At 38.4% G+C, this 268,868-nt stretch overlaps 4 protein-coding genes, 1 long non-coding RNA gene, 2 other non-coding genes and 1 pseudogene across 11 annotated transcripts; 4 read left to right on the top strand and 4 right to left on the bottom strand.

Moving 5' to 3' along the window:
• Nucleotides 1-39,573: 39,573 nt before the first annotated feature.
• LOC122696177 (transmembrane protease serine 11B-like protein) lies at nucleotides 39,574-62,262 on the bottom strand. Its single transcript, XM_043905856.1, has 10 exons — nucleotides 62,114-62,262; nucleotides 59,260-59,375; nucleotides 48,444-48,562; nucleotides 48,278-48,345; nucleotides 44,998-45,158; nucleotides 44,275-44,313; nucleotides 43,324-43,498; nucleotides 42,121-42,380; nucleotides 41,236-41,378; nucleotides 39,574-40,445 (listed from the first exon to the last, which is right to left on the bottom strand). The coding sequence occupies exons 1-10, from the start codon at nucleotides 62,119-62,121 to the stop codon at nucleotides 40,284-40,286; spliced, it is 1,251 nt and encodes a 416-aa protein (XP_043761791.1). The 5' UTR covers nucleotides 62,122-62,262; the 3' UTR covers nucleotides 39,574-40,283.
• Nucleotides 62,263-68,984: 6,722 nt separating this feature from the next.
• TMPRSS11B (transmembrane serine protease 11B) lies at nucleotides 68,985-85,437 on the bottom strand. The gene is made up of 10 exons (XM_043905855.1): nucleotides 85,324-85,437; nucleotides 81,969-82,090; nucleotides 79,687-79,802; nucleotides 79,540-79,607; nucleotides 77,987-78,147; nucleotides 76,383-76,421; nucleotides 73,425-73,602; nucleotides 71,042-71,301; nucleotides 70,521-70,663; nucleotides 68,985-69,910 (listed from the first exon to the last, which is right to left on the bottom strand). The coding sequence occupies exons 1-10, from the start codon at nucleotides 85,329-85,331 to the stop codon at nucleotides 69,749-69,751; spliced, it is 1,257 nt and encodes a 418-aa protein (XP_043761790.1). The 5' UTR covers nucleotides 85,332-85,437; the 3' UTR covers nucleotides 68,985-69,748.
• An 11,668-nt stretch (nucleotides 85,438-97,105) lies between these two features.
• On the bottom strand, nucleotides 97,106-217,936 carry LOC122696532 (transmembrane protease serine 11E-like). The gene is made up of 12 exons (XM_043906623.1): nucleotides 217,862-217,936; nucleotides 206,527-206,584; nucleotides 156,482-156,573; nucleotides 136,804-136,928; nucleotides 132,120-132,241; nucleotides 129,612-129,679; nucleotides 118,954-119,117; nucleotides 115,119-115,157; nucleotides 112,064-112,241; nucleotides 110,317-110,576; nucleotides 109,345-109,487; nucleotides 97,106-99,508 (listed from the first exon to the last, which is right to left on the bottom strand). Exons 2-12 carry the CDS (start codon nucleotides 206,533-206,535, stop codon nucleotides 99,347-99,349), a joined length of 1,362 nt encoding a protein of 453 aa, XP_043762558.1. The 5' UTR covers nucleotides 206,536-206,584; nucleotides 217,862-217,936; the 3' UTR covers nucleotides 97,106-99,346.
• On the top strand, nucleotides 122,031-123,507 carry LOC122696206 (annotated as a pseudogene).
• On the top strand, nucleotides 151,008-151,079 carry TRNAC-ACA. The gene has a single exon. It is a non-coding gene; the product is annotated as a tRNA-Cys (tRNA).
• On the top strand, nucleotides 178,232-197,531 carry LOC122696533. Its single transcript, XR_006341771.1, has 3 exons — nucleotides 178,232-178,389; nucleotides 189,549-189,551; nucleotides 197,521-197,531. It is a non-coding gene; the product is annotated as an uncharacterized LOC122696533 (long non-coding RNA).
• Nucleotides 180,892-180,993, bottom strand: LOC122696715. Its single transcript, XR_006341843.1, has one exon. It is a non-coding gene; the product is annotated as a U6 spliceosomal RNA (small nuclear RNA).
• Nucleotides 217,937-227,380: 9,444 nt separating the features above from the next.
• Nucleotides 227,381-267,386, top strand: YTHDC1 (YTH domain containing 1). Of its 5 annotated transcripts, none has more exons than XM_043906622.1 (17): nucleotides 227,402-227,774; nucleotides 238,581-238,682; nucleotides 239,050-239,171; nucleotides 239,508-239,934; nucleotides 245,805-245,894; nucleotides 246,358-246,411; nucleotides 247,011-247,105; nucleotides 249,243-249,351; nucleotides 249,462-249,579; nucleotides 257,394-257,478; nucleotides 258,651-258,817; nucleotides 261,345-261,427; nucleotides 262,583-262,619; nucleotides 262,692-262,755; nucleotides 262,861-262,923; nucleotides 264,411-264,545; nucleotides 266,380-267,386. In XM_043906622.1, the coding sequence occupies exons 1-17, from the start codon at nucleotides 227,747-227,749 to the stop codon at nucleotides 266,602-266,604; spliced, it is 2,004 nt and encodes a 667-aa protein (XP_043762557.1). In that variant the 5' UTR covers nucleotides 227,402-227,746; the 3' UTR covers nucleotides 266,605-267,386. The 5 variants fall into 5 exon arrangements, with proteins under 5 accessions (XP_043762556.1, XP_043762557.1, XP_043762555.1 ...); XM_043906619.1 differs by having other exon boundaries at nucleotides 227,403-227,774; nucleotides 239,050-239,378; nucleotides 262,716-262,755; XM_043906618.1 differs by having other exon boundaries at nucleotides 227,403-227,774; nucleotides 239,050-239,378.
• Nucleotides 267,387-268,868: the final 1,482 nt, after the last annotated feature.

Raw genomic sequence — 268,868 nt, 5'->3', positions numbered from 1 at the left:
AAATTCACATAAACAATAAATAACTTTTTAGTCTAAGTATATTTTATGCAATATTTAACATCTTCCCACATTTCACAACTGCACTGCCCAGATCTGAAATCCAGCTGAGCCATTTATTTGCAAGGATAAGCAATATTTGAAAATATATTTATACTAAATGTTGTTTACTGAAATTCAAATTGAACAGAGGGTGACTGATCTGTGAATATACCTCTCTGGGGGTGTATTGTCATGTAATAAGACATTACCATATAGAAAGAGTGCTACTGCTTTAACAGAATAAGCCATCAGCATTTTCTATGATCAACTAATTGAAGAAGGATTGAGTTTTTCTATATGTCACAACATGACAACTAAGAATTTAACTTTTGGATTAGATATATTTGGGTTTAATCTCTAGTTCTGTAGTTTTCTAGCTATATAAACTTGGGCAGGTGACTTTTCAAACCTTAGTTTTCTAATTTTTTAGTAAAGCTACTAAGAATCCCTATTCTACTAATTGCTTCATGAGAGCACAATTTTTATAGTCTTAAAGGACATCTCCCACCAGAAAGGCTCCCACTTGGTTTAATGTTCTATTAAGCCATCTCAGAATTCTTAGTAATTTTATCTGTGGACATATGCGTGAGAGAGGCAGCACACTGGGTAACAGTGAGCAAATACGATTATGATTATGATCATGATCAAACATAGTGCCACAACTGTAGACTCAAGTCCCAAGGCACGAAGGGCAGTGTCGGTGACAAGTGGGTCATATTGCCTGGAACATATGTGCATACCTGAGCAAGCTGCCAGAATAGGACCTTGGTTCAGATTGGTAGTGGAAATTGTGGCAGCAGAAATAGAGGTAGCTGTAGTGTTGGCAGTGACCATGGTCCAGGAAAGGTCCCCACATGGACACAGGGATGAGACAGATGGTAGAAGACCCTTCTAGCTCATTCTTCTATTCTAGAGCTTTCCCTGCAAAGTCTGCACAAATATTAGCTTTCTCTCCTGAGCTTTGTTAGAAGGAGTGCAAGCATTCAAAATGTCTGATGAAACATTAAAATTCCATTATGTAAATTTGAATTTAAAATGGATTTCAGACTTATTCAGAACTGATTTCTATGAATAGTTGAATATTTTTAGAAAAAGAGTTATGGAAGAATCATCAGCTCTAGAAGTCCTGAAACTTATATTTTTAAATAATTTATTAAAAATTTACCCAAATGTCAGTTCCTATAGAATACTCTTAAGGAAATTCCCTGGTAGTTCAGTGGTTAGGACTCTATGCTTCTACTGTAGACAGTCTGGTTTCAATCCCTGGTCAGGAAACTAGGATCCCACAAGCCACACGGTGCAGCCAAAAACAATAAATAAAACAAAATAAAATACTTTTAAGAGGTCTAGTTGCAGTTACATCAGTGAAAGGAAGTTTCTCAAAATTAAAAATTCTCAAAATTTTTAAGACCCAAATGATCCATGAGGTAATGAATTAAATTTAGAGATATTTAGTTTAAAATAGATACAAATTGTTACACAGGGAAATATTTATAGATATGTATATATACACTGGACATACATACATATATATATGTATATACATATATTGACTGTGTATTTACTATTCTTGTACATATGTACATATAGTGTATAACAAATCTATCAATACATACATATATTAACTATGTGTGTACATACGTAGACATAAATCCTCCCTCTTTCAGCTGAGAGGATTTAGAAGCAAGGAAACCCAGTAGCTACAAACAAACTTAGCTCCCAGATCTTCAGTTCTAATATTATTCTTCAATAAAAGACATCATGACTCCATGAAGAAGTGGCTGATTTTAGGTCTGGGACAGGAAATACATAAGATGAGCCCATAGTACCTTTTACCTCCAGAAAGAAAGTGGTAAAAAACAAACAAACAAACAAAATGACAGTGATATAGCAACTGGTTGGACATAGGAGGCAAGTAAAAGAGCTCTGAAGGTTAACTTTGGACCAATTTGAGCAACGAAGTGTTTGATTGTAACTCAACTGCAAAATATATGTCCTTGAGTATATATTGATATAAGTAAATGCTTGAAAAAAATAAGTGAGGGAGAAGAGACCAATCTCTTAGGTTGAAGAATTCCAAATAATTTATGCAGTTACTCCATTCTCAAGGAAGTGGAATACAACTCTCCACTCCTTAAGGGTGGTCTGCAAATAGTGGCTTCCTTCCAGGGAGCACCGTGCAGGAAGGGGAGGAGGAGGAGTAACTTTACAGTGGAGAAACCACAGAACCAGTGCCTCAGTCAGATGAATGAGGTCAACATCAACAGCAATAAATCATGTTAACAGATCATAATGATGCAATGACAGGGACATTTTACCTCTGTGGTCTTCCTCCCTCAAACCTGTGACCCCAGTCTAATCATGAGAAGCATGAGAAATACCATGGTTTTATCATATTTCTCACGAGAAATATCCCTATTTAAGGGACAGTCTACAAAATACCTGACCAGTCCTCTTCAAAATTATCAAGGTCATCAAAATAAGTTTGAGAAACTGTCACAGACAAAATGATCGTAAGGAGACATAACAACTAAATATTGATATAATATGTTAGCTGGGAAGGGCTCCAAGAACAGAAAAGGACATTAGGAAAAAAACTGAAGAAATATGAGTAAAGAATGGGTTTTATTTTAATAATATTGGTTGAATGATAACAAAGGTACCATATTAATGTTAGATACTAACAATAAAGAGAACTTTCTGGGGACATATGAACACTGCACTTTTCTGTAAACCTAAAACTGTCTAAAATTATGTTTATTTAAAATAAAGTTTTAACTAAAATGTTTACATTTCAAAAAAGAAAAAATAATGTGGTCTTGCCAAGAGTTATTGATATAAATTTTAAAAATACCAATTGAAAAGCAAGGTTGATAAAAGTATAAATTTTCTTAAGCTAACAAATAAATTTCCATAAAAGCCCCAAAGTTTTATGTTAAACTAAGATATGATATATAGTGTTGTTATTTATTGTGACAGCAATAATTATATGTTTATAATTTATTAGTTTTTAATGTTACTCATGCACCATCAATAAATAATAAAATCTTTTCAGAGGGAAAAGCTTAAAGCGCCTCAAATTTTCGCATTTCACTGCTGCTGCTGCTGCTGCTAAGTCGCTTCATTCGTGTCCGAGTCTGTGCGACCTTACAGACGGCAGCCCACCAGGCTCCGCCGTCCCTGGGATTCTCCAGGCAAGAACACTGGAGTGGGTTGCCAGTTCTTTCTCCATGGCATTTCACTAGGCCCTACACATTATATAGCTGATTTACATAATTTTTATATCACAGGACTACTAGGAAGTTAAATGAGATTATCTATGTTAAGCACTTAGGTACCACCTGCTGCATAAGAAGTGCTCGATAAACAGTTAAGTATAGTTATTGAGGAGTTATTGTCAGTGCCCAGATATTAATACATGAGAACAATCATTCTTCAGAGAATGTTTGCAACACCCCAGTTGGATTTTAACTAATTCAATGCAAAATCACTTTTAGATCCAACAAGTTGGTGTTACACAGATGATGAGAGATACTGGCAAGTATATTTGCATGTAAAATGAAATATTGGAGAAGAAAAAATGTGATGAAATAAAGTTCAGGAAGAGTTTCCAATTTAAACAAGATTTGTGGATTTCCTGTTGCTGTAATGAGCGTTTAAATACTTGTGTTTTCTTTAATCGTCACATTGCTGTGAAGTGTAAGAACAAAGCAGGAAACCAAACTGAGATCTCGGAAGCTGAGTAACCTGCTCAATTCACAATACGAATAATAGAATTGGGACTGGAATCAGGCTTTTCTTATTTCCATGTACTTTTCTTTTTATTACCTCACAAGGCCTCACATTTCCCATGGTGTAGTTGCTATTTTCTCCCTTCTATTTTTCTTGAGATACAGTTGATTTACAATGTTCTTTAAGTTTCAGGTGTACAACATAGTGATTCACAACTTTTATTTATTTATTTATTTATTTTTTTACAACTTTTAAAGGTTATGCTCGATTTATAGTTACTATAAAATGTTAGCTATATTCCCTGTGGTTTACAATATGTCTTTGTAGTTCATTTATTTTCTGTGTAGTGACATGTACCTCTCAAACTCCTATCCTGCCCCTCGCTTCTCCCTTCTCCTCACTGGTAACCACTAGTTTGTTCTCTATATCTGTGAGTCTGTTTCTTTCCTGATATATTCCTTAGTTTGTTTTATTTTTTAAGGTTTAGCATAGAAGTGATATACTGTAGTATTTGTCTTTCTCTGACTTATTTCATTAAGCATAATACCCTTCAGGTCCATCCATGTTGTTACAATGGCAAAATTTCATCAATTTTTATGGCTGAGTGTTGGTCCTTTAATGGACCGGAACCTGGTGGTCCGGAATCGACGGTAAGAAGTAAGAGAGAGAAAGAAAGAAAGGAAAGAAAGAAAGACAAGGGGACCAAAGCTCTGATGGAGCAAAGGTGCTTTAATCAACATGGTGTGGGCATATATACTGTCTTACAAGGTAGTTATTCTCAGCAAAGATAAAGATTAAAATTCCAGACTTACAAAACACAAGGTGATCCCTATTAAAGAGAAAAGAGGGTACTTATCACCATAATGAGAAACTAACAAAGGACATGCCTGGATTCCTCAGCCCCTGGAAAGGTGTGCCTCTCCTCTTAATTCCTGAATATTCAGGAATTAATAAGGACCAAAGGATTCCTGACAGATCCAAAACAGCACACAGGAAGCCTCCTGTAAAATGTTTCCTGGCAATTCCCCCTATTTTATTATATTTGTAAAAAAAAGGTCCTGACCAAATGAGTTTGGTCAGTATTAACCAACCTTATAGACAGGTGACAATAAACAACAAATACAATTATCAAGAAAATCACCAAAGTTACTGTTCCAGACCCGATGCTGTGGGTAATACTTTGAAACCATCCTCATGGGTCTAGCCTGGATAATTTGTTCAGCTAAAGTTTCCAAATTAGTGGAGAGGGCACATGTTTAGAAAAAGTTTCAAAGATTTTCTTTTGCAGTAATTGTACATTCAGAGAGTCATTATCATGTAAATGAAATTTGATTTGTTCCCAGTTGTAGGTTCTATGATTGAAATGAACAGGAGTGACACAAAATTGGCAGTTAATACAAGTTACAGAATGTAAAGTCTTATTAAATTGTAAATTTCCTATGGCCATAACAAAAGGAAGTGGGACACAGGCCTGTATAAAATATGACTGATTATAGCAAAAAGAAATAGTTACTATGACCACGACTGGTCCCTGTGAAATGTCCGGTCTGAGTCCCAAGTTCTCTGGTGTTGGCAGCAAGTTTTTATGTTTTATATGTCTCATAGTTCACGCCTAATTTGTTTATCGAGGACAATTCGAGGAGGAGGAGGAGGAGGGTGTCATTCCACTGTCAAGACAGCTAAGAAGTCCTTTGTCATGGTAATGTTTCAACATAGTGTTAGTAACCTCTTACACAATGTTTTTTGTTCTTTCCCTAACTCTTTCCCTAAAGTTTCAGTAATAAACACGGTTCACAGACAGAGAAAGGGCAGCAATGTCTAAAAGTCTTCTTTTGGAGGCAGGATGAAAGCCCGTTTGTCGGCCGACGTTTATGCGTAATTTTCCTGGGCCCAGGCACAGTAGAAGGCCTAAAGAAATGTTAATTAGTTTTTCCTCTTCCCCAGGGCGTGAGGGTTCCAGGGAGGGGGTATATGGGTGGAGTCATTGGTTGATATGATCGGTCTTTTCTCCGTCCACTTTATGACCTGTAACAAAGGGGGGTTGGGTAAGTAAGCCCAGTTAAGTCTGATTTGTTAATCTGGCTTGAGTGGGGTCATGCAGGTCAGCATAGTGGTAGGAAGGTTTTCAGGACTCTGAGGCATTTCCTGTTGAGAAATCAGATTGTTAACTTTATTAGTGACGGTTTTTTATCTGTCCCCAAGAGGGGAGGTCATAGGGTTGATGCCGCCAAGGGCGGTGCTTTCTGGAGATCTTTAGAGTCACCATGGCCCATATTGGAATTTCTTCCTCCTGGGGTTCTTGTTGTTTCATCTCTGTTTTGAATGTCAGGGGCCCCCTTGGGTCGAATTTTATGAGGAAAAATTTTGTTGGATCCATCTGGGGAAATACAAGCATATCCCTTTTCCCATAAGATTAATTTCCCAGATTTCTATTGATTACTGATCCCGTCTTGGTACCAAATGGGCAGAGGAAGAGAAGTGGCCTTCAATTCCTTGAAATGTCTTTCTGCTCTTGTTAAATATTTCCCTGTGGTAGGTTTAAAAATTTTAAAAACAAATAAAACTGTACTAACAATAGTTATAGGTTTAGAAAATATCTTATGTTGGAATCTAGTAAAGTCTGCTTTAGATAAGGAAGACAGTAGTTGTTAATCTGGCTTGAGCGGGGTCAAGCCTTTGAGACTGTTGTTCTCTTTTAGAGCCCCTTGCTGAATCATCTAACTTCAGAGAAAACAAAACAGAATTTTAGTTCCACCCTGATGCTCCAGGCTGGTCGCATCTATCTGGGACTTATCAACCCCTGTCCAGAAACCTTCCACCCCCTACACCTGCCCAGAATACTTATCGCCCCCTGTCTGGGAACTTTGCACCCCCTACACCTGCCCAGAAGACTTATCACCCCTTGCCCAACTACAAATGTCATCTCAACAAAAGAATACTCAAAATGTCCCGCCTGATTAACATTTCCCTTATCGCTTCCACAAACCTCCCTATAAGTGTGAAGCCTCCCTGATCCCTCTCGGTGCTCAGCCTGGTCGTCAGGCCGACTGTCGCCCCTCCTTGCCTGAATAAAGGTAACCTACTTCTGTTGAGGTCGTCTTTCCTTTTCTGCCTCGCTGGAACTATGCCTTACATTCTTGGTGCTGAAACCCGGGAGGGGGCGAGGCACTCGTCTCACTCTCTCTCACTCTCCCTCCCTCTCATTGTTTTCCCCTTTTCCCTGGAGTCAGGGAGCGCGAACATCCTCCGAGCTCACTTTTCTGCCAGGGCTCTTAAGTTCCCCTCAGGGATGCCTAGTGCCTTCATGAGCGGAGCAAGCCTTGTGCTAAGGCTTTATTGATGATTTGCGTATCCCCAGGCCTCGGCTTTACCCCCTTTTCTCTCTCTCTCTGACGACCTCCAGAATAGGGACCTCTTGCCATTCGACCACTCTATATGCAACACTACACTCAAGCCAGCCCCTAGATTAAGGTAAGATCCGATCCGGATGGAGTTCTAGAGGCGCCCTAGAATTCAGTCCTCTCAGGGTCCCAGGGACTCCCGGCCCAGGGCCACTCTGTAGGCGACGGTGGGGGACACTTCACCTCGACACAGAGCTCTCTTCTCGTAACTCCTATTGTGACTGCGGGTGACGACTCGAGTTCCCAATAGGAGCCTCTGCTTGCCTTTCAATTATGGGGTCTGGCCAATCTGTCCCAAAAGATTCCCCTCTGGCCTGTGTTCTCAAAAATCTCAAACCACTCTCACTCACTGAACTCAAAGCTAACCGCTTAAAGCAACTCTGTACACAGATTTGGCCTCAATACCAATTAGACAATCAAGACTGCTGGCACATTTGACTTTAACATTCTCCAAAATCTCACTGACTTCCTTAAATTGAATGGCACGTGGTCGGAGATCCCCTATGCCCAAGCCTTTGGAGCCCTTCGGAGCAGGCCCTCCCTATGCCAGGCCTGCTCCACCCATGAGGTCCTTCTATGCACCTTGCTTCCCAAGCAAAAGGGCTCTTCTTCCTCAACCTTCCGCACCCCCAGAGTTTTACCCCGTGGACGAGGCCCCTCCCTACCCGCCACCCTGCCACCCCCTCCTTCCCCTTCATCCAACTCACCTACTGGCACCGAAACCTCTCCTGACTCCCCCTCAGCCCTGCTACCCCATCTCCCCAACTCCCCCTCACCCCTTCCTTCCCCCCCTGCCACATGGTCACATACCCAGCACATGTTTCCCCTAAGAGAGGTGGCAGGACCAGAGGGCCCCACCTGAGTCCATGTGCCATTTTCATTGTCAGATATGAGCCAGATAGAAGAAAAGTTAAGATCATTTTCTGAAAATCCTACGAGATACAGAAAAGAATTCCTGAGACTCTCCCAGGCCTATAACCTCACATGCAGTGACGTATATTATATCCTAAATGCCACTCTCACCCCAGATGAAAAAGACCGTATCTGGCAAGCAGCAATAGCCCATGCTGATCATTTACATAACCAAGACCAGGACAGCCCAGTTGCTGATGAGGCAGCGCCTCAGTTAGATCCCCACTGGACTTACCAGCTCGGTGACCCAGGTATCAGGAGACTCAATCATATGATCACCTGCATTCTGGAAGGAATGCAGAAGAATACTCATATCCATGTCAGTTATGATAAAGTCAGGGAAATCACCCAAGGGGCAGACGAAAATCCAGCCTTATTCTTGGCACGCCTCACAGAGGCAGTCCAAAAGTATACCAACCTAGATATCACTACCCCTGCTGGATTACTCTACCTTCACGTTCAGTTCATCAGCCAATCTGCCCCGACATCAGACGCAAGCTTCGACAACTAGAAAAGGGCCCTGAGACCACCTAAAGAGACCTTCTAGAAGTAGCCTTCAAGGTGTTCAATAATAGAGAGGAGGAGGCTAAGAGAGAAAAAGAACGTGAGAGAAAAGCTAAATATGACCTTTTGGCAGCAGCAATTAAGGAAAGAGATCATCCTGGCCCACGTCATCCTAGAACGGGGCTTAAGACTCCCCCCGGACCCTGCTTCCAATGCAACCAGTCAGGACACTGGGAAAAGGCATGCCCAAACCTGCGGCCCCCCACCAAAGCATGCCCAACCTGTGGCCAATGGGGACACTGGAAGAGGGACTGTCCCTAGGGACGCCCTGGCACCCCTGGGGAGGTCCCCACCTCCCAGACCTGGAGAGTGGAATGTCCACAGGGACGCCCTGGCGCATCTGAGGAGATCCCCACTTTTCCCCAGAACCCCAACCCAACTCTATGAGAGTTGTTCCAATGACGGGGCCTGGGTTCCAGCCCCCCGGCCCGTGTCCTGAACACAAGCTTGGAACTTAGGGTAGACCGGGTAGTGGCCGGAAAAAAGACCTCTTTTATAGTAGACACTGGAGCCACTTTCTCTTTCTTAACTTCCTACTCTGGCCTAACTCAAGACTCAGAAATCACAATCAAGGGGGTCTCTGGAGTTCCCCTAAGGCCAAAAATCAGCCCTCCATCACTCTGTCAATTTGGAAAATCAACCCTTATACACTCATTCCTCATAATGCCTCAGTGCCCCATGGCACTCCTAGGGAGAGATTTGTTATCCAAATTGGGGGTCTTTATTACCATACCCGCCTTGATACAGTCTCTATATTCTGCATGCAGATGGCACCTGGACAGTCCCTATCCCTCACCCCTGACCTTCCCTTGGATCTACCTGCCTTAGACCCCCAAGTCTGGGACACTGATCACCCATCCATAGCCAAACATCATGCCCCAGTCCACATTATCCTAAAAGACTCCTCGACTGTAATCACCCAACAACAGTACTCCCTCACCCCGGAGGCCCACAAGGGACTTAAGCCTATCATAGAACGTCTTCTTCAAGCCTCTATCCTAATTCCTACCCATTCACCACACAACATCCCTATTCTGGCAGTAAGAAAGGGACCAAACTCTTGGAGACTGGTCCAGGACCTGAGAAAAATCAATGAGGCTATTATGCTGACATTCCCAGTAGTCTGTAACCCTTACACCCTTCTGTCTACCATACCCCCAACTGCAACCCACTTCACAGTATTAGATCTCAAAGACGCTTTTTTCACCTTCCCCCTCCACCCCCTCTCCCAACCCCTTTTCCCCTTCACCTGGCAAGACTCCGAGACTCACGTTTCCCAACAGCTAACATGGATAGTTCTCCCCCAGGGGTTCAGAGACAGTCCCCACTTTTTTGGACAGGCTTTACAAAAGGACCTACCCCCGAGTCATCGACCTAGCTCCGAGTCCTCTCTTCAAAGTCATCTCCTCATCACGTAGATGACCTTCTCCTTTGTAGCTCAACCTGAAAACTCTGCCTCCAACATACTGCCAAACTCCTTGGGGCCCTGGGATCTTGGGGTTATCGGGTATCCCAATTTAAGACCCAAATAGTCCAGACAAAAGTCACCTACCTGGGACTTTCTATAGCCCATCAACAAAGGACTATTCCCCCAGATAGAATCCAGGCCTTAATTAACTGTCCACTTCCAAAAACAGAAAGGGAACTCCTATCTATCCTCGGCCTCCGAAATTTTTTCCGTATCTGGATCCCCAACTTCTCCCTCATTGCAAAGCTGCTCTATGAGGCAACTAAAGGATGTCTGGATGAGCCCCTCTTTAATCCCTCCTAGCTGGCCAATCCTCTTTGCCAGCTCACCCAGAGCCTCCTCCGAGTGCCAACACTCCACCTGCCAGATCACATCAGACCATTCTTTCTCTTTGCACATTCTAACCAAGGACAGGCCCTGGGGCTTCAATGTCAGCAGGCTGGAGACACCTGGGCTCCCATAGCCTATCTATCAAAACAGCTGGACATGGTGACCAAGGGGTGGCCTTCCTGCATACAGGCCATGGATGCTATCGCAGCCCTCGTACCCGAAGCAAATAAACTCTCTAGACATGCCCCTTTAACAGTCTGTTCTCCACACACCTTCCGACACTTGCTATCACATCTGGCTTTCCTCTCCCTTCCCCCTTCCAGGGTACAGGTCCTACATGCCTTTCTCCTCGACCCTCAGCTCTCATTCTCCCCCTGCTCTCCCCTTAACCCCGCCAGCTTATTACCCATGTCCTCTACAACAGACTCCCTCTTACATAGCTGCAGCCTAACAGTAGATCTTACCCAAAACCCCTTCCAACATGTAACAGATCAGCCCATCCTAGACCCAGACACCCCACACTGGTTCGTTGATGGCAGCTCTCAAAAATCCCCACCCTTTGCAGCAGGATATACCATCATCCAGGGGGACCTTCATCACAATCATAAAATCCAGACAATTGAAGCTTCACCGCTGCCACCTCACACCACCTCCCAACAGACAGAACTGATAGTTCTCACCAGAGCTTTAACTCTGGCTAAAAATCTAAGGGTTAACATCCACACAGACTCCAAATATGCCTATAACATACTTCACTCAACCATCCTAATGTGGAGAGAAAGAGGGTTCCTAACCCAAAAGTGATCTCCCATTATTAATTCAGACCTGAGCCACAAACTTGTAGAGGCAGCACTCTTACCAAACAAAGCCGTCGTCCTCCACTGTAGGGGACATCGAAAGGGAAGTCTAATATCAGCCTACAACAATGCTGCAGACCAGAAGGCAAAGGAGATAGCACTGTCCCATCCTTCCCTCCAGTCCCCTGTCATCTTAGCCCTGACTCCACCCAACCCTCCCACCACCAGAGAAATCCTCTCTTATCTACACTCACTTTTTCCTCCCTCATCCAAGACACTCCAGCAGTTCCTCCGTAACCACTTCCCCATATCCAATGCTGACCAACAATATTTAGATAACCTTACCCGCTCCTGTCAAACATGTCAACGTACTAACCCCAATTCCAACCTTAAACCGATATCCTTTCCAACCCATCAAATGCGAGGCAGCCTCCCAGCACAGGATTGTCAGTTAGACTTTACTCATATGCCCCGGGTCCGGAGAGTCAGATACCTACTAGTCCTTGTGGACACCTTTTCGGGATGGGTAGAAGCATTTCCCACTACAAACAAAAGAGCCCATACCATGGCCCAAATCGTCCTCACAGAAATTATCCCCAGGTTTGGCCTGCCTTCATCCCTACAGTCTGATAATGGCCCAGAATTTACATCCAAGGTCACCCAACAACTTGTCCAATTCTTACAGATACCCTGGAAATTTCACATTCCATACAGTCCCCAGTCCTCAGCAAAGGTAGAAAGGATGAATAGAATAATCAAAGAAACCCTTACCAAACTAACCCTTGAGGTACATCTGGACTGGACTAAACTTTTGCCAATTGTTCTCCTCAGAATACGGGCTTTGCCCAGAAAGCCCCTGGGGCTGAGCCGCTTTGAGGTGATGTATGGAAGGCCCATGCTCCCTCCTGGACTCCCCCCTGAACCTCCTCACATACCAAGCTTCCTACACTCCCCTCTGCTGGCGCAACTCCTCAATGCCCTCTGGAAATACGTCAACCACAACTTGCCTGCCCCTGACCCCCAAGCCTCCCTGCCCCTTTTACAAATTGGGGACATGGTCTATCTGTCTGATAATCCCCAGGGTGACCTAACCCCAAAGTGGCAGGGACCATTCAAAGTCATCCTCCTTTCCCCAACTGCAGCTAAACTCGAGAAGGTCACTTCCTGGGTACACCTCTCTCACCTAAAACGGGTCACCTCCAATGCGCTGCCCTCCTTAAATGACACCTATCAGGTCTCCCTCACAGGACCCACCTCCTTAAAATTCACCCAGCGACAACCCCTGTCAACCATCCGAGAGGACACTGAATGACCTGGACTCTCTTCAACCTACAACTGTTCCTGACCCAACTACTACAAGACCTCTGGATCAGCGCCCCAACAGGAACTTCCTTCAAAGACCTGACTACACTGGTGTCTCAACTGTGGCCCCAGGGAAGCTTCTACAACCTGACTCCAGATGAAATTGATTTCTTTACTCTCATTCTCTACATCATTCTACATCCTAATGAGCACTGTTCCTCCTCAGATTCAAACAACCACCAACTTGGGGCCTTCTGCCCCTCGCCCTGACTGACCTCTCCCTGTTTCTCTAACTATAACTGCACTCCTAATTTTGATCCTTGCTATAGGCCTAGTAACTGTCTCCCCTCAGGACTGGCCACCTATCCTTCGTCTTTCCGTGGGTATCGCCTACGTTGCTAGCTGTGTTCTGCTCCTAGGGTGTTATTTCCGCTGCACTGCCTAAATAACAGCCCCATGACTCCTCTGCTCCTTATCCTTGCTGCACTCCCCAGCCTTCTGGCCACTCCCTGCCCCTGGTCAGACATTTATTCCTATGTACATTCCTCATGTTATAATACAGCTCCAAAACCATGCACCATGTACCTCGGGGGCGGGAAGCCCAAATCCCTACTCACTGTCAAAGTACAAAAGAGAGGGAGTTTTGTGAGTGCCTGCCATAAGCCAAATGGAAGAAACATATGTTTCTATCCCTTTACCCACTGGGGGTACTCAGATGGGGGTGGAGTACTAGATCAAAATCGGGAAAAGAAACAAGAACAAGTCATAAAGAATATAATTTCCTGGTTACAGGTGACCCCTGAGCCTTATAAACACCTAGACCTCCTTTCCCAATTACGGCCTCTCCTAAAACCTCCCTCTGGCAACCAACACCTTATCAGCCTTCTCAACTCTTCCTTCCAATTCTTCCAGTACACACAACAGACATCCCAGTGTTGGATATGCATGTCTATGTGGTGAGGACTGTCTCCCTCACCACACATAGCAATTCCCTTACCCTCAACCTGGCTGTCACAGGGCAACGATATCTCCCATTCCCAACAGAAAACTACACAACTCATTGGGCCAGTCTCTGACAATGTCCTATCTCAGCCTCTTCAAACCTAAACTATATTAATTACTTTAGTCCCAACTACACTGGTCTTACAAACTCGGCTCCCTCCTTCTGTTCCACTTGGGTTCTCTGGAACAGCACAAATAATTGCACCAATCCAGGAATCTTCGTTCTCTGTGGGACCTATGCATATTCATGCCTCCCCTTAGACCCCCCTGGACCCTGCATCTTGGTCTTCCTGACCCCAGGCCTAACATTCCTCAAAGAGGAAGAGGTAGAACAAATAGTCTACCCCCAAGGGAAGCTTTCTCATAGAAAAAGATGAGTGGTCATAGCCCCCCTCCTGATTGGGACTGGTATAGCAGCAGCCCTAGGCAGTGGGATTGGAGGCATCTCAACCTCTGCCCATTTCTACTCCAAGCTGTCCCAAGAACTTAATGAGGACATGGAGCAGGTAGTGGAGTCCTTCGTTTCAATCCAAAGACAAATTAACTCATTAGCTTCTGTGGCCCTACAAACTAGGCGAGCCCTGGACCTTCTCATTGCAGAAAAGGGAGGGACCTGCCTTTTCCTAGGAGAAGACTGCTGCTATTTTGTTAATGAGACGGGCATAGTCTAGGACAGAGTCAAAAAACTTAGAGACAGAATTGAACACCGCAGAAAAGAGTTACAAAACCTTTACACTCCCCACAACCTGTTCCAACAGATCCTCTCTTGGTTGCTCCCTTTCCTGGGACCATTGGTACGTATCATTCTATTCCTCTTATTTGGACCTTGTCTCTTTAATCTCTTTCAAAGGTTTCTCCAAGAACGGATTCGGGCCATCTCTCGAGATCAGGTCAAGACCATTCTTCTTCTCGAGAGCCTCACCCCAAGTTCAGAAAAAAGAGACCCTGGGCCCTAGAACTATCCTCCATTCCAGACCCCAAACCGTCGCCCCTATCCAGCAGGAAGTAGCCAGAGAGATACAGCGCCCTTTTTCCCATTTTTTTTTTTTTTTTTTAATGATTTCAGGGTCTGGAATGAAGGAGTCTTTTGGGCCTAGAAAAGAGAACAACAGTCTCAAAGGCCCCTTGCTGAATCATCTAACTTCAGAGAAAACAAAACAAAATTTTAGTTCCACCCTGATGCTCCAGGCCGGTCGCATCTATCTGGGACTTATCAACCCCTGTCCAGAAACCTTCCACCCGCTACACCTGCCCAGGAGACTTATCACCCCCTGCCCAACTACAAATGTCATCTCAACAAAAGAATACTCAAAATATCCCGCCTGATTAACATTTCCCTTATCGCTTCCACAAACCTCCCTATAAGTATGAAGCTTCCCTGATCCCTCTCGGCACTCAGCCTGGTCGTCAGGCTGACTGTCGCCCCTCCTTGCCTGAAAAAAGGTAACCTACTCCTGTTGAGGTTGTCTTTCCTTTTCTGCCTCGCTGGAACTATACCCTACAGTAGTGTACCTGTGTATTCCCCCTTCTTTAATTTTTTTTATTTGTAACTTTAGTGTGTGATGTGTTTGTCTGACTATGCCTTGTGTCTGTGGATTATAAGGAATATCTGTAATATGTTTAATAGAAAAAGATTGTAAAAATTGTTTAAAGTGTCTAGAAATATAGGCAGGGCCATTGTCTTTTAATAGAACTAGGAGTTTACAATGGAGGTTTCTATATTTTTTAATACAAAAACAATATATAGAATCAGAGACTATATTAATGGGGTAAGGATATAGGCAAATAACTTGAATAAGAGCATATAATTTATTTTCTTGAGCAGAATGAAATTTAGTATAAAATACTTTATATTTTTTAAGAGACCAGAATGAAGTTTTGGCGTTTTTAGTCTCATCTATAGAAAAGAAATACGAGAAATAATAAATTCAGTGCTTTTGAAGAAATTCCACAGGTTACCAGAGAGATAATGAAATGAAAAAATTTCCAAAATATTTTAGAAAAGCTAATTGGAAATCGGTAGAAGTTTGTAATATGTTCTCAAATTGAGATTTATATGTAATAAAGTTTTATTAAAGTATAAAGGAGATAGAGAAAGCTTCTGACATAGGTGTCAGAAGGGGGCAGAAAGAGTGCCCCCCAGCTAGTCTTTAGCTGGGTGTCATATAACTAGCAGTCTGCTAACTAGAGAAAGGAAATGTCTCAAAACTCAGAGAATAGCACCAGGCCCTTCACCCACAACATGCATTTTGAGATAACTTTGGCACCAGGTGAGTTGTCCCGGGCCACAAAATGATTGACATGAATCTTGAAGAAAGGCAGATTACCATACAAATAGGTTTGTTTACATAGATTGGGGAACAATATCTGAGTATAACATACTGGTTTGTCAAGTAGGTTCTGAGCCATTAGGCGGAACCAACTTTCAGACAAGAGTCTGGGGTAAATGTATAGCACATTAACATAGCTTAAGACGAACATTTCCATAAGAAAAATGCATTGGTTAACTCAGGGTTAGAGAATAGTTAACTTTAAGTGAAACCAGGTGTCATTATGGCAACACAGTATTTTAAAAGAAACCTCCTTTTAAATTTGTATAGAGAAGGAAAAAAAGAAATATCACTAGTTTGCTTCCTCATGCTGCTTAAGAGAGATTAAAAATGTCTGACACTTGCAGCCTATTTTCTTTTGGAGACCCCTGGCCTTCCTGCCTGTTAAGTCAAACTAGATAGGCCAAGTAAAAGACCAAAGGTTTGTGGTGGCAGGGGCCCAAAAAGTCCGGTAGGTATTCTAGAGGGGACTGCTTGAGGGTAAAGGAGAAAGTCATTTAGGGCTGGTATATCAATGGCAGCACAGCCAGATGTTGAGGGCTTGAGGGAAAAGATGGAATTTGCCTCCGGTTTTTGTTGAAGGGGACCTGGTTGGGGGGGGGCGGGTGCGGACGGGGCGGGTTCCTGCTTGGAGTTTCTTGGAATAGGTTTCCCTTCAATATCAAATTTAGATTTACACTCTTTGGCCCAATGCATTTCTCTACAGCAGCGAGGGCAGATTTTTGGAGGTTTTTTTTTTTTAAGTTTTCTCAGGGCAGTCTCTTTTTAAATGGTTCTTATCTCAAAATGTAAAGCATCTTTCATTTCCCTTTCTTAAGGCATTTCCCTTTCTTGTTTTAGCTAGCATTTGCATCTTTTGAGTTTCTGATCTTATATTCCGACAAGTCTTCAAATAATCAAAAACAGTCCCTGTCTCACGAGTTGGGGCTATAGCCCTTTGACATTCCTGATTTGCATTTTCATAAGCAAGTAAATTTTCTAGTTGCCTTTTAGGTTCTCCAATTACTGTACAGGAAATAGCAGTTTCTAATCTAGCTAAGAAATCAGCATACGTTTCATTAGGTCCCTGCAATATTTTAATGTAGCTACCTGTAGGCTTCCCTAGAGGAGTAATTCGATCCCAAGCTTCAAGGGCCACTGTTTTTAATTGATCATGCAACAAAGGAGGGCACGTATTTGAGCTTCTATAGCGTCAAATTGTCCAGTGCCAGTTAGCATCTCAAAAGTACTTTGATTTCGGGGAGCGCCAGCTCGAGCATTTCTGTTAGCCTGACCTCTGGCTATATCTTGAAACCACTTTGTCCATTGAAGATACTCTCCTGGTTTAAGGAGAGCTTTTATTAAAATTCACTAATCATAGGGAATAAAGGTTCCAATAGAAGATGCCATAGCATTTAGAATCTCTCTAGTAAAAGGCGAATGTGGGCCATACATAGTTACAGCCTTTTTCATTTGTTGCATGTGAAAAAAGTTAATACCTTCATATTGAGGTATTATCTGCCCTTAAGTGTCAGCATTTCTTAAAACTGGAAAGGCAGAAAAACCATCGGCTTCAGAGACTTGTGATTGCAAAGCCAGCAATTCAGAGAGCCTCTGTCGCAAAGGGGGTAGATTATTGTTATTCAGAAAGCTGTTGTCGGTTTTAATGTTAAAATGTGTCTTAAGGGGAGTTGTTGCCAAAATCATTAGGTTCTATCAAGGGAGAAACTTTGGGATTTGTGCCTGCTGGCAGGGGAGGAGTGCTTGGAGCAACCAGAGCAGGGTTAGTAGGAAAATTCTGAAATATCTTATGCTGTTCTAATTAGGCCTTTTGTAAGGTATCATCGTCTAATTCATATCCATGTAATAAGTGTTCTGCCTGTTGCCGAATATCAGGAGGGCTAGAATTACCTTGAAGTGGCAGAATCGGCAGAATCATAGCTTCAATGAGAGCCCATAGAGGCCAGAAATCTATCGGAACTACCTTCATTAGGGAACCAAGGGTTACATTCAACCACTGTCTGAAGGCAAGCCTCTATTCGCTGGCCTGAAACAGGAAATCCCTGAACTTTAAATAAGAGCCGAAGTAAAGTGGAAAAGTGAGGGGGCTTTCTAGCTGAACGACCCGGGTCTTAGTACTTACCGGCCTCAATAGGCCCTCTGGGGTCACTCCGTCTGAATCTTGCCACGTGTACCAGAGTCCCTGTTTCTGGGCGCCACTTGTTGGTCCTTTAATGGACCGGAACCTGGTGGTCTGGAGTCGATGGTAAGAAAGTAAGAGAGAGAAAGAAAGAAAGAAAGACACGGGGACCAAAGCTCTGATGGAGCAAAGGTGCTTTAATCAACATGGTGCGGGCATATATACTGTCTTACAAGGTAGCTATTCTCCGCAAAGATAAAGATTAAAATTCCAGACTTACAAAACACAAGGCGATCCCTATTAAAGAGAGAAGAGGGTACTTATCACCATAATGAGAAACTAACAAAGGACATGGCTGGATTCCTCAGCCCCGGGAAAAGCGTGCCTCTCCTCTTAATTCCTGAATATTCAGGAATTAATAAGGACCAAAGGATTCCTGACAGATCCAAAACAGCACACAGGAAGCCTCCTGTAAAATGCTCCCTGACAGCTGAGTAGTATTCCTTTGTGTGTGAGTGAGAACACATATATACCACATCTACTTTGTCCATTCAGCTGTTGACAGACACTTAAGTTGCTTCCATATCTTGGCTATCATAAATAACATTGTTATAAGCACTGGGATGCATGCATTCTTCTGAATTAATGTTTTGTTTTTTTTTTCCTGAATATATACCTAGGAATGGAATTGCTGGATCATATGGTAGTTCTATTTTTAGTTTTCTGAGGAAGTTCCATACTGTTTACCACAGTGGCTGCGTCAATTTCCATTCCCAACAGTGTACAGGGTTCTCCTTTCTTCACATCCTTACCAACATTCATTATTTGTCTTCTCTTTTTGATGATAACTATTCCAACAGGTGTGAGGTGATATCTCATTGTGGGTTTGATTTGCATTTCTCTGTTGATTAGTGATGATGAGCATCTTTTCATATGCCTGTTGGCCATCTGTATGTCTTTGGAGTGCTACTGGCTCTGATTAACATTTTATAACTTTAGTGAATGAAAATGGATATCTTTAATGGACTTAGTTTGAACAGGTAAGAATAATAGGTAAGAATTAAGAGTGGCTTATTCCCCTACTTCTTTTACAAGCTTAATTTCCATAAATAGTTTTGACTCATAATTTCCTTAAATAGCTTTTTCCTTATAGTGGCTATAATACTCTATCCTGAATTCACTCCTTTCCACCTCTGTTGGGTTATGGCTAGACTCAATTTTTATCCAATGTTTGGTCAGGCAGTACGGTGGAAGTAACTGCTCCCAGCCCCTCATGGGATTCTCAAGCAAGACTGACATGTTGTCTCATTCTTTACACCTTGTGTTTTCCACGCAGGCCCTTCTTTTACCTGTGAGACACACAGAAGGTGCAGTGGCTTGCCCAGCTTAGTCTGTGAGACTGAATATGGACAGGTAGGCAGTATCACTGACTTGCTTCTACTCACTTGCTCCCCTCATGTATTGTGGCGGGTGCTATGAATGCCATCACTCCGGTCTTGCTATTTAAGATTCCCCATGAGTCCTGGAAGGATCGAGTGGTACAACCTGAAAGTGTGCCACTATTGATTCACTATATGATGAACTTTGTTCAAAGGCAGACAGGAGAAGGTAGATCAACTCTTCTTCCTCTTGCTCCCTGGTCAGACTATGGAGCAACACAGTAGCTCATGTAGACTTTCTGAAGATACTACATTTACTTGATATAAAGTTCTAGCCAGACTGGTAATCTACCTAATTACACTTTCTTTCCATGCCTTCCTGTTCATTGGCACCTTTCCTTCATTGTTTCTTTCCTAGAATTGCATGCCCAAAAGTAAAAGTAAGGGGATTTTTTTTGCTTCAGGTTCTGTTTTCAAGGAAATCGAGACTAAGATCATTGGTGATTCTAAGATCCCCTATGATTAGGTTTTCTGCCTAGAGGTCAAGTTCTATTCACCTTATTTAAAGAAAACAATCAACAATAGCTTTACATTGTAGATACAGAATCTGTGTGTTCTTGCCTAAAACTAATTGATTGAGATAGAAAAGAGAAATGGAAAAATCGTATCTATTGGGCTCCAAGTATGTAGAGGAGGCTGTCCTACTAGGAAAACCATGATAAATTCATAGGTTAACAGATGATTTGGTGGGGGAAAGAGTTATTCATACAACTATTCAAGTCATTAGCACTGTAAAAATTCTTATTCTTGATTTGCAAGAGGTGGAGTTTAGGCTTTTTTGGGGTTGGACATATCAGAAATAACTCTGAGGGAGTAATAGGTGAGTGTATAGATAAACAGGTTATTCCGTGTGTAGTTGTTTATTTGCTTATCATTTTGATTTATAGGGCTTCTCCAGTGCATCATCAGTTAAGAATTCACCTGCAATGCAGGAGATGCAGGAGACACAGATTTGATCCCTGGCTTGGGAAGAGCCCTTGAAGGAGGAAATGGCAACCAACTCCAGTATTCTTGCCTAGAGAATCCCATGGACAGGAGTCTGATGGGCTACACTGCATGGGGTCACAAAGAGTTGGACATGGCTGAGTGACTGAGTACAGTGCAACACATTGTGATTTATATTAATGCATTCTATTCACTCATGGCCAAACAGCCAGAGTAAATTTGCTACTGTAATGTGTTTAAATAATAACAACCAGACTGTAGAGAAGAACACAGGATAACCACTATTTTCACACTCCTCTCACAGGAAGACAATGAAGTGAAGACAACATCCTGGTCAAATTCTTGGGAGAGGAAGCTCAATAACATAAAATGATAGAGTTACCAACTTTTGTCCTATAATTAGTGGTAATCTAATTGATATGTCAGAATAAAGGTCAGGGAAACGAATAAACATGTCTAGGTAGCAATAATGTAACATTGATATTAAAAATTCAGATGTGTCCTGACATAATATTATTTACTGAGAACTTTGCATCACACCAAATTTCTTGTCAAATGTTTAGTTTTTCCTTTGATGACTTGCTTGCTTAATGTATAATCACAGATCTTGTTTTTAACACACCTTTAAGCAATATCATGACGTGATCATTTTCCTACAGTAACTGGGGTTGCAGGAGTTCAAAATGTTTCAGGAATGAATTACTAGGCATCCAAGTGACAACATATATTACCTAATTTTAAATAATATGGTAGAGATTTAATCTGTCTGAGTTTAGGGGAAGCTCTGATTAATGTCTCTATCATTTGAGTACTGAAATGAATGGTTATGTCATTTACTTATATCTCAAAAGCAATGTTCTTTCACATGATTAAGCTGCAGCCTTTTAAAACAAAGACTCATTTCCCTCTTATGTTCATCATAATTGGGCTAGCTCTTCTGTGGTATCTCTTATATTAATAAGAAATTCTCATTTTATGCAAAGAGATGATGATGACTGTAAAGAGGAAGTGAAGAGTCTTCTGCTGTTATTTTAATTTAAATTACTAACTGTGAGGACAAAGATGACAGCCTATAACCTCATCAATTCTCTTGCCTTGTAGCATGCATTTGGATCTAGTATTTTACAGACTTGTTCATTTATTCAGCAAACATTTACTGGAGGCCTATTGTGTAGAGACACTATTATAGGTGTTGGTGTTTTGGTAGTGAATGCAATAAAACCCTTTCTTTAGCATAGCTTACAGTCAAAGAGAGGAGACAGGGAGTAAGTGAATAGACACATAATATACTTCCAGATTGGTTTTTGGTGCTAAGAAACAAATTAAAGCAGAATGGAGCTGGAGAATGGAGAGGTCATGGGCACTATTTTGTGGGAGAATGAGGAAAAAACTTTGAGGATATGAGATTTAAGTTGAGACCTGAAGAATGGCATTCTTTGAGAAATGTTAAAACAGCTTTAATTCAACAGCTCCTTTAAATAAATTTACATTTTCTAAATTTCAATAGCATCTATACATATTTGGAAGTGGGAAGTAATATATATTCACAAGGTATTGTTTGGAGCACTAATAGATTTGAGGATTCTTATGATAACTGCACACCCCAGTCCTTCCTTTAGGGCTCCAAAGTGAGAAGCACGTCTCTAGATTAACCCCTTGTGCCAGGTCCCATCCTCGTACTCCATAATGTGCATTTCTTTTCTAGTGTGCTCAAATGTGTCATCTTCATTATTTTGTTCAAGTTCATTATTCTCCTCACTCAAAACGCCAGCCTTTCCCCCACAGTTTCTTCCTGTCTAAATCCTTCCTTTCCATCAAGGCCTAAACTACCCTAAAGCTTCTCTAGCAATAGGTCGTGTTGCTAGAAAAAAAAAAAATGTACTTTTCCAAACTTGGTCCTGCCTCGCTTTGTCCACTAGTATTTCACATATTTAGTTTATACTCTCCAGGTTTGTAGGCAACAAACATATTTTGTATTTCTTGACCAGATTCAATAACTATGTTTATGGTTCTGAGCATACGTAAATTCAGAAAATACTTGGCGGTCCACCTGCAGTGGGGCCAGCAGACCCCTCCTGTGCACAGGTGTGGGGTTGGACCCTACCATCGGCTGCTCCTTGGCCGGCCAGGCCAACCAGCACAGCTGGGCATTGTCTGGTGCCAGGGAGAAATGGCTGAAGGAATGTTGCACTTTCTACATTCTCTTGGGCAGGTGCAACAGAGGAGAGCAAAGCCCCTGCCTCGGGAGATTTGTAGTAATCATCACTGTCGCTACAGTCACATCTGCAAATCCCTCAAGGCAGAGGTCTGGAGCGACCTCCTCAAAGGTTGCTGTCCACTGGGCATGAAGCTCAAGAGTAAACCCATACCTCTGTGCCCTGACTTCTCTCTCAGGGGCCCCTGGGGTGCCCAGAAATAAGAAATGGAGTTTGGATGTTATAAAACAGGCAGCTATTATAACAAATGCCATCTTGCATCTGAGTTTGCTGTGTATTTATACTTTCTCCTCACTAGATAATATGTTTTTTTTTTTTTTTTAAAGCAGAATCCATTACTTAATAAATATATTTTTAATTATCCTGAAACTTTATACTGTCCTCTGCAGGAGTAGATTTTAAAAATAGAACTTAGTCTGTGCTTCTTCCCAGAACCATTTTTAACCTTCCCTAGTTGTGAAGACACCCACATTAAAAGCTATTTGCCCTCTGAGCTGTTACCATCTCCATACACTTGATGCTTGGCACAGGTTGATAAGAATATGCACAAATCATCTCAGTTTATATTCCTTGTATTCCTTATTTATATTCCTGAAATAAGGATTGAAAGGGAATTTTTTCCTTTGTCTATTCTCTTATCTCCTAGTGGGACTATACTTTGCCCATGCATAAGAATTGCCAAGTGATAACTACGCCAAGTCTGACTTTCATTTAAAATTGTGAAGCATGATGCTTGGATTGCACTGCCCTCTGCTGGGAGAAATGATAAAACATAGGTGTTCTCCTGCTTGCAAAAAACAAAAAGCCAAGATTTCAGAGGTAAAAATTAAATGTTTAGTATCTTATAAGCAAATATATGTGTCACACACACACACACACACACACACACACACGTATAGGGAGAAGGAAATGGCACCCCACTCCAGTACTCTTGCCTGGAAAATCCCGTGGACGGAGGAGCCTGGTGGGCTGTAGTCCAAGGGGTTGCGAAGAGTCAGACACGACTGAGCGACCACTTTCCCTTTTCACTTTCATGCACTGGAGAAGGAAATGGCAACCCACTCCAGTGTTCTTGCCTGGAGACTCCCAGGGACGGGGGAGCCTGGTGGGCTGCCGTCTATGGGGTCACACAGAATCGGACACAACTGAAGCGACTTAGCAGCATACACACACACACACACACACACACACACACACACACACAGAAAAATAATTCAAAGTAATGCATTATTTAAGTACAAGCTATTTTGGTAATTTAAAATGTAATTCAGTTTATAGAAATTGGATTAATGTAAATTTCAGTAGCATGCTTGTGGAAAGCAAGAATGTATGTTGTAATAAATATGTATATCATATATAAACATGTCACATTTGAGTTTAAAGAAACATAATTAGAACTTTTCAGTTCTTTGTGGTTATGCAGCCATATGATTTGCTGGGACTACTTGATGCAAAATTTTCAGTCAAATTTTATATCAAGCCACACATCCCAGTTTAAGGTGGAGGAAAGCATGTTCACCACATTAACGAATGTCACATTTCAATATCAGACTTATTATTTGTAGATAATGTATCATTTAGATTGGCATTTTTAAATGAAGCTTAAGTTTTTCCTTTGGTTACAAAGTAACCATGCTCATTATGGAAAATATAAATATTACCAGGATTAGTTGTTAAAATCATCCTATATTTCCTTTTAGACTTTTTATGCAAGTTTTACACAGTAGAGACATAGCAGTTTAGTATAACTTTTTTTTTCCCCTAAGCATTATTATATATAAAAAAAGAAAAAAAAAAATTGCTCGGTTGTGTCCAACTCTTAGTGACTCCATGGACTGTAGCCTGAGAGTCTCCTCTGTCCATGGAATTCTCCAGGTGAGAATACTGTCATGGGTTTGCAATTTCCTCCTCCAGGGGATCTTCCAGACCCAAGGATTGAACCTGGGTCTCCTGCAATGGAGACAGATTCTTTACTATCTGAGTCCCCAGGAAAGCCCCCATTATGATAGAAATTTGTGTAATTCTAGACTTCTCCCCACATAGTACCTGTTTTGTTGTGGAATCTGGAGTCGCAAACCACACCTTGGAGGGCACTCAAGACAGTGGAGTACCGTTTATTACACCAGCGGGTCCAAGGGGAATCCGTTCCCAAGAAGGACCCTGATGTTTCTGAGAGGCCCGGTTTTATATCCCCACTACGAGGCTGGTTACATGTTAGCAACCTTTTTGTTGTATATGATTGAGCTTTACAACAAGTAGGTGCTAAGAGAACAAACATCTGAGGTTAAAGGAGGGGAACAACAATGATTATATATCAAGGGAGGGTGTCTCCATGGTTAATCTAACTGGGGCAGCCTGACCTCAACTACAGTCTCTGTTTGCCATCTGTAGGGAGGGAAGTCTCCAGGAGACCTGGTTTTCACTAGCAATGGTTTCCTCACTCTTGGGCAGGGTTCAGGCCCACTTCACATCCTGTCTTTAAGAAGGATGACAGGCCTCAAGATGGAGTCTCTCCTGCTTTCCTCACACTGGCCCCAACAGTTTCCCTTTCCCTCTTTTACCCACTTAAAGGAAAAAAGTTAGCTCTCCAATACTAGACTGAGATTTTGCTCTTTATACCATAAAGAATCTCTTGCTTATTTTCTGATCTTTCCTCCTTGACTTCTATTCACTTTTAGTCTGAAAGTGCAGTGTGAATCTTCCTACTAGTCATTATTCTGGTTGATTAACAGAGCCCTTAACTCTTTACTCTTAGAAATTATCTCTGTGCCAGGGGTCTGTTTTAAAGAACTAGTTTCAGCCAGAGAAGTGTAAGGCTCTCCAAATATCCAAGCTCTCTCTCACATTTCTCAGCCCCCTTAAAGTTAGAAGGGGCCGTTTGAGGAGTTATGGCTAGTGGTCTAGGAGCATTAGTGGATTCATGTTTGGTTCTGTTAGTAGACCTGTTGCAGGAAAGGGGACCCCTTCCAGGGCCTGAGACTGGGCTCTTGTCTAACACTCAGTAATGAATTGTCGGAGGAGACACATGTGCTGACAAAGCAAGAGATTTTATTGGGAAAGGGCACCCGGGTGGAGAGCAGGAGGGTAAGCGAACCCAGGAGAACTGCTCTGCCACGTGGCTCACAGCTTGGGTTTTATGTTGATGGGATTAGTTTCCGGGTTGTCCTTAGCCAATCATTCTGACTCAAGAGTCTTTCCTGGTGGTGCACGCCTTGTTCAGCCAAGATGGATGCCAGAGAGGAGGATTCTGGGAGGTGGTCGGACAGGTGGTGTCTCCTTTTGACCTTTCCCGAACTCTTCTGGTTGGTAGAGGCTTACTAGTTCCCTGTTCCTTACCAGAACCTCCTGTCGTAAAACAACTCATACAAATGGTTACTATGGTGCCTGGCCAGGGTGGGCGGTTTCAATCAGTGTGCTTCCCCTAACAGAGTTATCAGCAGCGTTCTCCTCCTCTGTCATGGATTGTGGAACCCACATGTCCATGTGACAATCCCACAAGACAAAAGAAGCCTTAGTTGCTGATCCAGCTGCCTTGGAGAGCTGTCCTACTGGCAGTGAGACAGACTAGGACCTGGGACCCTTTGAAGCGGTGCTGCAGGGCTTGCATCTGGACAAGCCTCTCCTTGAGCAACAAAGTACAAAGAAGCTATATGGGACTAAAAATAACTGCATGCATATGCAGCTGGGGCAAATTCTGGACCAAAGGATACAAAAAGACAAAAAAAAAAAAAAAAAAAAACCACAAAAAACCAACAGCCACTTCTGAAGTGTTGTGAAGTGAGTGATTAGTTGTGTCCAACTCTTTTGTGACCCCCATGGACTGTAGGCTTTGTGAGATGAAAATATCTCCTGACATATTAATAAACAAGAAATGACTCAAGCATCAGCAATTTCTGGCCTCCAAATGTGAATGAAGCCTCCCCACACCGAGAGTCACTCCCCACGGTGATGGCTGAGGAGCTGGGGGAATGCAAGAAGCAAAGTGAACAAGGAAGCAGCCTGGCCCAGATAGCTGAGGTGCATATGAAAGGAATGAATTCAGTGAGCCCAGAGGCTTGCATCTTCCTTTACAGAGAAGGCTAAATTCCTTAACTTGATACGTGATATTTGATGTTCAGACTGTCTGCTCCCTTTTGTATATAGCTTGTATATAGCCTGATTTTCCCTCCTGTCTCCTTAGAGCTGTTTTCTCAGAGCTACTGAGATGCTCTCTCCCAGGCTCAGAGTCCTAAACATTCCCACCAAATGAAATAACTACTTTCAGGTTTGTGACTCTACTTTTTAGTTGACACCTCTAGTGTCCTTCAAATGGCTCCTCTGTCCATTTGAAAAGCCTGGAGCAAAAACAGAGTACTGCAAACAAGCTCTGAACTCAACAGGACCAGAGAGATGGGCAGAACACATAAGTCACCGCTCAGTCCTGACCTGCAGAACACACCCCTAACCTCACCTACCCTTCACCCCTCCTCAAGGAGCAACTGTTACTTGTTCTCGCTCCCCTCTGCTACAGCAGGGACCCCAATAAAGCCTTGCCTGAATCTCTTGTCTGGCCTCTAGTTAAGGTCTATTGATTGGGGAAGGCCAAGAACCCTGGCCAGTATCAATAATAGTCTTTGAGGGAGAAATAAATTTGGATGTGGTAAACTATGAAGATTTAGGTGTGTGTTAGCACAGTATTTGTGATGGACAGGGAGGCCTGGCGTGCTGCGATTCACAAGGTCGGAAAGAGTCGGTCACGACTGAGTGACTGAACTGAGCTGAATTAGCACAATATACTCTAACCTACCCTGACTAATGCATGATGCTATGTTCAGTCATGGTGTTTGACAATGTGTTTTCTCTATTTTGGATGCCATTCCCAAGTACCTCCACCCCTTTACCAGGAAGTCTTTTCCTGGATTCTTCTAGTGCATGTTATAAGGCTTTATTTCACAGTCACTTCCTCTGATAAATCTTTGATTGACCTCATCACTCTTTCTGGTTTCTTGCCTCTTCCACATGCTTCTGTCATTTATGAGTATATAGATTAGTGATTTTTGGTTATATATAGTTGATAGGATTATTTTGGATATTGGTTATGCACATTGCCCTTGAGAACAAACAGTGGTTTTAAAAGCGTGGCTGTTGATCCTGGACGATCCTTAAGATCCTTTCAAGAGGTCTGTGAAATCACACCAATGTGCAGAAGCAGTGGTGGCTAAAACTGTTAGTACCTTAGCAAATCAAGGTAGTGGAATCAAACCATACTAGGAATCATCATGTATGTGCTCAGTTGCTCAGTCATGTCAGACTCTGCGACCCCATGGACTTTAAACCAGCAGGCTTTCTGTGCATGGAATTCTCCAGGCGAGAATACTGGAGTAGGTTGCCATTTCCTACTCCAGGGGATCTTACTGAGCCAGAGACTGAACCCCAGTCTCTTGTGTCTCCTACATTGGCAGGTGGATTCTTTACCTGAAGGAGTCTTTTGGGCCTAGAAAAGAAAACAACAGTCTCAAAGGCCCCTTGCTGAATCATCTAACTTCGGAGCAAACAAAATAAAACTTTAGTTCCACCCTGATGCTCCAGGCTGGTTGCATCTATCTGGGACTTATCACCCCCTGTCCAGAAACCTTCCACCCCCTACACCTGCCCAGAAGACTTATTGCCCCCTGCCCAACTACAAATGTCATCTCAACAGAAGAATACTCAAAATATCCCACCTGATTAACGTTTCCCTTACCGCTTCCACAAACCTCCCTATAAGTATGAAGCCTCCCTGATCCCTCTCGGCGCTCAGCCTGGTCGTCAGGCCGACTGTCGCCCCTCCTTGCCTGAATAAAGGTAACCTACTTCTGTTGAGGTCGTCTTTCCTTTTCTGCCTCCCCTGAACTATACCTTACATTACCACTGAGCCACCTGGATTGCTAAGATTATTTTGGATATTGGTTATATAATCTACCCTTGAGAACAATTAGTGGTTTTGAAAGTGTGACTGTTGACCCCCGAGGATCTCTAAAACCCTTTCGTAAGGCGAGCACGGAGTAAAAGAGAGTGAGCCAGGCATTCAGACAGAGAAAGATTTATTATAGGAAAAGAAGAAAGAAAGAAAGTGACTGGCTTTAGAGAGAAACCAGTGCTCTCTTTTCACAGCCAGTCCTTCTTATACCCTATCGGTGGGAAATTGTGCTCTGGAGGGAGGGAGCCTCAGTTTATCTTTAGCCAGCAGCTGGGGTCTTATGGTCATGTAGATGAATGGGTTTCATGGTTGGGTGGTCACGTAGTCTTAAGAAAGTGGCCCCATCAGGGAAAAACAGGATGTCACCTTAAGGTGATACAGGGCAATGTGGCCACTGTGATTTCATCCCTTGTTTGTCAGGTCACCACAATGAGCCATATTTTAACTACATGCTATGAGCCCCTTCTTTACAGCGTTGGGCTTTATTTCCATCACCAGTCATATCCTCAACTGGTGTTGTTTTTGCTTTAGATCCGTCTCTTCATTCTTTCTGGAGTTATTTCTACACTGATCTCCAGTAGCATATTGGGCACCTACCGACCTGAGGAGTTCATCTTTCAGTGTCCTATCTTTTTGCCTTTTCATACTATTCATGGGGTTCTAAGGCAAGAATACTGAAGTGGTTTCCCATTCCCTTCTCCAGTGGACCACGTTTTGTCAGAACTCTCCACCATGACTCATCTATCTTGGGTGGCCTTAAGTGGCATGGCTCATAGTTTCACTGAGTTAGACAAGGCTGTGGTCCATGTCATCAGATTGGTTAGTTTTCTGTGATCGTGGTTTTCATTCTCTCTGTCCTCTGATGGAGGAGGATAAGAGACTTATGGAAGCTTCCTGATGGGAGAGACTGACTGAGGGGGAAACTGAGTCTTGTTCTGATGGGTGGGGCCATGCTCAGTAACTCTTTAATCCAATTTTCTGTTGATGGGCAGGGCTGTGTTCCCTCCCTGTTGTTTGACCTGGGGCCAAACTATGGTGGAGGTAACAAAGATAATGGTGACCTCCTTCAAAAGTTCCCATGCACACACTGCTGCACTCAATGCCCCCAACCCTGCAGCAGGCCTCCGCTGACCCACGCCTCCACCAGAGACTCCTGGACATTCATGGCCAAGTCTGAGTCAGTCTCTGGTGGGGTCACCACTCCTTTGTCCTGGGTTCTGGTGCACATAAGGTTTTGTTTGTGCCCTCCAAGAGTCCTGTGTTAGTTCTGGTAGCTCTACAGTGGAGTTAGTGGGGACCTCCTCCAAGAGGGCTTATGCCATACCCAGGTCTACTGCACCCAGAGGCCCTGTCCCTGCAGCAGTCCACTGCTGACCCGTCCATCTGCAGGAGACACTCAGACACAGTTCTGGCTCAGTCTCTGTGGAGTCTCTGGGTCCTGGTGCACATAAGATTTGTTTGAGCCCTCGGAACGTCTCTGGTATGTATGGGGTTTGATTCTAAATGTGATTTTGCCCCTTCTATCATGCTCTGGGGCTTCTCCTTTGCCCTTGGACATGGGGTATATTTTTTTGGTTGAATCCAACATTCTCCTGTTGGCGGTAGTTCAGCAGTGAGTTATAATTTTGGAGTTCTCACAAGAGAAGATGGAGACCGAGCCAAAGCAAAAACAACATCCTGTTGTGGATGTGACTTGTGATGGGAATAAAGTCCAATGCTGTAAAGAACAATATTGCATAGGAACCTGAAATATTCGGTCCATGAATCAAGGCAAATTGGAAGTGGTCAAATAGGAGATGGCGAGAGTGAACATTGACATTTTAGGAATCAGTGAACTAAAATCGATTGGAATAGGTGATTTTAACTCAGATAACTATTATATCTACTACTGTGGGCAAGAATCCCTTAGAAGAAATGGAGTAGCCATCATAGTCAACAAAAGAATCCAAAAATGAAGTACGTGGATGCAATCTCAAAAAATGACAGAATGATCTCTGTTCATTTCCAAGGCAAACCATTCAATATTACAGTAATCCAAGTCTATGCCCCGACCAGTAATGCTGAAGAAGCTGAAGATGAATGAAATGGTTCTAAGAAGACCTACAAGACCTTCTAGAACTAACACCCCCAAAAAGGTGTCCTTTTCATTATAGGGGACTGGAATGCAAAAGTAGGAAGTCAAGAGATACCTAGAATAACAGGTAAGTTTGGCCTTGGAGTACCAAACGAGGCAGGTAAAAGGTTAACAGTGTTTTGCCAAGAGAACACAATTGGTCACAGCAAACACCCTCTTCCAACAACACAAGAGATGACTCTACGTATGGACGTCACCAGATGGTCAATACTGAAATCAGATTGATTATATTATTTGCAGTGAAATATGGAGAAGCTCTATACAGTCAGTAAAAATAAGACCAGGAGCTGACTCGGGCTCAGATCATGGACTCCTTATTGCCACATTCAGATTTAAATGGAAGAAACTAGGGAAAGCACTAGACCATTCAGGTATGACCTAAATCAAATCATTTATGATTACACAGTGGCAGTGACAAATAGATTCAAGGGATTAGATCTGGTAGAGTGCCTGAAGAACTATGGTCAGAGGTTAGTGACATTGTACAGGAGACAGTGATCAGGACCATCCCCAAGAGAAAGAAATGCAAAAAGGCAAAATGTTTGCCCTAGGAAGCCTTACAAATAGCTGACAAAAGAAAAGATGCCAAAGGTAAAGGAGAAAAGGAAAGATATATCCATTTGAATGCAGAGTTCCAAAGAATAGCAAGGAGAGATAAGAAAACCTTCCTCAGTGATCAATGCAAAGAAATAGAGGAAAACAATAGAATGGGAAAGACTAGAGATCTCTCAAGAAAATAAGAGATATCAAGGGAACATTTCATGCAAAGATGGGCACAATAAAGGACAGAAATTGTATGGAACTAACGAAGAAGATATGAAGAAGAGCTGGCAGGAATAGACAGAAGAACTATACGAAAAAGATATTCAGGACCCAGATAACCACGATGGTGTGATCACTCACCTAGAGCCAGACATCCTGGAATGTGAAGTCAAGTGGACCTTAGGAAGCATCACTGCGAACAAAGCTAGTGGAGGTGATGGAATTCCAGTTGAGCTATTTCAAATCCTAGAAGATGATGCTGTGAAAGTACTGCTCTTGATATGCCAGCAAATTTGGAAAATTCAACAGTGGCCATAGGACTGGAAAAGGTCAGTTTTTATTCCAATCCTAAAGAAAGGCAATGCCAAAAAATGTTCAAACTACTACACAATGGCACTCATCTTACATGCTAGTAAAGTAACACTCAAAATTCTCCAAGCCAGGCTACAATAGTATGTGAACCAGGAATTTAGCTGGATTTAGAAAAGGCAGAGGAACCACAGATCAAATTGCCAGCATCTGCTGGATCATCAAAAAAGTGAAAGAGTACTAGAAAAACATCTACTTCTGCTTTACTGACTACGCCAAAACATTTGATTGTGGAACAACAAACTGTGGAAAATTCTTCAAAAGATGGGAATACCATACCACCTGACCTGCCGCTTGAGAAAACTATATGCAGGTCAGGAAGCAATAGTTAGATCCGGACATGGAACAAAAGACTGGTTCCAAATAGGGGAAGGATGCATTAAGGCTGTATATTGTCACCCTTCTTATTTAACTTATTTCCAGAGTACATCATGAGAAATGCTGGACTGGATGTAGCACAAGCTGGAATTAAGATTGCCAGGAGAAATATCAATAACCTCAGATATGCAGATGACACCACCCTTATGGCAGAAAGTGAAGAAGAACTAAAGAACCTCTTGATGAAAGTGAAAGAGGAGAGTGAAAAAGTTGGCTTAAAACTCAACAGTCAGAAAACTAAGATCATGGCATCTGGTCCCATCACTTCATGTCAAATAGATGAGGAAACAATGGAAACAATGACAGACTTTATTTTGGGGGGCTCCAAAATCACTGCAGAAGGTGACTGCAGCCATGAAATTAAAAGATGCTTACTCCTTGGAAGGAAAGTTATGACCAACCTAGATAGCATATTAAAAAGCAGAGACATTGCTTTGCCAGCAAAGGTCTGTCTAGACAAAGGTATGATTTTTCCAGCAGTCATGTATGGATGTGAGAGTTGGAATATAAAAAAAACTTGAGCACCAAAGAGTTGATACTTTTGAACTATGGCATTGGAGTAGACTCTTGAGAGTCCCTTGGATTGCAAGGAGATCCAACCAGTCCATCCTAAAGGAAATCAGTCCTGAATGTTCATTGCAAGGACTGATGTCGAAGCTGAAACTTCAATACTTTGTCCACCTGATGCAAAGAACTGACTCATTAGAGAAGACCCTGATGCTGGGAAAGACTGAAGGCTGGAGAAGGAGAGTCAGAGGATGAGATGGTTGGATGGCATCACCTACTCAATGCACATGAGTTTAAGTAAGTTCTGGGAGTTGGTGATGGACAGGAAAACCTGGCATGCTGCAATCCATGGGGGTGCAAAGAATTGGACATGACTGAGCAACTGAACTGAACTGAACATGAGCCCTTTGTGAACCCTAATACCTTTCAAGAGGTCTGTGAAATCATACCAGTTGTACCAAAGCAGTGGTGGCTACAAATGCTAGTACTTTAGCTAATGGAGGTAGTGGAAACAAACTGTACTAGGAATCATCATATCCTCATATTTTTCAAAGTCACATATTTACAGAGGAAGATATAATTTCATCAAGAATGCCTTGAATGAAACATTAAAAATGACAAATTGTATGAAATCTTGACACTGAGTACCTGTCTTTGTAATATTCTAAATGACAAAATGGGAAGTACACATGAGCACTTCTGCTGTATGTTGAGTGATTGTACAACTTGCAAGCTGAACTCACCAGTTTTATCATGGAACAAGAGTTTATTTGAAAAGAGTGACTGAAAACTGTGGCTATTTAGAATCAGCATTTGGTAGACATTATCTTGAAAATGAAGGAAGTAAATCCATCATAAGGAAAACAACTGAAGATATATGTTGCTAATGATAAAATTTGAGATTTATTGTGAAAAATTAGAATTTTGGTAAATGTGTACATGTCCTTGTGAACTTGGGTTTCCTAGGTAGCACTAGAGGTAAAGAACCTATCTGCCAACACAGCAGATGTAAGAGGCGTAGGTTCAAGCCCTGGGATGGGAAGATCCCCTGGAGGAGAAAATGGCAACCTACTCCAGTATTCTTGCCTGGAAAATTCCATGGACAGAAAAGCCTGGCAGTCTACAGTCCATGGGATCACAAAGAGTCAGACATGAATGCAGTTACTTAGCATGCAGTCATGTGAACTTGACCCCCCCAGATAATGAAAAAGATTTTTATGATGATATTAGTTCTGATATTAATGAGTATGATTTTTTTGGTATTATATAATAGAAGATGTCAATACTTGAAACATAGGAATAACTCAAAATGACCAATAAATACTGAAACAGAATCACATATGGATAAAACATTCACTCAAAATGCAAAGTCTTCTAATGGATTTTAATATAACAGCACAAAAATTTCATTGAATTCTACATTGGGAGAAGCTACACTTGTTAAATAGTATTATCAAAGGAGACTATCTAGAAATAATATTGCCTTACTCTTCCTTTTTTCAACTGCATACCTGTGTCAATGGCAGATTTTCTTCATATACTTTAACCAAAACAGCAAATTTAATACAAAGCAGAGATGAGAATGCAGCTGTCTTCTATTAAGCTATATATGAAAGGCATTTGCAAAACTATAAAGCAATGCCATTTTTCTCATATTTTTGTCTTAGAAAATACCTGGGGATCAAATCTGGGTCTCCTGCATTGCAGGCAGATTCTTTACAGCCTGAGCCACCAGGGAAACCCCTTAGAAAATACAGCTATTTTAAAATAAAAGTTCTGTTATGTTATCATATAATGAGTTTATTATTATTTTAAGTGGATTAAATATTTTTCTATTTTAACTTTGAATATGATAAATATCAGTAGATATAACCTATATAACCAAAAGCTCTTTGGGATTCTCAATAATTTTGAAGAACAGAAGTATCCTAAGAGCTCAAAGTTTGAAAACCACTGCTGCAGATAACTTAAGATCAAGGATATCCATCTGGCAAAGCTAGCATAGTAGGTTGACTACAAGAGCGCAGAGAAAAGAGATTATAACAGAGATAAGTGCCCTCAAGCTCACAGGGCTCATGCAACTCATTTATAAGTTCAGAATAGATGCTGTCTCCAAAGAAATGAGCAAACCTCTCACTATTCCAGGTTCCCAGGTGCAGTAGGGAAGTCCTTACAATAGCCTGATGGATCTCCCCTGATAGAATGGACCCTGTGCCAGGTCATTTTGGCCATTGCTCCTATGTTGATATTCACCTGAGAGACAATAGAGAGTAATGGAAGGACCTCTCAATGGTTCATCAATAGTAGAAATGCACATGGATTTTTCAGTTGACAGGAAATACTAAGAAGCTATGAAATGACAACTAACTTTTTGAAGCTGTGAGCTAAGCAGGCCAAGCAAGTTCATTTATAACAGATATTGCATGCTGCTGCTGCTGCTAAGTTGCTTCAGTCTTGTCCGACTCTGTGCGACCCCACAGATGGCAGCCCACCAGGCTCCCCTGTCCCCGGGATTCTCCAGGCAAAAACACTGGAGGGGGTTGCTATTTCCTTCTCCAATGCATGAAAGTGAAAAGTGAAAGTGAAGTCGCTCAGTTGTGTCCGACTCTGTGCAACCCCATGGACTGCAGCCTACCAGGCTCCTCTGTCCATGGGATTTTCCAGGCAAGAGTACTGGAGTGGGCTGCCGTTGCCTTCTGTAGATATTGCATAGCCTCATGCAATAGCTACTACTTGTATAGGAGACTAAAAAGAAAAGCAAAGAGGAAAAAACTGAAAGCCCAACAGAACATGAACAATGGAAGGACTTATCTTCAGCCTTCACAAACCCAGTCTTCAGAGTTTTCTGAGGGGTGAAGATCCCTTCTTTCCCAGAAGAGTGACATTTTCTAACAGAAGCATATGACACAAATTCAAGGTTTTTTTGTTGTTGTTGCGTTTTGTTTTCGAAAGTCTCCAACACTCTGAGAAAATGAGTGAACCAAAAAGTCCGTGTACTATTGGAAGCAAAGCCTCAAAGGACATCATAAAAGAGTGAACTAACAAATCCAGCACACATATTAGCAGATCTGAAGAGGTATGTGGATAGTCTTGTGTCTGAGGATGAGTGATTCAAGAAAAAAATATGCAGCTTAAAACTGAAAAGACAAGACTCTGAAAAAGGTCCAGTAGAAAAGTAACTGGATCTAGGTACTAGTTTTATAGAAAAATCAATTACAGAATCTGCCACCACCAAGGACTATGTCCAAAGCCTAATGAATAAATATAAGGCCAAGGAGATAAATGGTTAAGATGGCTACAAAAGAACAAATCACCAAAAACAATCCAGCAATACTTCATAGTGCTGTAGAAGAAGCTTCTTTCCCAGAATTTAGAAAAAGTGTGTTAGGGTTGTTGCTTCAATGGCCTAACATTCTCACCTCTAACAAAAACAATGTTCCACAAGTCTCAGGTATAGTGTAAATTCTCTGGACAATAAAACAATACATGGGAAGGGTCACAGTAACATGTTTGACATTTCTGAAAATAGTACCATGGAAAAACCTGATATTTTTCTTTACCTAAAACCACAAAATCTCAATTTACAACGATTAACTATTAAACAGCCAAAACACCTCTAAAACAGCAAAACACCTCTATTAATAGTGTTATAGCCATGCTTTCTCTGAAACAAACTCAGAAGGACAATGCAGATAGTGGAGTTTAGTTTATTATACCGGCGGGCCTAAGGCAAAGTCTCCTCTTAGCCAAGGACCCTGACCAGCATTTGTGAAAATCTTTTATACCCCATGTGTACGTGTCCAAACCCACCAGCCCAAATCCCTTGAGGCTTACAAAGGAAGGGTAAATACAATCACAATAACCCCATCATTCACGTGTTATGTGTTCAAACAGTTAATAATCAATAAGCCCGCGGTTATATTCCAACCAGTTAATAACCGATAAGACTGCGGTTACATTCCGATAGATATTGTCCAGAGGCAGGGGTGATTAGTGTCTGTTTTCTCTTAATCTGGATGTGATTTTCAAGATTCCCCTGCCCAGAGGGGGTCTTATCCTTCCATTGTCATTCCCACAGGCGCTAAGCACAGAGTTCAAAGTCTATTGGAGAGGCGGCCTAGCACGACCAGCATGGACAGGCCTGAGATGCAGTCCAGACCCTATGAATTCCTTCTTCATTCCCTCCTCTTGATGCTCTTAGTTTCTATAACGAGCATCATTTATTGAGATATATTGTACCTTAGCCCTCCTGCTACCCATATGAGAGAATGCTGTCAACCTCTGGGTTACAAAATTCACAAGGCATTGTAGGAAGCAGGGCCCACAAAGCAGGATGATCAAGATTACTATAACAACAGTTACAATGGTTTTCCACCAGTCTCCCTTCACCCAGGAGAGGACTGAAGTCCAAAAGGGAATATTTTCATTGCATATATTCGACTTTAATTATGGTGCAAGTCCCTCCCTGGGCTGCCGTGAGTCCTATTTTGAATTACTGAATCTGTTCTTCAGTTAACAGTTTCATGCCCTCTTGAACTCACTCTTCAAAATTCTTTTCAACTTTCCCTTACAGTACTTGTTGACTATCGGTCTCGTGCCGGTATTCAGCCTTAATGGCTTTAGTACTGTCTAAGAGGGCCTGTTTAGTGAAATTAGTTAAGGCCTCTACCTTAACCATGATATCCGTTGTCCCTACAGAGGGTACAAACAAGGCAGCAAGATAGTCATACCATTGGAACACGGATCGTGTCCACCTTGCATGCAGATAAGGCAGGTTTACTGGAGGCTGGTGTAAGCTAGGCTTAATACTGCCATGGGCGAAAGCAAATCCTATTGTGCAATGCCCCACCCAGCCAACTGGTAACCATGGCCATAAGTTAAGCCCACAGAGCCACTGGGTCCCATTGGGAGCTACCCAGCGGATTCCAGGCCAGTTGGAACCAGGCCACTGAGCAGACTGATTGAGGTGATAGGTAACTTCCAAGATTTGCTTACATTGTTCAGGGCACAAATAACAATTCTTTTGGGTCTAGGGGACGGTCTCCAAATCCAACTTTCTGTTCTTTTTGTTCCCAGCAAATAGTAGTAGGGACAATCAACTGTCCTTTCAGTGTTCTTAACATAATGATAATATCAAGTCTATCAGGAAATAATTTTAATATTATCGTTTCATGGATAAAGGAACTGAATTAGTAGTAGTTCTTTTTTTAAAAAATTAACAGTTTACATAATTAAGCAGAATATACTTTAAGTGAGTGAGTGAGTGAGTGAAAGTCGCTCAGTTGTGTCCGCCTCTTTGCGACCCCATAGACTACACAGTCCATGGAATTCTCCAGGCAGGAATACTGGAGTGGGTAGTCTTTCCCTTCTCCAGGGAATCTTCCCAACCCAGGGATCGAACCCAGGTCTCCCACACTGGAGGCAGATTCTTTACCAGCTGAGCCACGAGGGAAGAAAGTATATTCAAAACAGGAGCTATAGGCGCAGGGTACGGATCTGTCTCTGGTTGGAAGGTATCTGTCCCTCCAGACTCTGAACACCCTCAACTTCCTCCTCAGCTCTCAGTCTCAGCTTCTTTTTAAAGATTTTTTAATGGAGTATAGTTGATTTACAATGTTGTGTTGATTTCGGCTGTTCAGCAAAGTGAATCAGCTCCACTCTTTTTTAGATTCTTTTGCCATATTCATTACAGAGTATTGAGTGGAGTTCCCTGGGCTATACAGTGGGTCCTTATCTATTTTATATGTAGTAGTAGGTATATGTCAATCCCCATCTCCCAACTTATCCCTCCTCCCTCCTCTTTCTCCTCTGGTCACTATAAATTTATTTTCTACATCTCTGACTCAGGAGCTGTCTTCTTGGTTATTCCATCACCATTTGGGGTGTGAGGTTGGCTCCTAGACGCCCACAAACCATAAGCCCCCAGACCAGGTAGACATATTCCTCCCAAACAGAGGCCACCTTCAGTGCTGGTCAACCTGCTCCTGTGGGTCTGGCTCACCTCTCTCCTTCTGGGCCTGCCTTCCCACTAGACAATGACCCCCAGGTGGCTTTTTCCATGAGTTGATCCAGCAGTGCACAGGCACCCAGCATCTCTTGAAGATGCAAGACCTGCATGGCCACCAACCCCAGGAAATCCTGCTGTGTGGGGAGGCAGCCTGCCCACTGTGCAAACTGCCTTGCCCTGGGAGAGGAGGCATGCCTGGGCTCTGCCTGTAACCTCCGTGGCTTCCTGGAGAGCCACTTCCTAGACTCCAAGCTGAAATTCATTCAGATTGTGTGTGATCACCAGACCAAACTCCACAGGCTGTCTGGAGCCTCAGTTCTGCTGAGGCTGGGCCAGCATCATCCTCAAGTGTGTCCAGGAGCCTCCAGCCTCCAGGGCCCTTTGAGGGCCACACCCACTGTTTCCCCACCCCCCAACCTCCCTACCACTTACTCCCCCCGCCACTTGCCCAAGCCTCTCTCTCCAGCCTTGAAGACAATTTCTTTTTTGCTTTTTATCTTTCTTTTTTATTTTTTAAATTAGTAAAATATGATAACAAATTTACTAGAGACTTGGAAAACACAGAACTAAATTACATATAGTTCCACTATATATTACAATTGTTTAAGTAGATAAATTAAGATTTTTAGTTCGAGTTTCAATATTAAGCTCTCAGAAATTAATAGAATGAACAAGGTAGCTTTTTTACCACCCTGGAGAGGGTTCACAAGTTGTGAACCAAGTGGCAAGAATAACAGGGAAAAAAAAGGAGAGAGAGAGAAGGTCAATAGTAAAAGACTAGAAAACAAACAAACAAACAAACAACAACAAAAAAAAAAACAAAAAAGAAGAAAAAGAAAAGAAAAAAAAATTTTCATATTGAACAAAGAGAGTTTGCTTTTAAATTTGTTTTAATTAAAATATACTTTCATGGTTCATATCTACTCTTTTTTTACATGTTACAAATGAAGAATCTCCACAGAAGCCTGTATGAACACAGCAGAATTAGTGTACCTGGTTTCTGTAAGTCAAAAAGGTGTTGTTTTGCCTAATTTTGCTTATGGTGAAATTCTTAAACAGTGATTTCAAGAGTTGATCAAGACCCCATGACAAATAGGAGACTCTCTAAGCCATGCCTAAATTCAGACCAGATTTAGTTCACAGCTACATCCCTTCCACAAAAGATAGAAAGGAAGGCATATACAGTGTGTTCCAACCAACTCTCAGAAGGTATTGGTTTCAGTTTCCTAGAGTGAGGCTTGCTAACTTGCAGTGGACAAGGACATATTTTCTCAATTCCAGAAAGTCTGAATGACTAAAACCAAGAGTGTTATGGTGTGGAGAGATAACTGTGATGTGGGCACGAGAAATAGAAAACAAATAGTAATGGTTAATTTTGATAGGAACATTTTATTTAGTTAGGCTTTTCTCAACTAAACATGAGATTTTTTGTTCTGTCTAGTCGAGTCTGCTTAAAGTTCATAAATATTCCCTCAGGACCACAGTTATTTCACAATAATTATTATACACATCAATTTAAAATACATGTTAAATAAGGCTTAGAAGTAAGAGGCAAAAATGACCTAAAACAGTGTCTACAAGATGCTCTCCTCTTAGATACCAGTCTTTGAGGCAATCCAGTTGCGGTAGGCAGTCACTCGTGTATAGACTCCTGGTTTATTGATTGTACCACATTCTGCTCCCCAGCTCACTATTCCAACAAGGTACCAAATATTTCGAGAGTTGGGATGAACTAGTGGTCCTCCAGAGTCACCCTAAATAAAAATATTTGTCATTATGGAGAATTTACTTCCAGATACTTTACATACACAAAGTAGTAAGCCCAGATGAGCTTGTGGTTCACGCTTCATAGAGACTGTAGGGTGTATGATGTAAATCTAACCTCAACTGTGATGGACTAGCCTATATATTCCCTGGGGTTCTTTGGGGGAAACTTGAGTCCTGAAGTATGAACTGATAAGTGTTCCATGAGAAAGCTTTGGGAGACATATATTATGGATATCTTTGGAGTAGCAGGCTTCATATCTGAGAAATGTAACAAAACTATAGCCATGAGGCTACAAAGTAAAAGAAATAGTCTAGAAGTAATTTAAACATTTCTGAGACTGAGAATTTAGTGAAATATGGCTAAGAGTATGGACTGTAATGATAGGCTATTTTGGTTTATATACCTGTTCTCCCACATGCTAGCTTTGTGACCTTTTGCAAATTACCTTCCTCTGCCTCGATTTCCTCATCTATAAAATGATAGTAGTGATAACATCTACATCACAAAGTTGTGATGAGGATTAAGTGGATTCATATTTGTGAAGGACTTCAGTCAGTGCTTAACTCGGAGTAAGTCCAACATGTATTTGTTAAACACTTACAAGCACATGTGGCATGTAGGAGACAATTACTTTAGCCCCAGAGCCGAGAGGGAGTTTGACTGGATTGTAAAAAGTAAATTAACTGAAGCACAGAATTACTTGCATATTGATAATTTACATAAAATAATAGTTGCTTGTATACTATATGGTCAGTGTGAATAATGTCCGGACTTACCTGGCATGCATCAATATTTCCTTCTATGTACCCAGCACATAGCATTGTGTCTTGTACCATCCCATTATATCCTTCCCGAGCATTACAAGTGTTTGTATCAATTATCTTCACAGGTGCTTTCTGAAGTAATACTGGGTATGCACCTAAGGAACACAAACATTATCAGCAAAAGAGCTGCTCTTTAGCAGAGCAGGATGGAAAACTAGCTTTGTTGTCTCTATATAAGACGTGTACTTGACTTTTTTTTAAGAGTGAAAAAGCCCCTTTCCATCACTCAAACCAAAGAAAAAGAGATTTGTAAAGAATTGGGCTTCCCTGGTGGCCCAGATGGTAAAGTGTCCGCCAGTGATGCAGGAGACCCGGGTTATCCCTAGGTTGGGGAGATCCTCTGGAGAAGGGAATGGCAACCCATTCCAGTACTCTTGCCTGGAAAATCCCATGGACGGAGGAGCCTAGTAGGCTATAGTCCATGGGATTTTGAAGAGTCAGGCATGACTGAGCAACTTCACTTTCACATTCTAAGAATGAAAATACCCCTTTCCCTCACTCAAACCAAAGAAAAAGAAATTTTTAAAGAATAGTTTGAAACATCTTTCTAATGCTGTCTTTCTTTGTCCTTATTTCCCTTCTTACATCTTTGCAGCAGCACCTTTTTAGTTAGGTTCTCCAGGTCAAGGAGCTTACACTACCAAACTGGCCTCCTTGGAATGTTCCAAATCCAGGATTTGCAAAGTCATAACTTCATATGCACCTTCCTTGAACCATTTCCTGGAAGTACTGGGCCTCCAGGGGTAAATGATCCTTTCGTTCTGTCCCTAGATCATTTTTTTCCCCTTGTTTCTTTTGTACCTTGCATATTAAGTTCCTACTCAAAACTTAACTTACCATCATGTGAAAGTGCTCCCCATCCTGTGACAACAACTCCTTCACCTGGTGGAAAAATCTGTGTGGTTTCAGGAAGGCAAACTGAATGGACATCGTTCTTATATAAAACTTTTTCAGTAAGCAATATAACTGCAATATCATCATGAAGTTCACCCTTGATGTAGTTTTCATGAATAAAAATTTGCTGAACATAGTGTTGCATATAGGGGAGATTTACTTTGGTGCCAAAGGTGACAGTATAGTTCCTTGGATCTCGTGAACTAAAAGAAACAAAAATCATGTATTTTGCATTTATTTCAGAGAAATAGAGGTACAGGTTGCATCTGTTATAGTCTTTTCATGACATTGATGACAATTTCTTGCCTTGCAAGCCATTAGCAGTGATACAATCTGATTTTTTAAAATTCACTTGAAAAATCTTCGAGTCCCTATACCTACACTATGTAAGATGATTAAGATGTAGAAATTAAATAGTTCATGCCTTAAAGAAATTTAAATCTAATGAAAGATGGGCATGAACACAAAAAGTTATCATTGCCTAAATTGTTGTGTGACCACAAAATAGGAGGACTTAAATCTGTATGCTCTAGGGACTGGACGATTTCTTAGGAAAAGTAGCATTTTGATGAGACTATAGAACTAAGTCAATCTTGCCTAAAAGACAAGAAGAGAAGGAGACAGGCAGGTGGAGAGTGGGAAGGAGGTATGAAATAGGATTATGTGTGATAATAATTGCAAGTCATTTGGGATGTCTGCAGTATGAAGTGATGAGAGATAAGAATCATGTGCGAAATAAGATGTCAAGAATGAATTACTTTTTCCAATCTTACTGATAAGGTAGGAAAGCCTTAGATTGGCTTATCATATGATTTGTGTTTCAAACCAGAACACTTGGGAATGAGAAGGAATCCTATTGCTGAATACCCTGGGATAACAGGTGTAAACTGGACATTTAGCCTCCCTAAAATAAAGTCTTAGTCACTCAATTGTGTCCGACTCTTTGCAACCCCACATACTGTAGCCCACCAGCCTCCTCTTTCCATGGAATTCTCCAGGTTAAGAGTACTGGAGTGGGTAGCTGTTCCCTTCTCCAGGGGTTCTTCCCGACCCAGGGATCAAACCCAGGTCTCCTGCACTGCAGGCAGTCTTTAACTGTCTGAGCCACCAGGGAAGCCCTAACCTCAAGCAATATGATGAACTTACTTTTTAAAGCAGTGAGCTGCAGTCACCAGATATCTGTCACTGATCAAAGATGCCCCACAGTAGTGCTTGCCATTTTTTTTGAGACTTGCTTGCCAGGGCCACTCTCCTTCCTGAGCAGTGGATCCACCCTTGATTCTATCATAGGTAGCTGACATCCTTGGTCGTCTCCCACAGCCTGTCAGGAAGAGTCAGTGTTATACTGTTGAGAATAGAAAGATCCTGTTTGACTACAAAACTGAGGTTGAGCTGAGTTATCCTTGTGTTCTATCTGACAATGTCTCTCACTGAAAGGAACAGAATGCAATCTACACAGGAATCACTAGCAACCCCTGGATCACCTTCCTACCCATCATAGTATCTCCAAGACTCTTCAGCACTTGGAGGATATGGAAACTGTGCAAGGCGTATAAAGACACCATTAAGTACGTGGACGCTGCAACCAGACTCCATGGTCTGAATTCCGGCCCCATCATTTACAAGCTGGATGAACTTGAGGAAATTACTTCACTTCTTTATGCTTCAGTTTCCTCATCTCTAAAGTGGAATAATAATTTTTGTTGTTCAGTTGCTAAATCGCATCTAACTCTCTGTGACCCCATGGACTATGGTTGCCCAGGCTCCTCTGTCCTCCACTGTCTCCCAGAGTTTGCTTAGATTCATGTCCATTGAGTCAGTGATGCTATCTAACCCTTCTCCTTTTGCCTTTAATTTTTCACGGTATCAGGATCTTTTCCTATGAGTTTACTCTTCACATCAGGTGACAAAATATTGGAGCTTCAGCTTTTCAGCATCAGTCCTTCCAAAAGAAATAATAATACTTATCTAGGATTGTTGTGAGGATTGAATGAGTTACATGTAAAACAATTAGAACTGTCTGATTCAGAATAACAAATCTTGATTGATATGTTTTACATCATCACATACATTTAATTAAAAAGTATCTGAACTTACGGTTGTTGATTATCTTTTCAGCTTTGACCTTACTGATTTCTGAAATAGAAGAAAAGGCCCATTGTAAATTTAATGACTAGCATTAGTCACTGACCCTGGGGCTGGTGATGGTAGGTCCAGAGAGAAATCATTTTGAATCTCAGGATAAAGTGTCAACAGAAAGGAGAAAATATTGGCTTATTTGAATTGTTCTTTTACTATATATGAATGTGAGATATGGAAATACCATCTTCATAGTTCCACATGAGAAACGTCTTTTTATTTAATTGGGATTGTATTCTATATCATTCAAAGTGGAAAGTTACTAGTATATTTCATTTGAAGAACAGGAAGACCTCCAGGTGAACCTGATTCCTGTCAGTAAACAAAAATAACTTTTAAAAATTGACTTGTCTTATAATGGCTGATCGAATCCTATGTCTGAAAGTCATAGGAGATCATGAAAAGAATACAAGAATACATCACTACTATAAGGATTGTTCAACGTTTTACTACTTACTTTAGAATAAAGAGCAGCTTTCCCCTCAGAGAACCAGTTTTAAGGTGTGGCATTATTATGATCTAAGTGTGTTTTAATAATGAAGAATACAAACTGTTGCTCTGATATAAAACCATGACTTTTCTTTTAAAAAATGAGAATCAGCTTTGTGCCTGGGGCTTGTGATATATGTCCAGGATAAAAAGATGAAAGTAACACTGCTTCCATCTAGAACATAAGCTTACCCTCAAGTGTAAGCGAATCAGGATCTGTAGTCAAGGATCCTGAGTGGTTCTTCAGCATTTGACGTAAGATGCTTTCAATTCCTCTTCTTGTGTTTTCCTTCACTGATTTGGGCGCCTTGAATACGAGCCATATATGTGCTGTCACACTGTCGTCAGCAGGACTAAAAACACAGTAAAGGTTTCATATGTTGCTAAAAACGAGCATTATGTCTTTATTCCCTGAACTCTTATATCTTCACTTCTGTTCTTTTGTAGCTGTGTGTAGTACCTTCACCTTAAGTCAATCACAGGATCATCCAGCTGCCTACGTTTGCTGGGTGACAGTGTGCATACAGCTATTCAGTTTAGAAGACAAGTGGTTCTACACATCTAAAAATGTAGGAAAGGCTTGAGGCACAGAGTAGAAGTATCACACAGGAACTGGGATCATTTATTCCTACATTCATCAGTCATTTATTGAGCTGCTATGAAAAGTGATGAGGTGTTATGGGGTGATACAAGGGTGACTATAACATAGTTCCTACTCTCAAGAGGTTTCCAGATTTCTAAGAGAGATGACATCTGTACAAATGACTTATAATAAATGAGGCAAAGCAATAAGATGTTTATCTTATCTGAAAATAAGGCAAGTCATGGTTTACTTAAAGTATCAGAGAAATTTTTATTGAAGAGGTAACATACACACTAGACCTTAAAATATTTTTATCACTGTTTCATCATCAAGCAAAAATTGCTTATCAGGCAGAGCAAAGGAGGAATAGTACTGCAGAATAACTGGATAGCAATAATATTAATTAGCATTTACTGGGTATCTTCTGTGTTCCAGGTACTATGTTATCACATTTATTATCACACTTAGTCTCCACAACAACCCTGCACCTTAGGTGTCATTACCTTCCTTTTGCAGACAAGGAAAACTTGAGACTTTGAAAGTCTACCTAATGTGTTCAGAGGCTTCCCTGGCGGTACAGTGGCAAAGAATCTTCCTGCTAATGCAGGTTTCCCAGGTTCAATCTCTGGGTTGGGAATATTCCCTGGAGAAGGGAATGGCAATCCACTCCAGTATTCTTGCCTGGAAAATCCCATGAAGAGGGGAGCCTGATAGGCTACAGTCCATGGCGTCTCAAAGAGTCAGACATAACTGAGCACATAAACATGCAATGTGCTAAAGATTACACAGTAATTAAACTAAGATCCAGATACACTACAACTGACTCCCTAATCCAGGCCCATTACACTATGCACTTTGTCTCTATGCCAAGTTAGTCAGTGACGACAGTGTCTAGGAGACTGAGCTCAGATGGAAGAGGATTTGAATGTTAGCCAAGGGGTAGTGGTAAAGAGAAGTTGTTGAATAAAGCTGTGCTTGTGGAAGATTAACCTGACTGTCATGTTCAGGACAGATTTGGTTGGTATTGGAATGCAGGTGGGGACAGTCCAAGAGGCTGGCTAATGGACTTGTAAGAATTGTCAAGCATCTCTGAGGTCAGTGTCCGAAGTGGTATTATTATGCTTTAGATTTTTCTAATGAATGATTATCTTTTGTTATATAAATAAATAGTCATTCCTAGGTAGCACTCAGCTAATACAAGTTTGATTATAGTAGCAGTTGAAAGTCAAAAGTATTAGAAGCTCAGTCGTGTCTCTTTGTGACCCCACTGACTGTAGCACACCAGGCTCCTCTGTCCATGGAATTTCCCAGGCAAGAATACTGGAGTGGGTTGCTATTCCCTTTTCCAGGGCATCTTCCAGACCCAGAGATTGAACCTGGGTCTCCCACATTGCAGGCAGATTCTTTACTGTCTGAGCCATCGGCAAGGTGTGCCCAAATGAAAACCTTGGACCTGTAGCCTCTCCATCGCTTTCCATGGGCTCACACTTCCTATAGATACCCAAAGTTACATGTGTGGGAAAACCAAGCAAAAGCCTTAGGGTGGTTGCAGTCCTGTTTGAAAGATACCCTTTAGTGTTAGCCTCCCACTGTTTCCAATACTAAAATCAATTCCCAAAAAAGAATAAAAAAAAAAAAAAATTAAACCAATTCCCAAAATTAATTCTAGTTGAGCTTTTGAACCATCCTGCAATTCTAGGAGTCCACTTGAGTTCCAGGAGCAGCGGAAGAAGGGCAGACATAGTCTGGTGGCCTTGATTAAGGTAAAAGCAATAATAGCCTTCATTGGAAAAGTGTTTACTTGCAAATATTTCCATACACATTATCTTTTTTGATCGTGAGTATAGTTTTATGAGGAATGCAGTGTATGTGTTATTATCGCTATTCACAGACAGGGAAGCAGAGTCAGAGTGATGTAGTGATTCATTCAAGACTTGAGGGTTACTAAGTAGCAAAGCTGCATCAGGTTGTTTAACTCCTATTCCAGAGCTCCACTGGACTTTCCTGGTGGCTCAGCTGGTAAAGAATCTGCCGGCAATATATGAGTTCCAGTTCAATTCCTGGATCGGGAAGATCCCCTGGAAAAGGGATAGGTTACCCACTCCAGCATTCTTGGGCTTACCTGGTGGCTCAGACAGTAAATAATCCACGTGCAATGTGGGAGACCTGGGTTTGATCCCTGGGTTGGGAAGATTCCCTGGAGGAAGCCATAGCAACCCATTCCAGTATTCTTGCCTGGAGAGTCCCCATGGACAGAGGAGCCTGGTGGGCTACAGTCCATGGGGTCACAAAGAATCAGACACAACAGTGATGAAGTACAGCACACAGAGCTCCAGTAGCTAGTCCATATTTCTGCAAACTTGTGCAGAAAACACAGCACAGTTATTTTGCTTCCTGTTGTGGCCACTAAAAGGATTTTCTTGGCATCAAAGTCTGGTATAGATATGCTCTTTTCTACCCTAAAAGAACTCTAGGGCAGTTCTCCAAGGTGTTGAACTAACTTACAAGAATAGAAAAACATGAAAAAACAGGATATGTATTTATGTTACAGCTAAATAAAAATGTTATACCGTCAAACATTGGTCTAAGAGACCAGTTAGTATTTGCTGAACATAAAAACTTTAAATACTAGAGAAATGATTCATATGTAATTTAAGAAATAATGTATTCTCAGTGTCACTAAAAATGAACTTCACTAAATAGCTCAAACTTTGCTTTAGTTGTGTGCTAAACAATTAGCCTGATATTTAGCTTAGGATGATGTCATTCATTAGTAACTTACTGGCTAATGATTGTAATCTGTCAACAGACTCCTTTTATAGTGGTATTTGAAATATAATGATATAGGTGATAGGTTGGTATCTTTTCTAACAGTTATTAGTTACTTACACCAGTGTGATGACTTGAGAGCTGATGTATTGTCTGTAAATGCTAGAACTCTGAAATGCATCAGACATCTGTTAAAGAGAACATAGAGTCAAATATCAAATTCCAGTAATAAATTTATGTTTCAGAGAATTAACAATGAACTAAATAGAAGAAAATACTAATTTACCTTCGTCTCAAGAATTTTGCTAAGATAGTTATTTTCTGGTGATGTCTCCTTTCCATAATTTCTATTATTTGGGATATTCAGCACTTTAAAGCTACCTTGGTAATAGTAGGTCTTGTTTTCTGTGAGATAAGGAAATGATCCAATGATTATTTAAGTGAAGTGGATTGCAAATCCAGATATAGATTACAAGGTAATACCAGCTATTAATAGTAAATAATGCGTTCATATTATATATTGATAAGCCTTGTGAACCTTTCTGGGGCAGTTGATTAGATAAACTGCGCTTTGCAGAAAGTATTTGTAAGACCAATAATGGAGCAGATCTATATCAGACAAAGGTCAGAAAGAAGAGTTATATCTTGATTGACACAGATGAAAGTGAAAGTGAAAGTGGCTCAGTCGAGTCCGACCCTTTGCTACCCCATGGACTGTATAGTCCATGGAATTCTCCAGGTCAGAATACTGGAGTGGGTAGCCCATTCCCTTCTCCAGGGGAATCTTCCCAACCCAGGGATCAAACCTAGGTCTCCCACATTGCAGGCAGATTCTTTACCAGCTGAGCCACAAGGGAAGCCCAAGAATACTGGAGTGCATAGACTATCCCTTCTCCAGCGGATCTTCCTGATCCAGGAATCAAACCAGGATCTCCAACATTGCAGGTAGATTCTTTACCAACTGAGCTATGAGGAAAGCTAGGACATTCTATAAATGATATCTGTCTAGAATAATCAATTTTTGGAGTATAAATAAAAATTGTTGGGACTTCCTTGGTAGTCCAATGGCTAAGACTCTGTGTTCCCAATTCAGAGGCTCTGAGTTTGGTCCCTGATAAGGGAACTAGATCCCACATGCTGCAACTAAAGATGTTGCATGCTGCAACAAAGATCAAAGATCTCCATGTGCTACAACTAAGACCTGGCACAGCCAAATAAGTAAAATAAAAAGTAAATATATATAAAAAAATTACCATTAAGCATCTACTATGTGAAGATACTTTATAAAAACCATATGAAGAATACCCAGTTTTCAAGAGAAATGTGGTCTCAGAAATATTCAGTAATTTACCTAACATCACTTAGCTACTAAAAAGAGCCAAGTATCAATACCTGACCTTCTGACCTGTCTGACTCTGAAGCCCACATCTAATCCATTATATTTTCTTTCTAAATTTTTATAGATACTATGCTGTTTGATACATAATGCATCTTACCCCTAATATGTGATAGATAGTAAGCATCTAGGAATATGCTAGGTACTGGATAGTAGTGCCCAGCATATAGTAAACACTAAAAAAAATGTTAACATTGTTTTGTAGTATGACCATTGCCTTTGAATATTATCTTGTGGGAGAAACAGGCTCAATATGGATAAAAGCATACATGAGATACTAATAAGGATATAATTAAATGATAAATTTAATTGTTAAACTACAAGTTCTTTATGAATACAGAAAGGCAGACACCATAATTAAATTAAAATATGAAAGACGAAAACAATAGAATGGGAAAGACTAGAGATCTCTTCAAGAAAATTAGAGATACCAAGGGAATATTTCATGTAAAGATGGTCTAATAAAGGACAGAAATGGTATGGACCTAACAGAAGCAGAAGATAATAAGGAGATGTGGCAAGAATATACAGAAGAATTGTACAAAAAAGATCTTCATGACCCAGATAATCACAATGGTGTGATCACTCACCTAGAGCCAGACATCCTGGAATGTGAAGTCAGGTGGGCCTTAGGAAGCATCACTATGAACAAAGCTAGTGGAGGTGATGGAATTCCAGTTGAGCTATTTTGAATCCTAAAAGATGATGCTGTGAAAGTGCTGCCCTCGATATACCAGCAAATTTGGAAAACTCAGCAGTGGCCACAGGACTGGAAAAGGTCAGTTTTCATTCCAATCCCAAAGAAAGGCAATGCCAAAGAATGTTCAAACTACCGCACAATTGCACTCATCTCATGTGCTAGCAAAGTAATGCTTAAAATTCTCCAAGCCAGGCTTCGAAAGTATATGAACTGTGAACTTACAGATGTTCAAGCTGGATTTAGAAAAGGCACAGGATCTGCCAACATCAAATTGCCAACATCTGCTGGATCATGTAAAAAGCAAGAGAGTTCCAGAAAAACATCTATTTTTGCTTTATTAACTATGCCAAAGACTTTGACTGTATGGATCACAATAAACTGTGGAAAATTCTGAAAGAGATGGGAATACCAGACCACTGGACCTGCATAGAGATTTCTCAAGAGGCAGGTCAAGTGGTCTGGTCTTGAGAAATCTGTATGCAGGTCAGAAAGCAACAGTTAGAACTGGACATGGAACAACAGACTGGCTCCAAATAGGAAAAGGAGTCCATCAAGGCTGTATATTGCCCCCCTGCTTATTTAACTTATATGCAGATTACATCATGAGAAATGCTGGGCTGGAAGAAGCAAAACCTGGAATCAAGATTGCTGGGAGAAATATCAATAACCTTAGATAGGCAGATGACACCACCCTTATGGCAGAAAGTGAAGAGGAACTAAAAAGCCTCTTGATGCAAGTGAAGGAGAGTGAAAAAGTTGGCTTAAAGCTCAATATTCAGAAAACCAAGATCATGGCATCTGGTCCCATCACGTCATTTGAAATAGATGGGGAAACAGTGTCAGACTTTATTTTTTGGGGCTCCAAAATCACTGCAGATGATGATTGCAGCCATGAAATTAAAAGACGCTTACTCCTTGGAAGGAAAGTTATAACCAAGCTAGATAGCATATTAAAAAGCAGAGACATTACTTTGCCAACAAAGGTCCCTCTAGTCAAGGCTATGGTTTTTCTAGTGGTCATATATGGATGTGACAGTTGGACTGTGAAGAAAGCTGAGTGCCGAAGAATTGATGCTTTTGAACTGTGGTGTTGGAGAAGACTCTTGAGAGTCCCTTGGACTGCAAGGAGATCCAACCAGTCCATCCTAAAGGAGATCAGTCCTGGGTGTTCATTGGAAGGACTGATGCTGAGGCTGAAACTCCAATACTTTGGCCACCTCATGCGACAGTTGACTTATTGGAAAAGACCCTGATGCTGGGAGGGATTGGGGGCAGGAGGAGAAGGTGACAACAGAGGATGAGATGGCTGGATGGCATTACCGACTCGATGGACATAAGTTTGAGTAAACTCCGGGAGTTGGTGATGGATAGAGAGGCCTGGCATGCTGCGATTCATGGGGTCGCAAAGAGTTGAACACGACTGAGCGATTGAACTGAACTGAAATGATTGAAGCAACTACATCCCAGTGTCTTCCCCAATGCTAAATTTTCTGGATTAGTGAAACTGAGACACTGTTGAAAGCATGTGCACATGCTAAAAATGTATATGCTGAACTCTTCCCCTACCCCACTTGATTTTTCCCCCAGCCCAGACTATGCTCATGTAAAACAAATGAAGTTTCTACCGAAGAACTCTAACCAGTTCAAGAAAAAATATCTAAGCGTAATGGTAACTTGAATTCTCTCAACAAAACCACCTAAATAACACAGCCTATAGTTAAAATCATTGTAAACAGGTATCTCTTTCAGAGTGAGCTTCAGTCAGCTCTTTAACCTCCAATCCTAAATATTAGCAGACACTGAGCTGAAAGATTAACATATATATTTGAGACAAGATCTAATATGAAATATTGCCAAAATAAACAGAGAAAACATTTGAGGAAAGAGACTAAAAACTAAAACAGGTTATTATATTTGGAGAAAATTTTGTAAGAAATAAAACCAAGATGTTATATAAAGGAATAACTAGATAATTAAAAAGCAGTTATACATATAACTGCAGAAATAAATAATTCAGTAGAAGATTTGAAGATAAACTTGAGAAAATGACCAAGAAAGTCATTTTTAAAAATACTAAGGGATGAAAAAATAGAAAGAAACAGATAAAAAAATTAGAGACTACATTTAGGAAGTCTAATATCAAAATTACAGGAGCCCCAGAAAGAGGGTAAAAAGGCTAGAAAATTATCAAAGAAATAATCTAAGAAAAATTTCAGGAACTGAAGCACATGAGTTTATAGATTGAAAGAACCCACTAAATGTCAGCACAATGAATGAAAATAAGACCTAGATTATATCAAATTACCATGAAATTTCAAAATACTGGGGACAAAGAAAAAAATCCAAAAGGTTTCAGAAGATGGGAGAGTAGGAGAAGAGTTTTCATTCAAAAGTTTATAATCAAAATGTCATCAGAATTCTCTGCAGGAACTATAAAAGCATGAAGATTATAGAGCTCTAACTTCAAAATTCAGAAAGGAAAACGTTTTTCAACCTAGAATTCTATACTGTTAATTAAGGTCAAAAGTAGGTTCTGATGTTTTCAGACATGTGAGTTGTCAAAATGTAAACTTTCTTGAAAGCTTCTGGAACATACATTCCACAACTAAGTGAAAGTGAAAGCTGCTTTCCGACTCTTTGCGACCCCGAGGACTATATAGTCCATGGAATTCTCTAGGCCAGAATACTAGAATGGGTAGTCTTTCCCTTTGCCAGGGGATCTTCCCAACCCAGAGATCGAAGCCAGGTCTCCTGCTTTGCAGGTGGATTCTTTACCAGCTGAGCCAGCAGGGAAGCCCAAAAATACTTCAGCAGATAGCCTATCCCTTCTCCAGAGGATCTTCCCAACCCAGGAATCTAACCGAGGTCTCCTGCACTGCAGGCGGATTCTTTACCAACTGAGCTATCAGGGAAGCCCACAGCCAAGTGAATAAAATAATAAAAAGAAATCCAGGCATTAGGGGGTTAAACCCAGTAGACAGTTGAAAATAATTCTTAGAAAGTCACTAAAGAGAAATTCTAAATAAACAACCATGTAGCCAGGGAGTGAAGTATGACATGAACAGTAGAAAGTAAATAGATATCAATAGCTGAAAAGTCCAGGGATAGCAATGTTAAGAATCAACTTAAAGAATTGAAAACGGTTGCTTTGAGAAATGGGAAATAAGGGTAGCGGAGGAGGGCCTGCTTTTTTTTTTTTTTATAAAAAGCTGTGACAGTTTGATTCTTACAACTAAAGTATATAAAGCTTAGGAGGAAAAAAATATCCAAGCATAGCAAAGTCATGGATAAAGGAGTAATGGTGAGCATATGAATATTTGAATATGAAAATATATTCATTCAAAACTTCACAACTAGTAATTATAATTATAAACCAAAATAAAGTGCTATAAATGTTGACAGTGAAAGGTAATAATATTGGTAACAAACTACTGGGAAGTGTGACAGATAGATGAGAAGTATGTATGCCTATTTTTAAACTTTCATAGCAGGATATGAATAACATAATGTCTAAAGTTAAAACACATGATTTTGGACCTAGCCTTAGATGGTGGAGGAATAGGATGGGGAAACCACTTTCTCCCCCACAAATTCATTGAAAGAACATTTGAACACTGAGCAAACTCCACAAAACAACTTCTGAACGCTGGCAGAAGACATCAGGCACCCAGAAAAGCAGCACATTGTCTTTGAAAGGAGGTCACCTCTATTTCCTCCCTCTCCCTTCTCTTCTCAACCCAACTCTGTGAATCTCTGTGGGTGTTCTGGTCTGCGGAGAACACTTAGGGAACAGACTGCTGCCTAGATCTGTCTCTCCTCTTGATTCCCCCCTTTTCTCCTCCTGCTCACCTCTATCTCCTTCCTCCCTCTCCTCTTCTTCACGTAACTCTGTGAACCTCTCTGGGTGTCCCTCACTGTGGAGAATCTTTTCACCATTAACCTAGAAATTTTATTATCAGTGCTATATGGATAGAGAAGTCTTGAGGCTACTAGAAGAATAAGACTGAAAACCAGAGGCAGGAGGATTAAGCCCAAAACCTGAGAACACCAGAGAACTCCTTACTACAGGGAACATTAATTAACAAGAGGTCATCCAAAAGCCTCCATACCTACACTGAAACCAAGCTCCACCCAAAAGCCAATAAGTTCCAGAGCAAGACATACCACACAAATTCTCCAGCAATGCAGGAACATAGCCCTGAGCATCAATATACAGGCTGCCCGAAGTCACACCAAACCCATACACATCTCAAAACTCACTACTGGACACTCCAGTGCACTCCAGAGAGAAGAAATTCAGCTCCACCCACTAGAACACTGACACAAACTCCCCTAACCAGGAAACCTTGACAAGCCACTTGGCCAACCCCACCCACTGGGAGGAACCTCCACAATAAAGAGGAACCACAAGCTACCAGAATACAGAAAGGCCACCCCAAACACACCAATCTAAATAAGATGAAAAGGCAGAGAAATACTCAGCAGGTAAAGGAATATGAAAAATGCCCAACAAACCAAACAAAATAGGAGGAGATAGGGAATCTACCCAAAAAAGAATTTAGAATAATGATAATAAAAATCATCTAAAATCTTGAAAACAAAATGGAGTTACAGATAAATAGCCTGGAGACAAGGATTGAGAAGATACAAGAAATGTTTAACAAGGACCTAGAAGAAATAAAAAAGAGTCAATTAATAATGAATATTGCAATAAATGAGATCAAAAACACTCTGGAGGGAACCAACAGTAGAATAACGGAGACAGAAGATAGGATAAGTGAGGTAGAAGATATAATGGTGGAAATAAATGAAGCAGAGAGGAAAAAAGAAAAAAGAATAAAAAGAAATGAGGACAACTCCAGGGGCCTCTGGGACAATGTGAAACACCCCAACATTTGAATCATAGGAGTCCCAGAAGAAGAAGACAAAAAGAAGACAAACTGTTAGCCAGACTCATCAAGAAACAAAGGGAGAAGAATCAAATCAACAAAATTAGAAATGAAAATGGAGAGATCACAACAGACAACACTGAAATACAAAGGATCATAAGAGACTACTACCAGCAGCTCTATGCCAATAAAATGGACAACTTGGAAGAAATGGACAAATTCTTAGAAAAGTATAACTTTCCAAAACTGAACCAGGAAGAAATAGAAGATCTTAACAGACCCATCAGAAGCATGGAAATCGCAACTGTAATCAGAAATCTTCCAGCAAACAAAAGCCCAGAACCAGATGGCTTCACAGCTGAATTCTACCAAAAATTTAAAGAAGAGCTAACACCTATCTTGCTCAAAATCTTCCAGAAAATTGCAGAAGAAGGTAAACTTCCAAACTCATTCCATGAGGCCACCATTACCCTATTACCAAAACCAGACAAAGATGTCACAAAAAAGAAAACTACAGGCCAATATCACTGATGAACATAGATGCAAAAATCCTTAACAAAATTCTGGCAAACAGAATCCAACAACATACTAAAAAGATCATACATCATGACCAAGTGGGCTTTATCTCAGGAATGCAAGGATTCTTTAATATCTGCAAATTAATCAATGTAATACACCACATTAACAAATTGAAAGATAAAAACCATATGATTATCTCAATAGATGCAGAGAAAGTCTTTGACAAAATTCAACATCAATTTATGATAAAAACTCTCCAGAAAGTAGGAACAGAAGGAACATACCTCAACATAATAAAAGCTATATATGACAAACCCACAGCAAACATTATCCTCAATGGTGAAAAGTTGAAAGCATTTCCCCTAAAGTCGGGAACAAGGCAAGAATGCCCACTCTCACCACTACTATTCAACATAGTTTTGGAAGTCTTGGCCACAGGAATCAGAGCAGACAAAGAAATAAAAGGAATCCAGATTGGAAAAGAAGAAGTAAAACTCTCATTGTTTGCAGATGACATGATTCTCTACATAGAAAACCCTAAAGACTCTTGCAGAAAATTACTAGAACTAATCAGTGAATATAGTAAAGTTGCAGGATATAAAATTAACACACAGAAATCCCTTGCATTCCTATACACTAACAATGAGAAAACAGAGAAATTAAGGAAACAATACCATTCACCATTGCAACTAAAAGAATAAACTACTTAAGAATATATCTACCTAAAGAAACAAAAGAACTATATATAGAAAACTATAAAACACTGATGAAAGAAATCAAAGATGAAACAAATAGATGGAGAAATATACCATGTTCATGGATTGGAAGAATCAATATTAAGAAAATGAGTATACCACCCAAAGCAATCTATAGATTCAATGCAACCCCTATCAAGCTACCAACGGTATTTTTCACAGAACTAAAACAAATAATTTCACAATTTGCATGGAAATACAAAAAAACCTCGAATAGCCAAAGCAATCTTGAGAAAGAAGAATGGAACTGGAGGAATAAACCTGCCTGACTTCAGGCTCTACTACAAAGCCACAGTCATCAAGACAGTATGGTACTGGCACAAAGACAGAAATATAGATCAATGGAACAAAATAGAAAGCCCAGAGATAAATCCATGAACCTATGGACACCTTATATTAGACAAAGGAGGCAAGAATAGACAACCAAATTCTGAAGGAGATGGGAATACCAGACCACGTGACCTGCCTCTTGAGAAACCTGTATGCAGGTCAGGAAGCAACAGTTAGAACTGGACATGGAACAACAGACTGGTTCCAAATAGGAAAAGGAGTACATCAAGGCTGTATATTGTCACCCTGCTTATTTAAAGTATTTGCAGAGTACATCATGAGAAACGCTGGGCTGGAAGAGCACAAGCTGGAATTAAGATTGCTGGCAGAAATATCAATAATGTCAGATATGCAGTAGACACCACCCTTATGGCAGAAAGTGAAGAGGAACTAAAAAGCCTCTTGATAAAAGTGAAAGAGGAGAGTGGAAAAGTTGGCTTAAAGCTCAATATTCAGAAAACTAAGATAATGGCACCTGGTCCCATCACCTCATGGGAACTAGATGGGGGGACAGTGGAAACAGTGTAGACTTTATTTTTGGGGGCTCCAAAATCACTGCAGATGGTGACTGCATCCATTAAATTAAAAGATGCTTACTCCTTGGAAGGAAAGTTATGACCAACCTAGACAGCATATTAAAAAGCAGAGACATTACTTTGCCAACAAAGGTCTGTCTGGTCAAGGCTATGGTTTTTCCAGTGGTCATATATGGATGTGAGAGTTGGACTGTGAAGAAAGCTGAGTGTCGAAAAATTGACACTTTTGAACTGTGGTGTTGGAGAAGACTCTTGAGAGTCCCTTGGACTGCAAGGAGATCCAACTAGAAATGCAAATCAAAACCACAATGAGGTACCATTTCACGCCAGTCAGAATGGCTGCTATCCAAAAGTCTACAAACAATAAATGCTGGAGAGGCTGTGGAGAAAAGGGAACTCTCTTACACTGTTGGTGGGAATGCAAACTAGTACAGCCACTATGGAGAACAGTGTGGAGATTCCTTAAAAAACTGGAAATAGAACTGCCATATGACCCAGCAATCCCACTCCTGGGCATACACACCGAGGAAACCAGATCTGAAAGAGATACGTGTACCCCAATGTTCATTGCAGCACTGTTTATAATAGCCAGGACATGGAAGCAACCTAGATGTTCATCAGCAGATGAATGAATAAGAAAGCCCTGGTACATATACACCATGGAATATTACTCAGCCACTAAAAAGAATAGATTTGAATCAGTTCTAATGAGGTGGATGAAACTGGAGCCCATTATACAGAGTGAAGTAAGCCAGAAAGATAAACACCAATACAGTATACTAACACATATATATGGAATTTAAAAAGATGGTAATGATAACCCTATATGCAAGACAGAAAAAGAGACACAGACGTATAGAACAGACTTTGGGACTCTGTGGGAGAAAGTGAGGGTGGGATGATCTGAGAGAATAGAATTGAAACATGAATATTATCAATTGTGAAACAGATCGCCAGTCCAGGTTTGATGCATGAGAGAAGTGCTCAGGGCTGGTGCACTAGGTTGACCCAGAGGGATGGGATGGGGTGGAAGGTGGGAGGGGGGTTCAGGATGGGGAACACATGTAAATCCATGGTTGATTCATGTCAATGTATGGCAAAAACCACTACAATATTGTAAAGTAATTAACCTCCAACTAATATAAATAAATGAAAAAAAAAATCACCTACCAAAAAAAAAGAAAAACAAAAACATGATTTTAGAAAATGACTCCAACTTCTCTCTTGTTTTTCAAAGTCTTTTTCAAAATGTATGTTAAAAAGACTTTTAATTGTTAACATCTTTGTTATCAAGAAACAAATTGTCAAAATTCAATATTCTTTGATTTCTCTTCATCACATGGACTGTAGCCTACCACGCTCCTCCGTCCATGGGATTTTTCAGGCAAGGGTACTGGAGTGGGTTGCCATTTTCTTCTCTCTTCATCATATACAATGAGTATAATATTTTAATTATCAATATAAAATAACACCCTTGATACTATCTTGGTAGATTACTTTTTCTGCCTATCTAACAATTTTCCACACACTCATGTCTTTATATAGCATACATTATGCTGGTAAAGAATCTTGGTGGCTCAGATGGTAAAAAAATCCACCTGCAATGTTGGAGACCTGGGTTGGGAAGATACCCTGGAGAGGGGAAGGGCTACCCACTCTAGTATTCTGGTCTGGAGAATTCCATGGGTGTGTTGTCCATGGGGTGGCAAAGAGTTGGACACAACTGAGAGACTTTCACTTTTTACCAATTATCTATGCACTCATGTCTTTATAAAGCATACATTATGTTGCCTGTGTATATTCAAAATAATGTCTGTAATACACTGACACATGTTGACAATTCTTATTTCTGGGATCTTGGATCATTAACGGCCTTTCTAAAAGGAAATTATTTGTTATTTGCAATTGTTTGTCTTGTAGAAATAGAAATGAAAATTGCAACAAACTTAAAGAAATAGAAATGTATTCTTTACCAACCTACTGCCAGAAAATGAACTAGAAGACCAATAGTGGTTCCTAGGATTGCCACCACTCCAAACACAATGAGGACAATCACCCACAGTGGCAAAGATGGCCGAGAAACTGTCACTCGTCTGCAAGTAAAGAATGTGAATAAGAAAGACATTAGAAAAGTCAGCCATTCCAAATCTTTATTTATTTTCTCTTGCTCACCCCTAGAATATCCATAATCTAAACACATTAGTAGCAAAAGACATTTGAAGACAGGAAGGAAGGAAAGAAGAAAGGATGGAAAGAGAGAGGAAGGAAAGAAGGAAGAAAGGGGAAGAAGGAAGTGAAGCCTATGAACTTACCTTAAAGCTTATGACTGAACCTCTCTGGATCTGTGCTATGAAATTATTTTTCAGGAGTTATGATGATGCCAAGTGACCTTTACTTAGATACTAGTTCCCTCCCCTGATCAATGGGTAGTGGAAAAAGTTAGCAAGTGAAGACCTTGCCAGTTAGGGGGGGGCCAGGAAGAGAAAAGAATAGAAGTGCTTTGGGACTTCTTGATGCCTAAGTTTATTATAATTTTTATACTATGATCATGATCCTATATTATTTACTATGTCCTTATTATATCAAAAGAATACACACAAATATGAAGTGCCATATTGGATTAGAGCAGTGCCCATCTCACTGCCATGAATTCTCAAAGCCTCTGTGGCAAGGATCTAAAACATAGCTTTCTTGTAAGAGTTTCCCCATTTCATTGGACTAGCCCTAGAAAAGAAATTGAAATTGATAAAATATGGTTTTGAAGTCTTTACATTCACTTGCAGTGTTTCCTTTCTCCCTCTTGGTCTTTCACCACTCAGAACTCCTGTGCAGCCACAGACTGCACAGGATGAGACCTAAGGTCTCATCAAATGCACCTGCAGAGGCAACCATGCTTTAAGATTCCCCCCAGATCCCCCAGGCAATCAGATTATTGCCTCACCCTGAGAAGTTACTCACTGAGCTAGGGCTTGAACCTTTCCTGGCTAATTAGCAGTGCTTAGAAACAATGGCTTAATCCTTTCAATTCTTTCAGTTTAGGACTTCACACAAGTGTCAGAATGATGGAGAAGGAGGAGGTGCTCTATAAATAAAAATAATATTACCCACCCAGCATAAAGGTGATGACTAACTTCCAGGCAAAACGAAACAGAACAAAACAATCTTTTTGTTTCTTCTCCACTTTTAATTGTGAGTGAATGCTCTTTCCTTAACTGATAGACCAAAGATGTGACTAATAAGAAAATATCAGGGTTACAAATATCATAACATTTTTAATAAAAAAGAAATCACATAACAATATTTACTTTAGCTCAAGAAAAATATTCTTAGTATGCTTTATTGCAGTGAGCATGCTCTTCTTTTTTAAAAATTAAAAATGTATTTCATTCAAATATAGCTGATTTACAATGTTTTGTTAATTTCTACTATACAGGAAAGTGATTCAGTTACACATATATATACATTCTTTTCATATTCTTCCAATATGTTTATCAGAAGGTATTGAATATAGTTTCCTGTGCCACACAGTAGGACTTTGTTGTTTATCCATTCTATGTATAATAGTTTGCATATGCTAATCCCAAACTCCCAATCCTTCTCTCCAGGAATCCCCTGACTGAGCATGCTCCTTCTAATTACATTTTTACATGAATTTATTTTTATTTTATATTGGAGCATAGTTAATTAAGAGTATTATGTTAGGATGCACATTTTTTAGAGAAATATTTCTGTAAAGTATGAGTTTGTATTTCAGTTATCCTAATTTATAATGTTTAATATATAATATAAATATTATAAATTAGGATCAGTTAATTTTGGTATATTGTACACATTGCAATGAAAACTCCATGCATGTTTTTAAAAGGTTGGCATGAATAATCATTGTTCACATGATGAAGTAGTAATCTAATTAGATACTTGAGGTAACACATGTCTATACATAGTTACACTATTCTAGTTTATGAACATTTTACAGATAAAAATACATAATTTTATATATTATTCTATAGGGAACCCTTATGAAGTAATGGTACTGTGAGATTGAAAGTTATATCCGTGAAAGCACTTCAGAAACCACAGATATTAAACAAAAATGAAGGATTCATAATCATTACCACCAACAACAATTTGACATTAGCTTTATGAGAGAAGAAAATTATATCTCTGCTTCCTTCTCTCCACTTTAAAATAGTCACACATTGACCTAAATGGCTAGGAAATCCAAAAAAAGAGGGGATATATGTACATGTATAGTGAATTCGCTTTGCTGTACTGTAGTAAATAACACAACATTGTAAAGCAATCATATTTTTTTAATAAATAAAAATATAAAATAGATAACCAACAAGAGACCTACTGTGTAGCACAGCGAACTCTGCTCAATACTTGGTAATAACCTAAATGGGAAAAGAATTTGAAAAAGAATAGATACATATATATATGTATAACTGAGTCACTTTTCTGTACATCTGAAACTAACACATTATTAATCAACTAAATACTCCAATATAAAGTTAAAAAAATTTTAAGTAAAAAGCAGTCACACATTAATATTGTTTTTCATTCACAGAATGTTAACCTGCATGTTAGCTTTTTGAAGCACTCCCCAAATTGCTAAAAACAAACAAACAAACAAAAGAAACCTATAGATCCCAGATACAACATGTAAATAATAGGGTTGCCTCCAGATAGGAAATCCAAACTGCTGTGGAAAAATTACAAATTCCCCTCAAACTCAATTGTTTTACTGCAACCCTTGGGTGGGAGTCATAGTGGGGAAAGTGTTCATCCTTTTTATGTCAGAATTTTAGTCAAGCAAGTCTCCACTTACCTGTACATAATGTACTGATATAATGGCTGTTGATGTTAGTAACGATAAAGGAAACTTCTGTACTTCTTTTGTCCTGATCAGTGGTTCTCAGGTAAATGTACTAACCACAGTGATACTTGGGATCTTAAGGGCTGGGTGCACTAGCAGAAAGCAATTAAAAGGAAACTTGTTTAACAAGTGTTGATGACAACTTGGATCTGTGATTTAAAGGAAGAAATGAAAATTCTCTTTGAGTTGGATACTAAGACAGACATAATGTGGATTGGTCATCTGACAGGTCCACCCAAGAAATATCACCACAAATTGGTGAATCAGTGTTCTGACTCAGATTCTGTCTACCCCTTTCCTGATACTGTGGCTCCTCCTCAGTGAAACCAACTATACCTACCACAGCACTCTCTGACAAAGGACTTAAATGTACATTGTGTGTTTTTTTTTTTTTTTTGGATACAATAATTCTGTTATAATATATACACTACCATGTGTAAAATAGATAGCTAGTAGGAAGTTTCTATATAACACAGGTTGCTCTGTGATGACCTAGAAGGGTGGGATGGGGATGGGAGGGAGGCTCAAAAGAGAGGGGATATATGTAAACATATAGCTGATTCACTTCATGGTACAGCAGAAACTAACATGATACTGTAAAGCCATTATACTTCAATTAAAAAAAAATTCTGCCACAGCATTACTCATTGGAAACACACTTAATCTAAAAATTCTCCCTGGACTCTCTGCACATTTTTGAAGGAATGGATTTACTGATGGAAGTAGGTTTTGGTATAGGATTCATCAGTTCTATTTTGATAATTCCTTATGGGAAGTGGAGTTAACTAATCTAGTCAAGCATTATTTTACTAAGTGAATCAAGAAAATAGTAAAGACTTAATATGAGATATTTATGAATGCTATAAGGAAAATAAAGCAGAATAATTGGGCAGAAAATGGTGGGAGGCTATCCTTATGGTGGTTAGGAAAGGCCTCTCTGAGGAGGAAACTTTTGAACATTGACCTGAATGATAATATTAATAGGTATGACTCATCTTCCTAAAACATATTCATAACATTTCTTCATTTAAAAATCATCAAAACTCTCACTTGCTTTCAGGATAAAATAGAAACCTCACTGGTTAATATTCAAGGTCCTTTAGAATGTCATTTCTTTTTACCAATACTGTTCCATTACAGCGTGCTCTAACAAGAAGGGCATGACCTCTGTCCCAAGGCCAGGACCACTAGTAACTAGTTGTTTGGCATAAATCTTCCTGAGCTTCCCTTTTCTCTTAAGTAAGAATGGAATCTAAGAAGATTGTACATGTAAGGTAGTTGTTATCAACGGAGACCATGTAGGCCAAGTGCTTGACACAATGTACAGGACACTGTATTATCCTCACAATGACTTTACCTAAAACTTGACTTTCCTTGAGCTATTTCTCACAGTTCTATTCCTTGAATGGCTTCCTGGGTAGCTCAAATGGTAAAGAATCTGCCCACAATGCAGAGAAACCTGGTTTTGATCCCTGGGTCAGGAAGATCTCCTGGAGAAGGGCATGGCAACCCACTCCAGTGTTCTTGCCTAGAGAATTCCATGGACAGAGGAGCCTGTTGGACTACTATCTATGGAGTTGCAGAGAGTTGGACATGACTGAGGACCAAAACATACACATTCCTTGAATGGCAAGTGCTTTCCTACCTCCAAGATTAACACACCCAGGATTGCCATTTCTACCATCTAATGTTTATCCATGCTTCATGGTCCAACTTAATTGCTATGACCTTCATAAACCCTTCCCTGGAATTGTTAATCTTTAATCTAAACCCTTCTCTTTAATCTTTTTTTATGGCCCCTAATATTTACTATCATCAGTACTCATTTTCAATTTAATATAAATTATCATATTGATTTCTATTTGAATCTGTTCTGTGGAGGGTTCTATCATACCAATGAAAATATAAGCTACTTAAACCTGAAGGCAAAAACTATAGCTTATATTTTTTTGTTTTTCATAATGTTTATCAAAGTTCTTAGTATCCAGTAGATGTTCATCAAATAACATATATGCTTAAATAAAATGATTAATATCCAAAAATAGGTAGACCTCCTAAAAATTAATAAAATATTTTTTAAATGTAATATAGAATGTAGATAAGATTTTAATAGAGTATTCATGGAAGAAATAGAGAAGGACATTAACATAAAATATGCTTAATACCATCTATGGATAATTATAGAAGCACATTAGAACAATTCAATAACTCTACTAAAATTAAAAATTAAGAATTCTATTTCAAAATGAACTCTCGTATATTAATGGTAGGAATTAGAATTGAGTCACCAACTGTACAGAGTAGCTTGACATCACCTATTTAATTTTAACACTGTATTCCCTATGGGCTAGAGTCAGACATGGCTGAGTGACTAATGCACACACACACACACACATTCCCTATAACTAAGCAGTTTCACTTCTAGGTATATATCTAGACATCTATCCTGGCTCATATACTGAAACAGGAATATATAAGGTGATTTATTACAATGTTCTCAACAGAAAAGATAGAAACAAAATATTCATTGATAGAACAATGGTTAAACTATGGTGTACCTATACAATGCAATATTGTTTGGCAGGAATGAGGTTATAACTGGTGTGGTGCCTTACTCATTATCCTTTCTAAGGTCCCTTTCTATCCTATAGAGACTGGAAAGCTTAAAAAGATATTTCCAAGACTGCCTTGCATTTAGAATTCTGGATGCAAAATAGATTCTGCCAGCTAGATGCACTTGTATGAAACTTGAAAGGGAGAAGCAAGTCAAATGCCTTTTAAGGCAGAAATGAGACTGTCTTGGGATTTATGTTGATAAAAGGTCATAGGGATATTCTGTTTCCTGCAGCAGCATCCTACTTTCTATATCTAGCTTCCTAGGGTCTAAGAAACAATTTGAGAGTAGGCAAAGACCAGACCAGCTTACGGGTGTCAAGAGGCTGTAGTAGAAGTATCATTGCTGTTAGGGCCTTTCTGATCCCTGGATCTTAGCTATTGAATTCAATACTACCACAGTGGCTATCTCTTCTGGGCATCAGTTCTCTACTGTTCTATGGGTCATCCCTGAAGTTCAGCCTAGGGCCTTCACATCAGCCCTTCTAATAACTTTTGAAATACATGATTTCATACTTCAAATTTCTTTCTGTTTAAAATGTCTTTTCTAAAATAAATAAATAAAATGCTTCTTCTACTCTGACTGATAGAGTTGTAAATCTGTATAGAAAAATTTTAAGAAAAATTATTGAGTAAAAACATGAGATACAGGATCACAATTTGATACAATAACAGAAGTAATTAAAAGAAAATAATATTTACATTTTAATAGAAGTTAATGTATATACTTAAATTCATGTATTTATTTATAAAAAGGTAAATATATTTAAAATATCTGGAAGGATTCCAAAATAATGATTACTTCCAAGGAGAAGGAAAAAGATAAGAATTGAAAATGATAACTAAAGAAACTTTATCTTGATCTGTAATGAATTTGTTATTTTCACAAGAATAATGTGTTAATATGTTGCTTGCTTGTATAATTAAACAAGTTTAAAATATACTTGTTGAAATGGAATAAAAGTTTGTCTTTGATATGGATCTGAGTGGAGGATAAAAAGAGGAATTGGTAAATAAAATGTAGGGAGTTAGGGCCAAATTAATATTGGCTAAAAATAAATTGTATTAATATTTGTTGGCTTTGTAGAACTTTCCAGGATGAGATAATGGCTTGATGACAATAAGCACAAAATCCATAAGAACACAGTGGATTGGGACTCCCTCGTGGTCTAATGGTTAGCACTCCACACTTTGACTAATGACAGCCTGGGTTCAATCCTTGGTCGGGGAACTAAGGGCTCTTATGCCAAGCTGTGCAACATGGACTAAAAAAAAAGTTGATAAGTCTCACAAAGGTGTGAACTAATTTTTAAAGTATAGTTACCAGGAGAAAAACGTCAGAAAAGGACATTCTAGATAACGACTACAGCATTTGAAAGGCCCAGAATAGCATGTTTCAGAAATCTGAAGTAGTAACAAAATTAGAGCACAGGTTAAATACAAGGGCTCAATGGGAACAAGCACAGAGCTGCATATAGCAGCCAGATCCTAATAGGACATTTCGGTGTTATTCAGTTGGATGGGACTGTTACCTCCATTGAACCAGACACTAGTTCAGGAACACAGAGACAGAAAAACGCTCTTGAGAAACTGTCTAGTAGGATACTCAGACGCAAAAATAGATGTTTCCATTTTGTAGAAAGCACAGTAACAGGTGTATGCCTGGGGCAATCTGGAACACCAGACTAGGGACGTCAGAAAAGTCTTCCTGGTAAGAGGGAAACTCATAAAACGTGTCCTGACTAATGAGTAGGAAGTGTGTGTCAAGCTTTTTGTGGATTTGCAAATCATAATACAGAGTTTAGGTTTTATTCTCCAAGGGTGATGAGTCCAAGGGTGGAGTAGATTTTAAGCAGAACAAAGAAATTCTCCTAGACTCCCTGATAACCAAGACTTTGTTCCTGCTCTGATCATGGCTTGGTTTGATGCCCTTTAATCCCTTCTCTTTCATCAAATGTCTGGGAAGGAAAATGTGGGGACAGACTCTCATTACTCTGGCTAGTGATTTCTGCTTTGTTGAATCTTATTTTTGATAGATGATATAAATCTGATGTACAGAATAAACATATGAAACCAAAGATAGTTATTTAATTGAATTCTTGTATACGCCTATGTTTAATTAAAATAAAGTTTTGTTTATTCAACCACAAGTGTGAATTGTGACAAATTTTAAATGAAGATGACTAAATTTATTGAGGAAACAACTTAAAAAAGTACAATAGAATTATTTTATTTTCACAAAGAATTATAATAGTTATAAAGAAAACAATGTTTTATGAAAGATTGATTTTTTGTAATCATATGATTTTTTTGCAAAACATAAAAACATGATTTTTTTGTAATCCTTTAATTAGCCACTGTAAACTGCAAATCTGAAATGTGCTTGACATACCTTTATGAATGTCTCAAAAATAGTTTCTAAAACTTCCTTACATTGAAATCATCAAAAATGAAAACTAGTAACAACTTATGTACCTCAAGTGCTAAGCAGGCATTACTTAAGGCATTTAACAAAATATCTGACACAATGGTCAGAAAGCTAGTTTGTAATGTCCTGGAATAGAAATCATGCTCAAGTTGCATCATTCCCTTCTCCAGGGGATCTTCCTGACCCAGAAACTGAACCTGGGTCCCCCACATTACAGGCAGATTCTTCACCATCTGAGCAACCAGAGAAGCCCATCATCTGGTGAAGATTTCTTTTAAAAGTGCAAATGAGTAATATGTAGTTACATTCAGTGGTGTGCTGGTAAATACTTAACAACCAGGTCTCAGGGCTAGGGACTAGGAGCCAACTTGTAGCACTGATCAATTTTCAAGGTCTAAATACACCATGATCAATTTCAAGCTACTCACATGATATTGCTGAACATAGATTCAGGAAGGAGCAAGCAGTAGCTTTCTATTTGTTGTTGTTCAGTCAGTGTTACGTCTGACTGTTTGCAACCCTATGGGCTGCAGCATGCTAGGCTTGCCTGTCCCTCACCATCTCCTGGTTTGGCCAAGGTCATGTCGATTGAATTGGTGATGCCATCTAACCATCTCATCCTATGTCACCCCCTTCTCCTCCTGCCCTCAATCTTTCCCACCATGAGGGTCTTTTCCAATGAGTCATCTCTTTGCATCAGGTGGCCAAAGTATTGGGTCTTCAGCATCAGCCCTTCCAATATGTGTTCAGGTTGATTTCCTTTAAGATTGACTGGTTTGATCTCCTTGCTGTCCAAGTGGCTTTCAATAGTTTTCTCCATCACCACAGCTCAAAAGCATGAGTTCTTTCGTGCTTTGCTTTCTTTACAGTTCAGCTTTCACATCAGTACATGACTTTTGGAAAGACCCTAGCCTCGACTACATGGACCTTTGTTGGCAGAGTGATGTCTTTGCTTCTTAATACACTGTCTAGGCTTGTCCTAGCTTTCCTGCCAAAAAGCCATCATCTTCTAATGTTATGGTTGCAGTCACCATCCACAGTGATCTTAGAGTCCACGAAGAGGAAATCTGTTACTGCCTCCACATTTTCCCTTTCTATTTGCCATGAAGTGATGGGACTGGATGCCATGGTCTTAGTTTTTTAATACTGAGTTTTAAGCCAGCTTTTTACTCTCCTATTTCACCTTCATCAAGAGGCTCTTTATTTCCTCTTTGCTTTCTGCTGTTAATGTGGTATCATCTGCATATCTGGGGTTTTTGATATTTCTCCTGGCAATCTTGAGGATACTATTCTGAAAAAGTTGCTCAGACTGCCCAATCTAAGGTACATCTCATCAGCCCTATTATTTCCTATCATATCATTTTTTTTTTCCTTTGTAACACTTGTTGAGATTCTTACTTATGTCTTCACTGCCTATCTTTATCCTCTAAATGCAGCATCCTTGAAAGATGATACTGTGTCCATACCTGACATTTCCTGAAACACATTGGGCGTTCAATAAATATGTGTGATTGTCCTGAGTAAGGAGTGGGGAGGAAAAAAGCACCATCTTGTCCTACTTGGTTATGGATTGACTTCACATCACTGTGCTTGTCATTTGAGTCGCAATTTACAATAAAGAAAAAAGTAACGTCAAAAACAATTGAAGGAAGAGAATTTTGTAGTTTATTTTAGTTGTTTTTGAAATTTTAAGCTACATTTTTATTTTTAAGAAATTACAAGAGGTGATTTATTCACAGAGATTACAAAGTCAGCCCTCTGTGTAACCACATGTGTACTGTCAAGAGAGCTACTATAATAAGTGCCATACTCTCCTCTTCCCTGAGAATGCAAACAGATGACAAAAGGACATGAAGAAAATATTATATAAATAATTATAACTTTAAGTCATTTTAAAATTCTTGACTCATTTTGAATTTAAATTTTATTGAGGAAAAATTTATGTGAGGGTTACAGTCTATCAAAGGCTGAAGAATGACTTTAAGCAAATAATTGTTCCGCTTAGTGTTCCTCACTCTATAGATTAAGAGACTTGGACTAGCTGAACTTCTGATATCCCTTCTCCATTCCAAGATTATAAGATTTTACGAGATCGTAAAAGCTATCTCAAATATAAATAAAATGTGAATGTCCATTATTTGTCTTATACAGTCCAGTTTAACAACATGAATTTGTAACTTATAGAATGAAAAATAATTTATTTGGCATATCTAGCATATTTGTTCTCATACTAATAAAATGTGAATTTTTTTTAATTCTGAAAAATAAAGTATATTCTTAATTTAATGGCAAGGTAAACCAGAACTAAGGTATTAATAAAAATATTTTGATCTTTCTCTTTTTCTTTCTGCTTCCTATATTAGTTAAATAGATAAATAAATGAATGGATAGTGTTTTAGATAAAATAAAACATTAATCAAGACCTTCATTCATTTGTATGTAAGAAAATAATTGGTATATAAACAGTGAAAAGAAAAATATTTTGAGAAAATGGATAAGAATATCCTATAGTTGTCTTTCTGTTATGTTCCAAAGTTACTTCTCTTTCAGAGTCCTGTCTTGGAGGTAATCCAGTCACGATAAGCAGTCACTCGAGTGTAGACACCTGGTTTATTCTTTTTACCACACCCTTCTCCCGCGCTTACTATTCCAACAAGGTGCCAGATGCTCCTAGAGTTGGGGTAAGCCAGTGGTCCACCAGAATCATTCTAGAAGAAAACAAGAAAAAAAAAAGTTTCTGGTCCTGAAACATTTCTGTCTCTAGTCTTGAGTTTTCAATAGGCTCTAGGCAGTGCAGACAATTCATGCTCTTCAGGCTTAGAACTGTGGAACTACTGAGTTTCTTCAGAACCCAGGGCAATTATAAATCAGAACACAGTGCCTACAACTGGACTGGATTGGGTTGGGAAGACTAGAAGCTGAGTTTGTAATGAGTCCAACCTTAAAAATGGCGAAAGTGACTCCATGATGAAGCCTCTGTAGAATGGATGACATGTGCATGTGGCATCTCTGGATAATGAAGAGGCAGCCTCGTAGGTCTACAGGTTGCCCAGAAAATAGGGCCAAATTTATTTTATTACCTTGTAACTATGGATTCCTAGACTAAAAACTTCCTGAGAGCAGAGTTGTGTTCACCACTGCATCTCCAGCTTCTGAGCTGGGGCCTGGTACATTAATGAGATGAATAAATATTTGTTAGGTGTATTGAAATAAGAAGCTACTCTGTGAAAATCATTAAAACAAACCAAAAAAAGTGATAAAAAACTTCCATTGAATTAGTACTTGGGAAAAATGATTTGATAATGTATCTAAAAGTACCTGACAGGCATCTGCTTCTCCTGACATAAATCCAGCGCATAGCATTGTATCAGTCACCAAGCCAGATAATGCATATGGAGCATTGCAAACTCTGTTATCAATAATCTTCAAAAAGGCCTGCTGAAGTATCACTGGAAGAGGACCTAAGGGCAACAAATGCTGCATATTATGGAGATCTTAACCTTGTTTGTTAAGACAAAGAACAATCTGTAGAATAAAGCAGATTCTTTTGGTCACCAAGAGGCAGACCAGTCCCAGGCTAGACTGATTTCTTTCTAATGTTTATTATAGCTGGCTGCCTCACACAGAAATTTCAAATTTTCCAGTTCATATTCCCAGAGATATTTCAGAAACTGAAGATGACGCCATGCTTTTTTGGTCCCATCACTTCGTTTTCTTTTCAGTTTTTTTTTTTTTTATGAATTGGTTAATTGCATGAAAGAGTGAGTGATTGATTAAATAATTATTCCTATGAAGCTATTACATATTTACAGAAAAACTTACCATTCACATAAACTTACCATTCATATAAAGTGTTCCCCATCCTGTAACTACAACACTGTCATTTGCTGAGAGTTTCATTTTGGCTTCAGGAAGACAAATCTTACGAACATGCTTTGTAAAAGATACTTCTTCAGCGAGCTGTACAAGGGCAATATCATCATGAATCCCAGGGCTACTAAAATTTTCATGAACAATAATGTTTTGAACTTTCCGTGTCATATATGGTTTATTTACTACAGTTCCAAAGTTAACCATCCAATCTTCTGAATTATTTTTCCTGGAAGGCACAATTTAATTAAAATACACTCAATTTGAGGGTCAAAATGGTATTCTCAGTGGTTATCTTACAACTTTAAGATACGTTTCCCAAACAGTACTATAAAGCACTTAAATTCTTGTTTTAAAAATGTCTTTGATCTGGGGATGTCATAAATGCTGCAGACACATAAAAATAGTCCTAAAGACTATTAGAGCTGTGTGTTGTTGTTTAGTAGCCAAGTCGTGTCCAACCAGACTCCTCTGTCCATGGGATTTCCCAGGCAAGAATACTGGAGTGGGTTGCCACTTCCTTCTCCAGGGGATCTTTCTGACCCAGGGATTGAACCCATGTCTCCTTCCTTGCAGGCAGGTTCTTTACCATCTGAGCCACCAGGGAAGCCTGTATTGGAGTGTTGTGTGTGTGTGTGTGTTAGTTGCTCAGTCATGTCTGACTCTTTGCAACCCCACAGACTGTAACCCAGCAGGGTCCTGTATCCATGGAATTCTCCAGGCAAGAATATTGGTGTGGGTTGCCATTTCCTTCTCCAGGGGATCTTCCCAACCCAGGGATCAAACCCCAGTCTCCTGCATTGCAGGCAGATTCTTTACCTTCTGAGCCACCAGGGAAGCCCATATTGGAGCTGTTAGCACACTACAAAAACTCCTAAATAGTCACTGATGTCTCCTGCTACTTCAGCCTCATCTGGTTTCTATGCATTTGAGCAATCACATACGCTGGACTCCATGAGCCCATGGCAGGGCTCTTGACGTCTGTCTGCATACATAAAAAAATTGCAACTAGTTCTCATCCAATCACTCCACTGTATTTACCAAGTCAATGCATCTTGGCTTCTAATTTAGATTTTTTTGACCAGATTCTCCAGTTCCTCTGAAATTCTTTCTCAATTTAGGCCCTAACATCCTATTCAATTACTGTCACTTTCCTCAAAATGTCAGGTGCATTTTTTTTTTAAGATTTCAAAATCTTCATGTAACTGTGACCCTCTTGAATCCTTCTCCCATTCTGAAGTCTTCAGTGACTCCACACACTCAATAGCTGTGTTTCTTTAGTAAGTAAGCATCTTGTCATTTAGAGGTGTCCCTGATGAATAAAACTATATTTTCTTTTTTTGTTGTTGTTGTTTTTTGTTTTTGAATAAAACTATATTTTCTAAGCATATTTTCTAATGTTTCCTTTTACAAATCTTCTTTACTTCAAATAGTTATTTTTGTTTGCTGTCCATAGAATACAACTTGTGTCTCTTCATCCCAACACATTTGAAGATGACTATTTTTTCAACTCAAAATATGCATTATTCTTTCTGATCTATCTACTCCAATCAAATAAACTTTATCTCTTTAGAGTCTGGAACCAAACTTGTAACTGCATATCTCAGCTAGAATGTGTTCTCTATCTTCATCAAGTGTCCATAGCACATACTAACGCCTGTGTTGTACGTGTGACACTTACTACTCTATGCTGCATAATACCTTTAATATATCATATTTAAATTTCTTCAGCTAGATTGTAAATCCCTAGAGCACAAGACAAATAAGCACCTTGTAACTGGATTTAGACATACCTGCGTTCACACTCGGTTCCTGTTGTTTAACAGTGGCAGGATCTTGGTCAAGTTATATCACCATCTCTAAACCCGATTTCCTCACCTTTAAATAGTTTCAAGTATACCTTTCACATAGTATTATTGTTATGATTACATGAAATGATGTAAGGAAAGCACTTAGTATCAGGCCAAAGCCCTTATTTGGGAAATGTTAATTGCTTCCATTCGCTTTTCCCAGTAAGCTTCAGTTGGGTCCAACTCTTTGCGACCCTACAGACTGTAGCCTCCCAGGATCCTCTGTCCGTGGGGATCCTCCAGGCAAGAGTACTGGAGTGGGTTGCCATACTGTCCTCCAAGGGATCTTCCTGATGCAAGGATCGAACCGGAGTCTCCTGTGTCGACAGGCAAGTTCTTTAGTGCCACCTACGAAGCTCTTAAATGTCTTCACTGCCCTTAATTATGAGAGCATTTGTATATTTCATGTAGTCCTGGTGAATGTCACACATTTAGGTTAACCTTCAAAGACCTCCCAAATAGATCTGCAACCAGAATCTTACACTTAGACGTTCAAACGTACCTAGCAAAGCAGTGAGCTGCAGATAGGAGCCATCTGCTGCTGATCAGAGAGGCGCCACAGTGATGTTGGCCTTTCCATTGCATGCTTGCTTGCCATGGCCAGGCTCCCACCAGGGCATTTTCCCCATTCACAATTCGGTTGCCTACTGGGATACTGTTGGTGAGTCTTCTTCCACAACCTGAAAAAAGGATTTATTTATACAAGAGCAGGTAACTTTGATCATGCTTTATAAGAAATACATTTTAAAACAGTTCTTGAAACCCTTCAATGATTGTCCTGCATCTCCTAACCAATGCTGTTTCTTTCCAGAATGTACGTTTATTATGGTAGCACTCCATCCTTGTTTTGATGACTTTTACTCCTCTTTTCCAGTTTCAAGAATCTTTCAACTGTTGACCTTTCTTGTATCTATCCGTTATAATTCTAGTCTCCCCAAGTAGATTGCATAATTTTAAAGGTGGAGACTTTGCTTCATTAATATCTTGCATAGCATGTACAATGCTGTCTGTAAAGCCCCATGTGGACAGCATATGCTCCATAAATATCCACTGAATGAATGAATGCCTGGATGTAACAAACTGTGCGCCACATGATACTCTTAAGAGAATTTGCTTAAAAAGTACAGACTGTGTTTTTTAACTTACAATAAACACATTTGATATAGCCTAGTTTTGCATTTTCTTATTACCCTCAGTGTCTTATTACCCTCCTTTTTCCCTTCACTTAAAAAAAAAAAAAAACTAATTCAGCCATGATATTCTTCATGATTCCATTTTCTGAAAATAATTCTCACTTCAACCTTACAAATAGTCAGTTCAGTCAAGCAGTTGTGCCCAACACTGCGACCCCATGAACCACAGCATGCAAGGCCTCCCTGTTCATCACCAACTGCCAGAGTTCACCCAAGCCCATGTCCATTGAGCCAGTGATGCCATCCAACCATCTCATCCTCTGTTGTCCCCTTCTCCTCCTGCCCTCAGTCTTTCCCAGCATCAGGGTCTTTTCAAATGAGTCAGCTCTTTGCGTCAGGTGACCAAAGTATTGGAGTTTCAGCTTCAACATCAGTCCTTCCAATGAACACCCAGGACTGATCTCCTTTAGGATGGACTGGTTGGATCTCCTTGAAGCCCAAGGGACTCTCAAGAGTCTTCTCCAACACCACAGTTCAAAAGCATCAATTCTTCAGCACTCAGCTTTCTTTATAGTCCAACTCTCACATCTATACATGACCACTGGAAAAACCATAGCCTTGACTAGATGGACCTTTGTTGGCAAAGTAATGTCTCTGCTCTTTAATATGCTATCCAGGTTGGTCATAACTTTCCTTCCAAGGAGTAAGCATCTTTTAATTTCATGGCTGCAATCACCATCTGCAGTGATTTTGGAGCCCCCAAAAATAAAGTCAGCCATTGTTTCCACTGTTTCCCCATCTATCTGCCATGAAGTGATGGGACCTGATGCCATGATCTTAGTTTTCTGAATGTTGAGCTTTAAGCCAACTTTTCCACTTTCCTCTTTCACTTTCAAGAGGCTTTTTAGTTCTTCTTCTCTTTCTGGCATAAGGGGGGTGTCATCTGCATATCTGAGGTTATTGATATTTCTTCCGGCAATCTTGGTTCCAGCTTGTGCTTCCTCCAGCCCAGCATTTCTCATGATGTACTCTGCATATAAGTTAAATAAGCTGGGTGACAATATACAGCCTTGACATACTCCTTTTCCTATTTGGAACCAGTCTGTTTTTCCATGTCCAGTTCTAACTGTTGCTTCCTGACCTGCATACAGGTTTCTCAAGAGGCAGGTCAGGTGGTCTGGTATTCCCATCTCTTTCAGAATTTTCCACAGTTTATTGTGATCCACACAGTCAAAGGCTTTGGCATAGTCAATAAAGCAGAAATAGATGTTTTTCTGGAACTCTCTTGCTTTTTTGATGATCCAGCGGATGTTGGCAATTTGATCTCTGGTTCCTCTGCATTTTCTAAAACCAGCTTGAACATCTGTAAGTTCACAGTCCACGTATTGCTGAAGCCTGGCTTGGAGAATTTTGAGCATTACTTTACTAGCGTGTGAGATGAGTGCAATTGTGCAGTAGTTTGTGCATTCTTTGGCATTGCTTTTCTTTGGGATTGGAATGAAAACTGACCTTTTCCAGTCCTGTGGCCACTGCTGAGCTTTCTATATTTGCTGGCATATTGAGTGCAGCACTTTCATAGCGTCATCTTTCAGGATTTGAAATAGCTCAACTGGAATTCCATCACCTCCACTAGCTTTGTTCATAGTGAAGCTTCCTAAGGCCCACTTGACTTCACATTCCAGGATGTCTGGCTCTAGGTGAGTGATCATACCGTCGTGATTATCTGGGTTGTGAAGATCTTTTTTGTACAGTTTTTTTGTGTATTCTTGCCACCTCTTCTTAATATCTTCTGCTTCTTTTAGGTCCCTACCATTTCTGTCCTTTATTGAGCCCATCTTTGCATGAAATGTTCCCTTGGTATCTCTAATTTTCTTGAAAAGATCTCTAGTCTTTCCCATTCTATTGTTTTCCTTATTTTTTTACATTGATCACTGAGGAAGACTTTCTGATCTCTCCTTGCTATTCTTTGGAACTCTGCATTCAAATGGGTATATCTTTCCTTTTCTCCTTTGCTTTTCACTTCCCTTCTTTTCACAGCTATTTATAAGGCCTCCTCAGACAGCCATTTTGCTTTTTTGCATTTCGTTTCCATGGGGATGATCTTGATTCCTGTCTACTGTACAATGTCACAAATCTCCATCCATAGTTCATCAGGCAAATGGTCAGTGTTTTTCAAAAAGAAATGCTAGACAGATATGTAGCATCACCAATAATTTTGAAAGACTACTACAGATTTCCAAAATGAAATACTTCTAGAAACTTTGTAGCAAGATGATGGGAAAATATTTATGAGTGTGTTAAATTTATAATAAAGTTTCTAAACTTACAGTTGTTGGTAAGCATTTCAGCATTATACTTGCTGATTTCTGAAATTAAGAAACAAAAACATAAGGTTAATAAAATATCACCAAGCAATTCTCTTCAACCAAAGAACTAAATTTCCCAACCCAATTACACCCAATATTTAACTATTCAGATTATTTCACGTATTATTTATCAACCCCTCTGACTCCTACTTGCTCTATTTTGGCCATCTCTCCACATCTCTACCAGGTGGTATAGGCAAAAGGAAAAGGAAATAAAAAAGCAAAGGTCTCGGTTTTATAATAGTTGAAGTAAAGCATTTAGAGAAATAAGAAGCTGACACTCTTACCAAAAGAGGCACTGGGCATAATTGGATTTTTCCCCCAATGATAATTCACACTATTTTGAAATAGAGTTGTCTATATTTTAAAGAAAAATAGCAATTAAAATTACATTTTATTGCGCCTACCCTGCTGTTTAGAAGTCATCTCATTACTTAGACTGAATTGTGAAATTTTGAGAATTTGACTTAAATTTAAGTCTCTTTTCTTTTGGAAAGAGACCTTAGAGAGAAAGAAAAGAGAGAACATTAAAAAAAGGCACTTTGGAAAGTGTTGACCCTGAATTCCTGGGAGACAGAGGGGCCGTAACTGGTACAACCATCTTTCCTAATGACTAAGCACAAAGGAATTATCTTGCTCCTTGCAGAAGCTCTAACTTAAACCCACTTCTCATGAGTGGCCCATTGGTAACAGAGACTGTATTGAAGCAAAGGAGCTGTAACTGGCAGCTGGTGACCATTATAGCCTTCAAGGATACTAGGATCTATTGTCAGTCTGGAAGAATCACAAAACTGGTCTCTGGAAACACAAGCTTATCACCTAACAGACTTTTTAATAATCAAAGTTTAGAGTTTCAAGATCTTTGCAAAACCATCAAAAATTTCTGAATAATTACTTTCTGTACTAGGGCAAAATCCTATCATTTTCTTCCCTTGTTTTCTAAGGAATTATTTCAGGCGAACTTTATCTTTAATAGTATTACTTCCATTCTTCCCCAAGAAGCAATGAGAATTCCCTAATCTTCAACTTTACCCTTACTCCTTCAATCTTTACACTGAATGATCAAGAAAACCCCAAGTTTGTTTCTTATAATGAGATCCTGACATAAGTAGAAGGTAAGGAGGAATATATGGAGGAGGGCTTGGCAGCCCACTCCAGTATTTTTGCTTGGAGAATCCCCGTGGACAGAGAAGCCTGGCAGGCTACAGTCCATGGCATCACAAAGAGTCAGACTCGACTGAGTGTCTAAGAACAGCACAAGGAGGAATATGGCTTCAGTTATTATTTTTCACCCCCTTTTCATCCATTACAGCCAACCCTTCCAAACTCACGAGCATGCCTGTAGCTTAACACTTATTTCTATCACTGTTCAGACAAAGAGTCTATAACACTCCCCTTTACAATACCACCTCAACTGTAGAAGGGCCATAGTTGGGAAAACTAATTTTTCCTAAGAAAATTCCTAAAAATTTTGGTTCATTTTTTTTCCAGTCCTTTTTTTTTTTTTTTTTTTTTAATAGTCTAGGTACTTAAGTAGTAGTAAATAACATAAAGAAGTAAAATACCTGTAAGTTTAATGGAAGTGGGAACTGCGTTCCAGAATGCCATGTTGTCCTTCAACATCTGATGTAAGATGGCCTTGATTTTAGGCCTCATGCTATTCTTTTTTGCTGGAGGAAACTTGAATGTCAACTGTAAGTGTACACTCGAACCATTGGAATCAGGACTAGAAATAACAGAAATGTTTTAGTGTGCTACTTTCTGATTTTTTAGAGGTTTTATGAACACATTAGATTTCCCACATTTTAATTATTATATTGCCTTTACATATATTAAAAAATAATACAGATATTGTCACAGTATGTATAAAGTATAATGGTCCCTAAGAACCTAACTGGTTAAGAGGTATTGTTCATGAAAAAGGATGTGAACCACAAACTAGAAATCAGAATATCTCAAACACATGTAAGAAACTGAACACTGGCCAATAAATAACTGGCTTGAGATTTTATTGTATTGTAGAAAAAAATAGTGTTCTTATATAGATATTTTCTAATAGCTTAATTTTAGAGAAAAAGATAAATGAGAACTTAAATTCAGGGTCTGGAAGTATTCAAAAGACAACTTCTAGCATGTATTTGGGAACCAGTACTAAACTTTTTCCTATAGATTCTTATACATGTCCAACCCAATAGATCTATGCAATGAGAAAGTTCAGAAAGATAACTCTAAAGCATGAAGACAATTTCCATTTTCTACATACTCAGTACATCATTTTTATTAATAAGGAAAGAAGATAAATTCATTTTGGAAGATTTTCAAACAAAAATCCATATTAAGCACGACTAAAAAAAACAACTTCAACTTTATTTTCAAATAATTATGATTAATTGAAGACCCTTTGAAGATTTTTGCCTGTCTGTAAGAAAGTAGATTGGTTGGTTGGTTAGCTGGTTGATTGGTTGGCTAGCTGGATTTTTTGTCTCATTTTGTCTTGTTTAGGGAGTTCAGACTCACAAGTGCTCCCTGTGTCACTCATCCCCTATGCTTTGTCCCACTGCCTCCCTGCATCCCTCATCCCCCCCCACCACCACCAAGAGCACTTACAATACATATTCAGACAAAAGTTACCTTAAAAGATTCACTTTCTCCAGTCATTAAAGTGATGGTAATTATTAGAGAGAACAAAAGAGGATTATTTTAGAAAAAGTATGGCCAGATGGGTATTAAATGGGAAAAGAGATGATTAGTGTATCAGTAGCAAAACAATCAGCTAGAACTCCTGGTTCTGCATAGAGTTACAATTATCTTTTATCATAGAAGTCAGGACTGACTGCCACCAACTACCTTATAATTCCCCTTCAAGTGCAGAGATTAAAGATTTGAGCAGAACATTGCCTACTTGAATAGAAATTTGTTCAATACAGTGATGCTATAGTTTATGGGGAACTTTTTAGTCCCTTTCTTTTTACCTTTCTTCCCTTCTCTCCTCCCTTCCTTCCTGCTCTCTCTCTTCCTCTATCCCTGTCTCTTGCTGTTGTGGTTATTTAAAGCTGAGGCTGATGTGACATATTATCTACTTCTCATGCCATAAGATCTTGAATGAATTTTTACTTACAGAAGTTTGATGACCTGAGAGTTTATATATTCTTTGTATACATTAGAATTTTGAAATGCATCAGACATCTGTCAAGAGAAAAAACAAAAAAGTTACCATGTATATTTTAACGAAATTTATAATAAAATAAATAAACTTCTGACTTACCTTAGTCTCAATATCTTTGCTTAGATCTGCGCTGGCCTGTGAAATTGCTTTTTCACAATTATCATTGTATGTGACTCCAGAAATATGAAAATCACCTTGGTAATAGTAAGTCTTTTCTGTGAAATAAAGAAAATACTTAGAAAACTTTAAAATAACCTTGACCTCAAGTCCCTCCATATCTTTATCTCAAAGTTAATAATCAGTACTGGGAAATTATCACCACTTGAAAGAGAGATCCCCCTAGCTCTCAACCAATTCTAGTTACTCACAGTATTAACAAAGACTGTATGAATTCGTAAACCAGAGTCCTAGAGTAAGCCCATCTTCCAAAATTGCTTCAAACAGCTTTTACAACAAAGTTTGAGTGTCTAATTTTATTTCAAGAAGTCCAGTTCAACTAATTTAGATTTAGGTAATATAAGCTTGTCTAGCATTGAATCTGAAATGGTAGATAGCTGATCAGGTAAAGAAACTCAAGAGTAAATTCTTATCTCACACACTTCCTGCTCAAGCCAGGATGACTGTAGGGCTCCATTTTGCATCACTTCTTTCCACTAATTCACTGTTTCTTTAAAAAAAAAAAAAGGGACTTGTTAAAATGCAAACCATATTTTGGAAGGCTAGCTAATTAAGCTACTGGTCCCCACTAACATACTGACAAGGCTTCTTCACGGTAGCCTGATTTGAAAAACTCAGAGTGCTATCCATAAGGAAACTATGTGAATAAAGTTATTTTTTTAATGAGTAGAGATAAGAAGTAGATAGAAAGATTCAGACTATGGAGAGGTGGTGGATAGACAAGGCAGGCAAGAGACCGTGAGTATCCACTATGCTTCCAAAGGATGTTTTGAAATTTCATATTAAGATGGTTGGGTAAAAACAAAGGAGAAGAGGCTAGGTTGAAAAAGAACTGAAATTGTCACTGAATCAAACAAAATATATCCATATTGCATTACTGTATGGGGTGATATATTTCAGAGGAATAAAACAGGAAAATCATGAAAAAGTATTATTAGAATAGTACACTTAAAGTATTAGGATGTGGGTTTGTGCTCAACTATACTAGAAAGCTTGTGATATCTAGGAAGTGACTTGACTTTCCTGAGCCTCAGTTTCCTGCATGTGCAAGGAGGGACAGTAGTAAAACCTGCCCTCCCAGGCTCAGAGAATTAGTGTGAGGATCGAGTGGAGTAACACACACCAAGTTTCTTTCAAAACATTCAATGGATATACAAACTTCAGGGTTTACTTTTCCTGAAAGATAAAAATAAAACCAGCTTTCTGGATGTAAACTAAATGAATGTTATTAAAAATAAGATCAAGTTAGCATAAGCATTCAGCCATTTAGCCACTCTTGACTGTCCACTATTAGAAAAGCCATTAGTGGAGTATCAATTATGCTTATCAATTATGTCATTCAGAAAAGTTTGTTAACATATTTGGTTGCATCAAGTCTTAGTTGCTGCACGTAGGATCTTCATTACCTCATGTGGGATGTTTCATTGTGGTGCACAGACTCTCTAGTCGTGGCACAAGGGCTCCAGAGCATGTGGGCTCATTAGTTTTGGCCCCAGACTTAGCTGCTCCACAGCATGTGGGATCCTAGTTCCACAACCAGGGATCAAAATGCATCCCCTGCATTATAAGGCAGATTCTTCATCACTGGACCACCAGGGAAGTTCCTTAAACAGATCTTAACAACCAACATCAGAGCACAAGCATTGGCTCAGACGGTAAAGCATTTGCCTGGAATACAGGAAACCCAGGTTTGATCCCTTGGTCAGGAAGATCCGCTGGAGAAGGAAATGGATGGGAACCCACTCCAGTATTCTTGCCTGGAACATCCCATAGGCAGAGGAGCCTGGAGGGCTACAGACCATGGGGGCACAAAGAGTCAGACACAACTGTGTGTGTAGATCTTAGTAACCAATATCAGAAGGAACCAAGAAGTGAAGGGAAGCTCTGAAGTTTGAGGTTTATTTTTTTTTTACCAAAAGATACAAGTTAGCTACAAACCCACTCTACAAGCACCTTTATTGACAATGAATACTGGCATCATAGTATTGAGCATTTCAATCTTGTCCACACTCCCACAGCTGGTGATATAACTTATAGACTGGATCAAAGAGGCATATGATTCAAACAAATTACAAACTTTGGTGTCAAATAACATGAAATTATGTTGAAATAAAATAGTAATTAGATGAGAAATTTTCCACAAAGAAATTTAACATTCCTGTTGTTTCTTGTCAATTTTTAAGAAAATGAGAGTCAGTACTGACCAACTGCCAGGAAGTGGATGAGGAGACCAATGGTTAATCCCAAGATTGCCACGACTCCAAGAAAAATAAGGATGGTTCTCCATAATGGCCAAGATCTTCTCTGGGAAGATACACTGGTGTGTCTACCAAAAGAGGGAAGGTGACTTGAGTCAGATGATGTGCTGTGTGCTGTGCTGAATCAGACAATAAGTATTCTAAATTTACCTGTCTCTCCTCCAACTCATACAACACAATTTATAATTTATGCATCATATCTTTGTGTTAGCTTAAAACACAAAAGCCTCAAATGTGAAAAGAGGATAGACCCTAATGCTCATTCATTTAACAGATCATCTTTGAGTGCTATGTTAGCTGCTGGGGATACAACAGTGAGCAAAATAGCATGGTTTATGTTCTCATGTTGACGAGGAGAAATCAACTGACTTTTTTTATTTACTTAAAACAAGTTATAAAACCTTATACATGATCTGATTGTACCTTTGGAACTACAGCTACATCATATACATGGACATATATAGATTTATAAACAAGACATATAACATCATTTATATATTTAACTAAGTGTGTCAGAAAGCATCATGATGTCAATTTCAGCTTTCCCACGTTTTAAGATTATGGATAGACTTTTTTATTTCTGTTTACTTCTTCCTTATCTGTACTCTCTAATGTTTCTACAATAAGCTTGGATTATCTATACAGTATAATTTAATAGATAGATAACTTTCATCATTACAACTAATCAATTAGATGAAAAATAATCAGAAAATATTGTAAGTTGGCATCATACAGATAGAGTGATCTAGGCTTACAGTTAGGTCATATGGCCAGGCTTAATCTAATTTATATAAAGTTTGGGCATTATTCTTCATATCTTGAAAGACATGATGTCATGAAACAGTTCATTTGGAGCTGTAACACACACACACAAATTAATTTCAAATTTCAAAATAACCTCAACTCTTTCTTCAATCTTTGTTTTCTGCATTATACTAAACAAAAATGACAAAACAGAAGAATTTGTAATCAGTAGATATATTTGTCAAATTAGATATTTTCTATGAGCAGGAAAACCTTTTTGTTCTAGTTCCTCCAGAACTAACTGACTTTTTGGTAGAGAAGATCCTTTAAAAATGAATTATAGGTAACTATGCCCCACCTGTGCAACTCCACCCAGTGTTAATTCAATTCCTCTCTGTTCTGTTCTTTATTCTTAATCCTACCTCTTCCTTATATCTCTTTTGATGACTCGTTCATTAACACTACCCTATGCCAACGTTGTGAAAGCTCTTCAAAGAAACTCCCTACATTCCATACATGCTTTTATACTGGAGTTCATTTGTATAATCTCATTTTCATAGGAAAAAAGCTATTTGGGCACAATATTTCTTATATTAGATGATTCACACTTTAAAAGGAGCATATAGTTAATGTTTATAACCTTATTAATATCTGAAAATATATGCCTGCTAATAAATAGCAAAATTTACTATGATAGTCTCAAATTTGTTTTGGATTAGCCATTGTAACATAGGCTGGTGGCTTAGTCTCTCTGAGACATGAATATTAGTTTGAGAGACTCAAGCACTATATAACCTAAATTATGTACATAGTACAGAAAGTAGCTGAAATGGTTTCTATATAAAATAGTCACTATATTACAGTGCATAAATGCTTTTCTTTGAAGGTCCCTTTTAGGTGTTCTTGGAAGTTCTAAAGAATACATAGTGTTGACTATAGAACTGGTATTGCTTTTTCCCCTTAATTGTGAATTTCTCCCTATCATAAACAATTGAGACTTTTTTATATATAAAATATCACAGCTTATGATTTATTCAACCTCTCCTCTAGTAAGTATGATGTTTGCATTCTGAAATTGATTATCATTTTTAATAACAGCTGAAATCATTAAAATCATGTTCTAGATATCCAAAAAAGTCCATTCATGAAATAATTTACTCCCATCTATCAAGTATATATTTTAGCCATAATTTTTTAAAGGTAGAAATCTGAGTTCCTGAATGAACCTCTCATTTAACAAAGAGAATAGGGTAAAAATTAATCTTCAATAAATTTAACCAACTCTATATGCTAAACTAAATTATACCTGACTCACTTTTGGACTGAATCTACTTCAAGGAAGAGCTCATTGCTATTCTGGTATAATTCAACTATTTACCTTAATCAAATTATAATAATGTTAAAAATAATGGTAACTACAGTATTCACAATTTTAAAACATTTGTTTCACAATAATTTATCTCCCACAGCCCATACCCAGTATCATATCCTAGATCAGACTTCCTTATAACCAAATTCTGGTACTGAATTAGCAGTTAAATTACAAAGCCTTACAAACTGTAGTTCTCATTTACTAAAACTTCATTTCCAACCACTTGAATTGGATAGACCTGAGTTCTGTTATATAGTGAAGAGTGTAAAATATGATTCCAATGCAAAATTCCCCAAATCTTATAAAGATACTTTTTTTCCCCATCATTAAAGTTATTCAATCATTTCCGACTCTTTGCGAACCAATGGACTGTACAGTCCATGGAATTCTCTAGCCCAGAATACTGGAGTGGGTAGCCTTTCCCATCTCGAGGGGATCTTCTCAACCCAGGGATCAAACCCAGGTCTCCCAGATTGCAGGAGGATTCTTTACCATCTGAGCCACATAGGGAGAGAGGCTTATGAATAAGGAACAAAGTATTAATAATTAATGATCAAATAAGTCAAACAGCCTCCACAGCCAACTTTCTTCTGGAACTCTAGGAAAGCCTAGAGTCTGGAAAGGAACTTATTTGGAAATGTATTAAGTTTTGAGGGCCCCCTGCAGTTTGCCAGGTGCTAATTTAGGGTCTGTGTTGTAAAGTATATTATTCCAAAAATCTATAATGGCTTTCATGTTTTTAAAATATTTATTTAAAAATTCATATTAGAAAACATGGTTTTTGTTACACTATTAGAGAACAAAAATGGTAGTATTCCTTTTTTTTGGCTGCACCTTGCGACATGTGGTATCTTAGTTCCTTGACCAGCAATCAAACTTATGCCCCTGCACTGGAAATGTGGAATCTTAACTACTGAACCACCAGGGAAGTTCCTGTGGTATTCTTATGTATGGTTACTTTTAAAATAACAAATAAAATTTTCCTAAAATTTGATTAAGATTTTCCAATTTTCTGAAAATTTCCCAGAGACTTTACAAGGCCTTTAGATATCAGAAACAATAGCATGGATCCAGAAATAAAAATCTAAATTATAAAAAGCAACCAATGAACAAAAAGCTAGAAGCTACTCTGTAGCAACCTGTTAGCTTTTATAGACTTAATCGCCCAAATAAAATTCCATTTACCTGTACATAGTTTTCTGGTTATTATGGTGGAGTCAGGAACAAAGATAGTGACGATGTTGAAGATGATGATGATAGTAGCGGTAATAAAGTTAAGGGCTTTCTGGTGGAGCTTTTAAGATGATCAGAGTTTCCCAGATTTATGTGTTAACATTCGGTGTTGGTTGATTCATTTTTATGGGCTGGGTGAAATAAAGAGAACAAATAAAGTGAAACTTGTCTGACTAGTGTCAACGACTGTCATATTTCTATGGTTTCAAGATAGGAGTCATCCAGGGAATGAAAAACTTCCTTGACTTGGCTATTTTGAAAAAAACTAATAGCCTAATCTTGGTCTGGTCACTTAAAAGGTACACCTAAGAAATAGCTTTTTGGTAAATCGAGATAATTCTAACTCTGTGTTTGACCAGTTCCATCATTCTGGATTCTTCCTCCTCAACTGAAACCAGCTGTAACTAGGTAGAAGTTGCTGACAAAAGACTTTTCACAAGGTATTGATATTAGCATAACTAATATCACCACCATTTTGATATAATGAATTCTATCTCATTGTTGTTTACATTTTCATTTCCCCAATTACCAGTGAAAATTATCATTATGATCATTATTTCACTTTTCAGCTATGCTGCAGCCCCAGTTTTTGTGTTCTGACTCTTATAGCCTGTTATACTGTGGTTTTCTGCTTAATTTTTAGCTCCTCTACCTCACCTGGACTGGCCAGTGCTCTCTGGCAAGAAACTATATGTACGTAAATCTCACCCAGTATAGCCCCTTCTCTTCATTAGTTTTCTTTGAGACAGCTTTTAAATTTCACCCACTATAGTCCCTTCTCTTCATTATTTTTCTCTGAGACAGTTTTTTGCCAGTTTTTGGTCACTCTGTACTACCTTCATATATTTTTTATATTTTTTCCAAGATTTATAATTATTAATTCTAGAAAAACTTGATAGAAGATATTTCTCCATTGCCATAAGTGGAACTAGTCATTGGTGGTGTTTAAAAAACAGAATCTCTTAATTATAGTTTAAAATTTGCCAATATTTCCTTTTAAGGTTAGTATTTTATGTCTATATGTACATAGTTTGTTGAAGAATTCTTTGCCTTTCATAAAGATATGCTTGCATGTTTTCTTCTAAAAACCTTAGTGTTACCATCTGCACTTAGATCATTAATTCACATTGCATTCCTTTTTGTGTATATTATGAAGAAGGAGTAAAGATGCATTTTTTTCCATATGACTATTAATTGATCCTGCACATCTTATTGAAATCATATGCATGCAATTCTTTATCCACTATCCTGCATTGCCACCTCTGTTATAAATCAAGTATTGATATAAATCAAATGGGGGTATCTTTCTGAATTTTTTATTGTTACTTTATTTTTTGTGTACTCTATCACACTGCCTTAATTATTGAAGTTACATCATGTCTTGTGTCAACTTAAAAAGACACAACATAGGAGTTGTCAGTTTAAGTTGTGTTCAAGGTCCTACTGAGGACTGTAGCTTGGAGACAGCTACTGAGTTAGCTCTGAGAAAACTGCTCCAAAGAGATAGTGGAGAAAACCAGTTTATGTATGATTTTTGGCTAGGAAATACATACAGTCACATATACATCTTAGTAAAAGACTACTTCTAGTCACAAAAAACAAATGTCTCAAGTCAGTGATGTTAATGTTTTTCAATGTATGGGAAGATTCCAGGGTTATTCAAATTCTGCTGGAGATGTTTACCCAAGGATCTAAGAGGTCTGTTTGTCCAAAGCACAATGAGCCTCATTCTTTATCATCTGTGATGGATTGAGATTTAATACTTTTAGAATAGAACTTTTTCTCTGTTTTATCATCTGTGATGGATTGCGATTTAATACTTTTAGAACAGAACTTTTTCTCTGTTCACACTTGATATCTGGCATGTAAGTCCATATTTTTTTCTTTCCTCAAAATGGTCTTGGCTATTTTTAGTCCCTTATTGTTCCTTATAAATTTTAACATTGATTGATCAATTTCCAAAAAGAAATCTCTAGACTTTTGTTGGTATAGTATTGAATCTATAGAACAAATGGGGAAGAATTAACTTCTTAATATACTGAAGCTTCCAATCCATGAACTTGGTGATTTCTTCAGTTTATCTTGATTTTTAAAAAATTTCTCTCAATAGTGTTTTATAAGTATCTGAATAGAAGGCTTATAAATGTTTCCCTAGGTTCAATCTCATGTATTTGTTTTTTTCTACTCCAGTGTAAATCGTTGTTGATTGTGGTATTGTTCAGTGACTAAGTCATATCCTACTCTTTGAGACGCCATGGACTGTTGCACGCAGGACTTCCCTGTCTTTCACTGTCTCCCATAGTTTGTCCAAACTCATGCCCATTGAGTCAGTGATGCCATCCAACCATCTCATCCTCTGTCATCCCCTTCTCCTTCTGCCCTCAATCTTTCCCAGCATCAGCTTCTTTTCCAATGAGTCAGTTCTTCACATCATGTGGCCAAAGGATTGGTGCTTCAGCCTCAGCATCAATCCTTCCAATGAGTATTCAGGACTGATTTCCTTTAGGATTGACTAGTTTGATTTCCTTGCTGTTCAAGGGACTCTCAAGAGTCTTCTCCAGCACAACAGTTCAAAAGCATCAATTCTTCAGTGCTCAGCCTTCTTTATGGCCCAACTCTCATATCCCATGATCACTGGAAAATGATACTATTTGTAAATGGTCAGTCAGTTAGTTCAGTTCAGTTGCTCAGTCGTGTTCGACTCTTTGCAACCCCATGAATCGCAGCACGCCAGGCCTCCCTGTCCATCACCAACTCCCGGAGTTTGCTCAAACTCATGTCAATCGAGTCGGTGATGCCATCCAGCCATCTCATCCTCTGTCGTCCCCTTCTCCTCCTGCCCCCAATCCCTCCCAGCATCAGGGTCTTTTCCAATAAGTCAACTCTTTGCATGAGGTGGCCAAAGTGCTGGAGTTTCAGCTTCAGCATCAGTCCTTCCAGTGAACATCCAGGACTGATCTCCTTCAGGATGGACTGGTTGGATCTCCTTGCAGTCCAAGGGACTCTCAAGAGTCTTCTCCAACACCACAGTTCAAAAGCATCAATTCTTCAGTGCTCAGCTTTCTTCACAGTCCAACTCTCACATCCATACATGACCACTGGAAAAACCATAGCCTTGACCAGACAGACCTTTGTTGGCAAAGTAATGTCTCTGCTTTTTAATATGCTATCTAGGTTGGTCATAACTTTCCTTCCAAAGAGTAAGCGTCTTTTAATTTCATGGCTGTAGTCACCATCTGCAGTGATTTTGGAGCCCCAAAAAATAAAGTCTGACACTGCTTCCACTGTTTCCCCATCTGTTTCCCATGAAGTGATAGGACCATGATCTTAGTTGTAAATGGTACTATTCTTTAAATTTTATGTTATATTTATTGTTGGCATATATAAGTACAATTCATTAGTATATTGACCTCATATTGAGAAACTTCGTTTATCAATTTTATTTTTCTATTTGTATAGTATTTTGGATTTTTAGCATACACCTATAACAGCAAATAAGTGCAATATTATTACTTCCTTTTGATTGCTTATATTTTTATTTTCTTTTAGCTGATTCGTTGATTGATTGCCTTTGCCATACATCATAGAATTCTAGTTATTGTTGAATAGAATAGGTGATAGCTGGCATCCTTCTCTTATTCCTACTTTTAGGGAATGTTTTTTGGTATTTCACCATTGAATAGGATATTTACTATCATTTAATCAGATTAAAGAAGTTTCTTTTTGCTTTTAGTTTGCTAATTTTTATAATAAATTAATTTTGAATTTTTTTTCCACTTCCATTTCCAAATGCTTTTTTCCATTTATTGAGATAATCATTTTTTTATTTTTGTTTGATCAATATTGTGAATTCAATTGATTGATATTTAAATGTCAAATCACACTTGTATTTCTATTAGAATGACCCCCACTGTATTGCAAATAAAATGTGATACATTTTATATTTTACTAGGTTTGATATCTTATTTTCTTTAGGAGTTTTGTATTCATGCTCCTGAAAGAGAATGACATAATTTTATTGTCTTTTAATGTCATTGTTAAGCTTAGTAATCAAGGTAATGTTGCTCTTATAATATAAGTTGGAATGCAATTATTTTATTGAAGATAAAATTTTAAATTTATATCAGGTGGAAAAATTCTTAGAAAAAAAATTCAAGTCTCCAAAACTGACATAATCACCACTGTAAGAATTGCTACCCATCCTTAAGGAAAACCACATTTTGGACTTTGCACAAACTTAAACTTTCTCTCTACATACTCACTGAGGTATAGAAAATTATCTGTTGAAACAGCTATTAGAAATATAATCCATAACTCATATGTATGTTATATGACATTTACTGTCAGATACCTTCTTAAAATAAGACAAAGATTTGAAGCTAATGTATATTACGTATTTATGTTAGATACCAATCATCTCATGTGCAGGCATGCATGTCAATCACTTCAGTCGTATTTTACTCTCTACAACTCTATGGACCATAGCCCGACAGGCTCATCTGTTCATGGGATTCTCCAGGCAAGAATGCTTGAGTGGTTTGCCATTTCCTCCTCCAGGGTATCTTCCCAAGCCAGGGATCAAACCCATGTCTCCTGGGTCTCCTGCATTACAGGAGGATTCTTTACCCACTGAACCACCTGAGAAGCCCCAATCATCTCATATGCATCTCTTTTTTCTTTTGATTTGCTTCTAATATCAAAAATAACAACTTCAGATGTGTTCCTTCAACTTTCCTTGGATAAACCAATAGCTCATCGTGATCAAGCTCTAGGGAATTATTTGATATTTATCAAACCCATGACATTGTTTTTGACCAAGGTATCATGTAGGGAACTTAGAATGGGAGCTACAATATTCTCTATCTCTAGAATGCATGGGTCCCTAACTAGGATATTACTTTCATATTCTCAAGGAATCTGGATAACCTAGTTTATAAGACTGTCACTCAAATGATGTGTGTGTACCAAATCCAAATATTCTGTTACTAGATTGCCTGCCCACTTCCTATAAATTCTCTAGATTAAAACACCATTTTTTTGTGCACTGGTAATTTTTGTTGCTAAAAATATAACTTCATTATATAATCTATTCCTACTAAAGAAAGGCTGAAGGAAGATTGACATTCTTTGCAAACCCTTGTAACATAGTGAACTAAAGTCTAATGCTCAATAAAAAAGATAGATTATAAGAGTCCAAATTGCTGTTTGATGAGTTTCGGTCTTTTGTAAGATGAATTACATTCCTAAGTACTAAGAGTACTTACAAATGAAACTGTGTGTAGTGTTATAGCTGATGTTTACGAGATTTTGATGAATCATAAAATGAGAGGAGTCCAAGAGTGGAGATGACAGTTTATTTTTTAACTGAGAAAAGTTATTAGTGAAAATCGTTTGCCACTAAATCTGAAAAAATTTTGGGTTAAAAGAAGTAGAGAAGTTACTAAAATTATGGTTTGGGCAAATCTAAAATTGGAAGCAGTCATTACTTGAAGTCTATGTTGATTCGCTTTAAATATTGTCAGATTAACTTTATACCACTTTTAAATTAGGAGATTAGGGCAATGTGGTAGACAGAGTTACTTAGAATTCTTACTGTCTTCATCATCACCTTAAGAATTATTATCATTATTAATATAGCAAAAATAATAGCTACCAATCATTGAAGATACAGTAGTAGCCTTACTTTTTTATTTTCCAATGTCTCTATATCTGGGAGAAGGCAATGGCACCCCACTCCAGTACTCTTGCCTGGTAAATCCCATGGACAGAGGAGCCTGGTAGGCTGCAGTCCATGGGGTCGCTGAGTCGGACATGACTGAGCGACTTCAATTTCATTTTTCACTTTCATGCATTGGAGAAGGAAATGGCAACGCACTCCAGTGTTCCTGCCTGGAGAATCCCAGGGACGGGGGAGCCTGGTGGGCTGCCGTCTATGGGGTCACATAGAGTCGGACACGACTAAGCGACTTCACTTTCACTTTTCACTTTCATGCATTGGAGAAGGGAATGGCAGCCCACTCCAGTGTTCTTGCCTGGAGAATCCCAGGGACGGGGGAGCCTGGTGGCCGGCTGTCCAGGAGTTGCATAGTGTCGGACATAACTGAAGTGACTTAGCAGCAGCAGTAGTCTCTATATACCTCTTTCATATTAATTTTTTCAACAATTCTATGAGATAAATGGGCTACCTTCGTGGCTCAGTGGTAAAGAATCCGCCTGCCAATGCAGGTTTGATCGCTGGTTTGAGAAGATCCCCTGGAGGAAATGGCAACTCATTCCAGTATTCTTGCCTGGGAAATCCCAAGGACAGAGGAACCTGGGGGGCAAACCATGGTGTCACAAGAGTTGGACACAATTTAGTGATTAAACATGAGATAAATATTGTCACTCCCACTTTACAAATAAGGAAATTGAGCTTCAAAGAGTTTGCAACTTATCAAGAGACACCTAGATAGTGAGTAGTAAAAAACAAGATTAATTTTTTTTTAAATGCATGGGACTGGTATTTCCTAAGATGATGGACTAAGGAAATGAGACCAACATTCCTGAAAATTATAGTAGGAAAAAATGGGTAAAATAGTTAAGAACTCTGTTGACGATATCATAAAGCTAACAAAATAAAAATTCCAAGGCCAAGATCTTGGTGAAGATAAACTCAAAGAAGTTAATTAGCCTGCCATTGGAGTTGCTATTTCTGAAAACAGATGCTAAAGCTGAGAAGGGCATCTAATAGTATCAGGGCAGCAGTGTCAAAAATTGGAATCCAGGGTCCGCACTGAATAAGGGTGGTTGTTAAACGCACCACACTTTGAGTTGGGCTCCTGAAAGGTAATTTGTTAAGTGTGACTATATGCGCAATATCTGGATTGGATATCTCTATGAAAGAAAACCAATGATACTTGATCCCTACATGGCATTCTACTATGGAGGATCATAAATCTTAATGCAAAATAATAAAACTTTTAGAAAATAATTTAGGAAATAATCTTCATGATTGTGAAGATAGCAAAATCTTCACACAATAAAAAGGTATTACCACAGAAGCCATACTTTGTCATATTCTCATGTAATAAAATATTCTACAGCACTTTAAGTAAAAGAACTTCAGATACATGCATCAACATAAATGATTTTCACAAATGAGAGTCACAATATATACTATATTTTCAGTTTCACTTCTGTGAAACTATAGTTTCACTTCTGTAATATTCAAACACTGTTAGATGTAGGGTGTTGAGTTATAAGTCCAGGATACTGTTCTCTGGGATGCTGGCAGTGTATTATTTCTTGTCTAGGTGGTAATTACATGGCTGTTTACCTCGTGACAATTTATTGATCTATACATTTGTCTTCTGTATTCTTTTATGTATTATACTTCACCACAAAACTTCTGAAAAATTAATATATAAGCTATTAGAGAGGGAATTAATTCTGTATGAAAGCAAAATAAAGAGCCTGCCAACAACATGTACTGAAAAGTTACTGCAAGGTGTTGTGAAAATAGATATAAAAGATACAGAAAAAAATGCATCTGCAATCTATAGAGATTACACATGATAAGAGAAATAAAATATATGTGAACCAATACCAGAATATTGTTATAATAACTACATGACTTTTTCCAAGAAAGCTGATGTGTCTAAGAGATACACATATCAGTGCACTCCATTTTCATAAGAAGAAAGTGAGTACTAATTATTTATGTAGCTAAATGTGTAATCCCCTTGAGTAGCAAATGGTAACCTGCCCCAGTATTCTTGCCTGGAAAATTCCATGGACAGATGAGCGAGCCTGGTGGGCTATAGTCCATGGGGTTGCAAAGAGCTGGACACAACTGAACATGCATGCACAAACATGTAAAATTTTAAATACATAGCTGGTTGTCAAACTTCTACTCTCAAATCTTTATAGCCATAAATGTAAATATATTTATTTGATAAATGAGATTTTCAAATTTAGCATTAGCAAATACTTCCTAAGTTCTGCTTAGGGGCAAGAACTGCTAAACTCATAGATACTACATATTTTATTATGGTTTGCAAAATATTTTCAGCTTCCTGAAGATACTAATATTTTTACCACTTCACATGATGTTTTTGGGAGGGGAGTGCAATCACAAATAGAATAGAATTCTCTTCGTTTATCATGTTTGTTAAATACAAATATCCTAATTGTCCTTGCTGAATTCCTCTACCTGAACCAGCAAATTCTGATTTACAGATTAGTAACACCATCTGGAGTTCTATCTACATATGTTTCTGTCGGAAGAAAAGTCCATTCTAAAAATATTTCTATTTTATATTGTACTATATTTGATTTGCAATGTTGTGTTAGTTTCAGGTGTAGAGAAAAGTGACTAAGCTATACATACACATATATCTATTCCTTTCCCATTTAGATTATTACAGAATACAGAGTTCCCTGTGCTGTATAGTAGGTCCTTGTTGGTTATCTATTTTCAGTATAATAGAGCATATATGCCAATTCCGAACTTCCAGTTTATCCCTCCGCCCCACCTTTCCCCTTTGGTAACCATAAGTTTATTATCTTAGTTTGTGAGTATGCTTCTATGTTGAAAATAAGTTCATTTGTATCTTTTTTTTTTTTTTTAGATTCTCCATGTAAGCAATATCATATAATATTTGTCTTTTTCTGTCTGACTTACTTCACTTAGTATAATAATTTCCAGGTCCATTCATCTTGCTGCAAATGGCATTATTTGATTCTTTTGAATGGCTGGGTGTTATTCCATTGTATATATGTACATCTTCTTTACCATCATTTGTCTGTGGACATTTAGGTTGCTTCCATGTCTTGGCTATTGTAAACAGTGCTGCAATGAATAGTGTGATGCATACATCCTTTCAAACCATAATTTTTGTCTGACTATATGCCCAGGAGTGCGATTGCTGGATCATATTGTGGTTCTATTTTTAGTTTTTTAAGGAAGCTTCATACTATTCTCCATAGTGGCTGTACTAATTTACCTTCCACCAACAGTACTTTCAATAGCTTAGGAGTTTCCCTTTTCTCCACACACTCTCCAGCATTTATTGTTTGTTGACATCTTGATGATAGCCATTCTGACTGGTGTGAGGTGCCTCATTGTAGTTTTAATTTGCATTTTTCTAATAATTAGCTATGTTGAGCAACTTTTCACGTGCCTCTTGGCTCTCTGTACGTCTTCTTTGGAGAAATGCCTATTTTGGTCCAAAAGGCCATTTGTAATGGGACATTGCATGCAATTTATTTAATAATGTCTTCACATTTATTTTCAAATATATAATTACTTTTTAGTGTTAATTGTATAGATAATGTTGTACATTAAACCTAGTACTTATTTATTTTATAACTGGCACTTTGATCTTCGATTTCCCAGCCTCCAGAACCACAAGAAACAAATTTCTGTTATTTTTAAGTCAGCCAATCCATGATATGACTGCTTCTTTTTGCAGAAAGAAATCTGAACATCACCAATATTTGTCAATTTATACCACCAGAAGTGCTAGCACTAATAAGAGAAATATTCTAGACTTACTAAACATCATTGCTGCACTTGCTTTCTGCTAAAATCTATTTCTTTGAAAGTATTTTGTGAATTTATTGGAAGTCACAAAATTTGATTATTAAATTTCCTATGTTTACATAAAAGGATATTAATATAATAACCCCATTAAGATATAACCTTATTGTATTTGAATATATACTTGGCCCAGCAAAGTTTCTAAGTGGCCAGGAAGTGCATAGGATGGTACAGCAGGAACAGTGGTAAATGTAAAATTTGTACACAAAGGAAGTTAGGGTTGACAATTGATGTGTGTCTGCATAATACTTTAAGATTGAGAAAAAAATGGAATGGTGCAAACAATGAACAATTATGTTCACACAAAGACCTACACATCCACATACAAATATTGTAGTAGCTTTATTCATAGTAGCCAAAAACTATAAACAATTCAAATGCCCTTCAATGTATGAATGGTTAAACAAATTGCAGTGCACCCATGCTGTGAAACACACACAGCAATAGAGTAAGAATGAATTGTCATGTGTGGGCACAACACACGCACTTTGGATTGATCTTAAAGGAATTGCGCTGAGTCAAGAGGCCAACCTCCCAAGTAGACATATTGTATGATCCCAGTTATTAATATATACCATTCTTAGACAAAATTATATAGATGGAGAACAGATTAATGTTTTTCAGGGATTACAGACCAGGAATGGGGATGGGGATGATGCCAGACGGCTGTGCATAGCATGAGGAATCCTTTGACCAAACTATTCTGCATTGTGACTTGGTGATGGCACACAAATACACACGTAAGATAAAATTACATGGAACTAAATACACACACACAAATAATTGCATGTTTTAAAAACATAAACTCTCATAAGGTTGATCGATTGTCTCATGGTCAACTTCCTGGTTATGATATTGTACTACAGCTAATCAAGATGTTACCATTTCCATGAACTGGATAAAGAATACGTAGGATCTCTCTGTATTATATTTCCGGTCTTCCCAGGTGGCGCTAGTGATAACGGACCCAGCTGCCAGCGTAGGAGATATAAAAGATGTGGGTTCCATCCCTGGGTTAGGAAGATCCAGGAAGATCCCCTGGAGAAGGGCATGGCAACCCACTCCAGTATTCTTGCCTGGAGAATCCCACGGACAGAGGAGCCTGGCAGGATACCATCCATGGGATCGCACAGAGTCAGACACGACAGAAGCAACTTAGCATGCATATATTATATTTTACAGCTCTGTGTGAGTCTATGATTATCTGATTATAAAAAATTATTTTAAGTGGTCAGAAATTTCAGGAAAAAGAATGTCTCCACTTGAGAGAGTCGAGGAAGGCCTCATGGAGGAAGCATCATTTGAACTAGACTGTAGATCTTCATATGGTCCAGTAGCTCTATAGTTAAAAAGGTTTATCATTTTAAAAGTTGAAATGAAAAATTAGAATAACAAACAACTTGGTAATATGTTTTGGAATGATCTCAATAAAAGTTCTTTTGTAGAATTAGAATTAAACAAGAAACCAGCCTATTCTGTTGATCTAATCATCTTTTTATTTTAAAAATACTTTTTCAATCTATTAGTAATCAAGTAGCAATCATATAACACTGTAGTTTACACCAACAGTTATAATAGCATAATTTCTTTAGCACCTGCTATGTTCTAAGAACTTTGTTAAGCACTTTTCAATATCTCATTTTAATCTCTACAGCATTCATTTGAGGTGAATATTATTATCCCTGTTTTATAAGTGAGTATATTGAGGCTTAGTGTGTTTAAATAACTGGCTTATATCACACAGTGTAAAATCTGGGATTACTTCTTAAAGTCGATGTGTAAATAGTAACAAAGCTACACGTTCTGCATAATACAAAAACAAAAGGTCAGTTCAACAACATTTCTTGAAAGACTATTATATGCAGAGCACTTTACTAGGTCCTGTGGGAAGAGAGAAAATATAGCTGAGAAATGCCTGCCCTCTTGCACAGTTAATAAATATTATTTCAGTCATAACTTCTTAACCTTCTCCAATGAAATGGCTAAAAAAGACAAGTTCAGGAATGCTGAAACCCTTTGTTGTGTTAGTCTCTCGGTCATGTCCGACTCTTTGCCACCCCATGGACTGTACTCCAGGCTCCTCTGTCCGTGGGATTCTCCAGGCAGGAATACTAGAGTCGGTTGCCATTTCCTTCTCCAGCAGATCTTCCCGACCCAGGGACTGAACGCTGGTCTCCTGCACTGCAGGCATTTCCTTTGCCAGTTAGCTACCAGGGAAGATCTGAAATCCTTTAGAAGTTAACTTTTAAAGAAAGTTGTCATTTAAAAATATGATACTATTTTATCTATTTCTCTGTGCACATTAAGTTTGAACTAGCACTTATATATTCACTATGGCCAAACCTCTAAGATCTTTTGAGAAACATTTCTCTGAGATATATGATGTCACTGTGAATTTAAACTTCTAAAATTTCTTAATTTAAATCTCTTCAAGTTTGCCAAAGAAATTCCTATCACATTGTAGATTTTACTTTAATTTGGAAACTACCTCCAGAAATGTGGAAAATACTAACCTGCTGTCAATTTATATGGATTAATTTTTAAACACCTTCTTAAAGATGAATTGTAATCTTTTGGTTTTACAAGACCCTGATACAGAATGTCTACTACAGTTTTCATCATTACTTGAACACCCTAAGAGCTTGCTTCCCTTTATTTACCTACAGCCTACGGGTACCACCTAGAGGCCTAACTGTGATGTATACTCAAACAAGACGAACACTGAGAGAAATGGTAGGAAATGTACTTAAGTCTTCCTTTAAAATTCATTTTCCTCAATTTTTTCAAAAGAATTCAATACATTAAATATATTTCTACAAAATATTTAACACTGTCAATTCATGTCAGATTTCATATCATATTTTAGCCAAGTGCCTAAATTGTATCAGTTCGTATGCCAATGTTACTTAGGTGAATTTTTTTTTTTCTACTAATGTTTCTTTCAAAGTGGTTATGGTACAATACCGAACTCATATGAGTAGTTATACACAATGAGGAAAGGGTAATGCAAAGATTTAGTGAAATCTCACCACTAACATGAAACCAATCCTAACTTCATAGTGCCTACATCACTTGAATGCTCTATGTCTAACAACTTAATAGTAATTTATCAAAGCTGAAATCAGGAAGGTGGTTGACATTAGGCTTTTTCCATCAATTTTCTATCCAGGCGGTGAGCAATTAAGTGTCATGCCAGATGTAACAGGGAGGCATCTTCCAGGATAAATTCCCCATAATATCCTCTCATCTGAGCCCAGAGGAGAGTCTGAGACACATGGTGTAAGAACGGACTGGAAATGAGGGCAAGGAGGTGGAGTGGTGAGGCCAGAATCCGCAGTCATCTCAAAATAGAGGTCTGACCTGTAGCTGCATTTATAGAACTATACACACTCACAGCTGGACCTTATTTCCCTTCACAGCTATGCAATGTGGAAAAACTTTAAATACAAACACACAAGCTCTTGGTGATAATACCATTTCATTCAATAGTTCATACAGATTCTATTTTTATTTCCTCCCACCCAACCATACAAAAACCTTACCACATAATGTATGCTGCTTGTTCTTAGGTAAAGTTCCACTCTAGCCTCAGATTTGAAAGGAATTCGCAGTAAATTGATGAGTAATATTTTCTCCATCTTCCGCTTCTTTGTGGATTATCATAATGTCAAGCAAATTGATGATATTTATTTTTTATTATGATATGTTGACATTCTCAGTAGTGCCCTGTTAAATAAATACTATTTGCTTTAACTTAAAACAAATACATTATATAGAATTTGTATACTTATTATAGGCCACAAAAAAATAGAATCTTCCCCACATTTATCTCTGTCAGTTTGCTGGAAATGCAAATAAATTATATCTTGGTTTCTCTTTATTTCCTTAACTTAGTTCCCATTCTTTCACCATCATGAAGTATTTGGTTTTCTGCTGTCTCTTTACCTGAACTTTCATGATTATGATCATTTTCTTCACTGCATTAAGAAAAAACACCTAATACTTTTCTGTATGTAAAAATGTAGTTTTTTTCTTTTCATATTTTGTTTTACTCTTTGTCCCGCACCTTGAAAGTGGAAATTTACCGAGTTGAGAAAAGCCAGGAAAATGAAGGAAGGGATCACTTCAAACTGCGTACATGCATGAGAGAGATTTATGTCAACAAGTCAAAATTTGATGACAGAAAACTTCTAGAAAAACAAGTGACTGCAAGTTGAGACAGAATCCATCTGGTAGAAGCAAGATGGTGTGTGGAGCAGAGCTAGGAAGGAAATAGCAGGTGGTTTAGTTCAGTTGGTCAGATCTAGGTGACCTGCATGATGACTTCTGCAATTCTGCACCTCTAAGAATGACCTGTACACAAAAGTGTGTTCCATTCTGCTAGGCTGTTCTCTCTTAGACACCAGTTTTGGAAGTGATCCAGTCCCGGAAGGCAGTCACTTTAGTATAAACACCAGGCTTATTGGGTTGTCCACATTCATCTCCCCAGCTCACAATTCCAGCAAGGTACCAGATATCTCTAGCATCTGGACTAACCAGAGGTCCTCCAGAGTCGCCCTAAAGGAGAAGGGAGAGATTAGTATTTAATAATGCAGCTTATTACAGAGAAATGTGCTATTTTCTAAAGTGAGTTTAATGAAAGGGGCAGTTTTAAAAAATCTTCAGTGTGTTCAAATGAGAAGTGATGTCCTTTATCCTTGCCAGGAATTCACATGAAGGAGGAGCTCCCCTGCTTGGAGAGCTGGTTAGACTCAGGGCTCAGTACTCTGAGATGAAAGACTGCATCTCTTGGCAGAACAGCCCCAATCTGATACATCTGACAAATAACCGCCCACACTCTATCAGTATGACACATCTCCTAAAAGAAGGGTGAGGAGTTTACTACTGATAAAAGCATGGCCATCAGAGTCAGACACCTGGGTTTAAAGCTCAATTCTGGCCCCTCCAAGCTGGCTAAGACCTTTAATTTACTTATTGCTAATGCTCCTAATAATAACTACCTGCAATGATAATTTTGAAGCTTATGTAAGACAGTGTACATAATGTGCTTAGCATAGAGCCTGGCACAAAACAGAACTTAGTGAATATGTATATATAACCTCAAAGTCCGATTGTTTATGCCTTGTGAAAACCAGTAGGCTATTTCTTTTATATGGGTCATAAAAACAAGGTGCTGACTGATCTTCCCCCAAAATCCTGGGATCTCTAGTTACTGACCACTCATTACATGTTCAATACTATATGAAGTGCTTAAATAATTAATATATTATTTTATTAACTCGCATAATTCTGTTATTAACTCGCGTAATTCTGGCAACAAAGCACGGAGTTAGGTTTCATTTTCTCTATTTTAGCAATGAAGAAGCTGAAACTAACAGAGTTTAGTAATTTTCCTGATATCACATGCTATTCAATATCCAGAGTGATTTCACTAAGTCCATGCTTTTTTTCCCTTACATTATACTAATTTCTTTCATCTATATAAAAGTATTAACTAATACTAATAATAACTCAATTAGATATAATGTGTTTGTAATTTTTAAATCAATTAACTGATAAGTATATTTCCTTATACTCTCATATGTGGTAGGAGATGTAAAAAGAGTCTGAACACATGAGTGCTCCCCTCAAGGAGTGTACAATCTACTGATAGAAGCAAAGTATACTGTATGAAGCTATCAGATAACAAATCATTTAGATAATTGGCACCCAGGCCTATGTGAAGACATAGCAGATTAGGAAAAAGCAATGGAATATGCCAGAAACTACAAAGCTTAAATCTGTTTAAGAGACAGGAGTGAATGAGTCTGATAATAAAGTAATTAAGGAAAAAAGACAGCAGTGAGTCTAACAGCAATACAAGCTGAAAAGTAAGGTGATGTCCAGCAAGTATCAAATGGAGAAAGAGACAGTTGGTTCTGTTAACACTAGTTAGCTCACATGTGATTGGTGAATAGGGGAGTTACATCAGTACAAAGTGGAAGTTGTGATGGCTTATAGGTGTTTTGACTTAGGCAAGGGAACCAGAATAATGGGAGTAGAACTGCAATTTCCAGGAAAAAAAGGTCTCAGCTCAGTTACTGCACAGGCAGAAGCCTTGGAGGCTCTAGTTTAAGAAAATGTTAAGAGTGTTCATGCCCAGGAACCCTTCTCCCTACCCAGAGAGGCACACCCCATCCTCGCTTAATTCTCGGGTCCTGCCAGGCTGTACTTCCTCCTCTGCCCAGAGCTGCACTCCCATATGCATTGTCTCACCCTCAACAAGCCAGTATTTCTTTTTGTTTTCAGTATTTCTACTCTATTGTTTTTGTGCATTTTTAACTTTTCCCTCAGTCAGCCACCAGCCACCCTGGGCAATCTGCCTACCTACACTGTTATTTTTCAAGGTACAATTATTTTTGCTGTTGATGATGTTGTTAATTCTCTGGTTACAAAGTTGCATAACTTTTGAGGGGTCAGTTGGTCTGTATCTCCTGCTATTTCCCCCTTAAATGCAGTTATTTTTAGTGAGTGGTTTAATGAGAAACAGAACAGGAAGTTTATTCAAGAATATGGGTATGTATAGCTGATTCACTTTGATGTACAGCAGAAACTAGCACAACATTGTAAATCAACTACTCCACTAAATTTTTTTACAAAAGAATGTACATATCGGAACAGAAACTTAAAGCCAGAAGCTAAACAAGAAACCAGTTTTAGTGATTAAGATATGAAGCAATGAAGCAATAGATTAAGTTCTTAACAGAAAGAATGGAGACAAGGAGATAAATATGGTAGAAATAGTAAGGCTAAAATATTCTATGATTTAATTGATTACATGTGAAAGAGATTTAAAACTAAAAGATTTCAAGAATAATGAAAGCCAACCACATAAATGAAAAACTTGAAATGAAAAAAGCATTTCATGGACAGGGAAGCCTGGCATGCTGCAGTCCATGGGGTCGCAAACAGTCAGACATGGCTGAGCGACTGAGTTGACTGAATGACTGTTGAGTCTAAGATGGAACATATATAAAAGTTAGTCTTATACTAACAACTTAAAACATATAAATGGAAATGGTTTGGGAGTATGTGGAAATGTGAGACTGAATTTGGGCAAGAGATTAATTTTGGAGATGTAGATTTGGAAGACATTAAAGTGACAGCTAACTTAAAGAAAAGGTAATTTCTTTGAAGGTATATGCAGAGAAAAAATAGATGAGTCTTAAGGAACAGTCAGACTTAGAGACAGGCAGAGAGGGAAATAAAGAGAAACCAAAATAAGGAACCAGAAATGAGTTGTTGGAAAAGGGGGGGAGGAAATCAGCATATTTCAGGATTATAGAACCCGAAACAAGATCATATTTTAAGAGGATGTAGCCACATGCCACTGAGGGGAGGGAGTAAGAGACCCAAGTAAAGGTTTCTGCATATAAAGTTATTCATGATTTATGAGAGGGGGAAGTACCAGATTCCTCCTAAAACAGAAAAGCAGCCAAACTTGGTTTCTCCTCTTTAGTTCCCCAAATTTATGAGACATTCACATCTAATACTATCATCAAAAAGGCATTGTATTAATAGAAGAGGTAGCATATTTTCAAATGAAATTATAAACAACTGTGATTTACTTCAAAACAGATCTGGAGTTGAGGATGGGAAGAAGAAGGTTGGGGTTAAAATATGTAGGAATGAAATAAGATTGGTCATGAGTTGATAATGTATAAACTGGGTGATGTGTACACACTGTGAGTCAGTCACAGAAAAAAGTGTGGTCCCATCCCAACCCCATCAGCAAGGGCCAAGTGGGGAGACTGGACTTCCACCCTTACAGAATATAAGGATTCTGTAAGGCAATCCCCACCTGACTGGTGTCAGAGAGGCTGAGTGGGGAGCCTCTCTTTCATCCCTGCCAGGTGATGATGAAGCCTTCCTCTTCCTCCCCTGTGGTAACCAGCTGGGGAGCATGAATTACCCCCCAGTACCAATGAGGCAGAACTCTCTCCCTCTAGGCTGATGTCAGAACAGACCTAGTGGAGAGCCAAGCAGTGATAAAGGCATTATCCCATGAAGTCAGTGGAGGCCACAAGGGAAGCAGTAACAAGTTGCCTCCATCCAGAATGGTATTTTTTTTACTTCATCCTCACCATCCCAGACTTTATATGTGAAATCCCCTAAATGGAGGGTGTGAGGGGATTTTCTGTTCCTCCATCAAGAAGGGTGAGGAGGAAAAATGGTATATACGTTTTAAAATGGTATTTTTTTTAAAAAAATTAGATTTAATAAGTTTCGGGGCTTTTCTGGCAGTCCAGTGTAGGGAGCGTGAGTTGGATCACTGGTCGGGGAACTAAGATCCTGTATGCCGGGCACCACATGGCCAAAAAATAAAATAAATTTAATAATTTTCTCCCATCTTAAAAAAAAAAATCCCACACTTAGTGAAAGTGGCTCAGTTGTGTCCGACTCTTTATGACTCCATGGACTGTACAGTCCATGGAATTCTCCAGGCCAGAGTACTGACTGGAATGGGTAGCCTTTTCTTTCTCCAGGGGATCTTCTCAACTGAGGGATCAAACCCAGGTCTCCAGCATTGAAGGTGGATTCTTTACCAGCTGAGCCATAAAGGAAACCCTAGTGAGAAGCCTGCAATTCCACCTCCATCCAGCAATAACAGAGGTCTCTTTCCCCACCTTGGTGTCAGGGGAAAATGAGTGGGGGAAGTGCTACCTCATTCCCCTACCCCCTCCACTGGCATGTCAGAGGAGTCCTGTAAAAACAGAAGATTTAAATAAGATGCCAAAACTCATAACATAATATCCAAAATGTCCAGGATATATCTGAAAATCTCCCAATACCAAGAACCAGGAAAATTTTGACTCGAATAAGAAAAGGCAATCAATCAGACACTGACACTGAGATGACAGATGTTGGAATTATCTGACAAAGGTTTTAAAGCAGTCATCACAAAAATGTCTTAATGGGCAATTTCCATCATGAAACAAACAAAAAATCCAATAATCAAAAAAAAAAAAAAAAAAAAGCCCACTAGAAATGTTTAACAGAAAAATGAAGGAGATGATGGAAATGAAAACAAAATCAATGAAACTGAAGATAGAATGACAGAAATTGCTCAATCTGAACACACAGAAAGAGGAGTGGAAAAAATATGAACAGAAACTCAGAGATCTCTGAGAGCATAATGAAAGAGCTAACATACCTATTATTGGATTCCAAAATGAAGCTGAAAATTTTTCAAAGAAATAAAGGCTGAAACTTTCCCAAGTTTGTCAAAGGGCATAAACTTGCAGATTAAAAAGCTGAGCAAGCCCTAAGCAGTATAACCAAGAGAAATCCCTGCCAAGACACAAACTCAAACTTCTGAAAACTAAAGACAAAGAATAAACCTTGAACACAGCAAGAAAAAAATGACACTTCATCTGCAAGAGAAAAACAATTCTAATAACAGCAAGTTCCTATTATAAATTATAGAGGCCATGATTTAAGCACTAAAAAAAAAAAACCAAAAAACAAAAAACAACTGTCAAGCATAAATTATATGCCTGGCAAAATTATGCTTTACAAATAAATAGGAAATAAAGAATTTTACAAAGAAAATCTAAGGGAATTTGACACTAGCAGATCTACACTAAAAAAAAAAAAAAAATGACGAAAGGAAGTTTCTGAAACAGAAAAGAAATGATATAAAAAGAATTTTAAACATATACATTGCCATGTGTAAAACAGATAGCTAGTAGGAATTTGCTGTATAATGCAGGGAGTTTAAACCCGGTGCTCTACACGGAAGCTTCTCCAGAATAGATCACATCCTGGGCCATAAATCTGGTCTTGGAAAATTCAAAAAAATTGAAATCATTCCAGTCATCTTTTCTGACCACAGGGCAGTAAGATCAGATCTCAATTATAGGGAAAAAATTGTTAAAAATTCAAACATATGGAGGCTAAATAACACGCTTCTGAATAACAAACAAATCATAGAAGAAATCAAAAAAGAAATCAAAATATGTGTAGAAATGAATGAAAATGAAAACACAACAACCCAAAACCTATGGGACACTGTAAAAGCAGTGCTAAGGGGAAGGTTCATAGCATTACAGGCTTACATCAAGAAACAAGAAAAAAGTAATATAAATAACCTAACTCTACACCTAAAGCAATTAGAGAAGGAAGAAATGAAGAACCCCAGGGTTAGCAGAAGGAAAGAAATCTTAAAAATTAGGGCAGAAATAAATGCAAAAGAAACTAAAGAGACCATAGCAAAAATCAACAAAGCTAAAAGCTGGTTTTTTGAAAAAATAAACAAAATTGACAAACCATTAGCAAGACTCATTAAGAAACAAAGAGAGAAGAACCAAATTAACAAAATTAGAAATGAAAATGGAGAGATCACAACAGACAACACTGAAATACAAAGGATCATAAGAGACTACTACCAGCAGCTCTATGCCAATAAAATGGACAACTTGGAAGAAATGGACAAATTCTTAGAAAAGTATAACTTTCCAAAACTGAACCAGGAAGAAATAGAAGATCTTAACAGACCCATCACAAGCAAGGAAATCGAAACTGTAATCAAAAATCTGCCAGCAAACAAAAGCCCAGGACCAGATGGCTTCACAGCTGAATTCTACCAAAAATTTAGAGAAGAGCTAACACCTATCTTACTCAAACTCTTCCAGAAAATTGCAGAGGAAGGTAAACTTCCAAACTCATTCTATGAGGCCACCATCACCCTAATTCCAAAACCAGACAAAGATGCCACAAAAAAAGAAAACTACAAGCCAATATCACTGATGAACATAGATGCAAAAATCCTTAACAAAATTCTAGCAAACAGAATCCAAGAACATATTAAAAAAATCATACACCATGACCAGGTGGGCTTCATCCCAGGAATGCAAGGATTCTTTAATATCCACAAATCAATCAATGTAATACACCACATTAACAAACTGAAAGATAAAAACCATATGATTATCTCAATAGATGCAGAGAAAGCCTTTGACAAAATTCAACACTCATTTATGATTAAAACTCTCCAGAAAGCAGGAATAGAAGGAACATACCTCAACATAATAAAAGCTATATATGACAAACCCACAGCAAGCATTACCCTCAATGGTGAAAAATTGAAAGCATTTCCCCTGAAATCAGGAACAAGACAAGGGTGCCCACTCTCACCACTACTATTCAACATAGTGTTGGAAGTTTTGGCCACAGCAATCAGAGCAGAAAAAGAAGTAAAAGGAATCCAGATAGGAAAAGAAGAAGTGAAACTCTCGCTGTTTGCAGATGACATGATCCTCTACATAGAAAACCCTAAAGACTCTTCCAGAAAATTACTAGAGCTAATCAATGAATATAGTAAAGTTGCAGGATATAAAATTAACACACAGAAATCCCTTGCATTCCTATATACTAACAATGAAAAAACAGAAAGAGAAATTAAGGAAACAATACCATTCACCATTGCAACAAAAAGAATAAAATACTTAGGAGTATACCTACCTAAAGAAACAAAAGACCTATACATAGAAAACTATAAAACACTGATGAAAGAAATCAGAGGACACAAACAGATGGAGAAACATACCGTGTTCATGGATTGGAAGAATCAATATTATCAAAATGGCTATTCTACCCAAAGAAATCTATAGATTCAATGCAATTCCTATCAAGCTACCAACGGTATTTTTCACAGAACTAGAACAAATAATTTCACAATTTGTATGGAAATACAAAAAACCTCGAATAGCCAAAGTAATCTTGAGAAAGAAGATCAATGGAACAGAATAGAAAGCCCAGAGATAAATCCACGAACCTATGGACACCTTATCTTTGACAAAGGAGGCAAGGATATTCAATGGAAAAAAGACAACCTCTTTAACAAGTGGTGCTGGGAAAACTGGTCAACCACTTGTAAAAGAATGAAACTAGAACACTTTCTAACACCATACACAAAAATAAACTCAAAATGGATTAAAGATCTAAATGTAAGATCAGAAACTATAAAACTCCTAGAGGAGAACATAGGCAAAACACTCTCCAACATAAATCACAGCAAGATCCTCTATGACCCACCTCCCAGAATATTGGAAATAAAAGCAAAACTAAACAAATGGGGCCTAATGAAACTTAAAAGCTTTTGCACTACAAAGGAAACTATAAGTAAGGTGAAAAGACAGCCCTCAGATTGGGAGAAAATAATAGCAAATGAAGCAACAGACAACGGATTAATCTCAAAAATATACAAGCAACTCCTGAAGCTCAATTCCAGAAAAATAAATGACCCAATCAAAAAATGGGCCAAAGAACTAAACAGACATTTCTCCAAAGAAGACATACAGATGGCTAACAAACACATGAAAAGATGCTCAACATCACTCATTATTAGAGAAATGCAAATCAAAACCACAATGAGGTACCATTACACGCCAGTCAGGATGGTTGCTATCCAAAAGTCTACAAGCAATAAATGCTGGAGAGGGTGTGGAGAAAAGGGAACTCTCTTACACTGTTGGTGGGAATGCAAACTAGTGCAGCCACTATGGAAAACAGTGTGGAGATTTCTTAAAAAACTCGAAATAGAACTGCCATATGACCCAGCAATACCACTTCTGGGCATACACACTGAGGAAACCAGATCTGAAAGAGACACGTGCACCCCAATGTTCATTGCAACACTGTTTATAATAGCCAGGACATGGAAGCAACCTAGATGCCCATCAGCAGATGAATGGATAAGGAAGCTGTGGTACATATACACCATGGAATATTACTCAGCCGTTAAAAAGAATTCATTTGAACCAGTTCTAATGAGGTGGATGAAACTGGAGCCCATTATACAGAGTGAAGTAAGCCAGAAAGATAAAGAACATCACAGCATACTAACACATATATATGGAATTTAGAAAGATGGTAACAACAACCCTATATGCAAAACAGAAAAAGAGACACAGAAGTACAGAACAGACTTTTGAACTCTGTGGGAGAAGGTGAGGGTGGGATGTTTCGAAAGAACAGCATGTATATTATCTATGGTGAAACAGATCACCAGCCCAGGTGGGATGCATGAGACAAGTGCTCGGGCCTGTTGCACTGGGAAAACCCAGAGGAATCGGGTGGAGAGGGAGGTGGGAGGGGGGATCGGGATGGGGAATGCATGTAACTCTATGGCTGATTCATATCAATGTGTGACAAAACCCACTGAAATGTTGTGAAGTAATTAGCCTCCAACTAATAAAAAATTAAAAAATAAATAAAAAATAAATAAAAAAAATTAAAGGCAAAAAAAATAAATAAATAAAAATAAAAAAATAAACCCGGTGCTCTGTGACAACCTAGAGGGGGGGAGGTGAGAGGGAGGTTCAAGAGAGAGGGGATATATGTATACCTGTGGTTGATTCATGCTGACATATGGCAGAAACCAACACAATATTGTAAAGCAATTGTCTTCCAATTAAAAATAATTTTTAAAAAATTTTAGAAAACCAGAAGGGAAGAAAGAACAGACGATGAGTAAATAGACTTCCCTTCTCCTCTTAAGTTTTCTAAGTTACATCTGGCATTTGAAGCAAAAACATGTCTGATGTGGCTCTCAGTATTTATAGAGAGGAAATATTTAATATTTATATTTATTAATATTTAATATTATGAATGATGAAAGGTTAAAGAGGCTTAAGGGAAAGTATGCTTTCAATTTCAATCCAACTCAAACTAGTAAAATCTCAACACCAGTAAACTATGATAAGTCATGTGTATTTAACTTAGAGGAACCACACAATTTTCCTACAAAGAGAGAGTATGGTTAAAAACACTAATAGATAAATCATGGTTCTTTTCAGGTCTACTATATTGCTCTACTTTTCTGTTTACTTATTCTATGAACTTTTGAGAGTTTGATACTGAAACTCCAACTAAAAATCTTAATTTATCCACTTAAAAATAGTTGTAATATACAGCAGAACTACAAAAAAAATCAAAATGGAATTCTGAAAAAAGGCTACTGTATGATTCTACTCACACAACATTCTTGAAATCACAAAATTATAGAGATGGCAAACAGATTGGTGATTGCCAGGTGTTAGTGATGATAAAGTGATGGGGGAAGGAAATGGGTGTTTTTATAAAGGGAGAAAGATCTCTGTGGTGACGGAAGAGTTCCTAACTGCAGTGATGATGACACAAATTTGCACATGTGATAAAAAGCAAGAAGTACACCTTGTACCAAGATCAATTCCTAGCTTTTATATTCTACTCTAGTTATATGAGATGTAACCACTGGAGAATACTTGGTGAAGGTTATAGGGGACCCCTGTGTACTATCTTTGCAACTTCTTGTAGAGCTGTAATTATTTCAAAATAAAAGGTGAACAAAAATTATTCAGCCAATCACTTACCTGGCAAGCATCTCTATTTCCTTTCAAGGAGCCAGCACATAACATTGCAGGAGTTATAGCATTATTGTAAGCTTGGGGTGCATTGCAGCTTTTAGTGTCTATAAGATCTACCTGTACTTGCCGAAGATGATTTTGACTGCTACCTAAAAGGAAGAAAATAGACATCATATTTATATATATACATATATTCTATAAACCTGAAGAAAGTCTTTTATAATTAGTTATTGGATGAGCTGGCACATAGAATCTTAGGGATGTATTTTTTCAGATACAGTGGTATTTGGGAAATGAAGTATAACTATTTTAAATGAAGTTAGGTGCCTAGGAAAGAACCGTAAGTTGCTTAAGTAATTTCTATGTCATTATTAGGCTTAGAAGTTAATTTCAGTAGGGAAAGATGGTAGTTTTATGATTCTCTGATCTTCACAATGAGGTGTAAGTATTAATGATCCCTAATCTCTTATGTGGTTAATACCCTGGCAGCTCATATAGTAAAGAATCTGCCTGCAATGTGGCAGATCCAGGTGTGATCCCTGGGTGAGGAAGATCCCCTGGAGAAGGGAATGGCAAACCACTCCAGTATTCCTGCCTAGAGAATTCCATGGACAGAGGAGCCTGGCAGGTTACAGTCCATGGAGTCACAAAGAGTATCAGACACAAGTAAGCAACTAACACTCCCACTTCACAATCTTATGTGGTTATTACCCTAGTAAAAATTTCAGACAAATTCACTCTTTCAGCCATCTTACCAAGCACCATTATTATAGTTGTAGTGATGTACTTGAAAGTAACCTAAAGCATGAAGGAATTTACATATCTTCTAAATCACTTAGTTCCCAAGTAGGACCTGACTGGCGCAGGTCCATATGACCAAACCACCAACATATTTTGGCATAATGGCCTTCCATTCTTTAAATGCCTTAGCATACCAAATTAGGTTACTATGATTTGACTTTCTCCTCAGATGCTCACCATCATTTTGCAGTGCTCCAAATCCTGTCACAAACATCTCATCACCAGGGCGGAACTCGTGGGATGCATCGGGGAGACAAATTTTGTGTACTGCATTTGTGTAGGGAACAGGCCTGGAAAGCTCTAAGACTGAAATATCATAGTCATGCGATGGATATTTGTATTTTTCATGCACAATTATCCTCCGGAGGGCTTGTTTCATTTTTGGAGGATATATTGTGACTCCAAAAGAAGCAGTCCACCTGGCTGGGTCCTTATACCTGAAGATAAAGTATGAGGAACAAATCCCACTTTACCATGTTACTAATATAACTATTTATATTAAATAATTTAGCACACACTTGTCAAAGTAAGTTTTCCTTTTAAAATTATAGTTTCTATGCATAGATACAAATGCTTCCAATCTAAGGGTCAGGGGTCAGATTAGGTGGAAAGGTCACTGTGTCAGGTTTCTTAGGGTTTCCCAGGTGACTCAGTGGTAAAGAGGCCACTTGCCAATGCAGGGAGACACAGGAGATGCAGGTTCAGTCCCTGGGTCAGGAAGATTCCCTGGAGAGGGAAATGGCAACCCATTCCAGTATTCTTGCCTGGAGAATCTTAAGGACAGAGGATCCTGGAGGGCTAAAGTCCACAGGGTTGCAAGACTTGGACATGATTGAGCAACTGAGCAAACATGCATGTCTTGGGATGTGCACTTCATTCTGCATACTGAGTCACCTACTCCAGATCCTAGGGCCTTTTGATATTTCTGGGCATCAATGACTCCAAGGGACATATGGAAAGCATATCTTGTACAGAATGAGAGAACTATATGCATTCTGTGTGCACCATGTTGCCTATCCACACATCTCTCTGAAAATCAAAACTGCTACACAATAATTTAACAAAGCATTGCTTATCCTGTATACCTCAGGCATTTTGCAATGGGTTGGAAGATTGAATCAAAATTCCTTGAAATATAACTAATCAATCTATTCAGTTGTATCAATATAATTTGTTACTACCAAATTTCTTCGTATTTAATTTTTTATTAGAATTTCTCCATCAGGATCAAAACTACAATTCACTTAGCATCTATCTCGGGTAGATATGTAGAATCTACCTGAGAAACGGCTCTTGTTTTTCACACCAAGCTCAGTGTCCAGAGATAATTCTCAAAGTCCTGCTTCCTTTGATAAATTACTGTGTAACTGTCAGTGGATAATTTAGCTACATGTTCTTTGATACCATTTCCATTTCTAGACTATAAAACCTCTTACTAACATTTATGTGTCTCCTACTCTCTTGTGTCCGACTCTTTATGACCCCTGGACCATACAGTCCATGGAATATTTCAGGCCAGAATACTGGAGGAAGTAACCTTTCCCTTCTCCAGGGGATCTTCCCAACCCAGGGACTGAACCCAAGTCTCCCTCACTGCAAGCTGATTCTTTACCAACTAAGCCACCAGGGAAGCCCTTTGTGATAAAACATGCATATACTTACATATGTATGTATATAATCTTTAATTTATATTAAACTCATCTCTCATGAGGCATTTCCATTCTACTAAGCACAATGCCCTTTGCTTACCCTTAGTCATTCTCATGGAGAAGGAAATAGAAACCCACTCCAGTATTCTTGCCTGGGGAATCTCATGTATAGAGGACCCTGGGAGGGCTAGAGTCCATGGGGTCACAAGAGTCAGACAGGATTTAGCGACTAAACCACCACCACCATCCAATCATTTTCAAGGTTCAATACTTACGTTCTGAAGCAGTGGGCAGCACTCACAAGCCATGTGTCATTAATTAAAGTTGCTCCACAGCGATGGATCCCATCCCATTGCAGACTACTTTGCCATGGCCATTCACCCTCTTGTACCTCTGTTCCACCAACTATCCTGAGACTCTGTCCTGAGGTTTTGTTCCTTCGTGTCCCACAACCTGCAGAAGAGAGGATGCATTTGTTAGCAATTGTTTTTATGTATCAAACTGTGTTGTGCATGCTCAGTCGTGTCCTACTCTTTGCAACCCCATGGGCTGTAGCCCACCAGGCTCCTCTGTCCATGGGGTTTCTCAGGCAAGAATACTGGAGTGGGTTGCCATTTCCTTCTCCAGAGGATCTTCCTGACATGGGAATCAAATCCAAGTCTCCTGAATCTCCTGCATTGGCAGGCGGGTTCTTTATCCCTAAGGCAACTGTGAAGCCTGTATATGTATATACATATGTATATATTTATCTCTATATACAACAGATTAATATATATTAGTACATATATTATTATATGTATATATATCTAATATTAGTAGTAGAATATTGTTTATAACAAGAGTTTCTCAATCTTGGCATTATTGACATTTTCAGATGGATAATTCTTTGTTGTGGGGGTCCGTCTTGTGCATCACAGGATGTGTAAAAGGATCCCTGGCCTATACATATTAGATACCAGCAGCATCCCTGCCCCCCAACCATCATGATAACCCAAATGCCACAATAGGACATAGTCACTTGGGGGAGTCAAAATTGCCCTTGTTTGAGAACTGCTGCTGCTGCTGCTTCTAAGTCGCTTCAGTTGTGTCTGACTCTCTGCGACCCCCTGGACAGCAGCCCACCGGGCTCCTCTGTCCACGGGATTCTCTAGGCAAGAATACTGAAGTGGGTTGCCATTTTCTTCTCCACGTTTGAGAACTACTGTCTTGTAATTCTGTGTTCGTGTGTTAGTCTCATATATCTAGTCTCATTGAAGTGTAAGCTGCTTTAAGCAAGGATTAAATCATCAGTTTTATGTCCCTATTGACTAACACAGCACTAGTACATAGCTAGTTCCCAGTAAATACTAGTAGTGAAAAGATATGCCATGTAATGGGATTATTCTTTGGTTTTACATTTAGTTAAGCCTGTGAATTAACCAGCATTCTGAGCTGGTGAGTAGTGCATTTCCTTTCATCTTTTAATATAAAGGTATTGTGTAATTCTGTTAAATATCAAATATATTCTCTAAATCATGGTAGGGTATTCTGCCTTAGGAGGAAGAAACACTGTGCCTTGAGTCAGTACCTTTAAAATACCTTTAAAATATCATTTGGGCCTTCAGTAATTTCATCCACCTATATACCAGTCCCATCACTTCAGTTCAATTCAGTCGCTAGTCATGTCCAACTCTTTGCAATCCCATGGACTGAAGCATGCTAGGCCTCCCTGTCCATCACCAACTCCCGGAGTTTACCCAAACTCATGTCCAACAAGTCAGTGATGCCATCCAACCATATATTCTTCTGTCGACCCCTTCCCCTCCCTCCTTCAATCTTTCCCAGCATTAGGGTCTTTTCAAATGAGTCATCTCTTTCCATCAGGTGGCCAAAGTATTGGAGTTTCAGCTTCAACGTCAGTCCTTCCAATGAACATTCAGGACTGATTTCCTTTAGGATGGACTGGTTGGATCTCCTTGCAGTCCAAGAGACTCTCAAGATTCCTCTCCAATACCACTGTTCAAAGCATCAATTCTTCAGTGCTCAGCTTTCTTTATAGTCCAACTCTCACGTCCATACAAGACTACTGGAAAAACCATAACCTCGACTAGATGGACCTTTGTTGGCAAAGTAATGTCTCTGCTTTTTAATATGCTGTCTAGGTGGGTCATAACTTTCCTTCCAAGGAGTAAGCATCTTTTAATTTCATGGCTGCAGTCATCATCTACAGTGATTTTGGAGCCCAAAAAAATAAAGTCTGCCACTGTTTTCCCATCTATTTGCCATGAAGTGATGGGACCAGATGCCGTGATCTTCGTTTTCTGAATGCTGAGCTTTAAGCCAACTTTTTCTTTCTCCTCTTTCACTTTCATCAAGAGCCTCTTTAGTTCTTCTTTGCTTTCTGTCAGAAGGGTGGTGTACCTGCATATCTGAGGTTATTGATATTTCTTCCAGATATCTTGATTCCAGCTTGTGCTTCATCCAGCCCAATGTTTCTCACGTTGTACTCTACATATAAGTTAAATAAGCAGGGTGACAATATATGGTCTTGATGTACTCCTTTTCCTATTTGGAATCAGTCTGTTGTTCCATGTCCAGTTCTAACTGTTGCTTCCTGACTGGCATACAGATTTCTCAAGAGACAGGTCAGGTGGTCTGATGTTCCCATTTCTTTCAGAATTTTCCACAGTTTATGGTGATCCACACAGTCAAAGGCTTTGGCATAGTCAATAAACAGAAACAGATGTTTTTCTGAAACTCTCTTGCTTTTTTGATGATCTAGTGGATGTTGGCAATTTGATCTCTGGTTCCTCTGCCTTTTCTAAAACCGGCTAGCTTGAACATCTGGAAGTTCACGGTTCATGTATTGTTGAAGCCTGACTTGGAGAACCCCAGTCCCATAATTGTCAGCAATTCTTACAATATGAGATTAATAACATCAAGACTTTATTTAGTGTGGAGTAGCACTAAGTTTCTGCCTTTAGCTGAAAAATATCAATATACAAATTACTTTTATACAATCTTTAGAAAATTTTCATGAGGATATATTGTAGATATCTGCAATCAGAATGTTAAGAAATATTTTTGCTTTTTCTTTAACAACTGTACCACTCACTTCTACTACAAATCTGCCACAGGCCCCATACATCCATTTCAAAATCCTCCCAGTTTTTATCCTTTTTCAATAAAAGGTAAGATAAACCTTACCTTCAGAGGTAAGATAAATACCATGAGATGTGCACAAATCAAACTTTATTCTGACCCCATAATACTGATAAAATAAACTTAAATAATCTAAAGTTAACTTTTTTCATTCAGGTAATGCAATTTTAATAAGTGTGTTAAACTTACAATTGTTCAGGAAGTTGTCTGTTTCTGTCTTGTTGATTTCTGAAACACACAGAAATGGTCAATAGAACAGGGTCTGCACATGAGAATTTCATAATGCCTCTGAGTACCTAAAATACTAAAGGTTGCTCAATTCCATTAAAAGATAGTATCTGTATGATGTAAAACTTTCAAAAAGCAACACAGTTTATCATAGACATAGTATATTCATTTTCTTGGGGAGAAGGGAGATTTGAACAGTTTCTTAAACTTTAGTGTGGCTAAAAGTCACCTAAAGAGCATCTTTATACTGTAAATTCCTTTTCCTTTTCCCGGTAATTCTGAGTTTGTCCTGAATCCCAGGAATCTGAGTTATATAGCAGGAAATAGGATGCAGCTAGTCCATAGCTTTTAGGGGGAAATCCTATTCTAAATCGCAGTATTGATTCCCCAAATGCAATCATATTTTTATTGACCATTATTTTTGTATTATTTGTTTTACCAAACTCATTAGCATAGTTCCATCTGTACAACATACCCTAGTGCATGTTCATAAATTAGTTCTCACTCCCACTGAAAACCAATGCTGTCCATTTCTTGGTCTTCTTTTTGCTAAAGTTTTAGCAAGACAATTTGCCCTCAAATTGTCATTCAACTCTAGCCAGGGGCTCCTTAGCTCAACAATCAGGCCATAATCTTATCCAAATGCTAAACCAACCAATAGTTACATAAAATTCTCAATACTCAAATTTCCTGATTCAGTAGATTTCTAATGAATGAACCTATTTTTCTTTGAACATGGCAAGATAGGATTTCTAAATGTAAAAAAAAAATAATAATAATGTTAATTTCTTTAGTATTTAACAGTTTTGATTCACAAAAAATCACGACTTTTCTGACTTTATTCTGGCTACATTTGGGGAAAATGAAAAAATGATGAAGAAGTGGCCATTTATTCTCAGTAAATATTTAAAAACACCACCACAAGTCTCCCTATTTCAATATTCTATTCTTTATTTCAAGCTTTTCCTAGAGAAAATCTGGGCTTTGCATGTTGATACTATTAAAAAAATAAATAAAAGACTCAAAATGGAGTCATTGTGCTAAGTCCCACATCAGTAAGCCAAACTTAACATCTAGCCTAATTGCAGTTTCAACCTATTTCAGGAAGGCGACCTTTAATCAGTGAACCTGGAATTACCTAGTCAGCGCTAGTGAAGTAATCTGTCTGCTGACCCCCATTGTTTCCCAAATGAAGTTGCCCTTTCCTGACACAATCCACTTTGCCAGAAAACTTCTTTGTCTTGTCTCCTTCTGGCCATAAAAGTCTTCTATTTTGTACAGCTCCTCAGAGTTCCCATCTGTCCACTAAGGCAGAGTGCTGCCCAATCCATGAATCATTAAATAAAGTCAATTAGATCTTTAAATTTACTTTGTTGAATTTCTTTCTTTCTTTCTTTTTATGTACCACCAACAGAGTTGACATCATGGATGCATGATTTATGTATCTGCACCAAGTCCTATACTCAGCATGACCTTGCACTTGGTTTAATGCTCACTGTGTTGAAATTCGTAATAATTGTATCTCATAATTTGTGTTTGGAAGTGAAGTTTGACAGGATAATTGAGTATGGCATGAGCAGAGGAGATATATGCCACGTGTACATGGATTCATGCTACCCCTTTTGAATGTGTTATTCATGATATTCTTTGAAATAAGAATTCCAATGGCCCCACAATGTTCAGCAAACTCAAAATGAGTACAAGATAGTGTGTGATGTCTACCGCTATATAAACAGAGGTTACTGACAGCCCCAGGAAGCCAAGTTTTCTGTTTGAACCAGAACTTGCTTAGAACACTAAAGAAGTAATGGCATTCAAATAAACATAAATGACTAAGGGACCTACCATACCCTTTCTTCTGCCCATTACTTCTTTGTATTAGCCAAAAGCTTTAACTGAAAATAATGATATAGAAGGATGTTTTGGTCCTTCCTCACATAAGCTGAAGGTAGAGAGCACTGGTAAAATGTGCCTGTATCTAGAAGGGAAATAAACAATGTTGAGCTAGACCTCTCTAGTGTTTCTTTTGATCTGGTAACCAAGATGTATGCATGGATAAGCTATGAAATACAGTTGCATAGTTTTCATGATTCCAAATAAAAATTAAATGCTTTTATATTTGCATTTGAAATTGACATTTCACAATATAAAGGTGAACAGCAAATCTCATGCTACTAATTTAAAATTTTGACTTTTTCACTTACTGCTGCTGCTGATGCTAAGTTGCTTCAGTCGTGTCTGACTCTTTGCGACCCCATAGACGGCAGCCCACCAGCTCCCCCATCCCTGGAATTCTCCAGGCAAGAACACTGGAGTGGGTTGCCATTTCCTTCTCCAATGCATGAAAGTGAAAAGTGAAAGTGAAATCGCTCAGTCGTTTCCGACTCTTCACGACCCCATGGACTGCAGGCTCCTCCATCCATGGGATTTCCCAGGCAAGAGTACTGGAGTGGGTTGCCATTTCCTTCTCCACTTTTTCATTTAGACTATCATTAATTAATAAATAAAAATACCATGACAAATCAAGAAAAATCATGAAAGAAAAATCATATATCTTACTACCTTTAACAGCACTGTCTAATTGCTTTTTCAGAGTCTCAGACTTTCACTTCTCACTGGCCCCACAAATTACATACTAATAGCTGGCCATGACTAGTGGGCTGCCGTTTCTAAGCAAGCAGAGGGACTAACCACCAGGTTTGGTCTCTAGTTACATCTGTCAGTGTTTATATTAGGACTTTTATTCCTTCTTTCTACTTGTGCTTTATTCTGTAGTTTCTAGTGCTGCCATATCCAATACTTTATTCACCAGCCACATGTGCCTAGTAAGCGCTTGAAATGTGGCCAAACTGACGTGCATTATAAATATAAACTATACAATCAATTTCAAATCTCATGAAAAATATTTACATGGACTATTTGTCAATATGAATTACATTGTGAATACAATGTATTACAAATTGCATTATTTCAACTAGTAAACAGTTAAATGAACTACTCATTGAAATAGTACTACTTTGGATATATTGGGTTAAATGCATAAATTAATTAAACACATTTCACATGTTTACTTTTACTTTTTTAATGTGGCTACCAGAAACTTTAAGAATATACATGTGGCTGGTACACAGTTTCTAGAGACTAACACTGTTCTATAGCATATGACTGAGCTTTTAACCAATTTTATATTTCTCCTGAGGGTCTTGTATTTTTTCACTTTCTAGTTATGAGGGCCTATCACAGTTTATCTTGTTCCCTTGCCCTGACAAAAACAAAAAATTTAGATTTTTCAAGTTAGTTATAAAATATACCAAAAATAATTTTTGCCAAAAGATACATGATATACATTTCATCAGAAAAGGGCCTAAGAGAAGAAGCTAATAAGGTTTATTAATGACATTTGAATGAAAATAGGTAGATAGCATGAATCTTTCACAAAATCTAAAAATCAGTAGCATATAAGCCATTACACTCAGAACATAAAAAGTAAGCAACAGGAAGAGGGATAAATACACAGAGCCACTTTTTCCATTCATCATTGGATTCTATAGCTAAAGTATAAGGCCCAATATAGAAAAAGAATCCTGTCTCACAAGAAAATGACAGACTTGCAGGGGAGATGTAAGTTAAAGTAGTATTAAAATTTTAAAAACTTCATTTGGATAAATTTAGTCCCAAAGAAGTATTCTGTTGGTGGCAAGACCCCATAATGAAAAACATCCAAAAACTTTTAAAGATTAGTGCCCAAAACCAGTTATTCTATGTAAGAGAATTGAATTAGAAGAAATAAACTTACTTTTAATTTCAACTGATTCAGGATCTAATTTAGGGGGTCCTACAGCATCTTGCAGCTTCTCATGTAGGACATGTTGTATTATTTTATTGATGGTTTCAGGGTCCTCAGTAGAAGGAAATCTAAAAATCAGCAGCATATGAGCCAACACTCCATGTTCCTCTTTACTGTTGACCAAAAAAAGAAAAAAGAAAAAAGAGAGAGAAATACAGTTTTAAAAGGTTAATATACAAATAAGATTTATGGCAATATCATACTCTATTTTTTCTTTATAACTCATTTGAAACACAAACACACACAAAAAAATATGTAAATGCAATTTTAAAAGATCTAATTTGTTTTCTTCTATATTCCTGATGCTGGGAAAGACAGAGGGCAGGAGGAGAAAGGGGTGACAGAGGATGAGATGGTTGGATGGCATCATGACTCAGCAGACATGAGTCTAAGCAAACTGTAGGAGATAGTGAAGGACAGGAAAGCCTGGCATGCTACAGTCCATGGAGTCACAAAGAGTCAGATATGATTTAGGAACTGAACAACAACAACAATATTCCTATTGTTTGCCACATTCAAAACTCTCATCTCAGCCTTTCTGACAGTCAACTAGTAGCCTATGATCTTCCTTACCACCATAGGTTCTAGTTAAATACTTGGGTTATTAACATCAAAAGACAATTTTCTTGTCAACCATTCAAAATTATCAAATAGGATTAATTAAATCCAGTGATTTCTCCTAAGTAATCTTCAGGTTCTTCTAAACAACTGCTAATCCTGAAAACATTAGAAAGTTTGACCAAGTTGTCTTGACTTCATGTGATTTTATTTCCACAACAAAGTGTTAATGAGCCTTAGCATTATTTGAATGAATTACCACTTTGGAACCACGCTTGACTACTCTTTCTCATTCTCAGTCTATACTCTACCCCTTCTTTCACAATCACAACCAGTTCCCTTTCAGTCTGGGTGCAATAGGCTGCCACTGTGCTGGGCCCTGAGGAGGGTGAGTCCAAGTGCATGGGCGCTCTAAGAGCCATCTCCTAGATAGATACAATTTTGTAGCTCTCAGCACTTGCGGCTGCTGCTGCTAAGTCGTGTCCGACTCTGTGCGACCCCGTAGACGGCAGCTCACCAGGCTCCCCCGTCCCTGGGATTCTCCAGGCAAGAACACTGGAGTGGGTTGCCATTTCCTTCTCCAATGCATGAAAGTGAAAAGTGAAAGTGAAGTCGCTCAGTCGTGTCCGACTCTTCACAACCACATGGACTGCAGCCTACCACGCTCCTCCGTCCATGGGATTTCCCAGCAAGAGTACTGGAGTGGGTTGCCATTTTTGTCTCCACTCAGCACTTGACTCCTGTTCATTTTCAGAGTTAGATGTTTTGGAGGCTTGTCTCTAGGTACAGGTCTTAAAAGCTGAGGTGCCTCAAAGACAGAAATATAGATCAATGGAACAGAATAGAAAGCCCAGAGATAAATCCACGAACCTATGGACACCTTATCTTTGACAAAGGAGGCAAGGATATACAATGGAAAAAAGACAACCTCTTTAACAAGTGGTGCTGGGAAAACTGGTCAACCACTTGTAAAAGAATGAAACTAGAACACTTTCTAACATCATACACAAAAATAAACTCAAAATGGATTAAAGATCTAAATGTCAGACCAGAAACTATCAAACTCCTAGAGGAGAACATAGGCAAAACACTCTCCGACATAAATCACAGCAAGATCCTTTATGACCCACCTCCCAGAATATTGGAAATAAAAGCAAAACTAAACAAATGGGACCTAATGAAACTTAAAAGCTTTTGCACTACAAAGGAAACTATAAGTAAGGTGAAAAGACAGCCCTCAGATTGGGAGAAAATAATAGCAAATGAAGCAACAGACAAAGGATTAATCTCAAAAATATACAAGCAACTCCTGAAGCTCAATTCCAGAAAAATAAATGACCCAATCAAAAAATGGGCCAAAGAACTAAACAGACATTTCTCCAAAGAAGACATACAGATGGCTAACAAACACATGAAAAGATGCTCAACATCACTCATTATTAGAGAAATGCAAATCAAAACCACAATGAGGTACCATTACACGCCAGTCAGGATGGCTGCTATCCAAAAGTCTACAAGCAATAAATGCTGGAGAGGGTGTGGAGAAAAGGGAACTCTCTTACACTGTTGGTGGGAATGCAAACTAGTGCAGCCACTATGGAAAACAGTGTGGAGATTCCTTAAAAAACTGGAAATAGAACTGCCATATGACCCAGCAATACCACTTCTGGGCATACACACTGAGGAAACCAGATCTGAAAGAGACACGTGCACCCCTACGTTCATCGCAGCACTGTTTATAATAGCCAGGACATGGAAGCAACCTAGATGCCCATCAGCAGATGAATGGATAAGGAAGCTGTGGTACATATACACCATGGAATATTACTCAGCCATCAAAAAGAATTCATTTGAATCAGTCCTAATGAGATGGATGAAACTGGAACCCATTATACAGAGTGAAGTAAGCCAGAAAGATAAAGAACATTACAGCATACTAACACATATATATGGAATTTAGAAAGATGGTAACAACAACCCTATATGCAAAACAGAAAAAGAGACACAGAAGTACAGAACAGACTTTTGAACTCTGTGGGAGAAGGTGAGGGTGGGATGTTTCAAAGGAACAGCATGTATACTATCTATGGTGAAACAGATCACCAGCCCAGGTGGGATGCATGAGACAAGTGCTCGGGCCTGTTGCACTGGGAAAACCCAGAGGAATCGGGTGGAGAGGGAGGTGGGAGGGGGGATCGGGATGGGGAATACGTGTAAATCTATGGCTGATTCATATCAATGTGTGACAAAACCCACTGAAATGTTGTGAAGTAATTAGCCTCCAACTAATAAAAAAATTAAAAAAAAAAAAAAGTTGAGGTACCTGATTTGGGGTTCAAACTTTTCACTCATCAGGGAGAATCTCTGGGTTTGAGATTTTTTCCTGGTGTGGCAGAAAAGGATTTATTGCAGGATTGTGTCCCAGCCTCTCCAACCTGCTTCAATGTGACTTTCTTCTCATTTGCCCAATGTGCAGTAGTTACTCAGTCAACCTTTGGGGTTTTTTGCTTTTTTTTTAAGAGAAAATTGTTTCTTCTGTATCTGTAGATTCAGTGAGTCCATGGGAGGAGGTGATTTTTTCTTCCTGCTTCACCATCTTAAACCAGAACCCCAAAGAATCTTACTTCTCACCTGTATGCTGCATCAACTCCTGTGCTCCTAAATTGTAGATAGGAATACCAACTAGACTCTCATTTTTGCAAGGCGGTTTATCTGTTATAAATTTGATTATCCATCCTCTCTGATGCAGCATTTCTACTTTTAGAAGTTTAATCTTCAAAATACACTCTTTCAGTGCAAGGAGATATGTATACATACAGCATCTTAACTTTATCTTTAAATCAAAAAATATTGTTAACAACCCAAGGGTCCATCAAAAAGGCAATGGCTAAATCAATCTTGACATACACTTGTAGTGAAAAACTATATAGCCAGCTAAATATATATGCAGTCATTGGGAAAATATTAAAAATAAATTACTAATAAGATGTGTTGGATGGCTGTGTGCTGGCCAAAGCAGTCCTTCCTCCTACTGGGGCTCTTGGCATCTCTGTGACCAGCGAGCTGGACATCTTCATGGGGAACATGACCCTCATCAATGAGGATGTGTATCACCTCTGGCTGGATGGTGATTTGGTGAGTACTTGGTGGCCCTGAGGGTGTGCTTGCTGGGGGATCCTGAAGCAGCCTGGCACCACAGCAGCGATGCTTCAGAGCGACACCATGGACCACTATGGTAATTTCCATGTGCTTGAGCACCTGCTCCATGCACCACCAAAACTGCGGCACCAGCTCATCTTCCAGATCCTGCTCTCTCAACAGGCACTGTTCATCTAGAGGGACTCTGCCGCTGATCAGGCCTTCGTGCGGGAGGCGCTGGGCAAGAATCTGTCCAAGGGCACCAAGAAAGACCTGGATGACATAGGAACCAAAACCGGCATCACCCTCAAGAGCTACTGGAGGCAGTCTGACAACTTTAAGCGAGTCTTAAAGGTGGTAGAGGAAATGAAGGACTCCCTGGTCGACAACACCCAGCAGCACTTCCTCCTGTTCGAGCGACTGGCCAGGGACTATGCAGCCATTGTCTTCTTCGCCAACAATCGTTTTGAGACAGAGAAGGAAAAAACTGCAGTCTCTGAGCTTCTGGGATTTTGCCTTCTGTGCTGAGTTCATGAGGGTCCCAAACTGGACCCTCAGAGTTGCAGACTCCTAGGTGGATGACATGGATGCTAACTTTGAGGAGGAGAGTCTCCAGGACTTGAAGGAGATCAAACTACCCTCTGGGGAAAGTTCCGTGTCTTCTCGAAGATGGAAGCCAGGTCCTGGGGGCTGAAGAATGTGGCCTCCAAGCTGACCCACAATAAGGATGTCCGAGACCTATTTATGGGCCTTGTGGAGAAGTTCATGGAACCCTGTGGCCCAGACCACTGACCGCTGAATGATTAGCCCCCTGGGAGGGCTACATGGATACCCTCCCACCCTCCTTGGCTGCCTCCTGTGTCTCTATCATGACTGAGGCCCCTGCCACACACTGACAATAAAGTGGCCATGACTTTGAAAAAAAAAAAAAAGATGTGTTATTTCTGAGCATGAAACTATTAAAGAGGGGACTTTTGCTTTCTGTTTTTTGTAGTATTATGTTATTTGAATTTTACACAATTTCGTATTGCTTTTGTAATCTGGAAAAATAGAGCTTTAAAGGGATCATTGTTATATATCTCATCCCCCTTTTCATTGCCACAGCACCCCATACATCCATTATTTACTCTTTTCTTCTTTCCCATAAACTATTCATCTACTGGCTGGCTGATAGACACAAAAACAAAACCTCCCACTACCCCAGCTATATGATTTACCTCACACCTTCATATCACAGAAAACCTTCTTGAATGGGTAAATTACATTCTACCTCACATTTACTTCACTGCAGTCTACTTCCTCCCCTTCTGTTCAACTGAGTCATTTCTCTACTTGAACACTAATGACTTCCTCCTTGACATTTCCCATGGATTCTTTCTAGTCATATTACTTGGTCTCTCAGGAATCTTGTCAATGTTGACCACTCCCTCACCAAAACTTCCTGTTACTAGTTTCAGTGGTGCCTCTCTCGATTCTTTGCTTTGCCTGCTCCTTTCCTGTCTATTTCCTAGTTTGCTATTTTTCTTCTGTTTCCTTAAATATGTCATTCCTCAAGTTTTCTTCACCATCCTTTTTTTCTTGCATTACCCCTTTTTTGAGAAATTCTGTTGACACCCACACTTTCTAATACTCTGAGCTGATGTTGAGCAAATTTATGTCTTCAACTCAGTTTCCATTTCCTCCCTTATGTCAGACTCATATTTCAGGCTCATAGGATCACTTAGTATCTCAAATCAATATCTCTAAGGCTGACTTTATCTTTCCAACAAATTTGCACATCTTTATATTATGATAATAGAAGAAAGAATAATGAATAGCAAGATTTCTGGGATGAAGGGGTAAATAAATTAGAAAGTGATTCAGAAGATAGAATTGGTTGTTGTTTTTCAGTTGCTCAGTCACGTCTGACTCTTTGCAACCCCATGGACTGCATCATGCCTGGCTTCCCTGTCCTTCACCAACTCTCAAAGTTTGCTCAAACTTATGTCCATTGAGTTGGTGATGCTATCCAACCATCTCATCCTCTGTCATCCCCTTCTCCTCCTGCCTTCAATCCTGCCCAGCATCAGAGTCTTTTCCAGTGAGTTGGCTCTTCGCATCAAGTGGCCAAAGTATTGGAGCTTTGGCTTCAGTATCAGTCTTTCCACTGAATAATCAGGGTTGATTTCCTTTAGGATTGGCTGATTTGATCTCCTTGCTGTCCAAAGGGAATCTCAAGATTCTTCTCTACCGCCACAGTTCAAAGGCATCAATTCTTCAGCACTCAACCTTTTTTATTGTCCAGCTGTCACATCCATAATGACTACTGGAAAAACCATAACATTGACTATATGGACTTTTGTAGGAAAAGTAAGGTCTCTTCTTTTTAATACACTGTCTAGGTTTGTCTTTGCTTTAGTTGCAAGGAGCAATAGTTCTTCTCCAGTAGCATATTGGACACCTACTGACCTGAGGGCTTCATCTTTCACTGTCATGTCTTTTTGCCTTTTCATATTGTTCATGGGGTTCTCGAGGCAAAAATGCTGATGTGGTTTGCCATTCCCTTCTCCAGTAGGCCACATTTTATCAGAACTCTCCACCATGACCCATCTCTCTTGGGTGGCCCTACACATCATGACTCATGGTTTCATTGAGTTAGGCAAGGTTGTGATCCATGATTGAGGTCTTCATTCTGTCTTCCCTCTGATGGACAAGATGCTTGTGCAAGCTTCCTGATGGGAGGGATTGGCTGTGGGGAAAACTGGGTCTTGTTCTGGTGGGCAAGGCTATGCTCAGTAAGCCTTTAATCCAAATTTCTGCTGATGGTTGAGGCTGTGTAATGTCAGAAATGAAATTGAAAGAAGCTTACACCTTGGAAGAAAAGCTATGACAAACCTAGACAGCATATTAAAAAGCAAAGATATTACCTTGCCGACAAAATTCTGTAAGGTCAAAGCTATGGTTTTCCCAGTAATCATGTATAGATATGAGAATTGGACAATAGAGAATACTGAACATCAAAGAATTGACGCTTTTGAACTGCGGTGTTGGAGAAGACTCTTGAGAGTCCCTTGGACTGCAAAGAGATCTAACCAGTCCATCCTAAAGGAAATCAGTCCTGAATATTCATTGGAAGGACTGATTCTGAAGCTGAAACTCCAATCCTTTGGTCACCTGACACAAAGAGCTGATTCCTTGGAAAAGACCCTGATACTGGGAAAGATTGAAGGTAGGAGGAGACGTGGACAACAGAGGATGAGATGGTTGGATGGCATCACCAACTCAATGGATGTGAATTTGAGCAAGCTCCAGGAGTGGGTGAAGGACAGGGAAGCCAGGTGTGCTGCAGTCTATGGGGACACAAAGAGTTGAACACAACTGAGCGACTGAACTGAACTGTACAGAATGGCAGTAAGGGTGACCTCCTTCAAAATGACTTTTGCCAGCATGCCAGGCCTCCCAGAACTGTTGTAGTCAGTTCCCTGGCCCCACGACAGGCCACTGTTGACCCACACCTTCCCTGCAGACTCCCAAGCACACACAGGCAAGTCTGACTCATTCTCTTATGGTGTCACTGCTCCTTTCTCCTGGGTCCTGGTGCACACAAGGTTTTATTTGTGTTCTCCAAGAGTCTCTGTTTCCCTAGTCCTGTAGAATTGGTAGAACTTAGTTGTTTACGAAGTTCAAGGGGCCCAGGAAAGGGAGGAGCATGGATGACTTCCAGGTTTCTTATTAGCATAATTAGGTTTTCTTGAGTTTGAGAATTTTCTGTGAAACACCCACATGGAAGTGTGCATGGGCAAGCATATAGTTCTAGAACCAGGACAAAAATTTAGACTGGAAATAGAAACTTGGATTTCCATAGCATAGAAAACCATGATGTGGGTGAATGAAGTCCCCTTGAAAGACTGAAAATTTGCTAACTGGAGAAGCAGATACATATCCAAGAAAAAGTAATATTTTGAACATCAAAGAGTATGGAATTTTCAAGAGAAAGTGGGCAACTAAGTAACAGGCTGATGAGCAACTGGGAGCTTTTTTCATCGAAAAAATGCTGGAAATAGCAGCTGTTTTCTTCTGGAAATTACAAATAATTTGTATAAAGATAATACATTATTTTAAGATCCTCATATAGTATTTTGCTTTAAGTGTTATGCCTTGGATTCTATTTACTGATGGATGATGAAATTGAAGAAAGTGGAGAAAACTACTAGACTATTCACGTATGACCTAAATCAAATCTCTTATGACTATACAGCAGAAGTGAGAGATATATTTAAGGGACTAGATCTGATAGACAGAGTGCCTGATTAACTATGGAGGGAGGTTCTTCACATTATACAGGAGACAGGAATCAAGATCTTCCCCAAGAAAAAGAAATGCAAAAAGCAAAATGGCTGTCTGAGGAGGCCTTACAAAGAGCTGTGAAAAGAAGGGAAGTGAAAAGCAAAGGAGAAAAAGAAAGATATTCCCATTTGAATGCAGAGTTCCAAAGAATAGCAAGGAGAGATAAGAAAGCATTCCTCAGCCATCAGTGCAAAGAAATAGAGGAAAACAATAGAATGGGAAAGACTAGAGACCTCTTCAAGAAAATTAGAGATACCAAGGGAACATTTCATGCAAAGATGGGCTCAATAAAGGACAGAAATGGTATGGACCTAACAGAACCAGAAGATATTAAGAAGGGGTGGCAAGAATACACAGAAGAACTGTACAAAAAAGATCTTCATGACCCAGATAATCATGATGATGTGATCACTCACTTACAGCCAGACATCCTGGAATGTGAAGTCAAGTGGGCTTTAGGAAGCATCACTATGAACAAAGCTAGTGGAGGTGATGAAATTCCAGTTGAGTTATTTCAAATCCTGAAAGATGATGCTGTGAAAGTGCTGCACTCAATATGCCAGAAAATTTGGAAAACTCAGCAGTGGCCAAGGGACTGGAAAAGGTCAGTTATCATTCCAATCCCAAAGAAAGGCGATGCCAAAGAATGCTCAAACTACCGCACAATTGCACTCATCTCACACAGTAGTAAAGTGATGCTTAAAATTCTCCAAGCCAGGCTTCAGCAATACGTGGACTGTGAACTTACAGATGTTCAAGCTGGTTTTAGAAAAGGCAGAGGAACCAGAGATCAAATTGCCAATATCTGCTGGATCATCAAAAAAGCAAGAAAGTTTCAGAAAACATCTATTTCTGCTTTATTGACTATGCCAAAGCCTTTGACTGTGTGGATCACAATAAACTGTGGAAAATTCTGAAGGAGACGGGAATACCAGACCACCTGACCTGCCTCCTGAGAAACCTATATGCAGGTCAGGAAGCAACAGTTAGAACTGGACATGGAAAAACAGACTGGTTCCAAATAGGAAAAGGAGTATGTCAAGGCTGTATATTGTCACCTTGCTAATTTAACTTATATGCAGAGTACATCATGAGAAACGGTGAGCTGGAGGAAGCACAAGCTGGAATTAAGATTGCTGGGAGAAATATCAATAACCTCAGATATGCAGATGATACCACCCTTATGGCAGAAAGTGAAGAAGAACTAAAGAGCCTCTTGATGAACGTGAAAGAGGAGAGTGAAAAAGTTGGCTTAAAGCTCAACATTCAGAAAACGAAGATCATATCATCTGGTCCCATCACTTCATGGCAAATGGATGGAGAAACTGTGGAAACAATGGCTGACTTTATTTTTCTGGGCTCCCAAATCACTGCAGATGGTGACTGCAGCCATGAAATTAAAAGACGCTTATTCCTTGCAAGGAAAGTTATGACCAACCTAGATAGCATATTAAAAAGCAGAGACATTACTTTGCCAACAAATTTCCACCTAGTCGGTTTTTCCAGTGGTCATGTATGGATGTGAGTTGGACTGTGAAGAAAGCTGGTTGCCGAAGAATTGATGCTTTGAACTGTGGTGTTGGAGAAGACTCTTAAGAGTCCCCTGGACTGCAAGGAGATCCAACCAGTCCATCCTAAAGGAGATCAGTCCTGGATATTCATTGGAAGGCCTGATGTTGAAGCTGAAACTCCAATACTTTGGCCACCTGGTGTGAAAAGCTGAGTCATTGGAAAAGACCCTGATGCTGGGAAAGATTGAGGGCGGGAGGAAAAGGGGATGACAGAGGATGAGATGGTTGGATGGCATCACCCACTCAATGGACATGGGTTTGGGTGAATCCAGGAGTTGGTGATGGACAGGGAGACCTGGTGTGCTGTGGTATATGGGGTCACAAGGAGTTGGATATGACTGAGTGACTGAACTGAACTGAACTGATGAACAGATCTGAGATCTTAAATCTTATAGCAAAAAAAAAAAAAAGAAAAAAAAGAAAAAGATGAGTGAAATGAAAGAAAGGAGAGAAAAATGGTAGGAAGGAGAATCAAGAAGAGAAAAAAAAAACCCTCATCTACTACACTATTTTACATAGGACACTTATTTGTTATTAAACCAAGAGGTGTGGCTTAGGTCCCTATTTGTTCTAACTAGTTTCCAAAAAACAAACAAGTCAAAAAACCCAATTCTATAATATAGCCACCGATAACACTTAGAATCTGTCTGCAGTGCAGGAGACCTGGGTTTGATCCCTGGTTTGGGAAGATCCCCTGGAGACAGGAAAGGCTACCCACTCCAGTATTCTGGCCTGGAGAATTCCATGAACTGTACAATCCATGGCGTTGCTGAGTCAGACACGACTGAGAGACTTTCACTTTTATTTTTCCCTCAAAATCATCTTGCAAATTCTTTCTTTTGGATTTAAAGAATAAGTAAGGTACATTGTAACCCACAACTTAACACAGAAGAGATACAAAATTAATCTGTTAAATTATATCACATATGAACAATTCAAACTATTTATTACTGACCAGGCTAACAGCTTTAGCTTCAAATTATAATCAGAAGTCAGTATTTTAGATCTACATACCTGAACTTGATAATGTGAGACTTGACAAATTTTCCCCTCAATGAAGATTTATGAAATGCATTTTTCACCTGTTCCAAAAATATTCAAAATATGTCAGCAAGGATAATTTTCTAAAATTCTGCAAGTTGATTCAAAGCTCAAAACATTTTTTAAAAACTTAAAAGCAAAACACATTGACTGACATTTCACAATTGCTGAACTTGAGGAGTCTCTTTTTGTACTCTGTTCAGTGATTTCAGCTGAACTCTGCCTTAGAAATTATATGAGCTGGGGAACCATAGGAGGGGGGCTAGGAGTAATGTCTGCTGTGTTACACTCGGAAAGAGATAAAAGAGAGTAAACAGACTGGGTTCTGAAAAGTAAGAGAAGTATTCACTATGAGATGGAGACTTTTACTGTAGGTACACCAAGGAAATGAAAAGAACTCTGGCAGGTGGTAGGTCATAAATTCAGTCCATGGTCACACCATCCTGAACATGCTGGGTCTCATCTGATCTCAGAAGCAGAGTCAGGCTTGGTTAGTACTTGGAAGAGATAATGAATGTGAGAATGAATGCATAATGGTGTCACATGGTTCTCAAACCTGGAGAAAAATATTACCAAATATCCTGTCATAACCTACGCCCAATTCAGCACTCAAGATGCTCTTAGGAAGGCTCAGATGGACTGGAACACATAGCCTATGGGTGTATGTGTGTTAGTTGCTCAGTTGTGTCCGATTCTTTGCAACGCCATAGACTATAGCCTGCCAGGCTCCTCTGTCCATGGGATTTTCCAGACAAGAATACTGGAGTGGGTTGCCATTTCCTTCTCCAGAGGATCTTCCCAATCCAGGGATCAAACCTGGGTCTCCTGCATTGGCACACAGATTCTTTACCACTAAGCCACCTGGGAACCAAACACAGATACTACAAGCTGGTGACCAATTGACAAACAATGAGCCTTTTTATTCTTTCTTATATTTTGTTTGACTTCTGAGTCTTTGTTCCCAAGAACAATTACTTCAATTATGAACAAATCAGCACAATTCAAATGAGCCCTCTAATGACAGCATTCATTTGTAAATAAATTTAAAGGTTTTTATTTTATTGAATAACTTCAAAATTACTTGTTTTAAAGAGTACTAGAGTCCTATTTATATTCCTTTATGTTTAAGTCAGTCTGAATCTTATACAAAATTTAGTGACTGGCACAGAAAACAAGAAAAATAGTTGCATTTTTACTTAATATATTTACTTCCTTTCCTTTCCTTTACTATATATTACATTTTAAGGATATATATATACACATACATATCTTTAAGCAGATATATATCCTTAAAAAAAGTTTATTTAATATTTCCCTGATTTGGTGTTTACAAATACAAATTCAACCAGGATTTGATTTTCTCCTCAGCAAAGTATCCAAATCCTTAGGCTTCTAATTTACCAGACAGATTCCAGGTGGACCACTGCCATTCTGTTCTCTCTTAAGATATTGGAAAGCAGTTTGGGAATTTTCTAGTCTAGTGCCTTAATTTTCACATAAGGGAATTTTTCCAGAATGACAAAGAGATGTGCCAAATGGCACATCAGTGGCTAATAGATGGTCCTAGAAGTAGGTGTCCCAGCTCCTGGTTTAAGGTAATTTCCATCACGTCATTTCACTAATTACCTCACAGACTATCAGAAAACTTCCAAATTATTCTCTAAGTAGTCTGGCAATGATAAGTCTTCACCCAGGTTCTTGCTCTTTTGGCCTATACTGCTAAGGTTTCCCAGGTGGTGCTAGTGGTAAAGAACACGTCTGCCAATGCAGGAGATGTAAGAGATGCGGATTTGATCCCTAGGTTGGGAAGATGCCCTGGAGGAGGTCACAGCAACCCACTCCACTATTCTTGCCTGGAGAATCCCACAGACAATGGGGCCTAGTAGGCTGTGGTCTGCAAGGATCACTAAGAGTCAGACATGACTGAATCAACTTAGCATGCATACTTAGTTTTCCACTATTTAAACTATTTCTTTTATTCCTTAGGATACATGTTGATGACCTAAGGATAAAGATGAATATCCAAGGATTTCCTATAGATTTATGTACTAAAAACTTGTCCAAGGTTGGATACTTTTTAGTACTAAAATACTACTCAAGTATGTGTCTGAATAGTTTCAATCTTGTGTCTTTTGCTAAAGGTCTCTTCTTGAGGAAATCAGTGACACAACCACCATATTTTGGGTCACCCTCACATTCTCAGAATTTCTGGACTCTGCTGATCAATAGAGTATCACTAGCTAAAGAAGTGTAAGTAAGAGGGACAAAGAGAAAAGACTAAAGGTCACTAGGTTTAGTCTCGTAAGGAATATTCCTCCAAGTCACGTGTTGTCAATTTTGTTTTATGTCTCTCAGGTAGGGTCTCTCCCCATTTTGCAATGATATACCAGATCAGTTAAATGGATATTTGAGAAGCTAGGATACTAAAAATTTTGGTAAAAAGTGATAGCAAATGCCCTAGAAATGGGGAGAAATGCTTACCATTGATTCAATTTTCTGGCTCATTTCTGTGAAATTTTCAGAAGCCTCTCTTCCAAACTCACCATATACTTTGTTACTTGTAAATGACAATGTGCTGTAGTAATTGTAGGTCTTCTTTTGATCTATAAGAAAAGAGGCAAAAATGTATCATACTTTTTATCTGATGTGTGTAAAGCATCAGGCATTTTCTTGTTTGGTAGTTGAACATTCAGAAAACTAAGATCATGGCTTCTGGTCCCATCACTTCATGGGAAATAGATGGGGAGACAGTGGAAACAGTGTCAGACTTTATTTTTTGGGGCTCCAAAATCACTGCAGATGGTGACTGCAGCCATGAAATTAAAAGATGCTTACTCCTTGGAAGGAAAGTTATGACTAACCTAGATAGCATATTAAAAAGCAAAGACATTATTTTTCCAACAAAGGTCTGTCTGGTCAAGGCTATGGTTTTTCCAGTGGTCATATATGGATGTGACAGTTGGACTGTGAAGAAAGCTGAGCGCTGAAAAATTGATGCTTTTGAACTGTGGTGTTGGAGAAGACTCTTGAGAGTCCCTTGGACTGCAAGGCGATCTAACCAGTCCATCCTAAAGGAGATCAGTCGTGGGTGTTCATTGGAGGGACTGATGCTGAGGCTGAAACTCCAATACTCTGGCCACCTCATGTGAAGAGTTGACTCATTGGAAAAGACCCTGATGCTGGGAAGGATTGGGGGCAGGAGGAGAAGGGGATGACAGAGGATGAGATGGCTGGATGGCATCACTGACTTTATAGGCATGAGTTTGAATAAACTCCGGGAGTTGGTGATGGACAGGGAGGCCAGGCGTGCTGCAATTCATGGGGTCGCAAAGAGTCGGACATGACTGAGCGACTGAACTGAGACAGACTGAGACAGGAGAAAATGTCCCACCCAAATCATCTCCATCATCCTGCTCTGAGCTTCATGGTTATCTCAAAATAAAAGACAGCAACATTCATCATTAGAAGATTTACAGTGTAAAATCATTTTAAGATTTAGAGTGTAAAATCCATACAAAATGCTCGGTGTTCCTGTAGGCTAATTAGTTACATGGATATTTCTGAATAAACCACAAGAAGCAGCTAGTCAGGCCATCTGAACACACTAACAGGAATAGATTCAGAAGCTTCCCAAGAGCAAACACATTTTTATATTTTAAAAGTAGATTTCTCTCAATTCCATAAACTATCCATCAATTCTGGCTGCAAGGATCTAGAATAAGAAAATTTATTCTTGCTAAAGAAGGAGGTGAGGGTAGGGATTAAAATACCAGGAGTTTAGTGAATAGAATTTTAAGGAGCTAGAGTTGCCACCTTGGTAACCCTCCAGGGACAGTACATAGTTTCACCTGGTTCTCTTGGCTCTCCATTTATTTTCTCCCTCCAGCCAGAGGCATTAGCTTTTTTCGTTTCTTTAGCCAATGTCTCCACTCTCTGCATCCAGTTCAAGCAGCCCAAGTTTTTGGTCTGCTGAAGAGTTAATGCAGCATAGCTTTTCTTCTACTCTCCTATACATGAAGCAGGCACAGAGCTCAGAAGATTCTTTCAATGAAATATTAATGCTGACTATGTTTTGTGTGAGAGACTGTGCCAAGCATTAGGAATACAATGGTGACCAAGACTGTTGTGTATGGTTATAATAGGAAAATGGAGTGTGCCTCATTCAACCTCAGTTTCTCTCTTGCTTCTCATTCTTTCTCTCACTTAAACACCAGAGGGAAAGGAAATTTACATTAGACACCTGTATCCCTAGCATATTCACATGTCTCACCCAGTTTAAAATAACCCTCCTAAGAAAGCAATGTTATCCACATCTAACAATAAGGACTGTAGTCTCAGAAACATACATGCATTTGTCCAACCTCAACATAAGATGGCCAGAAAAGATTAAATTGGGTTTCAAGTTAATGTCTAACTCCCAAAGCACACATTTTCATGATACACTGCTTCTTGGAATGGAAAAAAACAAACTCACTCACTGAAGCTACAGGAGAAATCTCTAGTCATGCATGAGAGCTATCAAAAAAAAAAAAAAGATTCTACCAGATCATTCTGGTCATCCTGAGGATTTGTTGGGATAGAAAGGGAAGCCAGTGGTGACTTGGACAAGACCTGGGGAGGGAGTAGTGATTTGTAAAGGAGATGGATGGCGCTGAACGCTCAAGCTCTCCTGAGCATTTGCCACCTAAGTGAGGGTCTAGGGAGGATTTTCCTTCCTCCTTTCCTGGCCCTGAATGGCCTGTGTGACCTGAAATGCAAACAGACCACAATATACACAATTTGAAGTATGAGTTTTAATGTATTGAAATAGTGACCAATAGTTTACCTTCAGTCTAAGGCTGGGTCCAATACTCTGCATTTCTAACAAACCCCTAGGTTCTGCTGATGCTGCTGGTACCAAATCACACATTGAATAGTAAGGTTCTAAAGAAGAGGTGAACATTCTCTTCTATATCCTTAGACTCTTTTTTTTAATTATTAGATTGAATTATTTGAAATTGCCATTTATATAGGTTAAAAATGGTCCAATATCAGCAATTTCATATGCTACAACTAAATAAGTTACTATAATCAATATTTTAATTTGCCTGTTAGAGTCAAATAGGTTGCTAGGTGTCAAAACACATTTCCAGTTGACAAAATTATATGGCATGTGTAGTTGATGAAAAATACCATAGAGAGTGTTAACAGAAAAGTAAGAAAAATATGGATGAACATGAGTTTGCTGATAATATTCTAACAGGAAATTATTCATTGTAGGTGATTCTATAACCCGCAATGATGTTCATAGGAGACATACTGCTGTTATTCAAGTTACTGAAGGGATAGAAATATAGTTCCAAAGGCCACTGGACACAAACTGCACACACAGTTCTATGTTGCCTGGGTTTTATGCCAAAATGGTGTTTTTCCAAGCCTGATCATCTCCATCTTTATCTGCCTGTTTCTACAATAGATTTGTTTGGCTCACTTTGGTTCTCTAGGCATGCCAGCTCGTAAATGCTCATGTGCTTCATCTACTCTGTTTTTATGTCACATCTGTAAACAGAAGATAGGTGACAAATATGACAGCAACACATATCATAACAATCACTATTTATTCAGGTGAATTGTGTGGGCAGTGGAAGTTGTGTGTTCCATATTACTCAGATGATCATCCCAACAATAGGATACATAGGAACAGAGTACTGAAGAAATATTACCAGGTTTTTATTGTATTATGCATATGAGTAAACTTTGTAAGCTTTATAATACATGACTTGGAAAGAGGCAAAGGAGAAGTACTAAGGAAAATTTTCTCCCACTGAAGTAATGAGATCCCTAACATTATTGGGAATTCCTCATTAAGTCAGACAAGCCTAAATATTTTCCAAGAAAATATCGTAGGTATGATTCATTCATTTTCATCATTCAGCATTCAATAGATGTTAATTATCTAACAAGTGCCAGGAACTTGCTAAGTTCTAGAAATAAAAAAGTGCTTAAAACATAGTCTTAGACATCCATGGAGAGGAATAATGATACTTGTAGCATAATGAGACTTAGTATATTCAGAACAGAGCTATAGAATTATAAAAATCATTTTAGCTATTCTTTTTATATTAAAAACATGTTCCAGAGAAATTATTGAAACACAGATACTACAAATTCAAAGATCTGCATGTAGGCAAATTCTATCCCCCCTTCAAAAAAAGATCTTTAAATACTTTTTCTTTAAATTTCTGAGAAATAATCCACCTTGTTTAGGAAATTAAGATTGGATTTGTGTCTGTTAGCAGAATATAACCAATTTACAGATCACCATCTTTCTTCACAGGAAAGCAACTTCTGCAAATTCCCAATTAAATTAGAATCAAGTGATTAGCTTTTTTGGTTACAGGGTCTTAAATATCAAAGCATTATCTAGTCACTAAGGGAGATATTAAACCAACAGGTCAAAGTGGAGTCAGCTAATTAAAACCTGAGACAGAGTAAGAAGGAAACTTCAGAAGGGTTGTTATGCCCTGGAAAAACAGTTCTGAAGTACCCTGGGGACCTTTCTAATAACAGAGCAGCATTCATGCTTCATCTAACAGGGAGGTACCTGAATACCACAGAGTGAACCTCTTTATAATTAACCTTCTCAGCATATCTTATTTTCTTTAATCACTTGCAATATATCCCAAGATGATTTTAAAATAATGACAATAGACATTTATTCAACATATACTGCTATAAGCATTTTTCCAATTTACTAGTATAGAATAGAGCCTACCAGTCTATAATCTCTGATTGTATAGTTTATTGAACTGTCAGGATTTCAATGAGTTGGAGTTATTTTAAATCAAGATGATTTAAAATCCGATGACTTCAAACCTCTCCAAATATTGGACTCTACCTTTCCTATGGTTTTCCCATAATTAAGACTTGATTATTGCTTGTCAATGAATATGAAAACTAACATGATATTCCCAGCAGGAAGCATTACTACATCAAAAATAGAAGAAAGAATCTTCCTTGGCTTGTGCAGATTAAATGAGTAACAAGGCAGGTAAAGATCCTTTTGAACTATCCATGTGAACAAATTATGGTAATGAATGAATAAGCCTGAGGCAAATCAAAACAGAAATGTAGATCAGGAAATATTTGAGGTAAATCACATGATGCCAGGGCAACCCATACTTACTGTATCTTGCATAATGAACGATGAGTCCAATGCACACTGCCAGGACAATTAAGGAAATAAAGGTGATGAGGCCAATAACCCAGGGCTCCAGACAAGCCCTCTTCCTGGCTCTCACCACAGATGACCTGAAAAAGAAAGCAAACGGGTGGATTATATTATAGTATACACCACACCCACTCCTTAGGTGAAACACATATTCCTGGTGAATTAATTCAGGACACTCAGAAGGAAGAGTACTGTATTGGTTTAAAACATACCCCAATCCCTGCTGAAGCCATTCCTGGCTCTGGTTGCCTGCCCTTAGGCACGTAATTTGATTTCTCTGTGCCTCAGTTTCCTTGCTCAAAAAATGAAGATGATAATGATAGCACCAGTCTCAGAGGATTATCATTAAGGATTAAATGAATTACTGTAGGTCAAGTGCCTACAACAGTATCTAGCATGTAGCAAGTGCAATGTAAGAGTTCGCTATGATTTACTGAGTGGTCACATGCAAGCTACTTTCAGGCACTGTACAAGCTATGAAATGTTTAAAGCCTGTTTCCATCATAGAGTTTTAAATGGCCTATGATACTTATTAGGGCTTCCTTGATGGCTCAGTGAAGTAAAAAATCTGCCTGCAATGCAACAGACACAGGGGATGCAGGTTGAAGCCCTAGGACTGGAAGAGCTGGAGAAGGAAAAGGCAACCCATTCCAGTATTCTCGCCTGGAAAAGAATTCCTCCCATGGACAGAGGAGTCTTGGTGGGCTACAGGCCAAAGGGCTGCAAACAGTTGGGTTCAACTGAGTGACTAAACACACAGACCAGCAGGGAACTCCCTAAATCCTAAACTTTTGGGCTTCACAAGTGGCACTAGTGGTAAAGAACCTCCTTGCCAATACAGGAGACACTCAATCTCTGGGTCAGGAAGATCCCACAGAGTCAAACATGACTGAAGCGACTTAGCATGCACATGATATATGTTACAGCTTGAACCGTATCAGGTTCCAGGCGAAGCTACAAATTCTATTCTCGTAATATTTTTCTGAAACAAACTTCAAGGATACACATAACTCTAGAGAAGAACCAGAGTTCTTTTCTACAGAGCCAGAGTGTTTGAACTGATGTTTACCTCTAAACTTCAGCAATGCTGCAGGAAATCCCCTCTGCATAAAACTTTCTCAACCGCTCCCATTTGTTCTGCTTTCAAAAATAAGTTACTGAGAAATGCTGATCAACCTGCTTTTTGTTTGATTAATGAAGTTACCATTCCCTTGTGTTACAATAGCTTCTAAACAAACTCAAAAGTTAGAGAAAATGAAAAGTCAGAGTGGGCCCAGTTGTTGAATCACGATGCTGTTATTTTCCATTTCTAGGGGTATTTATCATGCTGGTAGAAACAAGGCATGTGTTCTTATCTCCACAGAAGTCTGGTACATGAGCACTGGGGGAAAGAACAGGGTTATCCTGGAGGACCACATGGGGTGGATTCAGAATAAAGAGAATTCCAAGTCCAACCCTTTCCTTACCAGCTTGGACAAGTTCTTTAGACCCTGATCTAAGTTCCGCCATCTGGCAATAAGTGACATGCCACCCACTGTCTAAAGCACGTGGTTGATTCTAGGACCCTGAATGAAATCATGAATGTGAAAACTTCTTGAAAATTGTGAAGAATTTTACAGTAAATAATTGTTGCTTACAGAAATCAAGGGGACTCCATTTCCTGGTGATCCAAAACTTGTTGTTTAGTCACTAAGTCATATCCAATTCTTTTGTGACCCCATGGACTGTAGCCCGCCAGGCTCCTCTGTCCATGGGATTTCCCAGGCAAGAATACTGGAATGGGTTGCCTCCTCCAGGGGATCTTCTGGACCCAAGGATTAAACCCACATCTCTGCTTTAGCAGGTGGATTCTTTACCACTGGGCCACCAGGGAAGCTTGATACAGGACTAGGAAGTGGTCTGATCATTTTGGTCGCTGGCACACCTTCATCCCATCTTGACTCTGTCTCAATGTCCTGTTCAGTGGGAACACTGTCACAGAAGTCGACAGTGTCATCACTACAGACCTCTGCCCCTGCTGAAGTCACTGGGATGTAGTGAAGGCTCCAGGGATCTACTTGGTCTCCTCCCTTGGTTCTGTGATTTCGCCATGGGGCTATAGCCAAGGAAACTTTATCTTCCTCTCCCCAGTCTCTTCCATCTCCAGTTCTCCTTTAAATGGGATTCCAAACACCTGTTCCTAGAATGACAATTACTGAAGTATAAAAAGACTTCTCCACTTCTGCATATTTCTTATGTGAAGACGTGCCTGAGATGCTTATAAACTGATTCCTGTCCCTCCATCCCTGAATGCTTGCTATTCACTTGCAGAAGAAAGGAGATGTGCACAGCAGACATAAGCAAAATGTTAGAGGGAATGTGGGGAGGGAAAGGCTTCTTAACTAATTTCAACACATGCCAGATGAAGAATATAATTTGTAATTATAGGAAACAATTGATATAATCATCAAATGAAAATATAAAATTGTGAAATATAAGACAGAAGTTATATTTATTCTACAATAACTTTTCATTGAGATAGAAAATTTGAAAGTGCAGCCACTAAATTTATGAGGTAGTATTTACCTGTATCAGCATACAAAAGGCCAATAAACTATTTTAATGAAAAACTGTTGCAGAATAATATGCATCCTATGTTTGGCTTTTGTAAATGTTAATAATAAAAATACATGTGTGTGTGCAGAGAGAAGTATATTAGAAAAACACAAAATTTTTAATAGTAAGTGAAATAAAAGTAAGTGAGCAACTTTTAACTTATGTATTTTTTATGTTATGATGGATTCTTTTTAAAAGGAGATATCATGGCTTTCAAATAAATGAGAGAGAGAGAAACTAAGGTGGACAGTTATACATGTCTTTTTAAAAAAATTTGATTATAGTTGCTTTATAATGTGTTAGTTTCTGCTGTATAGCAAAGTGAATCAGCTATATGTGTACACGTATCCCCTCCCTCTTGAACTTTCCTCCCATCCTCCCCACCCAATCCTCTCTGGGTCATAGCACTGAACTGAGCTTCCTGTGCTATACACCAGCTTCCCATTAGCTAACTATTTTACACGTGATAGTGTATATATATCAATGCTACTCTCTCCATTTGTCCTACCCTTTCCTTCCCCCACCCATGTCTACATGTCCATTCTTTACATCTGCATCTCTATTTATGCCCTGCAAATAGATTCAGCTGTACCCTTTTTCTAGATTCCATATATATGCTTTAATATACGTGTCTTTTCATGGAATTCCTATCACTAACCTGTTTGAGATACTACTGCATTTTCTGTTCCTCTCTTCCACCTTTCAAAACTATTTTAGAGATGCTCTGTCTTTGGTGGCTTTGAGGGAAATAATAGGGATAACATAGAATAAACCAAGAGAATCCATAAAAAACACTCTGAATAAACAATTAAGAGAGTATGTTTTTTATTCTGACCACCAGCTTATTTATTGTACAGTGTGATACCAGAAGATTCCATTCTCTCCCTTATTTTCTGCATATGAAAGACAAGGATAAGAACTACAGTCCCTTCCTAACTTGATAAGCTCTTAGAGAGAGAAATGATGAAGTATTTTATTACTTTGAGCTGTCAAGCAGAAAATCATTGTACAAATAGTAAGAATTACTATTATCATTATTTTAATTATTAATAATAATGGCAGTGGCCATATTCCTGATTTTTTGTCATTGGAAACATCTCTTCCCTTCCCTTCCCATCCTGATTTCCAAGTAGAAAATCATTGTACAAATAGTAAGAATTATTATTATCATTATTTTAATTATTAATAATAATGGCAGTGACCATATTACTGAGATTTTGTCATTGGAAACATCTCTTCCTTTCCCTGTATGGCATTGCTTTTCAAACTGATTCACCCTGTTTCTTAATTACTTTTCTGTTTGCTCTCTCAGCGAGTGATTCAGTGTTGAATTGCTCCAAATTAGATGTAGTGGGAATGTGTTCCAAAAAAATGGAGGAATAAATCTATTTTACGTATCAACAGACACTTGTGTAATTAACCCCTTCCTGCACATAAACCCTTGTTCAGTTATAATTGGGATCTGTTGAAAATAATCTGAACCTCCTCGTGTAAAACCACCTTCAGATAGACTAGATAAATTCCAATAACTTCAGTGGTATCAAATTTCCTTCTTTCTAAGATTTTTCTTTTCAACTGAGGACATGTTTAACTAGACAGTGAATGTAACAGGTGAATATAGCAGTTAAAATATAGTTATATATGTGGCAAAAAAATATGGTTATGTATAGTGGTAAAAAACCCCACCTGCCAATGCAGGAGACTTGAGATTTGGGTTTGATCCCTTGGTCAGGAAGAGACCCTGGAGGAGGATATGGCAATCCACTCCAGTGATCTTGGAGAATCCCATGGACAGAGGAACCTGGTGGCCTACAGTCCACAGGGTCTCACAGAGTTGGACATGACTGAAGAGACTTAGCCCAGCACGGCATATTTTTATAAGTCCCAAAGTGCCAGAAAACAAGTCTAGAGTTGCATTATCATGATCACTTCTTAATGTGTCATTTTCTAGAATAGTATAAAAAGAAAAGCAGGAGCATTAACAAAAACGTGAGGGGGAAAAAAGCATTTATACTACTGCAAATAAACCTCATGGCAAGCATTGGAGACCCATACAACAAGTCTCACAGTGCTTCAGAGGAAAGTTTACCAAAACAAATGCCAATGTAAAACTACCACAATGGACTGATTAATAACGGACATTGAACTTGTTCTCCACTCTCTGTAAGGGTGGTGGTGGTTTAGTTGCTAAGTTGTGTCCGACTCTTGCGACCACATGGACTGTAGCCTGCCAGGCTCCTCTGTCCATGGGATTTTTCAGGCAAGTGGGTTGCCATTTCCTTCTCCAGGGGATCTTCCTGACCCAGGAATTGAACCTGGATCTCCTGCATTGCAGGCAGATTCTTTACTGACTGAGCTATGAGGGAAGCCCCTTCTGTAAGGGTAAGCAGTGCTAATATTCTTAGCTGGAATGTTTCATCTGCTCAGTCCAGTTGAGCTGTTTTGAATGATCATGTGCACGATGTCTATAAATCTGATGATCCCAATACATTATTAACTCTTTAAGCCACAGATCAGCGAAGTTTTTGGTGAAGGCCACATAGTAACTGCAGACCCCTTCTGGTTCAGCGGGTAAAGTATCCTCCTGCAATGTGGGAGACCTGGGTTCGATTCCTGGGTTGGGAAGATCCCTGGAGAAGGGAAAGGCTACCCACTGCAGTATTCTGACCTGGAGAATTCCATGGACTGTATAGTCCATGGGGTCGCAAAGAGTTGACAGGACTGAGCAACTTTCACTTTTACTTTCATAGTAACTTTAACAAATTTCTGTGAAGGTCCCATAGTAACTGTAGCAGATTTCTGGGTTTCTATTGCAATTAGTCAGCTACGCCATTGTAGTGTAAAAGCAGCTACAGCTAATATATACAAAAATGAACACGGCTGTGTTCCATAAAACTTTATTTCTGCGCACTGAAATTTGAATTTTGTATAATTTTCACTTATAAAATTTTTTTTTAATTCATTTCAACCATTTAAAAGCTATAATTCTTAGCTCAAGCACTGTACAAAAACAGATGGTGGGCCAGGTTTGGCTCTTGGGCCATAGATTACTGATGGCTGTTGTAAGCCCTGTCCTACAAGTCAGTGTTAATTGTATTGAGAACTTATAATAATCTTTGCATTTTTTCATCTCAATTACATGGCAAGTCTAATGTAACATGTCTCTAAAGCCATTACCACTGACCTTGTTCTGACAATTCTCACTAAAACTCATCCTACAGCTTATTTCCCTAATCTCTAAATCATTGTCCATTACAGTACACTGTTCTTCTGGAAATGATAGAGCCAGTGACTGAAACCACTTGAAATCCAAGTTGGCCTCAGGTGGCCTGGCATTCCCCTTCTTCCCCATGAGCTTTCTGGCTCTTTGTCTTTGCTCCTGCTACCTCCTATATAGAGTAACTTAGAGTTTGTATTTGCTTTCATCATAGACGCCTCTGTATACATAAGATTCAGTTCAGAAAAGTCCCCTCCACTTCAGTAAGTTTTATTCACCCCTAAGTGTCACATCAGAATATACATTTTGAGTTCCCTTGAGGACAATGTCTGAGTCTTACTTATCTCTCTTCTCTGACCACTCTGCTGCTCAAGATACATTCACAGAGGGAATTGAATAGAAGTTGATTACTCCAAATTGAACTGACCATTTGTCAGTACCACAGTATGGGTTTTAACCTCCTGTCTTTCATAGCACTTCTGGTCTGCCTCAGCCTTACACAACAAACTGGAATATTACACACAGGAAAGGATAAGTCAGTCCTTATGAAGACTATTTACTATTTAAGTAAAGCCTGATTTTCATAAAACACTTTAATGTAATAATTAAACTTTGTGGTTAATATGTTTATTTTACCTGTTTAAAATGTATAATTTTCCAACTGTGATCTTACCTATCTACTGTAAAGTATTATTGTAGCACAGAAAAGTGATAAATTAAAATAAGGGGACATTAATTTCAGGAGACATATATTATTTGGGGTCATTAAATGTCTGTACATAATTAGGACATCCAAACAAAAAACAAAAGCATAAGATACCACAATGAAGTAACAGCATAGTCCCTTATGACGTTCTCATCCTCATGTTCAGTTGCTAAGTGGTATCCGACTCTTTGTGACCCCATAGCTGCCTCTCTAGCTCAGTGGTAAAGAATTCACCTGCCAATGCAGGAGACATTGGTTCGGTCCCTTGGTTGGGAAGATCTCCTGGTCAGAAAGATCCCCTGGAGGAGGAAACAGCAACCCACTCCAGTATTCTTGCTTGGAAAATCCCATGGACAAAGGAGCCTGGCAGGCTACAGTCCATGGGGTCACACAGAGTCGAACACAACTGAGCATACAACTTTTGACATTACCAGTTCCCTAAGTCAGTGCTTCAGTTTTAAAATATCAATTGAAAAAAAATTGAAAAAAAATCAATTGATAAATATTGATTCAGGTTTTATTTTATATTTAGCTCATTTCTCTACATCATAGAGTGTGCCTGCTTGTTTCACCCACACAAATACTTCAGATGCTTTGTCCTTTGTGGAAGACTTGTATCAACAGGTACTGGTGAGATCTCCAGTTATGAGATTAGAGTCTTACTATAAACTAGAACAAGACTATTAAAATGTCCAAGGTGGAACTAAAATTTTGAATCTATGTTCATGGATCATATGTTTTCATTGCCATGTCTTGTTTTTTTTAAGAAATACCAATGCATTACTCCTTATAAAGTTACAAATAACATGTTTGTGTTGTGTCCACTGTTATACAAATATACATATAAATTATCTGATAGCATCAGCCAGACCCTTGGACTGAATTATGTGTTCATTTCCTACAATAATAACTATGAATAGTTCGCAAAGAGAAGTTACATTCATAACAAAGTAGTAATCTAATTTCTAGACAGGTGTTTCCATTTTCTTTCTATAGCACCAAGATAAATGGTGGGAAGCTCATTGTTTCTATTATAAATGTTTTTATTTATATTCTACCTTGTTCTAGATTGACTTAAGGTACCCCCATAAAGACACATGGGTGGCTCAGATGATAAAGCATCCGCCTGCAATGCAGGAGACCCGGGCTCAATTCCTGGGTCGAGAAGATCCTCTGGAGAAGGGAATGGTTACCCACTCCAGTAGACACATACTTACATTTATATAATTATTAAAGTATATATAGTATTAAATTACATTTGTATATGGTTTTATTTAGAGATGCAGGAAGAAAGTGAAAACACAAAATGAGAATAGTACTAAAACTGCTTATCATAATTCCCCATCTGGATACTTCCATAAGTCAGACCACAAAATTTGAAGCTTTCTAGCAGCCAACTCAAAAACAAAACAAGGAAAACAAATAAACCCTGTTCAAGTGCATTCTTCATAGTACCCATAAGATAAAAGCTGAACACTTATTCGGCTGCAGTGCAATTCTTTTAGATTCTAACAGAAAGAATATTCTGTAATGTCATGAACAATATTCTCCATAATATTCTTAGCATAGAAACAAAAATTATAATGCTCTTTTTATTATAAAACTAAGTGTTTTATAATACTCTTAGTATGTTCCTCAATACTGGAAAATACCACCAATTATTGTTCAGTGAAAACAATTTTATGTTGGGGGAGCAATGTGAAATTATTTATACCAAGCTCTGAGATAATTTTTTAAAATATCTAACAACACTTCACTAATTATTGAAGTGGCTCTGTGTGGCATTTTCACATTATAAAGAAGCTAAAAGTTATTAAAATCATAGACATAAGAATACAGTTTTACTGAGTGCAGTAGTAAATTTTTAAGAAGCATTGTATTACTTAATTCAATAGTAAGTTTTTAGTAAATGTTGGAAAAGACAGAAAGCCCTACCACTAACTGTGGTAAAACCCATAGCTTAATGATTCTTGTATTTGACCATAAAACTCAAGTGATAATATCTTTCATCCTGCCTACATTAAAAGGAATTTGTGATTACACATATGGTATCATCAGACTTTTTTGGACACGTGTATTATATAAGCATTAATGACAATTCAACAGTAAGGAATGTCTCTGATCTCAACTGTGTTATCAACCATCTCTTTATTAAGTTCCCAGCCAGATATGGTGTAGCACAGGAAACTACAAATTGAGATTTAGGTTGGCACTCTGCCTGACCTCTAGAAATTTATAGTCACAGATAGATGGGGTACAAAAATTTGAAGATCGCATTAAGTAAATAGATATGGGTCTATATTCTTATAAAATGAGTTAGTTTAGTCCTTAATTGCAGTAAAATATTTGCTTTATTTTCTTCAAACTCTTTCCAGGTCAACATAGTAAATCAAAATGACCTGAGTAGGCAATTTTAAAAGCAGCAGTTTCACACAGAAATGTTGATGAGACGTCATTGCAGCTAGCCATAGGGAATTGTATGCATTTGAAAATGTGGAAGAAAAATAAGCATCAACAGGGAGTGCAGGAATAATTTTGTCAGGAGTATCAGAAGAAAAAATGATTGAGAAACCTGAGCCAGAGACATTCTTGAAGCTGCTAATGTACAGCACTGACTTTCAGAATTTTTTGTAGCTTTAGATGTCCTCCTACCAAACCTTTCCCATGACTTTGTCTAGATGCCTCTTATAACAGTTCACATGATGTAGCAGAAATAACTCTGAACTGAAAGACCAGTGACCTGTGTCTCTGTATTAGAGCTTTTATTTAAGAACTAAGTCCTTTCATATAAATGCTAAGTTTCTCAGATGAGAAATCTGAGAGCAAATTCAATATCCCAGAAGTTCCAGCAACCCATAATTTCTAATTTAAATGATGTTGAATATGCTCTCATTTTCTTCATTTGTAGGAAACATTTGGAAGTTTAATTGATCTACATATGCTTTAGTTTCCACCAAAGCTAGTGTTCCATACCTCAAATAACCTAAGAAATGTTCAACATTATTACAGTTAAAATTCACAATTTGCTAAGCAATCAACTTTAGCATAATTTTTCACATGTATAATTTTTCTGATGGCTGCTGCCAGATTATTTGGCATGGTCAAATTACAGGTCTGCAAGTCATTTGAAATAATCTGAGTTTTATATGAGGAAGTCATAAAATTTCTTGACTACTTACATCCTAAGCCAGTTTTAAAAGTCCCAAACTTGTAAAATTGCATCTTGTGCAAATCTTGATGGGCCTTAAAATTAGAATGTGCCAGCTGGAACATGTGCGACTCTTTGGTGTCCTCCTCATTGCTGTTTCCCTGGCAAGCACTGTATGCCATATACAAAGAATCCCTTAGAAAATCTAGAAGTTTATATACATAATAAAACCCATATGAATTATTTTAACAATGAGGAAGAATTGGAAAATGTATGGATTCTGTTAATGTTTATATTATTCTTACAAAAGTCGGATTTTTGGTTAGTGAATTTCCTGCACCAATTGCTAACCTATAATATAATGGATGTATTGAGTTTTAACTTTTGGATGGAACACAAATTTGTAAAATTAATCATTGGATTATATACTCACCTTAACTTAGTTATAATTTAATGTATTGTTATTGTATAGTAGCAGTGAAATATGCTCAGATTCATAAGGTAGAATTAATAGTCCAAATTAATACCATAAAAGTATAAGAAAAGTATTATCTTATCCAAAAGAACTAAATATTTTCAGTCACCAATGTCTGTAGCTTTAATTCACATCTAAATGCTGATGGCTACCAAATCTGTAAATGCAGATCACTTGTCTAAACTTCATACCCATATGTCTATCTGCCTACTGTTCACAACAGGACATACCTCTCATCATTCAAATTTAGCATGTCTGTGCTAGAGACTCATAGGTTCCTATCCCAAATATTTTCCTTAGTTGTAGAATCTTTGATTTCTGGTTGGACATATGGCCCCCTGGAAATTAGAAGAGTGTCCCTTCTTCATGAGTCTCCATATGGATTTGAGTTCTGACCAATGGAGTCTCTATCCCAGTGGGTAGAATCCTAATGTGCTAGTTGGAGTTCAGGCAATCACACTGACCCATGATTGGAAGGCTATATGTTCATGCCCCTGGGACAGCACAGCAATGGAAACCTGGATTCCTAAATACTTGGTGAATCTCCCTATCAGCCATTACTTGCCTAACTCCAGACTTGCCTTACATTAAACTGAAATAAAATGATATTTTATATAAGACACTTTAAGTTTCCTACCAGTCATAGCTGAACTGGAACTAATCTATTATGCAAAACATATTAGTTGCAATCAAGGTAAATTGTGATTTTTTAATGTAATTATCTTTGTGACAAGAGGACATTCAAGAAATATGTTTACTAAATTACCTTGAAAGTTTTATATATGAGAGGTACATAAAGTATTTTACTTAGTATTCTCTGGCCACACAATTTTGAGATACAAGTAATAAGTCTGATGCTAATAAATAAGGAAACCAAGATTCCACTTAGGATTCATTGTAACAAATTCTATGACTTTATGCAAATAACTTCTATTTTCTTGTTTAGTGGATATAGGTCTGGGCTTTGGAGTCAAACAGCTTGGGTTTAGGCCCAGTTCTACTTCTCACTTGCTGCAAGCAAGTTACTCTCTGTAGGTCTACATTTCCCCTACTATAAATAGAGATAACGATAGAACCTAACTGTATGGTTCTTCTAAGTGTTGATGAAATAACACATATATAGCAATTGGCATCATGACACGTAAACAGTACATGGTCAACAAATGCTGACTTTGTCATTATTCCTCCTTCATAATGAAGAATTAAGTTGCTTTCAAAGCAGGTTGAAACAATCCCTCAAATTTCCTCATGTGCCTGAGGGAATAAGGAGATGATAGAGCAGGTAAGGCCTCCAAGTCTCAGTCCCACTCCACCCATAGCAACACTGCTCCATAAAGCAGGGGTTTGCATGAATCTTGTGTGTAAATAGATGGGGAAACAGTGAGAGACTTTACTTTCCTGGGCTCCAAAATCACTGCAGATGGTGACTGCAGCCATTAAATTAAAAGGCGCTTGCTCCTTGGAGGAAAAGCTATGACAAACTTTGACAACATATTAAAAAGCAGAGACATTACTTTGCTGACAAAGGTCCATCTAGTCAAAGCTATGGTTTTTCCAGCAGTCATGTATGGATGTGAGAGTTGGACCATAAAGAAAGCTAAGTGCCAAAAAAAAAAAAAAAAAGAAAGAAAGCTAAACGCTGACGAATTGAAGCTTTTGAACTGTGGTGTTGGAGAAGACCCTTGAGAGTCCCTTTGACTGCAAGGAGATCCAACCAGTCCATCCTAAAGGAGATCAGTCCTGAATATTCACTGGAAGGACTGATGCTGAAGCTGAAACTCCAATACTTTGGCCACCTGATGTGAAGAACTGACAAGTTGAAAAAGATGCTAATGCTGAAAAAGACTGAAGGCAGGAGAAGGGGATGACAGAGGATGAGATGATTGGATGGCATCACAAACTTGATAGACATTATTTGAGCAAGCTCTGGGAGTTGGTGATGGACAGGAAAGCCTGGCGTGCTGCAGTCTATGGGGTTGCAAAGAGGTGGACATGATTGAGCAACTGAACTGAACTGACCTGTGTGTAAAAAGGATTCAACTGGTAAAGAAAATGTGTAAAAGGACTCATCTTCGGAGCTGTCTAGCTCTAAAAATCTGTAAATCAAGCCAATGGTCAGCCATGAAGTATCCAGTTTAGTGCAAAGCTTTAGAACTTTACTTAAAAAGCCCAAATCTAGCTTTGCTGTTGGGTCCGGTAATATATATCCAAGTGCTTAATTACGACTTGAATGTATTTTAAGGTTTGAAAGATTTCTTTGAAATATTTTAGATGTATTATTATTATCTTTGCTATTTTCTGGACTAGGAAAGTTGAGACACTAAGGTTAAGCTAATTATTTAAAGAGCAAGGAAAGTTATCTCTGCTTAACCTAGAGAGTGGGCTTCCTTGGTGGCTCAGATGATAAGAGAATCCACCCACAGTGCAGGTTCGATCCCTGGGTTGGGAAGATTCCTTGGAGGAGGACATGGCAACCCACTCCAATATTCTTGCTTGGAGAATCCCATGGACAGAGGAGCCTGGTGGGCTACAGTCCATGGGGTTGCAAAGAGTCAGACATGACTGAGCGACTAAGCACACAGTACAACCAGGAGAGCAGTTGAGATTCCAGGGATGTGGTGGTGGCAGCAGGGAGTATTAGAGAGTTCAGGCCCAGAGTTAGAGATGTATGTTCGAACTCCAGTTCTACCAATCACTTAGAGATTTGGAAGTCTCAGTCTTCCTAATCTTTAGTTTTCCTATCTGTAAAATCATGATCATATTAAAATTGTCTGCCTCACAGTTCTTGATAGGTTTCAAATAAGAATATATGTTAAAAAAAAAGAGTATGTTGAAATTTTTTATAAAAAACATATATACATATATAATACTTCCATACATATGTATATACCTATGTATCCTACTATATATACATATATATATCTTCTGAATTTTACTATGACCTGATAAGCTTTTAATGTGCAATGATCAATTTTTTGAAGTCCATACATTTCTACACAAACTCAAATGGCAATAATAACAACAGCAACAATAATATCTCCTGGGTCAGGTAGACACCTGTGTTAGTTTAACTCTTCTACTTGGTAACACTGGACTCAGTACACAGGTGAACTGGGAGGACAGATTCCATCTTTAGTATTGACTGACTCACTCATTCCTGTGATCACATGCGAATGACCTAATCTTTGACTGTGGTATCCCGTAAATTATAGAACACAGAGAGAAATGCTTCCTGTCTACCAGCCTCAGAGGTCTACTTAGAAGACTATCCATTGAATGATAGCACTGTTCCTTGAAAATATAGCTTTTATATCTTTTGATGCATGAGGCAGTTAAATCAGCAGAGCAGTCGCACTACTGAGGTAGATTAGGAGGCATTGTGGGATGGTATAGCATTGTGATTAAGAACCTATGTTTGCAATCAGATAGACCAGAGTTAGGGCTTCCCTGGTAGCTCAGATGATAAAGAATCAGCCTGCAATACCAGATACCCAGGTTTGATCCCTGGGTCAGGAAGATCCCCTGGACAAGGGAATGACAGCCCACTCCAGTATTCTTGCCTGGAGATTCTCATGGACAGATGAGCCTGGCAGGCTATACAGTCCATGGGGTTGCACAGAGTTGGACATGACTGAGCGACCAACACACTCACACACACACACAGACACACAGACCTGGGTTAATTACCAGTTCTGCCATTTATCACCTCTGGGCAAATATTGTTACTTGACTAAGCCTCAGTTTCCTCATCTAGAAAATGGGTATAATAATATAACCATTGTTTTTTTTATAAAGATTAAATGCACATGATATTTTAGAATAGTAGGTAGCACACAGTACATGTGAAACAAATGATGGCAATTATTACTTTGTTCTGTACTGACTCATAGTTCAACCTTAAAGAGTACTAAATCCTTCTGTATCTGCTTCTGCAGCTTCAAAAAAGATATCATCTGACATCTTCAGATGAAAGATTGCAAGACACAGTTTAATGGTGACTATATGATACTTTAGGACTTCCCTGGTGGCTCAGATGGTAAAGCGTCTGCCTACAATGCAGAAGACCCGGGTTCGATCCCTGGGTGGGGAAGATCCTCTGGAGAAGGAAATGGCAACCCACTCCAGTACTCTTGCCTGGAAAATCCCATGGGAGAAGCCTGGTAGGCTACAGTCCATGGGGTCGCAAAGAGTCGGACACGACTGAGCGACTTTACTGCTTACTACTTACTATATGATATTTTAGAATCCAAAGTATCTGATTGCAAACCCTGGTCTATCTGACTGCAAACGTAGGTTCTTAATCACAATGCTATACCATCCCACAATGCCTCCTCTATCTACCTCAGTGGTGCTACTGTTACGCTGATTTAACTGTCTCATGTGTCAAAAGATATAAAAGCTATATTTTCAAGGAACAGTGCTATAATTCAATGGATAGTCTTCTAAGTAGACCTCTGAGGCTGGCAGACAGGAAGCATTTCTATTTTGTTCTTGACAAATATCATGTTTATTCCTATCATCTTGGAGTTATTATTCTAAAATTCTCAGAAATTTCTCAATCATGCAGGCCATGTATGTACATAGGAGAAGACTGGGCTTGTGGGTTCTGGCATGACGTGGTACCTCTGCAGCCCACTTTTCTCTCTCAACCTCTTAAAATTTTCCTATTTTCTAACCCACTCATTTCAAAGCTTTCAAATTATGCTTGAAACTGTGAGACCATTCTTCAAAATTCTCATCCACCATCTTTGATGAGAGCATGTCCAAAGGAGTGCACTTTGAAACATACTTAGCAGAATTCCTCTAAACTCTAATCCTGAGAAAGCCACGAAATGCAGACAGAACCCCCATTTCATCACTTGACAGTCTTAGAAGACCTGCTCCACAACTGCCCAGTGTCCCCATCCTCAAGGATGAAAGCATCAGGCATACTTAGAAATCTCAGCGCTGACAAGAAAGCTGTGATGTTGCTTTATTTTTTGAATGTTTCTCTTTATTTGCATATTATTTTGAAACAAGGATATTTTGGAGGAAAGCAGACAAAAATGAGTAATAACAAAGGTTCACTAGACAGTTACAGTTATTACAGACTAATGAATTTCTTCCATGAAATGGTGTACTAAGATGAACTTGATTTTCACACTATAGCAAATGTTGCAGTCTTTTTTAGAAAGCAATGATATAATTGAATGCTGATCACTTTTGAGATGGTACAGAAAAGTTAGTTCACATTATCTTGTTTAAATACAGAGACAATTTTAAGAAAATTAAGTAAGGACAGTCTATGAATCCTTCAAAACATTTCTAAAGATCAATCAACGAAAACAAAATTATACCACCCTCCTTCCTCCTTTGGTATATATGTCCATTCTTTAATATTAACTGATATTAACTTGTTTCTTTGCCTATACAATATATAAATAGGTATTCCTACACATGCATACACATTTTCTCCATGCATGTATATGCATATGTGTGTATTTTCCATCTCTCTGTTAGAAAGCAAATTTTCCAAAGACTCTTCTTTTAGCTTCCTACACACAATAGACTGTATTATAGTAAAAAGAATACACCACAGAGCCAGAAAGGTCAGGGTCAGTTTCTCGATCCAACACTCACCAGCCCTGAGCTGCAATTATTTTGTCTTTTAAAGGAGAGATCATAATAGCAGCTTCTCAAAGGACTGTCAAAATTAAATCAGATAGCATTTTACAAAAGGTGTAATACATAATATAGGTGCGCAACAAATCAGTTTCCTCCACAAAGAACTTGGTACACAATGAGAACTCATTAAAAGTTGTTACGTGGACCAGGGCTGATCTTGGCTGAAAGAGAACTGACAACAGAGCATTGGACACTGGGAGCACCATCATAAAGCATCTCTGGACCCACACCTCACCCTTCATTATCACTCTCTGTTGACTAATTTCAGGGCAGAAAGGAAGATGGTGCTAGATTCATTTCACATTGAGATTTTTCCCTACAAGCAAACAGATTTTTAACCCAAGTACGACAACCCTCTCTGTCAGACACAGATTACCCAAATTATGCCTGTATCCACCCTCCAGTTTCCCATACATCCTGAAATTATCTTCACTTCCTTAATCATCACTATGTTGTGTAAATGACTACACTTCTCCCTTGGAGGAAAAGGTGACCGGGAAGAGAACACCTCCCATTAAGATATAATTATACCAATTTAAAGAAACCAAAGGGCCACCTCTTTAATAGCTGACCTATTTCCTTTCTACTTTAAGTTCCTTCTGTCTTAAAAGTTCCTTTCTTTTTATGGCTTTACACTGTACCAGTTCTTTACAGTAAATAAGAATGACTCTGTGTAACTTTTAAAAATACAATTCCCATACCTCAACCAGAGATTCATGGGAATTCTTGAATGAGAACTGGACTTTTCTACTTTTAATAAGTACCCAGTGAATTTAATGGAGGGGATCCATGGGTTATAAGTTGAGAGATAATGCTTATCCTACTGAGTAAAAATTAAAGTTGTCCATTTTGTTTCATTTGAATAGTACTGTTTACCTTCATCTGTCTAAACATGTGAAATATTAATGTCTATAAATTCTGTCTGCTGTCAGTGGTTGCTGGTTGTCAGTACTTGCTGGTGAATATAGTCAGCAGACATGTCCATCAATATTATTATATTATTATATATTTATATATTATATTATTATTTAATAAATATATTCTTCTCTTCCCAATCTCTTCCCTGTAAACTTACACCTGAAAAAGTTTTCTTTAACCTTCTGTTGTATTTTTTTGTAAAAGTAATGTGTTGATTTCTTCATGTTCAAAGAACAGTATAAAATCAGAATTTAGAGAAAACAATAGTATTTAAAGAATAATGTTTACCTGATCTGAATTTCTTCTAACTTTTAAATTCTAAAATTCAGTTCAATTCAGTTCAGTGGCTCAGTTGTGTCTGACTCTTTGCAACCCCATGAACTGTAGCACATCAGGCCTCTCTGTCCATCACCAACTCCTGGAGTTCACCCAAACTCATGTCCATTGAGGTGGTGATGCCATCCAACCATCTCATCCTCTGTCGTCCCCTTCTCCTCCCGCTCTCAATCTTTCCCAGCATCAGGGTCTTTTCAAATGAGTCAGCTCTTTGCATCAGGTGACCAAAATATTGGAGTTTCAGCTTCAATATCAGTCCTCCCAATGAACACCCAGGACTGATCTCCTCTAGGATGGACTGGTTGGATCTCTTTGCAGTCCAAGGGACTCTCAAGGGTCTTCTCCAACACCACAGTTCAAAACATCAATTCTTCAGCACTCAGCTTTCTTTATAGTCCAACTGTCACATCTATACATGACTATTGGAAAAACCATAGCCTTGACTAGATGGACCTTTGTTGACAAATAGTGGTTTTCATTTAGAACAGGTAAAGTAGTGAAGGAGCTATGTAGCTGAAGTAGTGAAGAAGTAGTGAAGAAGCATATCAGAAATATGCTTAAAGAAAAAGTAGCAGAGTTCAATGTTATATGCCACCCTGGATGGGAGTAAGGTTTTGGGGAACTTGGATACATGTATATTTATGGCTAAGTCCCTTCACTGTTCACCTCAATCACAACATTGCTAATCGGTTATACCCCAATACAAAATGTTTTTGGTGTTAAAAAAAAGAGGAAAAAAAAAGAAGCATGTCATTTGATAAATCTTTCCATCTGTTTCTGATTTGCCTTCCCAGTTATGAACCAGTGGCCTTAAAAAGAAATCGCCTGTAGAGAATGGAAATCCTTGGGAATAGTCAACGGAAATGAAGAAGGGAAAAGCTTCAGGAGGGCTGATTTCTTGATCTGAGTGCATTTGACACAAATATGTTCAGCTTATGAGAATTCACTGAGTTGTAAAAATATTTAATGCACACTTTCCTATATATACATTATATTTCAGTAAAAAATAAAAACCTGCAACAATCACTGTTAAAAAATGAAATTCCCTTTATATTTCAATATACCTGTTTCTTCAAAGCATTCCAGTTGGCACATTTATTTCAGCAAATGTACATAATAAGTTTAATCCCTTTTCACTCTACCCATTCTCTGAACATCTCCTAGGCTGACTCAAGCATAATTATGCTTCACTTTCTATACAATTTTTAGATCAGGAAGTTTTTGTTTGTTTTCTGTTGAGACATATCTTTCATCTACAATGAAGCAGAACTGAAAGTATTTTTTGCTTCAAATTAGAGATTATACTCAGAAAAATTCATTCCAATTCCCCCCACATTATAACTCCCCTACACAAAATCCAGACTCAGATCAACGTAGCCTGAAATCAAATTTAGAATCTTGAGTTTGATAGGATTATATATTTAAATAAAAGCTATTTTCTATAGTAATATTGTAAAAAGTAAGGCAGACAAAGGGTATACATAAAATCATCATGGATTATAGAGAAGTACTTGAAAAAGGCAGGAAGCCTTGAAAAGTCTGATTAAATTTGTGATGTCTCTAGCTCTTAGTTGATTCATGAACAAATATAGAGGGTATTAAAATTCTCATAACTATGTAGGACTCTCTATCAATTACAGAGCCTGCATGTTCTTCATTTTTAAGATCCCATTAGGAGTTCTATACTTTTCAAAATATTTTCTTCTCAAAGCAGAAATTAAAAAAAATAGCATGCCAATATTTTACTCAGAGAAAATAAATTTTTAATATGAGGATAAAATTTTCAGAGTCCAAGCTAGTACATTGTAAACTTGTTACTATTTAGTTTCTAACTTTTAAAGAAAACAGCCTCAAAATAATTATGATTTCTCTATTAGAGAAGTTGATTGTGTCTAGGTACATCACTGGATTTATTTTGAAAATCCAACTATAATAATTTCATCCCATTATATTCTTAAATTTGTCTTGTTCTTTTAAAACATATATAGTTTTTAAAATTTATACTATTTATTTACAGAAAGAAGCATAAGTTTAATCTTTATGGTTGGTTTCAGTTTTTTTCTCATGTATAATTTTAATTAAGCATATGATATAGTATAATGTACTATAATATATACCATTATTGCTGTTGTTTAGTCATTCTGTTATGTTCAACCCCATGGACTGTAGTCCACCAGGCTCCTCTGTCCATGGGATCTCCCAGGCAAGAACACTGGAGTGGGTTGTCATTTCCTTCTCCGTAATATAGAGAACAAATAGAACTCAAGGTAAAAACACATTCTATTTTTCTCAAAACAAAACAAACTAAAAGACAGTTGTCAAACACCATGTATCTTTATCTTTTGTTGAACTGTTTTGAGTGTATATAGAAAAACATTTTGGAATGAGACAGAACAGGACAGGGAGCACTAGTATATAAAGAAGAGAAATCCATTTCTTGACAAAATTTCAGTTTAAATATCAAAAGTGTTTTTCCACATTAAGCAAATAATGAATTGGAGATCTACACATTCCTTGATGTGGTTCATGCCATTTTAAACAAGTTAACTTTAGACAAAGGAAAAGAGAACTCACCGATACATTGCTGACCAGCAGAGAGGATTCCTCTGGAGACCAAGGTCTGCAATCAAGTGTGTGTTTCCAGACTCTATCAGCAACCTTGAGGGCTGGATTAAGGAGAAGAGGGAAGTCACTGATGATCTAACTAGAACCAGTCTGACGAGTCTTGGCTAGTTGATGGAGACTGTGTTACTAGTAAGACAAAGTCAAATTTTATAGAGAGCAAGAAAGCATAAACAATACTGGTACTTTCTAGGAGTGGGAACTAAAAAGCTATTGTCTTCAGATTATAATAATTTAAAAGTGTTACTATAAACCATATAAACTAGATTTTTTCAATAAAAGTCAGATATTTAAATCTAGAAAAACAAAATAAATCATCTTTCTCAACCTCACATTTCCAATAAGAAAATGGTTTAATTAAGTTAAATTGGTCAAAATCACAGTTAATACCTCTATATAGTAATAACAGCTATTTCTTTAAAGAATATTTTTGCTTATTAATAAAAGGTGTTATGGGGAAATATATATATATAAAGGAAGACATGATGTTTGTTGCTTATGAGGGTGATTATTTTTTTTTAATTGGAGGATAATTCCTTTACAATGTTGTGTTGGATTCTGCTGTGCAACAGGGAAGGAACATAGATGCAGACATAGAGAACAAACTGTGGACACAGCCGGGGAAGGAGAGGGTGGAAGAACTGAGAAAGTAGCATTGACATACACACACACACACACACACACACACATATACACACACACATAATAACTAGTGGGAAGCTGTTATATAACACCTATTTTTTTTTTTTTATGAAACATGATTTATTCCTTTGGGAGAAGGGATAGGGGAGAAATTGATAGACCAATAAATATTGCACGGGGCACTGGTGGAGGCAAGATCCAGGCGGAGGTAGTTTCTGTAGAAAGGGTGAGGGGCCTGGGTAGCGAAGGCACCTGAGTTTTGCTGTTGGGGCCTGATATATAACACCTATTTTTTTTTTAACTAATCTGACATGCTTTCCACTCTACCATGCATATAATAAAAATTTTACTTTGGTATTTATTGAAAATATAGTCAAGATTAGAAAAGCATTAATATCTCAAAATTATGTGCCACCATTCTTCTAGAAAATTCATATAGTTTGCATATATTAACCCTCAGTTAGGACAGTGGTATTTCCTATGGTGGAGACAGGCATATCCGCCAACACAGTCATTATTATCTTATTTCTGAGAAGGCAATAATCTAGTTTTTTAAAATGCGTACTGACACATGTATATGCAAATGTCTGTGTATTTGTGTCAGGTAAAATCTTTAATCTGCCTCCTCTAATTCTTGTAAACTAGGTGTTTCTCCTTTATGTTCTCATAGTATCATAACACTTACCATAATGTATTAGAAATTTTTATTTTATCTCAACCCCACTAAACTGTAAATTCTTAACAGACAGTAACTTTATTTCTAAGACATATGGGCTCTCAAAAATATGCATGGAAAGGAGAGAGGGAAGGACGGAGAAAGCAGGTATGTGGAACCAATTCTAAAAATCACTGTAAAGAAGGCAAATAAATATGGTTGAATACTTCTACTCAGCCATTTAACCAATGGCTCATCTGAGCAGCTGTAAAAAAATTGGGATCCACAGTGAAGTGTGGGATTAGGCTGCCAAGAATTGGAATCATTCTCTAACGGTAACTCAAGAAACCTCTTCTTTGGGGCATTCTGTACTTGGGATTGGAAAGCAACACCTCATCTTTCTTTATTCTAACTACGAGATAACACTGAAGAAAAGCATGGATATCTACTCGAAGTTATTCAATATATAGTATCATGTTTCTGTCTGCTCACTTGAAATTACAACTCAGCCAGAAACAAAGAGGAAACAATGATGAAGTAAAAACTTCCAGGTTATGAGATTAATCTTTTCTTGTTTTCTAGCCCTTAAGAAATGAAATCTCCATTAACTAAATGTTAATACTAGCTTCACATACTATATTCTACTTCACATTAAAATTTTATTAAAACTTTGATTATACTTTTTCGTTCAAAGGAAGACATTCTCCCCAGAGTGACTTTGGGCTAAGACGTGTTAGACTCATTTAACAGGACCTCAAGACTTTTTTTCTCTATGAAAACCTACATTCCAAACTCAAAGAAATTCTTTATGTGGTCCTATATTCTTATATACTTAGGTTTCCTGGGCTGTGCTGTCCTGTGCTGTACTCAGTCGTGTCCAACTCTTTGCGACCTCATTGACTGTAGCCTGTCAGGCTTCTCTGTCCATGGGATTTCTCAGGCACGACTACTAGAGTGGGTTGCCATTTCCTACTCCAGGGATCTTCCCAACCCAGGGATCAAACCTGAGTCTCTTGCATCTTTTGCAGTGGCAGATGGATTCTTATCCATTGAGCCATTTGCGAAGCCCATACTTAGGTTTATGTATTCCTAAAAATGGAAATAGTGACAGACTTTATTTTTGGGGGCTCCAAAATCACTGCAGATGGTGACTAGAGCCATGAAGTTAAAAGAACATTTTCTCCTTGGAAGAAAAGTTATGACCAACCTAGACAGCATATTAAAAGCAGAAACAATACTTTGCCAACAAAGGTCCATCTAGTCAAAGCTATGTTTTTCCCCGTAGTCATGTATGGATGTGAAAGTTGGACTATAAATAAAGCTGAGTGCTGAAGAATTGATGCTTTTGAACTGCGGTGTTGGAGAAGACTCTTGAGAGACCCTTGGACTGCAAGGGGATGGTTTTGGTTTTGGTCACTGCCTCCTGTACAATGTTACAAACCTCCATCTACAGTTCTTCAGACACTCTCTCTATCAGGTCTAATCCTTTGAATCTATTCATCACCTCTACTGTATAACCATAACGGATTTGATTTTGGTCATACCTAAATGGGCTAGTGGTTTTCCCTAGTTTCTTCCATTTAAGCCTGGATTTTGAATAAGGAGCTCATGATCTGAGCCACAGTCAACTCCAGGTCTTATTTTGCTGACTGTATGGAGCTTCTCCATATTCAGGTGCAAAGAATATAATCAATCTGATTTCGGTGTTAACCATCTGAAGATGTCCATGTGTAGAGTTGTCTCTTGTGTTGCTGGAAGAGGATGTTTGCTATGACCAGCATGTTATCTTGACGAATCTCTGTTAGCCTTTGCTCTGCTTCATGTAGTACTCCAAGGCCAAATTGCCTGTTACTCCAGGTATCTCTTGACTTCTTACTTTTGCATTCCAATCCGCTATGATGAAAAGGACAGCTTTTTTTGGTGTCAGTTATAGAAGTTCTTGGAGGTCTTCATAGAACCATTCAACTTCAGCTTCTTTGGCCTTAGTGGTTGGGGCACAGATTTGGATTACTGTGATGTTGAAGGGTTTGCCTTGGAAAAAAATAGATCATTCTGTAATTTTTGAGATTGCACCCAAGTACTAGATTTTGAACTCTTTTGTTGTCTATGAGGGCTACTCCATTTCTTTTAAGAGATTCTCGCCCACAGTAGTAAATATAATGGTCATCTGAGTTAAATTCGCCCATCCATTTTATTAATAGTTCACTGATTCCTAAGATGTTAGTGTTCACTCTTGCCATCTCCTGCTTGAAAAGTGAAAGAGTTAATCGTTCAATCATGTCCAACTCTTTGTGACCCTATAGACTGTTGCCCATCAGACTCTTCCGTCCATGGGATTCTCCAGACAAAAATACTGGAGTGGGTTGCCATTTCCTTTTTCAGGGGTTCTTCCCGACTGAGGGATTGAACCCTGGTCTCCCACATTGCAGGCAGATTCTTTACTATCTGACCCACCAGGGAAACCCTATCTCCTGCTTGACCACATCCAATTTACCTTAATTCATGGACCTAACATTCCAGATTCCTATGCGATATTGTTCTTTACAGTGTCAGATGTTACTTCCACCCTCAAACTCAGCCACAACTGAGCATCATTTCCACTTTGGCCCAGCTGCTTCATTTTTTCCTGGAACTATAAGTAATTGCCCTCCACTCCCCAGTAGCATGTTGGACACCTTCTGATCTGAGGGGCTTATATTCTGGTGTCATATATTTTTGCCTTTTCATACTACTCATGGGGTTCTTGAGGCAAGAATCCTGGAGTTGGTTGCCATTTCCCCCTCTAGTGGACCACATTTTGTCAGAACTCTTCATTATGATCATCCATCTTGGATGGCCCATCATGGCATGGCTCATAGCTTCATTGAGTTACACAAGCCCTTTCGCTACAACAAGGCAGTGATCCATGCAGGGGACTCTTCTCCCTTGTTCTCTCTTTACACGTATGTGGAGATGGGTGCCGATAGTTGTTAGGAGAGCAAATCTTTTGACTTCGTAGGGTGTCTAACCCTGCCAGAGGGCAATGACTGTTGCCAATTTTTGGCATCACTTTGGAGATTTTCATAGGAAGCTGATGCTAAAGCTGAAGCTCCATTACTTTGGCCACCTGATGTGAAGAGCTGATTCATTGGAAAAGACCCTGATGCTGGGAAAGATTAAAGTCAGGAGAAGGGAGCTACAGAGGATGAGATGGTTAGATAGCATCATTGACTCAATGGACATGAATTTGCAAAATCTCTGGGAGATAGTGAAGGAAAGGAAAGCCTGGTATGCTTCAGTCCATAGGGTCACAAAGAGTCAGACATGTCTTAGTGACTGAACAATAGCAATTCTATATCAAGAGCCACTTTCTTTCTTTCTTTCTTTTTTTTTGGCTGTACTTTTTTTTTTTTTTTTGCCACTGCTCCTCTGGGATGCAGGCCCTAGGACTCGGGGACTTCAGTAGTTGTGGCTCTTGGGCCCTAGAGCACAGATTCAGTAGTTGTGATGCATGGGCTCAGTTGCCCCACAGCGTGTGGGAGCCTCCCAAATGAAACCATGTCTCCTGCATTGGTAGTGGATTCTTTATCCCTAAGCCACAAGGGAAGCTCAATCTGTCATATTATAGTGACAGATTTTTGTGTCTGTTGCATACCTGAAATGGAAGAGAAAAGAGGGCTAACAGTGGAAAAGTAAACGTCCAGATACAAGACAGTCCTTTGCTTATGTAACCTGAGGTCAGGACTCCACATCTGTAGAAGAGCAGACGAAGGGTAGGCACAGGGCTTTCTTCACTTGTTTCCTCACTCAGCTCTATTACTCAGCCCTGATTAACTGTGGGTCGTCACAGCCTATCCTTCTATCTCCACCTTAGAGGAGTTCACCATTGCTTGGGTGTGTTTGTTTCTGAATTGCTCAATGGGAAATGAGTGTCACATCATATTCACTCAATCAAGATGGTTCCAGAACAAATGCCAATGTCATTACCACTACCCCATTTTTTTTGCAGAGAAACAAGAAAGAAAAATTAAAGTTAAAAGTTTTGACTGATATAGTCTTTTAATGATAAAGTAATTGAAATAATCAGTTCACTATAAATATTAAATTAAATTTTAATCCAGTTAGCCCATATACTTCTTTTAAAAATATATTTTAGTTAAATTCAGAGTTCTGTGGAGAATGAAATGGCAACCCACTCCAGTATTCTTGCCTGGAGAATCTCATGGACAGAGGAGCCTGGCAGGCTACTGTCCACAGGGTCACAAGAGTCAGACATGACTTAACAACTAAACCACCACCACCATACAGACTTCTGAGGTTAGAAAGTAGAATGATTAATTGCTTTCTCAACCAGGAAGGCACAGGAGGAGAGGCCAATACCGATGGTTCGAAGCCTCACCTGTTAAGAGATGGGCTTAAGGGAAAAGAAAGAAGAGAGCAACTGATTCTACTTGGCAAAGATTTCACAGAAGACCAGTGAAAAAGTGAAAGTGTTAGTTGTTCAGTTGTATCCAACTCTATGCGACCCCATGGGCTGTAGCCCACCAGGCTCCTCAGTCCATGAATTTTCCAGGCAAGGATACTGGAGTCTGTAGCCATTCTCTTCTCCAGGGGAACTTCCTGATCCAGGGATTGAACCTGGGTCTCCTCCATTGTAGGGAGATTCTTTGCCAGCTGAGCCACCACAGAAGGCCAAGGACTCACCAATGATTAAGATGTCACCAAGATAACAAAGAAATTTCATTACTGGAAGAAGAAGCAACATGAGTAAAAAGCACCAAGACTTGAATAAAATTCCCAACACACGTGAAAGATGCTCACCAAAAAAGCTCAGGCTGAAAACAACACACTTATTTTTCTAATTTCCATCCCAAAGTAATCAAAGTCTTTGTACTCATTCCTTCTTGTTAAATCAGTGTAATAAGTGTAAGAAGCAAACACTGGAAACAATTTCCTGCTTTTGACTATCTCTTTGCTCCTAAGAAGCTACTCTGTGTGGTTAAACAAGAGCAAGTTTTCATTCAAATATAGAAAACTACTACCAAGACATCACTTCCTTGTCTCCCAAATCATACTGTATCATGTTGTTGGAACATATTCCTGAGCCACCTAAGAAGCCCTGCTCTGAGCTTCACAGGACACAATACTTCATATAACAAGCACTTCTTAGCTCATTTTGTAATTGTCTACACATTCCTGGTGTCTCTGATAACAGTGGATTGTGTCCTTTCTTTTAACTACACTATTCCCAAAGCCTGGCTAAGTGCCAGACAAATAGTTCAGCTCAGTTCAGTTTAGTTCAGTCGCTCAGTCATGTCCAACTCTTTGCAACCCCAAGGACAGCAGCATGCCAGGCTTCCCTGTCCATCACCAACTCTCAGAGCTTCCTCAAATAACATCTATCAAGTCGGTGATGCCATCCAACCATCTCATCCTCTGTCATCCACTTCTTCTGCCTTCAGTCTTGCCCAGCATCAGGGTATTTTCCAATGAGTCATATCTTCACATTAAGTGTCCAAAGTACTGGATTTTCAGCTTCAGCATTGGTCTTTCCAATTAACTTTCAGGACTGATTTCCTTTAGGATTGACTGGTTGGATCTCCTTGCAGTCCAAGGGACTCTCAAGAGTCTTCTCCAACACCACAGTTCAAAAGCATCAATTCTTCCATGCTCAGCTTTCTTTGTGGTCCAACTCACATCCACACATGATCACTACAGAAACCATAGCTTTGACTAGATGGACCTTTGTCAGCAAGGTAATGTCTCTGCTTTTTAATATGCTGTCTAGGTTTGTCATAGCTTTTCTTCCAAAGAGCAAGCGTCTTTTAATTTCATGGCTGCAGTCACCATCTGCAGTGATTTTGGAGCCCAAAAAAATAAAGTCTGCCATGGTATCTGTTGTTTTCCCATCTATTTGCCATGAAGTGATGGGATCAGATGCCATGATCTTAGTTTTTTGAATACTGAGTTTTAAGCCAGCTTTTTCTCTCTCTTCATTCATTTTCATCAAGAGACTCTTTAGTATCTCTTTGATTTCTGCCGTAAGGGTATTGTCACCTTCATATCTGAGGTTATTGATATTTCTCCCAGCAATCATGATTCCAGCTTTTTCTTCATCCAGCCCAGCATTTTGCATAATGTACTCTACATGTAAATTAAATAAGTAGGGTGACAATATACCACCTTGACATATTCCTTTCTCAATTTGTAACTAGTTCATTGTTCCATGTCCAGTTCTAACTGTTGCTTCTTGACCTGCATACAGATTTCTCAGGAGGCAGGTCAGGTGGTCTGCTATCTCTTTAAAAATTTCCCAAAAAAAAAAAATTTCCCACAGTTTGTCATGATCCACCCAGTCAAAGGCTTTGGCATAGTCAGTAAAGCAGAAGTAGATGCTTTTCTGGAATTCTCTTGTTTTTTCTATGATCCAGTGGGTGTTGGCAATTTGATCTCTGGTTCCTCTGCGTATTCAAAATCCAGCTTGAACATCTGGAAACTCTTGGTTCATGTACTGTTGAAGCCTGGCTTGGAGAATTTTGAGCATTACCTTGATATGTTAGCGTGTGAGATGGGTGCAGTTGGTGGTAGTTTGAATATTCTTTGCTATTGTCTTTCTTTGGGATTGGAATGAAAACTGACCTTTTCCAGTCCTGTGGCCACTGCTGAATTTTCCAAATTTGCTGGCATATTGAGTGCAGCACTTTCACAGCATCATATTTTAGGATTTGAAATACCTCAGCTGGAATTCTATCACCTTCACTAGCTTTGTTCATAGTGATGCTTCCTAAGGCCCACTTGACTTCACATTCCAAGATATCTGACTTTAGGTGAGTGATCACATCATTCTGGTTATCTGGGTCATTAAGATCTTTTGTGTATAGTTCCGTGTATTCTTGCCACCTGTTCTTAATAGCTTCTGCTTCTGTTAGGTCCATACCGTTTTTTCCCTCAATTGTGCCCATCTTTGCATGAAATGTTCCCTAAGTATCTCTAATTTTCTTGAAGAGATCTCTAGTCTTTCCCATTCTATTGGTTTTTTTTTTTTTTTTTTTTTCCTATTTCTTTGCATTTGTCACTTTCTTATCTCTCTTTGTTATTCTTTGGAACTCTGCATTCAGATGCAGACACATAGTTGGCACTCAGTAAATATCTGTTAGATGAACAAGTATCTTCTCCCTTGTGTTTTTGTACATCTGAAATCTTCTTTTCAGGGTACTGAAAAGAATCAGGGTACTGGGCCAGACCTGGCCAAGCTGAGTCAGTAGGTCTGACAACTAAGGATTAGGTCCTAGGGTAGGTCACACCAGCTGAGGTTCCTGTGGAGAAAGGCAAGAGCGTTGACATCAAGTCCAAGTCCTTAAAGAGAATGCACTTTCAAAATCAAGGAAACCGAGGGGAGAATCAGGGTTTTAAATGCAGAGAGAAGCCTAGGCTGTGCCTCTCAAACTAGGGATCTTGTGTTCACAGGCATATTCGTCAAGGTGCCTTGGAAGCCTGGAAGCCATAAGACCAACGTGTACCATCTCCCTACAGTATCAAATTTATTCAATGGTGAGTAATTTAGAAATTCCATTTCTATTAAACATAGCCTAAAATACACATCTTCACAGATTTTAACTGTAAAAATGAGATTTCAAAATAACTCTATGCTTTCAAGTGAGCCATTTTAATGTGTATGCCAAGTTCCTAGAGTCATGTGCTTTTCCTCTTGATGTTGGGGATGCTGCAGCATGAATTTCTGAGAAGCATAGATAGGGTAAGAAACGAAGCAATACCAAACTCTCAAAGAAATACATTGGGCACAATTTGAGAAGGATCTTGAGCACCCAACAAGAGCAATACTGGGCTCTCCTTACCTAATCTTACTGATTTGCATAAAGGTGAATTCTATGGATTAGAGAAAATGATAAGTAGGTGATTAGATCTTCTTTTTAACTAAAACCAACTTTTTCTTATTACAAAAATAATGTATAAAACAAGATTCATCACAAGTTGATAATTGTTGAAGCTAGGTGATGGATACTTGAGGGTTCATTATACTATTTCCTATATTTTGGGGTTGATTTGAAAGTTTTCCACACTAAAAGGTTAATGAGACAACAACAGCACATACTTAATTATAGAAGACTACAACATACAGGCAAGCAAAAGGAACAAATGTAAAAGAAATGTAATTCCAATGCCCAATACTTTCATAATGTGGGATTAATTTTCTATTCTATTCAAAGACATTAGATAGATAGATATTTTTTTAAATTGTATCGGACTCTCCAAACGCAAGTCATCCTATACTCCATTGAGTACTCTGATTTGGGAAACTGATCTGAGCTTAGTGAGTAAGTCTGAGTATGAAGTCATATTCCTTCTCCCTACGAGTTTAGAAATCTGAATATGATGCAATTCTAACCAATGATAAATTAGGAGGTGGTTGCTAGAGATTTTAGAAAGATTCCTCTTTGGTCTTTACAGTAAGTGATAGTCTGTCATTCTCTCCTCCTTTTGAATGTGAATGAGGAATCAACTTCTTTCAATTATTTTGGGAGCCAGCTGGAGGATAAAGCAGATATTTTGAGTGAGAGAGCAAAGAGAAGTAAACTAGTTCTTTTATAACATTGTTAGCTCACTGAACCAACAACCCGAAAGCCTTCCCTATCTCTGGTCTAGACCAATTGGATAAACACATCTAATAATTGCAATAAATAAATATATCATTTTAAATTCATTTTAGCAACTCTTCTGGTGATCCAATGGCTAAGACTCCACGCTTCCAATTCAAGGGGCCCAGATTCAATCCCTGGTCAGAGAACTAGTCCCACATGCCACAACTAAGAGTTCCCATGACAAAACTAAAGATCCCACATGCTGCAACAAAGATCAAAGATCCTGCTGGCCACAGTGAAGACCTGGTGCAGCCAAACAAATAGATAAATAAAAATACAATATTTAAAAAATAAAGAAATTAATTCATTTTGAGTTGGATGTTCTATTACTTGTTGCCAAAACTATCCTAACTCACACATTCAATTTAGTCTTTGTGTCTACTTAAGGATATATCATGAACATCTTCCCGTGTCAATAAATTCAATTCTATCATTTTCTTTTTGTTTTGTTTTGTTTTGTTTTTTTGACCTAGCTGTGTGGCTTGTGGGGTCTTAGTTCCCCAACCAGGGATCAAACCCGTGTCCCCCTGCAGTGGAAGTTCAGAATCCTAACTACTGGGAATTCCCTACAGCATTGTTTTGAATACCTATTCTATTGTACACTTTTTTTTAACGTTTTTTAAGATTAATTAATTAATTTATTTTACTTTACAACATTGTATTGGTTTTGCCATACATTGGCTTGAATCTGCCATGGGTGTACATGTGTTCCCCATCCTGAACCCCGCTCCCACCTCCCTCCCCATCCCATCCCTCTGGGTCACTTATACCTCCCCAACATCTTCAAAGTTTAATTGCAATCTTCTTGTAGTACTATCAGATGCATGAAGTTCTTTACAAGTAAATCCATTAAGGACAAAATCTCAATATCTTTTCTGAAGGCAGGACTACGTCTCCATTGAGTGACCACTATAATTAGACAGCAACTACATTCAAGACCATTGTTACCCAAGTTCAAGATTTGACACCAAGATAGTAATTCTTTCCTGTAAATGCATGGAAAGTTTTACATCGTATTGTCTTCTTTTCCACCCTTAATGAGGGCAAAAGTTACTATAACTTGATACTAGAACCATTTACCACCTCATGTAGGATGCTATGCAAGTTACTTCTCGCTGAGCTGAAGGCAAAGGTAAGGGCTCAGTGGCAAGAGATTTGTGATGACTGTTTTCCTGACATATTCACACATCAGTATGAGTATGAATGGTCCTTTCCATAAACTGATCTGAGAGTTAAGAACCTTTTCTTAGGCTAGTTATCAAAATATTCAAAGCACAACAAATACCAATTCCTGAGAACCCTTTCTGGGAATTCTTTATATGTGTTCGCCATTATTTCATATTGTTTGTTGGTTCTTGATATCATACCTATGAAAAGCTCAGTCTTCTTACCAGTAGGAGACATTTTATCTAGCTAAATGTCACAGATAAGAGAAAGATCACAGACAAGGATTCTCTTGGGAAAGTTTTAACCTAGGAGTTGAGACCAGCAACACAAGTTCTCCATGCCTCAATATGATGAAATCTAGGAAAAGAAGCTAGACCCAGATACTATTGGCAGGATAATCACCTAGAATACCACAAAGGGAGGAGCCAGGCAAGTCAACTCTAGTATATTTCTCTTCCTACTCCTACAAAGTAAATAGTATCAACCTCCTTTGTAGGAAGATAAATTGGACACTTTTTGAGAGAAAGAGCCCAGCATGCTAGAGGGCTGATGACATTGAGAAGAATGAGGGGCATTCCGAACCCAGAAGACCATCAGCAAATCTTTCTGATTGTAACCACCAGGCATAACATCCTTCAGCAGATTTAGAGAGAACATGGTAGAAGAAATATTTCAGAAAGGTGATCACTAGCATTGCCCAGAACTTTGCAAAGACATGAAACCTCAAAAGGGCCAGAAAATGTCACACAAAATTAAATACACCAAGGCTAGATGGTGAAATGTTAGATAGCAAGTAAAGAGGAAAATCTTGATGGTTCTAGAAAGAAAAGATACATTCCTTCCAGGATAATAGAAACAGACCTACAGTAAAAACTGCTTGCGCTGAAACAACAGAACAAAACATAGAAGGAAAACAAATTTTGAACCTGAAATTCTACACCTAGTCCAATTATCAAGTAAACACACTCATATTTTAGAGAAAACAGTAACTGAGAATTTGATGGCCTTGTTTTCCAATTCTATACGAGTTTTAGTATGTAAATAAGTTTATGTGTTTCAGATATATTGCTGATCCTACATTGTGACTCCCGCCAATTGCCTACTATGTATGAGCGTATTCATTTATTTCTCTGCAACTAAACTGATTCTATGGGAGCTACATTTCAGCTGGCTCATACACGAATTCTCACAGATTCCCCTGTGCCTCCCCACTTCCTTGCAAAGAATAGTTCGTGCTTTAAATTTTCTTGGCTCATGTCTCTGGCCTGAATCTCCTACCTCTAAAGTCCTTTCTTCTACAATGCTGCATGTCTGCCAACTTTGAGGGACCGCCTCTCTCAATCTGGCTTACTCAAGTACCACTTAAACCTTGGTTAGGACAGATTGAAACTTTTATTTACACACAGGGTTTATATGTTCTTTTAGAGGTTTAGGCTACAGTGTGTCAATAATAAATCAGGGAACTTCCCTAGTGGTCCAGTGACTGGGACTCTGCCCTCCCAATGCAGGGGGCCTGGGTTCGATCCCTGATCCGAGAACTAGATTCCGCATGTGACAAGGATCCTGCATCCCACAACTAGGACCCAAGGACCCAATGCAGCCAAATACATACATACATAAATTTTTTAAAAATATGTAATGAAGCAGAAGAAATAAAATAATCATCTTAGTTTCTTTAAATTTAAATCTAAGCCTTGCAATTTACTAATCATGTGACCCAGGGCAAGTTTTACTGAACACACTTAAACCTGTTTTTATAAAATGAGGAGAATATCTTTTTTTTACCCCAGGGTTATTGTGCAGAACAAATGACATAATATATTTAAGGATCCAAAAACTACTCACTGTCAATAAATGTGAATTTTCTTTACTTCTTCCCTCTTAACTGTAATGCAAATGCTGCCTATAGAGAATCACGAATTTATTTAACCTTAAAAAATAATTTGAGAAAAAGAAACAAAAATTCATTTTTTTAAGTCCATGAACAAAGAAAAGCTAAAAGTGAATATACAAGATGATATTTTAATTTACTCATGTTGCCATCTGTGAATGCCTATTTAAAATCAAATTATGAAATATCTGAGTATGAAACATACATAGAACACTCCCAATATATTTATACATGGAGTTATATATTTATGTAACTGAAGTGTATAACCCAAAAACTTGTTCTTTAATTTACAATGAGAAATATTGTCAACCTGGTTAAGTGGAACATGTTTTTCAATTTTTCCTGGCCAGCACATTCTCTTCTGGGAGCAAATCTTCTGGGAATATCATAATTTTTGTTCAAGAATTTCTTCCCACAGGGGCAAGTGATGAAATTATAGTTCCTGTGCAGTGGCAACTTTGCTTTGCTTTACTTTGAAGGCAAGACTGAAAGTAAACTTTATTGAATCTGGGGCAGTGACATCTGGACTATAATGGGGCTCTTTCACACAAAGTTTTAGATGAGAGGTATGAGTGTTAGTTGCTCAGTTGTGTCCTACTTTTTGCAGCCCTATGGACTGTAACCTGCCAAGCTCCTCTCTCCTTGGTATTCTCCAGGCAAGAATACTGGAGTGGGGTGCCATTTCCTACTCCAGGGAATATTCCCAATGCAGGGTCGAACCCACATTCCTCTTATGTCTCCTGCATTACTAGACAGATTCTTTACCTCTAGTGCCACCTGGGAAGCCCATAGTTGAGATGGAGTTGGGCAAACACTGTGACTGTTTTGAGTAGCTGATAAAACCAGGCTCCATAAAAGGAAAGGATGTGGGTTTTCCCCTGAGAAGAACGGAATTCTCCCATATAGGCACTGTGTGTGCATGTGTGTGTGTGTGCACATGCCACTGGAAGCCTGATGGTTGCAATGCAGGGACCTGGAAGTGTCCCTGGGCTTTAGGTTGCAAGAGTAGCTACTTATGATGGCAGCTATTAACAGTGATTCTAAACTAATGGACCACAGTCCCACTGAGGTCCACAAAAGTGTGTGATTTGACTATGGTAGTGTTGGGCTCCAAATCACTGCAGATGGTGACTGCAGCCATGAAATTAAAAGACAGTTGCTGTTTGGAAGAAAAGTTATGACCAATCTAGACAGCATATCAAAAAGCAGAGACATTTCTTTGCTGACAAAAGTCTGTCTAGTCAAAGCTATGGTTTTTCCAGTGGTCATGTATGGATGTGAGAGTTGGACCATAAAGAAAGCTGAGCACAGAAGAATTGATGCTTTTGAACTGTGGTGTTTGAGAAGACTCTTGAGAGTCCCTTGGACTGCAAGGAGATCAAACCTGTCCATCCTAAAGGAGATCAGTCCTGAATATTCATTGAATATTCTGATTCTGAAGCTGAAACTCCAATATTTTGGTCACCCGATGTGAAGAACTGACAAATTGGAAAAGACCCTGATGCTGGGCAAGATTGAAGGCAGAAGGAGAAGGGGACGACCGAGGATGAGATGGCTGGATGGCATCACTGACTTGATGGACATGTGTTTGAACAAACTCAGGGAGTTGGTGATGGACAGGGAAGCCCGGCATGCTGCAGTCCATGGGGTTGCAAACAGTTGGACACGACTGAGTGACTGAACTGAGTGCCATATTAAAATAAAAAGTTAAAAAATTGAGTGCTAACATTGAAAAAGAAAGTTGCACTTAAAAATATGAGTTTCAGACTTTTCTCACAAAATCAGACCTGGCAAAACTGTCTATTTCCATGGGTCAGCAATCAGTTAGCTCTAAAAACAGCAGCTTCTCTTTTTAAATGGAGTATGTGCGAGCCAGTTCACCACCACTTGCACTGATATCATTCCTGCTATTTCCTGATACTGCAGCCAAATGTCATGGCCACTTTTCTTACACCAACAGACTTCACATATTTTCATTACCAGCCAGACCTGGGTTGACATTGAGCTGGCAACTGCTACATCACCCAACTCAAATGTCTACCGATGTCTGGCTGGTAATTCCATGGACAGAGGAGCCTGATGGCTATAGTTCATGGGGTCACAAAGAGTCAGAAACAACTTAGCGACTGAACATGCACGCATGCACATAACATGCAAGCCTTGCAAATGTCCTGGCAGAGTCCCAATTGTCTTATGGAGAATTATAAGAATGGTGTTCCCTCCTAGGAGCTGGCAGTTAGAGGCAGAGGTAGCAAACATCCCTTGGCCAGCAGGATGAGAAGCCTGCAGAGAGAGACCAAACTGCAGCAGAGCTCCTAGCCACAGGCAAGACAGGACCCTGGAAGCTCTCCAAACAGTGTGGCAGAGAAGTGAGTTCTAACATCTGGCAAGTGGTGAGACAGTCATTTCCTGTAATTATCTGGACACAAACATGAAAGATAACCTCAGTTTGTAGTGACAGGCTGATAAAGCTGTAGACATATGTAGACAAATTTGGGGTGGTGAGGGGGTCTTCTCACAGTCACCTCTTCACATTCACCTTCAACCACTTTCTCACTTGTTTTTCACTCAGTCTTACCTTCCTGAGAAGGTGTGTTGCCAGAGTTTGGCTTGAAATAGAACAGAAATCAAGCAGTTTTCCTTTGGAGCCAGCAAATAAGGGGAAAAAAAATAGTGACATTTTTTTAAAGACTACAGGGTATCACTGATTCAGATGTGGGTCACATCTTCTCACAGAAAACACTTCTTAAAACTTACGCTTTCCTCAGTTGTCATGAATGTTTCATCTGTATGAATATTTTGCACTTGTGCATAATAGAATCGTATAGAAGAGAATTCCGTGTGTTGTGTTTGCTTTGGGGAGGATCTGCTGCCCTACGGTTCAAAACTGAGGATGTTGACAGGAGGTGAACTGTCTGGACTGGATGGAGTGTGGAGTAGAGTCAGTATCTTCTGTTTGGAAGGAACTGCATAAACTCCAGAGGTGAAGCTCCTGCTGAGCATCATTATCCAAGGAGATGCGATATTTTAGCTCTGCTGGAAAGTCACTGAAGCATCACTGTGAACTCAAGCTGCATGATGTCATGCAGGCTACAAACTGTCAGAAAAGAATAAGCAAAGGATAGCAAGGCTGCTGTGTGTTGGGTTATTTTTAACAAATCCATTCTATTTATGTGAATAGTTTTTAGTTCACTTTGTAATTATGAAAAGTGCCTGTACAAAATGTCCACTGATTATACATTTTGTGTAAACAATTTAGGATATTGTAAATGAAAGTGAAGCAAATGCAGAGAAACAAGCGCTTTTATAAATATAAACAAAAACAGGCAACAGTCGGATAACAAGAAATGTCCATGTGCAACTTTAAAGAATAATGCCAAGTTACTCCCCACTGTAGTTTATCAATTTACACTCTCATCAGGAGCATGTGAGAGCACTTGTGTCCATCCATGGTTATTTCTGCCATTATGTCTCAAGTACCAAGTACAAGGCAGAGCACATAGTTGGATGCTAAGTGATGTTTGATGAATGAATGAATGAGGACCACGATTTGTTTACTGTTGGGACAGTCCAGAACACAGGTCCAGCACCAGCTCCAATGAAAGGCAAGTAGGGACAGAGTTAGCATTATGAAAAGGTCTGCTCAGAAAAGCAAGGTAGAACATACTATCTGGGAAAAATAGTGGCAAGGAAACAATCAAATCCCAGGTGAGAAAAATGTAACAGAAGATGATTAAGGCATGACAGGTACGCAGTCTGCAAATAGGCAACACGCAGAGATCCAGGCAGCAGTCTACCTCAGCAAATTCTTACTAGTGGGAATCTTATCTCTGAAAGCAAGACCCTAGTCTCTAGAAGGCAGTATCAGAAAAACCACTGGCTTTTAGGGGAGAAAGATAGTAGTAGTTATAAAGTATTATAACAATAGGATATTGAGTAGAAACTAGAGAAATTTCAGAGCTAGAAATCAAAGTGGATCAATCAGACCATCCATGCCTTTATGTTCAGCCGTAGACCCACAGTGTTGACAGATGTCAGTGTATTTCTGGCTGTAGTTTATGATCCATTGTGTCAATCCAAAAACAGATTTCTTTTCTATTCATAATTCATTTTACCCTGACCACCTTCTAACTGATAGCTATCATTCATATCTCATTCCTTTCTCCATCTAGTCTTTCCGGCTCTGCAACTCAGTCTTTTTCTCCTGGCTACCATCCTTTAACACCAAACTGCCATTTCCCTATTTTGGCTTAGGCGTCCCAGGTGGCTCAAGTGGTGAAGAATCTGCCTGACAGTGCAGGGGACACAGAAGACTTGCATTTGATCCTTGGGTCAGGGAAGTTCCCCTGGAGAAGGAAATGGCAACCCACACCAGTAATCTTTCCTGGAGAATTCCACGGACAGAAGAGTCTGGTAGGCCATAATGGTCCACAGGATCTCAAAGAATCAGACACAACTGAGCACCCACTCAATTACATTCAATTTTAGCTCAGTCCATTGATGTGATTATTCCAAGTTAATCTGCTAGTATTGACTATCCCCCTCACACACTTTATTGTTTTTTGGTTATTTCTATATCATTTCCTTCTATTACTCTCTTCAGGAAAGATTATTTTCCAATACAATGGAGGGGAAAGGGGAAACCAAAAAATGATCAGATAATGGGAATACAATAATTACTACCTGAGGAAATTCTAAATTTATTTAAAGTTCTGAGTGAAAAAATACCTACAGTAGTGGCTCAACTCTTACTAACTCCAACAGTGCTAGGACTATGTATTCCAAATATAACAGGAAATCAATACACAGTCATGGCAGATTATGATGGTCAGTCAGTCAGTTTAATTCAGTTACTCAGTCGTGTCTGACTCTTTGTGACCCCATGGACTGCAGCATGCCAGGCTTCCCTGTCCATCACCAACTCCCAGAGCTTCCTCAAATACATGTCCATCAAGTCAGTGACGCCACCCAACCATCTCATCCTCTGGGGTCCCCTTCTCCTCCTGCCTTCAATCTTTCCCAGTATCGGGGTCTTTTCCAATGAGACAATTCTTCATATCAGGTGGCCAAAGTATTGGAGCTTCAGCTTCAACATCAGTCCTTCCAATGAACATTCAGGACTGATTTCCTTTAGGATTGACTGATTGGATCTCCTTGCAGTCCAAGGGACTCTCAAGAGTCTTCTCAAACACCACAGTTCAAAAGCATCAATTCTTCCATGGTCAGCTTTCTTTACAGTCCAACTCTCATATTCATACATGACTACTGCAAAAACCATAGCCTTGACTAGACGTAATTTTGTTGGCAAAGTAAGGTCTCTGCTTTTCAATATGCTGTCTAGGTTAGTCATAGCTTTTCTTCCAAGGAGCAAGCATCTTTTAATTTCATGGCTGCTGTCACTGTCTACAGTGATTTTGGAGCCCAAGAAAATAAAGTCTGTCTCTGTTTCCATTGTTTCCCCATACATTTGCCATGAAGTGATGGGACTGGAAGCCATGATCTTCGTTTTTTGAATGTTGAGCTTTAAGCCAGCTTCTTCACTCTCCTCTTTCCCTTTCATCAAGAGGCTCTTTAGTTCTTCTTCACTTTCTGCCATAAGGATGCTGTCATCTGCATATCTGAAGTTATTGATATTTCTCCCAGCAATCTTGATTCCAGCTTGTGTTTCATCTAGCCTTGCATTTTGCATGATATATTCTGCATATAAGTTAAATAAGCAGGGTGACAACATACAGCCTTTTAGTACTCCTTTCCCAATTTGGAACCAGTTCATTGTTCCATGTCCAGTTCTAATTGTTGCTTCTTGACCTGCATACAGATTTCTCAGGAGGCAGGTCAGGTGGTCTGATATTCCCATCTCTTTAAGAATTTTCCACAGTTTATTGTGATCCACACAGTCAAAGGCTTCAGCGCAGTCAATAAAGCAGAAGTGGGTATTTTTCTGGAACTCTCTTGTTTTTCCTATGGTCCAAGGAATTTTAGCAATTTGATCTCTGGTTCCTCTGCCTTTTCTAAAACCAGTTTGAACATCTGGAAGTTCTTGGTTCATGTACTGTTGAAGCCTCACTTAGAGAATTTTGAGCATTATTTTGCTAGTGTGTAACAGGAGTGCAGGAGAAGGCAATGGCAACCCACTCCAGTACTCTTTCCTGGAAAATCCCATGGACAGAGGAGCCTGGTAGGCTGCAGTCCATGGGGTCACTAAGAGTCGGACATGACTGAACTGATTTAGGAGCAGCAGCAGCAGCAGCAACATGAGTGCAATTGTTCAGTAGTTTGAGCATTCTTTGGCATTGCCTTTCTTTAGGATTGGAATGAAAACTGACCTTTTCAGGTCCTGTGGCCACTGCTGAGTTTTCTAAATTTGCTGGCATATTGAGTGCAGCACTTTCACAGATCATCTTTTAGGATTTGAAATAGCTCAACTGGAATTCCATGACCTCCACTAGCTTTGTTCGTAGTGATGCTTTTTAAAGGCTACTTGATTTTGCATTCCAGGATGTCTGGTTCTAGGTGAGTGATCACACCATCATGGTTATCTGGGTCATTAAGATTTTTTTTTGTATAGTTCTGTGTATTCTTGCCACCTCTTCTTAAGGTGGTGAACAATGCAAATGATAACATTCCACCACTATGATGCTGGAACAATGCAAATGATAACATTGTCTCCAGTCTTCCATCTTTGTTCTATGCTTCCTATAATAAGGATACTAACATAATAAGGATACTAACCCTAACATAACATTGTTTTTCTTGTGATCCCCTAGTGTCCCTATATACTGAAGAGGTACGGTTAAATTTTATTCATTAATTGGATCACATTAATTTTTAATTCAGTGGATAAAAAATTCAAAAGATGTACAATGAATAACCATATTTAATAGACACATAAATATCACTTAATGAAGGAAGAAATTTTCCTTATCTCTGAAAGCATTACTGATTTATCTGAGGGTCTTGAACTTTTCAGCTATACTCAGATACAGACTTCGTTGGCCTACTGTAAGACTGGACATTCTGAGTTTTTCATGAGTTTCCCTAAATCAGTAGTGTCTTGAAATATTGACAAATGAAATATTCTCTACCTTCACTCCTTTCCTGGCACTCATAGGGTGTATCTGAAATATTGGACAAGCATTTGTGCCAACAATAAAACATATCTCAAACATTAAGCACATAGAATGCAGAATTAAATTGAGAATTTCTGATCATCCCTATTCTACAAAATCCAAGCTCAGGTCTACTACCATGCAGTAGGCACTGCTTGGGATTCAAGCCTCACAGCTTCACCTTTGTCTGTAGAATCTGTGAGCTGGCCATGTGGTCAATAAATATCTCTTTAACAGGCTACGTTATATTTTTCTTTGTCAGGAGTAGAATATTTCGTAACTGCATAGTCTTGCCTTTGGGTGTGTCGGAAATTACTTGAAGGAAGGAAAAGACGTGTAGGGAGTAGGAAAAAGTGAGAAAAAGAGACAGGATGAGGAGGAGAAAACATTAATCCAATGATATTTTAAAAAGATTCCTTTCTGTTTTTATTTTCTGTACAATCTGTTTTTTAAACTAATTGATATATGTTCTAGTTTTTTTTTAATCTTCTCAAGTTTTTTCCAATTACCATGTATAATTTTAGAGAGTATGCAAAAAAGAAAAAAGTGGAAAAACTGAATAAATAAGACAACTTTGAGGTTACCACTTACAACCAGAGCCCAGCTGGGCCCTTAAACACTTGGTGTACAGGCCTGGAACAGCCATCCTCCTTGGCAAACAGTAGTATGCTGACCTTGGAAGCTGTTGCTGCCTGAGGCACAGGCATTATGAGGTAATAACAATTGGCAAAATTAACTGAGAATGATGAGCCAAGTAATAGGTGAGCCAGAAAACCATCCCAGGATAGTTTCAATCTGCTAAAAAAGAAGTAATATGACTGGCAATCATTAATAGTCAATAGCAAGGTATCCTTTGCTCTCAAATCCATCACGGCAAGGAGCCAGACAAATAGTTAATAAGTCTTGTCCAGAGAAAAGAAATAAGCAATTCAAATCTTCCTCAATTGAAAACTCTCTCATTTGTCCTCCACTACTTATTCATTAATTTACATCCTTACCTGGATTTTAAAATAATTTAAGATATCACTTTTATTGCCACTGGAAAAGGACATGCATTAGTAATTTATGCTTTGCCCTCCTGTTTCTGAAAAGCAGAATAGCACTGTTTTATAGTAGGAAATTGCAACACACTCGAGTATTCTTGCCTGGAAAATTCCATGGACAGTGGAGCCTCGAAGATTAGAATCTGTGGGCTCACAAAGAGTTGGATACGATTAAGCACACACACACAGAGCAGTGTTCTTAATGGAATAGTTGCCAAATGGTCCTGACTTTGGCAGGTACATCCACTTGTGTATGAACAAGCTCTCATTATGTGTGACAAATGCAGAATGATACGTAGAAACTAACTCTGGCAAAATCCTAGTGTGTGGTATATGCCCTTACAGGAAACTTGCCTAGCACAGCACATATGCAACTAGAGACCTTGTCTTAAGAAAAGTCCTGTGGGTACATATGTTTTGCTATTTCTCCGGAAAAGTGATTCGAAAATATTCATGTACATCAAACAACAGAGGCCTGTATCCAGAGAGGTGTGTGAGTGTGTTAAGTCATTTCAGTTGTGTCCAATTCTTTTTGACCCTATGGACTGTAGCCCGCCAGGCTCCTCTGTCCATGGGATTCTCCAGGCAAGAATACTGGAGTGGATTGCCATGCCCTTCTCCAGGGGATCTTCCCTACCCAGGGATTGAATCCATGTCTCTTTTGTCTTCTGAATTGGCAGACGTGTTCCTTACCACTTGCGCCATCAGAGAGGTGTGTCAAAGTAAGCTGTGCATTAGAAACTTTTGCCAAAAGAATAAATCGCTTTTCTAAGATCAGGCTATGATCTAAATGTTTCCCTCACACATAAAATAAGGATAAATATTAAAAGGTGAAAGGGAATATTTACTTTCTATAATGCCTGCATACTTCCTAGAAGAGAAAGCTGAGACTTTGGGGGATCTTTCTATAACCTTTTTTAATACTGGTTATATAAACACATATGCTTCAACTAAATTATGGCCAATATTCAAGCTCAGAATGAAATAACCAGTAAGATTTGTAGCAAACACGCTCTTTTTTTGCCTTCTAGTCTCAAAATTAATTAAGCTTTCCCTTGACTAGACCTCTCAACTCAATACGTATTTATTGTTTTACTACTGAAAAATGATATACCCAAGACATTATGCTAAAAAGTAACATAGATAATGTAAATATAAAAAATAAACAGATGTCTTTTCTCATAAACTAGCATTTGAAAGTTGAAGTTTCAATAAATATTGCTCACCAGAGTGGCAGACTTTTCTATATTAACATCTCTCATAGGGGAGTGGGAGTGGAGATGAGTGAAAAAGCCTTAGATTTAGCCATTTAAGTACTACAAATAAGGCATGCCATAAGCAATACTTCATTTTCAATGGAGACAATGAAACCTGCTTAATCCAGACTATCACTGGAGAGTTTGTTTTGGTATTTTTTTAAAGATGCTATTTAAGAATCTGTAACAATCAGAAACAGAAAAATAGAATTGACTGATTCCTCTAGAAAAGTTTGTATCTTGCCAAGGTTGCTTTTCTTAAAAGGAAATATATTTTCCCTACTTCTCTAAATAATATTTTAGGAAAAAGGGTTAGCAAAAAAGTCCCCTAAACCGTGGAGTTCACAGCCAGCCTTAAGTTTTCCATTTCTAGTGTTAAGTTCTTTGCTGGGAGCCAGCACACGAGATCCCACCCATGACAAGTTCGTGAGGAGAAGACCTGACAAGCAAGGCAGATCAGGACCTCAGGGATTTCGAAAAGCTGCCCCAGTGCTCACCTTAAAGATGATCTCTGTCTTTCTGATGCTTGCTATATTAGACTACTCCCTAATTTCTGTGACACAGGTAGAAGGCCTTCCCTGATCTCTCTCCAAACAGAATCAAATTAGAACTTTAATTAATATGTCCCCCGAATGGTGGTATCCTATAAGATTATCCAGGATGAAAGGAGTGTTTCAATCTAGATCCCTTTACTGGCATTCTAGCCTGCTTGACAAATGCTACTACTAATGCACATGACTGCTCACAACACCTTAATCATAAACAGCATAAAGAACCTGATCACATAAAGGCCCTAATAGGCACAGAGCCCTTCGGGAGGTGAGGAAGCCCTATTAGAGAACAAAAAAATTTATTCTAAAAGCGGTTATAGTTAAAGATTTAGAAAAATAAGAGTTTAGAATTGTTAATTTTAACCAGGACTGCTAAACAGGGGCTGCCTCACCGGAGCTGCAGAGTCTTTGTGTGGTAAACGTTTTAGATAAATTTAACTGATAACTTCTGCAAAAGGACTGACCCTTGTGTTCAATAAAGAATAGATTACAGAAAACAGCTTTGCATTTACCTAGGTCATAAAATGTCAATAGGCCCCAAGGCCAGAAGATAATGTACCAGACCCTCATAAACAAAGAAGTATGCAGAAAACACCCTGGTTTCGTGAAGGACAAGCTGATGTCATGTTAAACTATCTTCTCCTTAGAAATGTACTAACTTAGGGTATAAAAGCTACAGTAAAAAATAAAGCATTGCCAGACCTTGCTGCACACCCCCAGTCTGGTCTCTCTCTCTTGTCTCTCTCTGTCTCTCTCTCTCGCCAACGCTGTTCATCCTTAGGGTACCCCTGGATCCTGCTGAGGCTGGACCCCGGCAGTTCTTCATTCTAAAAGCAAAACATATTGTTGGTTGAATAATACAAGGCTGAGAGGAATTCCTTCCTCAAATTTTTAAAACGCCTCAATTCTAGAATTATTGCCTCTCCAATGACTCCTTTCTTTTCAATGTGATGTGAAAGCAAAAGGCTTTCTTCTCAGAAGCCTCTGTTAATATCCTCATAATCCCAGGGAGAGGTCCCTTTTTATTCAAATCTCAGGTGATGAGGAAGAAGACAGAATACAGGATGATCCAACTCTGCTGCATTTCAAAAGTAGAAAGAGAGGCAAGTCAAGAAGGAAGACAGCATCCTGCCTTCAAGCGCATCTTGCAATGAAGCAGGGGCGTGGCGCCCACAGAAAAGTACCTCACCCACATAAACAAAACTGACTAGTGTTCTCTCAGCAGCCCAGGAGCCTCTGCAGCTAACATCAGCCACGACACCTATGTTTATAGCTATAGCAATTGCACCATGTCAGAAGGGATTATTTCACTGTCATAGTTCATGTAGGGCCAGTCTTGTTATGAAAATATATAAGCTTGCACTTTTTCTCCACCTTGATTGAGGTGTCATATTTATCTTGCATAACTGAAAAATAAGGAACACTCGACAAATTTATATGTTATTCTTGGCAGAGGTCATGCTCATCTTCTCTGTGTAGTTCCAATTTCAGTATATTTGCTGTGGAAACAAGCATGAGGCTTGCTTGGATTTTTATTTATGGCGTCTGTATTTTTTAAATTATTACTTTGATATTACTTAGATCTGAAAATCATCAAATACCAAATTAATACACACATATAGAAAAACAAACACAAATGAGAATATAACAGTGACTATCTTTACATGATGTCTAGATTAATTTTTTAACTGATTTTGATTATAAGTATTATCCGAAATTTCAGTAGTGAACAGACTCCCCTGATGAGTCCTGTGGCTAAATGTGGAGCTCCCAATGCAGGGAACCCAAGTTTGATCGCTGGTCAGGGAACTAGGTCCTGCAAGCTGAAACTAAGATGGGACATAGCCAAATAAATAAATAAAGTTTCTGTAAAAAGCATTTATTTACTGTTTATAGATTAAGAACAAACACAAATTTTCTTTTTTATCCAAAAAATATGATTCTCTCATATCAAGTGATTTCTTTCTATTTTAATGTAGTTTTTCAAATGTTTACAATAAACACATGTCATAGGAAAAAAGTAATAATTATTTTATCTCTAAAGAGACCTCAGTGATGAAATTGTTTATTTAGTCTGAATGCTGGGAGCATATAAAGGTGTAATTTAAACACCAGCACAGTAAAAAGGTTTAAGTATTCTGTTAAAAAGGATGAATCAACAAAAGTAGAAGTATTATATCACTGGTATAGATGGATATCCTGGGCCTAACTGAGTAAGCTTTGGTTTAGACCTAGGCAAATTCATCCCTTCTAATAAAGTGAGCTGCTAAACCAAGTCCTGTCTTTCATCTGACCAGAAAGATAGATAGCTAGAAAGGATCTGAAATGGAGATAGCAAGCCCAATTTATTCACAGTGTCAGTACTGCTCTATGAACTGTCTGATCGCTTATATAATGCTCATTTGAGTTAGAAATTAAGGTAAAGGGTCCATAAATAACTTAAGGAAATTTGCTAGCCCCACACACCAGAATGTACAAATCATTTCATCTCCTGGACCAAATAGTTTATTCATTAGTGATATCAATATTTCTATTGCCTTTTTCAGTTCTAATAGTCTAATATGTATATTGTTTTGTTATAAATTAATTATTTATTAAGTATATTAATATATTGATTATATATTCATATATATTTATATTTTATATATACAATGTAAATATATTAAATATATTAATTAAAACATTAATATATTCATTATAAATTAATTTATATCTGTGCAGGAAAATCCTGTCCTCTAATTTTACTCTGGGAAATATTTGACCAAACTAAAATCGATAAAGAAAAGAGTTGTTGATGACTAGTTATCATATAAAGACTTGATAAAGCAACTGTGTGTGTATTAGTTGCTCAGTTGTGTCCGACTCTTTGCGACCCTATGAACTTTAGCCCATCAGGCTCCTCTGTCCATGGCATTAGCCAGGCAAGAATACCGGAGTGGGTTGCTGTTCCCTTCTCCAGGGCATCTTCCTGACTCAAGGATCAAACCAAGTTCTCTTGTATTGCCGGCAGATTACCATCTGAGCCACCAGGGAAGCCCTAATAAAGCAGCTAACAAAATGTAATTTTATCTGTGTTTCTTAAAAGGGAAAATTTAATGTCCACCCAAAATACTGCATGATATTCTTTATCAGGGGAAATCCCAAAGTAGGCAGCATACAGCTAAGGCAACCCCCTTACAAATCCCTTAATTTTTGTTCTGAAGTGCCAAGTCAGTACTATCATGTTGAAGAAATCTTCAAACTTTGGTGCCTTCCTGACAACATGCAAACATTTTATGGGAATTCCTTTGTGGTCCAGCAGTTAGGAAAATATGCAAACGTTTTAACAATGTGCACTTTAATAACTGTGGTCACCAGCATGATTTCTCTAGGAGTTTGCCTACTAATCTTACCACTCACTTAAGCAGTTGTGAAACTGGTGATGTATGTAGTTATTTTTTATTTATTTATTTTTAAAAAAATTTTTTTTTAAAGCCCAAAAGAGTAATTATCATATGAGGGTGGGTGGATGCATATAATTTGAGATTTTAGCTCAGAGATCCCTATCTAGAAACTTCCTGACAATGAAATGTTGTCAGAAAGACAAATGGCTGTTACATTTACAGGAGAAACCACAATGCCTGGAGAAGACAGGGTGTAGTCACTCCAAAAAGAAGCAGGTGGCACTTTCATTGCAAAGCCCTGGGGCAAAACTGATGCTTCTCTGTAGCTTTCTTCCCTTTGCTTGTAGCCTTCTGAATGCTGGGCAGACTCACTCACAAAAATGTCTGAAATTTGGAAAACTCCTGGGGATAAAATTAAGAAATTAACAGTTTCTCATTTTCAAAAAGCAAAAACTCTTTTTTTATAGACAAGAGGCAGTCATTTTTCAGTAGATAAACGAATCCTTTCATTCTTTTTATTTTTTTATTGAAGGATAATTGCTTTACAGAATTTTGTTGTTTTAGGTCAAACTTCAAGATGAATCGGCCATAGGTATACATATATCCCCTCTCTTTTGAACCTCTCTCCCATCTCCTTCTCCATCCCACCCCTCTAGATTGATATTGAGCCCCGTCTGAGTTTCCTGAGCCATACAGCAAATTCCTGTTGGTGATCTATTTTACATATGGTAATGTAAGTTTTCATGTTACTCTATCCATACATCTCACCCTCTCCTCCCTTCTCCCCATGTCCATAAGTCTGTTCTTTATGTCTGTTTCTCCATTGCTGCCCTGTAAATAAATTCTTCAGTACCATTTTTCTAGATTCTGTATATATGCATTAGAATATGATATTTCTCTTTCTCTTTCTGACTCACTTCATTCTATATAATAGGTTCTAGGTTCATCAACCTCATCAGAACGGATTCAAATGCATTCCTTTTTATGGCTGAGTAATATTCCATTGTGTATATGTACCACAATTTCTTTATCCATTCATCTGTTAATGGACATCTAGGTTGCTTCCATGTTCTAGGTATTGTGAATAGTGTTGCAGTGAACAGTGGTATACATGTGCCTTTTTCAGTTTTTGTTTCCTCAGAGTGTATGCCTAGTAGTGAGATTGCTGGGTTATACAGTGGTTTTATTCCTAGTTTTTTAAGGAAACTCCATACCATCTTCCATAGTGGCTGTTTCAATTTACATTCCCAACAGTGCAAGAGCATTCCCTTTTCTCCACTCCCTCTCCAGCATTTATTGTTTGTAGACTTTTTGATGATGGCCTTTCTGACAAGTGTAAGGTGATATCTCATTGTAGTTTTGATTTGCATTTCTGTAATAATGAGCAATGTCGAGCATTTTTCATGTGTTTGTTAGCCTTCTGTATGTCTTTTTTGGAGAAATGTCTGTTTAAGTCATTTGTCCAGTTTTTGATTGGGTTGTTTGTTTTTCTGGCATTGGGTTGTATGAGTTGCTTGCATATTTTGGACATTAATCCTTTGTCAGTTTCTTCATTTGCTATTACTTTCTCGCATTCTGAGGGTTGTCTTTTCACCTTGCTTATAATTTCCTTTGCTATGCAAAATCTTTTAAGTTTAATCAGGTCCCACTTGTTTACTTTTGTTTTTATTTCCATTATTCTAAGAGGTGGGTTATAGAGGATCTTGCTTTGATTTATGTCATCGAGTGCTCTTCCTATGTTTTCCTCTAAGAGTTTTATAGTTTCTGGTCTTACATTTAGGTCTTTAATCCATTTTGAGTTTATCTTTGTATGGTGTTAGGAATTGTTCTAATTTCATTCTTTTACATGTAGCTGTCCAGTTTTCCCAGCACCATTTATTGAAGAGGCTGTCTTTGCCCCATTCTATATTCTTGCCTCCTTTATCAAAAATAAGGTACCCATAGGTGCATGGGTTTTTTTTCTGGGCTTTCTATCTTGTTTCATTGGTCTATATTTCTGGTTTTGTGCCAGTACCATACTGTCTTGATGACTGTAGCTTTGTAGTATAATCTGAAGTTGGGAAGGTTGATTCCTCCAGCTCCATTCTTCTTTCTCAAGACTGCTTTTGCTATTCGGGGTCTTTTGTGTTTCCATATGAATTGTGAAATTTTTTGTTCTAGTTCTGTGAAAAATGCCATTGGTAATTTGATAGGGATCACATTGAATCTGTAGATTGCATTTGGTAGTATAGTCATTTTCACAATATTGATTCTTCCTACCCAGGAACATGGAATATCTCTCTATCTGTTTATGTAGTCTTTGATTTCTTTCATTGGCATCTTATCATTTTCTGTGTACAGTTCTTTTGTCTCCTTAGGTAAGTTTATTCCTAGATATTTAATTCTTTTTGTTGCAATGGTAAATGGGATTGATTCCTTAATTTCTGATTTTTCATTGTTAGTATACAGAAATGCAAGTGATTTCTGTGTATTGATTTTGTATCCTGCAACTTTGCTAAATTCACTGATTAGCTCTAGTTATTTTCTGATACTGTCTTTAGGGTTTTCTATGTACAGTATCATGTCATCTGCAAACAGTGACAGCTTTATTTCTTCTTTTCTGATCTGAATTTCTTTTATTTATTCTTCTCCTATGGTTGCTGTAGCTAGGACTTTCAGAATTATGCTGAATAATACTGGTGAAAGTGGCCACCCTTGTCTTGTTCCTGATATTAGGGGGCATGCTTTCAGTTCTTCACTTTTGAGAATAATGTTTGCTGTAGACTTCTCAAATATGGCCTTTACTATGTTGAGGTAATTTCCTTCCATGTCCATTTTTTTGAAGAGTTTTAATCATAAATGGGTGCTGAATTTTGTTAAAGGCTTTTCCTGCATCTATTGAAATAATCATATGATTTTTATCTTTCAATTTGTTAATATAGTGTATCACATTGATAGATTTGCATATACTGAAGAATCCTTGCATTTCTGAAATAAAACCAACTTGATCATGGTATATGAGCTTTTTGATGTGTTGCTGACTACTGTTTGCTAAAATCCTGTTGAGGATTTTTGCATCTATGTTCATCAGTGATTTTGGCATGTAGCTATCTTTTTTGTGTGTTGTCTGTGCCTGGATTTTGGTATCAGGATGGTGGTGGCCTTGTAGAATGAGTTTGGAAGTGTTCCTCCCTCTGTAATTTTTTGGAAGTTTTAAAAAGATAGGCATTAGCTCTTCTCTAAATGTTTGATAAAATTCTCCTGTGAAGCCATCTGGTCCTGAGTTTTTATTTTTGGGGACTTTTTTTTAAATCACAGCTTCAATTTCTGGGCTTGTAATTGGGTTGTTCATAATTTCTATTTCTTCATGGTTCAGTCCTGGAAGATTGAACTTTTCTAAGAATTTGTTCATTTCTTCCAAGTTATTAATTTTATTGCCATATAGTTGTTCTTAATAGCTTCTCTTTTTTTCAGTTATTTTTATTAGTTGGAGGCTAATTACTTCACAACATTGCAGTGAGTTTTGTCATACATTGACATGAATCAGCCATGGAGTTACATGTATTCCCCATCCCAATCCCCCCTCCCACCTTCCCCCCGACCCGATTCCCCTGGGTCCTCCCAGTGCACCTGGCCCGAGCACCTGTCTCATGCATCCCACCTGGGCCAGTGATCTGTTTCACCATAGATAATTTACATGCTGTTCTCTCGAAACATCCCACCCTCACCTTCTCCCACAGAGTCCAAAAGTCTGTTCTGTACATCTGTCTCTCTTTCTGTTTTGCATATAGGGTTATCATTACCATCTTTCAAAATTCCATATATACATGTTAGTATGCTGCAATGATCTTTATCTTTCTGGCTTACTTCACTCTGTGTAATGGGCTCCAGTTTCATCCATCTCATTAGAACTGATTCAAATGAATTCTTTTTAACGGCTGAGTAATATTCCATGGTGTATATGTACCACAGCTTCCTTATCCATTCATCTGCTGATGGGCATCTAGGTTGCTTCCATGTCCTGGCTATTATAAACAGTGCTGCAATGAACATTGGGGTGCACATGTCTCTTTCAGATCTGGTTTCCTCAGTGTGTATGCCCAGAGTGGTATTGCTGGGTCATATGGCAGTTCTATTTCCAGTTTTTTAAGAAATCTCCACACTGTTTTCCATAGTGGCTGTACTAGTTTGCATTCCCACCAACAGTGTAAGAGGGTCCCCTTTTCTCCACACCCTCTCCAGCATTTATTGCTTGTAGACTTTTGGATAGCAGCCATCCTGACTGGCGTGTAATGGTACCTCATTGTAGTTTTGATTTGCATTTCTCTGATAATGAGTGATGTTGAGCATCTTTTCATGTGTTTGTTAGCCATCTGTATGTCTTCTTTGGGGAAATGTCTGTTTAGTCCTTTGGCCCATTTTTGATTGGGTCATATTTATTTTTCTGGAATTGAGCTTCAGGAGTTGCTTGTATATTTTTGAGATTAATCCTTTGTCTGTTTCTTCATTTGCTATTATTTTCGCCCAATCTGAGGGCTGTCTTTTCACCTTACTTATAGTTTCCTTTGTTGTGCAAAAGCTTTTAAATTTCATTAGGTCCCATTTGTTTAGTTTTGCTTTTATTTCCAATATTCTGGGAGGTGGGTCATAGAGGATCCTGCTGTGATTTATGTCGGAGAGTGTTTTGCCTATGTTCTCCTCTAGGAGTTTGATAGTTTCTGGTCTGACATTTAGATCTTTAATCCATTTTGAGTTTATTTTTGTGTATGGTGTTAGAAAGTGTTCTAGTTTCATTCTTTTACAAGTGGTTGACCAGTTTTCCCAGCACCACTTGTTAAAGAGGTTGTCTTTTTTCCATTGTATATCCTTGCCTCCTTTGTCAAAGATAAGGTGTCCATAGGTTCGTGGATTTATCTCTGGGCTTTCTATTCTGTTCCATTGATCTATATTTCTGTCTTTGTGCCAGTACCACACTGTCTTGATGACTGTGGCTTTGTAGTAGAGTCTGAAGTCAGGCAGGTTGATTCCTCCAGTTCCATTCTTCTTTCTCAAGATTACTTTGGCTATTCGAGGTTTTTTGTATTTCCATACAAATTGTGAAATTATTTCTTCTAGTTCTGTGAAAAATACCGTTGGTAGCTTGATAGGGATTGCATTGAATCTATAGATTGCTTTGGGTAGAATAGCCATTTTGACAATACTGATTCTTCCAATCCATGAACACGGTATGTTTCTCCATTTGTTTTTGTCTTCTTTGATTTCTTTCATCAGTGTTTTATAGTTTTCTATGTATAGGTCTTTTGTTTTTTTAGGTAGATGTACTCCTAAGTATTTTATTCTTTTTGTTGAAATGGTGAATGGTATTGTTTCCTTAATTTCTCTTTCTGTTTTTTCATTGTTAGTGTATAGGAATGCAAGGGATTTCTGTGTGTTAATTTTATATCCTGCAACTTTACTATATTCATTGATTAGCTCTAGTAATTTTCTGGAAGAGTCTTTAGGGTTTTCTATGTAGAGGATCATGTCATCTGCAAACAGCGAGAGTTTCACATCTTCTTTTCCTATCTGGATTCCTTTTACTTCTTTTTCTGCTCTGATTGCTGTGGCCAAAACTTCCAACACTATGTTGAATAGTAGTGGTCTTGTTCCTGATTTCTGGGGAAATGCTTTCAATTTTTCACCATTGAGGGTAATGCTTGCTGTGGGTTTGTCATATATGGCTTTAATTGTGTTGAGGTATGTTCCTTCTATTCCTGCTTTCTGGAGAGTTTTAATCATAAATGAGTGTTGAATTTTGTCAAAGGCTTTCTCTGCATCTATTGAGATAATCATATGGTTTTTATCTTTCAATTTGTTAATGTGATGTATTACATTGATTGATTTGCAGATATTAAAGAATCCTTGCATTCCTGGGATAAAGCCCACCTGGTCATGGTGTATGATTTTTTTAATATGTTGTTGGATTCTGTTTGCTAGAATTTTGTTAAGGATTTTTGCATCTATGTTCATCAGTGATATTGGCCTGTAGTTTTCTTTTTTTGTGGCATCTTTGTCTGGTTTTGGAATTAGGGTGATGGTGGCCTCATAGAATGAGTTTGGAAGTTTACCTTCTTCTGCAATTTTCTGGAAGAGTTTGAGTAAGATAGGTGTTAGCTCTTCTCTAAATTTTTGGTAGAATTCAGCTGTGAAGCCATCAGGTCCTGGGCTTTTGTTTGCTGGCAGATTTCTGATTACGGTTTTGATTTCCTTGCTTGTGATGGCTCTGTTAAGATCTTCTATTTCTTCCTGGTTCAGTTTTGGAAAGTTACACTTTTCTAAGAATTTGTCCATTTCATCCAAGTTGTCCATTTTATTGGCATAGAGCTGCTAGTAGTAGTCTCTTATGATCCTTTGTATTTCAGTGTTGTCTGTTGTGATCTCTCCATTTTCATTTCTAATTTTGTTAATTTGGTTCTTCTCCCTTTGTTTCTTAATGAGTCTTGCTAATGGTTTGTCAATTTTGTTTATTTTTTCAAAAAACCAGCTTTTAGCTTTGTTGATTTTTGCTATGGTCTCTTTAGTTTCTTTTGCATTTATTTCTGCCCTAATTTTTAAGATTTCTTTCCTTCTGCTAACCCTGGGGTTCTTCATTTCTTCCTTCTCTAATTGCTTTAGGTGTAGAGTTAGGTTATTTATTTGGCTCTTTTATTGTTTCTTGATGTAAGCCTGTAATGCTATGAACCTTCCCCTTAGCACTGCTTTTACAGTGTCCCATAGGTTTTGGGTTGTTGTGTTTTCATTTTCATTCATTTCCATGCATATTTTAATTTCTTTTTTGATTTCTTCTATGACTTGTTGGTTATTCAGAAGAGTGTTATTTAGCCTCTATATGTTTGAATTTTTAACAATTTTTTTCCTGTAGTTGAGATCTAATCTTACTGCACTGTGATCAGAAAAGATGAAAAGATGACTGGAATGATTTCAGTTGTTTTGAATTTTCCAAGACCAGATTTATGGCCCAGGATGTGATCTATTCTGGAGAAGGTTCCGTGTGCACTTGAGAAAAAGGTGAAGTTGATTGTTTTGGGGTGAAATGTCCTATAGATATCAATTAGGTCTAGCTGGTCCATTATGTCATTTAAGGTTTGTGTTTCCTTGTTAATTTTCTGTTTAGTTGATCTATCCATAGTTGTGAGTGGGGTATTAAAGTCTCCCACTATGATTGTGTTACTATTAATTTCCTCTTTCATATTCGTTAGCATTTGCCGTACATATTGCGGTGCTCCTATGTTGGGTGCATATATATTTATAATTGTTATATCCTCATCTTGGATTGATCCTTTGATCATTATGTAGTGTCCTTCTTTGTCTCTTTTCACATCCTTTATTTGAAAGTCTATTTTTTCTGATATGAGTATTGCGACTCCTGCTTTTTTTTGTTCTCCGTTCGTGTGAAATATTTTTTTCCAGCCCTTCACTTTTAGTCTGTATGTGTCTCTTGTTTTGAGGTGGTTCTCTTGTAGACAGCATATATAGGGGTCTTGTTTTTGTATCCATTCAGCCAATCTTTGTCTTTTGGTTGGGGCATTCAACCCATTTACATTTAAGGTAATTATTGATAGGTGTGGTCCCGTTGCCATTTACTTTGTTGTTTTGGGTTCACGTTTATACAACCTTTCTGCATTTCCTGTCTAGAGAAGATCCTTTAGCATTTGTTGAAGAGCTGGTTTGGTGGTGCTGAATTCTCTCAGCTTTTGCTTGTCTGTAAAGCTTTTGAATTCTCCTTCATATCTGAATGAGATCCTTGCTGGGTACAGTAATCTAGGTTGAAGGTTATTCTCTTTCATTACCTTAAGTATGTCCTGCCATTCCCTTCTGGCCTGGAGGGTTTCTATTGATAGATCAGCTGTTATCCTTATGGGAATCCCTTTGTGTGTTATTTGTTGTTTCTCCCTTGCTGCTTTTAATATTTGTTCTTTGTGTTTGATCTTTGTTAATTTGATTAATATGTGTCTTGGGGTGTTTCGCCTTGGGTTTATCCTGTTTGGGACTCTCTGGGTTTCTTGGACTTGGATGGCTATTTCCTTCCCCATTTTAGGGAAGTTTTCAGCTATTATCTCCTCGAGTATTTTCTCATGGCCTTTCTTTTTGTTTTCTTCTTCTGGGACTCCTATGATTCGAATGTTGGGGCATTTCACTTTGTCCCAGAGGTCCCTGAGGTTGTCCTCATTTCTTTTGAATCTTTTTTCTTTTTTCCTCTCTGCTTCATTTATTTCCATCATTTTATCTTCTACCTCACTTATCCTATCTTCTGTCTCCATTATTCTACTCTTGGTTCCCTCCAGAGTGTTTTCGATCTCATATTGCATTATTCACTTTTAATTGACTCTTTTTTATTTCTTCTAGGTCTTTATTAAACATTTCTTGCATCTTCTCAATCTTTGTCTCCAGGCTATTTATCTGTAACTCCATTTTATTTTCAAGATTTTGGATCATTTTTATTATCATTATTCTAAATTCTTTTTCAGATAGATTCCCTATCTCCTCCTCTTTTGTTTGACTTGGTGGGCATTTTTCATGTTCCTTTACCTGCTGGGTATTTCTCTGCCTTTTCATCTTGTTTAGATTGCTGTGTCTGAAGTGGGCTTTCTTTATTCTGTAGGACTGTGATTCCTTTTTATTGTGGAGGTTTTACCCAGTGGGTGGGGTTGGACGTTTGGCTTGTCAAGGTTTCCTGGTTAGGGAGGCTTGCGTCAGTGTTCTGGTGCGTGGAACTTGATTTCTTCTCTCTGGAGTGCAATGGAGTGCCCAGTGATGAGTTTTGAGATGTGTCTATGTGTTAGGTGTGACCTTGGGCAGCCTGTATGTTGGCGTTCAGGGCTATGTTCCTGCGTTGCTGGAGAATTTGCGTGGTATGTCTTGCTCTGGAACTTATTGGCTCTTGGGTGGTGGTTGGTTTCAGTGTAGGTATGGAGGCTTTTGGACGGTCTCTTATTACTTAAAGTTCCATGTAGTCAGGAGTTTTCTGGTGTTCTCGGGTTTGGGGCTTAAGTCTCCTGCCTCTGGGTTTCAGTTTTATTCTTCCAGTAGTCTCAAGACTTCTCCTACTATACAGCACTGCTAATAAAACTTCTAGGTTAATGGCAAAAGATTCTCCCCCATGAGGGACGCCCAGAGAGGTTCACAGAGTTACATGAAGAAGAGGAGAGGGAGGAGGGAGATAGAGTTGAGCAGGAGGAGAAAAAGGGGTACTCAAGAGGAGAGAGATAGATCTATGCAGTTGTCTGTTCCTAGAGTGTTCTCTGTAGCCTAGACACCCACAAAGATTCACAGAATTGGATCAGGAAGAGAAGGGGAAAGGAGGAAATAGAGGTGGTCTGAGGTAGAAAAAGGAGAGTCAAGATTGGGAGAGAATAATCAACACACTCCTGAATAAAAATGGGCACTGAATACTGGATTCTTAAATGTCCACAATTTATATCATATACTGAAAAACAAAGATTAAAAATCTAGAGTAGAGGTTCGACTCTTAAAAATACTATATTAAAAGCAAAAACCAAAACACACACACAAAAATTTTAGAAATATATATGAAATTCGGTTTAAAAATAGGGCTTCTCTCTCTCTCTTTTTTTTTTTTGGTAAGGTTATAGTGTAATGAAAATGAAAATTAAGGAGTAGTAGAGGAGTAATAGAGGACTTTAAAAGGAAATAAAAGAAAAGGAAAAATAGAAAATAGAAGAGAAAAAGGAAAAAAAGAAAGAAAGAAAAAAAAAAAAAAACACAAGTAAAAAAAAAAATTCTTTTTCCTAATTAAGAAAATCGTAAAAAATCTATGAAAATGAAAGTTAAGGAGTAATGGGGGAGTAATAGGGAATTTTAAAAGAAAATAAAAGAGAAAAAATAAAAAAGAAAAAATTTTTTTTTTTTTTTTTTTTACTCAAAACAACAAAAACAACAAAAGTAAAAATATATCTAGGAATTTCTCTGGAGCTGTTGCGGTCAATGTGGGTTCGGTTCAGTTTCAGATAGCTCCTCGTTCCAGCTTACACTTCTCGATATCTACAGGCCCCTTCCGGTGTAGTCAGTGGTACCTACAGGGATTTTAATCTGTTGCACCCGTCCCTTCTGAAGCGGTTCCCTTTGTTTATTTGGCTTCTGTTTGCCGGTCTCTTCTGCACCTAATTTCCACCCTGACACAGGCGGGTGGGGGTGGTCTCTTATTCAGGTTGCTAGTTCCTTCGCGCTGCGGGGAGGGGCTGGCGCTGCTTTCCCATCTAAGCTGCTCAGGCTCCCGGCTGCTCTATATGGAGCGTGCCCTGCACTGCGCGCGGTTCCAGCCCTCGGGTGTTCCACAAAAGCACGGAACACAAAGCTGCGCCTGCATTTTGTGCCTACGCCACCCGAGTGGCTCAGGCAGCCAGGCGCTTGACGGGGGGCTCTCTCCCCGGGTGCGGCACGTCTTCTGCCCTGCGCAGTCCCAGCCTCAGTCCCCGCCCGCGCCGGTCGGGTGCCTGCACCCTGTGTCACGCCGCGACCCTCCCGGCGGATGTCAACCATCCAGAATCTCAGGAAGTCTTTGATTAGAAAGTGGAGGCCTGTTTGCAGTGTGGTAGGGGATGCGGTCCTTGGGGCCAAGCCTGCCCCTTCCCCTCCCTCCTGCCTCCTGCCTCTGGCGGGGCTGGGCCGGTCCACAGCCTGCGAGCTCTTCTCTGGACTTTCTAGGTCCCTTTGTTCTGCGAACAGCCGGCAGTGTGTTCGGGCCGGTTAATTTTCTCTCTCTCTTTTTTACTGTCCCACAGTTTAAGTTGGTAATTCACAAAAGCTCCCTCCAATTGTCCTCAGGGCACTCAGGCCCGGTCCTTACCTTAAGCAATGCCGCCTGCTCTTCTCCATTCTGCCCCCACTTGCTGGTGGCGGATGCGGGCATCTGGGGTACTTTTCCACTGGAAGTTGCTTTTAGGCACGTAAACTGTGAGTTTTATTTATTGTTCCCCTCCCAGTCAGGTTGCCCGCCGAGGTTCAAAAACTTCCCCTAGACCCGCCAGTGCGAGGGTTTCCCGGTGCTTGAACACTTCCTCTATTAAGAGTCCCTTCCTGGGACGGATCTCCATCCTTAGTTCCCCTGTCTCCCTTTTTATCTTTTATATTTTGTCCTACCTGCTTTTGAAGACAATGGGTTGCTTTTCTGGGTGCCTGATGACCTCAGCTAGCGATCAGAAGTTGTTTTGTGAGGATTGCTCTGCGTTCAGTTATTCTTCTGATGAATTTGTAGGAGAGAAAGTGGTCTCCCCATCCTATTCCTCCGCCATCTTCTAGCTTCTTATAATACTTTGTATTTATGCATTGTCTGTTGCAAACTCTCCTTTTTCATTTCTAATTTTGTTGATTTGAGTCTTCTTTTTTTCTTGAAGAGTCTGGCTAAAGGCTTGTCAATTTTGTTTATCTTCTCAAAGAACAAGCTTTTAGTTTTATTAATCTTTACTATTGTTTCTTTCATTTCTTTTTCAATTATTTCTGCTCAGATTTTTATGATTTCTTTCCTTCTACTAATTTTGGGGGTTTTTTGTTCTTTGTCCAGTTGCTTTAGGTATAAAGTTAGGTTGTCTATTTGTTGTGTTTTTTGTTTCTTGAGGTACTATTTTATTGCTATAAGCTTCCCTCTTAGAACTGCTTTTGCTGCATCTCATAGGCTTTGAGTTGTGTTTTCACTGTCATTTGTTTCTATAATTTTTTTGATTTCCCTTTTGATCTCTTCTGTAACCTGTTGGTTATTTAGAAACGTGTTGTTTAATCTTCATGTGTTTGTGTTTCTTACAGTTTTTTTCTTGCAATTGATATCTAGTCTCATAGTGTGGTGAGAGAAGATGCTTGATATGATTTCAATTTTCTTAAATTTACTGAGGTTTGATTTGTGACTCACGGTGTGGTCTACTGCTGCTAAGTCATTTCAGTCATGTCTGACTCTGTGAGACCCCAGAAATGGCAGCCCACCAGGCTCCACTGTCCCTGGGATTCTCCAGGCAAGGACACTGGAGTGGGTTGCCATTTCCTTCTCCAATGCGTGAAAGTGAAGTCACTCAGCCATGCCCGACTCTTATCAACCCCATGGACTGCAGCCTACCAGGCTCTGCCATCCATGGGATTTTTCAGGCAAGAGTACTGGAGGGGGCCGCCATTGCCTTCTCCAGATGTGGTCTAACCTGGAGAATATTCCACGTGCACTTGAGAGGAAGGTGTATTCTTCTGCATTTGGATGAAATGTCCTGAAGATATCAATGAGATCCATCTCATCTAATGTATCATTTAAGACTTGTGTTTCCTTATTAGTTTTCTCTTTTGATGATCTGTCCATTGGTGTGAGTAGGGTGTTAAAGTCTCCTACTATTATTGCGTTACTGTCAATTTCTCCTTTTATGTCTGTTAGTGTTTGTCTTGTGTATTGAGTTGCTCCTATGTTGTGTGCATAGGTATTTACAATTGTTATGTCTTCCTCTTGAACCAATCCCTTGGTCATTATAGTGTCCTTCCTTGTCTCTTGTAATCTTTTTTATTTTAAAATCTATTTTGTCTGATATGAGGATCACTACTCCAGCTTTCTTTTGCTTCCCATTTGCATGGAACATATTTTTCCATCCTCTCACTCTCAGTCTGTATGTATCTTTAGGTCTGAAGTGCGTTTCTTGTCAACAGTATATATATGGGTCTTGTTTTTGTATCCATTCAACCAGTCTGTGTCTTTTGGTTGGAGCATTTAACCCATTTACATTTAAAGTAACTATTGATATACATGTTCCTATTGCCATTTTCTTAATTGTTTGGGGTTAATTTTGTAAATCTTTTTTCTCCTCTTGTATTTCTTGATTATGTAAGTCCCTTTAACTTTTGTTGTAAAGCTGGTTTGTTGGTGCTGAATTCTCTTAACTTTTGCTTGTCTGAAGATCTTTTTATTTCTCCATCACTTTTGAATGAGATCCTCGCTGGGTACAGTAATCTTGGTTGTAGATTTTTCCCTTTCAGTACTTTAAATATATCCTGCCATTCTCTTCTGCAGAGTTTCTGCTGAAAGATCAGCTGTTAAGCATATGGGGTTTCCCTTGTATATTACTTGCTGCTTCTCCTCTGCTGCTTTTAGTATTTTCTTTGTGTTTAGTCTTTGCTAGTTTGATTAGTATGTGTCTTGGCATATTTCTCCTTGGGTTTATCCTGTATGGGACTCTTTATCCTCTTGGACTTGATCGACTACTTCCTTTTCCATGTTGGAGAAATTTTCAACTATAATCTCTTCAAAAATTTTCTCATGCCCTTTCTTTTTCTCTTCTTCTTCTGGGACCCCTCTAATCTGAATGTTGGTGTGTTTGATATTGTCCCCAAGGTCTCTGAAGCTATCTTCAGTTATTTTCATTCTTTTTACTTATTCTGCTTTTCAGAAGTTATTTCTACCATTTTATCTTCCAGCTTACTGATTTGTTATTTTGCTTCAGATATTCTGTAATTGACTCCTTCTAGATTGTTTTTAATTTCAGTAATTGTATTGTTTGTCTCTGTATGTTTATTCTTTAATTCTTCTAGGACTTTGCTAATTGATTCTTTCATTTTCTCCATTTTGTTTTCAAGGTTTTTGAACGTCTTTACTATCATTATTCTGAATTCTTTTTCAGGTAGTTTGCCTATTTCCTCTTCATTTATTTGGACTTCTGTGTTTCTAGTTTGTTCTTTCATTTGTGTAGTTTTTCTGCCTTTTCATTTTTTTTTTTTTTTTAAACTTATTGTGTTTGAGATCTCCTTTTCCCAGGCTTCAAGGAAAGTTGAATTCTTTCTTTGGAGAAGGTTGAATTCTTTCTTCCTTTTGGTTTCTGCCCTCCTGGGTTGGTCCAGGGGTTTGTGTAAGCTTTGTATAGTGTGAGATTTGTGCTGAGTTTTTGTTTGTTTGTTTTTCCTCTGATGGGCAAGATTGAGTGAGGTGTTAATCTTGTCTGCTGATGATTGGGTTTGAATTTTTGTTTTGTTTGTTGTTTAGATGAGACATCCTGCACAGGGTGCTACTGATGGTTGAGTGATGCTGGGTCTTGTATTCAAGTGGTTTCATTTGTGTGAATTCTCACTATTTGATACTCCCTAGGGTTAGTTCTTTGGTAGTCTAGGGTCTTGGAATCAATGCTCCCACTCCAAAGGCTCAGGGCTTGATCTCTGCTCAGGACTGAAGATTCCACAAGTGGTTTGTTATGGTAGTAAGTGAGATTGAAACAAATATCCAAAAATGAGAAAACAAAGATGAACCCCAGACAAATGGAAGTTACAAAATCAGGCAAATAATAATTAAAATAATGGAATATAAACATATACAGATACACTCATGTGCAAAGTCAAAATAGTCCAACAAAAATAAAGTACAGCAAATTGACCCAGAGAACAAAGGAAATAAAAAATTATATTTACCAGTTAAAAACAAAACTAACTAAAGCACAAACTGAAAAACAAAACTAAAGCAAAGTGCCAAGTGGGGAATGAAGCAATGAAAACAAAAATAACAAATACGTTGAGAGGAAAGGAAAGAAAGAAAAGAAAGAAGGAATAGATATGCAACATTAAACAGAGGTGGATGAAGAAGATTTATATACATTAAAGATTAACTGCAAGGGGAAAAGAACAGTAGGAAAGCCAAACAAAGGAATAAATGTAGAAAAATGCAATAAGTTTTTAAAAATTAAAATTATAGAAAAGAAAAAGAATGAAAGAAAAAAGAAAAAAGGAAGAAAAAGAAAAAGGAAAACTCCTCAGAACTGCAAAAGCCCAATGTAGAGGCAGAGGTTTATAACAACAATAAAAACTGTGGCTGATTATACACATACACACATACACCCATAAGCGAAATCAAAATAGCTCAACAAAAATAAAGTACAATATATTGACCCGGTGAACAAAGGAAATCAAAATTTATATCTACCAGAACAAAACTAACTAAAGCACAAACTGGAAAACAAAACTAAAGCAAGGTACCAAGTGGGGAATAAAACAATGAAAATAAAACTAACAAATATGTTGAGAGGAAAGAAAAGAAAGAAAGACTAGATATGCAACATTAAATAGAGGTAGATAAAGAAGATTTATATACATTAAAAATTAACTGCAAGGGGACAAGAACAGTAGGAAAAGCAAACAAAGGAATAAATGTAGGGAAAATAATAATAGGTTTAAAAAATTTAAAAAGAGAAAAGAGAGTGAGAGAGGAAAAAAAGGAAAATTCCACAGAGCTGCAAAAGCCCAACGTAGAGGCAGAGGTTTATAACAACAATAAAAAATGTGACTGAGGAATAAAACAGCTCAAAAGCTTAATTGAACTTCATACTGCCAATAAAATCAACAACTACAACAGCGGGGGGGGGGGTGGGGGGGGGAGAAAAAAAGTCCGAAAGAATCTACAGAACAAGTCAAAACATAAGAATAAGAAATGTTTTTCTTGAATCATTGCTGTCAGAGTTCTTTTCCTAGTTGGGAGTCACAGTCCACCTCACCTCCCTAAAATGCCCTCTAACACTGTGCTGATATCTGGACTGCTGTGGGGGAAGCTCAGATTCTAATCTGGTCCTACTCCTGTGTGTCCTTGCCTTCAACATCTACAGCCATCAGAACTAGCACATTTTCTCTTATGGGAGTTCTCTATGACCTTTTATATATTCCATAGACACAGTCTGCCTAGTTGATCCTGTGGATTTAATCTGCAGCTTGTACAGCTGGTGGGAAGGTTTTGGGTCTTCTTCCTTAGCCACACTGCCCCTGGGTTTCAACTGTGGTTTTATTTCCACCTCTACATGTGGGTTGCACACTGGCCCAGAGAGAGTTGAGCGTGAAGGTGGCAGAGCTGCTTGGTTTGCAGGGACCCTGGCAGCACCAAGCGTGCAGGGACACGGACTGCCTCCGTGGCTGCAGTCATAGCCCTATCAGAGTCTTTTTTCGAGCCTCGTGTAGCTGGCGATCAGAAGGCCTCTTTGGCCAGTCTTTCTCCATAGCTCTGCCCATTCAGGCACTTAGAGGGCTCCCTTGCCTGGGGACCTTCTCTGTTGTTCCGCACACAGGTACATAGAGGGGTCCCCCTGGCTGGGGTCCTACTCTGTAGATTGGTGCATCAGGTACTTAAAGGGGCACCCTGGGTGCGGTCCTATTCTGTAGTTCAGTGAGTTAGGCATTTGATAATCCAGCCTCTATCATTCATCTGCCATTGCTGGTGGGTGGGGAGAGAGAGGCTATGGTGATGGCTCCACCTACTACATGTGACTCAGCAGTATTGCTGCCTGGCTTTTCTTCCACCAGCATTTCCCACCACGATCTCCTCCCTCACATCCCCTCAATCCATCTCTCCACAGTAAACAGCAGCGCTCGCCCTGGGATTGCTCCACAATCCCTAAACTCCAACTCCCAGCCACTGCGCCTTCTAGGGGACCAGCATTCCTGTCTGGGGTATGTATGGCTGCAGTAAGGACGGTCTGATTTTCATTCCATTTAGGCTGCCACGGATCAGCTGTTTCACTCTCAGTCTTAAATTTTTCTCCTCTGACTCAGGCATTGCTCCGATGTGGGGATTGGACCCCTGCTTCAGTTCCCCCGCAGGTGCAGTCCTACTAACACTCGTGTTTTTCCCCCTGGTTCCTTCACCCTACCAAGTTTTTTATAGTTTTGTATATATTCTTTCCCACTGGTCAGGTACTCCTGTTCGCTCTCGGCTGGTGTTCTGCATGCACTTCTGTGTCTGAAGGTGTATTTCTGATGCATCTGTGGAGAGAGAGATGTACTCCACATCCGCCTACTCCCCCACCATCTTGTTCTGAATTCTTTCATTCTTCTCTGGAAAAGGGCTCTTAGAGGTTGTTTGATCTTTTAGTCAAACTAGTCAACTGAAAGTTTAGACATTTTTTTTTTTTTCTCCTACCATTGAAGCTAATGCTATTGACACATTTTGTTGCCAACGGAAACGGTATGGCATCATATGCATCATATTCCTGGTGCACACCGAGGCCAAATAAACCCAAACATCAGAGTCTGCAGCAGAGAAAGCACCACACAAGGAGAAGGGGGTGGCTTGGTTCACAGACCTGAACTCTCCTGTAATTTTCAGAGAAGAGTTTTTATAGGTAAAATTTGGGTATGGGGCTCTAGGGCGTGTGACTTTCTCCTGATTGGTTGATGGTGAGGTAACAGGGCAGAGCTCTGAGAATCTTAATCCTGAGCCTTCTGGTTCCAACCTGTCTGGGGTCTCAGTATGTAGTTGCTATTCTCCACCTGGGTGGGGGGCCATCGTTCCTGTGCATGCTAAGTCACTTCAGTCCTGTCCAACTCTTTGGGACCCCATGGACTGTAACCTGCCAGGCTCCTCAGTCCATGGATTCTCCCAGGAAGAATACTGGAGTGGGTTGCCATGCCCTTTTCCAATAGGTCCTGTAGAAGAACTCAAAGGTATACTGCAATGTATATTCCTTTGGGGTGGTGTGGGGGGAGGAGTAGGATTCTGCTTTCTTGTTGCACTATTGTTTTTTGACTGCTTTTCCTTTGTTTCTGAATTCTTTCATTTCTCTAATCATAAATGTTTGAAATCTGCCCAAGAAATGGAATGGAGTGGGAGGAAAGATGACACAGTAAGTTTTTTATACCTGGGAGAGTCCCACAGGGTCCCACTCAGCTTCAGTTTCTTAGAGCCACCTCTTTTCTTTTTTTGGCCCTAGAGTAAACCTTTCTTTGCTCCAAACTCACTTCCATTTGTTTGACCTCCCTGTGCATTGGGCACACGAACTGAGATTCAGTAACATTCTTTTTTTTTTTTTTAATTGAAGGTTGATTGCTCTGCAATATTGTGTTGTATTGTCTGCCACACATGGCATCAATCAGCCATAGGTATACATATGTCCCCTCTCTCTTGAACCTCCCTCCCACCCCACTCCACCCCTCTAGGTTGTCACAGAGAACCAGGTTGAGCTCCCTGAGTCATATAGCAAATTCCCACTGGCTATCTATTTTACACATGGTAATATAAATGTTCCCATGCTACTATTTCTGTTTGCTGTGCCCACAAGTCTTTCCTGTATGTCTGTGTCTCCTGCAAATAGGTTCATCAGTACCATCTTTCTAGATTCCACATATAAGGATTAATAACAGATTCTTCTGTTACAATCACAGTTAATAATACAGTGTTTACTATGTACAGGATTTTGCTCTGGATTCTTTAGATATATTGAATCACTAAAACTTCAATTTCACTCTATGAAGAAGGTTCCGTTATTATCCCTACTAAGCAAATAAATATTAAATATCTCTTCAAATGTCATGTACTCAGTCAATGAAATAACTGGTTTGTGTTAGAAAAACGCCGCGGGAGGAAAAAAGCCTCCTCTAAGGACCGTTGGTGAAGGCCTATATTGAGCGGTCGCTCTCGGGCAGAACTCCCGGGGGCGGGCGAGTGAGGAGACAAAGGGAGTCTGCGAGGTATGAGGGGGTGGGGAGGGGTTTTATAGCCAGGGCCGGCGTCCAAGCCAGGTCTTTTCATATAAGGAAGAAAACGCGGACTACAGCGGCGGTCAGTGTCTAAGGGCTCTGTGTTGGTACATGATTGGACCAGGCTGCAGGGGGTCGGTCTCCGGGAGTTTAGCCAGCCTCCGGAATTTGCCTTGCGGCACTTTTCCGGGGCACTTTTCCGGGGCATGTCTCAATATGCCCGACCTTTCAGTTTGGAACCCAGGTAATTTGGATTAAAAGTCTATGTTCTAGGGACTTCTCTGCTGATGCAGTAAGACTCCACATTTGCATTGTAGGGGCACAGGTTCAATCTCTGGTTGGGGAATTGAGATCCCATGTGCTGCATAGTACAGCAAAAAAAGAAAGAAAGAAAGAAAATGTCTATGTTCTTAACCACAATGCTAACTGTCTCACTGGATTATAACAGTCTCTTTACTTTGTATGTAATTATGATATCATGATTTGTCCACTTAAAAGTCACAATCTAAAAGTTGATAGTTGTGTCTTATTTATTGGAAGAAATGTTTAGGACTTAAACCCAGGAGGCAGCATGTCAAGTAGCCTTGAGACAACTGCTTTGAGGAGACAGGGGAGGGGTTGGAGGTGGGGTGGAAGAGGGTGAGAGTCAGGTTTTACAGAGGTTTGCAACAAGACACAGATAGTCTGAACATCAAAAGTATTTTTGTGAAATAAAAAAAAACAGATAGCTCAAGTTCAAGAATTTAGCACTTTTCTATATATGGGAAGATGCAGGAGTGGGGGTTCACTGAAATCACTTCTTTCATATGCATCTCAGCTATCTGAGGCCAGTATCCTGAATTTCTCTAGGCTCAGGGTAGGGAGTGGCTATAGCCTAACAGCTGCTCCATCACAAGTATTGTTCTCCTTCCTGGGCATCCTCAGGGCTCAGACATTCACAACTGGAGGGCCAGAATCACTGAGGGCTGTGACATCTTTGTTTACTGATATGGCAGGACTATTCCATTTCTCAGATTTATAATAGGAAATATGTATCTGGTCTTTGCTAGGTAGTTAGAATAGGGAAAAGGAGTCCAGAATGGCGGTGACTAAAAGATAAAGAAGAGAAAAGCCCACAAAAATAGAACAAAGGAAGGTCTGAGGACTGGAGTGAGGACCTCAGGTAGAACAAACAACAACCCTGGCTAACCCAATTTACATAAGGCAGGCCCAGCGGGGGAAACATATAAAAAGAGGAGCCAAAGGACTCTCTCTTTCTCCCTCGCTCTGGGGCACTCTTCTCTTAGCATCTTTGGGTCCACACGCCCTCACGCCTCGAGGATGGATTTTCCTGCTATTATCTAAATACAATAGAGCTGTAACATGGAGCTGTAACACTGATTTATCTAAGAGCTATAACATGGTCCCTTTGAGACCTGAGAGCTATAATACCGTCTTTCCAAGACCTGAGAGCTGTGACACGCCAAGGGCTTTAATGTCGGTCACTCCAAATTTTTGTTGTGATGAGACAGAGACAAGGAGAATACACTCACCTGACAGTCTTCATTCTCATTTCTGGTACAGAGCTTTTAAAACTCCAGGAATTTCCTAAGTGACTGGAGCCATAAAAGTGGAATTTGTTATGTTCCATGTGCTCAGTAGCTCAGTCATATCTGATTCTTTGTGACCCCATGGACTGTAGCCCACAAGGCACCTCTGTCCATGGGATTTTCCAGGCAAGAATAGTGGCGTGAGTTGTTATCTCCTTCTCCAGGTGGTCTTCCCCTTCCGAGGACTGCTTGCATCTCCTGCATTGGCAGGCGGATTCTTTACCCCTGGTGCCACTTGGGAAGCCAAAGTGAAAGTGTTAGTCGCTCAGTCGGGTCCAGCTCTTTGTAACCCCGTGGACAGTAGGCCACCAGGCTCCTCTGTTCATAGGATTTGCCAGACAAGAATACCATTCCTTTCTCCAGAGGATCTTCCCCACTCAGGAATCGAACCCAGGTTGAGTGACTATTGGGAAGTTCCTAGATCACCTAAGGGTGGGGTTTGGTTGCCAGGGGAACCAGCCAAGTGATTAGAAGGTTGGATCTTTGAATTCCACCTCCCTACCTCCAGAGAGGACTGAGAGGTGGGAGATTGAGTTCAACTATCAAAGGCCAGTGATTTAATCATTCAAGCCTCTGCAATGAAGCCTCCATAAAATTTTTTTTTTTAAAAAGCGTTCTGAGGGACTTCCCTGGTGGTTCAGTGCTTAAGAATCTGCCTTCCAATGCAAGGGACAGGGGTTTGATCCCTGATCAGGGAATGAAGATCTCACACCGGAGCAACTAAGCTGAGCCCTTGAGCTCCAGAGCCTGTGTGCCACAACTGCTAAGCCCGAGCACCAGAACTAGAGAGTCTGTACTCTGTAACAAAAGGTCCCACATGACACAACGAAGATCCCGCATGCTGCCACTACCCAACACAGCCAAATAAATAAAAATTTTTTTAGAAAAAGAAAAATTTCTGAGAGCTTTCAGACTGCTGAACCAAATTGCTGATGCAAGGTTGCATGCCTGAAGCACAGTGAGGCCACACAAACTGAAACGGTGGAGTTTGGAGCAGAGAAATGTTCCTTGCAAGGTCATGCAAGGCGATAAGGTAGCTCATACACTAAAAAGCCTTGAGCTCCCCCAAAACTTTTGGCAAAACACTTCTAAAAGCCAAGTGAGGGAGGTGGAGTGTGGCCCATATAGTCAAAGCTGTGGTTTTCCCAGTAGTCATGTACGAATGTGACAGTTGGACCATAAAGAGAGATGAATGCCCAAGAATTGATGCTTTCAAACTGTGGTGCTGGAGAAGACTCTTGAGAGTCTCTTGGGCAGCAAGGAGATCAAATCAATCAATTCTAAAGGAAATCAACCCTGACTATTCATTGGAAGGATTGTTGCTGAAGCTGAAGTTTTGGCCACCTGATATGAAGAGATAACTCACTGGAAAAGACCCTGATGCTGGGAAAGATTGAAGGCAAAAGGATAAGGGGGTGGCAGAGAATGATATGGTTAGATAGCATCACCAACTCAGTGGAGATGAATTTGAGCAAACTCCATGAGATAGTAGAGGACAGAGGAATCTAGTGTGCTGCAGTCCATGGGCTCATGAAGAGTTGGACATGACTTAACCACTGAAAAACAACAAAGAGGCTTCCCTGTTGTTGAGTCACAAGATTCATGATCAGCTTGATCAAGTTCTCTGGCTGATGTGAGGTAGCAGGGTGGTGTCACACAAGGTGAACATTATCAGTCTTTAGGTTCCAGGAGACCTAGAGCTATGCATTCATGCTTGTCAAGTAGTTAACATCTTTCATGTGTTGGAGAGAATGAGGCTTTTTTCATCTGCAGAACATTTCAGGAAATGTGCATCAATACTATTATCCAAGCACTTCGGAGAGGAACTAAAGCAGAGAATATGGAGGAGGGCCTGTCCCGGGAAAGCACCAGAGTCCTGCTCAGTTACAATTACATTTCCATGACAATTGTATGCTGTGCAATATTCCAAGGAATCCAATAATTTTCTTTAATAAGATACTCTTTCTTTTCTAACATTCCAACAGATTAAATTCAGATTTGTGCTTATATAATTTCTTCTGGATTGTATCTTTGAATGTGACAACTACTGTCTTTGCCATCTCAAAATCTTAGTGATTTGATGGAGCCACAGTCCACAGTTGGTCTCACAGCTCTCTTCCAAATGTTGATTTAAGGAAGTTCCACTCTCAGAATTCTTTGCTTACAGTCTTGGGGAAATGAAGAGAGTGCATAAAATTTTTTGAAGAGACATTTAAGGCACCAGGTCTGGAAGTGGCACAAATGACTTCAGTCCACATCCCAGTTACCAGTCTGCAAACCTAGGAAACAATAATCAAGCAAAAAATGTTTGTTTGGGATCAAAGGATTGCAATTCTGGGCATACAGATACACAGATACACAGATTCAATCCAAATAGCATCCACTAGGGAGCAAAAGTCAGGAGCTTTTAAAGGCAAAGAAGGGAGACTTGCATTACAAAGAATTTTAATTGGAGTTAGAGATAGCAACTAGTCATGATTGAGTGCTAAGGCTATCCTTATGTGCATGCAAAATCACTTCAGTCACGTCTGACTCTGTGCGACCCTGTGGAATGTAGCTTGCCAGGATCCTCTGTCCATGGGATTCTCCATGCAAGATTACTGGAGGAGATTGTAATGCCCTCCTCCAGGGGATCTTCCTGACCCAGAGATTGAACCTAAGTCTCTTATAGCTAACCTGCTTTGGCAGGCAGTTTCTTTACCACTAGGAAGAAGGAAAAGTTTATTATTGTGACAAGTTGTAGGTATTCTTGCAGAGTTCTTGCAATATTTGTGGATTGGCCCAGTTCAGAATTCCATGGCTCCATTCAATGGGACATGTATAAAGTCCACCTCTTTTATGGCCTTCCAACTCCATTTTAAAACCCCCTGACGTAGGTGACTCTGTTTTGTTTCATATTTCACAAGTTATATTGTAAGTGAAAGTGGGGTCTGGGTGCTCAGTACTCAAAAGCCATTAAAGAGGCCAGGCTGGTGGAAAGGAAGGTTTGCTTTACTGTGGATGCCAGCAATCTCAAGGGAGGGCAGATTCCTGTTCAAAGACCAACTCCCTCCACTGACAGTTGTGAGCTAGAGGCTGAGGGAGGGGCCTACGTGCAGAAACAGCACAGTCAGCTCTGACAGTTATCTTGAAATTGGTCTTTGGTGGTCTGACTAGCATCATCTTGATTGTTTAAGTACAGTTAATCTTCAGTTCCAAGGTCAGTTTGTTTCCAGTTCTTGAGGCCAGTTCTTAGAATTGTAGTGGCTAATGACATGACTACAGTCTGGACATCATGGAGTCAACCCCTCCATCTCGTAGGGGCTTCAATCTCCATAAGACAGCTCACAGGATATGGCTCAGAATATTACCTATAGACCTTGAGAAGGCACTAAAAGTCCTTGACTATGCTTAATGACTCAACTTTTATTATTTGGTCTCCTTTGAGTGTTTTCTCCTTTGTTTCTGCATGTTCTCACTTCTCTGACTAAACTTATTCTTTGGCTAAAGTTTTTCCACAGACAAAAGGCAGGTAGAGGACATGGGGGATGAGGACCATAGAGTCTTGCTCCATTTCATTTTGAAAGCAAATCCTATAGGGCATTCCTAGTTACACTTCTTATTTTTACAAACCAGGGAGTTTGTAACTTACCTGTCTCATAGGGAGGGATCAAAATCAGGAGTGAAGGTGCCAAGTCTCACAAATGCTGCTTTTGTGGGGAACAAAATCATGAGGAATGATAATCAGCAACGGGAAGGTGAATGCTGAGAAAAATAAGTAAGACCTTATAGTTCAAACACAATCAGACACCAAGGGTTAGCTTGTTCATCTGTCTTCAGTCATTTTTGCAACTGCAGAATCATTTTGAAATACAGTGTATCTAGACATTCACTTGAAATAACCAGAGAAAATAAGCATAATTATGATGAAAATAAAAAGGAAAGCACATCACGTTCATTTATAGAGTGAATATAAATCAATTTACCATAATTATCCATTATTCTAGGTAATCTTTCTGAACCTATTCCTTCTCAATTCATCTAGTCAAAGAAATAAGTAACTTACCTTTCACTAGTTTGAAGATGAAAAAAAAAAAAAAAGATGACAGCTGAATTGTAATCGTCAACTCTGCATAATATAATAGCTTTTTCTTTCTCAAATAGTCATGTCTATCATTCCTCACCACACACACAAAAAAACCCCACACACTCCTCTTTTAAAACTTTTTGAAGCATTTTAATCAGCAGCCGAAGACATTCTTCAGATTCTCTGAGATGTAAAGTTGGCAGTTTTCCACATGACAAACTTTCATTACACCATCAACTAAGAAGCAATCAGTGATGTTAAAACACACCGAATAGAATTAGATGTTCTACAGGGAAGCATAATACCCTCTTAATATTCACAAGCAACAGTTAAGAAAATTTTATTTCATTTATTTTCTCTAATAGGCTGTGCTATAGACTCCACTGCAATCTTTTCCTCTTGTGATTTTTCACAGGAACCAAGACAAAAGAATGTAGCTGCTGCTGCTGCTGCTAAGTCGCTGCGGTCGTGTCCGAATCTGTGCGACCCCATAGACGGCAGCCCACCGGGCTCCCCCGTCCCTGGGATTCTCCAGGCAAGAACACTGGGGTGGGTTGCCATTTCCTTCTCCAATGAAGGAAAGTGAAAAGTGAAAGTGAAGTCTCTCAGTGGTGTCGGACTCTTCCCGACCCCATGGACTGCAGCCTACCAGGCTCCTCCGTCCATGGGGTTTTCCAGGCAAGAGTACTGGAGTGGAGTGCCATTGCCTTCTCCGAAAAGAATGTAGAGGAGAGGGTAAATCCCAAGACAAAAAATTTTGAGAGGCACTGAGTTCCAAAGATAATCCTCATTCAAGGTCATGAATGATAGTTAAAGAAAGATAAAATGAAAGCTTCAATTGAAGTAATTTCTAATGATAACATATTAAAATCCATGAATGCAATTTAAGGCCCACATTATACCAATTAACAAGATAATTGCAAAAGAATTCCCACTATGAAAAAATCATCATGTTTGTCACATCGAAATGTGAAGTTTTCGATGAACATGATACATCATGTTCTTTTTAAAAGTATTTTTTTACATTTGTTTCCTGATTTATATAGATGGGTCAGAGCTTTATGGCTTATCTTGTTATCATTTGCTAAACTAAAACAGAATTAAAATATAGCTACTGTGATACTTATTATCCTCCACTTATCCCAGGAAGAATATGAGAAGGGGTCTTCAGAAGCCTGAGAATTCAACATGCTCATGCTCAGATAGCACTGGTTTTCCTATGCTCTCAAATTACCCCAGACCCCACACCCCAGCTTCTACAATGTATTATCCCTTTTTGATGATCAAGTGCACAAAATTGGATTAATCATCCTCTCCTACTTCATTTTACATTATCAGCAAGTGTCTCTTATTTTTCCTACTTTTGTTTCACTATTTTTCCATTCATATACTATCCTCATCTCTCTTCCATCCTTGTATGTAATATTAAAATATATGCTTTTCCATGTTTATTTAGATACACATGTATCCTTAAAAATAAATACAGTTTTGCTTTTTGAGTATGTGCATTTAGTCTCCTTGAAAGGTATTCTTTTGTAAATTTCATAGTTTCTTTTATTCTACTTGCCATGATGTTTTAAGATCCACCGAGCTATAAACTAATCTAGAACATTAACTGGATACAGTGATACTGCTATATATTGGGGTCACAAAGAGTCGGACATGACTGAGTGACTGAACTGAACTGCTATTTGTATATATAATTCATATACATAATATAACTATATTATGTAACTATCTCTCACTTCTCATTTCACAGGCATCTAGGCTTCTTCCATTCTGATTATCACACACAGTGCTATAAAAAATATTCTTAGGGACATGTGCAAGAGATCTAGGATATAATTGCTACACTCTATAGAGAGTATATGCAATGTGATGTACCAAGGACTTGCAGGTTGCTCTCTGGAATGGTTGCACAAGCTTCCTTTCTTTTAAGCTTTATGGGAGAATTCTTGTTTCTCAACATCCTCACTTTTACTTGATCTTAACAGGTTTCTGACTGATGTTTCAATTTGCATCTCTTTATTACTTGAAAGGTTAAATAACTCTTCAGTTGCTTATCAGCCATTTGGATTTCCAAGTTTGTTTCTCTGTGCATTTTCTATTTCAATAGCAGAACTTCATGGGTGGTGTTATTTATTGTATCTTTTCCTTTTTTCCTGATTAGTTTTTTAAAATATCTGTTTATTTGGCTCTGCTAGGTATTAGCTTCTGCATGCAGGTTCTTTCACTGTGTCATGTGAATTCTTAGTTTTGGCATGTGGGATCTAGTTCCCTTACCAGGGACTGAACCCAGGCCCCTTGCATTGGGAGCATGGATCTTAGCTACTGAACCACCAGGGAAGTTCCTCCTGATTAGTTTTATCAGAAACTGGTCTAATCAACCTTTTACAAGAAAAAAACAAAACAGCAATTTGGATTTTTACAGCAATGCCTAGCACACAGATGTGCAATATATATCATATGAATGATGAATATATTAATAAGTGACAAAGGAATGTCTTTTGCTACATAACAGACAACTGAACAATTCAATGAATAAAAGTTAATTTCTCACTCATGGGTATGCAGACTGGTCTGAAGGAAGTTATGGCTCTGCTCACATCTACTGGGCCTGATACCAACCTGCAGTCTGTAATGAGAAGAAACTATCCTTAAAGGTTTTTTGTTGTTGTTGTTGTTGTTTTAACTTTGCTTAATAGGTTTCATGTTTTCAACCACCTTTCCTTGAAACATAGGAAGCAAAATGATACATGATATTCATAACCCCCAAAACTTAGTGAAAATCCTTGCAAGATGACTAGTCAGGAAAATATCTTGAGTAATATTTTTTTATTATTCTCTCTACTTTATTACAACTTAATGTCCCCTATGTAATTTTTCTGACTTGCAATGTCAGAAGATAAGACTCTCCAACATGTCAAATTGTTTTACTACAGAGACTGTTTCCACCTCTCAGGAAAATAACATCTACCCAAGGTTTGTTTTAAAAAACAAGCATATTTTAGAAAATTGTGTGGCATCATCAAACTTGAAGGAACACCTGCCAAGGTACACGATCATACTGACTGTTAAATTTTTGAACTATGTGGTATCTGTTGGTAAATAGAAGCTACCCTGAGCCCCATTCCCATGCCTCCCCACTGCCCCAGCCCGCCCCACATGTACTCCTATTCCCCAGGTGAAGAGCGAGGTAGAAGCCTCCTGGAATCTGCTCCAGCCCTTTGATGCCTGCTCTGAGTGGTCAGTGCTTCATGTTGCACCAAATGCTTGGTTTTCTTTTTTTATTATTTATTTATTTGGCCGGTCCAGGTCTTAGCTGAGGCTCACAGGTTCTTCAGTCTTTGTTGCAGCATGCAGGATCTTTGGTTGCAGTGTGTGGGATCTGCTTCCCTGACCAAGAATGGAACCTGGGCCCTCTGCATTGGAAGTGTGGAGTCTTAGCCACTGGACCACCAGAAAAGTCCCCGTACTGGATGTTATATATTTTAAATATCATTTCTGATTATAGGATATTATACATATTTACATGTCCAACCTGTAAATAAATTCAGGGGAGGTTTTTTTTGGCCTCTGTTCCTCCAGCAAAGGCACACATATACAAATGACATGTGTCACACGTATGTATACTCTATAAAATCTTTGGGGTCAAGGAAGCAGTCCAATCTTATCTGTCCCTGAAGGTGTTTTAAAGACCTTCTGGAGGCTTCTGATCCAAGTGTAAGTGCTTCTCCCATACTTTCCACGTCATCTGCATTACCTCTTGAAGTCATTCTTTTTCTTGCCCAAACACTTCCTCCCACAATGCTTTCAGATAGGATCTTTCTGTGGCAGCCTTCTCAAGTTTTGTGCACCTTACAATAACATATTTCAGATTCATTCTTAAATATAATTAATTAGATTTAAAAATGCTAACTTGAATTTTTCCTATTTCAGCACTTTCTCTGAGTGCTTTCCACTTAGATAGTAATATCATTCTTAATTTGTGCAAAAATCTGTCAGTATGTCTTAACTTTTTTCTCATTTAAAAAAAAATTATTTTATTTATTTTTTGGCTACTGGGTCTTAGTTGTGATATGTAGGATCTTTACTTGTGGCATGGGAACTCTTAGTTTTGGCATGTGGGATGTAGTTCCCTGACCAGGGATCAAACCTGGGCCCCTGGCATTGGAAGCGAGAGTCTCAGCCACGGGACCACCAGGAAAGTCCCTTCTCTCAGTTTTTTAATACCACTTCGTCTTTACCTAATTCCTTCAGAAATATTCATTGACCTGATTTTTCATTTTACCAATTTGTTTCTCAAGTATATTCACTTAGATAAATATTATCCACAAAACAGTAGTAAGGTGTTTCTGATACAGTTCTTACTACACAATTTCATCTGGTAGATTTTTCATATTCAATGTCTCCAATTGGTCCTTCACACCTGATTTTCCTGATTCATGCTTCCAATTTCTTCCTTTAGCTTTCTAGTGTTATCTAGTATGTTTTTTTTTTGTTTTTTTTTTTTTTTAATTTCTTGTTTGGTCTGGTCCATTCATTTGACTTCCACTATAGATTTCTCAGCGTGTTTACTTTCTTTTCATAGTACTTGCATTCTTCCTACTTTTTTATTTTCTCTTATGTCCCTTAGGATCCGCAGTAATACCCAAATGATTTAATAAGCAGACTGCATGGACTAATCTTAATAGAATGTTGAACACATTTGAGCAGATGGATGCCCACTGCAATGACCCTATATGGGCTCAATACTGAATGTCAGCTTAATTTGAGACTATCAGCTACCTTTGCTAGTTATGAGTACTACTATATCCTGATTAATAGCCCCAGATTACAAAGTTCTTGTACTAAAAATATCCTGCCTAGTGTCCCAATGCTGATTTTAATTTTCTTTAAAATTGCTTGGTAATATATTTTCTAAACCTCCTTACAACAGTTAAAATATAATGTGGCATTTTCTTAAGAACAATAAGATTTTTAAGGTCATAAAATATTTAAGATATTACGAAGAAATGCTTTCAAGATAAGGCATGTAGTTACGAATATTCTGTTTATCATCCTGCAAGAATTTTCATTTCCAAATTAGATGACTTGACACAATATCAAATTACAATCATGGATTATTTTACATAGCATTTTAATTTATACCAAAATTTAACAGAACAGTGGTCAGGTTTATTTGATGCTGTAAATACTTACTGTTCTCTTTTTAAATAATATTTGGCTTTAGCATTCAAGTGTCAGAATATTTCTTGCTTTCAATTAACCTATCTTGCCACTAGGTGGAGAGTAATGACTGCTTATGGACTTGCGGCAAACAGCTTTTGTGTTTAGTCGCTCAGTCATATCTGACTCAATGCAACCCCATGGACTGTAGCCCACCAGGCTCCTCTGTCCATGAGGATTCTCCAGGCAAGAATACTGGAGTGGGTTGCCATGCCCTTCTCCAGGGGATCTTTCTGGCCCAGGAATCGAACCAGGGTCTCGATTATATTGCAGGCAGATTCTTTATCAACTGACCTATCAGGGAAGCCCTCAAGCAGCTTTTAAAGATAGCCATTTAATGCCTTTGTACAGAGTCTTGTCTTAATTTGGTGAAAAGTTAATATTCTAGTTTCAAAGGTGAATTTATAGCAAGTTCTTCCCCTTCTAAATCACTAAATATTAATAAAACAAGCCGTATCTTTAATGCCTTCACTAAACATCCCTATGTTTATTTTGGGAAGAAAGGAGAGGCTCTTTAACATCAAGAATAGTAAGAAATCAATCAATAAATCATTCAATTTCTTACCAATAGGGACAGAATAAAGGAACAAAGTGGGTGATTAGAGTTAATTCCACTAGGGGATTGTAAGTACAAAAAATATGGGAGACTCTGTAAGTTAATGATTACTCAAGAAAGCAGGTTTGCTTAACTGCAAAACCAAGTAGGCATGCTTAGCAACAAAACCAAGCAACAGAAGCATGAGACATGCCCCCAAACAATAAAACAATAGTGGCATGAGACACACAGCCTGCCCAGTGAGCTCAGTAGGGTTATGATCCCTAGGACATGCTCTCTGCACACATAAAAAACAATAATATGTGGACCTAGTTTGACCACGCAGGGACAAGAAAATTCCCCTGCCCAACCTGGAGGAGGAGCTGATGCTGGAAGCATGATGACTACTCAAGTAAAAAGAAGCTCTTCTTCTCTTCCCTGCTTTTCCTTTGATTATAAAACTATAGCCCAGGAAATTCTCAAGGTGTGGCACTCTCTTGCTTGCCCACTTGAAAGCCTCACAAGTGTCCTCTTCTGATAAATCACTTCTTATCTATTGCTTTATCTCTTGCAGAATTCTTTTCTGCGCTGAGACATAAAGGACTCTGGTACCAGGAGCTCTTTGGAGCCCCCGGAAACGACACCAAAATTTTCATTACCATTTCAGAGTGCATGCTGTACACACTACTTGCTGGAAGAAAATGATGTGGGAACTCATGTCCTGACAGCCCAAGGGTTCCTGGGGAATTCATCAAGCCACATTAAATCACAGAAGGGTAGTGACTCTGTCAGTGGATTCTGGCTGATGGAATGACCTTGGACCTCGCAGACCTCCCTGAGCTATAGAGTGCTTCCTCACAGAGCTTCCCTCCTTCCACGGTTCTTACTGTGAATGGCAAGAGTTTTAGAACCTGGACGTGTAACTCACAGATTTCATAAAATTCTGAGATATATACATACTCATAATTATACTTATATATATACAAATATATATATATATATATATATATATATATGTACTCATCATATACTTATATTGATAGGGACTTCCCTGGTGGTCTAGTGGTTGAGACCCCATACTCCCAATGCAGGGGGCCCAGCTTCAATCCCTGGTCACAACCTGCAACCAAGAGTTTGCATGCTGCAGCTAAAAGACCCTGCATGCTGCAACAAAGATCAAATATTCAGCGTGCTACAACTAAGACCCCACTGCCGGGGTCCAGCCTCGGCATGATCCAGGGGATACCCTCAGGATGAATGGTGTTGGTGAGAGAGAGAGAGAGAAGACACGTGAGACCAGCCCTTGATAGGGCCAAGTCTGCGAGAGGGAGAGAGAAAGAGAGAGAAAGAGAGAGAGAGAGAAAGAGAGAGAAAGAGAGAGAGAGAGAGAGAGAGACCAGATGGGGGGTGCAGCTGGCAGAGTCTGGCAATCTTTTATTTTTCACCATAGCTTTATACCCTAAGTTAGTACATATCTAAGGGGAAGATAGTTTAACATTACGTCAGCTTGTCCTTCACGACACCAGGGTGTTTTCTGCATACTTCTTTGTTTATGAGGGTCTTGTACATTATCTCTGGCCTTGGGGCCTATCAACATTTTATGCAGGTCAGGTGAATGTAAACCTATTTTCTGTTTCTATGGTGACCTTAACTGAAAGGTAGCAGTCTCATAGGGCAACAGTACAGAGTAGAAGTATAACCTTGTTAACACAAAAATTAATCCTTCTGCAGAAGTTGTCAGTTACGTTTATCTAAGAAGTTTACCCCAGACTGACTCTGCGACTTTGGTGAGGCAGCTTCTGCCTAGCACTCCTGGCTGACAATTAACAACCATCTCATTGTTACCACACTAGGGCTAAGTTCTTATTTCTCTAGATCTTTAACTATATTAACAATGGTTTCTATAACACAACCTTAGCACATTAAAAGCAAAAACACAGCAAGCAAAACACAGCAAGCAAATGTTAACCCAATAGCTACTTTTAGAATAATTTTTCTTATGTTTTCTAATAGGACTCCTTCACCCCTCAAAAATGCTCTATGTCTATTAGGGCTTTTATATAATCAGGTTCTTTATGCTATTTTATAATTAGGATATTATAAGCAATCATGCATATTAGTACCAAGGGCATAAATGCATTTGGCTAACAAACTACCAGCAAAAGAGTTTAAATTAAAACACTCCTTTCACCCTAGATAATCTCATAAAATACCACCACCTGGGAAACTTATTGATTAAAATTCTAAATTGATTCTTATTTGGGAATATAGAAATTAGGGAGTAGTCTATTGAGGCAGGCATCAGAAAGACAGATATTATCTTTAAGGTGAGTGCCAGGGGCAGCTTTTCAAAACCCCTGAAAACCTGATCTGCCTTGCCTGTCAGGTTTTCTCCCTCATGACCTTGTCATGGGTGGGATCTCGTGTGCCGGCTCCCGGCACCCCACACAGCCAAATAAATAAATATTAAAGCAAAAAAAATCATATTGATAGATACTCAGATGCTTACAGTTTAAGTCTAGTATTTGTACCTAAAGTGGTTGTATCATAATCAAGTTATGATCTACAGGCTTTGTGTGAAAGTCGTTCAGTCATGTCCTACTCTTTGCAACCCCATGGACTAATACAGTCCATGGAATTCTTCAGGCCAGAATACTGGAGTGAGTAGACTGTCCCTTCTCCAGGGGATCTTCCAAACCCAGGTCTCCTGCATTGCAAGCAGATTCTTTACCAGATGAACCACAAGGGAAGCCCAAGAATACTGGAGTGGGTAGCCTATCCCACTGAGAAATATTCGGGTAATGGGTAGTCTAAGGACTTCATTGTACTTCACCTACAGTGAGAACTGAGATGTTCAAACTTACTAGCAAAAAAATTAGAAATTTTAAAATGATGTGTCATTTTCCTTTTTAAAGGAAATTAGATTACATTAATTGCAATTGACAATATGGAATAAGACGGTTGGAAAGAAAATAAACTGGTATAAGTTTTCAAGAGGGGAATTTTGCAATAATTATAAAAACTTGAAAAGTATTTATACCATTTGACTGAGATTCCACCTAGAGGAATTTATTTATTTATCAAAGAGAAAAATATGTAACAACCTAAAAATCTAAAATTTAAGGAATTTAAGTAAATTATAACAATGTTCTACTTGCATTCCTGTCTGCTGCTAGTATTCTTTCTGTGCCTTCGAAGTTGGAAAGTAAAAACTACATTTCCCAGATACCCTAGCTGTCGGGGTTGGGATGGGTTTAGGATCTGCCAGTCAGAGACCAAGGATCAGCGAACGCCTGAGCGCTGCAGAGCCTGGTTTTAAAGCTGCGAACCCTGGCGGAGCCTGTATTGTTCTGTAGCCCACAACCTCGCGCTTTGATGATTTCCTAATGGCAATGCTACTTGGGAGTAAGGGTTGGCGGTGTGGTTCTGGTGAGTGGAAGTCCTTCTCGGAAGCTCCTGGATGCCAGAGTTTAAGCCATCTAATATCGGGTAATAAATTTCTCCTACTTGGGCCAGATAGAATGGTATGCAACCATAGCCGATAGCTCATTCATACGATGGAATACGACACACATCAATTTAAAAATTACATGGTCAAAATTTGATCACATAGGAGTAAATTCTGTAATTTTATTTTTAGGTCTCAATCGTTCATTTTTTATAGCTTAATCATTTGCCTCAAAAACTGTTCACTTAAAGTCCCTCTATAGCTTTAAGAGCTAACAATTGAACGTGGTTGTAGGAAAATTAAAAATGATTTTTTTAAACACAGTCCTTTAAAAGAGTTCCCTTCTGCTTTTCAGCTAAGCCACAATTCTGTTGCTGTACCACTCTTTCCAATAAAAGCATTTATTTTTAGGTATCTGTCTGTCCTGTATCATTCAAACAAATTTGGCTAAAAACCACATACATGGTAGAAATCCTGCTCTCCTCCATGTTGTTTTTGCTCATCTAATTCTTGGGAGAGAGAAGGAATGTGGAGGGTAGGTTTAATTTTTTTCTGAACAATTTATCGGTGGTTTTTCTGCTTGTTCTTTTGTGTTAAATTAATTAAACAAGGTGACCGTTAGATGTGTTAGTGTGTGAGTCACTCAGTCGTGTCTAACTCATTGCAACCCCATGGACTGTAGCCCACCAGGTTCCTCTGTCCATGGGATTCTCCAGGCAAGAATACTGGAGCGGGTTGCTATTCCCTTCTCCAGGGGATATTCCCAACCCAGGAATCAAACCTGGTTCTTGCACATTTCAGGCAGATTCTCTACCGTCTGAGCCAGCAGGGAAGTATGTCCTACTCTTCTTCCCTCTAAAAAATAAAACTGTGGTAAAACTACTGTCAGTAATGACAAGAACAACAACAATAAGGACTTCCATTTTTTAAGTGCTTACTGCTGTAAGGTCACACGTTTTACTTGCTAAATCCAAAAGGTAACTCTTTGAGGCAGATACTGTATTCTGATTCCCACATACCCTCACATTAGGACACAGAACAGAAAGGGGTTAATTTAATCAACAGCTAAGTGGCAGAGTCTGGATTATAACAGAGAGCCTGATTCCAGAGTTCTTAAAGAGAGAAAAATTTGTAGACTCAGGCCCATCAAAAGCCAAGTTACTAGATGCATAGAGAAGTTGATAGAGTTATCATATTTAAAACGATCCAATCATGTTATTCCCATTAGTCACTCAAGATGCCTGTTAAAATGTCATGTTCCCAGGTTTATAGCAATCCCCTGAATCTGATTTCTGGGTTCAAGGCCAGGAATCTATATTTTCAATAAATTTTCCTTATGAATCCTATGCACAGTATACTTTGAGAACTCTAGATCAAGAGGGTCAAGTTCACACTCTGCAGTTTGGGACAAAAACCAATGTCTTGGGTAGTACTTGCTGTGTAACAGATGTACAATAAATACTTGTGGGAGAAATCCAAAGAGACAAGAAGGGGAGGAAGTAGGTTCGGCTACTTAAGTTTTGGATAAAACTAAGGCTTAAAATGGAGATAGGAAGACAGAGTAAATTTCTTGCAGAAATCCTGTACATATTCCAGGATTTGTTTTCTGTCTTGTTTTTCTTTCTCCAAAAGATGGTAGCCCTTGAAAAACAAATGCATTAACTTAAAGCATAAATGTAACTACTTACCTTTTAAATGCCTTTCATTCTATTCCTTTTCATTTCTCCTTTCTCTGCTTGCACTGGCATGCAAACTGGTTGTTCCGGTCGAATGAGTCAGTTTGGATGGAAGCAATGATGTACAGGAGCACCGTTTGTGTTGACATCCTAGTCACACATTTACGAAAGTAGTGACTGCAGTCACTACTAGACTGTGGTTCAGTCACTACAACTAGAACAGTAGGATTGTTCTAGTTAGTCCACAGAATTTCTAAAATGTTCCTGGAAATTTGACCTGAAAGGTATTTCAGAAAGTCTGGCACAATTTAAGTCCAAACTTACTCAACTAAAACTGTCCCAGTTATCTTAAGACTTTATTATTATTTTTTTAAAAAATATTTATTTCCTCCAGCTAATAAAAATAAATGAAAAAAATATCTATTTGACTGCACTGGGCCTTAGCTGTGGCATGTGGGATCCATTTCCCCAACCAGGGATCAAACCTGGGCCCCCTGCTTTGGCAGCATGAAGTCTTAGCTGCTGGGCCACCAGGGAAGTCCCTAAGATGACATTATTATTTTTAGAGTAGTTTTAGGTGCATAGTAACATTAAGAGGGAGGTATAGAGGTTTCTGTTTAACCCCTGCCCACACACATGCATAGTGTTTCCCATTATTAACATTCCCTACCAGAGTGGTAATTGTTATAATTGATGAATCTATACTGAAGCATCATAATCACTCAAAGTCCATAGTTTATCTTAAGCAAATCTTCAGTGTTGTACATTCTTTGGGTTTGGACAAATATATTAGTATAATGACATGTATCCATCATTACAGTTTCAGACAGAGTAATTTCACTGCCCTAAAAATCCTCTCTGATCCACCTATTCATCCTTTCCCTACCTTCAACCCCTGATAGCCACTGATCTTTTTATGATCTTATTACTGTCTCCTTAGTTTTCTTTTCCAGAATGTATATGGGGTCATACAGTAGGTAGTCTTTTCAGATTAGCTTCTTTCACTTACTAACACGCATTTAAGATCCTTCGTATTTTTTCATGCTTAATAGCTCATCTTTTTACAGTGCTGCTTAATAATGTCCATTGTCTGGATGTACCATAGTTTGTTCATCCATTTACTTATGAGGAATATCTTGTTTGCTTTCACACTTTGGCAATTATGAATAAAGTTACTATAAACATCCATGTGCAGGTTTTTCTTTGGGCATTAATTGTCAACTCCTTTGGGTAAAAACCAAGAAGGATGATTGCTGGACCCTATAGTAAGAGTATGTTTAATTTTGTAGGAAATAGCCAAACTGCCTTCCAATGGCTGTACTCTTTTGCATTGTCACCAATGTAAAAAGATAAACTGAGGCAAATTAAAAATCCTTTGTTTATTTGAGGAAAAAATAGATTCAAACTGCAAGTAGTTAGAAGCACTTGGCTGAAAAGAGTCAGGGAAAGACTTTATATAAGAAAGCATAGAAGCAAAGAAAGGAAAATATTTAACTGGCTATAGCTTAAGGCCTAGTTGGTTATTTGTGATGGGTTGCACTTAGTGATTTGATTTCGTAACCTTGAGACATTTACAGGCTTAGGATTTGGTTGGCTTACATCAGCCCCTATGGTGTTAGAGCCATCTCAGTATAATGGCGTCCTCGTTTAATTAATTTCACAAAGGTAAGATTATCTGTCCAAATGCAAGGATAAAATGCAGCCAAGTCTCAGAAAGAATTGCAGCTGAAAACTAGAATTCTGTAAGACAACCATGATGGGTATTTTCCTTTTCTGCTTCCCCTTTGCATTTCTTCCTTATTAGAAGATCAGTCTTACCTTCTACTCAGTCCACATTATGGTGATTAGTTCAAATATTCAAGTGTTAATTATAGCTTCAGTCACACACAGAAAATGATCCTTGGTCTAAATTCACTCCTAAATCCTACTCACACCACCTGTGGCCCGGAGCGACCATGACATTATACAGATATGGCCCCTGGGAGCTGTATACGTGAGGGCAGTGGTTTGCTGGAACTGGCTTATAATGACTTGTGTGCATGTGCTCACTCGCTCACTCATGGCCAACTCTTTGCAACCCTATGGACTGTAGCCTGCCAGGTTCCTCTATCCGTGGGGTTTTCCAGGCAAGAAAACTAGAATGGGTTGCTGTTTCCCACTCTAGGGAATCTTCCTGACCCAAGGATTGAACCTGCATCCCCTGCATTGGCAGGTAGATTCTTTACCACTGAGCCACCTGGGAAGCCCTATACAAGAGCCAAGGGTGAGATTTTCAGAAATTTTGCAAGCTGGTTGCTAAACAAAGGGATTATTTAAAATTAGATTATATATGGAGTCTGTCAAGGCTGTATATTATCACCATGTTTATTTAACTTTATGCAGAGAACATCATGCGAAATGCCAGGCTGGATGAATCACAACCTGGAATCAAGATTGCTGGGAGAAATATCAACAACCTCAGATATGCAGACGCTAGCACTCTCATGGCAGAAAGCAAAAGGAACTAAAGAGCCTTTTGTTGAGGGTCAGAGAGGAGAGTGAGAAAGCTGGCTTAAAACTCAACATTCAAAAAACTGAGATCAGGGCATCAGGTCCCATCTCTTCATGGCAAATAGAAGGGGAAAAAGTAGAAGCAATGACAGATTTTATTTTCTTGGGCTCCAAAATCACTGTGGGAGGTGGCTCCTGCCATGAAATTAAAAATACTTACTCCTTGGAAGAAGAGCTATGACAAACCTAGACAACATATTAAAAAGTGGAGACATCACTTGGCCGCCAAAGGTCTGTCTAGTCAGAGCTATGTTTTTCCAGTAGTCACGTATAGGTGTGGGAGCTGAACCATAAAGAAGCTGAGCACCAAAGAATTGATGCTTTCGAGTTGTAGTGCTGGAGAAGACCTTTGAGAGTCCCTTGGACAACAAGGAGATCAAATGAATCAATTCTAAAGGAAATCAACCCTAAATATTCATTCAAAGGACTGATGCTGAAGCTCCAGTACTTTGGCTACCTGATGTGATAATCTGACTCATTGGCAAAGACCCTAATGCTGGGAAAGATTTGAGGGCAGGAGGACAAGGAGGTGGTAGACGATGAGATGGTTGGATGGCATCACCGACTCAATGGACTTGAGTTTGAGCAAACTCCAGGAGACGGTGAAAGACAGGGAAGACTCCTGGCATGCTGCAGTCCATGGGGTCACAAAGAGTTGGACACAGTTTATCAATACTGAACAAAAAGTTGTAAATAGATGATTTTAAAAACAAAAGTAATAAATTTCAAAACTCACCACTTTAATTCTTTCAACTAAAAGTTAATACTGTCTCTGTTCTTGAGCTTATTTATATTTTCATCTATTGCATCTGTGTGGTGAAAATACTACACAATTGTGTTACTGCATGATTTTCTACTGAACATATCACTTTGTTCATGATATGGTGTTACTTTGGTAGCTTGAAATAGGTCATGACGGAATTATCTATACCATAGAAAAGGGCAAACACTACAAAGATAGTTTTTCCTTCTGGAGAGCTGGTTGCTAAATATCTACCAGCTCACCACCAATTAAAGGAATCAAAACCCTTTATCTCCTTCTATTGTACTAGAAGACAAGTTCCTTCAAACTAACTGTAATACAATTGATAATACAATTGATGCTTCTACAGTTTAAAAAAAAATTTAATTGAAGTATAAAGTGAAGTTGCTCAGTCATGTCCGACTCTTTGCAAACTCATGGACTGTAGCCTGCCAGACTCCTCTGTCCATGGGATTTTCCAGGCAAGAATATTGGAGTGGGTTGCCATTTCCTTCTCCACGGGATCTTCCTGACCCAGGAATCAAACCTGGGTCTCCTGCACTACAGGCAGACTCTTTACCTTCTGAGCCAGCAAGGAAGCCCAAAAATTGAAAATAAATTGAAGTATAGTTGGTTCAAAAAATAAGATGGCAGTTTTAAGGTTGTTACTGCTAAGAGATGACTGTGAGTTTGGATAGCAGTTTGCATAGCCATGTTAACAAGTAACCACAATGAGAACAGCAAGTGTCGTGGGACTACAGGGCAGACAGTGATTACCTGAGACAGGCTGGATGATATATTAAAAAAGAAAAAAAAGGAAGATATAAATGTTTGTGCTCAGATGCTCAGTCATGTTCAACTCTTTGGGACCCCGTGAATCATAGCCTGCCAGACTCATCTTTTCATGGGATTCTCCAGGCAGGAATACTGGAGTGGGGTGCCATTTCCTTCCCCAGGGAATCTTCCCTACCCAGGAATTGAACCAGCATCTCTTATGTCTCCTGCATTAGCAGGTGGATTCTTTACCACTAGCACCACCTGGAAAGCCCAATATACAAATAAATACATAGTTTTCCTTTACAGGGTTACATTCCCTGGTGGCTGAGATGGTAAAGAATCTGCCTGCAATGCAGGAGACCCAGGTTTAGTTCTGGGTCAGGAAGATTCCCTGGAGGAGAGCATGGCAACCCTCTCCAATATTCTTGCTTGGAGAATCCCATGGACAGAGGAGTCTGGTGGGCTACAGTCCCTAGGGTGGCAAGGAGTCAGACATGACTAAAGCAACTTAGCACACACACATCCATGTATACTATGAAATGATTCCCACAATCAAGTTAATATACATCTCTATCCATTCACATAGTTATAGTAACTTTTTTCCCCTTTGGTGTAGTGAGAATACTTAAAATCTAGCCTTTAAGAAAATTACAAGTGTGTGTAAAATATGGTACTATTAACTATAGTCACCATGCTGTACATTAGATCCTAGAACTTAGTCATCTTAAAGCTGTTGTAGCTCTCCTAATAGTGTTCTCTTATTTTATTAAACTCCTTTTTTTAAATATGTGTGTATGTATGTGCATTAGTAACTCATTTGTGTCTGACTTTTTGCTGCCTCATGGACTATTTAGCCCACCAGGCTCCTCTGCCCATGGAATTCTCTAGGCTAGAATACTGGAGTGGGTATCCATTCCCTTCTCCAGGGGATCTTCCCAACCCAGGGATCGAATCCAGGTCTCCGGCATTGCAGGCAGATTCTTAACCATCTCAGCCACCAGGGAAATCCCTTTTAAAATAGATGTATATATTTGTATTTAACTGCGTCAGGTTTTTCGGAGAAGGCAATGGCACCCCACTCCAGTACTCTTGCCTGGAAAATCCCATGGACAGAGGAGCCTGGTAGGCTGCAGTCCATGTGGTTGCTAAGAGTCCGACACGACTGAGCGACTTCACTTTCACTTTTCACTTTCATGCATTGGAGAAGGAAATGGCAACCCACTCCAGTGTTCTTGCCTGGAGAATCCCAGGGATGGGGGAACCTGGTGGGCTGCCGTCTATGGGGTTGCATAGAGTTGGACACGACTGAAGTGACTTAGCAGCAGCAGTAGCAGCGTCAGGTTTTTATTACATCAGGAGAGATCTTTCGATGAGGCATACAGGTTCAGTATTTGTGGCTCACCGGGTTTAGTTGCTCCTCATCATGTGGGATCTTAGTTCCCCAACCAGGGATCGAACCCAGGTCCCCTGCACTGCAAGGAGGATTCTTAACTAGTGGACCACCAGGGAAGTCTCAGTTATACTTAACTTTTTGATGTATTATTTTATAAAGATACCTTATCCTTACCAGGCATAGGTGAAGATGGGAAAATACAGAGGCAGGAGCATCAAATCAGGTCCTATTAAATTAGCTCACATAGTAGTTTACAGAGGCACTCAGGCAGGCAGTAAATAGAAAAGAGGGTGGAAGGTGAAGGCACGCTAGGCTTTATGCATCTGGAAGTCCAGATAAGCATTTCAGTAAAGGATACAGACTCCTCTATCTCCTGCTTTCCTCTCATCTACATGCACTTGTTTAGAAATAGGAAACGTTCTCGTCTGCATCAAACTCTTCAGAATGAGCAGAAACAAGGCCTCTAGTGGAAAAGGCCAAGAGGCAATGGCAGTAGGAGGCTCGGCTTCTTTACTGCATTGAGCAACTATTTTAAACACAATTGCATGATCTGTTCAATGATAAGTTCAATTTAGAAATTTGCCTAAAATTCCTCATATGTAATTTTTAAAAATGAAATATTTCAAAGACACTGAAGACAGTAGTGTAACCCTCATGTATGACATGCTATTAATGTATTATTATTAATAATTAATATCTAATGTGACATGTATTAATGCCATTCTTTGACATGTATTTCAGGTATTTCTTGTCTTTAAATAAAGCATATCTGATGAGCATTAAATCCTCCTTGTACCCCTTCTCAGTTCTATTCCTTCCTCACATCCCAGAAATTACCACTCTTTTGAAGATTACTTCTGGTCTATAATTTTGTATTTTTCATACATTATTTCTGTATAAAATAATACATTACTTTTTATGTGTTTTTAACATTTAAACAATATTACCATAGCAATTTGAAAGCTCCCATTTCACTTAACATCATGTTTTTGAAATTTAACCATGTTTTAGATGTAGTTCTTGTTCATTTTAAATTCTGTATTGTATAACTGTATATGAATATAACACAAATTATCTATACATTTAATTCTGTATTCCATGCTTAGGTATGATTACATCATACTTTACTGATCTATTAATCCATCTGTCTTACTTTACCACACTGTGTTACTATGTGTTTTATGATAAGTGTTGAAGTCAGGTAGTGCTAATTCTCCAAATTGTTCTTGTTTTCCAAAATTATTTTGACTCTTCTAGGTCATTTTCACTTCCCTATGAATTTAATTTCACTTGTCAATTTCTTTTAAGAACCTCTACTGGGATTTTGAATGAGATTGCTTTGAATTTATTGATCAACTCAGGGAGGGTTGACATCAATAGTGAGTCCTTCAATGCATGATGAGTATCTTTTCATTTATTTACGTCTTCTTTAATTTTCTGTCAACACTGTTTTATAGTTTTCAGTATTCCTAAGTATTTTATATTTTTAATGCTATTATAAATGTTTTTAAATTTTATTTTCCAATTGTGTGTTGCTATATTTAGAAATACAATTGATTTTTAACATATGGCATTTTATATTACTTCTCTAAGTGCCATGTAACAATATACCCTCAAGTTTAGTGGATTCAAAAACAAACTTTATTATCTTTTGTCATTTCTGTGGGTCAGGAATTTCAGAACCACTTAGCTGGGTAGTTCTGGCTCAGGAAATTGAGGTCAGATTAGGGCTGCAGTCATATGAAGGCTAATCACCTTGAACTTCTGTAGGTTGCATATTTATGTTTTTTAACCTTTTATAATATGCAAGACTCAACTTCCACATTTTGTTTCCTCTTGTGGCTCATTCTGGGCCTTGGTTTTAGTCTTTCTGTTATACAAATTAGCAACCATTAATAACATGTCTTGATCTGTTTATCTCATTCATGGTTATAAAATGATGATGTCCTAACTTCTAACATCGGTTCACCCTGGACACATATTAGCTTGAATACCTCCCTAAAGAGAAACTTTCTTTCATCAACTACTTGCCTGATAACCATGAGATACAGTTCTAATTAGAAAGACAGGTTAGATGATAACTTCTCTTGTTTACTAATTTTCAAAATAATGAACTGGTTCCCTAGCATCACCCAAAGGGGACTGATAGATTTTTTTGAACTATGATGAATTCAAGGATTTAAACATATTTGGTATATTTCAGTCCACTGCAATTTTGTCTTTATAGCTGCTCAAAATGCCTCATAGTTTGATAGGGCCCTAGCATTCTCTGATTACTCCTTTCTAATATGACAAGATGTTCTAGGTTCATATTGCATATTCCCTTTATTGATATTCTCTAAGACTCGGTACTGAGTTTCCTTTACTCTTCACTCTACATGACCTTCCCAGGGCAACAAAATCCAACTACCATTTTTTTTTTCCCTAAATCCACACACTTCATAGATATATACTTCAGTCAGTAACACTGGTCAAAGGTAAGGCAGTTGAGAGGGATGGTGGAGGAAGAGTCTTACTGGAAAGTGTATGCCCCAATTAAAGGAATTAAGCTTTAATAAAAGCACACAAACACTGATGTTTCAAGATGTCTTAGGTTAGGAGGCACCAGTTTGCAACCTGTTCTGTAGGACCTGGCCCTGGTCTGATTTAATAGTAAACATTGTGGAAAATGTTTCAGAGATGTTTAAGATTTTGCTGTCTTCCTCTTAGGTGTGCTGCTCATCTTGAACTTGTGTTGGCTTATTTTCACATTTTATAGGTGTGGATCTGTGGAAAGCCAAAGGTGTTTTCCATCTTCTCCCTCCAGTGGGCTCACCCCTGAAATTACGTCTCTCTGTAGATACTGAGCTGCTTTTGTTTTTGGTTGGGTCCTGATTAGGCCCTTACTCCTAAAGATGTGGCCTGTTTCTCAAGCATTATCTCAGCCAGTTGTTCTCACTCATTATCTGGGTGGTAGCTCAGTGATGTTCTCTGCAGATCCTTGACCACACCAAGGCCTCTTTCCTGATCAGAGCCTTTCGTTGTGCTGGTCTCTGCCTGGAAGACCCTTATCTCCACCTTTTGCTGCGTATCAGTCTCAACTTCACCTCCTCAGGACTTTATATAAAAAGCCTTCACCTATCCCCTCTGCCTTGCCATATTAGCTTTTTGTTTCTTTCATAGACTTCATCATGATTTTTAATTTTTTTACTTATGTTTTGTCTTCCTCAGTAGAACATAAACTAACCCCTTGAAGAGAGAAAACAATCAAGGTCAATCAAAGAACAAGGCAGCATAGATCTTTCTTTAAATTTGTCATTAGTTTGATTTTATATTTTAACAATGTTACTTTTTTTTTGCGTTCAAATGTCTTTCCCTTGTAAACTCAGTTATGGAACAGTGAAGCAAAATTACATTTTCATCCCTTTGACAATGAACTTTAAGCAAGTGTCCTCGAAGATCTTACTCTATCATGTAAAATGACTTTTGGCCACTCTCGTAGTTTTAATTTCTCAAGTCTGTTTGACTCAACTGTGTACCCTAGGACCTCGATACATGTTTAAATCAAATTTATGTGACTTACAAAGCTATTTTAAAATACAATGTAATTCCTTTCCCCAGTAAAAAACAAAACTAGTAGGCTTTTGTTACAAGTGAGCTCATCGCATCCTGCGCTGCCTTTCGGTAAGCCTCCAGCACCAAATTAGAAAGTACATCCTGTACTGAGTGTAGAAAGTGATGGCCGCAAAAGGACTGGCCCCGACTTGTCCTAAATAAGCCTTCAGTTTTCAGAACTGAATCAGGAGTCCCGCGGAGAGACAGGAAGCATCTTTGTCTTGAAGCTGGAAGGTACTTTAATAGGCGCTTCAGGTGAGAAAACTGGCAAACCAGGGAGTACGCAGGGTAGCATGTAACCTCGAATACTTCATCACTAGAAATGAAACTCATTCCAGAGACTTCCGGGTTGCGGGAGGCGGCACGACGTGCGGACGTTACGTCACGTTCCCTCGCCCGTCCCACCTCCTCGCCCCTCTCCGCACTGTGCCGTTCCCAGGGAGGAACGTAGCGTAAACAGCGCAGGGCACTTCGGGAGCTGGATTGTTTCACGCAGGAAGCAGGCTCCATTTTAGCGCCGCCCGCCGTCGCCATCTGTTTCCCTTCCCCCAGCCCCCCGCCTTTCCCCCCCCTCCCGTCTCTAAGCCCCAACGGGAAGGCTGGGCCTAAGCTGTGGGTGGCTAGAGTGAAAGGAGGGAAGGGGAAAAGAGAGAAAGGGAAGAAGCGGGGAGAAAGGGTGAATCGGGAAGGGTAAGTGTAGGGGCCACGGTGCGGAGCGCGCAGCCCAGCGGACGGACTGACGGACGCGCCTGTTTTGCTGCCGCGGCTGCGGCGCCCGCGCGAGTCGCCTCGAAGCGGCGGCGGCGGTAGCAGCAGTAGCAGCGGAAACAAGAGGGGAGCAATGGCGGCCGACAGCCGAGAGGAGAAAGGTTAGTGCGGAGAAAGGTGACGGGCGGAGTCTGGGCTCTGGAGTGGTCGCCCGAACCGTGGTCGTCGTTGTGAGTTGGGGGTTGAGGAGGTTAGCTTGCTCCGCGCGGAGCTGGTCTCCCCATGGAGACACTCGGACTCACTGGCAAAGACCAGGCCTGCCCTTTCGTCCTCGGTCTCCCCATGACCTAACACTTCATCTAGTCTTGGATTTTTTCTTTGATCCTAATTTCCTTCTTCACGTAACGTTTATCCGTCCTGGGCGCGGCTGAGAGAAGGCCTCTTCTGAGTTGCAGGCCCTTGGGTTTATTTCCTGGTAGTATTATGCGGAGGTAGTGCGTATTTTGAGAACAGTCTTTTCTGTTAGATTTTCGAAAGCCCTTAATGCCACGATTAAAGCTGGTAGTTTAGTAAGTAAGGATGTTTAAGACGTGGTATATATAGATGATTAGTCCGGGGAAATGTCGACAAGTAATTTCTGGCTGTTCTGTTAAATAGGCAGTGGCAGGAATGGCCTGTTTGGTTACATATTTACTTACTTTGGGAAAGGTAATGTTTGAAAAGATGATTATGTGGTTCAGGCCAGGCAGAAAAAATCTTGGCCGCTATTCTGAAAGACACACGTTTTGCGTAGTTCCTGGAGGGTAACTAGGAACAAATAAATTAATTTATAGAGAGTCGGAGGGATACAGTTGCTTTGAAGTTTGGGAGGAACTGATATTGCCAGAATGAAATGTCAGTTCTTTTGAAATACTGGCCTTCCGGGGCCTAGAAATGTTAATGTAGATCCAGAATCAATACAAGTCTGAAGAGTGGTCTAGATTGAGTGGTGCGTTAAGGTTTTTTACAACCCTAAGATTACTATAATAGTTTTGGGAAGGATATAGCTGATTATTAAAAAAAATATATATATATATATATGTATATATATATATTTATACACACACATATATAGCCAGCTACTGCCCTGTATTTCTCGAATCTACCCTTTTGTGTGGCTAATTAACTTGGCGAGGGGAGCAATTTGTTAAATGGACTGTAGAGTCAAGTTCCATTAGATTTGTGATCTCTAATTTTGCTCCTTAGAAGAAGGAAGAGTTAGTGAACTGGAAAAATCAGTGAACTGTTTTAGGGATAGGGGCGACCTTGGGAATTGGACTGGGTGGAAATATGTTTAAGGTAACTAACTGCTCCTGCTTAAAGCGGGAGATGGTGACTGGGTTTAGTAGTTGAATTTTCCTTCCTTAAATGAGTCCTTAAAATCCTCTTCCCTCCTTTTGAGAAATCCAGAAGGAATTCAATCATGGAATTGATTAGGTTTTAGTTGTTTAATTTTCCTTCCTTAATTGAGCCCTGAAAATCCTCTCTCCTCCTTTTGAGAAATCCAGAAGGAATGTGATCATAAGATTGCATGATGTTAGTGAATAAAACAAACTGCTTTTAATTAGAAGTGTAGTAGTAGTAAATAGATGATTTTAATCAGTAAGAATTAACTCAGTCAACGATTGTTTCAAGAGTGTAATCTATGAGCTGTGTGTGGGGGTGCGGGGGGTGGTGGTGGTTTGTGAGATGAGCTAGATAAAAAAATGAGTAAAACTCAGTACTTCTCAAGAGTTCCTTGTCTCAAGATGAAAATAGTTGTGTCAGTTATGGAGTAGACACAGTTGTACACGAGGAAAAAGAGTAGCTGCTGTATTGAATTTTTTGCTTTAGAAATGGATTTAGAGGTGAAAATGTCTAACTACAGGAATTTTGTCACTTAATGGGAAGTAGTAATGCCACCTATGAGCAATACTTAGGATAAATTGTCCAGCTTTCGAAAGGCCTCTCATTTGTGTAGTTTTTAAAAACTTAATTTCCATAATTCAGCTTATTTCAAAATTTATGCTAAAAGTTCTTATCTTAGAGTTTAAGATTGTCTGTAGTTTACTGGGAAAGCTAGCAGATACATACCCATTGGAGTTGCTTATTTAATTTTGAAATGGGAAGATTTCTAGAATAGCCTACTTTGCAAATAAGGAAACTGAGGCCTAGGGTGTCTTACTTTCTTGATATTTGTCAAACAGCTGGAAAAGAGCTAGAATTAGAATTAATACTTGACTTTGTTTTCACATTGAACAAGGAAAAATGAGCAGCTCAGTACTTATTGTCATCAGTTGTCTTGTATGAAACATTAAGAAACTATAAAGATAAGCCCTGTAAGAATCTTAGACATGTCACAAACCTCAGGCCTTTCTTTAAAGATCTGTAAGTCGTGTAAGATCTTGATAAGAAATTAAGTTGCAAAAATTTGCTGTAAATAAAAGAACAGTTAAACTTTTGGTCATAAACCCCTTGTATTATTGGGCTTTGCATATTAGCTATATAATAAGCAGACATTATCTTCTATAAATGCTTCTGTAATACCTGTACCTGAAAGCTCAAGTCTGTAATTGGAGAAATTGCTTGCTTAATTCCTGTGGTGATTATCCAAAATGGAGATTTGGAAGATGTTGAAATGTTGGTAGTATTATCGAATGTTATTTGCCGTTTTTCTGTATAAACATTTTTGCAGTTTATTTCTTAAGTTCTTAAGTTCTTTCTGAAGAACAGTTACACAAGTTTAATATATCTAAAATGTGGGTTATGAGGTACCACTTTAAAAAGTAACATGTTTTTTGTGTGTTACCCAACTGGAAGCTCCATGAGGGCCAGGAATATGTCTGTCTTGCTTACCTGATTCCTGGTGTACAGTAATTGTCTCAGGACCTTGAATAAATGATTTAGAAAATTGTAAATCATTAGTTCAGGGTTGGACTTCATTAAAAACTAGTTATGTGATATTTGCTGTTGCTGTCCAAAGTTAAGAGTTTCTCAGTTTATACATAACATACAGTCATGCAAATACATACAAATATATGCATTTGGTAACACACACACACACTAGTCCTCACTCTAGTAAGTCCTTAGGGCTAGATAGTCTTCGTTCACTTTAGTTAGGGCTTTGTAAAGCATAGAGTATGTTTGATATTCCAATATATTTGTTTTATCCATAATAGAAGTAGGACAGAAAGCTACAAATGCTCTCCATAGACTTCAGTTGTTTGTTTTTTGAAAGACGGGAAGTTTGGACGGATGGGAAATCCAAGTCTCTTCTTTTAGAAGAATGACAATTTTGAATGACAAAAAAATAACTGAGAGACTGGTCTTCTCTAAAACAAAATGGAATGGGAGGCGCAGGGAATGCTGCTCCATTTCCAAACCCCGCTGTAACTGTATTAGCTGAATTAAAATAGCAGCTGTAACGTATTGGTGCCCTGTGTTAGACACAAAATGCACGATATATTTAACCACTCAGGTTTTTTTAGTTTTTCCTCCCTTTAAATACTTAAGGTCTTAGTCTGAACCTGGATCCTGAAATAAGTAGTACTCTGTATCTCCTGACCCAGAAGCTTCCAGGGTCCAAAAAACAAACCATTTCTCAAATAAAGATTATTTTCAACACAGATATCCCTGGAGTTAAGGATTATGGCCTTTCAGGCCAGGAATTTCAAGGTTGAAGTGTAATTCTGGTAGAGTGGAAAGAGTACTAAATCTGGGTTCAGAACTGTGAGATTTTAGTCACAGTACTTGAATTCATTGGGCTTCTTTCTGGAATACTTGTTCCATACATAACCTTCTAAAGGTTAAACTACTTTGAAAGCCAGTTAGATTTTAAAGTTCTGTCTTTATCTTATCCAAACAAATACCCCCATCTAGAGAAGACAAGCCTTGTTGACTGACAGTTTTGAACAGGTTCTCTAAAAAACAGTGATTTTTTTCTTTCTTTGTTCTGTTTCGTATTGTGGATCTGTATATTTATCCCAAAACTCAGTTTAATAGTTTTTGATGGTAATATAAGATTATGCTTGCTTAACCAGTGATGATAATGAAGACCATATATGAACATCATATATTGCGAATGCAAAACGTTCACAGATGATTGTATTTCCATAAAGGAATCAAGCTAGCAGCAGCCTGCTTTGTTTGATTTTCAATCAAGGAGTATGTGAAAGTCAGACAATTCAAATAAAAATCTAAATTTGGAAATCCTCTTGAAAATTTATAAGATTTGACAGGGTACTTGCATGTCTCTTAAGACAGTGAATCCACTGGAGTTGAGTAGGCTTGCCCCCTTTAGCATTCCTACTCTTTCACAAGGTAACCTGTGTACTAAAAATACATGTTTGGTGTTCCTGTTACTTCAGTGTCTTGAATTGAACCTTAAATTTTTTTTAGTTAATATCAGTGTTGTGTTAAGAGTTACGGGTATATGCATTCTAGGGTCAGGCAGATAAAATGCTTTTTTAATAGAGTGTGTATGTGTCTTGGCAAATAGATGTGTGTGTGTGGCAAATAGATGGAGAAACAGTGGAAACAGTGGCAGACTTTATTTTCTTGGGCTCCAAACTCACTGCAGATGGCTATTGCAGCCATGAAATTAAAAAACGCTTGCTCTTTGGAAGAAAAGCTATGACCAGCCTACACAGCATATTAAAAAGCAGACACATTACTGACAAAGGTCAGTACAGGCAAAGCTATGACTTTTGCAGTAGTCATGTATGGATGTGAGAGTTGGACTATAAAGAAAGCTGAGCGGCGACGAATTGATGCTTTTGAACAGTGGTGTTGGAGAAAACGCTTGAGAGTCCCTTGGACTGCAAGGAGATCCAACCAGTCCATCCTAACGGAAATCAGTCCTGAATGTTCATTGGAAGGACTGATTTTGAAGCTGAATCTCCTAATACTTTGGCACCTGATGAGAAGAACTGACTCACTGAAAAAGACCTTGATGCTAGGAAAGATTGAAGGCAGGAGGTGAAGGGGACGACAGAGAAGGAGATGGTTGGATGGCATCACCGACTCAATGGACATGAGTTTGAGTGAACTCCAGGAGTTGGTGATGGACAGGGGGACCTGGTGTGCTGCAGTCCATGGTGTCGCAGAGAGTCGGACTGAGCAACTGAACTGTGTGTGTCTTAGTCGCTCAGTTGTGTCTGACTCTTTGTGACCCCATGGACTGTAGCCCACCAGGCTCCTCTGTCCTTGGGGATTCTCCAGACAAGAATACTGGAGTGGATTGCCATGCCTTCCTCCAGGGGATCTTCCCAACTCAGAGATGGAACCCAGGTCTTCCATATTGCTGGCAGATTCTTTACCATCTGAACCACCAGGGAAGCCCTGTTTAATTAATACAATAGGTAATGGCAGGTATTGAGTTAATAGAGAATAAAGGGGTAAGTATGGTCTGTGTTCAGGAAATATTGGTAAATTCCCTGATGTAAAGAACATAAAGCTAGATTGTCTCATGGAAAACTTTGACATAAATTACCTTGTCTGTGTCTTTACCAAAAACTGTCAGGACTGCTCCAGCTGGTAGTTTTCAGGTAAGAATCTGGGCCCCTAGTGATCAAATAGTCTTTTTTTTAAATGTAGAATATGTATTCTTACTCCAGGAGTTGGTGATGGACAGGGAGGCCTGGCGTGCTGCGGTTCATGGGGTCGCAGAGAGTCGAACACGACTGAGCGACTGAACTGAACTTAAACCCTTGGAGCTTTCAAAAACAAAGCATCCAAGAGCTAAATTCATTCTATAGGCTCTTAGTGTATAACTTTGAATGGATTTGAAGTTTAACTGTAAATGGGAATACTGTTTGTGTTTCATTTGAGTTACTTTGTTGCATCGACATATTGTGAAAAATTCATTTTTTTGTTGTGGCTTTAAAAGGGTGTTGTTTAGTTTTTTAAAGACTATATAGATTTCTCAAAAAATAAATAAAGCACTTTAAATGCTGCATTTGATGGGCTTCCTTGGTGGTCTAGTGGTTAAGAATCCACCTTGCAATGCAAGGGACTCGGGTTCTATCCTTGGTTGGGAAAGATCCCACATGCCACAGAGCAGCTAAGCCCATGTACCGTAACTGTTGAGCCTGTGCTCTAGAGCCCAGGAGTCTCAACTGTTGAGCCTATGTGCTGCAGCTGCTGAAGCCCTCACGCCCTAGGGCTTCTGCTCCGCAACAAGAGACACTACCTCAATGAGAAGCCCATGCGCCACCACTCCTGAGCGCAAACTCTAGGGCCTGTGCAATGAGAAGCCACCATAATGAGAAACTCAAGTACCACAAAAGAGTAGCCCTTGTGCAGTGAAGACTCACCACAGCCAAAAAATAAAAATAAATAGATCTTTAAATAAATTAAATTCATCTAAAAATCCTATTAGGAAATGCTGCATTTGAGTTATATTTTATATAGAATTCTTAACCAGGCATCTGCTAACCTTTGTTCATTTTATTGCTAATATTCTTATGGTGCTGCTGTCAAACTATGAAGAAATTGAACATGCGCATATCACTGTGCGGAATAGTGTTAAATTTCAGGATAGAACGAGTGATTTAAAGCATAAAAAAAGTCATACTGGAGAACCAGTGAATGTTACTTTCTCTCTTCTTCCCCAAAAGGATGTACCAGGGGTAGGTTAATCTTTCATAGTAGTAACTTCTGAGATTACTAAAATAATCCTTTATAGCTAATTCATTTTAAATTAAAAACATGAATTAAAATACATACAAAGTGTACATTTTCTAGCCAATGAAGGGTCATAGAAAGCAGTCTGTTGGCTTTATAACCCAATACTCTCATTATTTTAAGAATACACCTTACATTTATAATTAAATAAGCAAAACTAAGCAAGTGGTGATAGTTTGGATAATAGCTTCCAAGTATTTGGAACATTGCTTCCAGCAATAGTTGGAGTCCCTGGATCCTCTTTTTGAACCTGAGTAGACTGACTTTTATGATTGTCTTTGAGTAAAATACTATGGCCCTTTTTCTTTTGGGCTGTATTAATATATCTTTAGAGCTCTAAACCACCATGAAAGAGGTTGACCTATGCTGAAGCTGTCATGATAGAGAGTGCCATTGAAAGGCATGCCCTAGGAGCCCCAGTTGTTTTGAATCTACCCAGCCAGTGTGAATAAGCAAGCCTTCAGATGGTTTTAGCCAGCCTTTAACTGCAGCCACATGCGAGACTTTAGTTGAGCCTCAGAACCATAAGCAATAATAATGAATGAATGTATTGTTTTAAGTCACCAAGTTTTGGGATAGCATGTTAAATTTACTGCAGTAGTCAGAATATTTATATATTTGTGTTATTGAGAAAAGAGAATTTTGTTCTGTATTCAGGACCATATTTTGTGTACTATGTACCCTTGTCATTTTATTTGATCCTTCTGAAGAAATAGCTGCCCCCCCCCACCCCAAACGGTGATCTTTTTATTCTAAATGCCTCTTATCAGAGGTGAAGAAACTGGAGCTCAGATTGGGACTTTCCCAAAGATACCTAGCTTTTAAATGATGACCTGGATTTTCTTGCTTCCAAACGCAAATCTTGTCTGTATCGTATTTCAACAAATAAACGGTTTCAGTGGTGGAGAAAAGTAACTTAAATACGATCTTTTATATCAGGAAGTCAGAAAATATTTTAGGCTCTGTAGGCCTCATAAGGTCTTTGTCATATATTCTTTTCTTTTTTAAAAACACAACCTTAAAAATGTCAAAACCATTCTTGTCTTGCCAGTCAAAGATAGGCTGTGGGCTGAATTTTGTCCTGCAGGTCTTAGTTTGCCAATTTTGTCATAAAACCAGTTACATTTTTGTTGTCATAGAGTATAAAATGGGTAAAAATTTGTAGACATCAAATGAGGATATTATGGCTGAACTTAAAGTAAATTTAAGATGCTGCAATGTTTGGGATACAGAGCTTTCTGATGCACTAATTTGAAATTAATTACTAGTGCACCCAACCTTTCAGTGATGCTTTGTAGTTTTGTTTTCTTACACTTTGTTTAAAGGTACTTCTATTGTTTACATGTAATTTAACCCTATATTTTATTTTTTTTTAACCCTCTATTTTAGAAAGCCTGAACTCTAGACGAGTGAATTTGCGTTAACTTGAATTTCTGAGTTTCTATTTCTTTATCTGCAAAGTAGTCTATCTAAAATATACCTTATGTGTGTCATGTGTGAAAGTGATAAAATGTTAGAAAAGCAAGTATTGGTTGGTATTTTAAAAATTTGTAGATACTTTCTAAAACTGCAACTTATCTTTGGATTTGTCTAATAAAATTATTAAAGTTTTTAAAGAGTAGTACCCTTTTTGTAGGGAAACCATGATTTGGGCCTGTCTGAAATTTAAATTGATACAATCAGCCTCACACTATTTCTTTCTGTGTTAGATTTAGCATGTATAAAAGTATATAATTTCATGTGACTAGGTCAAGCTTTTGGTTGGATATTTCTAATCAAGAACTAGCAATTTCTTGCAAAGATTTAGATAGCACTGTACTAATTGTCTTATTTGCTCTCATGTCATAGTTCTTTTTTTTTTTTTCCTTTTGGTTCTACAGATGTCTTTCAAAATTTGTTGGACTCACTTTTTCACTGACTAGAGAACTTTCACCCAAGGATTGCTTAATATCTGAAAAACATGGATTTCTAAAAATCAAACCATATGTTTTTATTCTTTTTTTATAATATAGTATCCAAAAGTTGTGTTTGCACTATTCAGGTTTCGAGGGGATTTTCTTCAGTGAAAACATGAACTCAGAGGATGAGAGAAACCTTTTTGGTTTACATATCTTGGTTTTCAATAACATTAAAAAAAAAAGGGAAGTAGTCCATATAGTATATATTCATTTTAGAAAAATAGTAAAGTACAGAGAAGCGTTTTTATGGCTCAAAGAAATCAGTTACTATGCTGTTTCAGGCATATATAATTTTCAGTGTTCTAAGTAGCAACTGTGGCTCCAAGTACAGAAGATGTGTTTCTTTTTCTGTATCCTGTGTCACCTTGCTTTTCCTCTTATTTTACCTACATTATCTGTTTTAGTTCTCTTCATTCCCTGATTTCTGTCCCTCTTTGGGGAAATTTGAGTTGTATCTAACCTGTTCAAAGACCTCAGGTTAATAAACCTTGTTATACTTTCACTGGGCTTTGCTTTTTGGCTGGAGCCATGGATCCAGTTGTCCTGTCTCATCAGTTTTTATGATTTTATACCTCTTGTTACGGCACCTTAAATCTGTAAAGATATTTTTGTTGCTTGTATGCTTAGTGTTTAAAATGTTAACCATTAGCTTTAGTGCCTTATTTGGTGGGGGGGGGGGATCAGTTTAAAGTAGTAGATAACATAATTGCATGTATTTCGGAGAATTTTTTTGTCCCATTAGACAGGATGGGGGGCGGTATGAAGGGGGAATGGGATGATGAAACTGAGTTGTAAGTTTTTGTGATCATTGAAAGTATCAGTTACAGTCAATGGTTCCTTTGTCTGGACAAGTTACACTTTTTATAGTCCAAACCAGCAGCCTCAAATGTTTCTGGTTATGTACCCCATCACTAATTTTCTTCTTTTAACCTGCTTCAGTGTTATTTCAGACAACAGGATAGCTGTAGGGATAGTACAAAGATTTTTTTGCTTTTCAACCACATTTCACACGTTAACATTTTTACCATATTTGTCTTTCTAATTCATTCACACTCCGTCTTTTGTCTGTTGCAGACATGATGCTTCTTTGCTCCTAAATACGTAAATGTATGTATTTTCTAAAAAGTATAATTCTCTTTTACTTAACAGCAGTACTATCAAAATCAGGAAACTAACATTGATACTTGTAGCCTGCAGACCTTATTTAGATTTCACTAGTTTTTCCAGTTAAGTCTCAGGTCATGTGCTGTATCACATATCTTTTAGTCTCCTTTAATCTGAAGTGTTTTCTTAGTGTTTGTATTTCATGATATTGATGTTTTGGGATGCCTCTAAATTTGGGTTGGTTTTGTATTTGTTTCCTTATGTATAGGTTTAGGTTTTGCATTTTGCGTAGGAATATTGCAGAATTGTTCCATGAGTAGTGTGCCATACCAGGGTCCATGATACTGATTTGACCCTGTGGGTGATGTTAACTTTGATTACTTGTTTAAGCTGGAGTCTGCCAGAGTTTGTGAATTGTAAAATGGTAATCAGTAAGTATTTTTCCTGAAGTACACAATCTTCCGTAAATATGCATGCTGTCGCTTCAGTCGTGTCTGATGCTTTGTGACCCCATGGACTGTAGCCTGCCAGTCTCCTCTTCTCCATGGGATTCTGCGGGCAAGAATGCTTGAGTGGGTTGCCGTGCCCTTCCCCCAGGGATCTTCCAGACCCAGGGATCAAACACAAATCTCTTCACATCTCCTGCATTGGCAGGCGAGTTCTTTACCACTAGCACCCACTAGCGCTGCCTGGGAATCCCTTTGATAAATATGTTTATTTAAAAGTTATGCACCTGTATTATTTTTTTATTGTGCACATTTTAAAGCAGTTGACAAAAACTAGAGATGAAAGGATGACGCACAAATAAACAAGTTCTCACTTTTTCTTTTTGTACCCCGGAAGGAAATGGCAACCCACTCCAGTGTTCTTGCCTGGAGAATCCCCGGGACGCGGAGCCTGGTGGGCTACCGTCTGTGGGGTCACACAGAGTCAGACACGGCTGAAGTGACTTAGCAGGAGCAGCAGCAGCGTATCCTTTCATACCCTATAGGATATATACTCCAGACTTTGTAAACCAGGGCTCTGTATCATATCCTCTACTTTATATGGTTTTATAGGAATTATTATTGTGTCTTGATCCTGAAATAAAAGCTCCTTAAAGGTTAAGTTCTCATACTTAAATGGCTTCACAGTAAGTACTCAAAAATAAATGCTTAATGGTAATGATTTTTCCCTATTACTTTTTAATTTCCTTGATTTCAGATGGAGAGCTTAATGTTCTAGATGATATTTTGACTGAAGTACCAGAACAGGATGATGAACTCTATAATCCGGAGAGTGAACAAGATAAAAATGAGAAAAAGGGTAAGATTTCTGTTTATTTTGTTAAAATAACAGTGTACATAGAGAAAAATGTCTTAAGTCTTTTCTTTTGTACTTGTTCCTTGAGGCACTTAACACCACAAGCACAATCATAACAAGCAGTGGTACCCAATTCCACGTGAAAGAGAGTAATACTTATTTTTTCAAACATGTGAAATGTCTCAGATAAGTGAATTTATTCCAGTATTTGAAAGCTGTGTTTTCTCTATGATTAACTTTGGAGTACAAATATTTCAGAAGACATTTTAAAGAAATGAGGCTTTTTTTCCCTCTCTGATATGTTTACTTGTTGAACTTTGGTGCAATAAGTCTTAATACCCAAACTTTTTTTTTTTTGGTAATTTTTAAGGTTCAAAAAGAAAAAGTGACCGAATGGAATCAACTGACACAAAGCGACAAAAGCCTTCTGTTCATTCAAGACAATTGATTTCTAAGCCACTGAGCTCATCAGTGAACAATAACAAAAGAATGGTTAGTACAAAAGGAAAATCAGTCACAGAGTATAAAAATGAGGAGTATCAAAGATCTGAAAGAAACAAGCGGTTAGAAGCTGATCGGAAGATTCGTTTGTCAAGCAGTGCCTCTAGAGAACCTTATAAGAGTCAGCCTGACAAAACTTGTCTGCGGAAAAGGGATCCTGAAAGGAGGGTCAAATCCCCTACACCAGATGATTCTGAGGTAGTAAATGTTATTGCAGATACAATAACAGAAAGCAATTCTTTCATTTCTGTTTGAGGCTAGAACTGTTTATTCACTCTGACCTTGTCTGTTGTATGACTGCTGATTCCCTTTTTCTTTAAACATCAGAGAATTGGGCTTGAAGTGGATAGACGTGCAAGCAGATCCAGCCAGTCTTCTAAGGAGGAAGTGAACTCTGAAGAATATGGCTCTGACCACGAGACTGGCAGCAGTGGTTCTTCTGATGAGCAAGGCAACAACACTGAGAATGAGGAGGAGGGGGTGGAAGATGTGGAGGAAGACGAAGAGGTAGAAGAAGATGCAGAGGAAGATGAAGAGGTGGATGAAGATGGCGAGGAGGAGGAGGAGGAAGAAGAGGAGGAGGAGGAAGAAGAGGAGGAGGAAGAGGAGGAAGAAGAATATGAACAGGATGAGAGAGACCAGAAGGAAGAGGGAAATGACTATGACACTAGAAGTGAGGCTAGCGACTCTGATTCTGAATCTGTCACCTTCACGGATGGGTCCGTCAGATCTGGTTCAGGAACAGATGGATCAGGTACTAACTTTTAATGTAAAAGTTTGTCTTTATTTTTTAATTGACCTGATTGGTGTTTTTCTTGAATATTTTAAAATTGAATTATGAAATTTGAGGCAATGTGGGATGTTAGTAAGACTGTCCTGTGGTTTTTTTGTTTTTTTTTTTTAATACAGTGTGTTTTGGGATATATTATGCACTTGAATAAGATTTACATATCTTAGTCAAGGTGTTTCTTAGCTCCAAATTGATTGTATTGCAAATGCACATTACTTCATTTGTTTCTCTAATAAGGAAATATATCTGAGGTTTTAATGTTATAAATTCTTAGATTTACATACGAGTCGACACCAGCTTATTTAAACACTGCTGTACTTGAAGTATATTCATATGGAACCTATCTGCTAGGTATTAGAGTATTTTCATGTTAAATGCCTCTGGATTTCCATCATGTGGCAACAGAAATCAGAATAACTTTGTTTCTCTCTTGGGAGCATGAACTTTTATTTTTATGCCTGTGGGTTGACTGGGGCAATGCCTCCAGAGGGCTGGGTATAAAAGGTATTAGATGGAAAATAAAGAGTATAAAATTCTTGTGGAGAGACTGGGAAAGAAAGATGCTGTGCCACTTTCTCTGACCTAGGAGACTTAAAGTAGGAATGGTAGATAGTTGCAGTCACTAGGCTGAAGGAACCCTCTTTTGGGGAGAAATTCAGAAGGTTGAGCAAGGAGCGGTCAGGGTCCTTAAAGATCATTGGCCGCTCTATGATGATTATAGTCCCATGGCTGTCTTTTTTTTTTTTTTTTTATTTGATTTTTTTTTTTTTTTTTTTATTTTTTTTTTCCAGTGGGTTTTGTCATACATTGATATGAATCAGCCATGGAGTTACATGTATTCCCCATCCTGATCCCCCCTCCCACCTCCCTCTCCACCCGATTCCTCTGGGTCTTCCCAGTGCACCAGGCCCGAGCACTTGTCTCATGCATCCCACCTGGGCTGGTGATCTGTTTCACCATAGATAGTATACATGCTGTTCTTTTGAAATATCCCACCCTCACATTCTCCCACAGAGTTCAAAAGTCTGTTCTGTATTTCTGTGTCTCTTTTTCTGTTTTGCATATAGGGTTATCATTATCACCTTTCTAAATTCCATATATATGTGTTAGTATGCTGTAATGTTCTTTATCTTTCTGGCTTACTTCACTCTGTATAATGGGCTCCAGCTTCATCCATCTCATTAGGACTGGTTCAAATGAATTCTTTTTAATGGCTGAATAATATTCCATGGTGTATATGTACCACAGCTTCCTTATCCATTCATCTGCTGATGGGCATCTAGGTTGCTTCCATGTCCTGGCTATTATAAACAGTGCTGCTATGAACATTGGGGTGCACGTGTCTCTTTCAGATCTGGTTCCCTCAGTGTATATGCCCAGAAGTGGGATTGCTGGGTCATATGGCAGTTCTATTTCCAGTTTTTTAAGAAATCTCCACACTGTTTTCCATAGCGGCTGTACTAGTTTGCATTCCCACCAACAGTGTAAGAGGGTTCCCTTTTCTCCACCCATGGCTGTCTTAATGTAAAAGTGCCACCAGATCTGCTACATAGGCCAAATGTAACAAACACTGGAATACAAGAAAAGTTCTATCCTTTTGATATATGTGATAGTTACAATGTCATTGTAGAATTTTATCATTTTAGTAGTACATTGTTGGTAAATCATATTCTTGATAGTGTAAATGTTAGAGCAGATGGCCAGGTATTCTCCAGTTGGCAGCTCAAGTGCTTCTAGCCTTTTACTCATCAGAGTTCTAGGTTTGGGAGTTAGGTTTTTGGAGGTGGTTAAAGAGTTAGACTGAACAGATGGGTAGTCGGGTTTAATACAAAAAAAACTTGTGGAATCTATTACTATTATTCCATCATACTTTGCACAGACTGATGGGATATGCATTTATAATTTATGATAATGGATAGAGAACAAAAATTGCATTGAAAGTATGAATGTTCATTTATTGTGGAGAATGTGTGAAAAAATAAAAGTAGGGGACATTTTATTGTAGGAATCTTCTTTTTAGTGTTGACATTAGGAATGATATTTCTTAGACTTGAATGTTTATCTTGTTTAAGTTAAACAGGGGAGACTTACTTGGAGAAGGGAATGGCTACCCATTCCAGTATTCTTGCCTAGAGAAGCCATGGACAGAAGAGCCTGGCAGGCTGCAGGCAACGAGTCGGACACGACCGAGCGAGTAAACACGCATGCCAAGGAGATTGTATAAATAGATCAGACCTGCACTAATGTGTATTTTTAATAAGCTCCTAGATGCTAACACTTAGCAAGATATTTATTCATACTTTTTATGTTTTTTGTGATTAGATATTTTGTATTGAATACCAGCCAATGGTTTTTAGAAAACCTGGATATTAAAACTGTTAAGAGATTTAGAGATACCTAGAACTCTTACTTTCCTTATTAAAGGAAGCTTTGTGACTTTTCTTTGGAAGAACTCTTACATGGGACTTGTTTTAAAGACTGTTTAGTATGCAGGATATTATTATTTTTATCACGGAGCAGTTTCTAGTACTGTGAAAGAAAAAGAACCTGAAACTCTTTAAAAGAGGGGTACCAGTTTTTAAATACAAAGGATGACAGTTTAGTTTCCTTGTCATGAATTTTCTAGACTCCAGTTTATTTTACCTCATTTTTTCCTCAGAACTTTAGCAACTTCTTTTATAGCAAAAGTGACGCAGTTGGTGATTGTTAAAAGTTATTTTTTAGGTGACTGTTTTTTTGATCTGAGAATAATAGTCAGGAGAGGGGATCATAAACTTAAGAACAGTGGAAGTTAGTTGTACAAAAAAGATAAAAACTCCTTGGAGATTTTTCATGGTAATACAATATTTAACATTATATAAAAATTGTTGGGCAAGATCTGCTTCTGTTATTTTTCCTGCCTCATCTTAGTGAGAGATTTTTTTAGTACAAGTATTATGTTTAAACAGCAGTAGGAGTTGTATTATTCTTTGTGATCAATGTGTAATGTTTGGAAGTGGAAGTGTTAGTCACTCAGTTGTGTCCGACTCTTTGCAACCCCTTGGACTGTAGCCCCCCTGGCTCCTCTGTCCGTGGAATTCTCCAGGAAAGAATACTGGAGTGGATTACCATTCCTTTCTCCAGGGGATCTTCCTGATCTAGGGTTGAACTTGGCTGTTCTGCATTGCAGGCAGATTCTTGACCATTTGAGCCACCAGGGAAACCCTGTAATGCTTAGATTCCCTAACTATTCAAATAGGAAAAAGTAAAAGAAACATGTTAGGCGTTTTGAAAGAAATAATTTAGAATGATTTTCTTAAAACAAAGTTTATTTTTCTAGTCTCCTTCATGTGCACGTCAATTGATTCAATGAATTCGGTTCCTTCTGTATGCTAGATGCTATATAAGAATGTGTAGTCAGTGAACAAAACAGACATGATGAGAAAGAGATTTGGGATATGACAAAAACTCCTGTTTCTCGTCTGTTTGGTTGAGGTTTTCAGTTATTTTGTACTAAAACTTCAGTTTAATTTCTTTTGAAGTATTACAGTTTACCATGAAGGAGAGGATTTTAAAACTTGAAAGTTAGGTCTCATTCAAAGCTGGCAAGCCTAGGAATACTTTTTCTATAGCTAATTATATGAATATCAGTATGTTCCCCAGTTGCTAGCTTTAAGTGGGCTCGGTTTTGTAACTGTGTCAGTATGTACTGCCTTGCCTTTCCTGTTTGCCCAGAGTTAGAAACGTCAGCATCATTGATTAACTTCTTGTTAACAATCTTATTTGGAGAAGGTATTAGTAGTAAATTACAAGGGGGGGAAATGCTTACTTAAAAGGAACTTATTACCTTGTAGTTTTCCCTCTTTAAACTAGCTTAAAGTTAGAATCCCCTTTCAGGAACAGTAGTGAAATATCTTTTCTATTCTGTTATTAAGAATAGAGCTCTTGGCTTGTACTTGCAAGTTAGAAACTAGGATTTGCCCCTCAGGAACCACGGGACCCTGGCCAGGTTCCCTAACCATACCACTGAGATGAGGTTTCCCTTCTGTCAGTGAGAATAATGGTTCTGTGTATCTCACGAGTTTGTTATAAGGATTAAGGGAGAGAATCTATTTAAAGCTTTTAAAATAGAAGTTTATATGAAAGATTATTGATTATCATTTCAACATTCTCTTATTTTTATAAAAATAAGTATATGTATTTTCTCCCATCATATTCCTTTTCATAACTGAAAAGTTAAAGGTGCTTATCATGATGTAATTAAAATACTGATAAACAGTGACAGGAGAGCCTAATTGCATTTTAGGTCTTCATTTATATGCTTATAAAGTTTCAAATTAAGCCTGAAGTTGTTCTTATAAGTAATGCAAGCCTTTTCTGTCTATTGAAGATTCTCAGCTTTTTAATAGCACTATACAGACTATCACTGAGATTTTAGAGATAAATTTTGAATTGAATTTGAAAATAAGCAGTAATTCAGGAAGGAAATGGTCAAAAAGAATGTATTTGAAGACACAGAAGCAAACAGTGGCAACCAGAAGGGAGTTCAGTGTAATTTTTTTTTTTGAACAGTTGAAAACCTTTGAGTTTTGGGGTTCATTGGACATCTCAAAATCAGACTTGGAATTTGCTGAAGAATGATAGTAAACTTTTTAAAAAGAGGACTTAAAACAGTGTTACTTGGTGCATAGAAGGGGACATTGTAATTTTTAACTGTATTTTTTATTGGGGTATAGCTGATTAACAGTGTTGTGATAGTTTCAGGACAAGGAAGGGACTCAGCCATAAATACACATGTATCCATTCTCCCCCAGATTCCCCTCCCATCCAGGCTGCCACATAACATTGATCAGAGTACCTACTCTGCTATACAGTTGGTCCTTGTTGGTTACCCTTTTAAATACAGCAGGATGTACATATCAATCCCAAGTTCCCTAACTATCCCTTCCCCTCATCCCCACCTGCCCCCCCACAACCATAAGTTGGTTCTTGAAGTCTGTGAGTCTGTTTCTGTTTTGTAAGTTTCTTTGTATCATTTCTTTCTCCATCCCTTATGATCCCACATATAAGGGACGTCATAAGATGTTTTTCTAGGTCTGATTTCATTCAGTATGACACTCTCTTCGGTCCATCCCTGTTGTTGGAAATGGCGTTATCTCATTCCTTCTAATGGCTGAGTAATACTCCGTTGTATATATGTACCACATATTCTTAATTCATTCTTCTGTTGGTGGACTGTATGTTGCTTCCATGTCTTGGCTATTGTAAACAGTGCTGCGATGAACACTGGGGTGTACGTATCTTTTTGGATCATATTTTTCTCTGGATATATGCCCAGGAGTGGGATTCAGGGTCATACTAGCTAGATGTTTTTTAAGGAACCTCCATACTGTTCTCCATAGTGGCTGTGCCAGTTTGCATTTCAAACAAAAGTGTAGGAGGTTTCTCTTCTCCCCACACCCTCTCCAGCATTTATTATTTGTGGATTTTTTGATGACAGCCTTTCTGGCTGGTGTGAGGGAATACCATAAGTTTAATTGAAAGAAAAATAGTGTTTGCTTTGCAGAATTTTTTTCCCCCCTTTTAAAACTTTTAAGACTTTTATATATAGGGTAAGTAGTTTTTCATTAATGGCTGTGTATTTTTATTTGATTAAAATTGGTGGGAGAAATAAAAAATGTGCTTAGCTTTTGAACAGTGTCTGAATTGGCACACTTTGTTCTGAGGAAGTTAAGTGGGTCAGGAGAGGTTAGTAGTGAATAATACTTAGGGAAAATCCAGACATGATGATACATTCTTATTTGATTAACTTACATTGTAATGTTTTTAAAAATCTTGTCTTAATTCTTTCTTAGATGAGAAAAAGAAGGAAAGAAAGAGAGCTAGAGGCATATCTCCTATTATTTTTGATAGAAGTGGAAGCTCTGCATCGGAGTCATATGCAGGTATTCTCATTTACTTTTATTTGTGATCATATCTGACTGATTCTAATGTAATCTGCTGTAAAAACTGTGGAGGCTGTAGTTTAGCGTGAACTTGTTGATGTTCATTAGTATTGATTTCTGGCATGTTCAGTGTAATAATTCTAGAAGAAACTAAGCTTTTTCTTATTATTTTAATCCTGTTCTGTTACTGCTTAAGTGGAATTTCACTTTTTTTTTTCTTGGAAGATGATGATTCAGTGACTAGTTTTCTGAGTGAGAAACTGTTCAAATATTTTTAAAAACATCCAAACAACCCAAAAAGCAAAACACTCGTACACATTGAGAAGTATTTTTTTTTGTGTGTGTGGGTGCGCCAGGAAGAATAATTTGTCTTGAATGAGAACTTTATGTGACAAGACTGTAGAAATTTTGTCTTATCTCTATTAAAGCCCAATCTGAACAAATGTACTTTGGCTAAATACAGGTTCAGAAAAGAAGCATGAGAAATTATCATCTTCCGTTCGTGCTGTCCGAAAAGGTATCATTTAAATTTGAAATTGTTTTCATTGCATGCTGCCTTAAAGTCATTATTTTTCCTTATTGGTTCTCCATTAATAGTTGGTTTTAATGTAGTAATGTTCTGATATATTGCATTAAAGGGGAAAAAAATAATGTCTTACACAGAGCTCCATATTCACTTTTTACTGCCATATCTTTTAGAAAAATAGCAAACATCTTAAGCTATCTTAGTTTCTGGACAGAGTGGATGGTGTATGTGTGTGTGTGTGTATATATATATATATATTTTAAGATATATATATAAATAGCATAAGAACTTGTTAACGATTTTAAATGATTAATGTGATAAAATCCATAAAATTTATAGCTATTTTCACACAAAATATGAATCTGATATATCAGAACATTACTATATTAGGTTTGCCTTCTTGCAAAATGCTGGTGTCTTTTCTTAGCTTTGCTTTACTACGTGTTGTGGCTTAGCTTTTCAGGTTGAATGGGTGATTATGAATTTTAAAAGTTTAGTTGGGTTGCGGAGGGCTTGTTCAGTTAGTACAACTTAAATTCCTCCATGTGACAATGGCCTCTGGTTAATCAGTTTGGATTTCTTTTTTTCAGATCAAACCAGTAAACTCAAATATGTTCTACAGGATGCAAGATTTTTTCTCATAAAGAGTAACAACCATGAGAATGTGTCCCTTGCCAAAGCTAAGGTATTAGCAACAGTTCTGTTGAAACTATCCTAACCTTGAAAATTTTAATTGTGAAGGTGGACTTAAGTATCACTTGAGTACATGAGATACTGTAATTTTCATTAAAGCTTTAAAGCTCTTTTCCCCCAGTTGCCCTGCAGGGTCTGCTTTTTTGACTGGTTAAGCAACCAAGTAGTAAATTTTACGTTTTCTTTTAACTCTTCTGAAGATGAGTTTAGAAGTAAAATTACTCAATATTTGAAGACTATATTTCATTATACATTGTACTGCAAAAGTGGTTCAAGTTTTGTGTTTCTTTATTCAAGTTGCTAGTTTATTATACCAACACTTTTTAAAAAGGTTCTTTAGTCAGCCAGTTTTTGTTTTATATTACTGCTTGTTTTCCACCTTGAGGTTTTCTTGAAAAGAAGGTGTTCCTCTATGGAGAATCTCTTTGAGTTTTTAAAAGTAAGATCACTTGGATTTTGAAGAAAAGAGAAGATTCAGTTTACAGGCCCACCTAGCCTTTACAAAAGGGATATACCTGGTTGCTGTCAGATGTTGTAAGGTTAATTGTTTTCTAATGTTTCTGCTGTAAAATACATCTACTTTTTATACAAACTATATTATAATATTTTCATATTTTTGGTTTAAGACAGTTTCTATTGACTTAAAGAAAGGTAAAACTAAACATTTTTTAAAGATACTTCTGTCAGTATTAATGATCATCCTCTATTTCTGATTTGAGGTTAACCCATTAAATTTTACAGATGGAAGGAATAATATGCCAAAGAACTATCTAATGGAAATTTATTCTGTTCCTCAGCTGGAGTGGATTTAGGCAAAAGTATTTAAGCATCTAGTGTGAATGAGATCTAGAATGTATCAGCAGATCAAACTGAATTGGAGCTTCTGCTTTACTTTACCATTCTGCCTCTTAATCTTTCATGAAGAAAGAATTGATTAAAATGCTTTGGAAATGGTAGCTGTGTTCCAGCTCTACATAAAACACAAGTCTCTTCAAACTATTGGTATTTGAAAATTTGAACTTAAATTGAAAAGAGAAATGATTCAAATTTAATAGAAATTCTTCCCTGGGGTTTACTCACATATTTTTTCATCATTAGGCAGTTTTTATTTTACTTACTTTTATTTTATGTTTTAAATTAAAATTTTTTTGGCCCTGATGCACAACATGTGGGATCTTAGTTCTCTGACCAGGGATTGAACCTGTGTGCCCTGCAGTGGAAGCACAGAGTCTTAACCACTGGACCACTAGGAAAGTCCCTGAGCAAGCTTTGTTTTTTGTTTTTTCAAATTATGGAACTAGGATAGCACATTTATTGGAAAATACAGAACAAAGTTACATATAATTCCACTACAGATAACTTTTTAAGTAGATGAATTAAGATTTTTTTGTTGGAGTTTCAGTATCAAACTCTCAAATTAATAGAGTGAATATACAAAAGTAGAATGGTATAGTAGACCTGAAAAACCCTATGAACCAATTCATATTCAATTAAGATTTATACAATTTTCATACAACAGCAGGGTACAAATTCTATTCATGTTCCCATAGACTATAATCCAGGAGACAACTGGAACATATCCAGGGATGTAAAACAAAGTGAAAAATTTCATGGTCTAAAGGTATTGAAATCATACTCTCTGTTCTCTTATCACTGTGGAATTACGTTAGAAATCAGTGTCAAGAGATATTTGAAAATAATACACACATGTTCGAGTGCACTGTGACATTTACCAGGAGAGACCTCTGACTTAGCCATTGAAAGTCTAGACACAGTTTTTAAAGAAGAAATGTACACATTGTGAATCACTTTCAAACAAAATGTTTTTCCGGTAGTAAATGGTTCTAATTTAGAGTAACTGTTGGTGATTGTTCTTATTGTATAAAATTCTAGCTCATGTGTTTTGGTCACCGCTCGCCCTCATGTGTTTTACTCGTAGTTTTAATGTTTTTGTTAAGTTTGGTTAATTTTCTCCATATTTTTCCCGAGTATTGTATTATTTTGACTGCTGATAAATAGCACCTTTATTCATAATAGCTTATTGGTAGCCTTGGTCTTTTGCAAATATAATTGGAAACATAAAAGATTTACATTAATTACAATCTGTGATCTTCACGTTATTTATATAGGGTGTATGGTCTACACTGCCTGTAAATGAGAAGAAATTGAATGTTGCATTCAGATCTGCAAGGAGTGTTATCTTAATATTTTCTGTGAGAGAGAGTGGAAAATTTCAAGGTAAAATTTCAATGTTAAGTTTTCAAGGGAAATTTCAAGGTAAAAATACTTTGGATATGTAAAAACATTTGATTATATTTGCATGAATACATTATAATTTATTCCCTTAGGATTTGCAAGACTTTCTTCAGAATCACATCATGGAGGATCTCCTATACATTGGGTACTTCCAGCAGGAATGAGTGCTAAAATGCTGGGAGGTGTCTTTAAAATTGATTGGATTTGCAGGTAAATTGCACACTTCACTGTAGATAATTAAAATTGCCCTTGTTTTGAATGGGCTACCAGTTGATAATATTAGCATTCCACAGTTATGTAGTTGTAATTTATTATCCTAATTATTCTCCCTTTTTTGGTCTTAACTCCTAATCTGATTAGGATCTGTGGGGTTTATTTAACAATGTTGAAAGTAAAAATAACATTATATACTTTGTTCACTACCTTTATAATCTAAGGTGCATAGGACAAAGATTTAGTCAAGAGTTTTATGTATTTCATTGGTTCTCTGTGTTAGTAACATAGCAGAAATTTATGAATCAGACAATTGCTTGAAATGTTATTTAACATTTATATTTAGTGGTTTAACTTGGCGTTTTATTACTGTAAAGTGGGAAAATAGTCACTCTTTGGCTTGGCTAAGTAACATTTTGGGGGTGACTAGTTGTGAACAGGTAGTGGTTTTTAAGGAAGTTAGCAAAGTCATGTTAGTTAGCATTGTGATCCTTGAAACCGAAGTAATTAAGATTTAAATGTTTGTTATAAAAATAGACTTATTTTGAACTCAGAGTTATTTACTACTTTTTTGACTTTACTGAATGGTTGTACATTGTTTTTAAAAGAATGATTAAAGCAGTCAGTTTAGATAATGCAAAAAACCTTAACACTTCAGGAAATGGACAGTTTGTTGTCTGGAACTGCCAGCTGGGGTGAAGCCAGAAAGGTTTTATAGGATAAATAATAATGAACAAGAAAGATACTAATAAATTATTTGACTGGGTGGGGTAACATTGTTAACCTTGCTTGGGATGAGGAAGCCCAGAGCTTAGTGGGTGTTTGGGGATTGGCCGACAGGACATACTGCATTTCTGGTCATGTGGAGCACTTACAGGGACATGAAAGGCACCTAACTTTTCAGTTTGCTGGTTGGCACCTTGGGCAGGAGTAACTCCATCTTGGGGCCTAAAAAGGTATTTCAACAGTCTGAAAAGCAAGTTGTTTAAGTGAACTTGGCATGCACAGATCTTCTGCTTGTAAAGTTAATTTTAGTTAAATAAGAATTACCTGAAAGGGACCATATGGATTTTTTGGTTTTATAAGTTGACTTAGGTGGATTTTGAAGGAGATAGAGGAATTGGATAAGAAGGAAAAATGCTATTTGTTTTCAGGAAGGCAAACTAACACACAGAAGAACTAATGCAGAGAAGAACCATGAAATCAGAAACCTTGGGGGTAGGAGGTGGGGTATGTTGGGTGATACAGGGAACCACCTTTTTAATGAAGCAGAGTCAGTAAAGAGAACAACAAAAGGCAAAGATTATTATTAATGTGGGTCAGCCTAAGGAGTTATTTACTTTGGGACAGTGAAGAACTATGAAAATGCATGGGCAGTGATACAGCAGACTATGTTGATATTTAATAGAATAGCAAAATGTTAGATACATATAAATATATCACCATTACTTATCCCATCATTTCTTTCTATAGGGAAAAATGAGAAACAATCTAAATTCTCCTGTATAGGAAATTGGTTAAGTAAATTATGGTTTGTAATGTAATACGTGTAACATGGAAAGATGTAACAGATGAAAGGATACATAATTACATTGAAATGCATTGTTAGCATGGTGAGACTATAGATAATATTCCTATACTCCATTGTACCCAGGGTTTTAAAATGTAGTAATTTATTTCTAAAATTAATCATAATCAAAATCACAAAGTTTAGAAATCTGGTGGTAGTTTATAGGGAAGACAAATCTTAGAGATAAGACATTTTTACTTATAATTTTTTTGATAGATAAAGGCCAGAGGAAAGGTTTGCTAAGTCTGTGGTTTTATGACTAGAGACATTGTTGATGTAACTGAAAGATATTTGGAGATGATGCTTTCTTAGGAATAGAAGAAAAGTAATTACCCAGTTTTAGATTGGTGGTAGCAAATTTTGTTTTGGATATTACTTATTTAACTTTTATTTTCAAATGATTAATTAAGAAATTTCTCTTTTAGAAGATTAATTTATTCAAGATTATTATCTCATTTTCTTCTTCATTGACTTACTAGTGGTTTTACTATCTTATTTATATTAGCAACAGAAGAGGTACAAATTCAAATAGTCCATCCTTCTAGCAGTTTGTGCAAAATTTTGGGTAGTAATTCTTATTTTTAAGTAAGTTTTAAGGATTACCTGAAAAGAATATTTTTAAATTAAAAAAATTACAGCTTTAAAAAGAAAAAGTCACAAGTATGTTCAAGAGTAATTTTATAGTACTTAAAAGTTCTGAGGAGGCATATGACATTATTACATTGATATTTCCTTGGGTAAGTCATCTGAACTGTTTTCCACATAAAATGAGAATTACTTTTAACTGTTAGTATTAAAAGGATTCAGTCCAGTTCATCAGTCAGCTGTGTCCAACTCTTTGCAACCCCATGAACCGCAGCACGCCAGGCCTCCCTGTTCATCACCAACTCCCGGAGCCTACCCAGACTCATGTCCATTGAGTCGGTGATGCCATCCAACCATCTCATCCTGTGTCGTCCCCTTCTCCTCCCACCCTCAATTTTCCCCAGCATCAGGGTCTTTTCCATTGAGTTAGCTCTTCGCATCAGGTGGCCAAAGTATTGGAGTTTGAGCTTCAGCATCAGTCCTTCCAATGAACACCCAGGACTGATCTCCTTTAGGATGGACTGGTTGGATCTCCTTGCAGTCCAGGGAACTCTCAAACGTCTTCTCCAGCACCACAGTTCAAAAGCATCAATTCTTTGGCGCTCAACTTTCTTTATAGTCCAACTCTCACATCCATACATGACTACTGGAAAAACCATAGCCTTGACTAGATGGACCTTTGTTGACAAAGTAATGTCTCTGCTTTTTAATATGCTGTCTAGGTTGGTCGTAACTTTCCTTCCAAGGAGTAAGCGTCTTTTAATTTCATGGCTGCAGTCACCATCTGCAGTGATTTTGGAGCCCCCGAAAAATAGTCAGCCACTGTTTCCACTGTTTCCCCATCTGTTTGCCATGAGGTGATGGGACCAGATGCCATGATCTTAGTTTTCTGAATGTTGAGCTTTAAGCCAACTTTTTCACCCTCCTCTATCACTTTCATCAAGAGACTCTTTAGTTCTTCACTTTCTGCCACAAGGGTGGTGTCATCTGCATATCTGAGGTTATTGATATTTCTCTCGGCAATCTTGATTCCAGCTTGTGCTTCTTCCAGCCCAGCGTTTCTCATGATGTAGTCTGCTTATAAGTTAAATAAGCAGGGTGACAATATACAGCCTTGACATACTCCTTTTCCAACAACAACCAGTCTGTTGTTCCATGTCCAGTTCTAACTGTTGCCTCCTGACCTGCATACAGGTTTCTCAGGAGGCAGGTCAGGTGGTCTGGTGTTCCCATCTCTTTCAGAATTTTCCATAGTTTATTGTGATCCACACAGTCAAAGGCTTTGGCATAGTCAATAAAGCAGAAATAGATGTTTTTCTGGAACTCTCTTGCTTTTTCGATGATCCAGTTTAAAAGGATTAAACTTTAATAAATATAAATCAGATATGATAGTTACCAGAGTTTTATTTAAGTGCCTTTTGGATTTAATAACTGGCTCTGAGTTTTTTTTTTAGGTGTGGTCCTTGGATCACTTGCATTAGTAGTATCTGATTATTACAATGTAGGATCCTGACATGTGCCTCAAACCTGTATGCACACACACTCATGCTCACTCACTCAGCTGTGTCCAACTCTTCGTAACCTTTTGGACTGTAATCGCCAGACCTCTCTGTCCACACGATTTTTTTCAAGCAAGAATATTGGAGTGGGTTAACCATATCCTCCAGGGGATCTTTCCAACTCAGGGATCAACCTTGAGTCTCCTGTATCTACTGTATCTTCTGATTTGCAGGTGGATTCTTTACCGCTGAGCCATTGCAGAAGCCCCGTAGGCACACTTGAGTTTTTAAACTAGATGGTGCATGGTAGCAAATAAGGAAGGAGGCATGCATAAAAAGTCACTCATTTAAGTAGCCACTCTGAGTTAGATCAAAATAAGACTAAATTTATAAAATATCATTTGATCAGAATTAAATCTATATTTTAATCTAACCCCTATCACATCCATTTCAAATAACCCATTTCTCTTTGCTTTCATGGTTTCTTTGCTATTCCTGTTCGCTTTAATGACCAACTATTTAGTATATACAGTCTTTGTACAGTTCATGTTCTTTTGTTAAATATGCCCCATTTACTAAGTTCCTTAAAGTAGAGAATCACTGCCATGTTACCTAGAATACTCACAGTAGAGATAATCATCTGTAGGCCTCTTCATTACATGTCTGCTCAAAAGCTAGCTTTCAGGATGCCTGCTCCATAATCGTGATAACCACAGATGTACAATTTCTCTTAGTTTTAACCTGAGCCCTGTTTTACCTAAGGCCTCATAGTTCCCTGTGATATTCAGGCTGAGATTAACTAATCTGTCAAAACAGTGGGCACACGTCTCTGGAATCTAGTTAGAACCAGTGCCATCAAAGAGCCACCAAAGAATTTTAACCGCAAGTGACTCAACCAACTCAACATAATGCCTTTTTTTGGGACCAAGGGTAATCCATGGCTAATGTTTAAATAACAGTGATAATTCTGTGCAGTAATAACTTACAACCTTCCTGTGCTTTGGGTAGTTGAAAGTGAAAGTGTTAGTTGCTCTGTTGTGTCCAACTCTTTGTAACCCCATGTACTGTAGCCCTCCAGGCTCCTCTGTCCATGGAACTCCAGGCAAGAATATTGGAGTAGGTTGCCATTCCCTTCTGCAGGGAATCTTCCTGACTCAGGGATAGAATCCAGCTGGGTCTCCTGCATTGCAGGTGGACTCAACCATCTGAGCCACCAGGGAAGGTTGTAGGTTATTCCTTTCTGTAACTTTTTAACTGGCAATTTAGAAGAAAAATATAAGAAACTATTAAAATACAGTTTTTAACTATAGATCTGTGTCTGGATATTCTAGGCTTTGGTATGGATTTAATCTAGCTTAATGATGATCTGTTTCCTCCCAGCCCTCCCTGAAGTGGCGGGGTGGGGATGTGTATATAGATGTATATATGTACACACATATTTTTGTTTGTATACACTCTTGAACCACTCTTGATGTGTGAGGTAAGATGTCTTTTAGATGAAGATTCAGGCCTTTTAGTAGTACCTAGTGGGCATTTATTTCCACCACTCATTGCTCACTTCTCCCATACATTCACATCACCACCACAACATGTCATGCCACTTTGTAACTTTAATCTTTCTTTTTTATAAATTTTTTTATTAGTTGGAGGCTAATTACTTCACAACATTTCAGTGGGTTTTGTCATACATTGATATGAATCAGCCATAGAGTTACACGCGTTCCCCATCCCGATCCCCCCTCCCACCTCCCTCTCCACCCGATTCCTCTGGGTCTTCCCAGTGCACCAGGCCCGAGCACTTGTCTCATGCATCCCACCTGGGCTGGTGATCTGTTTCACCATATACAATATACATGCTGTTCTTTCGAAACATCCCACCCTCACCTTCTCCCACAGAGTCCAAAAGTCTGTTCTGTACTCCTGTGTCTCTTTTTCTGTTTTGCATATAGGGTTGTTGTTACCATCTTTCTAAATTCCATATATATGTGTTAGTATGCTGTAATGTTATCTTTCTGGCTTACTGCACTCTGTATAATGGGCTCCAGTTTCATCCATCTCATTAGAACTGATTCAAATGAATTCTTTTTAATGGCTGAGTAATATTCCATGGTGTATATGTACCACAGCTTCCTTATCCATTCATCTGCTGATGGGCATCTAGGTTGCTTCCATGTCCTGGCTATTATAAACAGTGCTGCGATGAACATTGGGGTGCACATGTCTCTTTCAGATCTGGTTTCCTCAGTGTGTATGTCCAGAAGTGGGATTGCTGGGTCATATGGCAGTTCTATTTCCAGTTTTTTAAGAAATCTCCACACTGTTTTCCATAGTGGCTGTACTAGTTTGCATTCCCACCATGTAACTTTAATCTTTTCCAGTAGATGTTAAAAATATTTTCTGAGGTTTAAAAAGTCCAAGATTTGAGCATTTAATATTCATCTTTAAGAAAATTCACATAAGGCTAGAAGTAAATGGTTGTATAGCTTGTCCACTGGACCAGGTCATTTGCTTGTAATTTTTCTTCTCCATTATGTCTTCGCTTAGGTCCTTTTCATTGCTTCAGAAGTGTCTCTGCTTTACCTTTCCACCTATGACTTTTCCCGAGTCACTTTTCTTTCAGGCTTATCCCTTATGCCACCTTTTCCAGGAAACATTTTTTATTTGTTTCTTTCTTGCTTGCCAAGATAAATATGACCATTCACATTAAAAGCGAAATTTCTATACTCTGTTTATGGTACTCATTCTTTTTACAAAATACTTGTATGTGCTTGTTTATTGTTTGGTGAAAGCTGTTTAAAAAAGGTTAGGAATGAAAGTTTTTTATCTCACTCATCTTTATATGTCTTTTGAGCAGTTTCATTTGTATTGTAGATATAGTTCTTTAATTAAAGCATTTATTTAATTTGGCATTACTTTATGCACAAATAGATGAAACATTATTGAATGATGTTAATTTCTGATTTTTTTAGCAACAGGTATTTATTACGTGTCATGTTTATGTTCATTGTTGTGCTATAAAAATGGAGGGTATATAAAAATGAAGGGTATTTTTTTTTTTAACTTGGCGAGACTATTTTGCCCTGTGGCTCAGAAACGAGCCTATAATATAGACTGAAGTAAGTCAGAAAGAGAAACACCGATACAGTATATTAATGTGTATATATGTAATTTCGAAAGATGGTAATGACGACCCTATATGCAAGACAGCAAAAGATGCAGCAGTGTAAAGAACAGACTTTTGGTCTGTATTGGAGAAGGGGAGGGCAGGATTATTTGAAAGAATAGCATTGAAACATGTATATTACCATATGTAAAATAGAAGACATGAAGAGGGTACTCAAAGCAAGTGCTCCCGGACCACCCAAAGCGGGTGGGGTGGGGTGGGGAGGGAGGTGGCAGGTGGGTTCAGGCTGGGAGGACATGTACATCTGTGGCTGATTCATGTTGATGTATGACAAAAACCACAATATTGTGAAGTAATTAGTCTCCAATTAATTAATTAAAAAATAAATTAAGTATAGCATTGTAGTGTAAGAGAAGGGGTAGAGCATAATTAATACATGCAAATATGTAAATTTATAAGTATAAAATTTTGTATTACCAAGAGCTGTTCTATGTGTGGTAGAGAATACTGCTTTAGCAGAAGGGGAAGATACTTGAATCTGGGAAAGCAGTCTTGAACCAAGGATAGGGGACACGTATTCATGTGGTATTAACTGCCTGGTTAAAGTTCATCTCTTTATTGATCAGTTATTAAAAAATACAAGATTTTTAGTACATAGATGTAAGATGTAAACATTTGATGAGTTATTTCATTTGCAAGCTACTTAAAACAAGTTTGAAGAGAGTGGCGCTATCCTTACATTTATAAGATGAAGAAACTCAGGCTCAGAAAAGTTGAGGGAGACCAAACTGGCTTGGTGTCCTAGCTCATTTTTTTTAAGCATATCTAGCTTTTTTTTTTTTTTCCTTTTTGAGAATACAGGAGAATGTGCAAAGTGTGTCTCTGAATGTGGCTTTGTTTCTGGGAAATAATCTCTATCAATCTTATTTAGTCGCATTCAAGTCATGATTAATAGGAATTCACTACTAAAGCATAGTATAAGGTCTTTAAAGGATTCTGCAAAAGAATATAATCGATATCACTTTGTGTTTAGGCGTGAATTACCCTTTACTAAGTCAGCTCATCTCACCAATCCTTGGAATGAACATAAGCCAGTAAAGATTGGACGTGATGGACAGGTTTGTTGTTTTAATTGATTCTAAAAGCATATATTTAATCACTCTTCCAGAAATCTTTATTGAAAGATATTTTAAAACCATTTTTGAATGAATTTGTGGGAATGATTGGGGAAAATAGTTGGAGTTTGTGATTACTGTAACTATGACTGACTGATATGACCTCCATTAATGTAGAAAGGTAGATTTATATGGTACTTGATTTATACAATTGAAGGAAAAGTTTTTGAAGAGAACTGGCATGATTTTAAAAATCAGGTTTAGGTTTTTCATTGTGTTATTACTGTTTAACAGATTCTGATACATTTTAGAAATGCCACTTAATATCTTTACTGAAGTTTTCTGAATAGAGGAAAACTTTATTAAAAGGAGATGAGTATGTGTATACGCAGGTTGTCGAGTCTGCATATGAAATTGAAAATGTGCAGTGATTTAAAATAAACCTAGGCCTGTGACCCTTAGTTTTCTAAATGTAATTTTGAACCCAGTTTTTATTGCTTATAAGTGAAAATATTGGTAATTTAAAATAAAAATTATACCAAGCCCATAGATTAGTTTGCCCTTGTTTATATATTTCAGTGCATTTAGCAATTCATAACCTTGAAAATTGTTGACACACACTAAACATTTTTTCTCCATTGTATTAAGATGGATGACTTCGTCCTGGTACTTAATGTATTTTTCACAAAGAAATATTCCTTTGTTACAGAGGGTGACTGTCACAGATTCTGTGACAGAATCTTGGAGATTCTGTGCTATGCTTAGTCGCTCAGTTGTGTCCCACTGATTGCAACCCCATGGACTGTAGCCCACCAGGCTCCTCTCTCCATGGGAATTCTCCGGGCAAGAATACTGGAATTGGTTGCCATGCCCTCCTTCAGGGTATTTTCCCAACCCAGGGATCAAACCTGGGTCTCCTGCATTGCAGACGGATTCCTCACCATCTGAGCCACCAGGGAAACCATTTTTCCCCTTACATAAATACATGAAACACTTTTGAAAAAAGTTTTTTAAAGTCTTTCAAGGAAATTGATTGGAATCTCATGGGATCATCAACCTTGGGAAGGAAACCTCCAAGTCAGCCTGTTTTTGTTCTGTACATCAGGAAAATACAAAAAGTCTATCAAAAGTTTCTCCTTTTTTTCATTTTTTAAATTACTGCTTTCTTATTCTAGGAAATTGAACTTGAATGTGGAACCCAGCTTTGTCTTCTATTTCCCCCTGATGAAAGTATTGACTTGTATCAGGTCATTCATAAAATGCGTCACAAGAGAAGAATGCATTCTCAGCCCCGATCAAGAGGACGACCATCCCGTCGAGAACCAGTCCGGGATGTGGGAAGGTTAGAAACGTTCTTTGGACTGATAATAGGCACATATATCAGAATAACATGATGGAGGAATGTGATTCGTCAAAAGTTTGTCCTGCGGTAAAGAAGAAAGAGAAAATCCTCAAATCAAGCTGCATGGACTAGTTTGTGGCTTCATTGAGGATTTCAGATGGTCACCTTGGTCTCAGTCATTTTTCAAGAGGAAAATGGGGATCTTTCCTTATGCAGAAAAAATTATCTGCTAAAGAGTGATAACCAGTTTAGATTAGATAGTAATCTGATAATACAATGTATACCATTGAAATAAGGTAGGCCTTTGTTGCTAAGAACAGGCTAGAAAGGAGGAAGAGGAGGAAGTCTTTATTTGCAAAAATTGTTAATATTTTGTAAAAAGCCTTTTCTTTCAGGTGTGTCTCTGGATAAGCCTTATCAGATATGGGACTTTTATAAAGGATCACTATTATTTTTTCAGAAGATGACGCCTCATTTATTAGAGGATAAAATATTTTAAGTTATTTTGATATTCAAGAGGAGCATTGTTGGGACTATCTCAGATTTTATCATCGTGATGTGTTAACCCCATTCTCAATATTGTCTAACATGTACCCCGTGAATTCACACATCTTGCTGAGCTTCTGAAAACAGTAGGTTCTTTCCAAAGGGGATCAAGTGGCCCTGGGAGACCCGGCAACAAACCAAAAAGAAGGGCTGTTGCTGTGTCTGTTTACAGCTTTTCCAGATGCTGGCAGTACCTGTGGACTTAAAAGTGTTTTTTAGAGGATCGCCATGGTTGTTGATCACTACTTTATGAACTAAACAGCATTTTCCGGGAAAAGGGGTTTTAACTTGTTACAGAATTGGAGAAGTCTTTGCAAAGGACTGATTTAAGCCCTTCACCCAACACCTTCCCCTGAGTAGATTTGCATACAGCTAAATCTAAAATATTCTGCTAAAGACTGTTGGATGTGTGGTTGATGGGATGAAACCTTTGGTTAAGTTTCCTTTTGGTGGAAACATCCTGTGGTAGGTACAGATAATCCAACAAGAGTCCCCATTTCTTTGAGCTTAAGAAGGACACTGTCAAGTAGGTAGGAGGAAACCTGGCAGAGCCCCCTTACTTTTGGCCTAAAAGGACTGATCACCAAGATGTCTTTTGAAGTTTTAAGCTAAGAGATTTCCAGTGCAATACAGCACATACAAGTGAAGTTTTTACCTCAGATTTGCAATGGACTGTAAACTATACTTATTACACCACTCCTCCTCTCAAGCCTGCCAGGGCCTCCATATTTGTATGTGGCTTACAGCTTACGGTCAGTAGTTGGACTACTTTATGAACTGTTACTATCATGTTTTATACCGGTCGTAAATGCACTCCCCAAACTACAGGAAAGCGGTATGTTTATTTTTTAAACCAGTTTTTAATTTTCTTAGTCTTATTTATTGTAGATGCAACTGTTTTTATTATGTTGGGGGGCTTGGGTTTATTGCAGCTTTGTAGTTTGAGTGAACTTGTGTTGCAGAAGTTTATGAAAGCAGTAAACATTCAGAAATAACTGGAAAGCTAGTGACGCCCAGGTTATTACAGAGATTTTGACAGTAAGGTTAAAGAGATATATTTATTATTACCTTAAAAAACTTGAAATTTTGTTTTTTATTTTGTGTAGCTCTTTATTAAATGCTAAGTAAAATGAAGTGTATTTCATGATGTATGTTAACCTTAATGGTTACATTAACCATTGAGATGAAAGATAGTGAAGAGCAGCCTGCTGCAGATAGTAAAATTTCACCTTCTAAAGAATACATTTTGAATTTGTATTATGAAACTCTGTTAAAACTCTGCCCCATTATTTGCCAGTTTATTTTAAGGCATTGTTTCTGGGAAAAAATTCCCACAATTTGTAAATGTTATTAATTTTAGAAATTAGTTTTTCAAAGTATTTAAACATTTTAAAAACTTTCCTGTAAAACAACTTTAATAAGTATCAAATTTTCTGTATGATCATGTGAAAAGTATAATTTTGTACAAAGCAGAAGAAAAATATTTAAGAAATACATAATTTTCTTTAGATTTAACCTAAAATGACATTAATAAGTTTAAATATATAGATTTTAGGGTTACATGTTGTGTAATGATGAGAGGTTTTTTTCCCCTTTCTTTTACCTGAATGAAGACTTTATTCAGAAAAGTGCTTTAATTGTTATACTGGATATTTATATTAGCTTTAAAAGGGTAGCTCATTTACTTTTGTTTAGATTACTAAAATGTTATTTACGTATTTTGAGCAGATTACTTTTAAGTGTATGGTCATAACACAAGGATTAGAGAATATGTTTCTAGCAATACATCTAAGGATTGGTGTATGATAATTTGAGGAATTAAAATTTAGAGATTTTAAGATGTTTGTCCACCAAAGACAAGGCTGTTATTTTAAAGGAAATAATGAGCTTTTCTTTAAGTATTTCTGTCAGAAACTCTTGCTTTGCTGTTTGTTCTCCTAGCAGTTTTTGGTTTAATTTCTAATGTGTCTAATTTATGTAGGCGTCGACCAGAAGATTATGATATTCATAACAGCAGAAAGAAACCAAGGATTGACTATGCCCCTGAGTTTCATCAGAGACCAGGTTAATATTTTATAATCCTGCAGATATTTGACTTGAAATTATTAAAAACAACAGCAGCACAGAATCTTCTGTCATGACCCTATAGTTTTAAAAGTGAGAAAACTTTAGGATGCAGCTATTAATTACCTGAAATTGCAAGAAATGGAAAACTGCACTTGTGTTTTAAGATTAAATGTAGTTAGGGAAAGCAATGATCTTACACTATTACTAGGATTTTTATTCTCTTTGATACTTAGTATTTCCTGTGGTAGAAAGCTTTAATTGGAAACTGAAATTATGCTATATTTTTCTAAATAACAACATCTTTGACTTTCATATTTTTAGAGAGGAATGGGAAATGCTTGGTTTGTAATCTAAAAACAGCTTTTCAGTTAACCTTTCCCTTACTGGAGTTGAAAAAGGCACACTGTAGTCAAGAGAAGGTATTTATTTAAAAGTCAGTAATACACTTACAAAAATCAGACCATTTGGAAGTTGGTGTTAGCATTACAGCATTGTTACATGACAGATGGCTTGATAAGCCTCATTCTTCTCCAAACTGAGGTATTCTGAAGAAGTAAAATTTTTCCCTAGTAACTTGGCCACTTATACTTTTTCACATTTTAATTTACTAAGTCCTTATGAGAAGAAGAGGGGAGAATATTTCTCTGATTACCATGGTTCTTTCATTTAAAATGTATATATTTTACTTTTTACAACCTTTGTTAATTTTGTTTTTCTCCCCTTAAGTTTGCATTTTTTAAAGCTTTGGTTGACTTAGCAAGGCTTATGTATACTCAAGGTAGAAGGTAAACATTTGTTTTAAGGAAGACCTATTACAGTGTCCTCAAGATAATTCCTCTGTCCTTACCTTCTTATGGTGCAGCATGAAGAAATTTCTGTCTAGCAAGAATTGGGGTGTGGATTTAGAAGATCCATATGCAAACCTCTAACAGTTTATAATTCTGTGATATCAGTAAGTTATTTAGTTACTTTCTAATTATCATGTAATCTGAGAAGAAAATCTGAAAATGGAACAGTATGATAATAGCATCATTTAATAGCATCACTATTATATCATGGGAAGAATTGAAATGAGTGGTAAGGAAGGTTTAATTATGATGGCATAATAAAAAATATAAGTTTGATATACTAAAATGCTTGATGTTTGAACAGGGTATTTAAAGGATCCACGATACCAGGAAGTAGATAGGTAAGTTGGGTTCATTTTTCTTCAGTTTTGAATTACATTCTTGGAACTAGTTTATGAACCACCTGAATTTAGTTTCACAAATCTTATTCCCAACAGACGGTTTTCAGGAGTTCGCCGAGATGTATTTTTAAATGGGGTAAGCATTTAATTTTTTTTTATTTAATGCACATAAAATCAGTATCTGATTTATTTCGTAAGTTCTGGGTTTTTTATTTATTGACATTATCATCTTTCATTTTAGTCCTACAATGATTATGTGAGGGAATTTCATAACATGGGACCACCACCACCTTGGCAAGGAATGGTTTGTATTAATTCTGTTTTTGCAAGTTGTATAACTTCATTGGCAGTTCCGTACGTTTTGAATGCTTACTTGGAGTATGATTGTTATAGTTACCCATTAAGAGACTTAAAATACATGTCTTTGGTGATAAGTAAAATTGCATGCTGTTTTTAAAGTAAAGGCTTATGAATGGTTGGATTTATATAGTGGAGGCTTAGTTGATAAATGTTATGATTTATTATTGTGGTGGCTAGTAGTGTAAACTTCAGGGTTCAAATACCTTCCCTTCTCAACTCTGACTTTAGATAAGTTTCATAATACATTTTTATCTTAGTTTTCCTTATCTGTGAAATTTGGGCATCCATTCATTCTTTGACTCATCAGACTACTTAGCGCCTGCTCTTTGCACGGCACTGTTTGCTCTGGGTGCACATCGGTGAATAAATCGGACTGTATGCCTGTGCTTGTATAGTTTAAAATGCAGTGGAATAGTGTCAGCCTTGTAGGACTGTCAAGAAGCTAAGTTTGCAAAATACATGTTAAATTTAGCATAGTGCCTGACCCTGATATTCAGTAAATTCTCTATATTAAATAAGGTTAACTAAAGCTTATTCCTAAACTTTAATTTTTTTCTTTCTCTAAGAAAACTGGATGTTCTTCTTAGAGTATATTTTAAGGTATTAAAGATAGCTGAAGCATTAATTCCTAATAAAACAACTTGGAAGTTTAATTTGTTCTGATTGTTTCTTACCTTTTTATCTTAAAATGCTGCCTGTAATGTGGCCTTTTCATCTGACTTTTATTTCACTTAAGGTACTGTATATAGACAGATGAATTCTTTCTTTCCTCTAGAGTATGAAATTTAAAAAATATTTAATAGTAATATCTTGGCCCTAACTAGAGGGAGAACTACCTTGATTTTCCATCATTCATTTTATAATTGCATTTAAAGTCATTAGCTCTTTAAATACATTTGTGCATAGTATTAAGATGACTGATTCTAGAGTCAGAATGTCTGATGTTGTGTCTAACTTCTACCCCCTTTAGTAGCAGTGTGAATTTGAGCAAGTGACCTAACTATTTGGTGCTTCAATTTCCCTTTTTATAATTATAGGATTACATAATACTACTATTACCTGTAATTCTATTAGTACCTATCTGTAGGGTTGCTGTGGGGATTAAATGAGACTTGTGCTTAGGACGGTGCCTGGACAATAGTAATCACTGTATAGGATAGGCTTTTGATTTCTAGTGGTATTTATATGGTATGTAAGTATAAACGTTAAATGTTAGATGATGGAGTTTAAATATTCAGGAGTTTATTACACACATTTTCTTTCAACAAGCAAATAAAGAGGGTGTCTTAAAGAATGTTAATGTCATCAAAGTAAACAGCTTCAACAGAGTAAATTCTTTCTTTGGGATGGGTGGTTTGCATAGGGGAATTCTAAGAATGGTTTGTTACAGGATGTTTTTTAGATGCTTATGGAAATGGTCCTCTCTTTTAGACTCCTTATCCTGGAATGGAGCAGCCTCCACACCATCCGTACTATCAGCACCACGCCCCGCCTCCTCAAGCGCACCCCCCTTACTCAGGACACCACCCAGTGCCCCACGAGGCGAGATACCGAGATAAGCGAGTAGTAAGTGCACGCGAAGGCAGAAGCGCGAGGGCGCTGCTTAGAATTCTGTAGACAATTTAAATGTGGGGGACACCGACTTACTGGAAAAGACCCTGATATTGGGAAGAATTGGAGAGCAAGAGGAAAAGGGCGACAGAGCATGAGATAGTTGGAAGGCATCCCAACTCAATGGACATGAGTTTGAGCAAGCTCCTGGAGATAGTGAAGGACAGGGAAGCCTGGTATGCTGCAGTCTGTGGGGTCAAAAAGAGTCTGACGTGACTTACTGACTGAACAACAGCCAGATTATGTTGATTAACAGATAATGGTTTCATATTCCTACTGCAGATTGTTTAGGCTAATCCCTTTGGTTATTTAAGTGGATTATTTTTGAGTTAATATTTCTGGCTCTTCAATATAATAGTTGGGCTGAGTTTGTTTATTAAATGCTACACACATGATGACTCTGCTGGGCCACATAAACTTCTTTTTATCTTCCCACATGATGAAGAACATGCATGTCTGAGAACCAATCAGAGCAGTAGTTTCCTATCTTTGAGATACTTTGATCTGTCATTTATTTCCTTATCTCATTAAGTTATTAATCCTTCAAAATAAAGTCACACTAGGACCATTAATATTTAGTAAAACAATCTGAGAATTCTAACAGACTTCTGGAGAAGGAAATGGCAGCCCACTGCAGTATTCTAGCCTGGAAAAGCCTGTAGACAGAGGAGCCTGGCAGGCTGCATGCAGTTCATGGAGTCACAAAAGGAGTTGGACGTGACTTCACAACTGAACAGCATTAGACTTTTAGCAGTGTTTGTTTTTTTTTCCCACCACTCAAAGAAGTACACAGCCAATATATGATGAAATCTTAGTGGAATAGCTAGGTTGTGGTGTTTTTAAAAATGCCTTTTTTAAATGATCACATTATTTTCAAAAAAGGAAGTTTTTCTGAGACTCTTTTACCAAAATATTTTTGTCCTTTTTAACAGGTTGTGCTTCATGCACCATCATATAGTAGCTTTCTGGTTAATATATATGTATAATATATTTTGTATTTATGTAATCGCTTATTTTGAAAATATATGAAAGGTAGTGTGAAAATTTGAACATTATAAGCTGACTTTTGAAGAAACAAAGTTCAGTAAGTAAAGATGAGTTGAGAACTGAAAGAGGAACTCTAGAGCAGGGGTCAAGCTTAGTAGTAGCCACGTGACAGCCTTGCACCTCACTTAGTTGCTTATCTTACCCTTCACTGTCCTCCTCAGCCTTATGTGTATTATTAGCTCTGTGTGAAGTAGACTTCACAATCTTAACTGCAGTACATATTTTTAAAAAAATTCTGTCAAGTTCCATAAATTGTTAACAGTGATTTAGTTTGAAAGAAAATCAGGAATGGAAGAATTCCTAATTTCACCTTTAGAGGGCGGAGTTGGTTTGCTTTAGTTTGTAGACTCAAAGGAGGAAAAATTAAGTAGAATCCACCTGTTGCAGAAAAACATTTAGCATAGGTGGCAGCATGTATTGACGTTATTGATCATGTGGTTGAAGGTCATCATTAGGTGTTTATTTTGGCATAAGTCTTAGTAAAGAGATTGGGTAGAGAAATTAAATAGAAAACTGACTGTAAGAAATGATTTTTTTAATGAGATCTGAGTAAATCATCTGTTGTGTCTAATTAATGACATCAGAATCCTTTTTCTAAACAGTGTCAAAATTGCTTTCTGTGAATTAATGCATTAAGGTATTTCTTTAGATTCTTCTCTCTACCAGACAATAATTACCGTAAATGGACTTATAAATTCCGTTTGATTTTTGACATACCTTATCCATTTCTTACCTTTTCTAGCATGATTATGATATGAGGGTGGATGATTTCCTTCGTCGAACACAGGCTGTTGTCAGTGGCCGGAGAAGTAGACCCCGTGAAAGAGATCGGGAGCGAGAACGAGACCGCCCTAGAGATAACAGAAGAGACAGAGAGAGAGATAGAGGACGTGATAGAGAAAGAGAAAGAGAGCGATTATGTGATCGGGACAGAGACCGAGGGGAGAGAGGTAGATATAGGAGATAATGTGCTTTTGGAAGGAAGCACTGATTGTTTAAAGATACAGAATCTTGTATTTTTCTTTTTGTGTGTGTTTACAAGTAGTAAATTTATTTTCAACTGTCTACTTAAAGTTCATTGTGTAGAAGGATTTATTATGACCCTCTTTGTTCCAAGCATGCAGTATAAGAACTGGAAAAACTCAAATCCTCCAAAAATGCACAGTTGACAATTTGAGTTGACACTTTTATTGGGACAGAATGGAACAGTCCAAGAATGTAGATACTGATTCAGTCTCTGTAAATCTTCATCTGCTTATAGGGTGTTCATCCTAGAGTTATTTTTTGTTCATTTTCTTTCTTTCGGATCTTGATTGATGACTGCCATGATATTTTGCTTTGATGTATTTCTAAATGTAGTTGCACACGGTTCAGTAAAAATAATGCTGCTATCAAGTATGCAAATATTGAAGTATGATGGTTTGACTCTATGGCAGTGTTGTAGCAGCCTCTTGGTTTCTTCCTTTCCCTCTTTTTTTTAATCTTAAAAAAGTCACTTTTTATTTTTCTTCGTCTTCAATGATGAGAGCAATATTAAGAAGACATTGCTATCTAATTTTTAATCTTTTTAGATAGGAAAAATTCCTATGTTCAGTAGCATGGTTGATGCTATTGGTTTAGCCTTCTCCTCCAAACTGTATACATTGGCTTGGAATGTTCACAACTTGCGTGTGTGGCAGCGGAAGATAATTCCCATATTCTACATTGCTACTGTTTTGTATAAAATAAATTGGTAAAGATTGACACTTATCTCTTGTGTTTCATTCTTGTCTGAACGCAAGTTTGTTTTCTTGTGTATGATGTATGGGTTGGCCAAAAAGTTCATTTGGGTGTTCCCATATGATGTTATGGAAAGACCCAAATGAACTTTTTGACCAACCTATTAGTGGACATAAAAGAATGCTTTGTAAAAAAAAAAAAAAAAAAAATGCTTTGTGCTTAGAATTGTGGGAACCCCATTTGTCTTTTTTGCATCTTTTATCAAAAGTGATTTAACCTAAGTCAATTATATATGAATGCTTACTTTTGTTTCTAATGTAAGAACTAATGGTACACAGTGGAATTTCATTGATATTTTGGTTAAGATATTTATTCATTTGGTAGCATTTTTGGATCTACTTTGGTTACAGGATTATTTTGTTTTTTCAGGTTTTGTATTCATCTTTGATAAGTTAGCTATTTCCTATTTTACTTTTAAAATACACCTTTAAAATTAACCCTCATATAGTTACTTAAGTTGATCGTTAATCCCTCTCAGTAGTAACAAGCTGTATAAAATCTAGTCTGTAAGAGATTTAAAAATTTTTTTCATAAATCCACACGTTTTATTTATTTACTTTTCAGTAAGTTTAAATACTTGAAGGGTGCAACATCGCACAGATTCTGTTTCCAGTAGCAGGAAGGTTGCTTTGGAATCTGGCATGACCCATGCCACTGTCTCTGTGAGCGTGAGTTGTCTTTCTCCAGATTACTCCGGTTTTGTTGGGTTATCTGTCAGGAGGTACTGTGGTGGGCTCTGCTTTGCACACAGAAGCACACCTCCTGCCTGGGTAGAATTCATCCCAAGCATATACAGTTTTCAGCAGAGCTGTGTGCTCCCTCTGGTTCCATAGACCCCGCCTTTAGCCAGCAAAATGGCCTGTACCACAGCCTTCCAGACGTATCTGTCGTTTTAGACATCTTGTTCCCAGCAGGCCTCCACAGGACCCAAGATGGCTGAAAGAGCTGTATTTTAAGTTACCATTTTGGCCTTTGTTACGTTGAATGTTTAAATATTTGGGATATTTGCATGTTTGATCACATTTTTTCATTTTCATACACTGTCATAATTCTGTGCTAGATCATGTTTATAATTTTATTAGTGTCAAAAGAACACAAGAACTTTGCTGTTGAACAATTTTTAAAACTGTCAGTTTACTGCTTTCATATTCTTACTGACATTTATAATGTTTTTCCATGCGCTCCCAATTAGTATTTAGGTTGGTGCAAAAGTAATTGTGGTTTTGCATTGTTGAACTTTGTCGTTTGATATTGAAATATATTCTTAAATAAATGTGGTCATGTTATACATCATTTTAGCACATTTCTCGCTTTATGTTTTTGCTAAAGACTTACTGCTGTTTAATTTAGACTAGAGAAATGTTAGACAAAAAGCAAATTCAAGCGATTTTCTAATTTGAGTTCAACATGGCTTTCATGTGACGATCAGCTTTGGTTGGACCAAGAAGCTCC

The sequence above is a fragment of the Cervus elaphus genome, chromosome 6 (assembly GCF_910594005.1).
Source record: "Cervus elaphus chromosome 6, mCerEla1.1, whole genome shotgun sequence".
NCBI classification, from domain to species: Eukaryota; Metazoa; Chordata; class Mammalia; order Artiodactyla; family Cervidae; genus Cervus; species Cervus elaphus.
This window is presented reverse-complemented; position numbering and strand designations above follow the sequence as displayed.

Bases quoted from the DNA above. Each gene is read 5' to 3' on its own strand.
- LOC122696532 (XM_043906623.1), bottom strand. The intron at 119,118-129,611 runs GTATGTAGATCT...TTTGGTCAACAG, and splicing joins TCTCACATTATCAAGTTCAG to TAAAGAGGAACATGGAGTGT. The intron at 99,509-109,344 runs GTAAGTGATTGG...CTTCTCCTTTAG, and splicing joins GAAATAGAGATGCTTGCCAG to GGCGACTCTGGAGGACCTCT.
- TMPRSS11B (XM_043905855.1), bottom strand. The intron at 79,608-79,686 runs GTAAGTCAGAAG...TTCTCTTGACAG, and splicing joins GCAAAGATATTGAGACTAAG to ATGTCTGATGCATTTCAAAA. The intron at 69,911-70,520 runs GTACTTTTAGAT...GTTTTCTTCTAG, and splicing joins GAGAAGCAGATGCCTGTCAG to AATGATTCTGGTGGACCACT.
- LOC122696177 (XM_043905856.1), bottom strand. The intron at 48,346-48,443 runs GTAAATTAGTAT...TCTCTTTAACAG, and splicing joins GCAAAATTCTTGAGACGAAG to ATGTCTGATGCATTTCAGAG. The intron at 40,446-41,235 runs GTAAGTCCGGAC...ATTTTTATTTAG, and splicing joins GAAATATTGATGCATGCCAG to GGTGACTCTGGAGGACCACT.
- YTHDC1 (XM_043906618.1), top strand. From the start codon at position 227,747: ATGGCGGCCGACAGCCGAGAGGAGAAAG. The intron at 239,935-245,804 runs GTACTAACTTTT...ATTCTTTCTTAG, and splicing joins TTCAGGAACAGATGGATCAG to ATGAGAAAAAGAAGGAAAGA. The intron at 246,412-247,010 runs GTATCATTTAAA...TCTTTTTTTCAG, and splicing joins CGTTCGTGCTGTCCGAAAAG to ATCAAACCAGTAAACTCAAA.